The sequence below is a fragment of the Cryptomeria japonica genome, chromosome 7 (genome assembly GCF_030272615.1).
Source record: "Cryptomeria japonica chromosome 7, Sugi_1.0, whole genome shotgun sequence".
In the NCBI taxonomy this organism is placed as follows: Eukaryota; Viridiplantae; Streptophyta; class Pinopsida; order Cupressales; family Cupressaceae; genus Cryptomeria; species Cryptomeria japonica.
Genome location: NC_081411.1, coordinates 208526339 through 208814696, shown reverse-complemented (window position 1 = coordinate 208814696; position 288358 = coordinate 208526339). Strand labels below are relative to the sequence as shown.

The window sequence follows — 288358 nt, the reverse complement described above, 5'->3', positions numbered from 1 at the left end:
ATATTAAGGGTCTAAAAAAGGACACTAACCTCTTCTGGTATGTTCTTACTTCTGAGATTTTATGGTACATTTGGAAATTAAGAAATGAAGATAAGTTTCAGGGCTTAGGTAAGGCCCTTACTGAGTCTTTTCGTGGACTCACCCTTCATCTAAATCTCTTGCAGGTATTAGTGAAGATGAATGTAGAAAAGAACAAATTCTTCAGGTTCATAAAAGATGGAAACGCAAGGATGTTCCTTCACGAGTTGGAAAATGGATACAAATGGAGGAAGGCAATTAGAGGAAAGAAAGATGTACCCTGGCTCTAGAGACCCTGGGAGTAGAGGTTGCAAGAGCGCAAGACCCTATTAAAGATCAGATATAGATGCTCACAGAACTTATTGATAGAAAACAAGTCGTCTGGATGGAGGGCCCTAGGGGATGGACTACATGGATAGATGCACCGCAGGAACAAATTCTCCAAGGATAATTGACTGGCAGCCTTGATGATATTGGTTTTAGTTTTGCATTGTAATTAATAGTATAGTCTATAGATCTAGGAGAAGATACTCCCCCATGTATAATCATAGTAACTAATATGTATGTTGTTTTTGTAAATTTGGACCGGGGGTCCAGTTAGACACTCTGATTAATCTTTTTTTAACCATTTTGTAACAGCATTATTCTCATATATGCAATATAAAAAAAAACTTATATATCTCATCATGATACCATCATGTTAATCAGTTGCCAATGTGAAGGGTATAAATATTAGGACTATAAATGTTGAGAAAATATTGTGTGAAGCAATAGTAGAAGATGAGAAAATTTAACTAATAGAATTTGATTACCAAATTTATAATTTTCTTTTTTAATTATTGAAAAAATGTATAAAATAAATATTTCTAAGTTATTTTTTTAATGGTGTTATTTGTAGATGTTAATATCTAATTAAAATTAATAAAAAAATAGAAGCTTCTTGAAAGATATATCTCTGTTTATTATATATATTATTAAATATACATAAGCTAGTAATACTTTGATTTTATAATAGATATTTAGATTCTCAGAATTTTACAATTTGTTGAAACATACATGAAAGATTTTGAATCTTTCATTTACAATTTGTTGAAACATATATTAAAATTAATATTCCTTAGAAATTTTCCTCTACATTTGTAGTGTCTTGTTTAATTATCCATAGCATATATTTGCATGATAGGACAATAGAACTATGATTAAACTACAATAGACTATCATAACTTCAATACTAAAGCTAGAGACCAATATTAAACCTAAACACCAATGCTAAATTGGGATGGTACCATAGCTTTCTAGTGTCCATGGATAAATTTGGAAGGCCTAGACAATCTTGACCTCACTTAGGTGAGGAACCCATGCCATTCCTTAGTTTTATTTTGTTGCTAGCCACTATAGAATATTTTTAGGAACAATTTATGTACCTGGTGGCCCCCTGGATATTTAATTTTTATGCTTATGTTTTAAGCAATTATCTTTAAAAAAAAATAGTTGAAATCATTAATAATAATTTCTACAATAAATTCAGGAGAAAAGATTGGAGACGTATAAAAAGGAGGGAAATAAATTTGTGGAGCCACATATCAATTTTTTTAATAAGCAACTACTAGTTATTTCTAGCCCCCCTCCCCCCCCCCCCTTTTCAAAGCTTATTTTTTATTTCTAAGCAGCTTCTTCTCCACTACAATAGGGATAGATTTCAATTTATCCCCTTGCTATCAATACAAATTTGCATGGGGACACACAAACTCCTTAAATTTAAGCAGATAATGCACTTACGTAGTGACATGGGGACATGGGGTTACATTGGCTTTGGCTAAAAATTCTAGAACTATGGTACCTACCACCCTAGTCATCTTGGAGTATGACACTTAGCACCCTAGTCTAGCCTTTTCAAGATTATATTTGAACCTCTAATAGTCAAGAAAATGTAAACCAAGAGAGTGATACCAGATGCCATCCTTCTTCAAAATTTAAACATAAAATATTTAAATTGTGTATAAATACAACTCCCTCTGCCTCATTTCAACATATCCTAATTCCAAATCATCACTCTAATTGAGAAATTCAATCAGTAATATTCAAGGCACTTGAGGAGAGATATAAAGTCAAATATTCAATAATTCAAGTTCAACAATCATGATCAAGTTAGGTGTTTATTTATTAAAGAAGTTAGCCATCAATTCCTATCAAGCAACACCGAGCACTATGAATGCCTAAGGAAGAGAATTTCATAGGAAAGGTATCATTTGTCAATTCAATATTTTCTTCAGGATTTTTAGCCTCTACTCTACCTGGGATAAGGTTGCTCACATAATTTCATACCTATAGTAGAGGTTATAAAATACTATAGCACAATCTTGAGCTCACTAATGTTAGTTTTGGATAAAAAAATCTAGTACTATGGTACCCACTACAGTAGTCTTATTGGACTATCACACTTAGCACCCTAGTCTAGCCTTTTGGCCTAAATTTGAACCTCTAATAGTCAAGAAAATGTCGAGAAAGAAGGTGCTCCTCGATGTCAACCTTCTTCAAAATTTTAACACAAATGGTGTAATTTATGCATAAATATAACTCCCTCCCTCTCATTTCAATATCTCTTAATTTCAACAATTTAATTAGGAATATTCAAGGCACTTGAGGAGAGATCTAAAGTCAAGCATTCAATAATTCAAGTTTCGCAATCATGATCAATTTTATTTTTTTCTCTATTAATAATGGTATGAATTAACTCCTATCAAGAAATATCAAGTATTGTGAATACTCTAGGGATATAAGTTCATACAAAAAGTATCAATTATCAGTTCAACATTTCCTTTAAGATTTTAAACCCTTCTCTACTAGGGGTAAGCTATCTCACATCATATCATAGTTATAGTGAAGGTAATTACTACTCGAGATTTTAGTTAATCAAGCCTCTATACAACATAACTTTTTTCCCCTTTTTCTATGCAAGTTACAGATCTGACTTACTAAATTTATAGAATTTTAAAGAAATGGCTCAGAGTTAAAGTTATAGATTTTGAACAAGAAAAAACTTGTGGTTTTTGGAAATTATCACACATGTCTCACACTTTTGGCCTAATTTCAAAGAGTGTCATCTATAAAATATCTTGATCTAGAATTTGAAGTGTTAGCTACAGGAAGCATCTACACAAGTAGGCTGCTTAAAACACTTGTTTGCCATTTTTAGGTGTAGATTTCAGATACATGCCCCTTTTGTGTCCCATTTCTAGATTTGTAATTATATGTTTACTCTATGATATGTTTTTATTTGTTTATTCTAAATCGTGTCATTCTCTTATCATTATCCTTGGTTCTTGGATTTTCTCATATACAATCATATCATATAAAAAAGTGAACAATTAACGATAGTTATTAGCTCTCCTAAGGGACTGAATTTTCTCCTAATTGATTATTTCCCAATGAAATAGTGGTTGTAAATGATTCCTAGTTATATTTTTAATCTATTCAAACCTCATTTCTTGTCATTTCAACCATTAAACCCCAAACTCTTTCTATTAAGACTCCTTATCCATAGGGTTATCAAAATGTAAAGAATATCAAAATTCTATCAACAAAATTGTTGGTGTAAATAATTATTTATCTTGGATATTATTACACCTTACTTAAGCTTACTTAGGAAATGCATTTCATAGTAGTTTGGGTATGAGACACTTGGGTGTTTGTGCCACATTGGGATAGTTTGTGTAGGATAATTTCCACCTTTTATGGTGTTGATCTTGTTGTTACACTCCATATTCAGTGGGTGATCCACCTCATGTGGACTACTATATTGTTTCTCCTACCCACCCACACCTATTTCCTACCTACCCTTTTTTTCTTATTGAGCCACATGTCATGTTTGTGTGCTCACATATCCATATAGCCTTGCCTATATAAGCAAGCTCATATTCATTGTATGTAACGATTAATGATCCAATTGATCAGTATTTTCTTGGTCGAATACAGTTTATTTCTATCATCTATTTGTTCTCTCTTCTTTTTTCTTTACATTGCCTCTTGATCTTGGCAAAATCTCGCATGGTATCAGAGCCATTAGAGTGCTATTGGTTTGCCAATTGAGAGAAATTTGGGGTTTGCATTTTTTATCTTTGTATTGCCAGTTTTTATTGGAGCTTGATGGGTCAAATATGAGGTTACCATTCGATTGAGGAGGTCCAAGAAAGTCAGTTTTGCCTTTTGTTTCATCCAAATCAGACTTCAGAAGCCAAATCTAGAGGCATTTGAAGTTTCAAGCTGCAACGGAAATTTTTGAGAAATTATAATTTTCCAAGCAGTTTTCAAATAGCGATATCTCACTCATCCGGAATCTTATTTTTGAGAAAAAAAATTTGTTTTGGGGTAAAATTTTGTGATCTATACAGTGGTGTGAGATTTTTCTATTTTTCCGATATAGGTTTTTTGGAAATCATGAAATCCCAATTTTTACAACTTTGGAGGCTTCATTTGGTCTCATATGGACTCCTTTTTAGGTTTGCAGTGATTTGGAGTTTTCTATTTTTTGGATATAGGTTTGCAGTGATTTTGAGTAGAACTTGTACTTTTAGTATTTGGCCATTCTTGGCATATTTGGTTCTTGTATTTTGCTTGGATCTCAATTTAGATCACTAGCAGTATTTGTTGAAGTCTCTTATATCTCATTTTGAGAAGTTTTAAATTGAAATCAGAAGTCCACTTTGCCTTGTTTTGCAAGTGGCCCATTGTATACGCACTAAGTATAAAAAGTCAAATCACACTTTTGGGGGGTTTCTTGATTGAGTATTTTGGGGGGGTGTCTTGTGTGATTGTGCCTCCCTCTATCTTGTGTTTTTTTCATTTTGGTGCTATGGGCTCTCCTAAATTTCCACTTTTAACTCCTCATAATTATTCATCATGGAAGATTAAGGCATGGAGTAAACTAATGGAAAAAGGACTCATTTATTATGTAAATAAAACTATTACAACACCACATGATCCTAATGCTGATTCTAATGCTCAAATTCAATGGCTTACTAAGAATTCTATGGCACTTGGAACTCTTAGAAAGTATGTATTAGATGACCTCATTTTTCATATTGATAAGTGTACAACAATTAAAGAGACTTGGGATATTTTTCAGAAATTGTATGGTCAAGTTGATGAGATTAAGGGCTCCAAGCTTGATGGTGAACTCACAACTTTGGATCCCAAGGATTTTGGTACAATCCAATATTATGCCACAAAAGCAACTAAATTAAGAGCAAAGCTAAAGGATTGTGGAATTGACAAAAAGGATGCTCAATTGGTTTATAACTTGTTGGACAAGCTTCCTTCAGAGTATGCAGCCTTTGTATCTAGCTTTCACATGCATAGGTTAGATCAAGGTTCCTCATATACTTCTCCCTCATTTGATTCATTCATGGAGATGTTGATACTTGAGCAATCTAAGTTCACCACAATGGGGAATCTCAAATCTTCAAAGTCACAAGCTTTGGTGGCTAATAAAGGGAATCAAAGTAATCAAGGAAAAGGTAAGAATCACAAGTAACCTAAGTCAAAACCACAACAAGATGGAGCAAAATCTTCCTCTCCACAACAAGGTGATTCACCATTCTCACCTAAGAGGAAATCATATAAGGACAATTTTTTTTTGTGGATATTGCAAGAAGTCAAGACATGATGAACATCATTGTTATAAGTAGGATATTGATGAGTTGAAGAATCTTCTTGAGAAGAATAGAATCAACCTACCTTCTAGAATGTATACATTGGATTCTTCTTCCAAAGATAAAGGAATGGATCACTCTTTTGGGACAGATAACAAAAAGGGACAAGCTCTTTATGCTACTACAAGACATGATTCATGGACATGGCTTCTAGATTCAGGGGCTTCTCATCATATGGCATCTTCGTAGTCTATGTTTTCTACATTTGAACCTTGCCACATGCTGCAGATTTTGATGGGCAATCATACATACATGGATGTGATTGGGAAAGGATCTATTTCCATTGGGGATAACTCCTTCAATGATGTGTTTTGTGTACCCCACTTGATAAATAATCTTCTTTCCATCTATCAAATCCCACATGGGGCAGCTAGGAAAACTGTGGAGTTTACACCTGATTCAGTTATCATTAGAGACTAGGAGAGTGGAGCTATCATTGCGACTGGGGTAGTTGATCATGCATCTCAGTTGTACTCTTTTTCAGATTTTAATCCTATTGATGAGGTTGATTCTTCCTATATTGATGATTTAGATTTTGAGGAGAACTTTGGGCATTTGAACTTGGGGATTCTCACATGTGAAACCGTTATTGAGCCTAGAATATCATCTCCTCCTATTGATATCACACCACCTATTTCACCTGATGATGCAACTAGTGCGACGGTTTTGCCTTCTTATGATTCAGTGCAGTAGGATATTTCATGTCTTCTAGCTTTTGTTTATTGGGATGCCTACTTGACAGACATTGTAGGTTTGTTTGTGGACTCCTACATTTTAGATTTGGGAGATACCATTGATGAAATTCATCTTCTCTTTGATGAAGATGATCCTTCTTTGATTGTTGTGAGGGATCACTCTGACCCTCTTTTGCATTCTCTACATGATCAATCTTTAGAGGTTGGCATGATTGTGGATACTTTTGCACAACACTTGGAGGAGGTCTCTTTATTTTTTGAGGAGACATATGAGTCTTTGGACATTGTTCTACATTCTTCTCCACTACATCTTGGAGTGCCTTTTTTAGCAGTGTGGCACAGTTTACCACCTTTGGAGGGGTTACCTTTCAGCATTGACATGGGGACACTTGAGCAATTTTTTCAAAGATTCCTTTCATCATAAGTATTTTTGCTTCATCTTCCCTTAATGGTTGGGGAGATTTTTTGGATCCACCTTTGGTTTTGTTTCTTCCTAAGGGGAGGAATGTTGTTTGATATTCATGGAGCAGTTTCTTCATTCATCTTCAAGCTTCTATCATTGGTGCAGATTCCACATTGAGGGGGGGCTTTCTAGTCTCTCTTCTTCTTCTCTCATATGGGGGGGAATTTTTCCTCACATGGGGTTTTGACCTTCACATACTTCTATGAGAGTTCTTTGTATCTATTTTTCATCTCTCTTTTGGGGGAGAGTTTTTTCCCATTGGGTTTTCTCTCTTTCCCTGCTTTGTGAGAGATTTTATTGCATTGGTTTGCATGCATTGTCATTTGTACACCTGGGTACCTAACATGATCTAGTAGTCGGGACCCATCTTGCATTTCTTAGTTGCATTGTAGACTTAAGTGCATTCCCATAAGTTGCACTTATGGGGGGGGCCTATTTGAGTATATAGAGGTGACAAATTGTCTCAAAAATTGATAGTGTCATCATCTAGTCAATCAAATTTTTCTCTTAAACCTCCTTCATTTCTATTGATATTTTGATTGTGTTCTAAGTGTTCTAGCTATAAATTGGTTAATTTGGTTTAATGTATATTGAAGGTTAATAATTCCCTCATGTCCCACCACTTACATGGTTTGATTAGTTAATGTGTATGTGGATTATGTGGATCCTCATTGAAGGGTCATCCTTTCTCTCTTTTTAATTTATTGTGTTAATGTGTTCCGCAGTTGTTAGTCTTTTTGTAAGGAAAGCACAGTGCAAAAAAACGCTTCCCTAATGTCAATTTGTAGGGGAAACAAGACTAGTGTGTTTTATAACTTTACAGAATACTAAGATTAGCATATACGAAACAAAGACAATGTTAGAATTCAAAAATACATAGAGATAAACACCATGAATTTACGTGGGAAACCCTTTTGGGAAAAATCCCACCACCGACAACAAGATCACTTTATTCTCAGCAAAGAAACTTTACAATAAAGTTTGTTATCAAAGCACAAATGTTAACTTTGATCACTTTGGTTACACACCATAGTATACGTTTTATCATCTAATTGTCTGTGTTGCTCTGCATTCATGAGAAAATAATTATCCCACATGCATCCAGAAATCGAACCGGTTCGTATTCAAAAAACCCCAGTTCAAACAAGTAGACTCCATTGGGTATCGGGAAGACAAACAATCAGCTATCCTGAACATCTTCTCTTTCTCTCTTTGCTTCACCACATGGAACCCTCTGATTGGTTTTAGGTCTCTACTCTGACATCTTATCAAGGCCTCACTATCTGCCCAAAATTCTTCTATGTCGTTGGGTCGCGATGGAAAGTCTCACGAGCAATTTCCCATCATGACCTAGCGACCACCATTGAATCTTCTGTGGTCACCATCTGATCATTTCAATCTGCTCAGCCTTTAATTCACATTATCCACTCTCCTATCGAGTCCCACCACTTGGTCGCCAAGTCGTAGGAAATAACATATGTGCATCTTTCCATGACGATAAAGCGATGACCATTGGATCAGCATCTAAACTACAAGTATTTTATCCTTTCGTCCATCTAATAATCGATGCTACCCCGATGATCGAAGACGACTTTGTCAGGTCATCAGGATGACTTCAAACTTGCTACTCCAAGCTCTGACATGTCGAGTTCATTGGGAAAGGATACACCCATCGAGTTTACATATTTTCTTCACATTGTTTCATTGGCTAGAGTTAACCCAATCAGTATGAACAAAGGTCAAGTAAATTAGAGGTATAATTCCAACAAACTCCCACTTGATGAGGAATTTACTAGACTACTTGGTCACTTTCCAAATATTATAGAGAGCAATGGGTACTGAGACCCATCGAATTAGAACACCACCTAAACTTGTGAGTGCTCACCAGTTTTGTTAATGTGTCTGCAATATTTTCTTGAGTGTCTACCTTGTTCAGATTAACCTTTCCATCTTCTAACATGTCACGCACAAAATTTAATTTCACTTCTATATGTTTAGACTTGGCATGGTATGTAGGATTCTTTGCTAAACATATAGCACTCTGACTGTCACTTCTCACTTCAACCTGCCATGCATCAAACCAATGTCTGTACTCAAACGCTTGAGAAAGCAACTAGTGAATCTTCTATACTCAAAAACCTGATAAAGCAACTACAAACTGTTGCTTGCTCATCTAGCTTATTGCTCCACTATTCAGAACAAAAATGTATCCACTAGTGGATCTTCTGCTGTCAATGTCCCCTGCCCAATCAGAATCTGCATAACCACAAATTCTGAGAGTTCTCTTTGAATCATTCAGATTACCATGATAACATAATTTAAAGTCTGAAGTACCCTTCAGATATCTGAAAAGCTCTCTTTACAGGATCCCAATGCGGTCTTGCTGGGTTTAACATAAATCTACTTAATACTCCCACTAGTTGGGCAATGTCTAGCCTTGTACAAACCATTGCATACATCAAGCTTACAATAACACTTGTGTAAGGTATACTCGTCATGTCATCTATCTCCTCTAGAGATTTCAGACTATCATGCACAGATAGTTTGGTTCCCTGCAAAATAGGAACAACTTGTTGTTTACAGTCAGACATATTAAACTTATCAAGAACACTAGTGATGTACATTCTCTAGCTGAGCCAGAGTTTTCTCTTAGGCCTGTCCCTCTTGATTTCCATTCCCAAAATTTAGTTTGTTGAAACCAAATCTTTCATTTTGAACTTCAAGGATAATTGGGACTTCAAGTTTGAGATCATACCTCTATTATTTCCAAGGAACAACATGTCATCAACATACAAAGCAATAATAAGGATCTTATCATCTTCAACCTTGTAGTACACACAATGATCAGCTTTTGATCTCACAAATCCCAAGGACAACACAAATATATCATATTTTTTATACCACATTCTGGGAGACTGTTTCAAACCATAAAGAGACTTCTTTAGTTTACATACCAAATGTTCTTTACCCTTTTTGATAAAGTGCTGAGGCTGGGACATATAGACTTCTTCTTCAAGGTCCCCATAAAGAATTTTTGTTTTCACATCCATTTGCTTGACTTCCCAATCATATGCAACTGCAAGTGACAAAAGAAATCTAATAGATATCATCTTAGCTACTGGAGAGAAAATTTCTCCATAGTCAATATCTTTCTTTTGAGAATTTACCCCTTTGTGACCAATCTGGCCTTATACTTGTTAATGCTGCCATCTGGACCATACTTCCTTTTAAAAACCCGTTTACAGCCCACTAGTTTTCTGCCTTTAGGTGGGGATACCAAATTCCATGTTCCATTTTTGTCCAAAGATTTCATTTCATCATTCATGGTTTCCAACCAAAAATCTGAATCTGACAAATCCATGGCTTCTTTTACAGTCCTAGGCTCATCAGTTCAATGAGTAAAGCATAGGCACAATTTACATTCAACATTGAAAAATTATACCTATCTAGGGTAAACCTATCAAGTTGTTGCCTCTCTCGTGTGGATCTTCTTAACACTTGCGGTGAGGCTTCATTTTGTTCTTCTTCTGAACTTTTAGAGCTACTTGAACTCTCTTCATTTTCATCTTCAGGTACATCTAGAGTTGTCACTTCTTCTCCTAGTGTAAATTCAACCACATCCTTCTCTTTTTTCTTCTCTATTGGTTTATCTATAGACATAGGTTTCAGCTCTCAGAATATGACACTTATGTTATACACAACCTTTCCAGTCTTAGGATTCCAAAGCTTGTATCCTTTAACTCCAACTCCATATCCAATGAAAATACATTTTACTACTTTCTTATCTAATTTAGATCTTTTAACATCAGGCACATGTGCATATGCCTTTGAACCAAACACACGAATGTGTCTTAGAGAAGGTTTCTTATGAGACCATGCTTCCATAGGTGTCTTGTCTACTAATGCTACTATAGGTGACCGGCTCAATAGGTAACATGTTGTAGCAACTGCTTCTCCCCAAAACTTTTGTTCCAATCCAGCACTACTCAAAATGCTTCTTTCTTTCTTTCTGTGTATTTTAATTCCATGGTCTACCTAGTACTTGTCAAAATCTATATTGCAATACTCACCACCATTATCAATTCTTAAACATTTTATTCTCCTTCTAGTCTGATTTTCAACCAAGTTTTTAAATTCCTTAAACCGACTGAAGACTTTTGTCTTACTATTCATAAAATAAACAAATGTCCTTCTTGAATAATCATCAACAAAGGATACATAGTACTTTGATTTAGACAAAGAAGGTACATCCACTGGACCAAACACATCAGAATGCACATAGTCTAGAATGTCAGAAGACTTATGAGGACTTGAATAAAATTAAACATGGTTTTGTTTTTTACTCTTTAAAGTTTTCAAACCTTTTTCACCAATGTGACCAAGCCTATAATGCCACAACATTGTCTTTTCTGCAGGAAGTTTAGCTTCCATATAATTTACATCATATGTCAACTCGATAGTTCTATCAAATTTCTTAGTGACTATATTACAGCACATAGGTTCAACATTTAACTTATACAATGTACCAACGCATTCACCCTTAGCCAAACTAATAGACCCTCTAGTCATCTTATAACCACCAGACACAAATGTTACCTGGACTCCAGCATCATTGAGCTTGCTTATAGAAAGTATGTTTCTTGCCAAACTGGGTATGTGCAGAACTCCATTGATTCCCTTTATTCTCCCTTTGGGAAATTGGATTTTAATTCTTCCTCTCCCAACAATCTCCAGTGTTGAGTCACTTGCTAAGTACACCTTCCAACCAGTAGATGGTTCATACTTTGAGAACCACTCCTTGTGAGATGTCATATGGAAAGATGCCCCTGAGTCAATCAACCACACATTGTCAAAAGCAGGCACTGCCAGAGATACTACAAAGGTGTCTGCATCACTATGAGAAGATTCATTATCAAAAGAGTTCTTTCTCTTCTTCTCCTCTTTGCAATCTTTTTGAATATGACCCTTTTGTCCACAGTTCCAGCATTTCACCTTAGACTTCTTTCCAGGAGACTTGTACCTCTCTTGAGACTTGGACTTGGACTTCTTCCCTTTCTTCTTGTCTTTTTCCTTTGGTCTACCTCAAACAGAGAGTGCATCTTTTGTCATCTCAGAAGACTTCTTTCTCATTTCTTCTGACAAAAGAGTATTGACCACAGTATCCATCTTGAAATGGGTCGTAGTACTACCAATGGCCATCACCAAATGTTCCCTAGAATCTGGTAATGAGCATAGCAGCAACATGCAATGTTGTTCTTCTTGAATAGACACACCGACTGATGTCAATTGAGTGAGAACCATGTTACATGCATTCAAATGATCTGCCAAGGGTGTTCCTACATCCATTTTTAGACAATATAATTTCTTCCTAAGGAAGAGTTTATTCACCAAGGTTTTGCCCTGGTATATGTCTCCTAACTTCTTCCACAAATCACTTGTAGTCTTCTCCTCATGTACGTTCAATAGAAATGAGTCTGCAAAGCTTAGTCTTATGAGTCCTTTGGCTTTCTAGTCTGCTAAATCCCAATCTTCTTGCCTCATGCCTGAAGGTTTCTATCCTCTCACTGCAATCCAAAAATCTTGGTCAACCTGCAAGTCCTCAATTTTAAGTTTTCATAACTCAAAATTGGAGCCATTGAACTTCTCAATATCCATTCTTCCAGAAGTGCTTGCCATCTTAATCTGTAAACAATTAGACACACTAATAGACTCCCACTAAAAAACATTAACACCAAAAACCAACCCTACCCACAAGGATAACACAACTGGCCAGGCTCTGATACCACTTGTAAGGAAAGTACAGTGCGGAAAAATGCTTCCCTAATGTCAATTTGTAGGGGAACAAGACTAATGTGTTTTTAAATTTACAGAATACTAAGATTAGCATATACAAAACATAGACAACGTTAGAATTCAAACATACACAGAGATAAACACCATGAATTTATGTGGGAAACCCTTTCGAGAAAAAACCTACCACCGACAACAAGATCACTTTATTCTCAGCAAAGAAACTTTACAATAAAGTTTGTTATCACAGCACAGATGTTCACTCTGATCACTTTGGTTACATAAAAAAACTGTATTCTCAACAAAGAAACTTTACATGGTTATGGTTGAGGGATCCTTCTTCCCTATGTTCATGATTGTCTAATTTTTTTTAGGATGGCTTAGGCGGTGCCACCAGTTTTGTATTGCTTATTCTGTTGTTTTTTATCATGGTTGGGCTACTATTTGTTTATGTTCTATCTTTCAGTATCATTTCTTTGTGGGTTGTGGATCCATGAAAAATTGGAGGGTTTCAGGTCCCTTCAAAACTTGTTGTATGGGGTTTCAAGTCCCCTCAAAACCTGTTTTACTCTTAATCAAAATATTAAACTAAATGGAGCTTTAAATAGAATTTAACCTTAACCTAGGTAAAGCAAATTGATTCATAACCCTAACCCTGATTGAATAATCTCTTCAATTGGCTAATAGATCTAATGTTGAATGCAAATAAAATCCTAGCCCTTATCTAACCCCACCCCTAACCATACTAATAATTATTGCTATTATGGAATCCTAACCCAAACCTTAATTTTAAATGCTAACCAGAATTAAACCCTATTCCTAACCCTAAATAAATTATAACACTAACATTAATCCTAGCCCTATATGAACTCCAAACATGACCTTATCCACAAACCTTATTGTTAGCATTGTAATTTAATTTCTATTAGGATTTAATTAGGGTTAAAAGTTGTGGTTGAAGTTCACTAAACCAAATTGAATACTAACTTTTGGCCTAATTGAATAATAAACCAAATTGAACCATAAACCTAAACCTAATTAAACACTAAATAAAATTGATCCCTAAATCTAATCCTAAACTAAATCAAACTCTAACCCTACACTTCATTGAACCATGATCCTAAACCTAATTGAATTGTAACCCTAATGTTAAACCAAAGTGAACACTAACCCTAGACCTAATTGAACATTAAAACAAATTGAATCCAACTCTTAGCTAATTGAACACTATACTTAATTGAACCCAAACCTTAAACCAAATTATATCATAGCCTTAAAATAAAATAGAAGCCCACACTGAAACCTAATTAAACAATAAACCAAATCAAACCCTAAACCTAATACTAAATGAAAGAGTAACATTAACAACATATTGGACCTTAACTTGAAACAAAATTAAACACTAAACTAGATGATGGAAGATTGCATGGTAATAAAGTAAACTAGTTAGTCTAATAGCCTTAGTGTCTATGGTTCATTAGCTAATCCACTCAAGATGTGTGATCTTGGGTGTAGTGTAGCGGTTACTCCCTATGATGTGGCTGAAAATGGTCACTTTGTTTTGCGTTCTTTTTTTATTATTGCGACAGTGTTTTGACTATCTTTTGACTTGTGTTTTGTGGCTAAGGGACTAGCATTTTCTTTTGAAATTTCTTATGACGAAATGCCCACTAAATTCTTGTTCCTTTTCATTTAAAATTGGCACTTGTCATGTTTTCAATTTTATTGATTTTCAAAATTGCTGGCATTTTTCTTATTTATCATCATATAGGGCGATGCCATTTAGATGACGTTCTTTTGATATTTTTGGTGTTCATTTTGAATGTTTGTATTGGTTGACCCTGACTATGTATTAAGTGTTATATATATCATGTTCACTTGAACCTCTGATAGAGTGTTAAGGGAGAACACTGCAGAGAGTCATTCTAGGCATAATGAGGTAACCAATTAAATAATGATATTGGTTAAGGAGATAAGTGTAATTTATTTGATGAAATTGGTTTGTTATAATCAGAATTATAAGATGTTGTAGAAAGAAGTGTAAATTGGATCAAGTTAATTGTGTGATAAGCTTTAGATAAATATTAATGATCTATGGACTTATTGTTCATTGAGTGTTTGAATAGCCTACATGAGTTCAATTGAATTAAGTAGACCTTAGATGGTTGCATGTAGGTAATTAAATATGTTTCTTCTTTCATGTGAGGTTGTATGTTGCTTCAAGAGTGATGTTTTGGTGTTGTTATTGATATGATTCTGCAGCATGAACCTTTATTCGTAAAATGTGTATGTAGTATGTACCTTAGAGGTAGTATGAAATTCTAGTTATGACTGAATTTTAAAGAGATTAATCTAGGAGTATGTTGTGCTTAACAGGGTAATGCAGGAAGTGTGTATATTTAGGATGTTGTAGTAGAGATGTAAATATTATTTCTTACTATTCTTATTGATGTAAAATAAATATTTTCATATTTGGATGGACTAAATGATGATGCTTTGTATAATATAAAATATATTATTTTGAATAAGGATTTTTGTAGAAGATCTTTTCTTGTATAAATGTGTGTTGCAATAGTAGTTCATAGAAGCTGAATAAGGTGTTAGTATGTTTAACCTAGGTAATTAAAGATAATGAGCCTTGTTGTAACTCTTTTAATGCATTGATTTCTATAATTAAGGAACACAAAAGGAAGATTATTCAATGTTAACTATTTGATTTAAAAAAACAAAAAGAAATGTTCATGTTAAGTTAGAAGACTTGGACGTTGATTTCTATACATTAGTATATTGATTTTGTGGATTTCAATTCTCCTTAAGATAAATTATGATTTTTTATTATGATATGTGAGTGTGACAACTTGGTGTCCTTGTTGTTCCATCATAGCCTTATGACTTCCAGGAGTAAGTTGGACCCTATTGGGGGAGAATGTAGTACCCCTACCTTGTTCAGACCCTTTTTGACCTCGTTGACCAAGGTTGACTTTTCAATGGCTTACACGGATGGTTGATTTATTGTGATTGTGATGTTTTATTCTGGTATTATTCTTTGGAGTGTAATTGGTTAATATGATTTGCATTATTTCAAATTGAGTAATAGATATTAATTATGGGTTATTGTTTATTGATGAGTAGTTGTAAACTCGTCTTGTGCATTGTACTTTATAAATGGTGAAATGTCAATTTTATATGTGTTTTACTAATGTTGGACTAACATGTTTGATTCATGTGCGAGTTTCTTTATGTGTATGTTGTCATATTATGTGGAAGTGTATGGGGTGTGAGGAGATTATTTTCCATCACTCATTTCGGTGAGACACGAAGCATCACGATTCTTTTTCACCAGTGTGTTTACCATGTTTGTGTATATATATATATGCGTGATTCGATAATGCAAAAATTTGTAGGTACAAGGTACTGACTCCACCTAGCTCCATAGGTTTGAGCATACCTAATTAACCTAATGGAAGTGGAGGAGGTAGTTCTAAGGCCCTAATGTTGTCCATAACCTTTCTCGTTTATGAGTGTCGTCAGTCTTTTGTCTACCCTATCAATTCGCCAATTAGGCCACTTTTTTGACGTTGGTATATGGTCATGTCCTTATTTTGTTTAAGTTGAGTTTTGTGTGTTATGCGTTCTGTGTGATTGATTAATCTCTTATTGAGTAGTAATGAGAAATTAATGGATGTTGTGTTGATTAAATAGAATTAAGAATAAATTGCATTAGAATCATTTTTGTGGCTATTTAGTTAATCAATTATTTGTAATTGTCTAATTAGAGTGAATGCTGGATTATTAGTGAAAATTATATTTTGTCTTGAGTAATTGTTGTTATAAAATAAAAGAGAAAGAAAGTTGATTTTTATTTATTAGTTATTAAATTATTTATTGACTTTGGTGTTAAAAAGAAAATAAAAGAATAAAAGAATAATAGAAATTTGTTTATTTATGCCATGTTGTTGTTTAGATTTAAAGGGGATTTTCAAATTTAATAAGAAAAAAGGAATTTTGCCCTAAATGATATTTTTAGGAAAAATTGCTTTATATTGGGAAAAATTTTGGAAAACAGGATTATGATTTCTTGTCATGCTGGAGAAAATTTCTCGTCTCTGCTAGTTATGGGGGTTTGGTGGAAGCTCTGATATCAGGAGCTCTTCTCAGATTTATTGCTAGGAAAGCTATGGAAGGTTGGGTTTTTTAAAACCTTTGTTCATTTATTGTGTCTGTGGTTTGTTTTATGGTTCTCTCTCTCTCTCTTTGGGAAGAAAGAAGAGATGGGGAATCTGATTTTAATTGCTATTCTTTCATGTCTTTTTATATTTTTTTATGTGAATTTGGTAAGAGGGGTTTTTAATTTGCCCAATTTTGGGAGCAAAAATTTGGGGTTTGTTGTTTTATCCAGCTTGGGTGCGAATTTATTTTTAAAAAAAAACTTGGTATGAAACACCAGATAGAAAACAAGATTTTAAATCTTAATATTTCCCAAGAAGATGTTCCTATTGGATGAATTTACTATTTTAATTCAGCTCTCTATTTCTCTTTTTGCAAAAAATACACTGTTGTATTTCTCTGAGAAGAAATTTAAAGAAAAAGTATTTAAAAAATATATTTATTACCCCTGGTCCCTCTCGCCCCACCATGGTGGGGAGAGACACCACAATCCCCACACCACAATGTGCAGTCAACAAAATAAAAATGCAGTAACTTGTTTTCGGTGATTTCAATTTGTTATGTTTTATGTGATATTTTACACACACACACATATATAATTTGTAATTTTTCTTTTGTAAATTTTCTTATCTGGAATGTGGTGTTAGAGGAAATTCAGTTCTTTTTTTTTTTTAAAGGGATTATCAGTTTAGAATATGTGTGTGTGTGTGTGTGTGTGTGTGTGTGTGTGTGTGTGTGTGTGTGTGTGTGTGTGTGTGTGTGTGTGTGTGTGTGTGTGTGTGTGTGTGTGTGTGTGTGTGTGTGTGTGTGTGTGTGTGTGTGTGTGTGTTTATACTATGTATTTTGAATTTACAATATGAAGAAAATGTTAAATCTGATTGGATATAATTGTAAATGATTTTTGTGAAAACAAGGCTATATGAATAACCCTCAATAATGTTTAGGCGATATTATTTTTAATTGGAAAGATTTATTTTTTATTTAAATATTGAATTTGTCCTCCAATGTATTTAATTGTTATTTTAATTATTAGAAATTTTGAATGAAAATTGGATTTTGTTTATAGCCAAATTAGCTTTAATCGGAACAGTATTTATCATTGTTTTAAATGATGGCTTATTTAGCTTATGAGTTGTTGTTATTGTTTTTAAGGGTGTGTGTGTGTTTTTTTTTTCAAGCATTGCTCAAGACTATTTGGGGTGTATGTTTACTTGGACCCTTTTTATGCGTTATTCCCTAAGGTGAATTTTCTTAAGTGAAAGAGTTAGTTATTGAAAGAGTTGCAATTAGAGAATGTTATCTTTTAATAATACTTTGAGTAATCGTTACGATTTGTTAACATGGATGAGTTTAGAGGGAAAGTAGATTCGTTTGAGTTTTTACTCTGCTTGGTAGATTTTTGGTGTTGATTTGTGAGAGTAACTTTCGTGTCATGATGGCATGTTGTTGTATGTAACTATATCGTGCAAGTGGATTTGGTAAATTTTTGGTTGTGGTTGTAATTACTTTAGTTTGGTTGTGGTCTTGTTTTATGAATAGACCAGTTCTTCATTTCACGCCTCTAGTGGTTTAACCTTGGTAGAAGGTTTGTTAAATCAAATTGTTCTTCAGTGTTGTTTTTGAACTCAGTGTGTTAGTTGTCTTATGTTTTTTTCCTTGGGGTTCTTTGAAGCTTGTGTAGTGTCATTAAAAAAAGTGGATTTTGAGTGGGGGTCATGCCCAAAGAGCTTAGCAAGATAACCCATCAAAAGTTGAGTATTATGTGATAATTTAATTAAAAAACGGGGTTGGGTTTTATAAACATTAATCAAGATTATTTGTGCCCCGCTCATGGTTGAGTGCTAGTATAGACTCAGGATGCAACTGGAAGGCCTAGAATGGAAAACCAACTACCTTGTCCTCAGAAAAGGTTTGTTGGGTCTGCATGAGACATGGATGGGGGTCGGGGCCTATGTAGGCCTATCAGGGTAACCCGTACTAGCTATGTGATGACACTCTTCCCTTATGTTCACGAATGTGTAGTCATGTGTTGGCTTTACTTAGAGCACTCTTGTGAGAGTCATATTTGTATGCTTATGTCTTGTATGAGTACCAGATGTATATGTGAGACCATGTGATATTGTGTCATAGATTGCTTAAGGGCCTTAGTACTATCTCCTAGCATGGAGGGGTGCTTCCTTTTTGGGCCACATGGTTGGGTGGTAGTGTCACTTTTCATTGGGTATTGTTTTCATGTATTCTTGCGGTGGAATAGTTTTGCAGGTGCTCCAGATGTTTCTCTTAAAATTCATTTCATTCCATTGTACTAGTTGGAACCTCTTTGATGCCTTGGATCATTTTTGTATCTCTTGAACCCTTATGTGGTCAATTGTATCATATGTTATATGTATTCCTTCATGAAAGTTGTAATTGATGTAATCTTTATGTAATTTATATGTGACTTGATGTATATGTGCAATTACAATACTAAGTTATCCTTGAAAATGCAAAGGAAATGTGTTCTAATGTAAGTTAGATGATAGGCATTTTATCTGTAATTAAATCATTATTGTAATGTAATTGAATGTCTGAAATTGAATGAAATATAGTAATGTAATTTTTATCTCGTGTAATGTATAAACAATCCATGATTAGTGTGATTAAGAATTATAATGGTTAAGTGTATTTCTTAAATGGATTAATTGACCTTAAGTAAAGTATAGTTTAATTAAGTAATTCACGTTGGGAAACCCTTTAGGAGTTTGTGTTAAGTCTTCCACATGTGAAACTTCTATTGTAATGGTTGTCTTTTACTTGTGTTCTAATTTTATTTTTAAATGCACTCTTTTAGAGTGTTTGTAGTTGTTTCCTTTAGGGTTTCTTGGTGGGGCATTACAGTCTCTAACTAGATTCACAACTTTTTGCATGCAACAGTTTAATGGATTTGTAGTCTTAGTGTTTAGTAAGAGCATTTATTTTACAATGATTCTCTTCTATTATAAGATATCTCTCGACATATTTTACAAAAAATATATATATATATATATATATATATATATATAAGTATACTAGTAGTTAATCTTTTGATTGTTGTATTTTCTTGAATATCTCTCCCTTGCCAAGTAGAAGGTATGGTGATTTATTTATATTTTTGAATTGTGGGATATTCTGTGAGGTGTCAATTTGGAAATTCTATAGACTAGTATACTTATATTTTAAAAAATTTATGTCAAATTTGCCGAGAGATATCAAAATTGAAAATACTTGCAACAATCATAAATATGCTATTAAGACATTATGCAAGAAGATGAAAATTACTCAACTCATGCTTAAATAATAGAAGATAATATATTTACATATAGCATTTTTGAATGGAAACGTAAGAATCCAATCTAATTTTTATTATATTTATCAACAATTATATTTTAATACGTTTTTGATAAGCATAATTTTATTAGGACATATACTTCACATGATAAGTCGAAGAACTACTTTAATTCAATATTTATATGTAACGTGCATTTTACATTAATAGAATTATGTTCTTATACATATAGAGTTCATTTTGAAGGAATGCCTAAATATGATTATACAATAATATTTAAGCATGATCAGGAAAACACAAAATATAAAAATCTTATAGTAAGAGAGTCCAAACATTTTCCAATTCTGGAAAAGTGGATGTAAACCCAAATACCCACCGTAATACTTGGAACTTGTCTTTGGGTTTGTTCCTATTTCGCAAACTATTGAATTGTCCAACAATTTGTTCATCCAAAAATAAATTAGTGGCCAAATAGAGGGGGGATATTTTTCAGAACTAAAATGGATCTTATCTCACAAAATGTATCTCATATACACTTGACATTGTTGACAATATGCTCTTCAATCAATGACACTATCCATAGGCAAAAAGGAAAAATAAAAGGAGAGAACAAATACTATTGAGGGTGCCAAATATATAAGCCCAAAATACAATTAGGTAACGTCAATCAATCACTCGAATCATGTCTTCTTCCACTTTTTAACAATTACTAAAAATGGTTGAAGGTGAGCTATAACACCAAAATATTAATGCAGACTAAAAGTGATGTCCTTGATGAGACCACAAGACACAATCTTTATGCCTATTTCAAGAAATAAGATTTCATTTAAATAAAAGATAACTTAGACCATTCAAATCTTTGAATATACTACACCCATATTTTGTACGCGATGACATAGAGAATAGCTGTGAATGTCCATGTAAGCATGAAGAAAGCAATGGGAGCCATTGTCTTTCTACAGTGGTCGTAGAGGGATCTGAAGGAGGAGCACCACTTCAAACTATTGAATTGTATAACTGCAGGGAGTAATAGTAAGAATGTCAAAAAAACAATGATGAAAGAAGCATTATAATGAACAAACCTTGTAAAGTCTAATGTAACCCAAGAAAAAGAATTGTATAAATCACAAAAGGCTTGGGTTGTTTGTATAGAAATTTTATTACAAGCATGATTGAGTAGTAGAGCAGCAAAGGAGCAATTGAGAAGCAGTAGTAGGTGGAGTGGCTAAGATTCAGAGATGATGAGTAAACTGAATCTTCCACTATCTTTTTGTTTTCATTTATAGACCAAACCTGCTATTCCACCACTCTGTCGATCTACAGTCAACGAAATAAAAAATGGTGGGGAGAGACACCACAATCTACAATCAACAAAATAAAAAATGCAGTAACACATTTTCAGTGATTTCGATTTGTTATGTTCTATAGAATATTTTACACACACACGCACACACATATATATGATTTTTAATTTTTCTTTCATAAATTTTCTTATCTGGAATGTGGTATTAAAGGAAATTCGGTATTTTAATTTGTTTAAAGCGATTATCACTTTAGAATTTAATATATATATTCATATATGTGTATATATTTATACTATATATTTTGAATTTACAATATGAAGAAAATGTTAAATCTGATTGGATATAATTGTAAATGATTTTTGTGAAAACAAGGCTATATAATAAACCTCAATAATGTTTAGGCGATATGATTTTTCATTGAAAAGATTTATTTTTTATTTAAATATTTATTTTGTACTCCAATGTATTTAATTTTTATTTTCATTATTAGAAATTTTGAATGAAAATTGGATTTTGTTTATAGTCAAATTAGCTTTAATCGGAAAAGGATTTATCATTGTTTTAAATGATGGCTTTTTTATCTTATGAGTTGTTTTTATTATTTTTAAGGGTGTATGTTTTGTTTTTAATCAAGCATTGCTCAAGAATATTTTGGGTGTATGTTTACTTGGATCCTTTTTATGCGTTATTCCTTAAGGTGAATTTTCTTAAGCGAAAGAGTGAGTTATTAAAAGAGCTACAATTAGACAATGTTAGCTTTTCATTATAATTTGAGTAATCGTTATGATTCCTTAACATGGATGAGTTTAGAGTGCAAGTAGATTCGTTTGAGTTTTTACTCTACTTGGTAGATTTTTGGTGCTGATTTGTAAGAGTCACTCTCGTGTCATGATGCAATATTGTTGTATGTAAGTATATCGTGCAAGTGGATTTGGTAAATTTTTGGTTGTGGTTGTAATTACTTTAGTTTGGTTGTGGTCTTGTTCTATGAATAGACCATTTTCTCGGCCATTTTCTCATTTCACACCTCCAATTGTTCGTTTCACACTTCCAATTGTTCGTTTCATGCTGGAGAAAATTTCTCCTCTCTGTTGGTTATGGGGGTTTGGTGGAAGCTCTGATATCAGGATCTCTTCTCAAATGTATTTCTAGGAAAGCTATGGAAGGTTGGATTTTGTACAACCTTTGTTTGTTTATTGTGTCTGTGGTTTGTTTTATGGTTTTCTCTCTCTCTTTGGGAAGAAAGAAGAGACGGGGAATCTGGTTTTAATTGCTATTCTTTCATGTCTATTTTTATTGTTTTATGTGAATTTGGTAAGAGGGGTTTTTAATTTGCCCCATTTTAGGAGCAAAAAATGGGGGTTTGTTATTTTATCCAGCTTGGGTGCCAATTTTTTTGAAAAAAAAAAACCAATTGGTATGAAGCACCAGATAGAAAACAAGATTTTCAATCTTAATATTTCCCAAGAAGATATTCCTATTGGATGAATTTATTGTTTTAATGCAGCTCTTTATTTATATGTTTGTTACTACAAAAAATACCTTGCTTTATTTCTCAGAGAAGAATTTTAAAGAAAAAGTTTAATTTTGATTTTTACTGAGAGGAAATTTTAAATACATATATATATTATAAAGAAATTAGGAGGGGGGCGTTGTACATCCCCAACCCTATGTTATGGGGAGAGGGCACCACAACGTGGTGCCTTGGTGGGGAGAGACACCACGATCCCCACACCATAATCTGTAGTCAACAGAATAAAAATGTTGTAACACTTTTTCGGTGATTTAGATTTGTTATGTTTTATGCAATATTTTACACTATATATAAATGTGTGTGTGTGTGTGTCTGTGTGTGTGTGTGTGTGTGTGTGTGTGTGTGTGTGTGTGTGTGTGTGTGTGTGTGTGTGTGTGTTGTGTGTGCGTCTGTGTTTATACTATGTATTTTGAATTTGCAATATGAAGAAAATGTTAAATCTGATTGTATATAATTGTTATTTTCATTATTAGAATTTTGAATGAAAATTAGATTTTGTTTATAGCCGAATTAACTTTAATTAGAAAAGTATTTATCATTGTTTTAAATGATGGGTTATTTAGCTTATGAGTTGTTATTCTTTTTAAGGGTGTATGTTTTTTTTTTAATCAAGCATTTCTCAAGGCTATTTGTGGTGTATGTTATTCCCTAAGGTGAATTTTCTTAAGTGAAAGAGCGAGTTATTGAAAGAGTTGCAATTAGAGAATGTTAGATTTTAATTATAGTTTGAGTAATCATTATGATTCCTTAGCACGGATGAGTTTAGAGTGCTAGCATATTTGTTTGAGTTTTTACTCTGCTTGGTAGATTTTTGGTGGTGATTTGTAAGAGTCACTTTCATGTCACGATGGTATGTTGTTATATGTAAGTATATCGTGCAAGTGGATTTGGTAAAGTTTTGGTTGTGGTTGTAATTACTTTAGTTTGGTTGTGGTCTTGTTTTATGAATACACCAGTTATTCGTTTCACACCTGCAGTGGTTTAACCTTCGTAGAAGGTTTGTTAAATCAAATTCTTCTTTAGTGTTGTTTTTGAACTCCATGTGTTAGTTGTCTTTTTTGTTTTGCCTTGGGATTATTTTAAGGTTCTGTAGTGTCATAATGAAGAGTGGATTTTGAGTGGGGACCGCGCCCAAAGAGATTAGTAGGATAACCCATCAAAAGTTGATTAATATGTGATAACTTAATTAAAATATGGGGGGTTGGGTTTTAAAAACATTAATCAAGATTAATTGTTCCTCGCTCATGGTTGAGTGCTAGTATAGACTCAAGATGCAGTGGGAAGGCTTGGAATGGACAACCAACTACCTTATCTTCATGAAAGGTTTGTTGGGTCCGCATGAGACATGGATGGGGGTCGCGGGTTTGGGAGAGGCTAAAAGGGCAACCCAAGATGGAGGTCAGGGCCTATGGAGGCCTGCTAGGGTAACCCATACAAGCTATGCGATGATACTCTTTCCTTATGTTCACTAATGTGTAGTCATATGTTGGCTTTACTTGGATCACTCTTGTGAGAGTCATATTTGTAGTACCTAATGTATATTTGTGACCATGTGATGTTTTTTGGTGGCTTTCTTAAGGGCCTTAGTACTATCTCCTAGCATGGAGGGGTGGTTCCCTTTTGGGCCACATGGTCGAGTGGTAGTGCCACTTTCCATTGGGTATTGTGTTCATGTCTCCTTGTGATGGAATAGCTTCATAGGTACTCCAAATGTTTCTCATGGAATTCATTTCATTCCATTGTACCAATTGGAACCTCTTTGATGCCTCAAATCATTTTTGTATCTCTTGGACCCTTATGCGGTCAGTTGTATCATATATTATATGTATTCCTTCATGGCAGTTGTAATTGATGTAATATTTATGTAATTTATATGTGACGATGTATAACTGCAATTGTAATATTAAGTTATCCTTGAAAATGTAAAGGAAATGTGTTATAATGTAAGTTAGATGATAGGAATTTTATCTTTAATTAAATCATTGTTGTAATGTAATTGAATGTGTGAATTTGAATGAAGTATAGTAATATAATTGTTATATCGTGCACTATATAAATAATCATTGATTTGTGTGATTAAGAATTCTAATGGTTAAATGTGCTTCTTAAAAGGATTAATTGACACCCCCCCCTGTTTTCAAAGATTATTTTTTATTTCTAAGCACCATCTTCTCCACTACAATAGGGATAGATTCCAATTTATACCTTTCCTATAAATAGAAATTTGCATGGGAACACACCAACTCCTTAAATTTAAGAAGATAATGCACTAAAGTAGCGACATGGGGACATGGGGTTACATTGGTTTTGCCTAAAAAATCCAGGGCTATGGTACCTACCACCCTAGTCATCTTGGAGTATGACACTTAGCACCCTAGTGTAGCCTTTTCAAGATTACATTTGAACCTCTAATAGTCAAGAAAATGTAAAGCAAGAAAGTGATACTTGATTTCATCCTTCTTCAAAATTTAAACACAAATTATATAAAATGTATATAATTAGAACTCCCTCTACCTCATTTCAACATATCCTAATTTCAAATCATCACTCTAATTGAGAAATTCAATTAGTCATATTCAAGGAACTTGAAGAGAGATCTAAAATCAAATATTCAATAATCATGATCAAGTTATGTGTTTCTTTATTAAAGAAGTTAGCCATCAATTCCTATCAAGAAACATCAAGCACTGTGAATGCCTAAGGAAAAGAAGTTCATATGAAAGGTATCATTTGTCAATCAAATATTTTCTTTAGGATTTTAAGCCTCTACACTACCTCGGATAAGGTTTCTCACATCATTTCATACCTATAATAGAGGTTATAAACTACTATAGCATAATCTTGAGCTCACTAACATTGGTTTTGGATCAAAAAGCTAGGACTATGGTACCTACTACCCTAGTCTTATTGGACTATGACACTTACTACCCTAGTCTAGCCTTTTGGCCCACATTTGAACCTCTAATAGTCATGAAAATGTAGAGAAAGAAGGTGCTCCTCGATGTCAACCTTCTTCAAATTTTTAACACAAAATGTGTAAGTTATGTATAAATATAACTCCCTCCCCCTCATTTCAATATCTCTTAATTCCAACAAATTAAGACATTTAATTAGGAATATTCAAGGCACTTGAGGAGAGATCTAAAGTCAAGTATTCAATAGTTCAAGTTTAGCAATCATGATCAAGTTTTTTTTTTTCTATTAATAAAGGTATGCATTAACTCCTATCAAGCAATATCAAGTATTGTGAAAACTTAAGGGAAATGAGTTCATACAAAAAGTATCACTTATCAGTTCAACATTTATTTTAATATTTTAAACCTATACTCTACTAGGGATAAGCTATCTCACATCATATCATAGCTATAGTGAAGGTGAAATACTACTCGAGGTTTGACTTAATCAGACCCCTATATAACATAATTTTTTTCCCCTCATTATATGCAAGTTACAAATCTGACATACTAAATTTGAAGAATTGCAAAGAAAAGGCTCAGAGTTATAATTCTAGATTTTGAACAAGAAAAAAGTCATGGTTTTTGTAAATTATCACACATGTCTCACACTTTTGGCTTAATTTCAAAGAGTCTCATCTATTAAATATCCCGATCTAGAATCTGAAGTGTTAGCTAGAGGAAGCATCTCCACAAGTAGGGTGCTTATGACACTTTTTTGCCATTTTTAGGTGCATATTTTAGATGCATGTCCCTTTTGTGTCCCATTTCTAGATTTGTACTTATGTGTTTACTTTATGATATGTTTTTATTTGTTTATGCTAAATCATTTCATTATTTTAGTATTTTCCTTTCTTCTTGGATTATTTCATATCCAATCATATCATATAAAAAAGTGAACAATTAACCATAGTTATTAGCTCTCCTAAGGGATTGGATTTTGGCCTAATTGATTGTTTCCCAATGAAATAGTGGTTGTAAATGATTCCTAGTTATATTTTTAAGCTATTCAAACCTTATTTCTCGCCATTTCTACCAGAAAACATCAAACTCTTCCTATTAAGACTCCTTATCCATAGGGTTATCAAACTATAAAGAATATCAAAATTCAATCAACAAATTAAAAAAGTGAATGCAAAAAATGAAACAAAAGTCAACTTAAATCAAAACCACATTCTAATGCAACTCTTGAGAATCCAAAATCCCATGCCAAGAGAGGGATAATCTCGTATTCTAAGATTGGTAATTGTCTTTCCAATTTTCCACCACTATCCTCCATTGCCCAATTAAAAAGTCCATAGACTTACTTGTGATTGAACCACAAAAAAAATTATGAAACTGCTAAGATGAGATCCTCCAAAGCCCATTTTGTGATTTCTCCTTTAATGTATTTAAAAAATATCCTTCATTACTTTCATATTAATTCTTGTTTAAAAAAATCATCACAATTGACATTATTCTCGATCTACCCATAAGTATTCATTTACTATCTTTTGATAACTAGACATATTATAATTAGTGATTGTTATTTTTACAAAGAGAACGGGACAATTTTTTTGTCTTGTCATTCTTTCCTAGCATGAATGGAGTGGATCCTTTGATTCCATGTGCTAGGTAGCATAGATACCATCATTCGGGTTTGGAGGATAGGGGGTTGGGATGTTAAGAAGATTCTTTCTTGTGCATTATTTATTCTCCTCAATTGATTTATGAAATGTATCTTTATATTAAAATCACCTTTAAGTCCTCTTTTAATGTAAATTATGATTTTGTTTATTATACATTTCTCATAGAGGGTTTTTTAATTGAATGTAATATGTAGTTTCTCATGTATTGGTTTTTGTGTCTTGGTATTTTAGCCAAGAATATTTTTTCTGAAATTGATCACGTTTCTTTTGTATAATAAATTAATTTAAGAACTTATTTTTGGGATGAAAATAATTATAATATGTTTTTTTCTCATCTTGGATGGTCTTGTAGACCCACTATACATTCATCATGTGTACTAATGGCATTTTAAATAGCAATGTAAAATTTTTGGGTCAATTCAAACCCTCTTGTAGAGTGTTGTAGAGTGTCACAAATGATAAAGGTATTGTATTTGTGTATCCTTACATCCTTTCATTTATGTGAAGAGTTGGGAGTATTCTTGTGGTTTCTAAAAACCTTATAATATTCACCTTTCATATTTTATAGGTATCTAGCACTTAGGAGATTCAGTGTCAGTTTCTTCTCCTAAGTCAATTTTTGTTAATTTTCAAACTCTTGTACCATCATATACCTTTGCAGGTATTTCCGTTATATTTGGAGTATCTTGGTTATTGGTCCCTGGCTCAAAAATGCTTATTTCTCATGAAAAAAATGCTTGAATAGAATGTTCAACAATACCCTATGAGGAATCTAGTACCAACCCTAGACTCTTATACTGAATTGTGACACTAACCTAGTGTTCTAGTGTGGATCCCCACTAGTGTCCCATGTGTGCACTAGTGTCCCTAGATTGTCCAAAATTACAAAATCATCCCCTAAAAGTTGTTGTTAACCCTTTCTTATGGTGACCTATTGTATAAAATTTTATCCACATAATCTCAAGAATATTGTTGGGCTATCATGATGCTAATATTTTTCCTACATTAGGATTTACAACATCAACTTACCTCTAGAAATGAGACTGTTCATGCTTCTATTCAGTGGAGTGTTGTGTCCTACTTCTTTAGTGACCTCTTCAGTAGGTTGGACCTTATGTTGGAGACTTGAATTAGCCCTATTTGAGTGTATAGAGGTGACTAATTGTCTCAAAAATTGATAGTGTCATCATCTAGTCAATCAAAATTCTCTCCTAAACCTCCTTCATTAGTATTGATAATTTGAGTGTGTCCTAAATGTTCTAGCTATAAATTGGTTAATTTGGTTTAATGTATATTAGAGGTTAATAATTCCCCCATGTCCTACCACTCACATGGTTTGATGAGTTAATGTGTATGTGGATTATGTGGATCATCATTGAAGGGTCATCATTTCTCGCTTTTCAATTCATTATGGTAATGTGTTCCACAGTTGTTAGTCTTTTATCGGTACCACCTTTCTTACACAATGGTGAAGTGTTATGTATGCCTTCTTCAATGTTTTAATTATTTTTTACAAATGTGTGCAAATTATAGTTTGAATGTGACACATAATTATCACATGTTTGGTGATTTCAATTGTAGATTTTAATAAAATATTCTATTAGGTTTTACCTTGGATCTTTAGAGGGAGAATTACAAAAAGAGAATAAAAAACAAGAGTGATGGCCCTTAATACAAGAAGTTGTAGCCTTCAACATAGACAAACATAGGGGTGCAAACCTTGAATAAACAAGGTCAAGCAGGCCAAGAGAAAAACTAGCCAAACCATCAACCCAAAACCCAAATCAAGGATGGAGGGAAACACTCAAGCCTTAGCAAAGATAGATTTGGGGGAGGGGAGAAAACTTCCTCTTCTACTTGCGATAAACCATATTCTAGGAAATATTATCATTCAAACCATCAAAGGAAAGATCAAGTGGAGATCATCCCATAGGTTTTCACTCAACAACATCAAGCAAGATGTTGCTACAATAGAATAACTTAAGGACAAGATTTAGCAGGAGTAGACTAGACTTTTAGAATAGGACCAATAGGAGTTGGATCTATAGGGATGAAAGAAGCCAAAATAGGAGCAACCAGTGGGTTGAAAACAACTTAAATAATAGTAGGAGGCACAGCATCATCTCGGGAGGAGATCTCATCCTCTTGAAATGAGCCAACAAAATCAGAATCAGAAGCATAGATACCCAAATGATCACCTGTAGTATCCTTCAACCAAGTAGAAATACCCTTGTGACATGGAAGAGAGCAATCTGAAGCTAAATGACATATTGAGAAACATTTCCAATAGCAGAAGGGGGGGCTCTCAAAATCCAATGATTGAGTCCAACACTTATCCCCAACCATTAGAACCACATCTATAGGAAGAGATGAAGATATGTCAATATCGATTATAATGTAGACAAAGGTGGAGTTTCCCATGGAAGATGTGGTTCCATCATCAACCTTCAATAAAAAACCAATAGAGTTACTAATGGCCTCATAGAAAGAATGCTCCCACAAATGAAGAGAAAGATTAGCGAGGTGAAACCACACTAGATGCACATTAAGTGGTTTAGTAAGAGGGTTAAAACAAGTTGTCCAGGGCTAATAGAGAGAGAGTAAACTCCCCAAGCCCAAAACTTTCCCAATAACAACCACTATAGGGGAAGACTTGGCATAGGAGAGACGTTGAACCCCTTTAGAGGGATGAGCAATAGATCTAGCCACATGAGAAAACCTATATTTACCAATAAAAGGAGGTTTGGGTGAAGCCTTAGCACCCACAATAGGGTCACCATTAGTAGAAATAGAGACAAAAGAAACATCACCAATCAGAGGAGCGAAACCACTGGCCAGTGCATCCAAACCAACACTTGAAATAGTGGCACTCACAACATCTACAGCCACACCCTCACAAGGGGGGAACCCGAACTACCCATAGAGGCCAAGGCCCTAGGAGGACTATCAATAAGACCTGAACCACTTCTAGAGGGCATGGCCCCAGGAGGAGTGACATCATTCATGTAGGGAGAAGCGCTCAAAATGGAGTAGCTGAGAGAACCATTTGACATCGTTAATCATTCCCCTCCTTAAACTAGGTTGTTAATATTATAAACATTTATTCTAAATATGCTTGGTTGTTTTGTGTTATATGGCATAACTCATATTTATTAATGTGTTAGATGAAAAATAAAATAATAGATTATTATATGATCTAATAAGTGTCATGTTTAGATATATATATGTGTGTGTGTGTGTGTGTGTGTGTGTGTGTGTGTGTGTGTGTGTGTGTGTGTGTGTGTGTGTGTGTGTGTGTGTGTGTGTGTTACATAAATCTATACAAATTCATCTATCTATACATATAGTAAATGGGGAAACTATTATTAAATTCCATAATGAAGAGTGGTTATTATTCTACCCATCAATGATTTTAATATTCTTTTGTGATAATTAAATAGCTGGAAGGGCTAACACCCATTTATATTAACTAGTAAATTGAAAAATAGAGAAAACATTATTTCCATAATTTCATACAACCCAGCTGAATTTACAAAAAACATACCTCCCATCTATCTAATAATTTGATAAGTTGTATCTCCCATCTATACATCTACTATTTTATGGCCCAATACAAAAAAAACCTCAAAAAATATTTGTTAATCGTATTGTAGACCCTAAAAATAGATAGAAATAAACTAAGCCTCTACCTACATATCAATCATCCTAACCTCAACAAAACCCTTGCATGCCTTCCTTCTCTAACTCCTCCACCATGTCTGGGGCATCCACCTAAATTTTTCCTTAATTCCCTTCAAAATGAATTTAGGTTTCGATCCAATATCGATCTTCATTTTCTTCATTTATTATCCAAATTGGTAGGAATTCCAGCCCTTTGGTTGTTAAAGGCTTTTTGTCCCAATACTCCTTATCATCCATCAAAATTATCGGAATATTTGGCATGCTTGTACCTATACCATAGTAATCCTTGGGAAGGAGAATCTAAAATTGTTTAATTTTATCAACACGTCTTCTATACCTCCTAGAAGCTACTTTTTGAATACTTTTTCATGTAACAAATTCACTTTTTCCTTGCTCAGCCCATAGTCTAGCATAATATCCAAGAACATAGAGTAGATATCAATATTGGCATGATATCTATGGATAGTATTTAGGACTTCATCCCCCAATATAGGCATAACCACATGTAGGACTATCAGATGGTTATACCTCATTGTGGATCTTAGCCTCTTCTCCTCGATTTTGCCTAAGAAATCCATTTATCTTTTCTAAGTTGTTAGGTAGATCAAAGTCTCCATCCATTTTCTCACAATCAACTCACCCAAAATTTTGTCACTATTAGAAATAAATGTACCCTCAAATCTTATTATCAAATAAATATGGATTCTTCCTTAGATAATGGGTAATTTAAAAGTTACTTCAAATCTATTCTTTGATTCTGCCTCCATTCAGGAAATAATGACATTGCATCATAAATGTGATGCAAAGGACACCTCTAATTCACTTCTCCTTCCAGTGTACGCCTTTTTTATCATAACTCAAAGGGTTTGACAACTATCTCTTTATGATAAAATTCATCACATTGAGCAATCCCTCTTATCTTATTCCTTAGATGCTTTATCATAAGAACTTATCTTGGCCACCTATACCACCTATATGTGCTTTTCTTTGCTATTTGTTAGGCTAGGTCATCTCTAGCGATATTTCCACCAATCACTATCCTTTTTACTTAAACCACGTTCATAGGCCATGAGAAAAAGCCATCAATGAGCTTGGAAAACTACAAATTTTGAAATCTTAAAATCTCCTTGGCTATCTTGATATTTTATCTTGTCATAAATAACCCTGTTGTCAAATCCTTTTTAATGCTACTCATGATGATTTTTTCAAACTTAAAATTAGAAGTCTTATCACCCCAAATTGTGAGCTTCACAAACTAATAAAATCTCCCTTTCTAGGCCCCCAAACTTTCTTTCACACACTTATCATTGTTATTCTATTTATTTCTACTTGAAAACCTATCACCCCTTTGAAGGTCGTGTGTTATCTTCTACCTGATAGCATTTTTGGCTAAACTATCTACCAGGTCATTCCCCTCTCTATAAATAGGCTTATTCTAAAGTCTTACAATTTATTAATGAATTCCTGTATTGGGTAAAGCTATTGTGCAAGCATCTAGTTCGGTGACTTATTCTTTCTAATGTCATTGATGATTATCATAGAATCACCTTCAAGGTGAACTTTCCTAGCTCCAATTTCAATCCCATTTTGTAATCGAAGCAAAGATACTTTGGTTTTTGCCACGTTATTAGTGGTTTCACCTAATGCTATTGACTCCTCCACAATTATTTTTTCCATCTTCATCATGAGAAACACATCCCATGCCAGCTTGGCTTGGGTTCCCTTTAGCAGCTCCATTAATGTTTATTTTAATCCATCCTTTCTGAGGAGTCCTCCATTTGACCTTATCCCTTGAAAGCGATGAATTTATAATCTTAGCTCCTCCAGTATATGTCAAAATTATTAGACCATTAAACTTCTTATACATTATTGTTAGTGTAGGTTTTAATTTTTCTAGTTGGGTTTATATTTTTTCCTTTTCCTCAGGTTTATATTTCTTTATGTTCCATTGTGTTGAGGAGGCTCGAGAAAGTCAAGGTCATCTCTCATTTCATCTTTTTTGGAGATCATTTGGAATAGTTAAAAAATAGGGGTTTGTGGCTCAGATCTAGAAAAAAGCTTTCAAACAAAGATTTTTAATACCAAAAGGACCTCACCATTCAATCTAGAAGATTCAAAACCCCTCATTTTTCATATAAAGATTGCCCATATTTGGACACAAGAGGCACAGGCAAAAATTTATTTTCTAGAGGGGCGTTTTTATCTTCACAACATATTTTTTTATCAACTTTTTTGTGTATTCCTACTATTTGCATCCTCAAATGGTTGTCCCATAGCCCTACTATGACCCAGGTGTATTTTTCCCAAGATTATTGACCTTTTTTGTTGATATAAGGCACTAAAATCAAGTGTTTTTTTGTCTAGGCATGAATATTGAAGGTTTTCTTTCTCCTTTTTCACCTATCAAAGATGAAGAGTGAGGCTCAAGTTGGCAGAAGGCCAATTCCCATCACCAATCACACCATTGGATTCTATATTCCACCCTGATTCCAATGAGTGGCACGATAGCCATTTTTGTTATTGGCAAAGTGCAATTTTATTGTTTAAAATATTATGTGTTAAAATATATGCTATTTTATGAGAATTTGTTTTAGTTGTAACTTTTGATCGAAAGCTTGGAATTGAGTGTCATTTTTTGCAAAGTGCATATTTTTGAATTTCCCATATAATGGTCCTATGTTTAATTGTAAATACACTAACTTATAAAGTGCTAATAACTTATAAAGTTCTAATTTTGTGGGGGGTGGGTCATTTTGATTGAGTGAAAATGGGGGGTGTCTAGTGTGTTGTGTTGATCTTTGTTTTCTCTTTTTTCTCACAATAAACAATCTTACTTTCTACATTAAAATGGATCAAACCATAGTACCAATACTCACACCATATAACTACTATGAGTAGATGTAAAAAATGACAATCTATCTTAAGAAGTTGAGGTTGTTTAGATTAACTATGGGCCTTCAAACTGAACCATCTCTAATTGCAAAAAAGCCAAAAAGGTTTAATAAATGTGATAAAGCGTATGGTAATCTGTATGTCTATATCTCTTGATCTTCTTTTTCATATTAAATTTGGTACAACTCCAAATGATGTATGGATAACTTTAGAAGGGTTGTTTGGTAAACAAGATGAATTAAGGGGACACCAATTGGAGAATGAGCTAATAAGGTTAAATCCATGTAATTTTGATACAATCCAGGACTTCTTCATAAAACTAAAGGTTTTAAGATTGTAATTGAAGGTGTGTGGGATAGACAAGAAAGATTCATAATTGATTTTAAGCATTCTTTCCAAACTTTGTCCAAACTATTCAATTTTTATTTCTACATTCTATGCCACGAAAAGTGCCTTAGGAACTAGCTATAAAATGCCTTCTCTTGATGATTTTGTAAATGAACTCAGAAAAGAGAAAGATAAGTTGATTCAAATGGCCACAATTAAGCCCTCTAAATATCATACATTGGCTACAATTAGTGTATAAAAGATAAAAGGGCCTTCTAAGAAAGAAAAGAAACAAAATAACCAAGGAGAAAAGAAACAAGAACAAAAACTAGCTTCCCAAAAAGAAACTAATGATGCATCTTCTTCATAACATGATAAGACCAAGAAGGAGAAAACTAAGTGTTCCTATTGTAATAACACTAAATCCAAGAACCCTAAGAGGGGGGGTGATGTTGGAATACAATGTATCCAAGAAAACTAAGAGGGGGGGTGAATCAGTGTTCTGCTGGTAACACAAGATTTTAACATTTTATAACATTCACATATAAACCAGTAAATGAAGAAACATATGACATGAAGTAAATAAATCAGCCACATGAATGAACACCATAACACACTAAATTTATACATGGAAAACCTCAAAGAGGAAAAACCACGGTGGGATTTGTGACCCACAATATCAATTCACTAGCCATATGAACGATATTACATAGCATGGGGGCCTGCACATGCAGGAAGGCACACTTCCTAGAGCACAATTCTCAACACAAAAGACTCTCACTGACTACAAGCTTCTGCTAAGATAAAATAGTAATGGTGAACTCACCATCTGCAATGCCAAAAAGGGTTCTGGTTATAGCTCTGCTCTATACTAGTTCATAAACCCTGAGTCCTTCTATCAATATCTCATTTCCTCTAATATTTCTTTACAAATCATCTACTAATCATTACATGATATAAAATTTGCATACAAATGACCTACATACATATCCTTTGCATTACACAATTCTACTTCCTTGTCCTCACACAAAATAACCTAGCAGACTGACTTATATACCCTTTACAAACAATATGCCTTATGTTGGCTTACAATACAAAAGATATTCAATGTCGGTTCTATACAATAATTGCAAAATTATTTTACAAATAAAACCTTTCAGATCCCAGACTGATATCGGCTTCACTAAAATGTTGGATGTCGATGCTGGTGATGACCCTGAATACTCTAATGTCGGTATCCACTGGTGTATGCCTCCAAATGTCGGTATATGCCTTCAATAGAATCTTGTTGCCATCAATGACAACATATGAATTCAATGAGTGTCAATTGCCAACAATCTCCCCCTTTGGCATTGATGGCAACACTCATGTGAAAAATGGATTCCCTGCCGGTTTAACTAAAACATCAAACATGCTCCCCCTAAGCTAATTGACTCTATCTGCAATATACTCTGATGATATCCTCCCCCTTGGATTACATACATATACATAACATAATATACACTCTCCCTTTGGCATCAATGCCAAAGATCGGTGAAAAAAAATTTTAAAGAATAATTACAGATTACTTTATCGTAGCTTGACCAATCTCAAGATTTTTGGGTAAACTTTCTCTAGCAACTGTACATAGGTATCCCAGCTGGTTTTGAATGTTTCAGATATGGATACAAGTCCACTCATTAAATGTGCTAGTGTTTCTTTCTCAGTGACTTCTTTCGGTGTGGGCTTTGCAAGCATATCCATACATTCCCTCTTATGTACACCAAGTGAATCCAATCTTGGACTCACCAAACCTCTGAGACTCCTTTCTCTTTGAATAATCTTGTCTCTTTCCTTTTCAGAAGCAAAAAATTGTTCCTCCAAAGTCAAAATTTGTCCATCAATAGAAGTTATAAGTGAAGTTAGTCCATCAAAAGAATTAGCTATATTAGCAATATGTTCATGTAACTCCTTTAACCTCTTATACACATTTGTTGTAAGAATTTCTATATTACAACAGACCTTGTAGATGTTAGTACATTGTTTCAAATAATTTTCAATGAGTAAAAGTTTCTCTTCAACCTTCCTCTTCTCTGTCTCAATAATCTGGTCAAAAGCGGCTTTCTTGGCCAGAGTAAATCTTTCAAGTGCTTTCTTGTCGAAAATATGTTGCAATGATTGACAGTTTTTCGATATGTGCTTTGTTAATGCCTTAAGCTTGCCGAAAGGGCTTTCTTTATTTTCAATCATACAATCAGGAATCAATCTATGCAAAAAATTTATTGATTGATCTATTATTCCTTTGTCTGCAGATCCTTCCTTCATCAGCTTTTGAGTAGCCATCATCATTAGCTCTGTGGGACTCATCTCTGTGATTGATTTCTTCTCAACTTGAGAAGTTTCAATTGCCAAAATTTTTGTTGGGGAATCAACTATTGGTTCAGTCTCCTTTTCCTTATCTTCCTTATCCTCTCCTAGTGTATCCCTTTTCTCATCATCTTTTGCACCGGTGGCTTCGCCACTTGGTGCAGTATCTGTTACTTCCGGTGGAGTATTATCCATAATATTTTCTATATCCTGTATATTATCTATATTACCTTGCCTAGATTGTACAAATATAGTCTCAGTCAATTTAGTCTGTACACTCTCATCAGTTTTAGGTTTATCTGCCAGTTCACTCAAAATTTGATCTGAACTTCCCAAAATTCCTTTCCCTTTAGATTTGTCCAGAATGGTGGGAGTTGTTTCCTTAGCAAATTCTTCTTGAGAAGTGAGAAAATTAGGATTCTTTTGGAATAATTTATCCCAACCATCTCTAGTCTCATTTATTATCTCATTAACTCTACCCATCATTAAGCTTATTTGTCGGGGTTTGCTGCTAAAGATTGTTCTATTTGCAACATCTATACACCTTTTCATTTCCTCATTATTTATAGAGCCACACATACTCAAAATTTCAACTTCTTTAATTTCTTTGTCCCTCATTATTGCATCTAATCTCCTTGCACCTAACTTATTATATAATGATAAAGTAATTTCCTTCAAAATCTCTACCAAAGCCTTCTTAAATATGTCTAAATATAACAAAATTGCTTCTTCCATTTCACTTTTCTCATTATCATCTAAATCTTCATAGAAATTTGACACATTCTTCAAGATTCCATCTTTAGCTACCTCATCAATCAATTATGCACAAGTCATTGGGAGAATGATGGTAACATTACCATATTCATTTGCTTCATCTATCGCACTTTTTTTCTTCTTCTTGGGGGTTGTAGGAGTGGATGGATCGGGCTACCTCTTCTTTGCTAGAGGTGTGGATGCAGTTGTTACCTTTCTAATTAGCTTCCTCCTTGGTTCTACCTTCTCTTCTACCAGAGACTTGTCAGCTTTCTTCCTTTGTACCCTTCTGAATGCAAGAGGTTGATTATCATTTGGATCTGAGTCAGGAGTGATATAAGAAATGAAATTCTCAGGCCTCTTCACCTTAGGAGCACTTGCTACTTTCGATTGATCTACCAGTTTAGATCAAGAACCTAGTTCTGTATCTATCATGTGAATTACATTCTGAACAAATGCAGACATTTGTCTATCTTCTTTTCTCTTCTTTTCTTGTTGAAACTAATTTTAACCTCGAGAGCCTTCTCCTTTGCAGTGCCAAAGTGTTCAGCCTTATCATCCAAAGGAGTATCAATCAACATTTTAGCATATAGCTCCAAAATGTTGTCATATACTTCATACCCCAATTCAGTGACCCATATAGTTCTAGGTTCCACTACTTCCATGAGTGTCTCATATGTTTTTACCATGAAGCAAACATCAGTGGAGTATTTTTCCATAATGTGTTTGGAGATTCTTTCCCTCGGTCTTATGTTCTCCTGAACAGTTTTGAAGTATGACCAAAGCTTCTCATCCCTGTTACTACCAAAACCGGTGATTGCATCTTTGATCTGCATACCTATCAGTATGTCATGATCCCAACATTTATTTTCCAAACTCAATAGCTCATTCATGAATTATAGCATCAAACAGACAATAAGATTGCCAAACCGGAAGGTTCCTTTCTTAACACCTTTGATCTTGCCAAGATTTGACATCAATTCACTCCTTAACCATTAACATAAGTCATACTTTTCATTGTTCTTTATCATTTGATATGCAGCATGGATACAAGAATTGGCAATAGAGTTCAATCCACTTGATTGAGTTACCTTGTAGCCGATGATCATGCTAGCAAATTTCACATCTCTATCTTTGATGGTGTTGACCCTCATTGATCTTCCATCATGGGTTGCATCGGTGAGCTTCTCAACTGCAATGTTGGAGATCTTCTTTCCTGGTTCTTGTCCAACTTTAGGTAAGTCGATGACTTCCTGCATAGCTTCTTTGGTGATCATGTGAGGTCGGTCCAGCTAGATAAACTCATTATGGACCCTGCTCAGAACATATCTGATCACTTCATCCTTGAATTCCAGTATATATAGGATTCCGGTTAACCCTTGGTCTTCAATGATTTGATATTTCGGCTTGATTGTTCTAGAGCTTCCTAGTATCACAGATTGATACATTCCCTTGATTTTGTTAGTTCCTAAATCCTCCAAGGTGCAATGAATATAGGCCCTAACATCTTCCACATAAACCACACCATTGGGAACCCTCGAAAATATGCCAGTAGAGTCTTCCTCCATAGAAATTTGGGGAAATTCATTGAAAATGGGCCTAAGCCTATTCTTAACCTCAACAATAGTGGTATTTGCAATGAAAGTAGGAGAAGATGATGATCCAGATACCATTTCAAAGAAATACCTAGAAAACAGTCATCGGTTGAAGGGTTTTGATTACTTCTTAGATAACTTCTGAAATTCTTTGGAATACCTTTGCTCGCTCTTGATCGCCTATGATTCACCTTTTCTTCGCTCTGGTTTTCTGGAGTGTTTGGTGAGTGAAAATGAGTTTATTTTTTTCTTTTTCATCAGCAAGTAAACCCTAATTCATCATTGTCATAAGTACTTAGTGATGTGCCCTACCGGATGTCAGTTTCATAGTTTTATGCCCGATAAACCTCCATCAATAATCAATACCACTCTCCAGATCTCTTCCGAGGAATATGCAATATTTGCAATGAATTTTCCAACCCCTAAGGTGTATGCCTCAGTTACCAATTGAATTTCCTACAGGTGCAGGAATGCTATGTTCTACCGGTGGAGTTACAGGTGCAGTTACCGATGTAGTTACATCTCCACTTGGTTCTTCAGATTTTGTAACCCATCTCTTGGTGTGATCTTGTTGTATTTCATCTACCTTCTTCTTTCCTTTCTCATTTTCTTTATCATTACTAACCGGTGTAATCTTGCTTTTGCAGTACTTAGCAATATGACCTATTTTTTTGCATTCATAACATGTAACATTGTTCTTTTGAATTTCTTTGACATATCTGGTGTCATTCCTTGACCTACATTGATTAGCCAAATGTCCAAACTTTCCACATGCATGACATTTCACATTCATTCTGCAATCTTCTGACTTATGACCATATTTCTTGCAATTTGTACATTGACCAAGAACTGAATTGTAGTTTTGATTTGCTATATTTCTACATTGTCTAGCCATGTGCCCAAATTTATTACAAACAAAACATCTAACATTGAATTTGTAAGCATTAGATTTCCTTACAGGGTTTCCTCTGTTCTGATGAGTTCTGCATACCGGTTGTCTGATCTTCATTTGCAGTACTGGAGCTTTCGCCTTGTACAAATCCAAGTCCTCTAGAACCTTCATTCTGCCTTTGTCTTTTCAATAAATCATCCAACTGTGCAGCAATAATCCTAAATTTTTCTTTATACTCACTTGTAGTAGTCAGATCATCTCTCAGAGTTATTATTTGTCTTTCAAGATCTTGTTCATTATTCCAAGATTGTACCAAAACAGTTTCAACACATTATTCTCATGAGTCAATCTGTCACATTCTTCAAAATTGTTCTTCAGAGATATAGAAATATTTTCTTCCTTCTTCTTTTTGTCCTCAATATCTTTTGACATCCTCATAGTTAAGTCTTGCATTTCATTCTTCAAGAGCATGTTAGCTTGACTCAATTTCTGACATTGTTCCTTAAGTGCATTTTTCTCTTCATCATCCTGGTTTTGCAAAATTTCCTTTCTCTTAGCTTGAGCAAATGATAACTTTTCTTGCAGAACAAGAATAAACTCATTAGTAGAATTCAATCCATCTTGTTGTTTTAAGTTCATCATCCTTTCAGCATTATAATCCTCAAGTGCAATCTCAAGTTGCTTCTCCATAGCCATATTCAATGATTCTGGTTTCAAGATCTTCCTCAAACTGTTAAACTTCCTCTGAGGTACCAAGCTCTAATACCAATTGTTGGAATACAATGAATCCAAGAACACTGAGAGAGGGGGTGAATCAGTGTTTTGTCGGTAACACAAGATTTTAACCTTTTATAACATACACATATAAACCAGTAAATGAAGAAACATATAACATGAATTAAATAAACCAGCCACATGAATGAACAACATAACACACTGAATTTATATGTGGAAAACCTCAAAGAGGAAAAACCATGGTGGGATTTGTGACCCACAATATCAATTCACTAGCCATATGAAAGATATTACATAGCATGGGGGCCTACACATGGAGGAAGGTACACTACCTAGAGCACATTGCTCAAGACAAAAGAGTCTCACTTACTACAAGCTTCTTCTGAGATAAAATAGTAATGGTGAACTCATAAAATGCATCTGCAATGCCAAAAAGAGTATTGGTTATAGCTCTTCTCTGTACCGGTTCATAAACCTTGAATCCTTCTACTAGTATCTCCTTTCCTCCAAGAATGATTTACAAATAATCTACTAATTATTGCATGATATAACATTCGCACACAAAATGACCTACATATATATCCTTCGCATTACACAATTCTACTTCCTTGTCCTCGTACAAAATAACCTAACAAACTGACTTGTATACCCTTTACAAACAATATGCCTTGTGTTGGCTTACAATACAAAATATATTCAATATCGGCCCTATACAATAATTACAAAATGATTTTGCAAATAAAACCTTTCGGATCCCAAACTGATGTCAACTTCACTGAAGTGTTGGATGTCGATGTCGGTGATGACCCTGAATACTCCAATGCCGATATCCATTGGTGTATGCCTATAAATATCGATATATGCCTTAAATAAAATCTTGTTGCCATCAATGACAACATATGAATCTAATGAGTGTCAATTGCCAACACAGGCTTGTTGCATTTAAAAGGCGGTGGTTTATATTCAACAAGTTCTATACGAATTGAGCTATGAGTGGTTTCCTCAAAGTTGCTAGGGTTTTTAGAAAAGGTTAATAAGTGACTTTTGTGAGTGCAACAATCAAAGGAAAATTGGTAAAGGACATAAATGAACTATTGATGTAAATGGGTAGAGGCCCTTTTAGAGATACTAGTAGACAAAGAAGCGAACAAATAGAATGGTAGGTCAATTTTATCCCCATGATGAACATGATTTAAAATCAAAAAATGATAGCCATGAACAGTAGAATAATCCCCTTCTGAGGTAAAATAATTCATCACATGGAAACTCACCATTACATATGGGGTTGGAAAGATGGAATTATTAGAGTCAATCTACAAAACCTTCAGTCTTTCACCTTTTTCAAATAATTTCTTGAGAAATCCTTTGTAGGCCCCTGAACTTTTCTTATCCACTTTTTGTCCTTCACGTTTCAAACCAATGGCTTCCACAATAATCTCTAGGGTAACTATGAAATTGATGTTGCCAATGGTAACCACCCCCTTCTACCAAGAGTTGTAGAATTTAGTTGACAAAGCCCTGTTATAGCCTTTCATGCCAAAACAATAAGGGGTCATCCCCACCCTATCAAAGAGATCCGATACTTCATCATTTATTTTAACTCATTTCCATCTTTGGATTTCAAGTGCTTCAGAGCACTCCCCATTATAATCTTTAACTCAATAATTGACAAAAGAGACAAACAAGCAAAGAGCAATTTAGGCCCACAAAGATTTCCATAGTCAAAAAAGGAAAAAAAATGAGAGTAATTAAGGTTAGGAGTGTCAAAAAAATAGGTCCATCTCACACATGTGAAGTGACCACTCCATAAATAGCTATCCTTAAAAGGATACAAATTCAAGGCATCGTCATCTCCACAAATCCTTTCACCACTTATGGCAATGAAATCCGACAAAAGTAAGGTATATTCATAACATTTAAGTCTTTAAAATCATTAAACTCCACCATGCCAAGAAGAGTCATAAATATCATCTAGCCTAGACCATGATCAAGAATCGGTGTCAACATCACATACTTCAACCAAATTTGAATTTCAAAAATATTAGAGCCTTTTCACCCCCTTTATCTAATTATTTTTTCATCACCATGGTAAGTTTTATTGGCAAAGGAATTATAATCCTTTAGGTAATTTCTACCCTTTTATAAAAAGAGAATCTCTTTAAGACTGGGAGGACATTAAGGGAATGATAAGAAGGTCCAATCATCATACTTGAGGCCATGATTAGCAAAATCATCAATAGCCCTATTACCTTCCCTAAAAATATGTTGAACTTTAGATTGAGGGAAGCTCATAATGAAATCATTTTTTGTCTTCCATAACACTTATAATTTCCCATGGGCATATTGCTTTACCATTTAAGCGGTCCACAATCAATTTGGAATCCCCTTCAAGGATAATTTCCTAATAATTCTTCTCCCTAAGTCTTCTACGACCCTACCAAGTAGCAAAAGCTTCCACCTGATTATTGCAACCTCTGTCTAGATTCACAATATACCACTCAATGATGAGTCCCTTGTTATCTTTGACAACACCCCCAATACCAAAGCTCCCTTTCTTTAGAATAGCCATCAAAGTTACATTTCACCCACCCTTCCTTCAGAGGAGATCACTTGCATTCCTTTCTTAGGGTCAAGTTATTTCAGTTAATCTTCATCAAATTATGATTGATCCCTCAAATCTATTTAACTCTAAGTTCTTGAAGGCTAGGAAAAGTCTTCGACAACCCAAAGGAAGTATCATTCACATTTTCCTTAATTTGTTGTTTGATAACCTAGAATAGAGTATAGTTGTTTCTTGAAGTTTCCCTAAATATTTTGTTGTTTGACTCCTTCCAGATATTCCATACCACACAAAGGGTAATTTAAGACTATAGACTTTGGATAATAGGATGTTTGAAAGGGAAATGACCCCAATGCTCCATTAAACTTCTCATATGCTCAGGGAGAGGCCAAGAAATCCTTAGGTTAGCAAAAACCTCAAACCAATCCTCTCTATCATAGTGACAATGCAAAAAAATATGATCAATGTCCTCTCAGTCCATAAGATAGAGGTAACATCTACTAACAAACAAAAATCCCCTTTTGTTCAGATTATCTATGGTTAAAATGTTATTGTGGGCAATGACCCACCAAAAGAAATTGATTTTGGGAATACGATTGGTCACCCACATATTGTTCCAATTAAAATTCTCCATGTCAATTCCTTTGTAGCCCTATAAGTAGATTTGACTAAGAACACCCCCGAGAACTAATATCTCCAAATCTAGATATCCTTCCTACTTGTTTAGATAAAGTAGCTATCACCAAGATAATACTACAGTAGGGTGACTTCATCTTCCATTTTATTAGGATTAAAGTCAAGAATACCCTTGACATCTTTTAGTTGATTCCTAAAAAATTCCCAACCTTGATAATGTCCTACCAGCTAAACTAATTGTGTAACAAAGTCCTATTTTTATATATTATGAAGTTTTTTACCATATTAAAATAAGTTAGAAGCAGATCACAACCTTAAACCATAAATCATCCCATATTCTTTTGATTCTTCCATCTCCTACAATCATGTTACCACCTTTTTTCAACACATTTTTATTTTCAAAATATTATTCCAAATATAAGATTATGAGGGCATGCCAATATCATAAATAAGATAATCACATGGGTATTACTTAGGTATTTAGCTCTCATAATTTTTACCCAATCCTTATCCCTTTCAATAATCTGCCACCCAATTTTCGACAGAAGAGATCAATTAAAAGGTCTGATTTTTCTTATCCCAAGTCCTCCAAACATTTTAGGCTTGCACACCCTATTCTAGGCCCAACCAAGGCAATGTGTGACTTTTCTTCAATCCCTATCAAAAGAAACCTCCTTTGAATATTTTCTATTTTATCAGCTACAACACAAGGAATTTTGAAGAGAGAGAGAGAGAGAGAGAGAGAGAGAGAGAGATAATATTGTAGACACTAAAAATTTGTCATCATCTGTGGAAACCCCTTTTTAGTAACATTTCCTCTATGTCGTGCATTTTATCTTTATCATTTGGCGATACTATGTTATTCTTTCATGTCAATCTATCTTTAGTCATCTCTTTTTATCAGATTGATTAAGTAATTTTGTCAATTTATCCTCTCAAAGTTAGGTCCTTCCCAGGGTCAAATAATTAAATTATTTGAGTCCCTTATACTAACACTTCTTCTAAGATAAATAAATAATATCCATTGATTTATCCCTTTATCTATCATTTAAATAAATCTATTTTATTTAATTGCATAATCGACAAATATGAGGAACAAATTAATAAATTATATTTATTGATTTATCATAAATATCTTCTACTTACTAATTTTAGCTAGTAGGTGGAGATAATTTATAAATTTTATTTGTAAATTTTACCATTTATCCTCTTCTCATTTATTAGTTTCACCATCTATCCTCTTCTCATGTGGAGATAATTAATGAGTTTTATTTATTAATTCCTCCATTTATCCTCTTCTTGGAGATAATTAATTAAATTCATTTATTAAATCCTCCATTTTATCCTCTTTTCTTGATATGCTTGATCTCTTCATCTTTTTTTCATTTTAGCTCATCTTATCCTCTACTTCTAAATGGCAACATTGAGTTGCATTCAATCATGTCCGTTCAACTTGCTAAAAATCAAATCGATCTTGGTCATTCAATAAAATTTAATTTATTATAAATTAAGGCCTCATTATTCATTCAAAACAACCACACTTTTTGAATATCTTCACGACCATGCTACATAAATCACCTTGGTTTTGTCATATACATGCACTCACTTATTGAGAGCTACACACCATTAGAGGAAAAAGAAAGAAAAATAAAGAAACATCAAAGGAATGCATTTTGTTAAAATCATTTGAGTTTATGTTTATTTTTCATTCTGTCTCGATGACTTTATTGATTTGATTAGGGGTATGTGCAAGATCATGAGGGGCAAAAAAGTGGCGATATTCTAACTAAAGTTATGATTGATAGGTTGATTGAAAAATATCTATCTTTCAAATGGTATCATATATTTTGAATCTGAAACATGTGTCACATTCTATGCTTCATATACTATATGATTAAAAAAAATTGAATTTCATAAAGTTTTGACCAAGTTATGGTGGTCAAACATACAATTTTTTTACATTTTTAAAAAGTTGTAGTCAAAAAATCATAATTAATTATTTATTTAAAAAAAATATATACAAAAAATGTGTGTCACATCCGGACATGAGTCTTCTACTTATGTCTAAAATATTTTTTTAAAAATATTATGATTTGATTGTGATTAGGGTGGTCAAACAGACACCTTCTTCTTATCTTTTTCCTAAAATTTCAGTACTATTGCATTGAAATTTCATTTTTTTGTCAAATAGATTTTTTTTTTTTTCAAAACAACTAGTAGCTTAGAAACTTCATTCAATTTGCTACAAATTCCATTCTTACATATTTCTGAAATAATGTTAGTAACTTATTCGAATTTTTACGTCAAGTTGCCTAACTCTGTTTTTTAATTTTCATTGCCACTTAAGGGCCTATTTGGCCCACCATGATCTTGCACATACCCTTACGACTATTATGCATGTTTCTTAGCTTCATGGTGGCTTTTGAATTTCATGCTTTGTTCTAACCATTTTCATAGTCGACAAGTACATTGAAATATTCTGCAAACAAGATTTAACTTGTTGAACTTTTCTTCCAAGGCTTAATAATGTGAGAATTGGACCAGCTCTGATACCATGTGAGATTTTGCCAAGATCTAGAGGCAATGGAAAACACAAATAAGAGAGAACAAAATAGATGATATAAATAAAATGTATTCTATCAAGAAATAAAATATATGATCAACTGGATCATTACAAGATATTGATTGATTGCCCGTACAAACAATGTAGATGAGCCTGCTTATATAGGAAATGTAATATGGATATATGAGCACACAAACATGACATGTGGGTCAATAAGAAACAAGGGTAGGTAGGAAATAGGTGTGGTAGGTAGGAGAAACAATTAAATATTTCACATGAGGTGGAATGTAACAACAAGATAAGATCAACACCATAAAAGGTGGAAATTCTCCTACACACACTATCCCAATGTGACACAAACACCCAAGTGTCTCATACCCAAACTACTAATAAATGCATGTACCTGAGTAAACTTAAGTAAAGTGTAATAATATCCAAGATGAATAATTATTTACACCAACACCCCCCCTTAAGTGCAACTAAGGGGAATGCACTTAAGTCTACAATGCAACTAAGCAACGCAAGATGGGTCCCGACTACTAGGCCATGTTAGGTACCCATGTACAAATACAAATGCAATCACCCATAAATAGAGAAAGAGAGAAAAATCCAATGGGAAAAAACTCCCCCCCCCCCAAAAGAGAGATGAAGAAAGCACACAATGCTCTCAATGATGAAGAAGAGACCATGAAGCCCCCCCTCAACGTCAAATCTCCTGCAAGGATGGTCCAATGATATTGACCAAAATACCTCCCCATAAGGAATAAAGAGAGCCAATGTTGCACCAATAATTTCAAAGTGTGAAAAAACTAGGTACCAATGTCGATGACGATGAATCACTCGCTGCAACAAAATGAAGATCAGACATGGAGACAACCTACTTTGAGCATCAACTGGATACTCATAAATGGCAGAAATACTGGTACAATCAAAGTCTCATGGGAGCCATGCACAAATGTGTACAATCTAAGTTTCAACTGGATCCATGCACCAAGTCTCACAAGATATTCCTAATCTGCGTGTACAAGAGGATTACATCAAATAGTCAACAATGACAAGATACAAAGAGGTGTGGCACTTTATGATAGTGCGAGTACAACATTGCTCAACCAAGAGCATACATCATGATAAAATATTCAAATGTGGAAACATGAAAATGATGCCACCAACAAAGAAGCCCTATAGAATACTGCAGATGAAGATGCCTTCGAATGGAATTTGACCAAGAGATATAAATGAACAACTGACCCCCCATAAAAAGATCATGTTGGCACTTGCAAATAATGGAAAAGTGGACTTCTAATTTCAATTATTACAATTTCTCAAATTGAGATATAAGAGACTTCAACAAATACCGCTAGTAATCTAAACTAAGATCCAAGCAAAATACAAGTACCAAATAGACCAAAAATGACCAAATATTGAAAGTACAATATCCACTCAAAATCACTACAAACTAGTGGCAAATTATGAAAGTAGACAAAAAATTATGCACTCTAAAAAAACGGCACTTGAAAAGGAGTCCATATGAGCCCAAATGAAGCCTCCAAAGTTGTAAAAATAGGGATTTCATGATTTTCGAAAAACCTGTATCTGAAAAATAGAAAAATCCTACACCACTGTACAGATCACGAAACTCTACCCCAAAACAAAACAAAAAAAATAGCTTGAAAAAAGGAGTCTGGATGCGTGAGATATCACTATTTGAAAATTGTCTGCAAAATAATAATTCTAGAAAATTTCCGCCACAGCTTCAAACTTCAAATGCCTCTAGATTTGGCCTCCGAAGTCCGATTTGGATGAAACAAAAGGTAAAACTGACTTTCTTAGACCTCCTCAATCCAATGGTAACCTTAGATTTGACCCAACAAGCCTCAATAATAACCTGCAATAGAAAGCTCCAAAATACACAACCCCAAATAGCACCAAATTTCTCTCAATTGGCTAACCAATGACACTCTAATGGCTCTGATACCATGTGAGAATTGGACTAGCTCTGATACCATGTGATATTTTGCCAAGATCTAGAGACAATGGAAAGCACAAATAAGAGAGAACAAAATAGATGATAGAAATAAATTGTATTCTTCAAGAAACAAAATATGATCAACTGGATCATTACAAGATATTGATTGATTGCCTGTACAAACAATGTAGATGAGCCTGCTTATATAGGCAAGGCAATATGGATATATGAGCACACAAACATGACATGTGGCTCAATAAGAAATGAGGGTAGGTAAGAAATAGGCATGGTCGATAGGAGAAACAATAAAATATTCCACATAAGGTGGAATGTAACAACAAGACAAGATCAACACCATAAAAGGTGGAAATTCTCCTACACACACTATCACAATGTGGCACAAACAACCAAGTGCCTCATACCCAAATTAATAATAAATGCATGTACCTAATTAAACTTAAGTAAAGTGTAATAATATCCAAGATGAATAATTATTTACACCAACAAATAATTTTTCTTTCCAACCCATAAGTTTTTTCTCTAAAACCTTTCCATAAGAGTATTCCAAAAGTTGTTACGAGGACATTTTGTGGAAAGTGAGACCTGAGTAAAAATATGAAATAGAAGTAGCACTCCAACAAAGAATCTTGGTGATCTTGTCTTATAAAGAAGGAAGGACATTGAAGAAATATATTTTATTTTTATGGTAATTAATATGATGTCTAGATAATTTAGCATAATTACCCAGGATCTCACATCAACCCTTAGCTTCAAAAACATAATCCTCTCCAAATTTAATGGTTCCATCCACAAACTATTTATGGGAAAGAGGTGGAAGATGAGAGGTAGCTCTAACACCCTTGAGCAAATTTTGATCTCTATACCTCTAAATATTTCTTCCTGGTACTTCAGAAACAATAATAAATAGATAAGGTGAAAGGGGTTCACCTTGTCTAAGCCCTCTACCATAGGATAAATAGCCTTTGGGAGAGCCATTGACTAGCACTAAGCACATAGGAGAGGTAAGACATTCATTAATCATCTTCAAAAACTCTATCATAAGCTTTGGATATATCAAGTTTAAGAGTCATGCCAACCTTCTTGTTGTATTCCATGGAATCGACTAGTTCATGGGTAGTTATGAAAGCATCCAAGATATGTATTCCTTTTAAAAAACCTCTATAGTTATCCTAAATTATCCCATCCAAGATAGTTTTGAGTCTGTTTACCAAGATATTAGACGTGATCTTATAAAGGGTGTTACAAAGGCTAATAGGCCTAAAGTCTTTCAAAGAAATGACATTCTCATATTTGGGAATTAAAATAATAAAAGTATAATTAACTTGTTTTAGGAGTTTACTGGCTCTGAATAAATCCCTTACTGCATTTTACACATCCATCTCAACCAGGTCCTAAAATTATTGAAAAATGGCAGGTAGAAATCCATTTAGATTCGAGGGCTTAAAAGCACCAAATGAGAATACCACCTTGATAACTTCCTAAAGGGAAACCTTTGAAGTCAGTCGATCTAGGTCTGGGTCATAAATCACCTCAAGAATAATCTCCAACATACTCTAAGAATCTTGGAGGTAATTATTAGCATTACTATGAGAATCACCAAAGAAGGAAGCAACCAGCCTAGCTAACTCAGCATCATACTCTACGTGAGTGTCATCTTCCCTTTGAAGACTTCTTATCTTATTTCTAATCTTAAGCTTCATAGATGATTGGTGAAAACTTTGGTATTTCTATCACCCTTAGTTAGCCATTGCGCACACAACTTTTATTTCTAAGAAAATTCTTCCTATTTTTTACAGTCTGATCCATTGGTCTCTAAGGGATTTCTCCTTCATATTATCTCCCAAATCAATTTGTCTTGACTCTAATCTATCCTGAATAGTTTTCAACTTTTTTTCAATAGATTTCTTGTGACCAAAGATGTTACCAAAAGAGATTTTACTCCACCCTTTGATATTATCCTTAATAATCTTTAGCTTCTACACCATTAGAAACATAAGTGTCCCATCCACGTCAGTTTTCAACCATTGTTCCACAAGTATTCTAAAATTTGAGTGGTAAGTCCACATAATCTCATATCTAAAAGGAAAGAGACTTCTCTTTATTCCATCTTCCCATGAGAGAATAATAGCATTATGGTCAGACCCGATTTTGGGTAGGGCATGCAAAGAAAGAGTATCCATGTTATCCCAATTGTATGAAACAAGAAACCTGTCTAGTCTAACTTGGATTAAATGATGACCCTACCTTCTATTAGACCATGTAAATTGGAAGCCTTGTAAACCAATATCCATAAGACCTACAACAACAATAAAGTCAGCCAAATCACTCATTCTTTCAGAGAAGTCATCAGATTCTCCAAGTTTTTATGAAGGGCACAATGGAGAATTGAAATCCTAGCCTAACATCCAAAGATCAGCTAGACAACTCGGAATAAAGGAGGCAAGGGAGATCTAAAGAGAATTCCTAAGAGATATAACATTTGGATCATAGATATTAATTTAAGATTCTACCTTTGACTAGTCTTCAAATTTTGCATCTTAACAATTACCCTGTTCTTGGACAAATGGTACAAGGTTCCTGAAAAGGAGGTCGAATTCCACAAAGTATCAATACCATATGAAGAACCCTTAGCATCACTAACAAAGAAATTAGGATTAGGAAAAGGCCAGAAATGCTTGACAATATTTTGGAACATTTCTTTTTTCATTTGGTTTCCTGTCAGAGAAGAATATCAACCCTTTGCTCAAGTAGCATACATTTGAGCATATGTTTCTTAATAAGGCTATTTAAGCCTCTCATATTCGAAGACAAAATATTCATCTAAACAACTAAGGAGAAATATTTCTCATCCTTGAGATACCATAAGGACTCCTCACCTAAGTAGTACCCACCTGATCATTTCTTTTTCTTTTTTCACTTTGAGAGACCATCAAGGGTCCTCTACTTCCCACTAGCCACCTCTCTAGTAGAATCCTTACTTCTCATATCCCTCTGAGAAGGTCCACCAAGATTGGCATCCCCTCCCATATCCACCTTCTTTTTCTTCCTTTATTTTTCACAAACCTATGTCCATTCCATTTTAAAATATTCCTCATCCAAAATCTTCTTAGATTTGCTCGGAGGACGTTTAGAAGAGAAACCCAAGAGGGTCATCTTATCTTTTGGATTCTTAGAACCTAGCTCATTTTTTTCATTTCTATAATTTAATATTGTAATAGGGTTCACATTCTCCTTATTACTCACTCTAGAAAACATCACTTAACTCACAACATCTTTCATTGTCTTCAAACGGCCAGAGACATTCAGGCCATTAACACTTTGAACATGAAGTTTAGGGTCTAGAGGAAACCATCAGTCTCCAAACAATTATTATTAGAATGTACTGACCTATTCTTGGAGAAACTCAAATCCACCACAACTTGATCATATATATTACAAGAAGTTTCATAATCTTGTTTGTTCATCCTATTCTATTTTTCATGTGTGTCTATCTTTATACCTATGATAGTTGCCTTAATCTTTTTTATTTAAGGTATAACATAGCTACCCCTAATACTTAACAAAACCTTGGGGTGTTGTTGTGCAAGCTAGTCCAGTTTGGATGTTAACACAATCAAATCATCTATCTACTTATTTTTATCTTCTTTATGATTATTCTCCACTTTAGTCACCAAAGGAATGCCATGGTGATTCTCACTGACAAAAGGTAGCATAGGACCCTTGGAAGAAACATTGTTCAAAGCAGTAGAAACTACAACAGCATTGTTAGAGGACAACTGCTTCCTAGCTATTTGTTTCTTACATTCATTACTAAATTGTCCATGTTTTTTATAAACTTGATAGTAAGCTCTAGGATTTTCATATTTAATAGGTTAAACCCAAGAACCAAATCTAGAATGGAAGGTGACTTGGGTGGGAAGGACAGACTTTGCAGCCACATTAGTGCAAATCCTTGCAAAGATGAGCATTGATTTGTTTTGAGGTATTTTGTCCACTGCCAAAAACTTACCAAACAATTCAGAAATCCCTCTAAAGACACCAGGGGTCCAATACTCTAGGGGGAGCCTAGGGAGATGAATCCATGTTGGAGTCACTGCCCCAAGATCCTTTCTAGGGTCCAACCCCGGTCTCCATTTACACAAAGAAAGGAAGTTTTGGAAGTTTTGTGCTTTTACAAAGGTTTTGGCTACAATTCTTATTACATTTTTAATTGAAATCAGTTTTTACATTCTATAATTCAACTTCATAACCTGGTAACTAGTAAATATATGTATTTTCATTCCTAAATTTTCAAATTTATCATAGTCCATGGAGACAAACAGTAATAACATTATCCTAGTTACATTTTTACTTTCAGCAACTAGTCTCTTCACTTTAGTTAGAGATAGTTTATTAGAGTTAAACTAAGTTATAAAGTCTTATTTTGCACTAGTCTACATATATTCTTAAGAAAGCAATTACTCTTTTAATCAATTTTTTCCTTTCTTTAAAGTACAAGATAGATGCCAACTCTTACATTAAATTTGGACCCTCTAAACTACCTTCAAAATTCAAATTACTTTTATTTTATACCCATTCACTCAAAAAACAAAATGATCACATAATATTTGAAAAAAAATTAAAATCACAATAGTATTACATTATTTCCTTCGACCCAAACAATATAATAATAAACATAAAACTTAAAGACTTTTTATTTCCAACCTATTATATATTATATTTAAAGATTAATAATGTGAAGTGCTATTTGTGGTAATCACAAGTAAAACATATACAGTAAAACATCATTAATCATATGTATATTTGTACTCAAGGGAGCATGCACAAATGAGAAGAATCATGGAAATACACCCATAAGTCGGTAACATGCTACAAAAGGTTGAGGAAGAAAGGAATCAAGATTGATGGTAAAGAAACCTAAGACAAACAAATATGTCTCTTCTACATATGGTCGAGTGGGAATTAGTGGTGTTAGTGATATATTTGCATATTATTTAAAAATATCACTACTTTCAACTTATCATAAATAAAAACTAGATTGAAAATATAGTTCAAGATGGTGTTTTTCATTTGAAAAATATCATTTGAAGTTTATTACAATCTATGGTAACATGAAAACCTTACAAACTTTATCCTGGTGGAATTCAACAAGAGAAATATTGTTGATTCTTGTAGGTTTTTTTTTTAAAATACCAAGTCTCATACTTATTCAATACGTGTAAATTGTATTTTTGTGAACTCAAGAGCTTAAATGAGTTATTTCTATTAGAAGAGTGTTTAGAAAATTTATATTTGTCTATTTACACTTTCCTTATCAATCTTAGGGTCTAATCACTACATTTGATCTCTATTGTCCTTAAATAGTTCTAAAATGAAGCCTAATTTGTTTGCAAACAATAATTTTTCATCGATTTTGTACAAAACAACTCTATTTGATTTTCACATATGTTTAATTAGGGGAACCACATGACCCCATAGGTTAGTATCATGCTCGTCTGTACGTGCCACATGCTCGGAAATACACAACATCATTTTTTTGGCAATTTTCACGTTTTGAATGCTCAAGGGAAAGTGTCGCTAGGGTGTGGCTTCGAATGTTCGGGTGAATTAGCGACCAAAATAATGCCATAAATAGTATAAACTCAGCCTCTTGGACACACTCGCATTGATGGTTTGTGCCCATGATGAGCAAAATGAAATTTGCACTATGTTGCCACCTTTCACTGAATGCATCCGACGGTTTTTTATGCGACAGAAAAGTTCTAGGCATAGGAAAATGGAATTTATTTTTCCAAAAGTGATAGAGGTTTTTTTATGTGCCCATCACATGACCTCATTTTTTTTAAAATGGATTGTCTATACATGCCACAAGCTCTAAGATACGCAATGTCAAAGTTTGACAATTTTTACACTTTTAACACTCAAGAGAAAGCATCACTAAGGGGTGGCTTGAAATGATTGGGTGACTTGCCGAGTGAAAGAAGGCTATACCTAGAATAAAAATAGACTCCTAGATGTTCTAGCACTAACGGTTTGTTCCCACGATGAGCAGAATAAATTTGCGCTATGTTGCCAACTTTCATTGAATGCATCTAACGATTTTTTATATGACTAAAAACGTCTAAGCATGACTAAATATAATTGAGTTGGCCAAAAGCAAGAGAGGTTTTTTTAGGTTCCCATCACATCACCCTATAGGATTATATGGATCATCCATACATGAAATAGGTGTTAGGCCCAATATGGAAAGCTAATGTACTGAGAGGGGAGGGGTGAATCAGTACTTCAAATCCTTTTATCAACAATATCTTTACTGTTATGCATAAACCAAAAACTGCTATAACATAACATAAAGCTAAAACAAATAAGTAACAATCATACATGATTCACTCCATAACACATATATTTTGGTTACGCAGAAACTCTTGGTTAGAGAGAAAAACTGCGGTGGGGATGGCACCCACAACTTCACTACTGCAATAATAAAGAGTGCTCAGTTAGAGCTACATATTTAGCTATTTCTGATAGCTTACCCTGTTAGGAGTAACAAGATCTGTTAGATCTACCTTGCTAAAGGATTTTACAACACTTTATATAAATGTTGCACCTAGTTAGAGGCTTTACAATTTATAGACTTGATTAGAGTCTTTTACCCTGTTAAAGGTTTCTCTTACAACTTCAAAATATTACAATAAGACTTTACAAATGTCTACAACTTTACATCTGAAATGTTGTAGCAGATTCTATGTGCTCAAAATAAGATTACCTTGCCTATAGCATACCTCGGTAACTCATAAAGTAACTCAGTAAACCCTTCTGTTTACTCTGTTCTTTGACTGTTCTCTAAAAACCTTCACGGTGACCTCTGTGTCTCTATAACAGTCATAATACTCTGTGATTTCTCATGTATCACATAAGTCTTTCTTCATACACATATGCGCACACATTTCTCTCATTCACATATGTCTCTAACCCTAAATTCATGCTATATAAATAGATTTCTTATGTTTGTGATCTGATTCATTGCTTCGATCTTACAAACATGATTTCTCCAATGAATAACCATGCAACATATTTCAATGGTTAGATGACCTCAAAATTATACAAAATCTATATGTGCAATTTCCAATGCGATAACGGTTCTATGTGCCTCGATCTTGTAACACATTTTCATATGTGTGTCCAGGTTCAATGAATCTGGTAACACGTTTCACTTGGTGTGTATCAACTCGGTGTATTATCTTTACTACTCGGTAGACATGAAATAACACTCGGTAGACAACTTGGTGTATTATCTTTACTATTCGGTAGACATGAAATAACACTCGGTAGACAACTCGGTGTATACTGGGCTTTGTGACTGTTTTCCTTCTGTAACCAACTAGACTGTTCATACCGACTAAATATTTTGGTAGTAGTAACTGACTAGAGTATATAGAATGACTTTGGATATAAAACTAATGAAAATTTGATAAGTAGCAACAATAGGCTTTGAGATACGCAACATCAAAATTTGAAGGTTTTCATATTTTGAGCGCTCAAAGGAAAACGATGCTAGGGGGTGGCTCAGAATGATCAGGTGACTTGGGGAGTGAAACAAGGCCACACCTAGTGTAAACCTGGCCTCCTAGACACACTCACACTGACAGTTTGTGCCCATGACAAGAAAAAAAAAGTTGCGCTATGTTGCCACCTTTCATTGAATCCATCTAATGGTTTTTTATGCGAAAAAAAAGTTTAGGCGCAAGCAAATGGAATTGAGTTGTCCAATAGAGAGAGAGGTTTTTGTAGGAACCCATCACATGACCCTGTAAGTTCATACATCTCATCCATATGTGCCATAGGCTCCAAGATACGAGACATCAAAATTCAACAATTTTCACACTTTGAGTACTTAAGAGAAAGTGTTGCTAGGGGGTGGCTCAGAATGATCGAGAAACTTGGAGAGGAAAAGAAAGCAATACCTAGTGTAAACCTAGCCTCCTAGGCATTCTCACACTGACATTTTGTGGCCACAACAAGCAGCACAAAATTTGTGCTATGTTGCCACATTTCATTGAATGCATATGATGGTTTTTTATGCAATAGAAAAATTATAGGCACAGGCAAATGGAATTGAGTTGTCTAAAAATGAGATAATTTTTTGTAGGTGCCCATCTAATGACCCCATAGGTTCACATGGATCATCTGTACTTTCCACAAGATTTGAGATATGCGACATCAAAATTTGACGGTTTTCACACTTTGAGCACTCAAGGGAAAGTGTCGCTAGGGTGTGGCTTGGAAAGATCGGGCGACTTGGGAAGTGAAACAAAGGCATACCTATTGTAAGCCTAGCCACTTGGATGTGATCTTTCTAATGATTCGCACCCACGATGATTAGAATGAAAGTTGCGCTATGTTGCCACCTTTCATTGAATGTATTTTACGATTTTTGTTGCAACAAAAAAAGTCTAGGCACGGGAAAATGGAGTTGAGTTTTCTAAAAGAGAGAGAGGGTTTTGTAGGCACCCACCACACGACATTGAAGATTTGAATGGCTCATCTGTATATGTCATAGGCTCCAAGATACATGACATCAAAGTTTGACAATTTTCATACTTTGAGCACTCAAGAGAAAGCAATGCTAGGGTGTGCCTCGGAATGATCAATTGACTTGGGGAGTGAAACAAGGGGATACCTAGTGTAAACATGACCACCCAGATGCATTCGCACAAATATTTCACGCTGACAATGAGAAAAATGAAAGTTAAACTATGTGGCCCCCTTTCATTGAATGCATTTTATAGTTTTTGTCGCAAGAAAAAAAGTTTTGGAACAAACAAATGGAATTGAGTTGTCCAAAAGAGAGAGAGGTTTTTGTAGGATCCAACCACATGACCCCATAGGTTTAGACGTCTTTTCTGTATATGCCATAGGCTCCGAGGTACATGACTTCAAGGTTTGACAGTTTTCACACTTTGAGCACTCAAGGGAAAGCATCGCTAGGGTGTGGCTTGGAATGATTGGGAAACTTGGGGAGTGAAATAAGGGCATACTTAGCATAAACCTGACCGTTCAGATGCGCTCGCACCAACGGTTTGTGCCCATATTGAGCAAAACAAAAACACAATATTAACACCTTTTATTGAATGCACTTTATGATTTTTATTACAACAAAAAATGTCTCATCATGGGAAAGTGGAATTGACTTGTCTAAAAGAAAGGGAGGAATTTTTAGGTGCCTACCACACAACCCCATAGGTTTAGATGGCTCATCCGTACATTCCACAAGCTTTGAGATACGCGACGTCAAAGTTTGACAGTTTTCAAACTTTGAGCACTCAAGAGAAATCGTCGAGCAAGTGTGGCTCGGAATGATCAGGCAACTTGGGAAGTGAAACAAGGGCATACATAGCATAAACTTGGCCACCCAAATACACTTGCACTGACGGTTCACACCCACAACAAGAAGAACAAAAGTTGCATTATGTTACCACCTTTCATTGAATGCATTTTACAATTTTTGATGTGACAGAAAAAGTCTTGGCATGGGCAAATGGAATTGAGTTGTCTGCAAGTGAGAGAGACTTTTCTAGGAACCCACCACACAACCCCATAAGTTTAGACAGCTTGTCTATATGTGCCACAGGCTCCGAGATACGTGATGTCAAATTTTGATAATTTTCACACTTTGAGCGCTTAAGGTAAAGTGTTGCTAGGGTATAGCTCGAAATGATCTGGCAGCTTGGGGAACACAAAAAGGGCATTTGTAGCATAAATCAAGCCACCTAGATTCTCTCATACTGACGGTTTGCACCCACGACAAGAACAAAAGTTGTGTTATGATGCCACCTTTCGTTGAATACATTTTATGGTTTTTGTTGTGATAGAAAAATTCTCAGCACGGGAAAATGGAATTGAGTTGTTTGAAAGTGAGAGGTTTTTGTAGGCTCCCACCACATGACCCTATAGGTTTAGACGTTTCAACCATACAAGCCACAGGCTCCGAGATACGCGATGTCAAAGTTTGTCAATTTTTAATACCTTGAGCACTCAACGCAAAGCATTGCTAGGGTGTGGCTTGAAATGATCAGGTGACTTGGTTAGAAAAATAAGGGCACATATAGTGTAAACCCAGCCACTCATACATGGTCTCATTGATGGTTCTCACCCACGATGAGTAGAACAAAATTTGCGCTACGTTGCCACCTTTTATTTACTTTTTTTTATAATTTTTGTTGCGATTGAAAAAGTCTCGGCACAGAAAAATGGAATTGAGTTTTCTGAAAGTGAGTGAGGTTTTTGTAGGGTCCCACCATAAAACCCCATAGGTTCAAATTTATCATCCATACGTGTCATAATCTTTGAGATATGCGACCTCAAAGTTTGATAGTTTTCACACTTTGAGTGTTCAAGGCAAAGTGTTGCTAGGGTGTGGCTTGGAATAATTGGGTGACTTGGGGAGTGAAACAAAGACATACCTAGCATAAACCCAGCCACCCTAACATGCTCATGCTGACAGTTCGCACCTACAATGAGCAGAACAAAAGTTGCACTATGTTGCCACCTTTCATTGAGTGCATTTTACAATTTTTGTTGTGACAGAAAAAGTCTCGGCACGCAAAAATGGAATTGAGTTGTCCAAAAGTGAGAGAGGTTTTTATAAGAACCCACTACACAACCATTTAGGTTCAGACAAATCATTTGTATGTACCACAGGCTTCGAGATATGTGACATCAAATTTTTAGTTTTCACACTTTGAGCGCTCAAGGGAAAGCATTACAAGGGTGTGGCTCCGAATGATCGAGTGACTTGGAGAGTGAAACAAAGACATACCTAGCATAAACCTAGCCACCTAGATGTGCTTAGGCTGATAATTCATGCACATGATGAGCAGAACAAAAGTTGTGCTATGTTGTAATCCTTATTTTCTAGTTCCCTCTAAATATCAATTTTCTAAAAAGGTGAATTGGAGTAGTTTTTTGTGCTAGTAATACGAGTCTAATTGTTGACTTTGTGATTAAGTCTCTTATTATTTTATCAATTACTCTTTCCATTTAAAAATCACATAAGTTTAACATATAATATAATTCTTGATTACTGTGACTTTTCGATTTAAAAATTATATAACTATAATTGTCTAACACTAAGTATCTCAATCATTGGAAAAAAAAATTATATTGCACATACGTATCTCGTAAAGACATTTAATATTACAATGCATCAAATATTTCATTTGTACAAATATACAGGTCATATATCCAAATAAGCTTGATATTACAATTTATTTTTTTGTATTTGCATTCAATTCAATGAACCATTTGGATCTTCTCTACTCTTTATCATGTCAATAATTTCCTCATGGTTAAACTCATGAACCTTCCATAGGTTCTTGATTAGTGGTCTACCCCCATATTTAGTCAAGTGAACATTTGATACCAGCACAAGGTTTGAATAATCTATGTGTCTCAAAGTCCTCAAATAACCACAAGATAGATTTCTTTGATTTGTACCTCCTAATCCATGTACCAGTAAAAATGATTGATCCTGTAGGGTATTCAATGTTTTACCATCTACCACAAGGTCATCCAATTTTGTTTTTGCCTCCACACAATGATACAGGTAATAATATGTTCCTTTTTCATTGTTTTCATCTGCAATAACTACATAAACATGCCCAACAATCATATGTGCATTTATGTACATGAATACCATGAACAAATAAGATATAAAATTAATTTGATTAAATACGTATGTAGATAATTTACCAAGCTACACTAGATCTAAGACACGGTCAAATTCAGCTGATACTTCCATCTATATGAGTTGCAATGGTGTTGGGAGTCGATATGTCTCAAGGGGGCTCAGATTTCTCATACATCATTTGTCGACCCACTCCTTTAACTCACACTCATTCCATGATTCATTTGCACATGATAAACAAAAGCACACCATATGTCACATATGTATAGTCTATGAACTTGCATTAAAGTTTCTACTAGAGTTTAGCTCACTCGGTCCTGTCAATGTACAACAATCCTCATATTTTGGAATGTTAGTATTATCTATAAACCAAAAAAATCTACAAATTGAAGACTCACCTTGATTACCTGTACCCATTGTAGCATTACACCACTTGACAATAACTCTCACATCTGTCAACTTTTCTTTATCTATGTACTTTAACTCTTCTCGTTCCAAGGCTCTTTTGATACATGCTCCTGCACCATCATGCTCCCCCTTTCCATGCTTGGCTTCACAAAATTTCCACATATGTTTAACACTAGTGCTCTTATGCATTCTTCTCAACCAATAAAACATCCCAGAGTTCTTGAATTGTGATGCACAATTATCTGACCATATGATACGCTAACAAAATGAAATACCCCTACTAGCCAAATTATGGTAAAACTTCTCAAGGAAACCTTGCACAAAATTTGTAGAATGTGAGTGATCATCCCTAATATAGAAGTGATACTCCCTCAAAATATCTCTATTTTCATTTTTACTATGAGCAGCATGCATGAATTCTATATGCACAAATATAGCAACGAGCGTGGAGTTGTATTACTAGGATTGAACCTCATCCTATGGCTTGAGTGTGTATTTATTTATGAATTAAACAACTAAAATGATGGTATCAAGCGGAAATATTTCCTTGTATATCTTGAATTCTAAGTCCAATCATCGAGCTCTATGGGTATGCCTTGCATACTCATACAATATTTTCTCATGAAAAATGCCCATAAATTGATACACTAGAATCTTTTCAGTGACAAAATCTTATATTTTATGAATTCCACTAGTTCATTCCCAATAACATGTGTACTATCCATGTGTTCACACATTGGCAAATTTTGTAAGGCACTACAATGAACACATGTGCCATCCAAACATACTTTATTGTAAAAAAAATTATGATCAACTCTTTCACATAAAATGGTAGATATGAAACCCCTTGAAGATCTCTTTGTTTTGCCAATACCATATCTCTCTTACATTCTTCTTCAATTGGAATGTTTGAACTTCTACGGTGTTCAATTTCCTTTATTGATGAATTTGCCTCATATTTTCTCTTGTCTTCACCTTCTTAGCTTCACTCTCTTCTCATGTTAGCTTTTGTCATATTTTCCTCGACATGATGATGATTTCTATATGTACATACACAAAGAAGACAATGATATTAGTTCATAAATAGAAAGAGAGAGAGGAGTATGAAGGGCAGTCTTAGTGAATTTATGGTTGTCCTACATTGATTATGACTTCCATAGTGAATTTATGACAGATCGAATTGATCTATGATTGTCCTGCATTCATTAGGACTTCCATAATAAATTTATGACAATCCTAATGAAGTTAGAACAGTCCTATTAAAGTTTGGGCATTGTGTGATTAATGTAAGACACTTGTGATGGATTCAAGACACTCATAACTTATTGGGAAATTCCTAAGAATAAAGATAGTAAACATTAATCATTTATCGTACATTTATCATTTAACATTAATTCTAGTTGTGAGTACTTATTACCATGCATTAATCATCATTCCAATTTTGAGTTGATGATTGGTGCATACATTTCTTTATGCTAAGATTTTTTCCCTGTTTTGAATTTCACATTATATTGTACACCAAGTTTTCATTGTGGAAGTCAAGAGTTACAGATATCATTATTTCAATGGAAAAAAATGCATAAATTATTAGCAACATATGAAATTAAGTTTTGAATGCTAAGATTGTTGAAGTTATGACCTAACTAGAAAGATGTGAAAAGGTGATCTTATTCACATATGCACTACTTAGATTTTTCTCTTATTGATGTAGTTAAATTGTATATAGTGAAATAGAAACAAAAAATGCATAATAAACATTTCAGTTATAGAAATGTATGAGAAAATTACCTCATATAACAAAAATCACTACAAAAACTTCAAATGTTTGTCTTCTACATTGTCCAACCAGCAAAAAGGTGGTGAAATTGTGATGGAATATGCTAAATATGTTTCTATGATAAGTCAACAGTATGAAAAAGAATTTCCTAGTAGTGATCAGAGAAAAAGCGCAAATAGAACTAGGGAATGTGGGCCAGAATCATGGGTCCAATATCTAAGTTTAACATTTTTCACGTCCATTCAATTTGGTGCACACCAAATTTGGAGAGTGCCAAATTTGGCGCATGCCAAGTTGGCTCTATCAACTTTTTTAACATCAACAAAAATATTAAGATGCATGTGTGTGTATTTGTGTGTGAGTGAGAGAGAAGGTGTGTGTGTGTCGGAGACAGACAGATAGACAAACAGACAGAGACAGAGACAGAGAGACAGAGATAGATAGAGACAGACAGAGATAGAGACAGAGACAGAGACAGACAGAGACAGACAGAGAAGAAAGGGAAGGGGGAGAGAGAAACGGAGAATAGAGAGGGAGAGGGAGATATAGGAGAGGGAGGAAGAATAGAGGTAGGGAGATATAGGAGGGGAGTGAGGAAAAATTTGTGTGTCTGTGTGTTGGAGAGAGAGAGAGAGAGAGAGAGAGAGAGAGAGAGAGAGAGAGAGAGAGAGAGAGAGAGAGAGAGAGAGAGAGAGAGAGAGAGAGAGAGAGAGAGAGAGAGAGAGAGAGAGAGAGAGAATAGAGAGGGAGAGGGAGATATAGGAGGAGAGGGAGGAAGAATAGAGATAGGGAGAGAGAGAGAGAGAGAGAGAGATAAGAATATTATAGATAAGAATATAACTAAAGTATATTTAGATTCTCACTCCTCTCATGCCTACCATCTAATACCTAAGATGAATTTTTTATGTCAAATTTTATATATATAAATTTATATTTTGATGTAAACAAATGCATTTTGTCAAGTGGAAGAATAAATTACTGTTATAACATAAATATAGGACCTCCTATTGACAAGACATATATATTAAAATTCCTTCTATTAAAATAGTAAATATTTGTCCTATTTTAAAATGAAAAAAATTGTAAAGTTTCTATCGAATATGTATAACCTTTTTATACACTTCGGCTATCTCTAATGTAATTTGTTGTATTAATTATTATTTTTCCTAACCAAATAGAGTTCCTTCACATGGTAATAAAATTTAAATAATTTTTTTATTAAAATAAGTCTAGAGGAAGGGGCTTTGACCCATTACAGATTAGACACAAAAACCATCAAGACAAAAGGTTTATTACAAAGACCAAAAAAAGAGTTACCCAAGAGTTAACCAAAGGTAGGAGACAAAAAACCTAACAACTAAAACAAAACTATAAACCAACAATAATAAAGTTGAAATAAACTAAAACAGTTTGTATAATATGACAAAACAACAAAATTTACCTTACTAAAAATCTAAGTTGGGATCCATAGTGGGCCCAATGAGAAAATTTGCATATTCGGAACAATAAGAGACTCTATTTTTCTTGTGGTGAATAGAAATTGGAGAAGAAATATAATTTCTAGGAGAGCACTAGAGAGCAGGGTCAAATGAATCATTAAAGGCAGTAGATGAATTACCTAGACAAGCCACCAAATTTTGGGAGGGAACTAGTCTAGGGATAGAGAGTGGGGAACCATGAACAAGATGAAGGTAGAACTTGAGAGACTTTCAGAAGGAGCCACATGAGTAGGATCAGTGGCCCAAGCCACTATAGCAGACAATCCAATAGGATAACAAGGTGTCAAATCTACTAAATACTCTAACCCAGCATTTGAACTAGCAAGAAAAATAGTGAGATCAAATCAGTTAGCATCCTTTTACGAGGTGGAATAAAAGTGTTAACGATAACCATGTGAGCAAGAATAAGTCAAGTGACCTATAGAAAAATAGCATCTACACCAAATTGGATCATTTCATAATCCATAATTTATTTTTGATTAAGAATCAAACAGGTTTTGAGGGGACCCGAAACCCCTTACAACAAGTTTTGAAAAGACCTGAAACTCTCAAATTTTGCATGGATCTGGAACCCAAAGAAGAACGTTTCTAAAAGATACAACATAGACTGCCAATAGCCTAACCTTCACCAAACATCAAAGAGTAATACTAGAAGAACCAATTGAAAAAAGGAGGTTGAAGCCATCCACCAAAGAACTTAGAAAACACCAAAATATGTCAAAACAATAAAATCTAAGGGTTTTAACAAGTCTCCCTTAACCTTCATATTGGGTTTTGACTTAGCTCCCAAAACTATCAAGTTGAAACTAGCAAAGACAATCCAACTAAAAGTCAACTTCCATCCAGCACAACTCCTCTCCACCTCAATAGGAACTAAAGAGAAAAAGACCACCAGCTGAACAAGACAAACACTAATCAACACCACCAAATCCAAAGATAAAAGATCATAACAACTAGATAAATTGTTGGAATATTGGGTTTTAAGAAGTCTCCCAGAGCCTCAATAGAAGATCCATTCACCTTAATAGAACTGGTGGAGAAGGAGAAAAGAGGGAAGGAGAACCAAGCCCATCAACAATCTCTCAAGAGTAGTCGCAACCATATTATCAAAATAGAAACAAAGAAGCACAAGGTCCCCAATACAAGCAAAGGACAAACCCTTCACACCATAGCCCACTCCACTAAAGGAGACCCACCACAAACATCATACATTATAGAAAGAACAGAAACCACGAACGTGGGGAGAAGCTAAACAAAAAAGAATCTTCTATACCCAGTAAGATTTATGTCCTGCAAGTGAAAGGAAGAGGCAAACAACACCACAAAATAGCCTGCACGGGGAAGATCCACAGCATCAATTGGATAACCAACATTCCTATCACCATCCAACTCACCCAAATCCCTATCCCCTCCACCACAATTCCAATCGATCAAGGAAAAGAAGCAAGACCAATAGCCACCACAAGGCCTCTCATTGGCATGACAAAAGAGGGTCATACAATAACCTAGCACAAAGAGAATCATCCACCAAATTGATAAAGATAGGTCAAGAACCCTTGTCTGCACCATGACGCATTTCATGAAAATATAGTCACCACCAATAACAAATGCCTTATAACCAGCAATTGATATCTAGATCGAGCCCCAAGGAACTGAATTTGCAGAAGGAAGAGATCTTGGAGCAGCATCATTACCATCATCTGCATCCTCGTCCCCATCCCCATACGCCTCTTTGTTTGAAACACTCACCCCCATGTGCTTCTTGCTCACCCCTCCACTCTTCCTACTCATCGTCTAGCCTTTTGAATATATTTTTTAGAATAATTATGAATTTGTTGTCATGGCAACCCACCCACCATTTAGGAGATATCACAGGAAGTGTCTTCAAAAAATCCATATCCAAAAAAATTATAGCACAAGAAGTATGTGACAAGTAGCTAGTATTGGGTTCCACCTTGAGAAATATACCTAGCATATTACCAATAGCTTTGTCATTAAAGTTGTACCATAAATGGAGAGGGAAGTAAGGCAACCTTAGCCAAGTAAGGGAAACTATGTTGGCATTTTTGTCATTGATGTCAAGGAATATCAAGCAGATGCAGAGAAGTAGGTAGCAATCGCGCATAACATGCAAGTTATGATGTGAAATTGTACATAGAATGTCGTGTTATGTTGTAGGGGTTTCAACCAAATTCATCATCTCCACATGTTGGTAGCAGTCACTGAGTCCCATGTTATGGTTTGTACGTCATGATTTCCACATGGCAGTAAGATTTTGGTTCGTGTATATCTATGGGTCTCGTGGTGTGTTCGAATGTAGAGAAGAGACCATGTGGGATAACACTTGAATGAAGAAAAGGTCATCTGCAGCTCCCCGTAATGTTGAAAATAATGATGCACGAGACATGTGGGATAAATATTTCATATAGGTCGAAGACCCCCCTCTATCCCACGACATATTTGTTGATCCTTGGTTGACCATGCGGGACAATTTAAGTCAAGGTGAAATGTGTCCCACCAACCCACATGGGTAAAATGAGCTTGTGAATGATGATGCAGGAAAAGATAAAAGGAAAATGGCGTGCATCCCGCCATCCCACAGCGATAGATTTTAAGGTCATCGTGATAATTAGAGGTGTTTTTGTCAACACGATGGCAACCCGATAACCATGATTTTTCACATGGAGATTGATCATGGTTGACCAAGTGATTTGGATGTCAATTATGAAGACTGTTGATGATACTCATGTATGTTGATAGGCACAAGAGATTTTTGTGGAAGCTGACCGACCTTAAACGAGTGATCTGGATGAAAAATATGGACATGTGGTTTCTTGGTAAACAAAGAACAAATAAAATGAGCAGAAGTCAGTGACAATGGAGGTAGTTGTCAATCTTTTCAGGGTAGGTCGACAGAGGATGGAAAATGCATTAATAGTGACTGAGCCATAGATGGTTGAAGGGATCGATGTAATAGACAGAAGCAGAATAAAATTGTTGGACAAATTGAGTTTACTAAATATAGCAACTCAGTACAAATAACTTATAGAAAATCAAAGAAGAGCCATTTAATGCAAATGGTCGATCCAAGAAAGAAAATCCAATCTACTACAAATTGAATCCCAGAGAGAAATGAATTAATTTTTAAATTGTAGATTTGGAGGGAATAACATTCTTTTATGCAGAGTTGATTGTGCAAGGCTATGAATGAGATTTGACATTGGTAGGTGTGGTTGTTGAGATTGAGTTGGAGGTGGAAATAAAGATATCTCAGGTAGTCAAACTATACGAGTAGTATTGCATAGGGGGGTGTTGTTGCTGGGAGAAATCAGAGACACCCACAAAAATAGAGAGAGTAAGAAAAGAGAAAAGAGAAGAAGAAATCTAGACAAAGGAAGAAGGAGAAACAGAGGATGAACTTCAACAGGCAGAGAAATTCATTCTCAAGATATGAGAAATTTGTAATTGTTACAAAACTCATTAGAAACAAAGTTTTTGTTATTGTTTTGTAAACTTGATCAATCACTATAAATCTTTGAGTGGCTTCTCAGAACAAGGTTACGTGCTCCTTTGAATAGGTGCTCATAAAATCAGAGGTTGGTGCTCCTTGGTTAGGTGTTCATAAAATCAGGGGTTGGTGCTCCTTGGGTTGTTTCCCTAAAAAATTTAATCAGTCATTTACTGTGAGGTTGGATTGGAGCAGTAGACTCCAACAGCTATTCTCACCGGGGTTTTTCCCACATTGGGTTTTCCTTGTAAATCTGGTATTGTGGTTTATTTTATGTGTGTGTATGTCTTTAATTAGTTTGCAGTTTCAATATTTCCACACATAGTTAAAATTTTAAAATACATTAATTCATCCCCCACCTCTTAGTATCCATTCATATTCTTCAATTGGTATCAAATCCCTAGGTTCCCTTACTATAAATCTTCCTCTAGCTTGGGTAGATCATGTCTTGTGAACACAATGGCTACAAATGAATCCTCCTCTAAAGCCCCTATGTTTGATGGCATTAACTATGCCTTCTGGAGTAGAAGAATGGAAACTTACTTGTCTTCTTTAGGCTTTGATGTCAGTGAAGAATGGTTACATTGTTCCTCAAGTTCCTCCTATTGACCCTGATACTAAAAAGGAATATGAGAACAATGTGAAAGCTAATAAGGCAAGCTTGAGTGGCTTGCATAATACAGAGTTCGTAAAAGTAAGTCATGCACTACGCATGATCAGCAAAAGAAACATGGGATAAACTACAAACTATATATTAAGGAGATAATAAAGTGAAAGAAGCCAAATTAAAACCTAAAACTGAAGGAAGAGGAGAAAATAGATGAAAATAGATGACTATCTGCAAAGAGTGGATGAAAATGTGAGTGCTACAAGAGGACTCGGAGAAGAAGTCAAATATGGTGTTATAGTAAAAAAGGTAGTTAGATCTCTCAATCCAAAGTATGACACCAAAGTCTCTGCAATTGAAGAAGCTAAGGATTTGATCACCTTCTCTATGGATGAAATGTTTGGCTCTCTATCAGCCTATGAGATAACAATAAGCATTGAATCCTCAAAGAGAGAGGTTTCCTTCAATACCGCACAGAAAGTAAAAGAACAGGCTCCAAATGAGGATGAAAATAACTTTTATGTTTCTATAACAAACTTTGTAAGGAATCTCAAAAGAGGTTCAAGAAAGTACAAAGGTAAGCTTCCTTTCAAATGTTTCAACTATAGCAAGATTGGACACTTTGCATCTAAATGTCCTTATGAAGAGAAAGATGAAGATGAAAAGAAAAAAATGAAGGCCTCTAGCAAGGAAAAGATGACAAATAATTATAAGGCAAGAAGAAGAAATTTCAGGAGAAAGAGTAGTCTTTACACATTTGAAGATGATGTCTCTGATTAAGAAAGTGTCTTTGAAGATTGCTGCAATGAAGGTGAAAAATAAGTCATTCTCTTAATGGTGCAAGGAGACCTAAATGATGAGAAAGCGGCTAGTGATGAAGAAGAATAATTTGAAACTAAGGTGGATCTTGAAAGTGAGTTTGTGAGTGCTCTAGAAGAACTTAGAAGTAAAAAAATCAAATTTAGAAAGAAAATCCAATCTGTAAGTGTGCAACTAACATCAATGCCAAAGGGGGAGATTGTTGGAATTTTTTCATTGATGTAAAGGTATATCAAGCAGTTACAGAGAAGTAAGTAGCAGCCCCGCAAAACACGCGGGTTATGCTGGGAAATTGTGCATAACAAGTCGTTATGTTGCATGGGTTTCAACCAGATTCATCATCTCCACATGTCAGTAGCACTCACCCAGTCTTGTGTTGTGGTTTGTAGGTCATCATTTCTATGTGGAAGCAAGAGTTTGGTTTGTGTGTATCAATGGGTCCTATGGTGTGTTCAAATGCAAGGAAGAGACCATGCGGAATAACACTTGAATGAAGAAAAGGCCATTTGCAGCTCCCTGCAACGTTGAAAGAATGATGCACGAGTCGTAAGGGATAAATGTTTCATAGAGGTTAAAGATCCCCCGCTATCCTATGACATATTTGTTGAGCCTTGGTTGACCATGTGGGATAAATTAAGTCAAGGGGAAATGTGTCCCCCTCTATTCCGCACCACACAAGTGTGTGCATGGTGTCCATGCGGGATAATTTCAAGAAGGGCATAGAAACCCCCCGCCATCTCATGGCTTGTTTACGATAAGACTGAAGGTCTTGCGGGGTAACACAAGAAGAAGAAAGAGATGCTTCTCAATATCCCACATCATCAAAAAGTGAGGGTGATGTTCATGTGGGGCAACACAAGGTGGAACAAAATATGTATCTCACTTTACCACAGTGCTAAGTAATACGAGACGATGGTCGCCGGGGAAACATGATGATAGTGATAGAAGGTTCTCGCTATCCCACACCATTCAAGATGGATGGGCGATAGTCGTGCAGGATGACCTTGAAGTGAAAGAAGGATCCTGCTATCCTGCAGCCTCCTGAATGATGGAAAGAGGATCTCGTGGGGTGAGTAGAGGCAGAAAGATGGTGCATCCCGCCAGCCCACATGGGTAAAATAAGTGTGTGAACGATGATGCAAGGCAAGTTAAAAGGAAAATGGCATGCATCTTGCCATCCCACAATGACGGAATTTAAGGTCATCATGATCATTAGAGGTGTTTTTTTATCGACATGGTGGCAACCCGATAAGCACGATTGTCCACATGACAATTGACCATGGTTAACCAGGTGATTTGGGTGTCGATTTTGAAGACTGTTGATGATACTTGTGTATGTCGATAGGCACAAGGGTTTTTCATGAAATTTGACCGACCTTTACCGAGTGATCTAGATGAAAAATATGAAGACATGTGGTTTTCTGATAGACAAAGAATGAATCAAATGAGCAGAAGTCAATGGTGATGGAGGTAGGTGTCAATCTTTTCATGGTAGGTCGACAGAGGATGGAAAATTCATTAATGGTGATCGAGCTATAGATGGTTGAAGGGATTGAGGTAATCGACAAAGGTAGAATCAAATTGTTCGACAGATTGAGTTTGCTAAATATAACGACTCGGGATAGAGAAATTTTAGAAAATCAGAGAAGAGCCATTTAATGCAAATGGTCAATCCAAGAAAGAAAATCCAATCTGCTATAGAACAAATCCCAAAGAGACAAATGAATTAATTTGAAATTGTAGATTTGGAGGGAAAAAATTCTTTGATGTAGAGCTGATTGTGCAAAGGTTGTGAATGGGATTTGACATTGGTAGCTATGGTTGTTGAGACTGAGTTGGAGGTGGAAATAAAGATATCTCAGGTAGTCGAGTGTATGAATAGTTATGTACATGGGAGTATTACTACTGGGAGAAATCAGAGACATCCATAGAAACAGAGAGAGTAAACAAAGAGAAAAAAGAAGAAGAAATCCAAACAGACGAAGAAGGAGAAACAAAGGAGGAACTTCAACAGGTAGAGAAAGTCATTCTCAAGATATTAGAAATTTTTTAAGTGTTACAAAACTCATTTATAACAAGGTTTTTGTCATTGTTTTGTAAACTTGATCAATCACTGTAAATCTCCAAGTGGGTTCTCAAAGCAAGGGTAGGTTCTCCTTTGAGTAGGTGCTCATAAAATCAGGGTTTGGTGCTCCTTGGGTTGGTTCCCTAAAGTTTAGGGGTTGGTTCTCCTTAGGTTAGTTCCCTAAACTTTGTAATCAGTCACTTATTGTGAGGTTGGATTGGAGAAGTAGACTCTAGCAGCTATTCTCGCTAATGTTTTTCCCACATTGGGTTTTCCTCATAAATATGGTGTTGTGATTTAGTTTGTGTGTGTGTGTGTGTCTTTAATTAGTTTTTTGTTTTAGTATTTACACACATAGTTAAAATTTTAAAATACACTGATTCAGCCCCCCCCCCTCCTCTTAGTGTCCATTCGTGTTCCTCAATTGGTATCAAAGCCCTAGGTTCCCTTACTGTAAAGATTCCTCTAGCTTGGGTAGATCTTGTCTTGTGAACACAATGGCTAGAAATGAATCCTCCTTGAAAGCCCCTATGTTTGATGGCACTAAATATTCCTTCTCGAGTAGAATAATGAAAACTTACTTGTCTTCTTTAGGCTTTGATGTTTAGATGTCATTTATGAATGGTTACATGGTTCCTCAAGGTCCTCCTACTGACCCTGATTCTAATATGAGAACAATGTGAAAGCTAAGAGTACTATCCTGAGTGGCTTGTCTAATACAGAGTTCATAAAAGTCATGCACTGCACACGATCAAAAAAAGCAAAATGGGACAAACTGGAAATTATATATGAAGGACATACCAAAGTGAAATAAGTCAAATTACAAAATCTAAGAACTCGATTTCAAAACCTAAAAATGAAGGATGAGGAGAAAATAGCTGACTATTTGCAAAGAGTGGATGAAAATATGAGTGTCATAAGAGCACTCAGAGAAGAAGAAAAAGATGATGTTATAGTAAAAAAAGGTACTCAGATCTCTCAATCCAAAGTATGAAACCAAAGTCTTTGTCATTGAAGAAGCTAAGGATCTGACCACATTCTCTATGGATGAATTGTTTGGCTCTCTATCAGCCTATGAGATGAGAACAGTAAGTGTTGAATCCTCAAAGATAGAGGCTACCTTCAATAACACACAGAAAGGAAAAGAACAAGCTACAAATGAGGATGAAAATAACTCTAATGCTATTTTAGAAAACTTTGTAAGGAAGCTCAAAAGAGGTTCAATAAAGTACAAAGGTAAGTTGCCTTTCGAATGTTTCAACTGTAGAAAGATTGGGCACTTTGCGTCTAAGTGTCCTTATGGAGAGAAAGATGAAGATGAAAAGAAAAACATGACGACCTCTAGCAAGGAAAAGATGACGAATAATTATAAGGAAAGAAGAAGAAATTTTAGGAGAAAGAGTAGTCTTTACACACTTGAAGATGATGTCTCTGATGAAGAATCAGACAATGAAGATGAAGAATAATCTAAAAGTGAACATGAAGAATAAGAACCAAGCAAGGCCCCAAATAGATATGTGCAAAGGAATCACCCGAAAGATCAAATTATGGGGAATAAGAATGATGGTGTACAAACGAGAAGGAGAGCAAGGAACGATGAGAAAGTAATTTTCTACCTTATTACTAAGATTAAACCTAGATCAAATGATAAGGCCAAGAAGAGTGAGAAGTAGATGAATTCTATGGAAGAAGAGTTACAGCAGATTGAAAAGAATAAAATTTGAGAATTGGTTCCTAGACCTGCTGTCAAGAATGTTATTGGTACTAAATGGTTCTACGGGAACAAGACGAATGAAGAAGGAAAGGTAGTAAGGAACAAGGCAAGACTTGTATGCAAGGGAAATGCTCAAGTAAAGGGTATAGATTTTGAAGAAACTTTGCACCTATTGCAAGACTTGAGGCAATAAAAATGTTCTTGGCATTCTCAGCCTATAAACGATACAAGTTATATCAAATGGATGTTAAATCTACATTTCTCAATGGAAATCTAGAAGAAGAGGTCTATATCTATAAACCTGAACGTTTTTAGCTTCATGAGGAAGAGAACTTTGTATGCAAATTGAAAAAGGCACTATACCGTTTGAAACAAACACCTAGAGCATGGTATTCTAGGTTGGATAAGTATCTCCATCAGAAAGGTTTGAAAAAAGGAAATGTTGATAGTAACTTATACATTAATGTGGATGGAGACCACATGATCGTAGTTGTGGTATATGTAGATGACATTATCTTTGGAGGAAATAAAGATATTCTACATATGCAAAAAATTTGTTGATCAGATATAGTTAGAGTTTGAGATGTTCATGCTTTGAGAGTTATCATATTTTCTTGGTTTATAGATTTGTCACTTAGATAAGGGCATATTAATTTATCAAACCAAGTATGCTAAAGACATGTTGAAGAAGTTTGAAATGGAAGATAGCAAATCAGTTAGTACCCCCATGGTAACAAGATGCAAGTTAAGCAAAGATGATGAGCCACCTAGTGTTGATCAGACCTTGTATAGATCCATGATTAGAAGCCTATTGTATCTTATAGATTTAAGGCCTGATGTAGTTCACATGGTTGCAAGATTTCAAGAATCTCCTAAGCAATCACATGTCATTGTTGTTAGGAGGATATTAAAGTCTCTACAGGGGACACTTACTTATGTCTTATGGTATCCAAAGAAAGGAGATTTCACTTTGCAAGCCTATACTGATGTAGACTGGGTAGGATGTGTAGATGATAGAAAGAGAACCAGTGATGGAGCTTACTTCCCTAGAGACATATTGGTGTCATGGAATAGCAAGAAGCAAGAGTCCATTTCACTATCAATTGTTAAAGTAGAGTATGTTGCAGCTGCTACAAGTTGTTCTCAAGTTTTGTGGATGAAGAAAACCCTCAAGGACATTAAGGTAAAGTTTTCAGATCTTATTCCCATCATGTGTGACAACTCAAGTGCAATCAATATATCAAAGATCCCTTTCATGCACTCTAGGACAAAGCACGTTGCAATCAAATATCTTTTTCTCGGGGAAAAGGTTGTACTGAAAGAGGTGAAAATTGAATATGTGTCCACTGGTGAGTAAATAGCTTATATCTTTACTAAGCCACTTCCTAAGTACATCTTTGAATATCTAAGACAGAAACTGGGTGTTCTTCCACCCACCTATAGCACTTAAGTGTTTTCGATGTAGTCTGTGGTTTATTGTTTCTACACTTTCCACCTTCAACCTCATGTACTATCTCAAGGGAAGATCTGATTTTTTAATGAGCAATATTGGCACTTCTCTTTATATTGTAATAATGGTTCATCTAAAGTAAATTTATAATGTGTTGCATCTATGTCATGATCAAAATTGGAAGTTCCATTCATTGTTATAGAAAATCAAAGGGGGAGTTCATGCACAGTTGACAGTTGGTTGTTTCACCCTTTTCCATTGTTGTCAAAGGGAGAGATATTGGTCAAAGTGTGGTCTGCACGTGTGTTGACATCAATTCCAAAGGGGGAGATTGTTGTCATTTTTATCATTGATGTCAAGGGATATCAAGCGGTTGCAGAGAAGTGGGTAGAACTTGCGCATAACACGCAAGTTATGTTGTGCAATTGTGCATAACACGTCATCTTATGTTGCAGGGGTTTCGATCAAATTCAACATCTCCATAGGTCAGTACACTCACTGAGTCCCATGTTGTGGTTTGTATGTTGTAATTTCTACATGGCAGCAAGAGTTTGGTTCAAGTGTATTTGTACATCTCGTGGTGTCTTCAAATGCAGGGAAGAGACTATGTGGGATAATAATTGAATGAAGAAAAGGCCATCCGCAGGTCCCCGCAACATTGAAAATAATTATGCACGAGCCATGCAGGATAAATGTTTCATAGAGGTTGAAGATCCCCCACTATCCTGCGACATATTTATCAAGCCTTGGTTGACCATGTAGGGCAATTTAAGTCAAGGGGAAATGTATCCCCCTCTATGTTGCACCATGCAAGTGTGTGCATGGTGTGATTTGGATGTCGATTATGAAGACTGTTGACGACACTTGTGTATGTCGATAGGCACAAGGTTTTTTCGTGGAAGATTACCAACCTTGACCGAGTGATCTAGATGATAAATATGAATATATGTGGTTTCCTAGTAGACAAAGAATGAATTAGATGAGCATAAGTTGGTGGCGATGGAGGTAGTTATCGATCTTTTCAGGGTAGGTCGACAGAGTTGCAGATGGTTGAAGTGCTCGAGATAATCGACAAAGGCAGAATCAAATTGTTGGACAAATTGAGTTTGTTAAATATAGTAACTCAGTATAGAGAACTTTTAGAAAATCAGAGAAGAGCCATTTAATGCATATAGTTGATCCAAGAAATAAAATCCAATCTTCTACAAACTGAATCCCAGAGAGACAAATGAATTATTTTTTTAATTTTAGATTTGGAGGGAAAAACATTCTTCGAGGTAGAGATGATTGTGCAGGGTTGTGAATGAGATTTGATATTTGTAGGTGTGGTTGTTGAGGTTGAGGTTGAGTTGGAAATAAAGATATCTTAGGTAGTCGATTGTACGAGTAGTGCTACAAATGGGGGTGTTACTGCTAGGAGAAATGAGAGACATCCATAGAAATAGAGAGAGTAAGTAAAGAGAAAAGAGAAGAAGAAATCTAGACAAAGGAAGAAGGAGAAATAGAGGAAGAACTTCAGCAGGCAGAGAAAGTCATTCTAAAGATATGAGAAATTTGTAAGTGTTACAAAACTCATTTGTAACAAGGTTTTTTTCATTGTTTTGTAAACTTGATCAATCACTCTAAATCTCTGAGTGGGTGCTTAGAGCAAGGTTAGGTGCTCCTCTGAGTAGGTTCTCACAAAATCAGGGGTTGGTGCCCTAAAGTTCAAGGGTTCGTGCTCCTTGAGTTGGTGTCTTAAACTTTTTAATCAGCCATTTACTTTGAAGATAGATTGTAGCAGTAGACTCCAGTAGCTATTCTCATCGAGGTTTTTCCCATATTGGGTTTTCCTCATAAATCTGGTAATGTGGTTTAGTTTGTGTGTGTATGTCTAATTAGTTTACAATTTCAATATTTACACACAAAGTTAAAATTTTAAAATACACTGATTCACCCCCCCCCCCCCCAAGTGTCTATTTGTGTTCTTCAAACTATAGTAGTGTCAACCAAGGGATTGGAAGAGGGCGACCAATGGTGAAGGGACAGAGCATGAGACCTCCATTTCCAGTTAACCAGGGTTAAAACAACATCATGATCCTTTATAGAATCAAAACAAATAATAAAGAAACCCCAAGCCTCTCTGCACTAAAGGTGTTAGGATATTGAGAAGAACATAAGTAAGAGATGGCACTCATAAAGCTATATAATTAACAAATAGGGTCCATTAATACTAAGGAATCAATATTTCAACACCTAAGATATAAATGATCCTTCACTAAAATATTTCTTCATTATAATACATTGTAGAATTGTGTGTGTATATATATATATAATCAATATTGTCATAATCCTTTTATCTTTACATTGTAAAACTAATTATAAACATTTTATTTAAACATAAAACTAACAACTTAAAAACATTTTTTAATCTTATTTTATTTTAAAAATAATAATTGGTTCTAAGTTATTCAAACCTTATCAAAGCAACTCACTCAAAAATATCAAATAAGCAATGTGTAACAATCAAATATAATAACAAATTTAGACAAATGTATTTTTTTAAATTTATTAATTAACTTTTTCATTAAATTATTTTTTTTAAATAAATTATTTAAATTATTTGAACATTTAATTTTTCATCTTTCCATAGTACATTTTGGCGATTTTAATTGATTTCTAGATTCAACTATGTAATAAATTGCCTTGATTTGAAGCACATTTCCCTCCCACGAAGGGCATCTATTACAGCTCTCCAAAATTCATGTCAGTAATTGTAATTGATTTCTCAATTGAATTATATAAGAAACTGCTTTAATTTTAAGCACAATTTCATCTCATGAAGGGCGTGATTTGAACATGTTTACAAAAAATCTTACAATCATTTTCACATCAAAATATTAATATTTATTATTTCAGCAATAATTAGCATAATATTTATGTTCATATATACTAAAAAAAAAAAGTCAAATCAAAATAAAAATATCTTTTAAATAAATGAAATAGTTCCAATTATGAGGTGGCTCCAAGTATGAGGTTAATTCTTACCTAGAGTTTGACATAGGTAAAATCCTACACACCACAATATTTTCCCTTTTATTTGCAGGTTACATATCTAACAGTTGAAAGTTGCAATATTGTAGAGAGCAAATTGAGGCGCATATTTCCAGATTTTGAATAGATGAAAATCCCTGGACTATGTCAATTAGTAACATAGTCCCTCTAGTTTAACTTGAATTTTGGAGGGGTTGTAGTTTGGATGTCCTTGATAGTAGATTTGACATCTATTTGCACTTGGACTCCCATCAAGACTATGGAATCTAGCTCCATAGTCTTACTATTTCAAGCCCATATTTAAGACACATGTTCCTTTATACATCTCACTTATATTTTCAAGCTTACATTTTGATTTACAATTTTGTATCTTCTTTTTTTTTCTTAATATTTTTAATTTTGAACCATCTTATGTAGTTCTTGTATCTCTCCTATAGGATTAAAGTTGAGCCTAATTGATTTTTCCCCAATGAAAGAGTTTGCAATTCATTCCTAGCTTGCAATCTTAGGCTAGACTCCATTTCCTTCCATTTCATTTTGCTAAATTTCATTTCATTTTGCACAATTTTTTATTTTCAATTTCATATCTAATTGTTGCATATAATTTATGGATTTAGAAGCATTCATTTTTTAAATTTATTACATACGTTGGTTAAACACTTATTTTGGTTACATCATTATTGATTAATATGGCATATATTATTCAGTATCTTATTTTTTAAATAATAGTGCATTTTATGAATGGATTTGTTATCATATTTTGCTAGTTTCATGTCAAGGTTTATCCAAGGCATTCATGGTTTTCCATTTTTTGCATGTGATTATAACTTAACCCTTCCCTATCTTAATGATCCTCCTATTCATAAGGACATTTTGAGACAAGAGCGCGGTGATGCTAGTGATGAGCCATAAATTGATCATATTATTTAATGTTTTATCTCATGTTTATAATGTCCTTCCAAGTAATTTTCAAACATTACCTTGGTTTTGTGAAGCATTAACTAGGATTAATGGTGTTTTATATGCATATGTGTGTCTAGCTAGTTGATGCTAAATGATGATAACATATTATAATAAATGGTTATTGTTGAATGTAAATTAATTTGGAATGATTAGCATGTTGTTTTAAGTGATTTGAGTCGTTCATACAGTTAGAAGGAAGGAGGAACAAGTTGGCAATTGATAGATGTAACGGTTGACTAAAAGTGCAAAAAAAGTCAAAAGACCAGTTTCAGTAAAACAAGAATATCTCACTCGTTTCTTAACAGAATTAAGATTTTCAAAATGATATAAAAAGATTAAAAGGAGATCTCAAATGAGTTTAAACCGTTCGGTCTGATTTTCAATAGTTAATGAGAAGAATTCACCATAATTTAACTAAGAAAAACTAGCAGATTTTCAGGCAGCAGTTAAGGATTGAATTCTAATTCAACTTGGACTCTTCTACCTCTTCATGGATTCCTATATTTGGATTTATTAAAGTGAAGGAATATTGGAGAATCTTGTGGAAACAATATTTGATGATTCATAAATAATGTTAGCATGTTTTGTACACATGTTCAGCCATGACTTTATTTTATAGTTGTAGAGTTTGAAGAGGATTAGAACTCTCTCAACTCTTGATAGTTTAATCTGTATTATCAGTCATGAATAGAATAAGTCATCTCCTTTATTTCATAGGAGAAATAAAATTTGTAATAAGTTGTTGATTTTGTAATTACTCCAACTCTCAAGCCTCGAGCATAAATCTGAGATCTTATTGAGTTGTGAGTAAGTAGTGTTGAAAGTAGTGTTGAGAATAGTGTAGAGAGTATCCAGTTAGTGTTGAGTCTTCTTAATGGTGTCCAATGTCAATCAGAAAGTTTGATACATGTCCATGTAATATTTGATTTGCAATAAGAATATTATTTGAGCATTGAAGCATGTCTATTGAAGATGGAATGCTAATGACAGATTGAAGCAACTCAAGCAAGGGCCACTTGAGGAACTGTGATTTCATCATAGTTTAGATTTTTATTCATTATTCTTTACTTTAATTAGTGAATTGATTATGATAGGGTTTTTTTCGGCATATTTGATTTCACTAGTTTTAGAACAGTCATCCTACAGCCACTGTTGTTGCAAATAATCAGTCTTCCTGCAGCCACTGTTGTGTAGTTAGTTTTATTTATAGCATTGTCATGTTTTCAATTCAGTTTATTATTCTAAGTTTATTTTCTATGCACAACTGATACAATAGCTTAGAAGGCTTCCATAGTGCATATACGGTGTTGTCTCATTTCAAGTTCACGTCCTTGGGTTGATAATTAAATGCAGCTTCTAGTTCATGAAGGGTTGCTTAGTGTGGATAAAATCCCTAAGTTGTGAATTATTATTCCAACCTCAATTGTAATTAAAAAGCTCAAAATTTTTGGTGCCATTGCCGGGGATTAAACCCAGGTCACCTGTGTGACAGTCGGGAATACAACAACTCTTAATGTCAAATATTCAGCACTATTCAAGAGACCTGTAAAATCAACTCTTTAGGGATCTGTACTTTCATCTCTACACCAAATTTCTAGATTTTCAAATCACTAAAGGTACTTACATTTATGATTTCCATTTATTTATAATATTTATCATTTTTTATTAATTAACTATCTATTTATCATTTTTTATTAATTAACTATCTATGCATTACAATGTGTTTGTCAATTATCATTTTTTTGGTTACATACTTCATAACTTATTTATTGTTCCACCCTCATCCATTAATTGTCATTTGAGGAAAAATGATCTTTCAGCTAGGGGAAATATCCATGCCTTGTATTGTTGTCCTACACCATAAAAAGATGATCTTTCCATAGTTTCATATATTCGTACTTACCTTCTAGATTCATGAATATATTTTCTTCATTTGACATTATTTTCAAATTCTTTCCCTTTTCCATTATTGCTTCAAAGTGACAAAAGAGAAAACCTCAATTGTAATTAAAAAGCTCAATAGCTAGCACCTTTCTCAATGCTATCTCTTCTAAGGATAAAATGTTCATGAATCATACTTGTCCCACTCCCAAAATTGGTCCCACCCATGAAGATATTTTATTGCAAGAGGGTGATATTATAAGCACCTTCTTTACTATCACTTTACCTTCCATGCACCTAAATAGCATCTCGGCTAGAGATAAAGTAATGATCGATCTTATAAATCTCTTTCCCAAATTTTGTCCTACTTATGAGAATACCTTGGAGCCAGAGGGTGATATCATTAGCACTTTTATTGATGCTCTCCCTTCTAGAGATAATCCTCAAAGAACAAAGAGTCTGATCAGTTTCAAGTCAATACAGTTCATTTTTTCAGCTATACAAATGAACATCTGAAGCCTAAAATTATTTTTCACCTTCATCAAAATACCCCTCAACCTCAAACCAAACCTATGATTGTTGCTAAGAATAGAGCTAGACCTCTTCGTTAAAACTTAAACTATGCAAAAACAATCATTCAAAGAGATAGAATGCATCAACAAATGTCACAACAACATATTATCATGCAGTGGCTCACAAGTACAACTATCCAAACAATTTCCTTCCTCAACACATTTCTAGGGAGCCTAATCTTATTAAGAAGCTTCATGTAACTTTAGATATGAACCAAACCTACATACCATGAATTGATCCAAGAAGCCTTATAGAAGGTATTCACCTCTCATTTTTTTATACTTGAATGATGTAGCAACCTCATTTGATTATATGCATGAAATGTGCATATTATGTTCTCGCAAGATAATTTGCCTTCTATAGAATTTCACAATCAACATGACCCCCTCATGATCTTACCTATGATTAATGAACATGGAATAAAGTGTACCTTAGTTAATAATGCATCAACTCTTAACATTTGTAGCATAAATCTATTGCATAAAATAAATATGGATACCTCCCTTATTCAACCCAATTCTCTCTCTATTTGTGGCTTTAATAATATTGATAGAGAGTTGCTAGGAATAATTGCATTACCTATTATAGTTGGACATGTGACTTTACCCATACCTATCCATGTCATATCTAATACCCTCACATACAATCTTCTCCTTAGTAGACCTTGGATTCATGTTGTGCAACAAATCCTAGTCCCTTCTACCCTTCACCACACAATCAAATTCATACATGGAAATGAACTTTAAATAACCAAGGTCGATCCTAATTCTTAAAATGGTGTTAAAGAATAATTAGGATGCATATCTTTCTTTATCATTATGACTCCTTCTAAAACACAATTTCCTATTGAAAATTCTTTCTTAGAGAAAACTAGTTGGGTCCATTATAATTTATACTTTCCTTTAAAGGAAAAGACAAAGTCCCCAAATCCATGTATGAAGCCTTAAAGGAGCCTTTATCCATTCCAAAATATTCTTTTTTCAACACATGTCTTGATAATGATTGGGATTCTCTATACTTCAACCCAGTTGTGACTAAGAGTCAACCCTCTCCTGGCATTTCAACATCCATGAAAGATCCTACATTTTGTTCTAAACATGGATGCAATGGACATGGTTTAGCATGTATCCAACAAATTATTCAGGAACATGAGAAATCTACATTATACTTTTCTAAACAAGGTTTAGGCTTTCAACCTCCTTTATTACCAACCTCTTCCCCTATCTCCAATACATCTATGTATTCATCTCCTAACTTTTCATATAAATAAGAGAGTATTTTGTTCAACCTACTTCAAGCCAAATGATTACTCTCTCTTAGCAATAAAAGAGAAAACTTAAACAAAATCATGAAAACTATTTTGTTTGTGTGTATCATAAAATTTATGACCATTCCACTAATGAATTTCAAGCTTCGGAGTATAAAACTCAACAATTTGTAGATTCTGATATATTCAAATGACAAGTAACGATAATTGGCATCCTTGTCCTATCCCTTCTAGCTAACATATATTTCCTATTTGCCCTTATTTTTTCTATAGTTCCACTTTTTCTCTTGCAATAACATATCAAGAATGATATTAGCAGGTGAGACATTTTTTACAATGAAGTCTCTTCAACTAGTTAACTTGGAACCCTTTTATTTTCTTTAGTGCTATCATTGTTTTCTTTGTATATATTTGAAGGTTTTTACATGGATTGATAGGATCCTATGCTCAAGGACTTGAAATCATCCCTCAAACTTAGTTTCATTCTATCCCTAACTTATCTTTCTCTTAATTGCTCTATCTTTTCATCTAGGCAAGTGCACCAAGATGGGGGACCCAAAAGTTGCCAATTTTATTTTTGCCCAAAAGTAGCCATTTAGCATGTGCCAAATAGGGTGCTCACCATATTTGGTGTGCGCCAAATAAGGCACTAGAAAAATGGAAATGCATTTTAAAAAGTGCATTTATATTTGGCTAGTGCCAATTTCAGTGCTCACCAAATTTGGCACTAGCTAAATGTATAGCATTGGCAAATTGTCTTTCTCTTTCATGCTCTCTCCTATCAAGTATAAGTCAAATTTCAATATGTATTTTTATTTTCTTATTCTTTAAGTTATATTTCGTGTATATATTGGCAAGATGTTTGAGAGTGGTTTCAGATCCCTAGGAGTTATAATGTACATTCTAGGTTTTAGATGATCATATAAATTTTTACACAGTCAAATTTCAATAACCAACATGCTTCTATCGGTATTCTCTCACTCCTATGCCATTTTCATTATTTCCCCCAAACTCTAAACCTATAGATCTCTCTGTATCACTCTTCTTGTATCGTATTTCTAATAATCTCTATCTCACTTTCTCCTCTCAACCCTAAGATCTAACACTACCTTTTTACCTCTCTTTCCTACCTTTCACTCTCTAGTATATGTTTTCTCTCTCTTTACACACCTCCCCCTCACTACCTTTATTTCTCTAGGTGTCTCTCACCTTCTCTCCCTTTATACCTCACCTTCATTTCTTACCCCCATCTCTATCCCTTCCTTCCTCATTCTCTCTTCTTATCTCTCCCTCTCTTATTATTTCTCTCCCTCCTCTCTCTCTTTTCTCTCAATCATTACTTATTCCTCCCACCCTCTATCTCTCCTCATCCCTAGGTCTCTCCTTCCCTCTATCTTTACCTCTCCATCCATGTCGCATTACCCACTTCTCTACCCATATATCTCTCTCACCTCTATATTTCCCCCTAGGTCTCTCACCCTTCTCTCCCTAGGCTCTAGGTCTCTTCAATCTCTAGATCTTTACCTCCCTCTCCATCTCTCTCCCTATCTCCTTACCCCTCTTTCTCTCCTTATGAACATATCTCTCTCCCTCACCTCTCTGCATATCCCCTCTCTAGGTCTATCCCACAATCTCTCCTTCTCTACCTTATCTTCCCTCCTTACCCCCATCTCTATCCATGTCTCTCTTCCTCTCTCTTCCCTCCCTATCTCTCTCATCATCCCTATTTCTCTCTCTCCCTCCATATATACACCTCTATACCTATCCCTCCCTACCTCATTACACACCTATATCTCTCTCCCTAGGTCTCTCACCCCTCCCTCCATAGACTCTAGGTCTCTCACCTCTAGACAAAGAGAACCCAAGTGAGAAAGAGAGAGAGAGGGGTTTTATGGAAAGAGAGGGAGAGACCAAAGATAACAGGTGAGAAAGATAGAGGGTGTAAGGGATGGTTCGATTGAAAGATTACATAATACCCTATATATACCCTTCAGAACATATCTGGGTCGGCCATAAAAGATTGCATTTACCATTGTAGGAAAATGAAACATGTAACTAGGTCGGCCCTAAGAATGAAAGAAATTCCTTCAGAAAATAACAACCAAGAAGTGTGGATCAGCAGGATGGTCGGCCACATGCCAAAGAACATTGGACAAGACCCCAAATAGATCCACAAACCAAGAAATCTCTTTAAAATGAAGGAAAACCAACCAGTAAGCATAAGAATTGTCCCAGAACCCAGAAATAGTCAAACTGAGAGCGATAACTAGCTGGAAAAGAATCCAAATGGACTGAAAATATGGAATCAAGCACATGAAGCATCCTGGAGACTGAAAATAGGATCTGCAATGAAACGCAAGCAACGACTGGCACCTACCGGTAGGAACACAGAAAACTGCACACTGAACTGAACAAGAACTAAACTGAAAGGACATATTTTTTGGTTGATGCAAGATTTCTCATAGACCAGGGAGGCTCCTGCATCAATTCATCCCTCCCTCTTTCTCTCTCTTAGGTCTCTATATTTCCCTCCCTCCCTCTCTCTATCTTGGGCACTCTCTCTCTCTATGAAGGGGTTGAGAGAGAGGGAGAGAGAGAGAGAGAGACCTAAGAGAGGGATATCTTGAGCGAGGGGGAGGAAGGGATGGAAAGAGATAGAGAGACTAAAGAGAGATCTTGATAAATAAGAAGGGATGGAAATAGATAGAGAGACTAGAGAGAGAAGATCTTGATAGATAAGAATTGATGGAAAGAGAGGGAGGGGGAAGGGATGGGTTGAGGCAGAGAGAGAGAGGGGGGAAAGAGATAGAGATAGAGACAAAGACAGAGAGACGGAGAGACAAAGACAGAGAGGCACACACACAAACACACACACACACAAAGAGAGAGAGAGAGAGAGAGAGAGAGAGAGAGAGAGAGAGACATACAAAGAGACAGAGAGACAGATAGAGAGAGAGAGAGAGATACAGAGAGACAGAGAGGCAGAGACAGAGACAAACAGACAAAAAAACAGACAGACAGATAGATAGACAGATAGACAGGCAGACAGACAGATAGATAGACAGAGATAGAGGCAGAGACAGAGACAGAGACAGAGACAAACAGACAGAAAAACAGACAGACAGACAGATAGACAGACAGACAGACAGCGAAAGAGACAGAGATAGAGGCAGAGACAGAGACAGAGACAAAGACAAAGACAGAGAGACAGAGAGACAGAGAGAGAGATAGAGTGATAGACAGAGACAGAGACAGAGACAGAGAGACAAAGAGACAGACAAAGAGAGACAGATAGAGACAAAGACAGAGACAAAGATAGAGACAGAGATAGAGACAGAGACAGAGAGACAAACAGAGAAAGAGACAAAGATAGAGACAAAGAAAAAGTCAGAGACAGACAAAGACAAAGATAGAGAGAGAGAGGGGGGGGGAAGAGATAGAGACAGAGACAGAGATAGCTAGACAAACAAACAAACAAATAGACTGAGACTGAGACTAATAGACAGACTTCAACAGAGAGAGAGAGAGAGAGACAGAGACAAATATAGACATAGACATAGACAGAGAGATAGACACAGACACAGAGACAAAGAGATAGACACACAGAGAGACCGAGTGAAAGGGAGGAAGGGATGAAAAGAGATTAAGAGACGAAAGAGAGAGAGGGGTTGAGGTAGAGAGAGAGAGAGAGAGAGAGAGAGAGAGAGAGAGAGAGAGAGAGAGAGAGAGAGAGAGAGAGAGAGAGAGAGAGAGAGAGAGAGAGACTTAGGGTTTGAGGAGGAGAGGAGGGAATGCAAGGAAAGACAAGGAGAGGCTAGAGAGAGAGAATGTTGATATGAGCATTCTAATTACTAAAATTTGACCATATTATAACTCCTAGAGATATGAAACCACTCTCAAACATCTTGCCAATTATATATACATAAAATGTGACATTTAAGTATATGTCACATGTCTTTTGACTTATTCTTAAATGTTATATTTTATGTATATATTACAATGTCCAATAGACAGAGAGAGGGATTGAAAATTGTTAATTCAATACATTTGGTGCTCACCAACGCGCCTAATAGGGTGCACACCAAATGAAAATTTCATATTTTTTGAATTTGGGACACGCCATATTTGACATGAGCCAAAGTAACTTCCTTGGGAGACACCAAGCCTTAGGCTTGGATTTTCCATGGTCATCCAACCCAAAGGCTTGGACGTCTTTCTCAAGCCTGAGACATGTTTTTTAGCGAACATGCAAAATTTTCTCACTTTTTTATTTGTTCTCTTTGTCAAGTTTGCACGTGTTTCAATAAAAACAAAAATAAACACCATAAAAGCATTAAGATCTCTCTTAGCTATCCAACCATATAATTCTTTTCAAATCTTGATTATTTTAACGTTTACATCTCTAATTTCTTTTGTTAGTGTGTCTATTTTTTTTTTAAAACCAACATGTCATATTTTGGGCATATATTTTTACTCGTTCATGAAATTTTGAAACAAATTATGTTTTTAAAAACTAGACTCCATTCTACACAATTTAAAAAAAGAAAAAAGAGAAAATGATTTTTGATTAGTATTCACAAATTTTAGGAGGGACCGCACTCAAATTTATGTTTTTCAAGATGTGTCCACTTTCAAAATTTGTAAAAAAACATATAATCATCAAAAAAGTTCCCGAAAAAATTTTCATAAACTTCAATGTGTTAGTTGGTTTCTCACCAAAGTGATTTGCAAAATTCTAAAAAATAGTTAACATTTTAGGGGCACCACATTTGGTGTTATGTTATGTTTTTCTAATAAAAACAGGACCAATAAATGTGGTGCCCTTTTTGAAACCCTTAATATCCATAATTTTCAAAATAAATTAGTATTTTAGAAAGTAGATTCAAATCACTTCAACTCTTATGCTTGTTGCATCTTCAAATTTTGAGTGTACCTATCTTAAATTTCTCATCGAAGTTCAAACTTTGCTGATTTTAGAAAATAAGTGACATCTTAAGAGCCCTTTTTGGTCCCCCATCTTTGTGTACTTACCCATATCTACTTTACCATGAGTATGAGTGTAAGTTCATACTCCCTCTAGAGTGGACACTAAATGTAGTGTTGTAAATTATAATCCCTTATAATTTTACACTTCTTTTTGTGCCCTTGTTTTACTATGCCTCCTTTTGGGTATATTGCGACCTATTTTGGCCTTATCTCATCCATATTGTTGGCATATGCTCATGACGTGACCTGATCTAATGTATTAGTCTTGTGCACTCTATGACCACATTGTTTTAGTCCCTTTCTTGCAAGAATATGGCACCTAGTGCCCTAATCCCTCCAAAAAGAGTCCAAATTTGAAACTGTCAATGTGTTAGTTGTTGCCATTTGTGATCTAAGCCCGATAAGTTGATGAGCATTGGAAGTTAGCTTAAAAGTGAAAATACCTTGAGAACCCTATAAAAGGTATCATCTCTAATTTGTTCTAACATCTAACAATTATATCATCCTAATTCAAGAACACGTATTCCTTTCTTAAAGAGTAGATTGAGGACAAGGAGCATCAAACTACAAAAGAATATCTTCAAATATTTTTTCATCATGGATTTTGTTATGGTTTATAATGTTATTATATCAACATTTTGAAGACTTATCTAAAGAGCATTCCATTGCCACCATTATCAATCTTGAGTTATAATCATGTCAATTCAGCATTTCACTTTAGATTTAGCCTCTACCCTACTAGGGGCAAGCTCTCTTTTCTAATCAATCATAGTTGTAATGGAGGTTAATTCCTACTTAGAGTTTGACCTAGGTAAACTCCTATATGGGTAATTGCACAAAGTTGAGTCCCACTTAGGGGGAAGATTGTGCATTGGGAACAGGGCCCCATTATTTTATAAATAGGATCTTGTTATGCTTCGAGGGCCCAAGCAATAAAAAAACGATGAGCCCCCATTATTAAAGGGTCCCAAAATATCACGGGGCCCCGTTTAGAAACATAACAGGGACTCGTTATCTAGCAAATTAATGGTCAAAAACATAACAAGGACCCATTTCTTAAATTTTGAAAATAGAGCCTGCCATGTGCATTGAGTTTTGGTTCAATAAAGACATGCAATGCCCAACCCTTAGCCTTCAACCAACAAGTAAAAGGTTGTATCAATGACATGGTGAAATGCTAACTTTTGGCATATGTTTGATGCCCATTATCATATAATTTTTCAACAAAAATAAAATCCATTTGAGATTGCACTATGTAGATTCCTAATATGTAATTTTTTTAAAGATTTTATTATTATTTATAATTTTCAATTAATTTGTACAAACTTTGGTCCATAAACTTGAAATATCAATTTATTTTGTTTATTTAATAACTTTTTTATATTATATTTTTTGAAAGATCATCAATCTACAAAGAATTCTTTTCAATTAAAAAAAAACAAAAAATGATACGTTTAGGTCAAATTATTTTGGTCATACACAATGAGTTTTTAAAATGACAATTAGGGCCAATAAAAAATTAACAAAAAAATATCGACATCAATCTTTAGTGCGTTACTAATCATTTCACGGGAGGGTTTGAAAAAAAAAAATTATTTGTGTCAATAAGTGTTGGCCATACAACATGCAATTTTAAAAATTGGTTTTTAGAAATCCCTTTTGAAAGTCAATTTCTATTATCTATGTATTAAAATAAATTACATATTTTGAAGCTAGACTTTGAGTGATACATTTCACATTCTTAACAATTTTCAAGATTCAATCTCTAAGTGCTTCAAATTTTTAGGTCAAATGTGGCAAAACATGAAAATCAGGGAAAACACTTCCACTTTTTGGCCAAAAAGTGGACTCAACTTCTTGCATTGATCCATATAGCATAATATTTAACATCTTTTTTTGTGTACAAGTTGCACATCTGATAGCTACAAGTTATAGGATTGCAAAGAGGAGACTAGGGTGCACAATTCTAGATTTTGGACAAGAAAAAATCCTTAAATTATGTCAATTAGTTCCATAGTCTTGTTGTTTTGACCTAAATTTTGGAGAGTTTATAGTTTGGATGTTCCTGATACTAGATCTAACACTTGTTTGTACTCAAACACCCATTGAGACTATAGCACCTAGCTTCATAGTCTATCTATTTCAAGCCCAAATTTCAAATAGGGGTTCCATTTGTATCCCACTTCCAGAATTGAGCTTATATTTTCATTGACTGTACCTTTTGATTTATGCTAAATATTTTTAATTTTGCACCATTCTACCTAGTTATTGCATATGAAATTCAATCATATCGAATCAACATTCAAAAAGGAATAATTAGTCATAGTGCAGCTACTATAAACCTGAAGTTGAGCCTAATTGTTTGTTCCCCAATGAAAGAGTTTGGAAATGGTTCCTAGTTTGCATTCTTAGGCTAGAATCCATTTCCTAACATTTCATTTATATATTGAGGAAATTTGATATATAAAAATCTCTACTTAGTGAGGTTATGTTACACGTGAGTGATCACTCTTGGTCTCAACTAATAGATAATGAGGGCATCCCTTTTCTTATCTAGGTGTTGTTTTGCTATAGGGAACTTGACCTCAAATTGTTATCATGGATCTCATAAGTTTGCATCATCAACTTGATGGATAATTTCTCTTTTAAACCATCTTATATTTATTTTGAAGATTCAATTGGCAATTATTTAGACTTGGAGCCAATATCATCTATTGAAAGAAATCCTTCCTATAAACTCAACAAGTCTCCTCATCACTAGTTGGATAATAAGCATATATACATATATTATTCCAGTTTTGCCTTCAAATTTTGAAGACTAATTGATTGTGCCCAAAATTTTAGTTTGCCAATAAAAAACTCCTCAATTCCTCATATTGTGTACTTCCATTAGATGTGCCCTTTAAGGGGGCTTCTCATCACTCTTCTCTTAAGTCTACATATTTGGTTGTGAACAATTTATGGAATGTTTATAAAGGAAGAAGAAAGGTTTTCCTAAGTTGGTCTATCATTCACATGCCTAGCCTTTGGATGTGAAGATGCATGGGTTTGGACCAAGTACTTGTTAGGTTTGATATTTTTGTTTAATTATTGAGAAACATGTTTGTTATGCCTTCTATTTCAAGTTTTCTTCTTTTGTAACATGATTTGGGCCCTATCAAAAACCTAAATCAAAATAATTATTATTTACATTCTTTTAGCATAGAAACCTTGTTGATTTTATTTACAAGTCTCACTTTCTATGGAACATTTGTGGATCTTGAGCTATGTGATGATACATCAAATGATACAAATTTCCTTTGAACTTCTCTTTACATCATATTGACTTAAGAAATCTAGTCATGCATATACACATGTTTCATGTTTATTTATGTAAATTCATTTTTTCTCATATTTCATGTAGACTTGTTATTTTTAAAATCCCTATTTATGATAATTATCTAGTGAAGATTTTACAATGATTATCATTTTTATCAATAGTGATATGCATTCTACATTTTGTTGTAAGACATGCTAACATAATCAAGATAATAGTAAGGTAAAGTCACAAGATCACTTCACCTCTCATAAAAAACAATTATCTTTTAGAATAAATTAACCCATCCTAAGGTCTATATTACCAGATAATGGTATTGCAAGATAACTTGGTATTCTATATAGTTATTATGTATTTTAATTGGCTTTTACTAGAGAAATATCAATATTCAACTAATTCATGATAAATTATTAATAAATAGCTAATTGTTAAAATGATAAATATTTGAGATCATTAGAAAATAGAAGAAGTTTATAATGTTTATGTCTAATTATATGACTATGAACTTAAAAATTAAAAATCTCCTAAATGATTCATATTCTAGATTAGGAAAATTTTAAGTAGACAAATCAAGATTATCATTATATCTTAAATATTATAATCTTAATCCTTTTAATAGCATTAATATTGTAAATCCTTTTTATTAGTGATAAATTAATTTAAAAAATATTACTTATTTATTTATTTTGAAAGATGAGAAAAATGATTTAGGGTTTGATAGAAATGTGTGAGAGAGAGAGAGAGAATGAAACCAAATTTCAATTCTATTGAGGAAATGGCATCAATGAAAACTAACTTTTCTTAAATAAATTATGTCTAATATAAGATTTATCATTGAACATGCATATATGTTATCCTATAGTCCATTAATATAACATTTATCATTCAACATGCTTATATGTTATCCTTTTCAATTGAAATAGAAATTAGAATGTTACATGATTGTTTTACTTGGAAAACTTGCCATTACAATATTCATTAAATTTTTGCATTCTACTTTTCTATCTAGCTTCCTAAGAAATGTTTATAACCATTTCCAATGTAATGAAATTTAAGTTCAAAGTTTTTTATCCTCAAAATAAAATTGATTAATTATCATAGGGCATGGAACCAGATATACTTAAATCTTCTGGTGTTCTCTATTTGAGTCTTCCTAGGTTTCAAGAGGAAAGGAGCTAGACTAGGAAGCCAATAGAAAATTAGTTGTTTCCCCCCTCTTTGCTTGTTTTGTCTTCAATTGAACTATGTTGTTAAGGACTATTATAGAAATTAGGGTAACTCTTCATCACTTTAATAATACTTGGGTTGGGGCCATACATGTCACTTAACCACATCATAGAGTTTGGTTGCTATGTGAGGTGAAGGAAGGGAAATAATAGTACTAAACTTACTACTTTACTGATTTTATATCTTATAGTTTACATAATGTAAAAGTAGATTAAATGATTTATATAGTGTTAATCTAAAAGTAGTTTAAGAGATGTGTATAGAGTTAGTAAGTCATCATTCATGGGTGCAAGTTGGAGTGTCACATATGCACTACTAATTGTATTTGTGGGCATAATGAATTAACTATAGTTGCATGCCCACAATTTTTTGCTATGAAAACATGACTATTTTTTTTTGTCAAAATATTTAAATAATCATGCAAACTCAATTGAAAACTAACAATGATTTGCATTGACAATCATGATGGGGATTTTTCACCCAATGTATTATTTTTTGAAAGGTCAATTAGTTCCATGAAATGTCAACTAGTTCCATGAGGATAGGGATGGGATGCATTACTAGAACTTCTCCCTTTTCTCATAGTCCTCATTACCTTCCTGCACATAGCCAACATATTCACAAGCATAATTAGGCCTCAATAATAAGTCATATTATTTTTCATCAAATTTTCAACAAGTTTACTAGGTGATACCAAGCATATTATCATAAAATCATCTTATTTATAATCCCCCAATATATATAACCATCTATTGAAGAAAATAATTTAAAATTTTAGAATCATATTAGCTACATGTGAGGTAGGGTGTTACATATAGCTTTATGAATCCTTCCCTTATAGCCATGACAATCCCCTGAATATTGGCTTAATAATCCATGTTAGCTTTACTAATATTAATAATAGTAGTCACTAATATTAATATGAATATTAGACATAATATTAACTAACTCAAATATTATTTATAGCAGCATTAACATTAATTTTAATAACAATATTAACATAGCTTTGTTAATATAATAATAATATTAATATTTAAGGTATCTTTATTATTAAAGAAAGATATTATTTTCTAAGGTAACAATAGCATACTAAGGTTGGTAAGGTTGTGCTACATTCCTTGGGAATAGTTTCCCCAAATTCGAGTCATGAGGACACCCCAAATTTAAAAAACAATAGAATACTAACTAAATATGGTATCAATAACAATATAATTTAATAAGAATAATCATAATATTACTATTAAGGGTTAAATTTATTTTAATATAACTATTATTATTAATAAAAAGAAACTTTATATCATTTAAAGTAATTAAAATTGATTCTAGCCACATATGTGTGTGTGTAAGAACAATGATCCCCATCTAAGGGAATGTAGTTCCATTCTTAATCTCCTAAAGTACCCACCCCCTTTGGGAGTGTTGGAAGCAATACCCATCAATATTATCGTTATCTTGGATATTCTTCTAATAGAAATGTGAGCACTAAAGTTAATCATACTATTGTTGAAGATATTACTAATGATTTTTGTTTAGAATAATTATATTAAGTAGAATACTACTCAAATCAACACTATGTTGATGTTAACTCTAGAAATAAAATAACGCAAACATGTTGAGGATATCATCATTAACCGATCACAAAGTTGGACATACTCTATTTTCCCTCTTCTCCAATGCTCATAGCATGCTAACCCAAAATAGCATGCTCTACAATACTTTAATCAATTCTTTTCCTTTCTCGCTCTCCCTCCCAATATATTTTTGTTTTCACAGTTTATAAATTAATCAAAAGGTGGCTCCAATTGTCACTCGTCATTTACAAAATAATATCAAATTACATTTATCATTCATATTCATCCTTTTAAGATTACTTTACTTTTTACATCATTTTACAGGGAAAAAGCATCGTAACAATATGATGCAAGAACGATATGCAATAAACATTAACCCCTGAACCATAGTAATCACGATTCTCACTTCGAATTTGTTTAATATCATAAACAAAATTAGGATATAGTGTCAGTAGTGGTAAATGCTTAAATCTTATGCAAGGAACGGTCATCCTTAAACCACACACGCTAAGAAAAATATTAAGTCTAGAGAATGTCAGACAACTCTTGAGTGTTTAACACTTTTAAGCCTAGAAGTCAAACCTTAGTGTGTGTGATTTAAGTCATCTGGCAAGGAACCAAGGTACTCCATTTAACCTTAATTAAATCCTAACCAATCATCTTATGGTGTGTGCGACGACTTTCATGTGCTCACTCAAGCTTCCTCCCCACACCCCCCTCTCAAGGAACATGTTGCACAAGCAATGGCACTCAATGTGTGTATAATACAACCATGATGAACATGGTTGGTGAAACTAACGTAGACTTGCAATATTGGTTAAAAAAAAAAAATTAGTTGTGTTTTTGCCTTGAGTAATTCCAGGCATGACATTCTATGCCAATATTCACTAGGAAACTGTGGAACATGGACCCATACTAGAATTGTACTACGTAAATCCTCCCTAAGAAAGAAAGAAAGATATTATTGCTTCATAAACAATTCACATGTATTCATTGACCAAAGCAATATTTAAAATGTATTTATTTGGTTTCATTTTTCTTGTAAGAGAAGACATCCATGAAGAATCCTTTTGGTATCATAAAACTTTCTACAAAACTTATGAATTCCAATTTTCTTAAACTTATATTCGTCATCATTTTTGGTCCTAGATAGGTGGCTATAAATTTAAATATCAAAATCTCTATCTTAAAAAGTTTCATCTCGTGAATGATAAAAGTCACTGACCATTTACTAGTAAGAGCTTCAAAAAAAAATGTGGTCAATCAAACATTTTTCATCATTAATATTATTCATTTTTGTATAGTGGTGTTTTTTTCTTTATATTAAGGTTATGTGTTCACATGTATCCATGTGTGTTATAATGCTTCTTTAATTAGTGGGAAAAAATGTTTTGAAGGGGCCTCAAAACACTTTACAATAAGAGACATCAACACACAACTAAAGAACAACCAAAAAAGAAATACTAATGTATAACAAGAGCTAAGACATCACACAACAAATGCAACCAACAACACATATACATTTGAACCTGAGGTGCTACAAAAGAAAACAAGGATAGCCAACTTTGCAACGCCTAAAGCCTTCTTAATGTTCTAAGAAACCAAAACCTAGGTTTGAGAGGTGTGATTTCATTTAGGATTATCATGTTTCCTTATATGGACTATCTTCCATAAACTTTCATCCTCCAGAGACTCATATCAAGGGGAGAGAGGAGGGATTTCCTTTGTTATTCCCAAAGACAATGAGACAAGAGCTATCAACTTTAGTGAATCATTCAACAACATATGGTTCCTAGATTTAACCCTTGGCATCATAGAATCTAAAGGTGGAATGGCTAAAGGGCCCATACAAGATGAATCCTCAAATAGTCTCGAAAGTTATGGTGGCCCCTAAGGCCAAATCCTCCTCCAATAACTCAAAACCAATACAATTCCTAGCAATTAAAAGCTCACAATGGGCCTTTTTCAATCATATTGCCTCACCTTTCTTGGAGTGAAAGCTAGGGCAGGTTGAAGCCAAGTGTCTTACAACAAATTATCTCCTCTGGTGAATGGGAATATCCTCATAGTCGAGTGTTTGATTATATAATCTATTCCCAACAAGTAAGACAATATCCCTCAGTAGATCCTTAGAGGTGTCAACATCCATGAGAATGTGAGTATAAGTAATATGACAATATTACTGTTGTACCATCTTCCTATAGAAAATGACCAAGATCATTGTCATAGATTAAAATAAGACACTTCCAAAAATTAGAGAAGAACATTGGTAATTATGATACAAATAAGAAAAATAGTTAAGGATTTTGTACATGGGTTGATGGAAAGAGATTGGGATTGAAGAGAGAGGGAATGCTTTCCCCACCAACATACAACACATTCATACTCTCATCAACACCACAAAACACCTAACAAGGGCATAGATCTCAATCCTACCCTCACTTAGGGGTCTCCAAAGCCCATTTGTTCAAATCAAGAAAGAAAGACAAAAAACCATTAAATCTACAAACGAGAGCATGGCGCTTAAATAATGCAAAAAAAATTTATTATTCTTTACAATGCAATGTTGTTTTGTTAAAAATTGTCTTAATAGTTTTAAATTGATTTGGTTAGGGGAGACAAATCTCTTACATAAGCCATAGGCCCCTCTAGATAGAATTGTATATTACATCAAAACAACTTTTGGCCTTTTATTATTGTGGTCTGATCTTTTTTGTGTGTGTGTTTATTGCACTAGGTGGGTGAGCATGAGGTGATGGCAGGTAGGAGATCTTGATATCTCAAGCCACAAATATTATATTATTCACTTATTACTATTTTTTTTTTGGTCAGTAAATGGCATAGCCTTAGGTTTGATATTATAGAGAAAGTGAACAAAATTACAAAAGTAATGGAAAAATTTCAATCTACCATTAACAGTCTTTCTTTAAAATCGCTAATTCAATAGTAAATATTCAACCTAGAGTCAATCCTTATGGTCACCGAATCAAAACTTTCTAGTAGGTCTCTTGTCCCAACAAATTCACATTAATTCATACATACATTTTAAAACTAAAACAAGTATCAAAACAAAAGAGAAAATTTAAAAGTTTTAAGTTTCATTTCTCCAGCTCCAACCCTAGGCAGGAGAGCCCAGATTGGAGTGGAGTTTACCTCTTCTCAGACCACGTCCACAACCTCACAGTCAATCACTTCCTCTTCCTTGAGCACCAGATCGATCTCAACCATGGCTCCCTTGTGGTGCATCTTGTTCATCTCCACTTGCAGGCAGACAATCGTGCTCTTCTTTTGTTTTGAGGATGCCATTTATGATGGCGAACTCTCTAAATTCATCCTCTTTGTCTTGATTTTCAAGTTCATCCCAACAAAAACTTCCATTTGAGGTACCTAGATGCCATTGCTATATAGGCCCTATGTCGCATGAGAGTGGGGTATTTAAGATCAAGGAGGAAAGAATAGAAATTAATAGTTTCTCCTAATTCTGAGAGAAGGTCCATATCCCCAGGTCGTGGAAGACCAATTCAATGAAGAACATATTTGAGGATTGTTTCCAAACCAACCAATACTTCTTCAAACAAATGAGAGGCCAATTCCTTCACCTCTGCCTTCGGGACATGATTGTCAAGCAATGATGCCACAAATCTTGAAGAGATATGAGAGTTATCCCTTGGATATTCATTTCTGTCCAAATGACCCTGGCCCAGAATTAATTTGACCACCAAGATTACCATCAGTTCAGAATTATGGAGAAGTCTTTTAAGCCTTTGGTCGAAAATTTCTTTGAAGAAAAATTGGCAGGTCAAGAAAGCTAGAGAGACTAGAGTATCAACTCCAAAACAACAAACAGGGTCTAGAAATGCCCTCACTATAAAGCCAAAAGGATCTGCCATTATTGCAGTGAAGGAAAAAAGGAAAATTCGCTCTCCCACAAACTAAAAGCAGTAACCAAGATTGGGAAAACACAGCTTAAATGAGAGCAAGTAACATTATAAAAGTCGAGATCAAAAAATAGTGTCATTTACAAGGATGCCTCTCATTAATGACTGCATCTGGAAACCTCTCTCCAACCAACCATCTTTATGAAACATGCCTTTGAATAACTAAGCAATGGGGGAAAGGGCAGTGCTGATATATTCTCCCAAAACTTTGTTTATAAAAATTCTTGGTTCCATACCATGACATCAGCCAAAGCTCTCCAAACAATAAAATTGGTGATCTTTCCGGATTTCAAAAAGATTTGTTAGACTGCAAAGATATCATCAAGTCACCTTTAATAGCACCATTTCTAGACCATTTAATGTTATCTTGCAATAAGTACCGTCAAATTTGAAACGGCTTTGACCATTTTTGGCAAATTTCCTCTAAAAAATGTTAGCAGATTTATCATCAAAATTAGCAAGAATTGTCAATCAAAGAAGCTATGAATAGGCGAGGAAGTGACATCAGTATGCAACTCATCCTCTAAGGCTAATCCCATGCAAAGGCAGGTTGGTGGCATTTTAATGATGTTTGCTATCATTGAAAGGCCTTAACGAAACAATTCATTTAAATTTTAAAATTTGAATATCCTTTCAAAAGGAAGGCACATGGAACCAATAAAATGAGTTGAACTTATGGTTATCATTAATACATACCCAAGAATTTCTAGACATGAACTTTGAGTTTAGAGGAAATTTTCATACCAAGTATTTTGATCTACAAAAATACGTTGATGAGAAAGAGAAAGCAAGACTTTAAAATGTAACAACCCATCATTAGAAATATTTTCTTGAATAATATTCAATTCAGATTTGGCAATCGGACTCCCTCTCAGAAAGATAGAACACACATGATTCCACTACAAATTGAGCAATAGTGCCTTGGTGGAAAGAAACCCAAATACTAGTATGGCTCTTTGTTTGAATTATTAAAGCCATAATCATATACATCTAGAGCCCACATAATTGAAAGAGCATGCATAATTCCACTAACTATTGAGCAATGGTGCCTTGATGGTTAGAAACCAGAAAACTGGTATGGCTCTCTATTTGAATCATTGGATAAATTAAACATTTAAATCTTCAACCCACTAACTGAGTTCAATCCCTTCTGACATTGCCTTAGAGAGTGAATCTACATCTGTATTAGCTTCCCTATAGATATGTTTGCAGGAAAAATTCTCAAACATAGAAAAAGTTATTAAGATTTTTTTGAGCAGTTCTTGCAGTCTCCAATCAGGGGAATTTGATGATCTTATTGCATTGATGGAAATTGCAGAATCCCCTTCAACTTCTAAGTTATTAAATCCTCTTCTGGAGCATTCCATGAGACCCGGAAAGAGAGATTTAAAATCTGCAATGTTGTTAGTATCTGGAGGGATAGGAATGGCCAATTTACCTTTGATTACTCCTGTATGATCTCTGATGAGACATCCAATTCCAAAAGCACCTGGGTTACCTTTGGAAGCCCCATCAAAATTTTGTTTTAGCCAACCAACCTTGGGAGGGATCCAAACTGCACTTTCTCTATCAAGGTTTTTTTTGCCTATAAATGGAGGGATTTGTATGTCATTCCATCTAAGCCTCACTTTGTCATCCCAGTCAGTGAATTCTTTCTTTAAATTAGGATTGAGAACTAGTTTGCACTTAATATTCTCAACAATTGAAGCTTCAAACGAGAAAATGATTGATTCTAATTTCCTCGCTTTGTTGTCAAAGAGTCTCCTATTCCGCTCTTTCCAAATTTCCCATATAAGACAAGAGGTAGTGATTACCCATAGAGAACTTAGAATACAATCTTTAGGTCTTATTGGCCACCCTTGAAAAAGTGATACTATATCATTGGGTAGAGTCGTAATCCATCCAAGTTTAGCACACAACCATCTCCAACACTTGACTGAAAAGGGGCAATTTAAAAGAAGACAATCCACTGATTCTTCATGGGCTTTGCAAAGTATGCATCTAGAAGGACCCTCAAATCCCATCTTCCTAAATTTCTCCACTGTGAGGATTTTCTTTTTGGCTGCTAACCATACAAAAATGTCATCTTTAGGAATGATGTTACTGCTCCAAAAGAATTTTTGGGAAATCCCTAGATCATTGGGGGCAAGAAGGTTGGAAAGTAGGTTAGATCCTTCCTAAGCATTGTATTGACTAGATTTTGAAGGGGTCAATATAAGAGAGTCTTCTCCATCTCTGATAACTAGTTGTTTGTCTTTTATTTTCTCAAAGCTAATCTAATTCATTGGAGGGGAGGGGGAGAACTTCCAATTTCTTCAAGCACCATCCAAATAATGAGTTCTCCCTTGAAATATCGACATAGTCCCTTACATAAATTCCCCAATTTTGTCTTAGCCAATACCTTGTGGTCTAGACAGAAATTGAGCTATCTAGGCTTGGATATCCCCCCCAGGAGTCTTCCCAGAATAAGCATGATGACCCATCACGGACATCCCAAGAGACATAATCTGCTACTAAGTTCTTGCACCTTAGAATAAAATTCCATGTTCTAGATCCTTTTGGAGGATAGCTAACTCTCAATAAGTTTAGAGGCTCTCCATTCGCAATATATTTAGTTTGCATCAATCTTACCCATCTTGCTTTGGGATCCTTTAACATTCCAAACTAGTTTGCCCCCCAAAACCTGATTTTGGATCTCCTGGTTGCAGATTCCCAATCCTCCTTAAAACTTAGGCTTACAGATTTTGTCCCAGGCAATTAATGCAATTCCATGTTTTTCCTCTGTGTTCTACCACAAGAAATTTCTCATTTACTGTATGATAAAAGAGTTCATCCCTACAGTGAGAGCTAAGAATGACATGAGATAAATAGGAAGGGCTGAAATTACCGCTTGAAGCATTATCAATTCGCCAGCCCATGAAAGCTAGTCACCTTTCCATGAATTAACATTTTGTTCCATTTTAATCTTCAAAGGATCCCATAGCTTTGAGTTCCTCAAACCTCTATCAATAGGAATTCCCAGGTAAGTGCAAGGCAAAGTACCCTTCTTGCTTTTTAAGATTTTGACTCCTTTTTTATGAGGGCAGTGAGGTAGAGAAGAAATAGATCTCTGATTTCTCCCTATTGATAATTTGACCTGAGGCTTTACCATAAGGATTCAGGAGACCTTGAAGTTGAACTACATCTCTAGATTTATCTACTCCTAGAAAACGATTATCATCAGAAAATTGTTGATGTGTAGCAACAAAGTTTGTAGTAATCTTGATGCCTTCTAACTCCTTTCGAGAATACATATCTTTGATGGCTCTTCCTAAGGCTTCTGTCATTATAATAAAAAAGAAAGGAGATATTGGATCCCCCTAGAGGATGAAAAAAAACCTTATGGTCTTCCATTAATGAGAATTGAAAACCTTGGAGTAGAAATGCATTGAAAGACCTAGTTAATTCATTGCTTACTGAAGCCAAAGGCTTGCAAAATCTTGCATAAAAATCGTCAGTCCACATTGTCATAAGCTTTAGATATATCCAATTTCAATATCATCACTGGCCTGTTTATGCTTTGAAGGGTTTTAATTGCCTCTTGAGCAACAATCACCTCGTCTAAAATTGAATGCCCTGAAACAAACCCAGTTTGCTCTTCAAATATAATGTTATACATAAGGGGTTTCAGTTTGTTGGTCATAACCTTGGAGAGAATTTTATAGATTGTGTTGAAAAGAGAGATTGGTCTAAAGTCTCCCAATCTAACTGCTTTCTCTTTCTTAGGAATTAGGGCTATAAAAGTAATTAATTTCTTTGAGGATATTACCTGACTTTCCTGAGGATTCTAGAGCCACCACTAGATTTACCCCTATAATATGCCAGCACTTTTTGAAGAAGCTGGTAGGGAAATTATCTGGCCCAAGGTCCTTGTCAGAGGGAAGTTGATTTACAGTTGTGGACACTTCTTCTATTAAAATTATTTCATTAAGGTTCCTTTTCTATTTATCTGAGATCATTTTTGGGATCACTGAAAAAAACCTCCTTTGCTCCCTTAAATTAGAGTCTTCTTCATTGCTGAGAAAGTTAGAAAAGAATTGAATGATTTCTTTCCGTATAGCCTGTGGATCCTTAATGGTTTGGTTCCCCTAGTCCTCTAGTTTGGTAATTCTATTTATATTTCTCCTTAGCCTAATGACATTGTGGAAACATTTTGTATTCTTGTCACCGGCTTCGAGCTAGCCCTCTCTAGACTTTTGTTTCCAGAAGATTTTCTCTATAGAGAGGATGTCCTCATATTCTGCTAGCAATTCCTTGTCCTTGACAAATTCTACTTGTGACATACTATCCTTAATTACTTTTTCATTCAAACCTTCTAGCTAAGATTCTAGTTCATTTTTTGCTTCAAAATTTTTTTTGAAGTGGATGGTGTTCCATTCCAGCAACTTCCTTTTAACATATTTCAATTTGGACACAAAACGAAAAAAGTTTGGATCCTTCAAAGATAACTTCTTTCTACCATTGATCAACAAGATTTAGGAAATTCGGGTCCTTCATCCACATATTCTCAAATCTGAAAGGTGGTTTTAATGAATTGGAATCACCCAGGAAGCTTAGTAAGAGCGGATAGTGATCAGATCCCAAGCAAGGTAAAGATTTTGCAATCTAGGGAAAAAAGAAAGGACAAAAAGTCCCCCAACCAATAGAATATATCTAGTTTTTCTATTATATTGTTGAATCATGGCCTCTGATTATTCCAGGTAAAGGTCACAGGGGCTTCGCTTAGTCAACCTGAGTTATAGCATGTGCATTCATGGAATACTAAATAATCCCCCTATTTTCAAAAAATATTGCCCTAAACTCCCTTTTTGTAACCCCCCAATACATAACCCGAATTAAAAGCCACCCTATTTTCACCAAATATTGTATTTTTTTATAGTTGGAATTTAAAACCCCATTATTTTCATCGATAGGCAATATATTGCACCCTCATTTTTTGGATATTAAACCCCCCAATATGAATGCACGTGATATAATATTGCCTAGCCAGTGAAGCCCCCGTGGTAAAGGTATAGTCACCTAATTCAACCTCAAGGAGACCATTTCTTTCAATCTAGTCATTAAAGTCTTGTTGAGATCTTCCAAGCCTGGTAATGCCTCCTCTTTTATCCTTTGTGCATCTTATAGCATTAAATTACCCTCCAATGAAAAGATGTTGATTCTGGTTTTGGGATATCACCCCATCCAAGTCTGACCAAAGAGCACACTTAGAGGGGGACGATACTGAACCATAGAGATTAATCAACAAGAAGGATACATTTGTGGACAGATGCTTGACATTAACCAATACCATTTTTTGTAGCTACCCCTTCAATTTGAACCATGGAAGGTTTCCAAATGATTAATAAACCCCCCCCCCCAAGCACTCTCTACTGAAACAGCCACCTGCTTACTACCAGAATATTGATTCCCAAGCCCTTCTCCAAAGAATTATGCTTGTTGAAGGTCAAGTTTTGTTTCTTACAGCATTATAATCTTTGCATTGATCAAAATAATTCTTCTTTTGATCAAGCGTTTCTTGCTAGGGGCATTTAGGCCCCTAACATTCTATGTTAGGATTTTCCTTTTTGTTCAAGAATGGAGAACCCCTTCCTTACTTTCAGAATATCAATTATTTTGATTTTCCATCATTTTCACCATCCAGGAGTAGGTGCTCACTTAAAGATTTTTTGCCTCTCTTAGGAGAGACAATGTCAAAATCAAGCTTTGCTTTGCAAGCAATCGTTTGCTTAATACCCAATTTCTTCCTTTCTTTCACTTTGGGATAAAGAGTTGCAAGAGGGGTCTCCATAACTTGATCAAGGTCTTCCTCTTCTTCCATATAATCATTTAGAAGATTATGAGTATTGGGATCTAGATTCATATCTAGGACAAAAGTTGGAAGATTGGGGGAATCAACAAAGGGATTTGGAGATTCCGAAGAGAGATCAATATGTTTTGCCTTCATACGGACCTTCGTAAGAGGAGAGGCAATCTTAAAGTGGGAGTTTTCATAGGGAGCCCTCTCAGGATTTTCTTTGACTCCCAGAGCAATTTGAGACTTATCTAGAGCCAAAAGGGAGTCGTGTGGATTATCAGCTTTCGAAACCTCCAAAACATGAGGGAGAGCACCAACATATTTGGAAGCATTCAACTCTTGCTTTATATCTACTTTGAGGGTTTATGTCTCAGAATGTCGAGAGAGATAATTCATTCGCCTTGTTTGAATCCACTTGATAATTTTTGTATCCCACCTTTGTCCTTCTAACACGTTTTCTTTTCCTGGTAGTTATTCTAGATTTAGCACGGAAAGCATTAAACGCACCCCGACTAAAGAGGAATTTTCTTTTAAGACCTCGAATCCTCTTGGAACCAACAAAAGTGGTTGGCATGACAATAGGAGAGAGATTAATTGTCAGAATGTCAGTTGAATGCCCTTGCATAGGTGAATTTTGAAGCTCCTGAGGGGGAGAGACCAAGAGATCTTGCCCATTTTGGCTCAGATTTTCCTTGATAGCTTCCTCAGAGAGACTACCATCCCTAGCCATATGTGGAAGACGGTCCTTAACTTGGAATGATGAGTCGATAGAGCCTCCCATTGAGCTTCCAGATATGATCTAATTTCTTAGAAGGCATTTCCCCGATGTTCTTTCAGTCAATCTCTTAACTTTTTGTTTCCACCTACCAAATTTTGAGACAATTTCCAATTGTCCATAAAAACTTAAATCTCGGTCTATTTCTACATAAATGTTAGTCACATCCCCTTGCTTTCCATTTAGGAAATCCTCTTCTATACCTAGCAGAGAACCTAGGGCATCTCCAATCTTCAAAAGGGCTTCAACACACCAAAATTCCGAAGGGAGCCCAACGAGGCTAAGCCAAATTGGGGATTTACTAATTCTATGGTTTACCAGATCGAAGCTAGGATTCCAATCAATCAAATGAAATGTAGACCCAAGATAAATAAAATAAAATACAGCTCCAATGAATAATGCTATTTTTCAAGCTTGAATATATGCACTCTATGAAGAAAAAGTCATTTTGCAGGAAGCGGACAAAGACCATACCAGGAAAGGATTGGAGCCACCATTCAATAATATCTTGTTTGTTACCTCCAATGCCACACCATTTAGCAAAGAGAGCTCCATCCTTAAGGCGCCCAATAGCAAGGTTAATAGCATCTGAAGGCAAAACGAAAAGATTTCTATCAGGTCCTTTTTTCTTCCATAATGCAACCAGTGACTTTGCCCAAATTTCATTTTAAAGAGAAGAAGGATCGCAGCTTTTGACTCCCTAAGGAGGTTTGAAGGCGATATGTCCAGCATTTGAAACATTTTCCTTTTGCCTAGACTGGGGAATACCAAGAATTGTACTATGTCTCTTCCATCCCAAGCTCAGCCCCTGCTTTCTAAATCCTTTCGTGCTTATACAAGATGGATTTTTCTTAGCCAAAGTGTCACTGCCAACAAGGGAATCCTACCCTTTACTACTGAGCCTAGAGTTTCTCTGACCTTGTGAACCATTAAAACTACTATTTAACTTATAAAGGGTGTCGATTCCATGTTGAATGATAAGAGGATGCTTCTCAATCGGTGCAAAAACCCTTGACTCCCAAAGTTATCTTACTAGGCCATAAACTTCTTTCTTTTTGTAAGGGAATCCTATTAGCACCTATTTCCACCTTGTTAGGCCTAGAACTCTGTCTGCCCGCACTCCGGGGAGCCCTTAATGGGGAGAACTCCAGCCCTCTACCAGCTCTAGAAGGGAGGACACTAGGGAATCTCTTTCTGTTTTGATAGATTTCTCCTAAAGTCTGCCAAAACTTTCCCCACCAATGTTGTTGAGCGGGATTAAAATCTATCTTGAGGGGGGAAGAGAGCCAGCAAAGGAAAAAGGACACTGCAAGGAGCAAAAACGGGAATTCCTATGCGCTACAGACGCCATTATTCTACAATCTAATTATAAGTCAAGTTGTAAATAGGTTTCTCTTTCCAAAATTTAGAGAATCATCTTTTAAAAGAGGACAGATATATAAACTCTAAGTAGTTAACCAGTATAATTATTAAACAATACTCCTAGTAATGTGTTATCAAAAGCAAACCCGGTGTAAAAGAGCAATCTACATATCGAGGGATGCCCATGCCAAGAGCTCATGCTCCCACTTCATTGCATTGACTCCATCCTTCTAGTGCTACTTCCAGTCATTGGGTCTTCGTACAGGGCCACCCAAACTAAGACATAATCTTCGTCATGTCCACAATTAAATTCTCTTGTTCCAAACTAAAACAAAATTCTGATCGCTTCCCTAGCTAACAACCTCAATCTATTACATAATCAATATGACAGAATATCACAGTATTTCATAAACATTCAACTGCATTGCTCTCAGCCAAATTTTGCAAGCACAAGCCACACCACTCATTACCTAATTCCTAATTATATACACCTAAAAATGGTCTCAAGATAATTAATTAAATAAGAAATTATTTAATTAATCCCCCTTCCTAATTTAATTGAATTCATTAAGCAATTTGATTAAATTCTCCCTTTCATCTACTTATTAAATAAATCCTCTACTTATTAATAAATCCAAGGATTTATTTAATAGGTTCATTTCAATAGTCCCCTTTTGATTAATTAATCTCCTTCCCCCACTTCAATTAATTCTTCTAATCCTCTAATTAATTAAAACAAATCAATTTATGAGTTGTTGAGAATTTATTAGTCTTTTCCTATTATTTGAATTTTTAAATTCAAATTACCCACATGCCTCCTAACTTCTAACCACCTCACCTAACCATCCCTCTAACCTAACCCATTCCACTTAACCTTGGGTTTGCCTAACCCTATCCTATCTTGCACATTCTAACCTCCTTATCCTAACCTCCTATGGTGTCGATATTTTCTTTTTGAGACACATGGCACTTTGGCCACATGTCTCCTCTCTTGGACACTTGCCATTTTATGAGCAAAGCTCCTTGACACTTGTCACCACAGAGATGACAAGTGTCTCTTCCTCCAACCTCTTCTTCAACCTCCTCCAATTTCATCCTTGATATCTTCAAACTCAATCTTGACTGTTGATTGCTGCCACCTCACCCCTGCCTTTGGAAATCCTATAAATATCCCCCATTTTGGAGCAATAAGGATCCCATCTCATTACATCTTATGCATTGTTACTATAAGCATATCATTTGAGAATTGTTGTTTTAAGTAATTTGCATCTTAGATCCAGTTTAATTTGATCATTTTCTAGCATAATTGTCGAATCATGTAGCTTAATCAATCTCTTTTCTAGCTTAATTGCATCATCATCATAGCTTAATCATGCATATCATTAGCTTAATTAGTCCCTTGGATCAATCTAGCATAATCAATCTCATCTTTGCACATCATTATCATTTCAAGTCCTCCGTCTAGGTGTAGTCAAGTCACTGGGATTGCTTATCCAGATCTGAGAGAAAATCCATGCACGCATCTCTTAGGAGGCGATAGGTCGCTTTGTCGTGGTTTATCTCTGTTTACCTATTATTTGCTAACCATGCTTGTAATTTTCTATTGAGTGTTTGTGTTGTAGTTGCAGGTATCACACATCACAAGCATGACATTTTGGCGCCCATCGTGGGACCGGAAATTTCATTTTTTTGGCCTCTCAAGCATCATCAATCTTCATTTTTTGTTGGGTCTAAATCAGAATCTCATACAAGCCCCTTTTTAGTCTTGTACGAGCTCCTTTGTGCACTAATACGATAATTATTTCTTACTCGTACGAGCTTCTAAGGAGACTAAATTGTCGTATGAGCTCCATTTCACACTCGTACGGTCCCGGAAGGATACTCGTCCCGGAAGGATACTCGTACGGTCAAGTAAATTATGTCGTATGAAATTATGCTTTTGTGTTTTCAAAGCAGATTGCATTTTAGGGTTTTCATGTTTCAATTTGATCATTACTAATGCTAACCCTGGCCTGTTTGTGAGTTTTTCGGCAACCTAACTGGTTTTTGCAGGACGATTGTCGAAGATTACGCTTGTCAAAGCTTTGTTTCAACAAAACACATCATGACTACTAATGCATTTATTTTGCAGGTTGCCTAGGAGAACTCAACCAAATTTTATGTCTTCTTTAATTTCTCTAGGCACACTTGTTTTTGCTGATGGAAATGAACAATCATGTATTATGTGTTTTGATGATAAGCGGGTATGCTCTCACCTTTCTTAGGTGATCAGAAAGCTAGACTCTTCCTTTGCTTTCATTAGTGCATATCTTTAGCAGCCCTGCCCTCCCAAGGAGCTAATAACTCTTAGCCATTAACGTCGGTGAGAGGGGAACGACCTAAGTGGGAACGGCTAACACCAAGTAATCCAACCCACTATAAAATAAATGTAATTTGATGAAAATCAAGTCAACGGCAATGCTCGGGAAAAGCTCTCCTCCGTACCTTTGGGTATATCAAACCTTGGTTTTCAAGGCTGGGAGACCTCTTAATTGAGTATTATCCCCCGACGCGTCAAACGGATCCCTTACTAGTTCTGGTTGAATTAGAAGCTACCCAATTCACCTCTGAAAGGGTGATAATATTTGTGCAAGAGAGATAGTAACTCTCCCAAGACACTTGTCATATCGTGCCCCCATTAGCATTTGGAGTCGGATAATACGGCGTTGAGAATCCATTGTGTGAGACTCAACGGCTATATTCTAATTAGCTATTGGATGTGTACCTAAGCTTGCAAGCAAAGATTTTCTCTCTCAACCAACTTCCTTAGGTAGCGCATTGTGCTTGAGATCACTTATAATATCGCGTGTTTGTTGTGTATTCATCCCTGAAACAAGAAAATCAAACATTTAAAACTGGAAAACAGAAGCAAAACATCAAACTTCAATAATCAAAATCTATCCAAACAACATTTTTTTACCTCTATTCTGTCTTGAGTTGTATGAGCTTGTGTTTTGTCGTACGAGCCTTCTTGTTTGTTGTATGGTTTAGAAAGTTTTATCGTACGAGTCTTTTGGTTTATTGTTTTGCTCAGTAAGTTTTGTCGTACGAGTCCTCTAGTTTATCGTTTTTCTCAGTAAGTGTTGGCATACAAGGCCTCTGGTTTAGCATTTTGCTCAGTGGGAATTGTCGTACGAGCTTGTGCTTTGTCATATGAGATTCTTGATTTGTTTTATGGGTCTATATGTATGGTTGTCTGAAGCTGCTTAAACTGTCGTACGAATTTTTGTCTCTGTTGGTCCAGAGTTGTCTTCTTGCACATCTTTTTCAAGTCTGTCACATTTGCTTGGTCAACTTACAATAATCATAAACACTTGTTCTCTGTCATTCTGTGCTTGGATTGCCTCCTTTGTTCGCTTGGTCAAGTTATCATTTGTCCAATCCGACTCCAGACATAGACACCTCAAGATTTTCAAGTACTCACATTCAACAAGTTCAAGATCTAAACATCTCAAAGTGCATTATCACCATCTTTGATAAACTGATCACTCAAAACATAGTTTCTCATCAGGATCTATCATCCTTTATCACGAAACTACAACGTTTGATCAAGACAACCTTGTCCCACATCATAGGATATATCGTTCCTATTGGACTTGTTTTTTATCAAATCATCATCATTGCACTCCAAAACCAAAGATCGAAAAACTTGCAAACTTTTAAACACTTGAACCATCTTTTCATATCATATCGCTCTATCACATTTACATCGATAGTTGATCACTTATCAAAACAACTTTTAGACAATAAAATTTAGCACAATATCTAACACGTGTATGCCCATTCTAACAAAGGCTCAGAGACGAAAGATCGCATAAACGGAAATCGAAACATTGGAAATAACTGAAGAGCATAGAACCATGGAACATGAAGATGAAATACAAGTTGAAGAAGAAATAACAGAACAACATGTCAGAGACATCAAAAAATATCCTCAATTCGATAAATTTATGCAGAAATTATTGGAGGGAGAAAAAAAAAATATTTCCCAATGTTAACAAAATCTGATGCTACACTCCCCCAAGGTTTTGATGTGAACAAATTGACACAAAAGAAAAGTGACCCTCCCCCAATAGTGAACAATATAAGGATATTTTTTGTCTCAAAATAAATGACACAACAATTCTTAATAACACCAGAACCAATGAAGAAACTTACATTACCAAAAGAGATGACATAGAAATTCTAAATAACTTTCAATCCAATGAAGATACAAGAAGGACTAGAGATGATACAAGAAGAGATCCAGATCCTCTCAGAATACAAAATCATGGTTATGCAAGAACAAATCATGTTGATAATCCTATCACAACTCTCACGCAAAAACAAACACTGCAAACACAAATTCAAGATATGCAAAGAGGAAATGTTAGAAGATACTCACTTCAAGAAATTTGTCTTTATCCATTCGACGAAAATCTAAACATAATACCATTTCCTATAGGTTGTGAAACTCCTAGATACGAAAAATATGATAGAAGCACTGACCCTCAAGATCATATACGAGAATTTTGCACAATGAGTATGAAGTTTGCACATGAGGATACCTACTTGATGAGATTATTTCCGAAAAGCTTAACTGGACTAGCTATGGAATGGTTCTCCAAACTTCCACCTAGAATCAAATCATTCTCAGAATTGGTGGATAAGTTTGTTTCACAATACTCTTACAACATACAACATGAAGTAGCAATGCTAGACCTATGTAATGCCAAACAAAAGAGTGGGGAACCTTTCATGACATTTTTACAACGATGGAGATGGTTAGCTTCACGATATCCTCGTACAGTGCTAGAGTATGAAAAAATGGACATATTCATCGACAACCTAAATTATCAAATGAGTTATTATCTAAAAATGCAAGGAAATCAAAGTTTCGGAAAGATGATTGATAATGGAATCAGAGAATGAAATCAAATGAGTATGATAATGCTTTGATGCCACTTGTAATGTCCCTTATTGACCAATATATGAATTATAGGGCAATTAATGTCTTATTCTTACAATATACTTATGTATTGGAAAATAAGAATGCAATTATATAATAAATGACAATGATCAAGCCACTGGTTGTCTCTGATTTATACAATTAAGATTATGCTTGAGTGAATTGATATCAATTTGCACTAAGTGCTCAATTACTTGATGTTTCAAATAAGACTATATAAATATGTAATGTACTAGAAGTCGATATTGCCAATGCCAATATTAATGGCTGTTTCTGATTTGGAATATATAACATGCACAATTGGTTACTGCTTAAGATCTAGAAATGATATTATGCAAGGCATATAGTGCTGTGTCTGATATGAATAACCCTTGGCTTCATGCATACGATGTTGCCCCTCCGGCCTGCTCACTTCGAGCTCTTCCAACTGGAATAAGAAACGATATAAAAACACAATCGATAATTTATTGAGAAAGTTTGATTGCCTACTTATATCTTACAAATGGATGTGATGCCTCCAATAGAGATGTCCTTTGTCTCTTCATAATAATCAGTTTGTTATTTAAGAAATATCGATTAGTGTTTGTATCATAATCGCTTATCTTAATATTAGTCATATCAATCACTATCTTAACCGCTGCTATTACCAATCTAATTCGTGCCTCTTCATAGCATAACCCAATGGGTATTAACATAGTTGTTGTCTTCCATCGATACTTTGATGGTTAACATTTATTAATTATAATTGGTATTTCTGACTTATCGTTTGATTAGCCATCTTCCCCTCAGATCGATATATTTTAACATTAATCTTCTCGATTTGGGATGTTTAATTAGTTAGTTAACTGCTGCTACCTTACTCGATTATGAATGATCTCTTATCCTTCTTTTATCATCAGTGATCATGACTAATCATTGATATACTTAATTGATGTCTGTCTAATTTTGTCATGATGCTTATAATCTCAATGAACGCCATTACTCTTTTATAGTCGATTTGTTTACTAATCACTTATTCTACATAACATATCGTACTTGATCTCTCTAACCATCATCGGTGATATAACTGGCTTCTTTGTGCATGACTGGTTTGATCCAGTAATTGGATACTTGCTATTCTTATGTTGATTCTCATGATTCCTTAATTGTTTGATTCTTCCCTTTGCTGATTGCCCAATATATCTCTAAGAATACATCGTTCATTAGAAGAATCATTATGATGACATGAAACTAATCCATTCTTCCGCTTACTTCCAATAACGATCTTCCCATACACTCTTGAAATTTTCTCTCTTCTAGAGACTCCACAGAAATGAAATGCTTTGCTGACACAATGAGAAATATCAGTGGCGTCATGGATGGGAGATCACAATTACACTGAAGAAATTTTTGCATTTATTGAGTTTTTTTTTCTTTTTGAAGAGATAACAGCCTTAAGTTAAGGCTTTCTTTTTGAAGAGAAAGCAACTTTATGGCATCGTCAGGATTTCCACTGAACCTGATGAATTCCAGTTTTCTTAAACCTGTGCCCTTGTCTTGGGTCTTAAATATATGCCTATGAACCTGTATATCAAAGCTTCAATATTCAAAATCCCTATTTGGTGTCACATCTCATCGGTGGAGAAAAATACTTTTGAGTAATTTATTTTATATTACACTAATCTTCTTCCTTTGTAGTAAAGCTGGGATTTAAAATGGATCTGGGCACCTTATACTGCACAAACTTTTTTATGTCTTCCTCGTAGCATGGTACTATTTTATTGAAACTGAATTTTATAGTTGTCACTTGTGACTGGTTTTGCAATAGGGGAGGAGAGGCTATATAAGAGGTCATAGCTCCATCTAGAGAGATCTGATATTACATAAATCTAGCCATTGGCTGTTGTTGATCTTTCATTTTAGGACGGATGAGAGTTTATTGCAAGTTGGGAGAGCCAGCGATGCTGGTAAGCAGAGAATCTTACATTGCTTGAGCTATAAATGGAATTTTATTTATTTAAGGAACGTCGCCTCATGTTTGAACTCTTTAAATACAACCGAAATGAATACCGTAATGGAGCATTAATGAGTCCCAAACTCCAATGGTACTTTTCTAGTTTCTCATTAATATTTTTAACAGGATTCTCTTTAGAATAAGAGACATCAGATGTCCACGGCCCATAATGGTATTAGTAAGTGCATTAAGATATAGCTGTGCTGACTTTTTTTATAATCAGCATTTCGGATCACACAGTGATTGACTGCAAACATTTTCTTGTATGTTTACATAAAGTTCCTGTAATATAAAATTATAATCTATTGAAAGAGAGAAATCATGCAAATCATTTAAAAAATAGAGTGTTGCCAACACCTCAGCAGAGACTGAACTAGTAATACTTTATAGATATAGATAACCTGCAGGCAAGATACAACCTGAAATATATCTTGTATTCTTGGCCATTTTAATTTATTAGCATGAAGGAAACTCTGTAGAATAAATATTCAAAGAATGACAATAAGAATGTTTTACACAGCCCAAAAGATCACTTAAGGTAAATTTCAAATGAACAACATTGTGAAAAATATTACAACACTAGAATGGGACAGTTACACCACCAATTACTTTACTCATCTTCCTAGGTTTCTCCTTTAGAACTTGGAACAGGACAAGTAGGTCACTGTAAACCATAGCCACCTTTGACGGTTTCTCTATTAGAACAGGGCAATTAGACCACTGTCCCTTCTAGCAACCTTCATGGGCTTCTTCCTCAAAACTGAATATTTACATTGCCGCGCTACTTAATCACTTTCATGAGCTTCTCCATTAGAACTGAACAACTAGAACAACCTGCAACTTACTCACCTTCATGGGCTTTTAGTAAATGCACCAGCAGCAAATAGGAGGTTTCTCCGAGAAAACTAATCAAAACAACCATATCATGCAGAAAACATCAGACCACTTTCCAACATGCTAATCTCTTAATTGAAATAAAATGGTTAAGATCTTACTCGTAATGCATGAACTGGTGTTGACTTTGTTGGAAGAGCTTTCAATAATCGCAATCTCTGTGCACTTGCAGCTCTGCAATAAAAGGCTTTTTTTCAGTTCAATCTAATTTCAGGGCTCATCTCAGTATTAAATAGCTGCAGCATGGCCCTAATATATGTAATGAGATGAAAAAAACATATCCATACTCTCATAACTCTGTATGCAACACATATAAGAAATGGTACAAAATAATATAAGTATACTTTTCTTCCATCCGAGGTGTTCTTGAACTTGCATTGACATCCCATAATTTTACCGTACAGTCAGCCGAGCCAGATGCTAGTAGTGAACCTTCACAACTGTCAGAACCACCAGAAAGTATGTTAAGTATATTTAGCGGTTGTCAAAAAAAACATACAGCACTAAAGTATAATGCTTTTTGAATCAAGGAATATATGGAAGGCAACTCCACAAAAACTTCAATAGTTGTTCGGACATCTGGTAAACAGATGTGCCCTTCTTGGATTTAGATTACCTCTGTTCCTCAGTTATGAAGTTCACTTTATTAGATCATAAGTATAGAAGTCAAAGACTATTTAAATTTTATATATATATATATGTGTATGGCATTACTCAATTGAGGATTAACCTCAAACAATCACTCAGAATTCCAACCCTACAAAAAATTGGCATCCAATTTAACACTTCTTTGTTTGAAAATCTTAAAAAACCAGACTGTAAAAAACCTACTGCTGAGTTTCAGAATAGGAGATCAATCCAACATAAGGGCATACAAAGTATTAGCACTCATAGAGTTTACACTAATAGATTCAACTCAATATTGGATGTTACCAGTTTGACAGCATAGCAAACTATAATTGGCTGTTTCTTCTTTCGAGTGCCCATCTTGTTATCATGAAGTTACTTTGTGATTTGTATAGTTTGCTGTGCCCTTCCGTTTTTTAGTTACTTTTTTTTTTTGACAGATGTTGCTCTAAACGCTTCAATTTCTTTTTATTTCACTAATTACCACTACTGTCACATAAAAAACCTCAACATACATTGTATGCCTCTTATTAAGAGGATGAAATTTTTGTAACAGGGCAAAGACAAAATCCATGTTAAAATTAAACCACTTAGAGAAACTGTAACATGAACCCAACACATCTCAAAAAGTAGACCAGAAGGTCCATGAGTTCAAATTCAAACACAACAAAAATACAGACACAAGCTATGCTAGCTAAATGAGAGACGATTCTCTAAAAGCGGTGATATAGTAAATAAGATCACTAGAAAACTCATCTTAGACAATCAAAATCAAATTTGTAAAATTCTCATATAAAAGCAATGCAGCTCAAGATCTTAATGCTAAATCAGCCAATTTAGCTGTTCCTTTTCCATTAAAATTATCTCTGTATTGAAAAGAAAATGAACAATGTGTACCTGAAAGCAAGTGTCCATATGCAGGATGTGTGCCCTGTTAAAGGAGTTATACATCGACCGCTTGATAGATCCCACATTCTAATAGTACCATTTTCATCTCCAGATGCCATGTAACGCCCATCAGGAGACATTGCTATGGACAAGACCATGCCATGATGACCAACAAACATGCGTACACACTCACCAGTTTGAACATCCCATAATCTGACAGTCTTGTCACTGGATCCAGTAGCAATATAGTTGCAGTTGGCATGCCACTGCACACACTGTTACAAAATTTTGAACATAGAAAAGGAGTAAGCATTTCAAGAGTTATAACTAGCAGAAAACACATAACAAAATAATAAGAGAAACCTAGAGATATAACTCTTTAAAACAAGCTACAATGGTGGAAAAGGTTCAATAATTTACAGATACATTCATGTATAATTATTTCCCAAACCCATCATAAACTTTGTGGCCCCAATTTTTGGAATCCTCTGTACCAATTCAAACCTTGCTGAAGAGCAATACTGAAAAATAAAAGTGCTCTGGCCTGCTAAACTATTCATGTTTTGCACCTCGCATTTGACAATCAACAAGATATGCATGTTGCAATAAAAAAAGGGAATAACCAACTACAATAAAATGATCAAGAATACAAGCTTCATAGTTAAGTGTAATGATGAATGAGTTTGTAGTTGGCAATTTTGCTGTAGTAAATAAATAATGTTTTGTTTAATAATAATTGGCAATGTAATGGCATTTGTTTCCGAGTACTTGTTGGTAGTTGCCGACGATTGGTAATCTTAACCAACTGCAAAGTACTACATGTACTTCATGGTTGTCTTGGAAACAATTATGGATTGTACACATTACATTCTGGGATAAAAAAATACATCTTTCTGGCCATGTTCTCATGGTTATTACTGTTATGTTATCTTGCTGTATGATAAATTTCTGTTTAATTCGGGAATAAACAATGTAGTGTCGTTGCCGATATGAACCTGGAGATCTAAGCCATAGAGAGGCAGCATGGCGATGGACAGTTTGGCAATATAATGGACCGCCCGTTGGCCAACCGTTGGACCAGGAAGTACTGGAAACTACCGACGAAGAGGAAGAGACAATTGAGGACAAAGTGACACAAGATTAGGCATACCTGTGGAAAGTATATGTCAATCAGTACATTTGAAGGGAAGCTCTCCAACAAGAGGTCCCTGAGAGCATCATCCACAACAACATGATAGTGAACGACGCAGTTGACCACCTTCTTTGAAGACTCCCTGGGCTGTTGGCATGAAATTTCATTGACCTTCAAGAGCTTTGAGGGGAGAGGGACCAAGAGCAGTGTCTGCAGCAAATACTACGACAGTACGAGGAAAGGAACCAAAGGAAAGAAGAAGAATGTGACACAAGCAGATGTCATACCTCCGGCAATTAATGCCCCTTCAGCCGAATAAGGAAAGAAGACATACTGCAAATAGTCAAGAGGAAGGAGAGGGATCGGTGAGGAGATCTCTCCGGCTTAAAGAGAAAAGTAAACGACGATGGCGACTATAGAGAATCGTCAAGGAATCACAGAGTCTAGAAAGGAGTAGACATAGAAGTGTCAACCAAAGCCATAGTTGGGAGAGACAAACGTGTGGAGAAGGGGGTACAACACCTCGTACATGCAATGAGTGGGAGGAAATTGCCAAGAACCTACTACTCCCGGACGAAGTAGACAAAGACCTTGTGGACCAAGTATCCAACTAACCCATACAATCAGTGTCAGACGAAGACTCTGAGAGCAAGTCCACTTTGATTGTTCCAATTTTCAGTTATGATGGTTTGGCAGTTTGTCAAACACTTCACACGCAAACCTCTGAATTCTGATTTTCTTTGGGTTTGATATGAATTTTTGAGTTTTGTTGTTGGAATTTTGGATCGATTGAATTGCATTTACAAGCACCATAAAAAAAAAGAACATAACAAACTACTAACAATACCAAAGGAACCCTTTATTGATGAAATATAAGGTCTGATTAGCAATAAATCAGGTCTGATAGGGTGTTTATCAGACTGTCAGAAAATACAAACCCAAAGTATTGGAATGTTCAACAATTACAACATACCTAGATGATGCATGAATCCAAGGGCAATGAGATGAGCAATTTAGAAAACCATATGATGATGAAACAAACCCAAATCAAGCTTCCACAAGTCTGAAATTCTGCTGCAAACACTGTTCACGCACTATAGCAGCACTGTTCACATTACTGTTCATGGCACTGTAGCAATCTTTAAATCTTTCTTTCTCCTTTATTTGGTACAGTCTAATCATACAGAGTGTGCAACAACAATACGATTCGAAGGAAAACAAGCCACACCACTAATTGAACTCTCCAGGCAAGGCCACAATGAAAGACGGAATAACTACAATGCAAACTTCAGATTTTTACCTTATTACTTCCATCAAATCTCCATATAGTGTCTTCCAACAACATAGCAATTGTTAGCAAAGAGGGATTTCGTCCTCCAAGCCCTAGAGAAGAATTCTCCAAACAAATTCACAATTTCATCAATTCACCAAGCATACTAAATGGAAGCTCTTCCATCTCTTTTATAATGTTCTCACAAGAGCCCATTCCTTTGTTTTGTCAATGTGGGATAAAACATAACTCCCTTTATGTAACTTATGTCTCTGACGTATCATAAAATAAAGGGGACTCTTATTTAAATATTTCCCACAAACTATAGTAAATGCATTAATAAAGTTAAATATTTAAATTTAACTTTATAAAATAAGTTTATTGACACACAATAAATCATATCAATGATAAATAAATCTTCTTGTCAATTTTAAATGATTACCATCAACATATCACTATCGCTGGATGCCCAGTCATGTCCAAAATAACTTACTATAAATAGTAAGTATGCCCAAAAGTACCTCAAAACCCCTCAGAATGGCCTGCAGCTGAAATTGCTTAAGGCCAAACGGCTTCCAAGTCCCTTTAATGTCCTGGTAAGCCTACGAGACCATGAGAAAATAGGCTAACGACAATTCAAGAGCTAACTAGCTAGAAAGAGGACATTACAGATATTGGTCGGTGGCAACTAGGACCAAGGTGATATCCATGGAGTACAAGGACACCTTTGCATGGACATATAAGGATCAAACAGGGATACTGGTAGAGATGTGCGTACATATAATCTCGTACAGAAGAGACCCTACCAAATGAATAAAAACTATACCACCAAGGTACATGAAGAGATTGAAAAGATGTTGGAGGCTTTGGTTGGCCACCAATTCCCACTCACGAGACGCCTTTACCATATAGACTACTTCCATCAATTTCTTCTTCATCTTCTCCAACTCATTGTCTTTCTCCCTTAACTGTGGCGTGAACTAGGTGATCTTCCCATCCCCATCTACAAACTTTGTGTTCTTTTTTGTCATCTGCTGATCCTTCTCAACCAACTCTTGCAAACAGTCTGCTACAGTCTTCTCCAATGAAGTAACTCGAGAGTGGTCCTGGGCCAATTGGTCTTTGGCTTTTTGTGCTTGTTCAATGAGGGCAATCCAAGCGTGTTCCTCCTGGAGAAAGGTGAAAAATAAATTGAATGAAGGATTCAATAATCGGATAATCTATTCAACAATATACAAGCGTATATAAAGAGATTACCAGGACGACGTTCTAAATTAAAAGCAAGTCGTTTAAAGTGAACTACTAAAAAGCTAAACGCTAAATAAAGCTTAAAAGCTAATTAACTAAAAAGAAAAAGCTAAATACTAAATAAAGCTTAAAAGCTAATTAACTAAAAAGCTAAATGACCATTAAACAAGGAACTAAATATAGGTGACTAAAATATAATTAAATATTCTAATAAAAGGCTTGTTCCCGTTGTCCAGTGAACTCAGCTTGTGCAACTACTAGCCGACGGTGGTTGAGGATCAATTCCCTAAAGGCAAGTTCCATGCCATAGAGTGCTCCGAGTACACGGCCATGGTGGCCTCCTACTATTGGTCGTTGGGGCTCCTCGCATAGCCTGCGTTTCCATCTTGGGCCACCCTCTGACAATAAAACATTCGAAGAAATCCCCATCACACTCACCCTACATGAAAGCCAACAAGCGCTACGCAACTTGTGCCACCAGAGGGTCATGGCCAACCTCAAGGTGGAAACTAGTGAGTGGGTATCACCAATTGTCATATACCTTCAGAAGGAAGCATATCAAATAGGAATATATGTGGACTTCAAGTGTCTTAACGCGATAATGATTAAAGACCCCTTCATGATCCCATTCATCGAAACCATACTCGAGGAGATTGCAAGCCACAAGATATACTCCTTCACAGACGGATTCTCTAGGTAAAACTAGATAGGCATTGTTGAGGAGGGCAAATTGAAGACTACCCTTGTGGTAAAAGAGGTGTAACATACAACACAATGTCATTGGGCTTGTGCAACGCCCCGACTAGCTTCCAATGGATAATGTTACGCATTTTTTAAAAGGAAATTTCAATGCATTCCTCAACAATTGGTCAATATATAAAGGGCAGAAGACTCATCTCACTGCACTTTGTCAAATGCATGGAAACGTGCTGAAGGGCACGACTAGCTGTAAATCCTAAAAAGTGCAGATTTATGGTGCCGCGAGGAAAATTCCTTGGCCACATAGTGTGCAAGAAAGGATTGAAGACAAAACCTGACAAGGTAGGGGTCATCGTGCAGATGGACGCACCGAAAAATGTAACTAGAGTAAAATCATTTCTCAGGCATGTTGTTTATTATCGGAGGTTCATAAATAACTTCACTCAAATCTCATACCCATTGGATATGTTGATACAGAAGGGACAACTGTTCACGTGGGGAGATGAATAGAAAGAAGCATTTAGTGAACTGAAATCAAAATTGGTCAATGCACCTATTTTGGCGTACCCGAACTGGAACAAGAACTTCCATGTGCATGTGGATGCCTTCCAACTATGCAATCAAGGCCACATTGGCGCAAGTGGGTATACAAGGATTGGACTGCCCGGTTTACTTTGTTGCTCGCCTACTCTCCAAGGCCGAAATGAACAATAGTACAACTAAGAGAGAGGCAGTGGGTATGGTGTACTCTGTCCAAAAATTTGGCCACTACCTACTAGCAACACCCTTTACATTCTATGTGGACCACCAAGCATTAATGTATCCCATGAACAAGCTAATCATCCAAGGGAGGGTGAGTAGATGGCTACTCCTACTACAAGAATTCATGTTCATGTTATTGTCCACCCAAGGAAAAGTCATGTCATCACTGACTAGCTGTCGTGGATAAAGTCAGGAAAGCCGCCTAATGGGTTGAACGAGGACTTCCTAGATGCGCACCTCTTCCAAATTGCAGCCTTGTGTTGATGTGTTTTTTGTACACATGCGAACACAGAATAAAATACCTAAAGGTACCTTATCCTCTCTTGAACAAAGTTCCCGACTGCTGAAGATCTCGTCGAAGGATGATCGAGGCAACTCCAAGGTTCTTGTATGTAGGTTCTCTATGTGTGGATAAGCTCTTTTCGATACGATGTGATTTTGCTAGAATCACAAGGGGACTTACATTCGACGACCTGAACGTCTGATTTGCTTTGGATATTGCTGGAACGTGACATTTTACTAGTCCTAGATTTTGAAAAAAAAAAAGGAAAAAGAAGAAGCGTTGAAACAGGATCTATTAATAATACTAAGAATGTAAGAGCAATGAATGACCTTTGATGAAATTCTAACTAAGTCTTGCTTTGACATCCTAGGACCATCTCCACAAGGTTAGTGCGATCTTCTAAGGAAAGCTTTATGATGTTCAGATCACCGCTACAAGCATGGACACCATCAGGCTGATGCATATCAATGAAGAAGCGACAATTGAAGTTAAGCTTAAGCTGAATGATTCTAGTTGACTACACAAGGCAAGTCTACAATCAACAAACTGCTAGTAGTATGGATATACAAATTTCACCATCGATCATACACATTTCTTCCACTCATCTAATAACATGAAATCAAATTTGAGAAGTATAGAGACCATGCAAATTGTTGAATCGACCCATAGAATTCACCATTTCTTCAATGAGGTTTACAAGTCCTTTACAACATCTTGGCAACAATCTTTGCCTTCTCTTTCTATTCTACTCTAACTATTTCTTACTCTCTGACTATTCACAACTATCTATTCTCTATTAACCAACTATTGTCTATTAACTAGCTATTAACCTTTACAAATGACGAGCCAAGGCTTTATATAGAGAACCCTTTACAAACAAACGGCTCTAATTGATTTAGAATCAATGGCTAGGATTGCAAGATAGAAACCCTAATTAGGGTTTTTTACAACAAACTTTCTTAGCCAATTAGAAAATTACATTCCAGAAGTGAGGACCAATAGGAAGTAGGGGTAGGTGCCTCTAAGTTTGTGCCGCCTCCGGTAAATTAGGTACATTGAATCTGGACATGTTGAGGTGGCCAATCCGATTGGAGGAGTGATGATTGGGATGCCACCTTGTCTGACACTTGTAACTTGGTTGATGTTCAATTTGATGATGCTGAGAAGCTAACTTTAATTAACTCTTCTGAAACTATCTGCTTCTTCAACGGACCCTTGCTTTGACCTTATTTGATTCTCCTCTGTCTTTGACGTGATGGATGGATGGTGTACCCTTCCTTGAAGTGCTGGCAACGCCTTTCGTTGTCATCTTGTGGTAGAATGAGGTCTTGAGGCTAATTTGAACTCCGTGAACACTCCTAGTCCTCTAATGCTTCAAAGCACCTCGAGTCTTCCCTTTTTGCCTTTGGAACGTCCTTGATGATGATGGACTGGAAGAGGTCGTCCTTGATGATGCTGGACTGGAAGAGATCCATCTGCAAAATAAACCAAAAGGTAAATTAAGCACATATGACATATTCATTTCAACAAAGCATTTTCCACCTTAAATCATTAGTGAGAAGACATCAAAATGGAATTTCACTAAGTATCCTCTCCAGGGACAAGCCCTTTAAGAATTTCGCCCTAGACCCTTTGGAAGGGTCAGGAGCAAATTTTGACAAAGTTGCTCAATCAGACCTCATTCTCAACATTACTCCACCAAGATCAAGTCATTCACCTTCAAAATTTCCCAGGACAAGGTTTTGTTCAAGGACCTAGGCAAAATACTAGACCACTTAGGAATTTCGCTCTGGACCCTTTGGAAGGGTCAGGAACGAAATTTGCATTCTTGGCTCAAATTCTTCTCGCTTTGTGACCATACTTGCTTAGATGCATTCCTAAGGATGCCCTCAATCTCAACCAACACCAAGCTTGATGCAAAATTGGAGCAAAATGGAGTTTTTAAGGATTTCGCTCTGGACCCTTTGGAAGGGTCAAGAACGAAATTTGCATTTTAGGACAAAATCCATCATGTCTCTACTCCAAAATGCCTTCCAAGGCAAGCATACGCTATCCTTTGATAACTCAATGATGAGCTGATAGTACTAACCTGGTACTGAGAGGGGGGGGTGAATCAATACAGACAAAAATACAGTCCTAAACCGGTTTGACAGCAGACACTTCAAATGACTGGCAAATAGTGACACTGGTTTGAAACAGAGTGCAACCGGTAAAACTAAGAGTGACTGAGACAAGCATTAACCAGTTACTCACTTAGCTTTTCACTCAACTCAAGACTACCCTACCATTTATCCCTTATGCATAAACAGGTAATCTATCATCAGATTATAATAACAGCTAGTTCAACATGTTTTATTGACAGGCATAAAACACAGAACCATCATATGCTTGACAGACAATAGCAAAGCATCACACATGACACGTATTTTTCACGTGGAAACCCAACTGGGAAAAACCACGGTGGGGATGAATACCCACAAGTTGTTTTTGAACTCTTTAGAAGTCCGCTATGTTAGGAGCCTTGTCCGGTTAGAGACATTACAATAGGTTTTGCTAGGAACCAATCCTGTTAGAGATCACCCGATTAAGGGATGGCTACAATACCCGGTTAAGGGTTAAACCCTGTTAAAGGTTACCTTGTTAGAGGATTTCAAGAACTCAATAGCTAAAGGATTTCGAACTCAATAGCTTTGAATTACCCTTTTAAAGGATTTACAGCAAGTCGATTAAGGCTACCCTGTTAAGGGATTTTCCAACTGTTGAGGTGGTTAGAGATCAATAGGTATTACAATGATCTGGTAATAGCACTCAATGCCAATGCAGATCCGCTTAAGCTCCTCTTCACCTTCTGCACTTACACTCTGCAGGTATCACTTCTCTCCTTTTGGTCTGGCAAGAATCACGTATCCCTTCTCTTGGATACACACACACACAACTTTTGCCAACAACCTCAAAAAGAGACACAACATCGACCTTATAGGAAAACAGAAAGGTCGATAACATAAACCCTAAACCCTGAACCTGTTAGGTTAAGGAATTCAAACAGTTCAATCCTGACCGTTGAGAACACTGCATTAATTGCAACAGTCTTGATCCAATCTCAAGACATTCTCCATCGTCCATTTTCACCGATTTCATGGCGGTTGATAACCCATCACACGTTATCACCGTTTTACAGACTTCGCACATTCCCGAGGTAGATAGGAACAATCTCCTTCATGCAAGATCCTTCACGCGCACAATGCTGACGTGGCAACATGATATGTTCTTCGTTACAATGCTAACTCATCACACAATGTCACCGGTTGAGCCACACAGGCTTGAAGCACTTCAACCGGAAACCCTGAAGTTGAGACTACCAACCGGTAGTCATACAACGCTTCCATGTGCCGGTTCCCATTACCATATGCCAGTTCACCTTGAACAAGCACACCGCTTCACTTTGGCACAAATGTCGATTCACAGTGTTATGTTGGTTCTCTCATTTGTCGGTTCTCACCTCTTCAACATATTGACATCAATGACAACATACAATGTCATTATGTCCTCATACCGGTTCACATAATGCCAACACTCTCCCCCTTTGGCATTGATGGCAATACACAAAGATATCTCTCCGCTTCACATCTTCTCCCCCAATTTCTGCAGATATCTTCTCCGCTTCACATCTTCTCCCCCTTTGACAACAATGCCAAAGTGGAGGCACAAGCTGCCTTGTTCCATTATGTTGCTCCCCCTGTGGAGTAGCATCCTTCAACACATCAATCCTGAAGAAAAATTTGACTATGTTATACCAGACTTATGTGGAGCATATACCTTTAGTTCACCTCCTGAAGGGGCAATACCCCTAATTCACCTCTTAAGTACATAAATGTAGTCTTTGGGAGAAGCTTGGTGAATATGTCTGCTAACTGCTCCCTACTGGAAACATGCTCCAGTGCAATCTCTTTGTTCTGAACCTTTTCCCTTAAGAAATGATACTTAAGCTCAAAGTGCTTGGTTCTAGAATGTAAAACCGGATTCTTGGAGATATTAATTGCACTAGTATTGTCACAAAATATACTTACCGGTTTAGATACGGGAACTTTGAAGTCATTCAATACATGCTTCATCCAAATTGTCTGAGTGCAGTTCATGAAAGCTGCAACATACTCTGCTTCCACTGTAGACTGAGAGATACAACTCTGCTTCTTACTCATCCATGAGACCAGTCTACCACCGAGGAAGAATGCACCACCGGTTGTGCTCTTCCGATCATCTACATTACCAGCCCAATCAGCATCTATGAATACTTTCAAGTTGAAATCCTTGCTATATGGATACCACAATCCATAGTCAACAGTTCCCTTCAGATACCTAAGAATCCGCTTGACTGCAACCAAGTGGGATTCTCTTGGACTTTTCTGGAACCTTGTAGTAATGTCAACTGCATGTGCAATATCTGGTCTGCTATGCACTACATAATGCAATTTACCAATCATTGATCGGTATTCCTTCTCATCAACCAATGCTGAGTCATCCTCTTTGGATAGTTTACAACCGGTCACCATCGGTGTACCAACCGGTTTGCTATCTTCCATGCCAAAGGTCTTCAACACCTCTTTGACATACTTGGACTGAGTGATAAAGATTCCATCCTTCATCTACTGGATCTACAGTCCAATGAAGAATTTAATCTCCCCTATGAGTGACATTTCAAATTCTTTCTTCATCTCATCGGCAAACTCATGACTCATCTTGTCATCTCCACCAAAGATAATGTCATCAACAAATACCTCACAGATCAGAATCTGATCTCCTTCAGACTTAGAGTAGATATTACTATCTTCACTTGTTCTCTCAAATCCAATCTTCACAAGATGGGAATGCAGACGTTTATACCATGCCCTAGGTGCCTACTTTAGTCCATATAAGGCTTTATGTAGCCTACATACCATGTCACTGTCTTCAGATAGGGCAAACCCATCTGGTTGCTCAATATACACCTCCTCTTCAAGTACACCATTTAGGAATGCAGATTTTACATCCATTCGATATACTTTGAAACCTTTAAAAGCTGCATATGCAAGAAGCATATGGACCCCTTCCAATCTGACTACAAGAGCAAAGGTTTCTCCATAGTCTTCTCCTTCTTCTTGAGCATATCCTTTGCATACCAATCTGGCTTTGTTTCTAATCACTATGCCATCCTCATTCAAATTATTTCTGAAGACCCATTTGGTACCAATGACATTTTTATGCTCCGGTCTGGGTACCAAAGACCATGTACCATTTTTCTCTATCTGGTCAAGTTCCTCTTCCATTGCCTTGATCCAGTCTTCATCTTTATGTGCCTCTTTGAATGTTTTAGGCTCAAATTCAAAGATCATACATGAGTTTTCTCTAACCTTTCTTCTTGTAAGGATTCCTGCATCCTTATCTCCTATGATCTGCTTAGGATCATGATTCAACCTGACATACCGAGGAATGTTCTTGATAGATTCCTCTTGCTTTTCTTCTTCATCCTCATCTCCATCAGTATCAGCATCTACATTTGCCGGTGTAGGAACATTGTTACTGGCACTTGGGTGGCTGTCAACCGGTTCCCAGAAGGTTGCAACCGGTTCATTTACCGCTTGCTCACTGTCGGTTTCCTCAGTTTTCTCAGAGGATTCATCAACTCTTACATTGATGCTTTCCATAATTCTCTGAGTCCTGTTGTTGAAACACTTGAGAGCTTTGCTCTTGGTGGAATATCCTAGGAATATTCCCTCATCACATTTCGCATCAAATTTGCTCTAGTGTTCACTCCTCTTGATGTAACATTTGCTACCAAACACTCTAAAGTAGCTAACCACAGGTGTCTTACCGGTCCAATACTCATAAGGAGTTTTATCCTTACCTTTCTTGATGAGTACCCAGTTCATTGTGTAGACTGCAGTGCTCACCGCTTCTCTCCAAAAGGTGTGAGCTACCTTTCCTTGAATCAACATGGTTCTAGCTGCTTCAACCACAGTCTGGTTATTCCTCTAGACTAGGCAATTCTGTTGTGGAGTCCAGGGGGCAGACAATTGCCTCTTGATGCCATGTTCTTCACAGTACTTGTTGAATTCACCAGAAGTGAATTCCCCTCCTTGATCAGTTCTCAGGCACTTGATCCTTTTACCGCTTTCCTTCTCCACTAATGCTCTGAAAGCTTTGAACCTTATAAAGGCTTCAGACTTGTCTTTCAAGAATGTGACCCACATCATTCTTGAGCAGTCATCAATGAGAATCATGAAGTACCTATCACCCTACACACTTCTAGTTTTCATAGGACCACACAAATCAGTATGCACAAGATCAAGCAAGTTCAGCGGTGAAAGATTTACCTTTAAAGGTTGAGGAAGACATTTTCCCTTATTGACACTCTCTGCACAAGGTATTATCCGTTTTCCTTAGCAACGGCAACCCTCTAACTGCCTTGATCTTACTAGCCTTCACAATGTTATCAAAGTTTACATGACCGAGTCTGCTATGCCATATCCAGCTATCATCAAATTTAGCCATAAAACATGTACTTATATTTGCATTCAGATGAAATAGGTTACCTTTAGTCTACATACCAGTGGCCACCAATTCACCATTCTTTCCTTTGAATCTGCAAACTCCATTCTTGAATTGCTAAGTGAGGCCACTATCATTCTGGGCAACACTCAAAAGGTTGTGTCTAAGACCATCAACCCAATACACATTGTCAGCACTACTCTTTCCATTCAGAGAGATGGACCCTCTGCCTTTGACCATGCATGGTGCATCATTGCCAAAGCGAACCACACCACCATCATACTCCTCCAAGGATAGAAACTTGCCCCGGTCACCAGTCATATGGTGAGAACAGCCACTGTCAATGATCCACTCATTGGAATTATCAAACCGAGAGACAAGAGCCTTCTTGTCTAACACATCTTCCTTGACAGCAACAAACACAATATCTTCATTTTCTTCATCCTCCGATTCTTCATCTGTGACACCTTCATCAACTGCCACAAAACAGTTTCTCCGGTTTCCTCCTTTGAATTTCTTGAACCTTTCCGGTTTGTCCTTGTTGTCACCATTAGGACAGTTTACAGCAATATGTCCTATCCGGTTACAAGAAAAGCATTTCAAAGGCAGCTTACCTCTGTATTTGCCGGTTCCTTTAGGAAGTTTCTCGGAAAGGAGAGCTTCAAATGCCATCAAAATCTCCTCATCATCCATTTCTCTGCCCTGTCTTGGTTCACCACAAGTGCTAGCTTCTTTTCCTTTTCTGGATGGTACTGCAGAAGCTTTAAAAGTTGATTCAGTCTTTTGGAACACTGCCATCGAAACTATTTAGCTCAGAGGCTGTCAACTTTGCTATGATGGAGTCCAGGGATACCTTAGTCTCGTCTATTGATCTCAGCTCCTGAATAGCAGCAACCCTTATTGCATAGACCAGCAATAGGGATCTCAGGACTTTGCTTACCACAGTGGCATCTTCTATTTTACCACCTGCATTCTTGATATCTCCAACAACGGTTTTGATTCTTATTCCATACTGTTGAATGGTCTCACCTTCAACCATCCGCATATCTTCAAACTTCCCTCTAAGGCTTTCTTCATTAGTCTGTTTTACATGCTCATCATCGCTATAGATATTTTCAAGAGTATCCGATACCTGTTTGGGATTTACCTTATCCTGAACATCAATAAACTCAATGTCAGATAAACTACTAATTAGGGCTTCCATGACTTGCCCATTCTCCTGCATCTCTCTCGTTTGGTCATCAGTAAAGGTACCGGTAGGAGCAACATAAGCAGTCTCAACATAGCTCCAGTGTTGAGCACCCATGCTTTTGATGTATATCTTCATTCTGTCTTTCCATAAACTGAAATTTTCTCTGTTAAACTTTGGACCTTCCCTCTTCATCATTAGACTAGGATCTTTACCTCAAGCAGTTAAGCTTATAGCACAGAGGACCTGGAGGCAGCTCTGATACCAATTGATAACTCAATGATGAGCTGATAGTACTAACCCGGTACTGAGAGGGGGGAGTGAATCAGTACAGACAAAAATACAATCCTAAACCGGTCTGACAGCAGACACTTCAAATGACTGGCAAACAGTGACACCGGTTTGAAACAATGTGCAACCAGTAAAACTAAGAGTGACTGAGACAAGCATTAACCGGTTACTCACTTAGCTTTTCACTCAACTCAAGACTACCCTACCATTTCTCCCTTATGCATAAACAGGTAATCTATCATCAGATTATAATAACAGCTAGTTCAACATGTTTTATTGACAGGCATAAAACACAAAACCATCATATGCTTGACAGACAATAGCAAAGCATCACAAGATAAAAGCATCACACATGACACACATATTTTTCATGTGGAAACCCAACTGGGAAAAACCACGATGGGGATGAATACCCACAAGCTGTTTTTGAACTCTTTAGAAGTCCGCTCTGTTAGGAGCCTTGTCCGGTTAGAGACATTACAATAGGTTCTGCTAGGAACCGATCCTGTTAGAGATTACCCGGTTAAGGGATGGCTACAATACCCGGTTAAGGGTTAAACCCTGTTAAAGGTTACCTTGTTAGAGGATTTCAAGAACTCAATAGCTAAAGGATTTCGAACTCAATAGCTTTGAATTACCCTGTTAAAGGATTTACAGCAAGCCGATTAAGGCTACCCTGTTAAGGGATTTTCCAGCTGTTGAGGTGGTTAGAGATCAACAGGTATTACAATGATCTGGTAATAGCACTCAATGCCAATGCAGATCCGCTTAAGCTCCTCTTCACCTTCTGCACTTACACTCTGCAAGTATCACTTCTCTCCTTTTGGTCTGGCAAGAATCACATATCCCTTCTCTTGGATACACACACACAACTTTTGCCAACAACCTCAGAAAGAGACACAACATCGACCTTATAGGAAAACAAATAGGTCAGTAGCATAAACCCTAAACCCTGAACCTGTTAGGTTAAGGAATTCAAACGGTTCAATCCTGACCATTGAGAACACTGCATTAATTGCAACAGTCTTGATCCAATCTCAAGACATTCTCCATCGTCCATTTTCACCGATTTCGTGGTGGCTGATAACCCATCACACGTTATCACCGTTTTACAGACTTCGCACATTCCCGAGGTAGATAGGAACAATCTCCTTTATGCAAGATCCTTCACGCGCACAATGCTGACGTGGCAACATGATCTATTCTTCGTTACAATGCTAACTCATCACACAATGTCACCGGTTGAGCCACACAGGCTTGAAGCACTTCAACCGGAAACCCTGAAGTTGAGACTACCAATCGGTAGTCATACAACGCTTCCATGTGTCGGTTCCCATAACCATATGCCGGTTCACCTTGAACAAGCACACCGCTTCACTTTGGCACAAATGTCGGTTCACAGTGTTATGTCAGTTCTCTCATTTGTCGGTTCTCACCTCTTCAGCATATTGACATCAATGACAACATACAATGTCATTATGTCCTCATACCGGTTCACATAATGCCAACATCCTTCTCCTCACCAAAGGCTAGGAATCCACAACTTGACCTTCATCATGAGCAAACTAGGTGAAATTGAGAATTTTGCTCTGGACCCTTTGGAAGGGTCAGGAGCGAAATTCTTGATTTTGACTTGATCGTTCATTTTCTTCTTTCTAATTCACCTTACAAGGCAAGAATATCTCACTGCACCTTCGACCATGCCATAGGAATCAAAGTTTTGGCATCACACAAGGAGAAAATAGGTGTTTTGAGAAATTTCGCTCTGGACCCTTTGGAAGGGTCAGGAGCGAAATTCAAGTTTTAGGTCTCAATTCTTCATCTCCTTCACTTCAATTCATCTTGCAGGGCAAAGTAACATCATTTCAACCTCAACCACGCCTTAGGACTCAAAGTCCTGACTTGACACAAGGAGGAAATAGGTAGTTTGAAGAATTTCGCTCTCAACCCTTTGGAAGGGTCAAGAGCGAAATTCATGTTTTGCTTGTCTTCTCCTACCTAGCTCCATTCTTTTCACTTTGTTTCCTCTAGACTCCTTCATTTGAATCCATTTCTCAACCTGGCAACATTTGCTTGATCCTAAAAAGGCTTGGAAAGGAAAATTCGCTCAAAATCCTAGCCAGGGATAGGACCTATCCAGAATTTCGCTCTGGACCCTTTGGAAGGGTCAGGAGCGAAATTCATGTTTTAGCTCAAAACTTGCATTTTTGGTGATCAAAAATCATTCAAAGGCAATCCAAAGGGCTTTTCTTACCTTGGTCTCGTCCTGACTTAGCACAAAATTTGAAGGATAAGATGGATTCTAGGGTTTTCGCTCTGGACCCTTTGGAAGGGTCAGGAGTGAAAATCTTGTTTTGAGCTTATTTCTCCATCCTCTCAACCTCAATCAGCTTCAAAAGGCAAGGACACACCTTCTCACTCCCATCCACGCCATAAAAACCAAAAGTTTGATTTGATCCAAGGAGAAAATGGTGGATTTGAAGAATTTCACTCTGGACCCTTTGGAAGGGTCAAGAGCGAAAATCTTGTTTTTGCTCAATTCCTTCAAATTCATGGATTACTGGCAACCCAAAGTCATTCCTAGGGACATCTCTAATCTCAATTCATCTTGATGCATACTTGCCTTGGCATAAAATTGGGAAAAAAGGTGGTTTAGTGAAATTTCGCTTTGGACCCTTTGGAAGGGTCAGGAGCGAAATTCCCATTCTAGGCTTGATATTTCATCTTTTATTGCTTTCCATCATTCCCCAAGGCAAGAACATGTCTATCGTTCTTCCAACATGCCTTGGACACTAAGAACTTGGCCAAACAAGGAAGAAAATGAGGTCCATGAAGATTTTCGCTCTAGACCCTTTGGAACAGTCAGGAGCGAAATTCACAATTTTGGACAAGATCCTCACTTTTCAACACTTTCAATCACTCCCTAAAGCAAGAACATATCAACCTACCCCCACCATGCCCAAAGAACAAGACTTTCAGTGCAAACAAGGAAGAAAAAAGGGGTCTTCTAAGAATTTCGCTCTGGACCCTTTGGAAGGGTCAGGAGCGAAATTCTTCCTTGGGCTCAAATCCTGACTTCATTTTCACATTTCTTCACTCCAAATAAGTGTTTTGCCTTCACAAATGCCTAGGAATAAGCTAGTTCATGGCTTTGGGCAATGTAGAGTGTCTTATAGAGGATTTCACTCTGGACCCTTTGGAAGGGTCAGGAGCGAAATTTTCATTTTAGGCTCAATTCACCTTCAAATTGACTTGACTTTGCCTTAGACTTGATCCTAGATCCATTTCCTTCCAAATTTGCTCAACCATTCAATGACTTAGGTCCTTTGTGAAATTTCGCTCTGGACCCTTTGGAAGGGTCAGGAGCGAAATTTGACATTTTAACCTCTCCGTCAGGATTCTTTTATGGAATATAACATTTAAGTATATCTTTCTTCTTTCTTATACTTTAAGTTATATTCCATATATACTGTGAGGATGTTTGAGAATGGTTTCGGACCTCCAGGAGTTATAATGCAAAATTTAGTTTTTGGAGGATTCTTCAATTTTCCAGACAGTCAAATTTCAGGATCGGGATGACATTCTAGACTTAGCCAAATTTCAGGACATTTGAAGATCAGGATGACATTCTAGGCTTCATCACTCACCAATTTGACTTAACTCAGACCTTCAAGGATGATATTCACTCACCAAGCAAGACACAATTAGCAACAAGAGCAAAACCAGGCCCTACGAAAGACTTTCAAAGAAACCCTAACCCGGAGCATCCACTAACTCACTATGTCCTGGCCGGCAGTTTAGAAGGGTATTTGGAATACCATCACATGGAGTCAAAATCACCAAGCCACCAGACAAGATGACAACTAAGAAGGATAACCTCCTAAAACGAGTATAACACAATGATTTGATGTCGAAGACGTTGGATAGCGTGTGGAACAATAGCAGTAGTGGAGAGGCAACGAAAACTTTTTGGCGAAAGTCGAATGGAAATGCATTTTGGACCTGACAAAGAGTCGCCTCACTAGAGCAAGTTGGGTATCAAGCATTGCCGTCTGGACAATCTACTTGGTGATTGGGTTGAGCAATGGAAAGGTTTTCAATTGGGCAGTGGTGTTGTGACCATTTCACACATCGCCCCATTGCAAATGGGGACCCCCTATTTTTGTTTTTTGGGGTTTTGCCTTGGCGACGCAACTGCTAATCACCAGTCTTTGTACAAGAGTTTTTAGGTGATCATTGAGCTCAGTCAACGAAATCATGCTCAGAATAGTGGCTGAGCACCATCAAAGTGCTTAGAAGGCTCAAAGGATGAAAAACGCAACTGCTTAGGGTCGGATTTGGACAACTTCCTATTATTGTGGGATTCTGCTTTTTTATTTTTGGCACTTTGGGACCAATCTGGGAAATAGCTTTTTCGTCTGCTTTTTTGCTTTTTTTAGCTTTTTTGAAAGTTGACCTAGGATTGGGTCACTCAAGTCATGGCAACAAGGTTCCTATAATCGAAATAAAAAAAAACTCTCCAAACATGAAAAGCAATGGAAAATCATTGAAAAATTCATCCAAGTTCTCATGGCAAAAAAGTTTCTAAATGGAGATGGACATGTCTCAAGCCGGTTCAAAGTTTCTAAATGGAGATGGACTCCTTCTGGCTGGCAACACTTCTGGATGGCATGATCAACACTCAATGTTTTAAATGCTCCGACGACTTTTGTGACTTGTGTACCTTCTTTTGTGGAGCCACAAGGGTGCATTTAATGATTTTGGCAGGATTTCCATCAAGAGAGGTATAGGGCCATGCTTGTTGTGGTAACTTATGTCATGTCTGCATGCTCTGACTTTGGAAGGTCAGTCAATCCACCCTTCTCAGGGTTACTTTTCCAGGGTATGGCTAGGTTGCTTGCACGTACAGAGGTCAAGTGCATGTACTTCCCTACACTCCCAGACTGACATACAGGGGTCATGATCACTCTTGTAACCTTTTTTCTATATAAAGGTTGTTAAGCCTCATTGTAAAGGGTTCTCTCCCTATTGGCTTGAGCTATTCTATGCTCTTTCACTTCTCTTGTATTTATTTTTGCATTTATGCAACTGTAAGTTTGACCATTGGCCTTATAATGAATTGAAATCACCATTCTTGTCTTTCTTCAAACTTATGTATGTTGTGTATGTTTCCTTACCTTCATCATAGGTGTATGTTTTGTGGCTCTTCTCTCATTTATGCTGTGTTAACTTATTTCTGAGTGTGACTTGTGGGAAACCTTCTCCCCTCTTGACATTCAGTGAATTCTAACCTCCATACATGCATTGGGGTCACTCATTCAACTGAAGTTTGTGCATCTCCAAGGTGTTTCAGTTGATTCTTTGTGTCATTTCGTGTAGGGAGAGAAACAATCTCTTCTTGGTGCATCACCTCTTTTTATTTCAAGCAATTCTCTCTTCCCTTTACCTCTGTAAGTTTTTAGGGTAGACTTAGGAGTAAGTTTTGAAGTGTTGAGTTGGTTCGACACCTGCACCTAGATTGAGAAGGAAGTCGGCCTTCTCCAAGATTCAACCCACTTGCGCAAGGTCCCACACTTCGGGGTTGTTTCCATGTTTCACAAGGTCGCTGAGTTGATAGCTCAGCAAGGGTGAAAGCTTTTGTGATAACAATAACCTATGAGTTTAGTATAGGATAGTAATATGCTAACACACTAGGCCCTTGAAATACAATAATGTTTTAAGTATCCAGCAATTACAATGTACTTTTACAGCATCTTGAACTAGACATTGTCGAGAGTTTTAGAAAGCAAAACCCAATAGCTGTCATTTTTTAAAAGAACTCTAGTCAATTATGTGATCCTAAATGTTTTCTAAAATCCTATAACTAAGCACTCAATTATGTCACATATCCACATATGAAATCAATGCATTATATCTCTTCTCAAAATTAAGGATGGTCAACAAGTCAAACAAACTAGAAATTTAGCGCAAGTATATCTTTGAAATCTCATAATTACAAAAACCACAAAGCTAATCCAACAAAACACAACTGGATAAGGAGAAATTTCAACATATTGGAAAACATGTTCCACAATTCCATCTATATGATGCAAAGAAACGGGACTCAGACTCGGCTCGGACTCGACAAGGCCGAATCGGACTCAGACTCGGGACTTGGAGTCAGACTCGGCTTCAGACTCGGCTGGACTCCGGAAAGTGAAAAACTCAAGAAATTTTCTAAGATTTAAAACTTGTTTCAGGCAGCCTTTATTGAAGACACCTTAAACACACAATAACATCATCAAACTCGGCTCATTTGATTACATACACAAGTACACATCAATCACATAAGCATAAATGCAAATTGTAGCTGAAGGAAATAACAAACATAGATATATAAATATTGTCCTGGATGATTCAACAACCATAGCCGCTCCCCGTGACACCATGCCATGCTCACCAACATCAAGAACATCCATGTCACTATGTACCTCTGAATCTCCTATCTGTGCTCATGCTCTTCGCTCCTCCTCTGCCATGGCTACAGTCTTAGGCTCTATATCTACCAACTCGACGAGTCTGGCGAGTTTGCTCGCCAGACTCGGACGAGTCCGAGTCTGAGTCCCAAAGACTCAACGAGCATGGCTCAGACTCGAACTCGCCGAGTTTAGGCGATTCATGGCAGTTTTCGTTTCTCAAATATGATGTAATGTCACCTTCCATGGAGTAGTCAGAAGCATAGATTGCAGACTTTGCGAGTACTCGCCAAAACTTGTGGGACTTGCCAATCCTAAAGGTGGCCAAATCAACTCACCGCAAACTTGTGCGGTGAGTCCACCCTTGTTTCAGCGAGAACTCACAAGAGTTTTGGGCAAGGACTCAAAAAGTTTGGCATGGGACTCACCAATTTTGGAGAACTCTTGAGTTTGCCTAAGCGTGGCTGAGAGCTTAAAAACACAAAAAAAAAAACTCATTCGCTTTGGCTCAATCTCATCCAGTTTCAATCATCCAAAAAAATTATTGGCTCTCTACTTGGGTTTTTCTCACATCTAACATCTTGTGCAACTTATCACCACTGCCCCTCAACCCCATTAGGGTCTCCACTCCCAAACACCCATTAGTTATTGAGTATGAATTATAAAATTTCTAATATGGAATGTTTTAAGATCATATGGTGTGTAATGTTTGAATTATGATACATTAATAGTCAAATTAGGTTTTAATGTTCTCTAAATGCATTATTTTTTTGTAAAAATAAGTCTTTTTAGCTGTCCTGAATCTGAGTCCTATTTTGGGCTGCAGAGTCCGCATTGAGTCCTGAATCTGAGTCTCTTTTAACCTATTTAACCCCTGTAGCCTAATGTTGGGTTTTGTTAGAAAATAATTTAATCAACTAAATAAAGTTGTCAAATAGAGTAATTTTCCAAATGACTTTATTTTGCTTAATTTAGAAAGCTGACTTGAGTGTTTTAAAGGAGCAAATATTATAAAGTTACTTTACAAAGGTGCTTTATTTATTTATTTTAAGGGAGTAATTAAAAGTACCTTCAGGAATGTTCTACAGAAAAATTACACCAGGTGATTCGGAAGCTCATTTGCATATGTTGGATTTAATTTTCTTTGTGAAAATTGAAAGCTTTTTGTGAGAGTAAACCCTAGGACAAAAAACCCTAAGGGAATTGGTTTTGGTGGTGAGACATCTACCCTAGCCAATTAGCAAGTGGAATCACACAGGTTTCACGCAGGTACTAAATGACTGAAGATAGGATAAGTTTTTGAAGGTTTGCAGGCAAATAAAAAATTATGGTTTCTCCAATTTTTGGATAAAAGAGTATTATTTTGATTATAGATCATAAGTCAACCAAGGTGAATGCTAGGAAATGAATTGGGACAGCATGGTTTGAAGATTTGTTGCTGGCCATCAGTTTTCCTCCATTGCTAGGTGCAAATATTGGCCATTGCTGGGCATGAAAATTAACCATTGCTAGGTGCAAATACTGATTATTGCTGGGCTTAAGTTGAATATGGTTGGGCATTCAAATACATAGTGCTGGGCATGCTATTTTGAGAAATTTTAAGGCGATTGGAGGCATTATCTGCTGGTCGCTGCCATACCCGGAAGAGGCATCTGGGTTGCAAGTGATTAATAGGAGTATTAGAAGGGCCGTATGAGTCTTTACAGACATTTTACATTGCTGAGCTGAAAGGAGCATTTAGCATTTGAGGATCATAATACTTGCGTGTTGGGAGACTGGGCAACAGCTGAACATGAGTGTGATCCTCCGTATTCCTCAAGAGATCAGGAAACAAAATAATATATACATCTGCTCAGTTATTCATAACAGCAAATTGTATTGTTCGCATTTCTTTCTTTTCCACACATATTGAATGTATGGCAACTATTTGACGTAAAGTTCCTTTACCAATGAATGTTGAATAAGTTTGGGTGATGAAACTATGTTCCAAATTTTTCAATAAAACTTTCCCAGCAGTTGCAAACAGAAATTCTACATATTTCAGTGCATCCAAAAAGTTTGACAAAATATCTATGTATCAAGCTCTTGAAAATTGGGAAGTTATTGGCAAATAAAATTGGGTCGGATCATCACATATGATCTACCGTATCATCCATTGTAGTAATGATATGGCATATTAACATTCTTATCCAGTACTAATATTCCAGAAAGCATGACGAAATATAAATCTCTATCAATAAAGAATGCAATTTGAAATGAAAATTAGGATAATGACAACTGAGATTTTAAATAACACACCAACTAGAAAGGATAAAAACGCAAAAAGGCCACAAGTTTAAACTTACATCAACATCGGAAAGATGTCCTGCCATGATCCGTAAAGGATGGATTCTGTCCATTGACCAAACTCTGGCAGTTCGATCATGTGAAGCACTTACAAAATAGTGTCCCACGGGACTAAACTGCATCCACCAATGTCAAAGTCAAAGGAAAAATGTTTAAAATGTTGTCAAATAAAGTAATTTTCAAAATGACTTTATTTTGCTTAATTTAAAAAGGTGACTTAAGTGTTTTAAAAGGACAAATATTATAAATTACTTTATTTATTTATTTTGAGGGAGTGATTAAAAAGTACCTTCAAAAATGTTCTACAGAGAAAAATTCTGAGAATGTTCTAGATTATGCTTCTGAAAATTTCACATATAAAACCATATAGCATCTTCACAATAGCTCAACCTAGCAACCTAGCCCCACCAACGCAACTAAGGATGTAAATTTCCTATGACTGTCACGGAAACTAAAGATTCTACTTCACCACCAGTAGTATAAAATCCTTACTATCCTAATTATGAGCCATCTACACTCCTCAAATGGATAGCGCACAATGAAGGATAAGTATATTTGTTTGAAGACTACAACTATATCAAAATAGTGATCTGTAAACTAGGATGGTTATTCCATACACCGTTCATCAATTTATAGAATTGCATTGAGGACAAATTTGACTAGAATGTTGCTTCATTTTATTTTTTAAGGTGAGGGCTACAGTGAAGTATGACCTACACCAACAGATTAGAACACGTTGCACAAAGAATATTTAGCCATCAAAGGTGAGTAGACCTTTCATTTTTTCAAGTTTTAAATAATTTTGTGTCAAAAAGCATATAAACATCTTGCCTTGAGCAGAAGTGTGTGTCAATCTTTTTCCCTAGCCTAAGAACCAAAAAGATAAGTTTTTATTCCAAGTATATTTGTATTCATACTTAAAGACACACCTTTAGTTTCATTTGGTATGTGTTAATCACCACAGAAAACACACCTATACAAATTGTAAATAGCAAGTATATATTGTTCAGAATCTTCAGATTAGGTTCATTCTTGTCACAAACAGCTTCCCCTGTTGATTTGAAGAATGGTTATATAACGTACACACCGATCCATTTTGTGTCACATTGAAAGGTGCAAATTTCAATGCTAACAAAGAGAGAACCATAGACTGCGAAAGTATGTATAATGTAGTTGTATAAGAGAGGATATCTATTTGCAACACCACATTTTTCCTGATTGAAATTTACAATGTCTACAAGTTACTTTGTCATGCCAGAAATTCTATAAGTACAGCACAGCAGCTGAAACATCCAGTAAGACAAGAAGATGAACATTGGACAATTATCTTAACTCTTAATTGCAATCAACATCCATCTCATTTTTGCCATAACTGCAAGAGAAAATGAAAAGCATAATTTTTTTTTAAGTTTGATACCTGAACATCCCATACAGCATAATTGTGTCCTTTGTAGCAGACAAGATTTGCATTCAGCTTGGAACTCCATAATCGAACTGTAATAGCAATTAAATCAGCAAAAAAAAGCACCAGTTTTTTGAAGTCCAGAAAAGCACAAAACACTCTGATTGTTATAGAAATGGTGTAACAAAATAAATCAATGTTAAGATGCAAAAACCTGTATTATCTGCCGATGCAGATAAAATGTATTCCCCTTCAGGACTGAAATTTGCTGCATAAACAGGTCCAGCATGACCTTGCAATAATGTGTAAGATCTTTTTCCAACATCTAAACCTGCCGAGTGTTCATTTTGACCATCAGCAACTTCTCCTGTATTAAGCGTGTAGAAAATTAGACTCATACATGGTATAATATGGCAGATTAGAGAGCCTATTAAATCCCAGAGTTATAACTCATTATTCAATGCATGCAAACTACAATTATTAATAAAACCTAACAGCATAAGGTAAACTCGGGAGATTTAACATGATACCTGCATGATGACAGACAACCAGAAGAAATATCATATAAGATTATAGTTCCATTACATTGATGTTAGCATAATTAAAGAATGATGAATACATTAAAAACCCATTTAATTCTTCTTTCTTAGCCTAGTACTTATCTATTGTAACTTTCTTTGAGACCCATTGACATGGTTTTTCTTACCTTGACATAATTTCCATTCTTTCTTTCATGTTTCTTTCTGATAAATAAATATATATAATTGGTATAAAATACCACATGGAAGTGGGTAAAGAAAGTGCAGCTGAAGTGGCGAGGGAGAGTCTATATTGGGAAGAGAGGTGTCAAACATGACAATTACAGCAGGGGTGGGGGTTTGCAGATCATAAGAGGTAGAGAGTTCACTCAAAGCAACGGATTTGAAGGCTGAACTACCTAGCTAGAGCATGGGTACAGAATTTAGATAACTACCTAGCTCCAGGACCTATGGCTGAAGATGAGGCAATTAAGTTTGCCACTTTACATTTGGATGGAGTTGCACATGATTGATGGTACCATGGCCTTATCACTTTGGGTCATAGATCAATCAATGCTTATGAGGAGTTTACTAATAAACTCATTGAAAGATTTGCTAAGAAGGATCTTGATTTGCATTGTAGGGAGCTAGCACAGCTGAAGCAATACAGTACAGTGGATGCATATATAGCAGATTTTCAAAGGCTCTCATTTATGGTTTCAGGGATTACATAGAAGATTTGTGGTATTGTTTAGTGAGGCACTCATGGAGCCATTTAAGGGGTGGGATTAAAGTATTTGATCCTCCATTCTTGCATGAAGCTATGAAGAAAGCAAGAGTATGGAGTAGGCTAGACCTAAATCAAATTTTCAATCTAAATCATTTCCAAACAATAATTTCATCCTCAAGCATCGTCTCGGGAGGACGGAGTTGATGATGAATCATGCCTCTTGCAGCAACTTGTTTGTCTTGAAAAACATTTGACGGTTATTCTATTCGTACTTCCTCCATGATATCTTTCAGCACCCCTTCGAATAGCATGATGATGATAATGTCTTTCAATGCCCCCTCGAATTGTTCTTCATACCTGGGCTCACTTGTGATAACTTGCAATTCTTTGTTCAATATCTCCATATGATTGTCTTCCTTTCCAAGACTGTCTGAAATCTCTTGCACTTCATTCTCAAGGATCTCCTTTTGTAGGAATGAAAATTCCTCAAGGAATGAATCCCCTCCTTCCTCGATTGCTTGCTCAATACTTTGATCACCTCTTGTCACTAATTGAACATTCTCAATTGTTTCTCCAACTTTCATTCCATTGTACTCTTCTTCAAGTGCTAGGTATGGAGAGCTATCCATTGCAATACATTGATCATCAAGTTGATTTGTGTTATCGGCTTGCAATTGGCTCTCTTCACTATCGGGTGATGTAGCAATGCCTTGTTCATATGTTCTTCTAAATTCGTCTGCAAGGTGTGCACTCCAAGATCTATTCGCAATACACTCTTCCTTAGATAAGGCTTGCATTCCAAACTGATCTATGACTTGGTCGATGACCATTTTACACAATGAGCAAGTAAATTCGAAGTGGGGTGCATTGTGAATCTTACACCACAATGGTAGCAATATGCTTTCTAAATGCATTTCACCATTTAGGACAAGTTGATTTTCAATCATCCCAAAGAATCCTGAAAGAGGATCATTGATTTCTGGAATACATTAATTGCCTTCTTTTGCTTCTGGTTTGGGGACATCCCAAAAGAAGATCTTTCCTTGTACTACTGATTCCATCCTTGATAGGTATATCAAGCAATGCATTTCATCATGATTATTTGTCTCATGGATTCTACATAACTCTGGTCTTGAAAATTTTGACAATCTCTGTGGGTAAAGTTGTGCATTCAGTCTCCACCAAAGTTGAGGAATATCAACTTGTTTCTTTATCTTGGCAATGTTGTTTCTGCTCCATCCAAAAACCTTTATCTTTTTCTTTTCTTTTTTTGAATTTTCTGATTTTTTTTTTCTTTTTTTCTTTTTTTTTGGATTTTCTCCTTTTTCACTTTTTGGGGGATTTTTTGGAATAAAGTGATCCTGCAAATCTCAAATCTGACTTGATTGCTCAACTAGTTCCAGCTGCAAGAAATGCTTCCTTTCCTTGCAAATCCAATTGACGATCCAACAATCACCTTCTTTGATTGTTCAAGCATATATTCACAGTCATGCCCTCCTAATTTTGTTGAGCATGGAGGGTGAAAAAAAAGGCTATAAGATTACTCCTCACAAATATGAATTGACTAAGTCACACGGTTCGAATCCGAATTCGAATTCGACAGACATGAAATTCGGATGAAATTCGACAAGGGAAAAATTCGAAAAAAAATTCGGATAAAATTCGCCTTCTATAATTTTGTTTATTTTTAAATATATGTATACTTCTAATAAATTATCAGAATAGAGACCCTTGTTGGAGAAAATCCGAGGGCAACCCAGCAGTTGCAAACACCCATGACCCAATAGATACAAAGCATATACAAAGAATACCCACGACCAGCTGAGTTGTGTTTAGAGGCAGATAGCAGTGCTTTATAGAGGAAATTCCCGTTGACCACGCAAGGCAAACTTACAATCACCAAATCACTAGTGGTATGGATACATGAATTTCATCATTAATCATTCGCAGATCCTTTCATTCATCTAATTATTCATCATCTAACATGAAGATCCAACAAAAAACCATGCCCTTGTAAAGAAACAACACATTCCACCATAACTCCAATGAAAAGTAAGTTTATGTACAACTTTGGCAACAATTTCTGCCTTTTCCTCCTACTCTACTCTAGCTGCTATCTACTATTCACTATTAACCTCCTATTAACCTTTACAAATGAGAGAGAGAAGCCTTTTATAGTGCTCCTTTCACAAATGAATGACTTGGATTGAATCCATATCAATGGCCGAGATTCTAAGATGAAAACCTTAGTTAGGGTTTGTTACAACAAACTCCTTCTGGCCAATCAGAAAATAACATTTGGGTTCAATATAGAATGTGAGCCAATGAAATGTGAGGGTAGGTAGCTCAAAGTTCATGCCTCCATATGATGAGTCGGGTGCATTCCATCTAGACATGCTAATGTGGAACCTCTTGATTGGCAAAATGATGACTAGAATGACACCTCAGTTTGCTTGTAGACTTAATAGATTGTCATGAAGGAATGTTGAGCAATATCTCTTGATACTCAACATCTCAACTTCACTCAATGTGATGATGATGGTTGATCCTTCCTTATTCATGATCTTCAACCTCATGTTGTGGAATCCCTGGTTTATTGTGACCTCCTTGATCATGTTTGATCTTGAAATTTCTTGTCTTTGACTTCAATTCCTTGGTATAGTTGCGAAATCCTTTCTTTTGAGCTTAGATTCCTCTTGTTATCCTTTGAAACTTCTTGCATCTTCCTTGAATGTCTTGAATTTGTCTTCCTTGAAGTTGTGATGGTGCTGACTCGCCTTGGAATGTAGAAAATTCCTTGCCTTGAGTGTGTAGAACATGTCTTTGTTGTTTCTCCTGCATCCTTATGCTTCCTTTGTATTCACAATCATACCTGCGAAAGAAGAAAACAGAAATTAATCTCTAATTACATCATTTAAAGCATTAGGTTAACTTCTCAAGATCCTCCTAAAATCTGGAAATGATCACTTAAGGGCTAAAAATGCATGATGTTGGTCATGTTTACTGTGATTCACATCCTCAGGCCTGAGTTTACTGTCTCTTTTAGGTCTGATCACTTACACTTCACCTCTGATTTGGACAATTCTGACCTTGATTTGATGCTCCTAATCCAAAAATATGTCTGATAATGCTTGTGAACTTCGCTGATGTTGGAGGTAGATGAATGAATTTGCCTTGCACCTGATCAAATTCGTTGGTTTTGTTATGTTCTTCACTGGCTTTGCTAATGGGATTCGCTGCTCTGCTCTTTTGAGGAAGAAATTTGTTTTGTTTAATTGATCAAATGATTGATTTCGACTTAACATTTATAGGCTTTTAAAGAAAGGGGTGTGTCTTTTGGTTATAGGCCGACTTCTAAAGGCTTAAATAAAATTAATATCATTTCACTAAGTGGCCAACTTGATTTACAATTAACATATTTTCTTTTAAATTCAAACTTTGGCGTCAAAATGTGTTTGTTCATGCTGCTGGGCGTGGTTATTGGAAGTTCGCTCCTAAGAAGGAGCAAAGGAAGTAAATTCGGTCCAAAGAGGGAGCAAAGAAAGTGCAATTCATTCTCCATCCAACTTGCTCTTAGCCACTTTTTCATCAATGTCTCTTTTCATCAACTCATGTCTTAAAGTTTTTGTTCTCCATGCGTGGAAATGCATCAAATTATCTTCAAAGAATGTCTTGGAAGCCATGTCACTCTCATGAGGGAGTAATGGAAGTCAAATTTGCTCCAATTGAGGAGCAAACGAAGTGACTTCTAATCACCATCTCCAGCAGCTCTTTATCGAAATCTCCATCAATTTGATCCTTTCAATGATCAAAAGTGAGGTTGCATTCAAGGTGAAGGCTTTATATTCGTTCTTCAATTAGTTGAAATTCACCAAATCACCCAGTATGCAAAGAAAGTGACTTCGCTCCAATGAGAGAGCAAAGGAAGTCACTTCGCTCCTTCAAGGGAGAAAAGGAAGTCACCTCACTCAAATGAGAGAGCAAAGGAAATTTGCTCATACCTAGTCAAACTTTCAGGTTGCTGACTGAAAATTGAATTCATTGCTTGACAAAGGCAGCATATGATGATCAAAGGGTGTCTTAGACTTCTTAGAAGGCAAGGGGGGGGGAAGTTCGCTCCTAAGAAGGAGCAATGGAAGTAGGTCCACTTCCTTCCATTGGCAAAGGAAGTAGCATCACTCCTGTCAAGGGACAATGGAAATTTTCATATACTTAACCAAATTTTGCCCTGCGACCTGCCCCTCAACAAAGTGCAATCAGACCTCTTGGATGGTAAGGAAATTTTGTATAATTAGTGAGATTTCATCCAAGGGATTCATCTATCGAACCTCCTCACTAATCTTGTTTAATTGATACCTCGTCTCACATCACCTCAGTTCCCATCTCACAATTTGCTTCTATGAGATCAAGGAAGTGCTACCAATGCCTTGGAAGAGCAAAGGAAGCCACTATCAGTGCCTTAGTCATTCATTTCATTCCTAGCCCTGCAAGCAAAAGATGAGTCATCCATTCCAAAAGCCTTCATAACTGGCTGTCTTTACTCCATCCTAAGGAGACAATCCTGACTTGATTAACTTTTGACTCACTGGCTTCTTCAACACAAAGGCTAATAGCGAAAGACTCTACCACTATCCCAGAAAGCAGGAAAAAAGTGAGGGACCCCATTCGTAATGGGGCGATGTGTGAAAACATCACAACAGGTAGGAATGTGGTCTTGAGAGGTATGGCTGATGGAGGGCCACATATAGTATCTTTACGACATATGGAGAGGCTTTTCAAGCATGATCAAGTTGAGTGAGTAGCAAAGTGTAATATTAAGACCACAATACCAAAGGAGGAGAGATCATATCCCCCTAGCATTTTGGCTTTTCATTCTAAGCGAACCAAGGTATTGAGTAGCATTCCTCCAAGTAGGTCTCCTGATAGGGGCATTGGGCATGGGATTGAGTCATAGGAGGGGGCTAAACCAATCATCACAACACCTTATAGGCATCCTAAGAGAAACAAGGATGAGATAGAAAAAGAAATTAAGGAGCCCTTGGATATGGAGCATACTAGATAAAACAAGAGTCCATTCGCTTCTTCTGTTGTACTGGTTAAGAAAAAGGATGGGACTATGTGCATGTGCACAAACTACAACGCATTGAATAAGAACAAGTACCCCATTTCGTGGATAAATGAGCTCATTGATGAGCTACATGGAGCAAACTATTTTTCTAAGATAGACTTGAGATCTGGATACCATTAGATTAGAATTAGAGAAGAGGACGTAGAGAAAATAGTATTCAGATGTCACTTTGGTCATTTTGAGTTCCATGTCATGCCCTTTCACTTAACTAATGCACCCACTACATTTCAGTCATGGATGAATAGGATATTTCATTAGCAGTTACACAAAGTTTGTTTCATCTTCTTTGATTATATTCTCATTTTCAGCAGGCCATGGGAAAAGCACTTGATGCATTTGGATGAGGTTTTGGGTATCCTTGAGAGTGAGTCTCTATTTGCTAAGGAGTTCAAAGTGTGAGGTTGGTATGACAAACTTATTATATATTGGACACATAATCAGCTCCAAGGGAGTTAGAATTGATCCTAAGAAAATCAAAGGCTTTCTCGATTGCTATGTTATGTTTCTACACGAAGTTTGTCGAAGGATTTTCTCAGTTCACTGCCCCACTTACACATTTAATAAAAAAGGGAGGCTTTACTTGGTCTGAAGCAGCGCAGCAATCTTTTGATCACATCAAATATTTGATGAGCACATGTCCTGTTTCAGCTACACCAGATTTTACTAAGCCATTTGAGCTCAAGTGTGATGCACAGGGGAAGGTATTGGGTCTATCCTAATGCAAAACGAACACCCAATTGCATTTGAGAGTAGGAAGTTGAGAGGAAGTGAGAAGAGTTATTCAATCTATGATAAGGAGATGTTAGCCATAATACAAGCCTTCGCTAGATTCAAAAAATTCCTTGTTGAAGGAGATTCATTGTTAAAACAAATCATACTAGTCTCAAATGCTTACTAAAGCATAAAGATCTTAATGATAGGCAACAAAAATGGGTTAGCAAATTGAATATATCAAGGCGAAGAAGAATATAGTAGTTGATGCATTATCTATTACAATATTCAATTATATTTTAGTCAATTATCTATTTAGTTCTTTATTAATGGTCATTTAGTTTTTAGTTTAACTATTGCTTCTTTTATTAGAAGGCGTAGTTAGAGTTTTAGTTTTTAGCTTTGTTAAGCGTATTTAGCTTTTTAGCTTTGTTAAGCGTATTTAGCTTTTTAGCTTTAGTTGAATAGTTTCTTTTTAGAACACCGTCTTGTAATACTCTATATATACGTTGTACATTCATGAATAAAGCATTCGAGTATTTTTTCATGGTATCAGAGCGCAAGGAATTTCGTTGGTTTTTGCGAAGTGCTGAAGGTTATTTTGAGTCTGAGATATTCGAGGGTTTTCCCCCCTGAAAAATAGCAAGTCTTTGTTTCTAAAAATTCGTGGAAGGATTGTCATTGAGATTTCTTCTTCGCGGCTCGGGTTTTTGTATCCTACCCACGTGAAGGGCACCTGCGTTTTTTTTTCGACAGCTATTTTTCTGTTTTTTTCACGGCCCTTTTCAACACGTTTTTTTCTTTCTGGCGTCATTTTTCCGACCTTTCTAAGCGAAAATTTTCTTTCAAGCGGCATGATTTTCTTTTTCTTTCGACACATTCTTTTTAACGCAATTTGTTTTCTTGAGCGGCGGTTTTCTTTGTTCATCGCAAATTTTCTAGTAAGGTATTTTTGAAAAGCGTTTTTTGTTCAGTTGCGTCACGATTTTTTCACGCTCACATTGTTTCTTTTGGGTTGCCTCACGATTTTTCTAGCCGTGTCACTCTCACACACCGATTCCTACAGCCACAATTTTTTTTACAACTGTCTAAGGTTTTTTCAGCCCTGCCCTAACCTATACGTGAGAGAAAGCCACAAAACATACACTTACAATGAAGGTAAGAAAACACACACAACATACATAAGTTGAAGGAAGGCAAGAATGACAATTCAATTCATTCTCAAGCCAATGGCCAAACTTACAGTTGCAAAAAATGCAAGAAAATATACAAATCTTCAAAAGAAGTGAAAGAGAAAAGATTAGCTCAAGCCAACAGGGAGAGAACCCTTTACAATGAGGCTTAATAGCCTATATATAGCCAATTGGTCACTACGGAAGGGAAACTATTATCACAAAAGTTTGCACCCTTGCTGAGCTATCAACTCAGCAACCTTGTGAAACATGCAAACAACCTTGAAGTGTGGGACCTTGCGCAAGTGGTTGAATCTCCAGAGAAGGCCGGCTTCCTTCTCTATCTAGGTGTAGGTGTTGAACCAACTCAACACTTCAAAGCTAATTCCTAAGCCTACCCTAACAACTTGCAGAGGAAAAGAGAAGAGAGAAATTGCTTGAAACAAGGGAGGTGATGCACCAAGAAGAGATAGTTCCTCTCCATACCCAAATGACACAACACGCACCTATGATGAAGGTAAGAAAGCATACACAACACACATAGGTTGAAAGAAGGCAAGAATAGTGTTCTTCAATTAATCATAAGGCCAAACGCCAATCTTACAGTTGCAAAAATGCAAAGATTACAAGTCTTCAAGAGAAGAGGAGAGCATGAGAAAACTCCAGGCAGCAAGGAGAGAACCCTTTATAATGAGGCTTAATAGCCTTATATAGAAAAATGGGTTGCAATGGTGATCATGACCCCTGCATGTCATGCTGGAAGTGCAGGGAAGTGCATGCACTTGACTTGTATATGCAAGCAACCTAGCCATACCTCCAAAGGCAATTCTGAGGAAGATAGATTGACTGACCTTCCAAAGTCAGACATGACATAAGTCACTCAGCATGGCCCCGTACCTCCCTTGATGGTAATCATGCCAAAAACATTAAATGCACCCTTGTGCCTCCACAAAAAAAGTGCACAAGTCACCAAAACTGTCGGAACATTTAAAGCCTTCGGTGTCAATCACACAATCCCTAAGTGTTGCAAGCCAGAAGCAAGTTTAGAAGACTTCAGAGACCGGGGTCACCATAGTTGGGGAACTTTGGGGAACGAGGTCACCGTAGTTGGAGAACTTCGCGAACCGGGGTCACCGTAGTTGGGGAACTTCGCGGACCAGGGTCACCGTAGTTGAACAAGGAACTTGGGAACCTGGGGGTTCCGGAGTTGAAGAACAAGAAACTTGGGAACCTGGGGATTCCGGAGTTCCGTGGTTGAAGAACAAGGAACTTGGGAACTTGGGGGTTCCAGAGTTCCGAGGTAGAAGGACAAGGAACTTGAAAACCTGGTGGTTTCGGAGTTCCTGGGTTGAAGAACAAGGAACTTGGGAACCTAGGGGTTCCCGAGTTCCGGGGTTGAAGGACAAGGAACTTGGGAACCTGGGGGTTCCGGAGTTCCAGGGTTGAAGAACAAGGAACTTGGGAACCTGGGGCTTCCGGAGTTCCGGGGTTGAAGAACAAGGAACTTGGGAACATGGGGCTTCCGGAGTTCCAAGGTTGAAGAACAAGGAACTTGGGAACCTGGGGTTCCGGAGTTCCGGGGTTGAAGAACAATGAACTTGGGAACCTGGGGGTTTTGGAGTTCCGAGGTTGAAGGACAAGGAACTTGGGAACTTGGGGGTTCCGGAGTTACGGGGTTGAAAGACAAGGAACTTGGTAACCTGGGGGTTCCGGAGTTCCGGGGTAGAAGAACAAGGAACTTGGGAACCTGGGGGTTCCGGAGTTCCAGGGTAGAAGAACAAGGAACTTGGGAACCTGGGGGTTCCGAAGTTCCGGGGTTGAAGCACAAGGAACTTGGGAACCTGGGGGTTCCGGAGTTCCGGGATTGAAGGACAAGGAACTTGGGAACCTGGGGGTTCCAGGGTTTCGGGGTTGAAGGACAAGGAACTTGGGAACCTGGGGGTTCCAGAGTTCTGGGGTAGAAGGACAAGGAACTTGGGAACCTCCGGGTTCCAGAGTTCTAGGGTTGAAGAACAAGGACCTTGGGAACCTGGGGGTTCCGGAGTTTCGGGGTAGAAGGACAAGGAACTTCCTTCTGACAAGACAACACTACACACTTCATAATTCCATTGCTTTTCTCCTTGATCAACTGGGCAGCGCTGGTCCATGGAACATATCTCTGATCGATTCTCATTGATGGGCCAAGGGTGTCATAAAATGACAACATTTTTGGCAATTTCTGCGGGATGCTTGCTTGCTAAGCATGAAGTCCAAAAGCCTTAGGCATCCATTGGGCACTGAGTCATGGAAGACCCAAACATGTGTGTGCCATGACTTGGAGGAAAACTGAAAACTAGAGCAGACACCCTCTAAAGAAGAATGCGGCATGTGCATAAGCACTTATGAAAGCAAAACAACCTCTAGTCTAATATTTACATAGTCATCAACACCCTCTTTAGAAGCAAGGCTTGAGATGAATCCCATTCACTGGGATTGGAAGAACTTTGCCATCAAGGCTGGAGAGATGAAATGCATTGGCCTCCTTGCAACTAGTGATGACATATGGACCACTCCAGATAGCATCAAACTTGGAGTGTCGCCCAGCTTTGGCTCTGTCTGTATCCCACTTGAGAACTAGATCTCCTTCCTTGAAGACCCTATTAGTCACCATTTTGTCAAAAACTTTCTTGACCTGTCCTTGATGAGTCTCAAGTGTATGCATAGCTTGACTTCTAACCTCCTCTAGCTCCATCAGCTCTGCTAGCCTTACTGTCATGGCATCATTTTCTATCAATTCCAGCTGATGTGCTAGTTCAAGAGAGGGTAACTCTAGGGAAGTTGGGAGTCTTGCTTCCTTCCCATATACTAGCATGAAAGGGGAGTTACCAATCGCCCGCTTGGGTGTGATCCTGTCAGCCCATAAGGTTGTCTTCAACTTAGTGTTCCATGCCCTCTGATTGTCTTCAATTGTCCTTTTAATTATCCTGATAAGGTTCTTGTTGGAAGATTCAGCTAAGCCGTTACCCTGAGGGTAATAGTTGGATGATGTCTTCAAGTATACACCATGCTTAACTGCCCAAGAACTGATTTGGGTTTCAGCAAATGCCCTGGCATTGTCTGATATGATGGTGGAGGGGACACCGAATCTTGTCACAATTCCCTCAAGGAATTCCAACACTGAGGCCTTAGTGGCACCCCTCAATGCGACTGCCTCCGTCCACCTAGTGAAGTAATCTGTTGCGTCCAAGATCCATTTATGGCCAGCACTGGAAGGTGGATTGATCACGCCAATGAAATCTAAACCCCATTGGGCAAACGGTTGATCTGCTTGGATGGGATGAAGAGGTAGGGCAGCTAATCTTTGCTTTCCAGAGAAGAGAGCACATTTCTTGATATTCTTCACCCATCTATGTGAGTTATTAAATAAGGATGGCCAGTAATAACCAGCCCTCATTATTTTGATAGCCGTAGTCCTTGTAGAGAAGTGGCCCCCTCAAGAGCCATCATGAAATTCCTCTAACAATCTGCTGACTTGGTTTTGCTCGATACATCTTAGTAAGACTCCATTGGAGTCTTTTCGAAAAAGAGTGCCATTCACTAAGGCATAGGGAATGGACTGCAACCTGAAATGCCTTCTTTTGGTTTTGTCCAAACCTTGGGGGTATTGTTGTGACCTTTTCACACATCGCCCCATTGCTAACGGGGAGCCCCTCTTTGCCAGCTTCCTGCGTTGTTAGGTTAGGGTTTTGGCTGCTTAGTGGGCAATTTTGCGTTTCCCGTGCCTGAGTCTCAATGTTTTGATCATGCCTAGTGTCGTCTAGGGTTTTTGAAGTTATAAGATCAAATTGCTAAAGTTGATATTTTAATGATCCTAAGTTTTGTCTAAGTGTAGACCTATTCGAGCATTAACGTGTTTTTAAACACACACATCAGTGATTTTAAAGTGTCAAGATATTCACAGATCTTTTGGAGTTGTTTTCTCGCTCCTAAGGTATTATTTAAGTTGGTTTTGCAATTTATTCCAAGATTTTCCTAGCGTTTCACTCATATTTTGGGGGAATAAGCCTAAGACGGTGTAAATTTAATGTTTCTAAGTAGTTTTGAGTGGTTAAAATGATAAAATCCTAAGGGAAATTCATATTCCAAGGGTTAAAGGGTCAAAATCCATGCTAGAGGTGCTTTTCCCCTCACATTCCAGATTACCCAACCCATTCCCCCACTCAAAATCCATACTACACATGGGTTTCCCCTGAAATCCATACTGGCTACTATTTTCCCCCACTGTTTATCCATACCCAAGTTGAACTTCCCCTGCAAGTGTTAAAATTTGGCTAAGTGTCAGGATTTTTCCAGACTACCATCGATTTTCACAAAGAGTGCGAAATGGAGTGTGGACTGGAATGTGAAGATAATTCCATGCCTGGGTCGATTTTCCACTAGGATTTTTGTGACAACCAAGTGAGGATTTTTGTTCGGATTTTCATCCAAATAGGGATCGATTTTCCCCTGAGAGCATAAGTAAGGATTTTTGTCCAGATTTTCATCTAGACAGGGATTGATTTTCCACTGGGAATATTTTTGAGGAATTTTTTGTCCAGATTTTCATCCAGACTAAGGTCGAAATTCCACCAGGGAGGTTTTTTCCGAGTTAGGTGAGTTTTGAGTGTGGATTTTTGTCCAACTCATATCGAATTTCCCCTGGGGGGTGATTTTTTGCAAATTGAGTGCATTTTTGTCTGAAATTTTGTCCAAACTCACATCGATTTTCCCCTGGAGGCTTAATTTTGATTTAAATTGCAATATTTTAATAAATAAGCCCCATTTAATTGCTTTTAAATAATGATTAATGATTATTTAAAATTTAAAAGCAAATTTAATAACTTGCAAATAATCATTTAATGTTTGAACCTTCTAGAAGCAAGTTAGGGTTTTCACCAAGCAAGTATTTATATAAGGGTTTTATCCCACATTGCTTGTGTGGTGAAAGAGACAGGTGAAAGCAAGTATATGAGAGGAGACCTAGCATTATTTTATTATTATTTCTACCAGGTGTCTCCATGAAAGCGATTTTTCTCCAAGTTGGGCAAATTTTTTAGCAAGGCGTTTTGTGAAGTGTGGGATTGAGGATTAATTTTCCTCCATTTTTTCCAGCTTGCTGATCTATTCCTCTTGGCTGCCATTAAAGACCAGTTTCAGAATTTCGATTTTGCTAAGTTTGGCGATTTTTTTCAAACTTTAGCATTTTTTGGTGAAAATTGGCAATTTCATGATTGGAGACTTGGGCGATTTTTCCTCCACCATTTTTGCTTGTTGTTCAGACCTTCATTGCTGCAGATTGCTGCCATTAACAACATTTTTCAGAATTCTGAAAATTTCGATTTTTGCTAAGGAAGACAATTTTTTGTGTTTGGGGTATTGTGGTGACCATTTCACACATCGCCCCATTAAAATGGGGACCCCCTCTTTTTCGCTTTTGTTTTGCCTGTTCTTCTCTCTGCTTTTAGGGTTTTGGGTGAGTGAGTGGTCTGTCTGGGCTAGGGCTAAACCTTAGGGGTTCCTTTTGGACATTATTCAAGCTAAGCCCAATCAAATTTTGAAAGTTATTAAGCGTCCTCCCGAGGATTGAGATTGAGACGATAAAGTAAGTCTGTCAAGAAGTCAGATAGGTCCCAAGTTAGGTCTAGTCAGGGTTTTTTGAGGGAAAATCCAAATTTTGTCTAAGCGTTAGCATTTTGAAGGTAAAATTGTGTATTCTTGCCTAGGTAAATTTTGATCTTTTTTTGGTAAGACGATGCCTGAAACAGAGAAATCGCCCCTGTCCTTCACTGGAGGCCCAAGGCAAATTTCATTCTAAGTGCAATTTCTTATTTTGCGAGGGCTTGCTAACTGATTCCTGACCTTGAAGACGACCTAACTCTACCTTGTGAAATGTTTGGAGACTTAAATTTTGAATGGATTAGCCAGAAAGGACAAAATCGCTCCTATCCCTCACTCAGGGACCAGGGCGAAAATGTTATTTTATGCATATTTGTCACTGACTTTTCTATTTTGTTTTGTGCAGGGTCTCCAGGAAAGAGAATTTGACGTGACTTGATGTTTCTAAAGATTTTGAAGGCATGAAAATAATGAATTTTGAAGGATTAAGAGAAATTCGCTCCTGTCCCTCTCCAAGGGACCAGGGCGAAAGGACTTAGCAGAGTCATTCCTGACCTTGTTTGGTCAAATTGAAACATCAAAGGCATGGTGGACGGCGAAATGAACGTAATAGAGCATCCAAACTTGATTAAAAACAATGAAATGATAGAGTTTTTGCCTAGAAGGTCAAAGGCGCTCCTGTCCCTCACTGAAGGACCAGAGCGATTTTCTCTATATGCACAATTTTAGACCTTTCTTGGACATTAACTCTTATTCATAGCGTCAAGTAAGATGAAATCTTCCCTAGCAAAGGAATTTCGAGATAAAAAATGAGACAATTTGATCATGGTGACAAAGTTCGCTCCTGTCCCTCACTGAAGGACCGGAGCTTGATTTTCAAATTTGCACTGTTCTTGCAGGATCACGACAATTTTATGATTGGAAGAAATCAAGGAGGGCTTGTTTTGTCCATTGAATATAATTTGAGTGGTCCACAAAGGAGGAAATCAACCCAAGTGACAATAGGCGCTCCTGTCCCTCACTGAAGGACCATGGCGTTGTTTTTAAGATTGTCCTCTTCGTTTGAGATTTTGAGGCAAAACCTGACTTGGATGGGAGGGAAAAACAATGTTTTATGCCTTAGATGCGATTGAAGGTTTAAAGAGCAAGAAAATATACCTAGAAGGCAAAAGGCGCTCCTGTCCCTCTCCAAGGGTCCAGAGCGATTTTCTAAAAGTGCAAATTTCTTGCAAAGACAAGGCAAATTTTGTGATTGAAATGAACGGAAGAAGACATGTTTAGCCCGTTGAAGATAATTTGGAAGGCTAGCAAAGGACAGACAAGTTTGAATTTACAAAATCGCTCCTGTCCCTCTCCAAGGGACCAGGGCGAAAAACATAGTATCTAGCCTTTCTCTCCGAGTTTGGACAAATCTAGGCCAAGGCGCAACTTTGAAAAGATGTTTGAAAGGCTTCGAGGTGGAATTGAGATGCAAGATTTGCAAATTTTGATGACAATTGGCAAAAGCGCTCCTATCCCTCTCCAAGGGACCAGGGCGAAATCTCCAAATATGCCCATTCACCTTGCATTTTGAAATGATATTTTTGTTACCAAGACTCAAGAAGTAGTGAAATGTGATATTCTACGCCTAGAGAGTAATTTGAAGATTAATGTGATCATGAATTTGTGCAATGGACAAAGTTCGCTCCTGTCCCTCACTGAAGGACCAGGGCGATTTTTATAAAATCAACAAGTTCTCTCCAAGATTACGCTAGGGAAAGATTGAGCAAGATTGGAAGGGTCTTCTAAAGCATGGTGAACAAAGATTTACCTCCAAAAACTTGATGATCCTAGGCCAAATGCAAAAGTTGCTCCTGTCCTTCACTGGAGGACCAGGGCGAAAATCTTTGAGAACCTATTTTACCTTTCAAGAACAATTTAAGCATGCATGGAACAAGTGAAGGAGATCATCACTTACCTCGCCTTGAGAGTTGGCAATAAAAGATTAAGGATCAAGGACAAAGTGAAAAATCGCTCCTGTCCCTCTCCAAGGGTCCAGGGCGAAAATGTCTTAAAGGCTCTTTCCTCCTAGAGATCAAGTGAATTAAACTCAAGACTCCAATCAAAAATGCCACTTTAGATGCCTAGATGAAGTTTTGGCGGTTAAAAATGAAGAATGCAAGGTTTAAATTGCAAATTCGCTCCTGTCCCTCTCCAAGGGACCAAGGTGAGGTTAATGGTATTCTTTATTTTTACATTATTTCAATATTGATATCCTCTAAAATTGCATTATATGCCAAAATTACCAACTTCGAAAAAAAAAAAAACAACAAAAAAAAAAAGAATTAATTAAGTTGGCATTTAATAAAAGACACATGGGCATTTAATAAATTGATTTTGAGCCTTAGAAAATCGAATTCCTATTAGAAAGGCATTTAGAATTAATTATTATTAAATTAAAATTGAAAATGGAGCGCTTGAGGTATCATTTTTATTATTTTTATCAAGTCGGCCTCTTCTTTTTTTCAATTTTATTTTATTTTTTTAGGCCTATTTCATCAAGTCGGCCTATGGGGAGGTGAAGTGGTGAGCGCCCTATATAATAGGGGTGTTTTGAGCAATTTTAAACAATGATTCACTCATTACTTCAAGTGCGATTTGGAGAGCAAGAGGAAGTGCGAAAGCTGGTCTATTTGGAGCGAATTTGTTTTAAGTGTTGAAGACTAGAGGTGGTGGAGTTGATGCCTGTAAAGACTAAAGGAGGCGCATTTTGCTAAAGGGAGGACTTCGATCCACATTTTGCCTAGCAAATTCTCCTATTTTTGCATCATTCCTTAGAGTTAATTCTCAAGAGGAGGTATGGCGAAATTACCTTGACACCATTATTGAAGATTTGAATTTTGAACTCTTAAGTTTTGAAAATTGCATAGTTAATTAGGAAATGATAACTCAAGATTTATCATGAAGTTTCCTAATTAATATCTTTTATCTTCCTTTTGAATCATCTACTAATTATGAAATGTTGTGTAGGTGTCAAGATGGCGACTCCAAAGGCAGAAGCATCTACTAGTCGTCCAGCCCTCATGAAGGAAGATCAGAGGAATGAAGAATTGGAGACCAAGATCGTGTCCAAGTGGAGAAATATTGGAGATACCAACTTGGGAAACTTCAGTGTCAAGAAGTTTCGAGAGGTCCCTTACATTGGCAAGCCATCACCTGTCACAAGGAGAATAATTGAAAGTGGCATCATCAAGGCGGCCGGTTTCCCTCCAACAATCCAGTGCCATGAGTTGATGATCGAGTGTGCCCGCCATTATGACTCACAATCAAGATCGATCGTATCCAAGGAAGGGAACACTTTGGCTTACCTTTCAGAGGAGGCTATAAGTGAAGCTCTCCATCTCCCAGAACATAAAGATATGATTTACAAAAGCTTAGAAGGAGCCAGGTCAATGTATGAAGATGATCCAGACACTTGCTTGAGCATCATCAAAGAGAATTGGTTACTCAAAAGTCGTCCTCGCCTAAGCAAGATTCCCAACACACCACATAGGAAAGACTTCCAGGAGGAGTACAGAGATTTGATAACTTTGCTCAATCGAGTTACAGGGGCTCTTCAAGCCTTCTATTTTGAGAAGTGGATGTTCTACTTCATCCAGGTGATAGTTCAAGGGAAAGGAACAATTCATTGTGCTAGAATTATTAGCCATTGCCTGGATGTGCAGTTAAGAAGACTAAAGCCTACCAAGTCATTCCACATGAGCTCATACATCATATATGCCTTGATCAAGAGTTTCAAATATGCAGGACTACCTCACAAAGGAGTGATCGGAAGAGGACCCGGAGAGGTGAGAGTTTGTGATTCTTATGTTCATTTGCATCATCCACCTGGAAGTGACTACAAGTTAGTCAATGATACCTTCACGATGAACATCACTAGGATATTGCAAGGCGGGATTCACAATCGATTATCTCCGGATGCACAAGAGCTTGTAAAGAGGTATGGTGCTTGGTTCATCCAGTTCAAAAGTTTACTTATATCAGAGTTCATGGGTGTCCTTCACCTCCCTACATGTTACCGAGGTATCCGACAAACAGGATAGTGCTACTTGAGGTGACTAGGCAGTTGGCAGCATATGCGAGGGCATTCAGACACAGGCATGGAAATGGAATTCTCGTGCCCATCATATTGGGGAATTCAGTTGAGGTATGCCCTAATGCTCAAGCCTTGGATGATGCAGAGAAGGAATTGGCTTTATATTCATTCACGTTCTTTGCCTTGAGGGAGAATTTTGATCCTTATGGGTATATGGAAGAGACAGCTGGTAGGAAGTACAAGCACGAATTTCAGGTAGAGGACTTTTGGATGAATCTCTCAAATGATTTAGAAGTGAAAAGAAAGATGCATTCCAGATTACCTTTAGATTTCATCAGGAAATGCAAAGTTTACAGAGTGGCCGATCAAGCTCAGGACAGTGGCAGACATCTCCAGTCATCCTATGACAGAGAGGACAAGGCAATGAAGATAGATTGGAACGAGCCTGAGATTTCAGACTTGAGAGCTTTGATGGCTCCAGTTTTGTCATGTACTCGCAGATGGGTGGATGTACAACATCAAAAGTTAAGAGAACAGAACGTACCAATGACTTTTACTTTGGAGGAAAGACCGGAGGAAGGAGGAGCAAGCGCAAGTGAAGACAATTCTCATCCTAGAGGCGCAAAGAGGAAAGAAAGACCTGAGAAAAGGGAACCCTCCAAGAAGAAGCAAGAGGCCAATCGAGATCGCTCATCAAGCACATCTTCTCGACATGAGAAAAGAACAAGTCAAGTTGAAGAACAAGAGAAAACGGTGCCTGAGGTTGATGAGTCTATGGAGTCAATGGTACAGAATGATAAACCTGAAAAAGGGAAGGCACCTCAGCATTCATCAAGTCAATCTCTCCAAGTCAACGAGCTACATGAAGAGAAGAATGATGATGAAGTGACATCTCCTCTCCGAGAAGACGAACCATTGCCTAAAGAAATACAAGTTAGAGAGACGAGATCTGCCATTCCAGATTGGTTGAAGGAGAGACTGACAAGGGTGATTGTGATTGAAGATGAAGATGATGTAATTGACTTAGAGAGCCTTATGGGAAATTCTCAAGAGGCAACGGAGAAGAGGAAGGCCACGAAGATGTCCAAAATGATCACAGATGAGACAAGGTCCAGGAAGTTGCAGATAGCTACACCAGTAGTGGACAAGTATGAAGGTGAAATTCTTGCAGAGGAGTATGATGTGGAAACGTTTGAGCTTGGTCCACTCACTGCTGAGCAGGCACTGGATGAGGCAACCGATTCATTTGAGGCACTTAAAGACAAGCTTAAGGAAGAAATGGAAAAGAATAGAAAGCTTGAGAGAGAGAGAGGTGCTTGGAGAGGCTACTTTAGCCATCTCAATCAGCCCTTGGGACGTCAGAATCCCACAGTGTCTCCTATGCAAGCACTTCCCCTTGAATCAGTTGGCGAGGCAGAAAGAGTCAAGAGCTTGGTTCAGTTTATGAGCTCTTGGATTGACAAATCCCACACAGTAGCCATTGAATTTACAACAAGAATGATGCAAACAATCCACCGAGCTATCCAGGTCCTTGAGATCGTCCACAACCTGATGATAACAGTAGCTGCTTTCGCTCACACTAGAGATGTTATCATTCCTGTTCTGCAAGTAATCAGGCAAACACCAAGGAAGATCCTGGCACAAGAAAAGATAATGGAAGGAGGAGCTCATAATTTACTCCAGTGGTCAACCCTACTTCAGATGAAAGAGGTTCTTTTCGAGGACAATCAAGTTGAGGGCGTCATCCATCCAATTCAGGACAAGGTGTTTGAGGTGTTATGTACCATTCTTAGCAGGAGGATCGAAGTTGAGACAGATGTGGACCTTCAAGAGTTGGAAGAAAGAGTCAAGGTCATCTTTTGCAAGGATGAGAATGTCATCACAGATGAACAACGAGATCAAATGTTCACTACTATGCTCCTGATTGAGAAGATTAAAGAACTCGAACCTGGATGGGATACAGCTCTTCTCAAGGCCTTTGATTAGGTTATCCACTTGGAGGAACAAATGAGGAATCTTCCCGAGATTCCTATTGCTGAGATTGAAGGAATTGTGTCCAGATTCATTGCATATGCTAAGAAAGAGCATTGGAAAGGGAATAAGGTTCTAGAAGAGAGGTTGTTATAAAATGATGTGGCATCTTAATTATCATTGATCTATGTTCCCTCGATTTTTGTGCCAATTAAATATTTGGCTATGCATTTAATATTGTTCAATAAAAGGGGAACTTTTTGTAACAAACCCTAATTAGGGTTTAGGTGTCAGAATCTCAGCCGTTGATCTTCTTTTGATCTAGGTCATTCATTGTAATTGAGGATGCTATATATACCCTCACTCATTTTCATTTTGTCATTAGATATTAGAGATAAGCAATTAGAAATTAAAATATTAGAGCTTTTGGAGAGAAGAAAGTTATTTTGTAGCAAGATTGAGCATTGAAGAAAGGATTTCAAACAATTGTTGTCTATTTTGGCTTTGAGATCAATAAAATATTGAAGTTATGGTGTTTTATTGCAATTCTTATGGCTATCTTCATGGTTGTTTACTTTCTTGAATCATTCTCAGTCGAAGTAGTATTTAAGTTTGAAGGACTAAGTGTTGGGCCTGATCTTTGGTGAGATTCACGTTCCAAACCACTAGCTTCTTACTGATTGTAAGGACGCCTTGTGTGGTCAACTGGAGATATTTGGATTGCTTGAACCTTCAATCATTATTGAACTATTGATATGTATCTTTATGGTAGTATCTATAATTCTTGATGATTTGAAAAATCATTAGTCACCTTAGAAGATCGCATCAATTCCAGTAGAGTTGTAATTCCTTGGCAATACTGAAATTGGTAGAATCTTACCAAGTCTAGCCTACATTGAGTCATTCTTAGGATTAGATTAGAATTCACCTCTTGCAAACCCTATCTTTTGATCTTTTTTGAGAACTTGTTAGTTTTAGGAAAATTCTGTTCTTGCGGTTCGAAAACGTAAGGCCCCTTGAAGAAACAGCATTTACAACGACCACTGGTGCTTATCCACACGTAGAGATCCTACAACGAAGAACCTTGAAGTCAGCCTGATTGATCCTTTCTCGCGATATCTTCAGCATTTAGAGGCTTTACTCAAGAGAGGATAAGGTACCCTTGGGTATTTTATTCTGTGTTTGATAGTGTACAAAATACACGTCAACAGGTATCCAATCCCAACTTGGGCGATTTTTTAGATTGTTGCCATCCTTGCTACTACAGATCAAGGCTGCCATTGACATCATTTTCAGATTTCAGTTTGGCGCCATAGTTGGGAAAATTCAATTTTGCTAAGGAGGTTATTTGGTGCCATATTTTGATGATTTTCGTGCATTCTTGTTAGCTGCCATCATTTCCAGCCTGCTGATTTGCTTCAGATCTGAGGTTTGCTTCAGATTTTGACCTCCATTGGTGGCTGCCATTTTCAGACTTAAGTTTTTATTGCCCAGCCAATTCCAGCTTAAACATTTAGCATTCAGAGGTATTTTATGGAGTTTTTTGTGCATTTTTTTGACCATATTATCGCTGTTGCAGGTCTGAAACTCCATTGTTAGGCAGTTGTCCTCAGAAATTTTCATTTCCAGCCACCTAACCAATTTTGGCGAATTTGATTGGGGTTGTTTCCTTAGCAATTTTTCATCATTTTCAGGGATTTAAACCACTTTGCAAGGTGCTGGTAAGTCTGAAGTATTCGATTTTCAGACTTGTCCTCATAAATAAATTTTTTACCAGCCATACTTACATTTCAAAAAATGATTGTTTTGATCATTAGAACTGATTTTTATCAAGAATATGCACATTTCTGAAGATTACAAAACGTTTTAAAAGTCTGATTTTCAGGTTGTCTTCAGAATTTTGACCTCCATTGTTGACTGCGGAAGGTGTCTTCAGACATTCATTGTGTGAAAACACAATCTTTCACACCTTTCCTTAGTCATCATTTATCCAATATACTCCTTTGCATTTTAGCTTGCATATTTTCTAACCACAAGGAGGTATTCAATGAATTTTATGGAAGGTTTCCATGCCTTAGTGTTGTCACACTTTGAACTTAATTGCTAAAAATTACCAAGTGTATGGATTATTTTCCTGACTCCATGCTCTAAATTAACTAAATCTTTAGAAAGTCAAGAATTTTATTACGAATATTTTCCTAAGTCTAACTTCGAGCTTCGTACAGGCGCGATGTCAAAGTCAGGATACAAGGAAAGAAAAGAACTATTGAAGACGCTAGAGACTGGATTTTATCCAGAGTTTAAGATTTCATCTAGATGGAAGAAGATCGCTAATACAAACATGCATTTCCTGGACTTCGACCAGATGCAACTTCGGATGTTCGAAGTCAGAGATCAAGTTCCTTCCCCAGCATATGCGAATATTATGAAGAGTGGCATTTTCCACGCCGCTAGATTTTCACAGTCCATACAATGCAGTGAGCTTATTCTGGAATGTGCACAATGTTACGATCCCCTCACGAGAATGATCAAGAGTCCTAAAGGCGTTGTCATCGCCTACCTTGCTGAGGATGCCATTGCTAAGGTGTTCGGAATTCCACGTGGAACAGACATGAAGAATCTGACCAAGGAGGATTATGCAGCCAGATACACGAAGAAGATGGGTGTATGTAAGAATTTAATTAACAAGGAGTGGATGATTGAGCCTAGGTCTCATCATTCCAAGGCTCCCAAGACACTTATGTGCATAGATTTTGAGGAGGAATATAGTGATTTGATATTCCTACTCAACAGAGTGATGGGGATGCCGCAGGGAGCAATATTTGATGGATGGATGTTCTACCTCATCCAAGATTGTCTTAGAGGAACACTAGTGAATTGGTCCAAGATTATAAGTGATAATCTAGATTTTCAGCTGAGGAATGTAGAGCGGTCCAAGTCATTCGCCATGACTTCCTACCTGGTGTACCTGCTTGCACGATTTGTTTCATACAGAGGATTAATATGCAAAGGTGAAGTCGGGAATGGGCAAGGACAATTTAAGAGTTATGAATGCTACCCCCAGCTAAGCATGCATAGAATTGAAGACTATAAGAGAGTGAATGATGCATTCACTATGTACATCACACGGATGCTGCAAGGCGGAATCCACTGAAGATTGTCCAAGGAGGCAACAAAGTTAATAGAAAAATATGGATCATTGTATATACAGTTTCCTACTTTCACATACCTCAGGATTCATGGGTTTCAATCTGAACCATACAGACTTCCTAGGTATCCAACCGACAGAATGATATTGTTGGAAGTGGTAAGACAGCTTCTAGAGTTTGATGTTATCCAGAGAGAGAAGCACAAGTTCAGTTGGGAAGACCTCAGAAGTTTGCCATTCCGCCATAGCCGCCAGCATTGCGAGTGAGGAGCTCGCATTCTATCAATTTGCTACCTATAAGAAGAGAGAAAGATTCGATCTAGACAAGAAGGTCAAAAGGATCAGAGGAGAGAAGTTCACTCATAAGATTGACATAGAAGATTATTGGGCTAACCTGATGGACGAGCAAGCAGTGAAGAGAAGAATGTGGTCCAGAATGTCAATGGGTTTCATGAGGAAGTGTGGACTTTTCCTCATTCCTGATCAGGTATTAGATGATAGAGATCATACACATCCACAGTATGAGAGTGAAATGAAGAAGACAATCCTATTGCCTAATTGGTCAGAGTCGGAAGAAATTGACCTGAATATATTGGTGAGAGAGGTCTTGAATTTCTCCCGCATATGGGTGGATATACAGATGAATAAATTAGTTGACATGGGTGTTCCCTTCACTTATGAAAGGATGAAGTCGGAAGAGTCTACTTCCAAGGATGATCAGAGGACTGTCAATGATGTCAAGATTCATGCAGACGAAGAGAGTCAAGCTCCCAAGAGAATGAAGAACATGCCAGGTAAAGTCAAGGCCAGAGGGAAGAAGATTGAGGATGTGAAGAAGAAACAAAAGACTATCATTCCTTCACTCATCATTCCTTCACCCCCTCCCAGTGTCTCATCAATCGAAGTGATTGAAGTAACAAAACAGTATAAGGAGACTCAGAAGTGTTCCAACACAGTAATACTACAAAAGAATATTCAAGAGTTCCATGCCACAACGACATCTGCACCTCCTGACGAGAATAATGATCAGTCGGACTCCCCTACTGTCCTTTTGGAAGTTAGTTTGGGAAATGAGGTATATGATTGGACCAGGAGTAATCCTGATGATAATGATGATGTTATCTCGGCACTGAAAGGACTTGATCGAGAAGTATGTCTTGATGATAGTATGGAGATGGCCGCTATTCCTAAATGGCTAAGGAGAAGTATGGAGAAAAGTAAACAAATGATTGAGGTACAGCCTATTGATGATATTGATGACTACCTAGCTAGGAGTGCTAAGAAGAAGGAGCCCAAGAGAGCGGAGATTTTGTCGCACATAGCTAGAGATTAGACAAGAATGCGGATTGCGCAGATTGTTGTTCCTATTGCAAGCATGACAGCGGACATTGCTACTCCTATGGATTTCCAGATCACTTCAGTCGGCCTTGGTCGTACATCCACAGAGCAAGAATTCTAGGAGATTGGTGACAACCTCCAGGCAATCAATGCAAGGTTAGACAGAGCGGTTGTGGAGAATGAAAGGTACATAGAAGAAAATATTAGACTTAGAGAGTATATTGCAGGGACAAGGCGTGGAGATCCCACCCTTATTTCGCCTATTGCAGTTGACCATGGAATACATTCACACTGCGAGGTAGCGAGAGGTACACACTCGGAGGTGAAAAAGTGGATTGAGAGCACAAGAAAGCAGGCAGATGATTTCCTTACTCAGTTTGTCCATGCATATGATAAGACAACAACGCTCGCATTCAAAATCCAGTATTTGGAGGGAGTTTGGGAAGAATTCCGGCCTATTCAGGACAAGCCTATTCCACGCCTCCTGGCATTGAAGAAGGTTCCTAATTCTACCTTGGTCAGCGAGAACATTGTGCACAGTGGAGACATATATGATTTCCATGGCTGGTATTCTGCATTAGCCTTGAAGAAATCAGCTTATCAGAACGCCCAATCGAGTTGTATGGAGATGGAAGGATTAATTCAAGACATTCAGATGAAGATCCTTGCCTCGATTGAGGAAGTATTGGGTGTTGATGTTAGTGATGCTAGTGGTTTACACTTGGCCAAATTAAGAGACAAGATGAAATTTATGTATTTTTGTCAGTTGGACTCTTTGAAGAAGAGTCAGATTGATAACTTGGTCTCTTTGTTGATTCATTTTCATAGTTCGCATAAGCTCATGCCAGAATGGGAGAACATTTTGAATGCTTGCTCAGATTCACTGGACAGGATTGATTTACAGCAGGATACCTTGCCTAGCATCTCCATGGAGGAGTTAGATTCAGTATTGGCTAGATTCTTGGAGTATGCTAGGAGAGAGAGAGATGCAGGGAGGAATCTTCTAGAAGATTCTCTATATGATGACTAGGTATCTTTTCATTGGGCCATATGTTGGTGGCGCCATTTTTGATGTAACCCTAATTAGGGCAATTTTAGGGTTTTGTTGGCATGATCTCGGTCGTTGATCTTAGATCAATCTAGGCCATCCATTTTGTAAGAGACTCTATATATGCCCCCTTGTCTTTCATTTGTAAGAGAGTTTTTGTAGAATTGTTGGTATATGCTGCAGCTATTTGAATCCTAATCATTGTTCAATTGTTGGTGATTTTGCTCTTCAAGTGTTGTATTTGCATTCATGGTTCTCAATTCCTCCAAGTTAGATTAGAATTTAGATTAGAATTTATTTTCATGTATGTTAGATTGAGTGGAAGATTTGTTGAATTTATTCGTGTGGAATCCTTAATCCATACCACTAGCCTCTTGCCGCTCGTAAGTGCGCCTTGTGTGGTCAACTGGAATTTAAGTAAGCATAACTTCAACTATTACGCGTCCATTGACAAGCATCAACTTGGATGGTGTCTACGTTTGATGGTGATAGCCTGAAAATCTTTAAGTACACCTTAGACGATTGCACTAAGCTTGTGTCAATACCTGATTGTGAGACCTTGCCTGGTTTGATTCCATTAAATCCATTCATCATTTCCTACATTCCTAGGATTAGAATAGATTTCCTGAACCCTATTCCTTTTTTCCCCTTTTTTAGGAAGTAAAATCCAGAGCCTTATTGATAAATCTTAAGTTGTCAGCACACCTATTCTGCATCATTGATGATAATCCAAACATTTGCGTAAGCCCCCAAGTGAAACACAGCAATTCACATCAACCACTGAACTTACCCACTCGTCAAGACCTAACATGTAGAAACCTTGGAATCATTTTAGTTGATCTCATTCTTAGCATCTGAGGTGATTTTGTTCAAGAGAGGGTAAATTACCTTGGTACTTTATTCTGAAATGTTTTGTGCATAAAAAACACATCAACAGGTATCTACCTTCCATTAAGAAGGTGGTCATGCCACTTACCCAACTGAATTGAGTGTTGTTGTCAGTTGATTGATCTTCTTGTAACACAAGGGCGACCTCCGAAGTAGTCTCAAAAGATGAGACAAGTTGTTCACATAGGCCCCTGCCTCTTACAAGCTTGGTGATCTTGATGTTGATGTCATACTCCATGACCTTGCTTATCCACCCAACCCTCTTCTCACTGATACCCTTGTTTAGAAGGAAATCCTTGACGCTTGCATGCAGAACTAAGAGCTAGATCCTGTTGTTGGACAACATGTGCCTGAACTTTTTTAATGCCCTTACAACAGTGAGGACTTGCTTCTCTACATAGCTATATCTAAGTTCATAGTCCTTTAGCCCCACTAAAGAAAGCAATAGGTTGCTCCAACTTGTCATCGTTCAGCTATGTTAGGAGAGCTGAAATGCTAGATTCTCCTCCGAAGGTATAGAGGATAAAATCCCTTTCATAATTAGGATTGACGAGGGTAGGGGCCTGAGCAATTGCTTGCTTGATCTCTTCGAAACCGGCCCGCCCTTCCTTGGTCCAACTGAAAGCCATGTTTTTCTTCAACATGGAAGTGAGGGGTTTTACCATGGTGGCAAGGTTGGGAATGAACCTCCTCACAAAGTTGATCCTACCAAGGAAACCTTGCAATCCTTTCTTGTGACTAGCGAGTGGAAGAGAAAGAATAGCCTCCACTCGCTCTGGATCAATGGTCAAACCCTCCTTGGATACGATGTGTCCTAGCAATCTTCCTTGATCAGTAGCAAATACACACTTGTTCGGGTTCAAGGACACACCATACTCCTTGCATTTCATGAACACCTACTCAAGATGACCAAGATGATCAGTTGCATGCTTCGAATAAACAGTTATGTCATCAAGGTATACAAGTACAAACTTTGCTAATACACCCTTGAAGGCCATGTCCATTGCTCTTTGGAACGTGGCACCTGCATTGGTTAGCCCAAAGGGCATTTTACAATAAGCATAGGTGCGCCACTTAGTAGTAAATGCAGTCTTGTATTGGTCTGATTCCTGGACCAAGATCTGATTGTAGCCTGAATACACATCCAAGAATGAAAATCTTTCTGAGCCATTGACCTTTTGGAGAATCTACTCCATAGAGGGAAGGGGATAGTGATCCTTAAGGGAGGCTCTATTGAGATCCCTAAAGTCTACACATAGTCTGATTTCCCCATTCTTCTTCCTTCCAGGGACAAGGTTAGCCACCCAGGAGGAGTGCTTGATAGGGAAGATGATATTGGCTTCTCTTAGCTTGGTCAACTCCTTCCTCATTAGTGGCTCAATCTTGGGGTTTATTGGCTTTTGTTTCTGTCTTACTGGCCTTGCATCTGGGTTTAGCTCTATAGTATGCTGGGCTAGGCTAGGATCAAAACCTTTCAAGTCTTCATAGGTCCAAACAACTATGTCATCATATTGTTGGCTAAGCTCAACGAAGGCCTCTTGCTCTGTTCAGGAACAAACGTTGCCCAAGTTCAAGGACCTACCCTCAGCAACAACAACTGGCTTGTAATCACCCCTCTTCGCAGCCAAGTTCAAAATGCCCTCCAAGGTAACTAGACCTTTAGGCAACTTGTTAGAGTTGAAAATGCCCTCCAAGGTAACTAGACCTTTCGGCAACTTGTTAGAGTTGAGCTGCATGATTTGATCTCCATACTGGTCTTGCAGCCTAGACTGATTTTTAGCAAAAAACTCTGCTTCATTTTGCAAGAAGTTGACAATCTGCTGATCGCTTTCAAACACTTGCCAATTTACTTGATTGTTTGGGACAGCAAGCCTCACAACAAGCCTAATGTGTTGCTCCCTCTTACTTGCAACATGCGTCGGTACGTCGAACTGAGCACCAACCACTGCAAGCCTATCAGCATGCTTGTTCTGACCTCTAGGAATGCTCTAGATATTGAAGGCCTCAAATCCTTCAATCAAATCCCAAACCCTATGTTTGTATGATTTGAGTAGGTTGTTCTTTGCTACGCTTTGGGCTTAGATGTGATTAACAACCAACTCACTATCTCCAAATACTTGCAGAGATCTGATCTTTCTGCTTTGTGCATGTTAAGGACCTTGGATCAAGGCTTCATACTCAGCGACATTGTTAGTGCAACCAAATTGAAGCCTAAAGGAGAAGAAATATTTCTCCTGCTCAAGAGAAACAAGCATCACACTGGCACCTGCACCATTCTTGTTTTTTGAACCATAAAAAACATGCTCCATAACCCCTTTGAAACTCCTTGTGTCTTGATAAGGTTAGGGATAGGAGTATCCTCTTCATGGATACAATAGGTACCAAGCTCAGTCTCTTCAGTCTCAGCTAATGGATCAAACTGAAAAGCATTGGCCCATTCGTCCAGCAACCAATCCGGAACCTCTTGCAAGAGAGTGGCAGGCTCAGGGACAGCACACTCCTCCCCCTCTTCATGCAAAGTGCAATTCATGTTTATAGGGCTAGGGGTGTAGGGCTCAATGTGGTTTTGGGCAATGGGGCTCTACCCTTATGGTGACCTTGGTACCATACCTTGTTCGAAATAGCATATGGGACCAGTCGGAAGACAGGTACCCACCTATCTTGGTTGTGAAGTCTCTAGACAGGCAGATGGCAAAGAAGGCAGGGAGGTCGATGATGGATACGTCTTGCAAGACAGTGCAACCAAGGCATGCATGCAAGGTTAACTTCAGATTTTTTACCACCCCTTTGGTCACGGGTTCATATTCTATGCCAAGAAGATCAGCTACCTTCTTAGGCATGACTGAGCTACTAGCTCCTGAATCTATCATGCAGTTGTGAACCAAGTTGTCTCCTATGATTAAGGAGAGATAGAAAGGGGGAGGCTTACTGATCTTGCTTGAATCTTCTTCCTCCTTGGGCTGCACCAAGCTGGTGGAGGCTGCCTTTTCGTCGACTGCTGCCTCACCACCTGACTGATTGACATCCTTTAATGCCTCTTTAAGCAAATCCCTTTGGGATGGGATTGAAAGGGCCTCCCACATAGTGACGTTGAGGTTGGCCTTCTTCATCTGATCAACTATGTTGAAAGGAACACCAACTGACTTTAGAGGCCCCTTTGATGCTACAAGGTCTACTTTTGCTCTTTGGACGACTTGGACCTCTTCCTGCCTCTTGCTCCCTTGCATGGTACTTTGGCTTGTATCTTGGACAGCTACATTGGGTGTTGGAGTTTGGACTGATGTTGAAGGTGAGGTAGCCTCCATGGCTCTCTTCTTTGACCTCGCATACTGCAACATGGACTCACCATTTGTTTGGTTCAAACCACAAAATTCTGCCTCCTGCCAATTGACAAAGGTAGAATCCCGTTGTAAGTGAGCCTGGGGACCAACACTAGGCTGATTAGGGTCATATTGCTGGCCAGAAGTGGTCGGATCATCTTGCACCACTAAGGTTTGGGCAAACCCTCCATTTTGGCATACACCTTGGTTGTGTGGTTGATTACATGGTTGACACCAATCTTGCTCTTGGGCAAGGTTATTTTGCATTGGAACTATCGCCTTTAAGTTGCTTGCGTTAGTGGGGTTCACACTATTCAAAGGCCTGGCATTGCTCCATTGGTTTTGCCCTTGAAAGGGTGGCATGTTTTGCTGACAATTCTAACCTTGTGCTTGGTAAGGCCTGTTATACTGAGTTTGTTGTCTTTTTAGTGCCACCGATTCATTGCCAAAGTTTTGTAATAGAGCCTTGACTTCATGGAGCTCATTAGACAACGTAGATGGCATGGATGGTTGACTTGCAGGTGCCATGGGAATAGGAGACAAGGTTGGTTGTTGAGTAGGAGAATCTGGGAAGAGAGGCATTGGAGGCCTTGGAGCTATCTTCCCAGTCTGAATCAAACAATTTGCTGCTCTTATGGCTATATCATATGCACCCGGTAGAGAGGCTCCACCCATCGATTGTACCATGACAGCTATATTGTTGTTGAGAGCTCTAAGATAATACAAGAAGGCATGACTTGGGGATGGCTTCACTAGAGCAGGAATCCTATTCCATGTCTTATGGAATCTGAAGTTGAAGTCTCCCATGAACTCGTGGGGTGCCCTCTTAATCGTAGTTAACTGCTCCACAAGTGATAGGTGATCACTTTTGTCTTCAAAATGGTTGCACAATTTCTCCCCCAATTCGTCCCAATTGTGGATGGAGCTAGACGGCAACCCTCTATAGCACTGCAAAGCTTTGCCTTTCAAAGATGTGGCCAAGAGTCTAACAGCAACATCATCTTGAGTGACGTTATGGATGGAGCAAATGTTTGCAATGTCTTGAATGTGCTCAATGGGTGTAGTAGTTGTTTCACCAGTGAAGTATGGTATACTCTTCAACGCAGCTACTAGTATGTCATTCTATTGAATCAAAACAAGGGGACTCCCCCCATTGAAGGTAACAAAGACTTGATTTCTTGCCATGTGAAACAATGGTCTATTGATATGAGTGGTGGGAGCCCTTGATAGAAAAGGTCTTGTAAATGGAGGAGTAGAACAAGACCTGGGAGATGGAGTGTTTACAACCTCGTCACCCCTGACTAGTGATAATGAAGGTCTACCTCTACTCCTTCTAGAGACTGCAGATGGAAGCTCTATGAATTGGAAACTGCCCCTAGAAGATGCCCTTCTATGAATTCTGGGCATGAAATCTTCAACTGCCCTCGAGAGCTCGGAGTTGCGGAGTGTGACCACTTCAGCACCTCGGGAGCTCGAATGTTCGGAGTGAGGAAGCTAGGGAGTTCGGAACCTGGGGGTTCCGAGTTTCCGAACCTAAGCACCTCAGAACATAGGGGTTCTGGGATTCCAGAGTAAGATGGCTTCACTTACTTTGAAACCTATGGGTTCCAGAGTAAGCAGAGCTACAACGACTTCGGAACCTGGAGATTCCGAGGTCCCAAAGCTATGAACCTTGTGTGAGCACCAACTGGTCCTTGAGCGGAGTCGCCAAGTTCTTGAGAGATGACAGCCTATAAAGGTCAAAACACTAAGAATAGCACTAAATCCTTAGCATGTGAATTGAATAAGTCCCAACGAGCATGCCAAAAACTGTTATAACAAAAGTTTGCACCCTTGTTGCGCTATCAACTCAGCAACCTTGTGAAACATGGAAACAACCCCGAAGTGTGGGACCTTGCACAAGGGGTTGAATCTCCAGAGAAGGCCGGCTTCCTTCTCTATCTAGGTGCAGGTGTTCAACCAACTCAACACTTCAAAGCTAATTCCTAAGCCTACCCTAACAACTTGCAGAGGAAAAGAGAAGAGAGAAATTGCTTGAAACAAGGGAGGTGATGCACCAAGAAAAGATAGTTCCTCTCCCTACTTAAATGACACAAGTAATCAACTGAAACACCCTGAAGATGCACAACTTTCAGTTATATGAGTAACCCCAATGCATAGATGAAGGTTAGAATCCACTGAATGCCAAGAGGTGCGAAGGATTCCCACAAGTCACACTTAGAAAACCAGTTAACACAGCATATATGAAGAGAAAGAGCCACAACACGCACCTATGATGAAGGTAAGAAAGCATACACAACACACATAGGTTGAAATAAGGCAAGAATAGTGTTCTTCAATTAATCATAAGGCCAAACGCCAATCTTATAGTTACAGAAATGCAAAGATTACAAGTCTTCAAGAGAAAAGGAGAGCATGAGAAAACTCCAGGCAGCAGGGGGAGAACCCTTTATAATGAGGCTTAACAGCCTTATATAGAAAAATGGGTTACAATGGTGATCATGACCCCTGCATGTCAGTAGATTTCAGGAGATTGGAGAGATCAGATTATAGCAGAGTATGTCGGAGATGCTTGGGCTTCTGGATTGATTTCAGGTACTATACAGGATGATCGCTATGAGGTGATAGATGGATTGATCAGAGTTCAGGACAGGGTTTATTTGATTCTGTCATCACATTTGAGAGAGGTGATACTAAAGGCATTTCATGATGCACCCACAGCTGGGCATCCGAGGATCTTCAAGACCTACAGGCAAATCCGAGAGCGGTTCTCATGGAGAGGGCTCAAGGATGATGTTCAGAGGTATGTCAGGGAGTGTGCGGTTTGTCAACAGAATAAGGGAGAGCACACATTTCCTGCAGGTTTATTACAGCCCTTGCCCATTCCTGATAGGAAATGGGAAAGTATTTCGATGGACTTCATCACTGGGTTACCACGAGTGCAGGGAAGGGATTGCATCTATGTGGTGGTGGACCGCTTGACGAAGTTCGCTCATTTCTTTGCTATTCCGTCCATTTACACAGCAGCACAGGTGGCAGATCTTTTCTTTAGAGAGATATTCAGGTTACATGGGTTGCCCAGATTCATTGTCAGTGATCGGGATAGTAAGTTTATGAGTGTTTTTTGGCAGGAGTTGTTTAGGTTGTGTGGTACAGATCTTACACCTAGCACTAGTTATCATCCGCAGACAGATGGGCAAACAGAGATTGTGAATAAATGGGTGGAGGGATATTTGAGGAACTATGTAACTGCACAACAAAAAGCTTGGGTCAGATGGTTGCATATGGGAGAGTATTGTTATAACACCACTTATCATATGTCCATCAGGATGACTCCTTTCATGGCACTCTATGGTTATGATGCACCTAGCTTCATGGATTTAGTTTTGGGGGACAGCAGAGTGCCCAAAGCCAAAAACTTATTGCAGGATAGTCAGGACATCCTGAAAGTGCTCAAGGAGAATATACAGCAGGCCCAGAATCAACAGAAATTGTACGCTGATCAGCACCGAATAGAGCGCAGTTTCGAGGTAGGGGATATGGTTTACTTGAGGCTACAACCATATAGACAGTCATCACTCAAGAAGAGCGGAGCTGAAAAGTTGAAGCCTAGATTTTATGGTCCCTACAGGGTGATTCGCAGAGTGGGCGAAGTCGCCTATGAGCTTGAGCTTCCAGAGGGCAGTCGGGTGCACAATGTGTTTCTTGTGTCTAGGCTTAAGAAAGCCATTGGTCAGAGTGTAGTGCCTTCTGCAAATTTACCCCCTTTGGATGAGGAGGGGAAGCTTGTGTTAGTACCCGAAGCTATTCTGGATATCAGGGAAAAGACACTCAGGAACAGAATCGTTAAGGAATACTTGGTGAAATGGAGAGACCTGCCAAATGAGGATGCTACATGGGAGAATGAGCAGGTATTGCAACATTCAGGACCGAATTTGCTTGAGGACAAGCAATTTCAAGGGGGGCGGACTGTAATGTCCCCTTTTTAGCGCAACATGATATGGGGTGTCGTTAGCCTATTTTGACACGGTCCCGAAGGCTAACAAGGACATTGATGGGATCCTGAGGTGTTTTGGCCTAGGTGTTTTCGATTTCAGGACAATCGGTGCTGCTCTGACAGGATTTCTAGACACTTACTATTTATAGTAAGTTAGTCTCCAAGCAGTGACTTGAAATTTTTAGTGTTTCCCTGGTTGGCATAATTATTAGTAAAAAATATTTGAAGGCGACAATGATTTAAAGGGATTATCAACAATGTTTTAATATTTAACGATAAAGTGTAAAGTTAAATTAAATATTTAACTTTATCGTTATATTATAAGGTTGGGAATATAAAGTAATGTTTAAAATATTAAAAGTTCCCTTTAATGTGTACATTGTGGGAAATAATATTTTATTCTAAAATGTATTATGCCACATTTAGGAAATGAAGTGTTTGCATCCAGGAAGAAGATATAAATGGAGGTTGAGAGCTCTCTTTTGGGGACAGGCTGGGATGAAATTAATGTTATGCTGTTGGATTTCGTAGAGATCTGATTATTGGGCTTGGAGGACGAAATCCCTCTTTGCTAGCATTCTCTTCGTTGTTGAAAGACACAGTCAGGAGGATTAATGGTGTTTTCATTCAGGAAACACATTGGGCTTCATTTGGTGCTCTCGCATGATGTTTTAACAAGGGTTTGAAAGTGGAGATTTGAAGATATTGATTTTGCTACAGTACCGCGTGAATAGTGTTTGCTACAGTGCACGTGAATAGTGATTTGCTACAATGCCGCATGAATAGTGTTTTGCTACAGTGCCGTGTGAATAGTAAAAATGCTACAGTGCCGTGAATAGTGCAGCTACAGTGTGTGAACAGTGTTTTCAGCAGGTTTTGTACTTGTGGAGTTCAGGTTTGAATTTGTTTATTATCATATGGTCTGTAATATTCTTCAGATCTGATTTGTATGCTTGGAGTTGGAATTAAATAAATACCATCAGCATTAATCTTCTTGTTTTTGGTATTTGATATGTCTGGTTGTTTTTATATTGAATAAACTTTGAAAGCTTTACAATAAATATCAATTTATCCAATTTATCCTATTGCAAATCAAGAACCAAAAAAAAATCCAGTAGTCAACTTGCAAGCCAACTGTTTGACAAAATTACACTAAGTAAAAAGGACATAAATTTAGTACCGAACAGGGGGTGCCCATTACAAGAATTTTGGGATTTCGGGGTCAAGGAAGAGAACCGAGAACTGGGAATTTCGGGATTTCAAGATTTTGGGGTTCAAGAAAGTAAAGGACTTGAGAACTAGAAATTTCAAGATTTCGGGATTCCGAGTTCAAGGAAGTGAAAGACTTGGGAACTGGGGGTTCTCGACAATACAACACTTAACACTTCATCCCCATTGGCTTTGTCCTTGATCAACTAGGGCAGCACTGGTCCATGTAACATATCTCTGATCAATTCTCACTGATTGACCAAAGGTGTCATAATCTGACACCAATAGTAACAAATTAAAATAGTAACACAACATAACTATTCTCTAGACTTTTCTTTCAAAATGGCTGACTCCCTCTAATTATGTAATTATTCATTTGGTAGCTCCAGTATTATATAATAATGTTGTTGAACACTTCCTATCATATAGATTTTACATTGGCTTTCATTTAAAGGAAAAAAGCTTATAATCTCTTCAATAAAGAGCTAAATTAGCATGTTAAGAGTGTTGCGGCTCACATCCTTTCTTCATTGCATTCATTTGTGTGTCATTACCAATATCATATTCAAAATGTAGTCCATATTTTCCATGGAAATTCCATCAAAATGCAATGGGAGAGAAAGTCATACAATTCAATAAAACAAATGACAGAGAATTATAGCACATTGAAATGCAAATGTCCCAACTGTCTCGAGGATGGTGTGAAGCACACGGGAAATACTAAGGGGGGGGGGAATCAGTATTTCAAATTTTTTAAACAATTTTTCAGAATGACACCAAAAGATACACGGAAAGATCAATAACACAAGATTTCTCGTGGAAAACCCTTTCGAGTTAAAAAACACAACATGCAAAGCTTTCATTAAAAAGAGATTGGGCACCAACCCAAATTACATATGTGAGCACCAACTCATAGCAAGCACCAACACAGACCAGCTAAAGCACCAACTCTTGAATAACAGAATCAATAAAAATTTCACAAAATTGACACTACAATGCATACATTCTAATTTTCTTGCATAAAATGTTCAACTGCAATAATATACTTGGTTCAAAGAGTTGCTTCATATACTCACTACTCAATACAACCAATAAGAAACTTCTTCCATCTGTTCATGCCTTCTATATCATTCTTAGCACTTCTCGATCGTTCAATAGATTACTCTCTTCACCCAGTAATGTGGAATCGATACCAAAACAAAACAAACCTTCAAATCTTTTCATCAATCAAGCACTCAAAAATTTTGATTAAAAAAAAAACTTCCACTGAGCTATACTGCAGACCACACTTTTCTCAAAAACGAAGGAGTGAATGCTACCCAGATTGATTTAAAACAAATGACACAACATTTTCAGCCAAAAGCCACAAACCATTTTTTTCAATATATATGCACACGATTATCAAAATTTATATGACCAAATCTTTTGTGCCACAACTAGGATTCATCAAGTAAACTCAAACAACAAGTTTCACTCTTAACATCATCAAGAATATATAAATTGTTCGTTGCCCTACTTGCATCAGCAATAAGAACAACATCTTTACTAATTTTGCAACAATCAGAACTGACAGTTAAACTGCCCCTGATCACACAACTGACTAACATTGAGCAAATTGTGTTTTAAACGTTTTACAAATAGCACATTCTCAACTTAAGTCTTTCCATCATTCAACATAAGAGTACCTTTTCCAGCCACCCTTGCAGATGAATTTCCACCAAACCTTTCCTTGCCACCATTGGATTTCTTGAAAGTCAAGAACTTGCTCTCATCTCCAATCATGTGTCTAGAACAGCCACTATCCACATACCAAATATCTATCTCATTTTGTGCAAGGAGAGAAGTTTGCACAATCAAAGATTTTGTTTCAGCCTCTCCCTCTATCTTCCTCCATACTTTGGTTTCCTTGGCATTGTTCTTAACATCTTTCTTTGGGAAATCTGCCCTACCATTCTTACAAAACCTTGCACTATGTCCAATGTTATTGCATTTGTAACAAACATAATTATAACTCCTCAAAGGGGCAAAGGAGTTTTGATTTGCAAATTTAAAATCATTTCTAAAAGATATTTTACAATTTATTGCCTCGTGCCCAAAGTAATTACAAGCATAACAATAACCATGAAAGAAGGAATGATTAAACCTAGTTAAGAGTGCTTGTCTAGCACTGAAAGGCTGCCTAAAACCATTATTTCTGATTTTTGTTGAAGAAAACATTGAGCTATCACAATTAAGAGTTTGTTGTTCTTCTTTTGAAGACTTAGTGCTTTGACCTTCTTCAAGACCAACTCCACATTTATCTGAAGACTGTTTTTGAGAGGCTATAAGATCATCCAAAGATAGTTAACTTTTTTTATTTATCTCTTTGTGGTTCAACAGTGTTGATGATTTGTCTAACTTCCTGAGAGAGACAATTTCAGCCTCTAATCTATCACAGCTTTCTTCCTTCAACGTAATCTGATTTTTCAAATCTTCTTGAACTTTCGTAATTTCTTCAATCTGGGTTTTTGGGTCATCCATGAGCTTGTTAGCATCATCAAGAGCTTGTGATTTTCTGATTTTTTCTTCACTTTCTTCTTTGAGCAGCAGCTTCAAATTCAAATTTTTCTTCTTAAGACTTCTAATCTCACTGAGAGCACTAAATTCTTGTTCAAAATCTACTTTTCCATCTTCTTCATCAAAGACATCTTCATCTTTTTTATTTTCAGCATGAGTTTCTTCTAGATCCATAAACAAAATCTCATCACTTTGAGATTCTTCATCACTTCCTTTAGATGAATCACTTTCCTAGACTCTTTTTGGATTTCCATGTCTTCTTATCCTTTGCTCTGAACTTCTTTTTGTTAAACTTAGGCTTCTTTTCATAACTGTTGTCTTCATTATTCTCATATGGACATTTGGCTGCAAAATGTCCAGCCAATCCACAGTTAAAACATTTAAGAGACATCTTCTTCTTTTGTTTGCTAAAATCCTTCTTCAACTTTTTCATAAACAAAGCTTCTTCTGAGTCTAAATCATTATCCAAACTATCACTTGAAGCTTGTTCCTTTTCTTTGCCTTTCTTTGAATCTTTGAATGCAATCTCCCCTTTTGAAGACTGTGTTTGTCCCCATCTCATATGCAGTCAATATACAATGGATCTTGTCAATGGACAATTTATCAAGGTCATCCATCTCCTCTATGGCTAAGATCTTTGCATCAAATCTTAAAGCTAAAGACCTTAAGTTTTTTTGAATAACCAAACTATCATCAACCTTCTCACCAAGCACACAGGAAATACTGAGAGGTGGGGCGGGAGGGGTGACTCAGTATTTCAAAAATTTTAAACAATTTTTCCAAATGACACAAAAAGATCAATAACACAAGAACATATGGAAAACTCTTTCGGGTAAAAAAATCATAGCATGCAAATCTTTCATTAAAAAGAGATTGAGCACCAACCCAGATTACATATGTGAGCACCAACTCATAGCAAGCACCAACACAAACCAGCTAAAACAACAACTCTTGAATAACAGAATCAATAAAAATTTCACAGAACTGACACTACAATGCAGACATTGTAATTTTCTTCGATAAAATGTTCAACTACGATAATATACTTTGTTCAAAGAGCTGCTTCATATACTCACTGCTTAATACAACCAATAAGATACTTCTTCCATTTGTTCATGCCTTCTATATCATTCTTAGCACTTCTCAGTCGTTCAATAGATTACCCTCTTCACCTAGTAATGTGGAATCGATACCAAAACAAAACCTTCAAATCTTTTCATCAGCCAAGCACTTAGAAATTTTAATTAAAAAAAACACTTCCACACAGCTATACTACAGACCACACTTTGCTCCAAAACCAATGAGTGAATGCTACCCAGATTGATTTAAAACAAATGACACGACACTTTCAGCAAAACGCCATGAACCATGTTTTTCGATAAATATGCACGCGATAATGTTTCAACAACACCGTTGAGAACAAAAACAAAATACGACTTTCGACCTCCACTCCTTAAGAAAAACACAATGATATCTTCCCATAACCGCTCCACACAAGCTACAAGTTATGCGCTCTGTTCAAAAACTCATAACTTCACACAGCCGCCCAGCTCCTACACGACCCCACGTCTTCATTAATTGACTGCGATAAACTCCAGCCATCACTCTTCATACGTTTTCCTCAATTCGTATTTTTTTTAAAACTGCCAAGAGAAGTGCATATCAATACCGCCCAATATCAATAAAAACGATTCTTATTCCTCCAAAAACTGCAAACACAGAGTCTTAACTCCAAAAATAATACCGACACAATTCCAGTATGTTGGCACACACAAAAAAAAAAGAATCTTCAACCTGGAAGAGGGGCTCCACAAAAATAAAAACATCGTGGCATTTTTCTGACAAAAACAAATGCAGTTCCAAAGCCGTTAAAACACATCCAGGTCCCTATTGTGATGTATTAACCTTAATTCATATCATTTTTTCTAAAAAATACCCAGTCATACATCAATCTCCATAAAGTCAATGCCACCAAATTGGCACGACAATCATTTTGTTTAAACGCATAGGCCTTTTCCAAAAATAAATCTGAACACCACAACTTAAGACCACCACATAAAACTCCAAAGGCAAACGCACAGCCTGAATAAAAAACGACATCCTTAAAATAAATAAGCTTGCCCCACAATATGCCAAAAAGAAATCCATCAATTCCACTTTACTTAGAAAATACGATGCATATTAAAAACTTGATTCTTTTGACTATTCAAGGCTGACATGGCACATAAGTCTGACATAGCAGCTGACTTGTTGACAAGTAAGCACACAAGTTGCTGATGCAGACACTCAAGCACCTAAAGAAGCCAACCACGCACACAAGCAACTCAACCAACCAAGCACACAGGCAACACAAACAAAATTCACTAACAGCAACTTAGCACACTCAACAAGCCTTTGACATCAATGACGAATATTCCAACAGATGGCTAGCCATCCTCTAGAATTTCTTGGGCGTAAATTTTTCTTAAAATGAAATTTGTAGAAGACAGCCCCAGGGATTTTTCCTATCCATCCCCATGTCCCCTACAGGTGCACAAGTGAAATAGAATAAAAATGGGAGTATTTTTGGGGAAAATATCAACAGCAATGCCTAGCAGAGATTAATTCGAATAAATTGCAATTTTTAAAAGATTTCTGAAACCATGGAATGGGGGAGAGTGAAAAGCTAAGGACTACAAAGGAGGGAGGATATAGGGACACAGGCATTTATTAACCGTCTCTAGTTGCAAGTGCTAATCCTAAAATAGTAGACTATGACTTCAAGAATAACACTCCAGGAAATGATCTGTCCTATTTGGGATGACCAAAATTGTTTAGATGTTTTCAGGGATTTGATGGTGTTGAAGTACTGCAAATTTTAAGAGCTGCTGAAGGACGGCCATTCTAGTCCCCTCTACAATAGGAAATCTCTTGGAATTCATGGAAATAAATACTGAAAGCCATTTGCCAATGGTGAGGATTCTAGAAGTGGTCTAAAGGCCTAGCTGCTTCACATTGCATCACTGTTCTTGTGGTGAAACTAAAGGTCATTTATTTGCTACCACAAATGCCAACAAATCAGACTTTTTGCAATGACAAAGTCCATGTTGTTTCTTTGAGGACAATGTCCATCTTTGACACACTCACTTTGGCTTTGAGAAATTGGCATTTGTTGAGCAACACAATTCACAGATATTCCATGATAATACGCACATTAACATTGGTCATACAAATCAAAGGTTTCCAACTCTAGAAAAGAGATTTGCTTCTTGTTATCTTATCCCTTAAATTATAGATTTGGCATTAGCTTGGCTCCATTACGTCTGATAGTGGCTTTCATTTCTATTTGATAATGGAGGAGTACTTTGGTTCCCAGATTTTCAAATTTATTGAGATGAGACCCTCCTAGGACACCTCCTTAGGTTTGCATTTGTTGCCCCTACTTGCAGATTTATGCATGTTAGCAATGGAGGTAAATTTCACAATTTCCTAAGATTAACCTTTGTGAGGTTTCGTATATTATGCAGCCTTCAGAGCAACCTTTTGTGTTGCATAGCTAGTATAAAATTGTATCTTTCTTTTCCGTGAAATTTAAAAAAAAAAAAAATTCTTGGTGAAGATTCACCCATCCTTGAGTAGGCATTTTCATACCTATTCTCTCCTAGCTCATGACTTTTATTTTATAAGCCTGGGACAGCATTAGACTTCCCTTGATGCTCAGACTGGATGCCTAAATCTATTTCTTCATTACATTGTGGTTTGGTGAGTGCTCCATTTGGTCCAATGATTTTTATGAGGCAGAAACTGGCAAGATAATCAATCTCGTAGAAAATCCAGCACTGAAAAGGGTGTATGATATATCGTTATAGGAAACTGGTTGCTTCCACAAAGTGGCTCCCATTTCTAGACCATATTCTCAAATAAAAAAGGATTATCATATCTATGCACATAGATCAGCAGATAGTTCACTGTTCCTAGCTTTTTGCCAAACTTCAAAGCTGTAATGAATTTTTCCAATGGCTTAACCAACCTTTCTCACTGAGGATTCTTTCCAGCATTTTCTCATGAGGAATGTGAGCATAAACAAAGCATGCATTCCCTTGGAAGATCCTCAGAGGGATTGGCAGTAAGAGAGAGAGACTTTCATGACGCAACAAGTTGTTTTCATAAATTGGGTGTACCCTGAAAATCTTTGTCAAATTCATGTTTGGAGCAGAAAACAACAATGAAATATCCTGTTGGCATAGCTAGTATCTCCACCAATTTTGAGGGCCAGCTTGCACCCATAACCTACATGTTTTGGTCACAACTATGCTCCTGAGAATTTGCAAATCAAGGCAATATCCTGGACTCCATTTTGTCCAGCAAATTTTTTTCTTTGTTGGAAAATGAGGCCACATAATCGTTCTTTGATTGGACTTTGTAAAGAAAGTAAAATTGTAAAGACCATGGCCTCCTCTCCAGTTAGTCCAATAGGCAACACATAGAGGGTAAAAGAGAGGTTGGGATAGTTTGTTCCTCTGTGGGTAGGGAGCAACAAGAGCATGGAAAAAGTTCTGGTGGCTTATGGGTTCCTTTAGCTTGTTACAGGATTACTTAACAATAGGATTCAATAGAAGGTGCATATCAATCATTGATAACTATAAAGAGGCAATCACACATCAGAAGCAGCTTAGAGTAGCTTCATAAGAACGTAATACGGATTTGTTTTTCTTTAATATTGTAATTAATCAAAACCAATTCCTAAAAATTACTAGATGAGGCATAAGAAGAACTACCGTTCTCAGAATTACCATGTTGTTCGCCCATTTTGGACATGTTCCATACCTGTTACCACAATACTTTTAGTGAAACAAAATAACACTAACCTGAAACTGTCACAGAAACTAAAAACATTATCTGATAAAGGTTAACCTTCAAAGATGAATCCGAGAAGCCACCAACAACCAATCCTCCATCATGAGATATAGATGCACAGTTCAGACTACAAAAAATCCACAGTTAGTACCTTTGATAATAAGCTCAAGAATATACTCAATTGCTTCACTAGTTAATTAAGATCATGCTAGGAAGAATCCATTATCCTAGGTTTTTATGGAGACTAATTTACCTGTAGTGGGTGTTGACAAAGGTATAAAAGCTAACAGATGGCAAAGCTGAGCTGCTCAGACGAGCGCGATTTCGGAGATCTTCTAGAGCAGAGCGCTCAACTTCCATGGAACTATATATACATAGACATCAGGATAATTATTATTTCCATTCAATTAATATATGATGCAATTTATGTTAACTTTGTATGAACACATAACATGTAGAATGAAAAGAAAAGTGCTACATGTTTGCAGCGTAACCCTACAAGCAGATGATATAAGAATTATTATAATCAGCATTCCACTAGCAAAGGTAGTAATAATAATATCAAGAATCAGACTTGGCAAGTACATTTTAGACTAAGATACAGACTCAGGAGGCTCTGGGATAGAAACTTGGTATAAACTCTCCATCACTTACAAAAATTAAAATCCATAAATTTCAGACTTAATTTAAAATACAATCGATCAATTCCTTTTCTTAGACCTACTTTATCTTTTCAAAACTATTAAATTATTGATGAAAACAACTACGTAGTCAATAAAATTAGAATGTTAGTAATACTATCATATATTCCAGCTACATGATGGGGTAGGCATGGTATCATTCAAGATCTAAATTGTTATTATAACTGAAATAAAATTTGCATCTGAGATCCACTACCCATCTTACTAATGTTTGGTTTATTGACATTAGAGATCCCTATGCCATTCCATAGTGTTAGAAGTTTGAACATAATGCCATAAGGGCTCCTACCCTTATAAAATTTATAAAATGTTTTAAATTAAGGTTATAAAATGCTTATTATAGGCTTTATAGAGCGAAATTCACTATAAACTTTATTTGCTCCCTTGTTTGGGCTTGAAACCTTGTTCCTTGGGTGAAGAGGGATGAAATTTTACCTTGCAATGAAGATTGGGATTGAAAGGATGAAGAATCAAGTCTAGAAAGGGAAATTCGCTCCTGACCCTTCCAAAGGGTCCAGAGCGAAATTCCTAAAATCCCTTATTTTCCTAGCAAAATCAAGTCAAACTTGGGTTTTTATAAATTGGATGAGTGAGGAAAAGTGTTTTCTTGCCTTTTGAGGTTGATTCAAGATGAAATGATGGAGGAAGAAGCCTAAAGAAAGGTTTTCACTCTTGACCCTTCCAAAGGATCCAGAGCGAAAACTCTAAAAACCATCTTTTCCTCCAAAATGTGAGTTAAGTCAGGCCTGGACCTAGGTGAGATAAACTCTTTTGATTGCCTATGAAGGATTTTTGATCATCAAAAGTGTAGATTTTGAGCTAAAACTTGAAAATCGCTCCTGACCCTTCCAAAGGGTCCAGAGCGAAATTCTGGATAGGTCCTGTCCCTGGCTAGGTTTTTGAGCGAATTTTCCTTTTTAGGCCTTGTGAAGATCAAACCAATGGTGCCAAGTTGAGAAGTAGATTCAAAATGAGGGAGTCTAGATAAGTTGAAGTGAAGAAAGTGAAATTGAGTGTGAATAGGCAAGCAAAAAGTGAATTTCGCTCCTGACCCTTCCAAAGGGTCCAAAGCGAAATTCTTCAAAATCACTATTACCCCTTTGTGTCAAGACAAGATTTTGATCCCTAAGGCATGAAAAGATTGGAGGGAGGTTATTTAAGCCTTGCAAGATAAATTGAAAATGGAGGAGATGGAAAATTAAACCTAAAAGGTGAATTTCGCTCCTGACCCTTCCAAAGGGTCCAGAGCGAAATTCACAAAATGTCATGTTTTCCTCCAAGAAAATGTTAAGCCAAGTCAGTGATCAAGGTGGCTTTGCCTTAAAGATTGCCTTAGAAGAGATTGTGAGTAAAACAAAGGTGAATCTTGACCAAAAAGGTGAATTTCGCTCCTGACCCTTCCAAAGGGTCTAGAGCGAAATTCTCATTATCACCTAATTTGACCATGTGAGAAGCTAAAAGGATGGATCCCTAGGCTTTGTTGGACTAAAACAAGCGTATGCTCACCTTCCGAAGGATTTTGGAGTGAAAAAAAGGGGTAATTGAGGCAAAATCAAGAAAATCGCTCCTGACCCTTCCAAAGGGTCCAGGGCAAGATCCTTGAGAAAGCCTATTCTTCACCTTGTTTGGACCTTGACCAAGACAAGTTGCAAAATTATGATGATAAGAGCATGAAGTGATGATAGATCGAGGTTGTGAAGATGATGATTAATGGAGTAAATATAACTAAGTGAGAATAATCAAACAAGCCTCCTTGGGATGACCTAAACCATGGACATTCTAGTGACTAAGAGAAGCATCTTCTAGATTTACCTTGTCTTTTCAAATAATTCACATACGAATTTCTTCAAGGGCATCTTTCCTATTTCAAACCACTCACTAAGTCTTATCCTTGATTAATAATGCAAATATGCCTTGATTAAACAATTGCTAAAATTGACAAAACCGACCTTTAAGCTTTGAAATTAATTTAAAAATCAAAATTTTCCACACTTTGGCGCTTAAAGCATTTTATTTTGCTCTATAACCAGGTCGGCCATGCTTTAAAGTGATTTTATTTCATATTTATCAAGTCAGCCTAGAGGTAAAGTGAGGTGAGCGCCCTATAAAGGAAAGGTTTGTTTTGAAATCATTTGTCATTCATTCATTTTCTCTCATGCGAATTAGAACAGCAGATTTGGAGGTGCGAAATTGAGCAGATTGAAGGTTAATTTCCAGATTTTGGGGAATACTTGAAAGCTGGTTGAAGGCGAACTTCTTGCTGGAAGCTGATTGAAGGTTAATTCATCCAAGGGAAGAGTCTGAAATTCAGATCAAAGACCTCTTATCCAGCAAATTCTCATTTTCCTTTATCCTTTTTCAAGGTTGATAGCTAGAAATCAAGGAAAAGGTATGTATCATCGGATTTTTGAAAGCTTATTCAAGATTTGATTTAATTTTCCATATCAATCCTTTGTAAGGTTAAGTCTTTCAGAATCTGATTTAATTCATAATTAATATCAATTTGAAAGTTCATAATTCTAAAGGTTTATCATATTATTTTCAAATTGTAATCTATTTATTTCCTTGAAAGGTCTTAAATCTCTTACCTTAAGATATTATGCTCAAACCTAAATTAAGCCTTTAGTGTAGGTATCAAATGACGACCCCCAAGGCCAATGGATCCACTACCCGGCAGGCTCTCATCAAGGAGGATCAGAAGAATGATGATTTGGAGACCAGGATCATGTCCAGGTGGAGCAATATCGGAGACACCAATCTAGGAAACTTCAATGTGAAGAAGTTTCGGGAAGCAACTTACATCGGCAAGCAGTCACCTGTTGCGAAGAGGATAATTGAGAGTGGCATCATCAAGGCCACCGGTTTCCCTCCTACAGTAAAGTGTCACGAGTTGATGACCGAATGTGCCCGGCACTATGATTCACATTCAAGGACGATCGTAGCTGAGGATGGAACTGTCTTAGCCTACCTTTCAGAGGGAGCTATAAGTGAAGCTTTTCATCTCCCGGAGCAGAGAGACATGATCTACAAAAGTCTGGAAGGAGCTAGGTCTATCTACGAGGATGATCCTAATTCCTGTCTGAACTTCATCAACAAGAATTGGTTGCTCAAAAGTCGACCTAGCCTAAACAAGATTCCCAATACACCGCACAGAATTGATTTCCAGGAAGAATTCAAGGACTTAATAACCATGCTCAATCGGGTTACTAGTGCCTCTCAAGCCACCTTCTTCGACAAATGGATGTTCTTCTTCATACAAGTGATTGTGCAAGGAAGAGGAAAGCTCAATTGGGCTAGAATCATTAGCAATAACCTGGACGTGCAGTTGAGGAGGCTAGCCCCTACCAAGTCGTTTCACATGAGTTCGTATGTCATATATTCCTTAGTCAGAAGTTTTGAGTACGCAGGGCTACCACACAAAGGAGTTGTTGGGAGAGGACCCGAAGAGATAAGAGTTTGTGATTCTTATGTTCAACTACATCATCCGCCAAGGAATGACTACAAGCTAATCAATGATACCTTCACGATGTATATCACCAGGGCATTGCAAGGAGGGATTCATCACCAATTGTCTCCAAAGGCACAAGAACTCATGAAGAAGCATGGTGCATGGTTCATTCAGTTTCCAAAATTCACCTATATCAGGGTCCATGGATGCCCTTCACCTCCCTATATGTTGCCAAGGTATCCTACAGATAGGCTAATATTACTTGAGGTGCCCAGACAGTTGGCAGCCTATGCTAGAACATCAAGACATAAGCATGGAAACGAAATCCTCTCAAGCCGCAAAGGATATAGAAAAGGAGTTATCTCTATATTCGTTCACATCCTTTGCCTCAAGGGAGAATTTTGACCCTCATGGTCACATGGAAGAGACAGTCGAGAAGAAGTACAAGCATGAGTTTCAAGAAAAGAAACGAGACTTGGACTCGGCTCGGCCTCGGCAAGGCCGACTCGGACTCGGACTCCGGACTCGGCGTCAAACTCGCCTCTAGACTCGGCCGGACTCGGGAAAGTGAAAAACTCAAGAAATTTAGAGATTTTTAAAGATTTAAAAGTTGTTTTAGGCATCCTTTATTGAATACACCTTAAAGACACAATAACATCATCAAACTCGGCTCATTTGATTACATACACAAGTATACATCAATCACATAAGCATAAATGCAAATTGTAGCTGAAGCAAATAACAAACATAGCTATATAAATATTGTCAAATGTATACAATATTACAAAACTCATGGAATAAAAAATCCATGTCATCATATGATCATCATCAAATGTTTCATACAAATACCAAAGGTAAATACATCTACAAGCCTATGGCTCAGAGGAGCCTGCACCCTCCGGCCACGACCCACTGCGAAGGCATCTAAGGTAGGTCCTACATGATTCGACAGCCATAGCCGCTCCCCATGACACCATGCCATGCTCACCAACATCGGGAACATCTGTGTCACTATCTGCCTCTGAATCTCCTGTCTGTGCTCGTGCTCTCCGCTCCTCCTCTGCCATGGCTACAATCTCAGCCTCTATATCTACCTGGTCGATCCAATCAGTGTTAGACTCGGAGCTTAAATTTTCCCTACTTCTATCGACATAGTTTCCCCTCATATTTTTCTATTGGCTGACATGTTGTAACCCTAATTTTTCCCATTCTCAGGCGAAGGTTGTAGTGAACAAAGACGATACCATTCATTTAAAAAAAACTTTTTAAAATGTATTTTTTTTGTCATTTTAGTAACCCAGCCAGTAGTCGAGTTTGGGGCTCGGGACTCACCAAGTTTGGCAAGTTTGAGCCAAACTCACCAACTCAGCGAGTCTGGCAAGTTTGCTCGCCAGACTCAGACGAGTCCAAGTCTGAGTCCCAGAGACTCGGCGAGCATGACTTGGACTCGGACTCGCCGAGTTTAGGCAAGTCCCGGCGAGTCCTGTTTCTATGGTTTCAAGTAGAGGACTTCTGGATGAATGTCCAGGATGATGTAGAGATCAAAAGAAAAATGCATTCCAGATTACCCTTGGATCTCATCAGGAAATGTAAAACTTACAGAGTAGCCGATCAAGCCCAAGATAGTGGTAGATATCTCCAATCTTCCTATGAGAAGGAAGATAAAGAAGTGAAGGTAGATTGGAACGAGCCCGAAGTTGCAGACTTAAGAGCATTGATGGATCCCGTTTTAACTTGCACTCGCAGATGGGTGGACATACAGCATCAAAATTTGAAAGAGCGGAATGTATCTATGACACTCACCCTGGAAACAAGAACAGAGGAAGGAGAAGAAAGTGTGAGTGAGAATGCTTCTCATTCCAAGGGATCAAAGAGAAAGGAAGGACCTGAGAAGAGAGAACCTTCCAAGAAGAAGCAAAAAGTGAATCCTGACCGTCCACCGAGTACATCTTCTAGGCATGAGAAGGAAGCAAGTCAAGGAGAAGATCAGAGGCAGATAGTGTATGAAATTGATGAGTCTATGGAATCAATGGTGTAGAATGATAAACAAGGTAAAGGACAGACACCTCAGCATTCATCGAGTCAATCTCTCCAGGTTGGTGTTAATGAACAACAAGAAGAAAAGAATGATGATGAAGCGACATCTCTTTTCAGAGAAGATAGACCTCTGCCTAAGGAAATACAAGTGAGGGAAAGGAAGTCTTCCATTCCAAATTGGCTAAAAGAAAGGCTGACAAGGGTAGTTGTGGTTGAAGAAGAAGAGCAAGTATTCGACTTGGAAAGTCTCATAGGAAATTCCCATGAAGAGATAGAAAAGAAGAAGGCTACGAAGATGTCAAAGGTAGTTAGAGATGAAGCCGGATCCAGAAAAGTACAGATAGCTACACCAGTAGTGGACAAGTATGAGGATGAGATTCTAGCAGAAGAATATGATCTAGAGACATTTGATCTTGGTCCACTTAACTCCGAGTAGGCTATGGAAGAAGCAACTGATTCAGTGAGAGCACTTAATGACAAACTCAAAGAAGAAATGGAAAAGAATAAGAAGCTAGAAAGAGAGGTCAGTGCTTGGAGGAATTATTTTAGCCATCTTAATCAGCCTTTGAGACGACAGGATCCAGCAATATCTCCTTTGCATGCACTTCCTCTTGAATCAATAAATGAGGCAGAAAGGGTAAAGAGCTTGGTCCAACTCATGAGTTCTTGGATTGATGAATCTTACAAGGTAGCCATTGAATTTGCAACAAGAATGATGAAGACAGTCCATCGAGCTATCCAGGTCCTTGAGATCATCCATAATCTATTGATAATTGTAGATACATTCACTCACACTAGAGACGTTATCATCCCGGTCTTGCAAGTAATAAGGACACCGAGACAGATTCTAGCACGAGAAGATAATGGATGGAGAAACCCATAGCATTCTGCAGTGGTCAACTTTGCTCCAGATGAAGGAAGTTCTTTTCGAAGATATCAATACCAGATGCAGCCAAGTTGAAGACACCATCCACCCTATTCAAGACAAGGTGTTTGATGTATTGTGTACGATCCTTGACAGAAGGATTGAGATCGAGACAGATGTGGATGTCCAAGCGTTGGAAGGCAGGATCAAGAGCATTTTTTGCAAGGAAGAGAACATTGTCACAGAAAGGCAGCGAGATCAAATGTATGCTACTATGTTCCTGATTGAGAAGACAAAAGAATTTGAACCTCGGTGGGATACGACCCTTCTCACAGCTTTTGATCAAGTTCTTCATTTGGAAGAGCGAATGAAGAACTTGCCTGAGATTCCCATTGCTGAAATTGAGGGGATTGCCAGATTCATTGAATATGCCAGAAAAGAGCATAAGAAAGGGAGCAAAGTTCTAGATGAAAAGTTGTTATCAAATGATGTGGCAACTTAATTACTATTGGGCTATGTCTCCTCGTTATTTGTGCCAATTCTTATTGGCTATGGATTGATAATGTTTATCTAAATGGGGACTTTTTTGTAACAAACCCTAATTAGGGTTTAGGTGTCAGAATCTCAACCGTTGATCTTCTTTTGATCCAGGCCATTCATTGTATTTGAGAGTGTTGTATAAACCCTCACTCATTTCATTTTAAAGAGTTAGAGAGTTAGAATCAGAAAAGAGAAATAAGTTTGATATTGTTAGCAGCAGGGAAATAAGTAGTGAAGAGAGAAAGTTGAACAATTGTTGTTTTTTTTGGCTATGAGATCAATAAAATATTGAAGTTATGGTGTTTTGTTGCAATCCTTGTGGCTATTTTCATGGTTGTTTATCTTCTTAAATCATTCTTAATAGAGATAGCATTTAAGTTTTAAGATTGAAGGACGAATGTTGTACTTGATCTTCGGTAAAACTCATAATCCAAACCACTAGCTCCTTACTGATTGTAAGTAAGCCCTATGTGGTCAATTGGAGGCATTAAGATTGTTTGAAAGTTCAATCATTGTTGTGGCATTGATATGTATCTTACTGATAGTATCTATCCCATTGATGATTTGAAAACCATTGAATCCCCTTAGAAGATCGCACCAATTCCAGTGGAGTTGTAATCTTTGGCAATACTGAAATTGGTAGAGTTTTATCAAGACCAGTCCTCATTGAGTCGTTCTTTAGGATTAGTTTAAGTATCACCTCCTCTAAACCTTTATCTTTTGATTTTTTTGAAAAATCAATCAGTATTAGAAGAATCTTGTTTCCTCATTTGAAAAGTAGTAGCACGAACAAGCTTTCCTTGAAAGTACGTAAGGCCCCTTGTAAAATAGCAAACACAACGACCGCTGGCGCTTATCCACGAGTAGAGATCCTACATAACAAAACCTTGAAGTTCCTCCGATTGATCCTTTTTGCGATATCTTCAGCATTCGAAGGCTTTACGCAAGAGAGGATAAGATACCTCTGGGTATTTTATTTTGTGTTTGGTCGTGTACAAAACACACATCAACAAGCCTGAAGCAAGCTGCTCGAGCTTGGTACTTCAAGATTGATTAGTATTTGGTTGAACATGGTTTTCAGCAGAGTCCCTTTGACACTAATCTGTACGTCAAACTTTTCGGTGATGAGATCCTTTTTCTTGTTGTCTACGTGAATGACTTGATCATTAATGGAAATTCAGCACATTTGATTGCCGCAATCAAACAGGACTTGTGCCAAGCTTTTGACATGACAGATTTGGGGCTTCTCCATTATTGCTTAGGTGTCGAAGTGTGGTAGACTAACGACAGTATCTTTATTTCACAATCCAAGTATGCCCGCAGTTTGCTGGATAAGTTTTGAATGCAAGATTGTAAACCTGCTTCCACACCTATGCAGAAAGGGTTGAAGTTATCAGCCAAGTTTGATTCACCTGCAGTAGATGAAACAAAATTCAGACGGCTAGTAGGCAACCTCATCTATCTCACTGCCACTAGACCTAACATCAGTTTCGTTGTCAGCTAAATCTCACTTCATGACAGCTCCAAAAGTTGATCATTGGATTGCAGCGAAGCGAGTGCTGCGATATGTGAAAGGCACTTCTGACTATGGCATTCTGTATAGCAGGTGCAACAATCTAAAGCTGATTGGGTATATTGACTCAGATTGGACAAGATCAGTGGATGACAAAAAATCCACTTCTGGGTACGTATTCAGTTTGGGTACTGGTGTCGTCGCTTGGAGCAGCAAGAAGCAACAGGTTGTGCCTATTTCCTTGACCGAAGCCGAATAATGGGGAACGATCAAGGCCACATATGAGGCAGTTTGGCTCCGAAGGATGCTTTCTGACATGCAGATGCCGCAAGCAGGTTCTTCTCCCTTATATACTAATAATCAAGGGGTGCTCAAACTGGCCAAAAATTCAGTCTTCCATGAGCGTACCAAGCATGTCGAGCTTCATTGTCACTACATTCGCCAGCTGGTAGAAGACGGATCAGTTCAGTTGCAGTATGTTCCGACAGCGGATCAAACTGCAGATATTCTCACCAAGTCTTTGAGCTCGGCTAAGTTTTTAAAATTCAAGGGGCAATTTGATGTTCTTGATAGATTGACCATTAAGGGAGGGTGTTAGAATAATATTTTATATTATTAGTGTTAATGGTCAATAATGTAACTGACTGTTAGACATCTTAAATATCTACAATAACGGGTAGTTAGAAGTAGGTAACTTCTTTAATAGCTAAGATATTTTGTAATTCCTATAAATGTATCTCTTCCCTCAGTTTATAAACTAAGTTTTTACCAATGAACCATCTCTGATTTTCACATCATGCTTTGAAAGGTTGTCAACAAGGTTTGTTAGTAAATATGTTGATAAAAGAAAAGTGTTTCCTTTTCTGTGATTAGCAGTTGATTTCGGGCATTAATAAAACCATAGTTGAAAAACTCGGACGCGACAATGACACGGCAAGCACAAAATATTTTAAAAACTCGGGACTCGTAAAAACTCAGGGAAAAACTCGGCAATAACTCGGCAACTTTATTGAACATTTGAAATTATATTTTTTTAAATATTCTTCAAAAAACACACATTTATATAAATTTAATGTCATTAAATTTATTCTTTAATAATATTAGAATAAACATATATTAATAGAAAACTATTTAAGATAATAGTATTAATTTAACATCATAGTATGTAAAATTCATGTCTCATAGTATTAATTTTAAATTAAATACGTTGGGTTTTTATGTCTGCGAGTCTTTCCGCGAGTGACTTGGCTGAGCAAATGACCCGCGAGTCCTACAAGTACTCGCAGAGTTTTTCAACTATTAATAGAACATCCTTAATGGGGTTTGGTGACAGTTACATAAGCTTTTTTTTTTTGGTTGGTTCTTTATTATGACAACATACCTTTTCAGTTTCAGTTTTTCGAACTTGGTTGGAAACACAGTTTTTTGAAAAAGACTTAAAAAGGGTTTCATATGTAGTTGACAGTTTCTTTTTTTTAAGATTGTGTGTGAAGCGAGGGCTTGATTTTTTGAAGACTATTTTTTCAGAAAAGGGGATTTGTATTGTGTAATCCAGTTTGAGAAATATTGTGTTCTGGTTCTATCTTGCAAAATCAGTCTCTTGCTATTGAGGGCAAAGGTTGTTTACATCATTTTGTCAAACATTTTATATTGTTGTAAGCACCAGTAAACTTTTGCAAGCATGAAGTGAAAACACTGGTAAACTCTTGTAAGCATGAAGTGTATACATCATTATATAATGAACTATAGTGATATACACATTTGATGATTGCTTGAGTTTCTGGGTCTCAAGGATAATGAGATTTTCAGAAAATGTTATGTAAAGAAACAGAGGTCATACTCTGTATTTATTGTTTTCAGAACTATGATGAGGTTTTGTAATAGCCAGTGAGGCATACTTTTATTTGTCAGTGAGACATTTCTTAATCAGCCAGTGAGGCACAATATATTGTCAGTGAGACATACTCTATGAAAACCAATGAGGCTCTGTAAGCATTTGAATCTCTGATTAAGCTAGTGAGGCATTTACGAGTGGTTTTTCATCCCTATGAGGGTTTTCCACTCCTGAAATTATTGTGTTATGTTTCTCTTATGAGCCTTGTGATGTTTCATGTTGTCATACATTTCATGTGTTTGATCCATGTTTAAAAGTTGCTACACCTGAATCAAACTGAATTTACAATTATCTAATTAAACTTGGTTTTGAAAGTATTTTGTCTTGAACACATCCACAATTGAAATAATTGAAATAATGGCAATAATAGGCTCGGACTAACCATGCACAAGTTCTCACAATCAGCAAATCCCGATTGGTATGAACCAAAAATTGATCAAATATCCTCACACTTCACCATTAAAATCATTGAAATTTAACTAATTTGATGAAAGAAACCATGCAAACAGGAGAAGGCAACTGGTAAAACACCATACTACAATGCTTTATTCATCGGCTTCATCTGCTAGTAAAACAATTCTTGTTCAACAATTCCTACTCTATTCTAACTCTACTTGCTGACTACTGCTACCTCTAATTCTAACAATTAATAATAAGAGAGGCACTGGCCTTTTATATATATTACATTTTACATCAATAGCCAGGATTAAATCCAGTCAATGGCCTAGATCTGCCTTCTAGAAACCCTAGACAACTTATTTAATAATTTTAACAACTTCCAAACTGATTTCACTACAGGATGAAAGTTATATGCTTCCAGAGGCAACATAACAACCTTTTGTCACAAAAGAACAAAACTGCCAACTAGATAAATAACTAACCTTCTTGGGAGAATAATAATACATGGCTTTATAATATTGCTTTAATTAGCCAAAATATTATTATTTAACAATAAATCAACTCCCCTTTTACAATAAATCAGATTTTATTTCACGTCCAACCGTCCTCTCCCTGTTTCTGTATATTTCTTACAACATTTTCTGGAATCAGATGCTATTTTCCAAAAATCTAGAAATTAGTAAGTGTTTGGCCAATATCTCCAAATTCTTCCTCGGTAGAGTCATTTTTGTGAGTATGTTATTCTCAATCTTCTTTAAAAAGACATCATCTTCAGGATTTTGATCTTGTGTTTCTCATTCTGCCTTGGTAATCATGTAGCACACCTAGAAACAATATCATGAAGTCTTCAAATTAATGGCTTCTCTAAGTGATCCATCTCCCTTAGCTCTCCTCTAATGTCATTCGTCCTAGCTCATCTTCTAGAAATTGCTTCTAATTGTGATCATACCTTCAACTTGTGTTTCAGATATCCCTTCTCGTTTCTCCATTGGTGGTACAAATCTGCAAGGACAAGTAGCTTTATAATATCAAGGGTTTCTAGGGCTAGCATTTCAAATGCCCTTCTTATTTGACCTACAATTGAATTCACTTCACATTTTCCTTTTAAGAACACTTAGTCAGACTTCATCACTTTGCTGCCTCATTTTCAAAAGGATCACATTTTGATGGCAATGTAAGTCAAGGACCCCCTTTAGTTTGCATTCATAGCCCTTTAGCATTTTCAGTCTTGCATTCATTGTCTCAGCATGCTGTTAAGAAATTAGTTGCTGTGTGCAACTTGGACCTAAGACAAGCTGTAGGATCTTCATGTTGATTTAGACCATAACTCAAACTGTGGAAGACAAACAAGAAATCTAGATCAAACTTGGACTTATGAGGAGTTTCAAGATTAAGGACCAAACTCGGTACTAGGGCAAGTTTTGGGATTAGTGCTTTATTTCTTTTTTAATTGCAAAATCCAAATTTGGGAGTAAACTCAGTGTTAGGAGAACTTTTGGGAATAGTGCTTATTCCTACTTTGACTATGATCACCGAATTTGGAGGATTTCGGCACAAACTCGGTGATAGGAGGACCTTCAAGATTAAGTTCTATTTCTGATTTGCATGCCACTATCGAATTTGAGGGAGATAAACCTTCATTTAAGGTGTAGAATTCAGTGTTTGGAAGACCGCGTTTTGGATTGCATTTCTTGTTTGTGGTCACGAATTTCTTCCCAAAAAACTTGACATTTCTTGCAAACTCAGTTTGGGATTGCTTTGACTTAGATTTAACATGCTCAAATTTGCTTAGAGACCACATGGAGTGTCATGGAGAATTTTCGTTTTGAAACTTTCGGTTTGTGGCAGAGGCTGCAAATTTAATGTAGGATTACTAACATAATCTTGGTTTTGATGCAAACACCGAATTTTGACGGTGACCTGGCCAAAAGTTATAAGATATATGGACAAAAATAATGAGAGGATGCAATAATTAAACACAAAATGATGTGCTTCATATTTCATTCAGTAACCTATTACATATATACAGGAGTGTTATCTCCTAAATTATAGGAGAACTAGTATAACCTCCACTAACCATTTCATTTTATAGACAAGTTGTTCTAACAACTTGAATATTACAGTCCCGTACAATATTTCTTCACACATAATATTCTAATATTTATACTAACACACCATAACAAGTAATAGAATATACAACTGTTACTACTTATCAAGTTGCCATTAGTTTTATGTTCAAAGTTATTCTATATACTCTAGTCGGTTATCTCTACCGAAATATTCAGTCGGTATGCACAATTCAGTCGGTTATAGAAGAAAGTAGTTACAGAGCCCAGTATGCACCGAGCTGTCTACTGAGTATCATTCCATGTCTACCGAGCAGCAAAGATGACACACCGAGTTGATATACACCGAGTGAAACGTGTTACCAGATTCATTGAACCTAGACATACATATGGAAACGTGTTACAAGATCAAGGAACATCTAACCGTTATCACATTGGAAATTGCACTTAAAGATTGTGTATGATTTTGAGGTCATCTAACCAATGAAATATTTTGCATGGTTATTCATTCAATAAAACATGTTTGTAAGATCGAAGAAATGAATGGATCACCGTCATAAGAGATCTATTTATACAACATGGATTAAGAACTGATGTATACATGTAGCATGACAGAAAGGAAGATAGAGAAATATATGAAGCAAGACATATGAAAGCACTAAGTGTTATGACTGTTACAGAGACACACAGGTCGCCGAGAAGGATTCCAGAGAACAGTCAAAGAACAGAGTAAACAGAAGGGTTTACCGAGTTACTATATGGGTTACCGAGGTATACTATAAGCAAGGTAATCTTATTCTGAGCACATAGAATCTGCTATAACATTCCAGATGTAAAGTTGCAGATATTTGTAATGATTTATTGTAATATTTTGAAGTTGTAAGAGAAACCTTTAACAGGGTAAAAGACTCTAATCAAGTCTATAAATTGTAAAGCCTTTAACCAGGTGCAGCATTTAGATTAAGTGTTGTAAAATCCTTTAGCAAGGTAGATCTAACAAATCTTGATACTCCTAACAGGGTAAGCTATCAGAAATAGCTAAACATGTAGCTCTAACCGAGCAACCTTTATTATTGCAGTAGTGAAGTTGTGGGTGCCATCCCCACCGCAGTTTTTCTCTCTAACCAAGAGTTTCTGCGTAACCAAAATATATGTGTTATGGAGTGAATCATGTATGATTGTTGTCTATTTGTTTTAGCTTTATATTATGTTACTGCACTATTCGGTTTATGCATAACAGTAAAGTTATTGTTGAAGAAAAGTTTTGAAGTACTAATTCACCCCTCCCCTCTCAGTACATTAGCTTTCCATATTGGGCCTAACAACAACAACCCATAATTAAGTGAGTTGTTATTACAACTCACGTTACCCCACACCACATTGTTATTTTAATGCATGTGAACAAAAGGAACCTCCTATGAACCTTTCATGGTTTTCACATAAGCTTACCACAAACCCGGACATGAACCTACCAACTGTCCACCTCATGTGGTTTTCTGGAGCCTCCCACAAACCCTTTCAAGATCCATGAACTAGCTTACTTTGGTGCTCTTGTTTGCCACCATGCTTGTACATCAACTTACATATCTCAAATGGGAATGGAACATTGGTTATGTCCCCCCCCCCCCCACAATATGAAATTCCACTTATTCACACAACTAGGAACACTGAAAAACAAATCATATCATGATGCATACTAGAAAATAAAATGCCACCAAAGCTGATAAGTGACCCCATCATTGGTGATTAACGAGAGACACTAAGAGTCCTCCTTCCTCCAGTTGATTTGCTACTTACTTAGCATATTTGTCTTTTCAGACTCATTTCATCAATTCTGAGGAAAGAATATATTCTTCCCCTTGATGTGCACTTCTTACGAGTGTCGGGTACCATCGATCATGCACTCCAACAATTTATATATTATTTTTGACATTTTACATCTCTAACACAACAATTAACAAATTCTAAAACAAGTCCCTATTTTAAAGAAAATAATGAAACTTCACTCAAAGACACTTAGAGACACTCAAATGATGATAACTAAACTTTGATGTACTTTGGCTCACTTTTAGATGACATAACATATCTCTATATAAACCAAACTAAATAAAATGATATTACCAATGTGATAACTCCACTAAATACTAATCGACTTAAAATATAATGTGTGGCCTATAGTTAACTTCTTCAATCTCCTTCAAAGCTTTGACCTATTGTATCCTCTCTCCTAAATGCAAGCCTAAAAATGAATGCAGATCTACCTCGATGACGGTGCCACCGAAATGCCTATCCACAAACAAAACGTATTTCCTTGATTCCTCCATCAAACGATGCCAATTGCACAACTCTGCCTATGATTAAACTTGCACATCAACCAATTGACTAACACGAAACAAAGGCACTAGTCAAAGCTATCAAATAGCCGATCAATAGATAAAAGAACTGCAACTATCGATCAGGTAATATATGGATGCCAATGTGCCAAAGCCCTTGACCAAATTAGTGGATGGCTGCCGAGAATGTAAATATGATCCCTGCCAATACTTAAGTTTGAATGCGTTGACAAACTAGGAATCGTGCAGAGAGATGAGGAACCCAATCAAAAAATTAGAATGGTGCCATAAATCGTTGCCAACGAAATCGCCACATAATGTCCTCCATCACCTACAAATCACACCACTGCGGACCAAAAAATATATATGGGTTTGTCATAGATCAAGAAGAGTACCTAAAAGTCATTGAAGATAGTGATGAGAAAATCATTCATGAATTACACATGAATCGGAGCCTTTCACCATAAAATAGAGGATCAACGCCCACAAAAAATACACCTGATCTAGCAATAGATAAGTCTTAGATGCCCGCTCCACTATGCAAGGAATTTTGGCAATCAAAACACTCATAACCAAGCACAAAAAGCTGTTGGTTCCAGCTTGTGATTGCGCACTCACCTCCAATGCGCACAAATCAAGCTAACAGGTTTCTTGTCACTAGAGATCATTCCTCCCATACAAAAAAATTTCTGCTCACATCGTTTTGTAATGGCACTCCTATTGTGTGCTTTGGTGCCCAATCTAGAGATAACTTCAATTGTGTATCATGGAAACGGCTTCAAACTACAATAGTTGACCAATCTGCAAGTTATTCCTTGTCAATCAACCTCAGAAGTAAGCAGCAACAAACTGCTTAGAGACTCCTACTCCTACAATAGTTGACCAATCTGCAAGTTATTCCTTGTCAATCAACCTCAGAAATGAGCAGCAACAAACTGCTTAGAGACTACTACTCCTACAACCCCTCTTTGTATTTCTTGACTCCTTTATGGCCTCACTCTGATACCATATAAGAAATATGGACAGAGATAATGAGAAGATGCAATAATTAAACACAAAATGGTACGTGCTTCATATTTCATTCAATAACCTATTACATATATATAGGAGTGTTATCTCCTAAATTATAGGAGAACTAGTATAACCTCCTCTAACCACTTGTTTTTATAGACAAGTTGTTCTAACAGCTTGAATATTACAATCCCGTACAATATTTCTTCACACATAATATTCTAATATTTATACTAACACACCATAACAAGTAATAGAATATTCAACCACCCCTAACTACGTGAATTGTTATTACAACTCACTTTACCCCCCACCACATTATTTTAATGCATGTGAACACTAATTCCTAACAAAAATGTGGTGATAAGAAAGATTTTAGGAATAAAACCTTATTCCCGACTTGACTACATATACCGATTTTGAGAATGAAGGAGCATGTCTAGACTTCAAACTCGGTACTAGGAATGATTTTGGGATTTAGGACTTAACCCTAATTTAGGTGTAAAAACCAGATTTGAAAGGAAAACTTCAGAACTTATTTCCAAGTCGAAGTCTAAATTGGAATTTGAGGGGGCATACCATTGGTCCTCTGTTCATTCCACAATAAGTTGAGGTTTACCTGGTTTTGTACTTGAATCCCTAATTCTTTCCTTATGCATTTCTACACTTCTTGTCTATGGTCCATTTTGAGGATTGATTCCCACCCCTACTCCTTGTGCCTTTATCCCTAAGCTTTGAGCTCTCACCTCCTGAGACTGCATGATGCAGTTTGATCTATCCTCTCTCTCGCTCTAGCAACCCTTACAAGATAGAAATGCTGCAAAACACTAGAAAATCAAGAGAAACAAAGGGGATCACTATCGGAGACAAGGTGTGTGTGTGCAACAGAACATAAACTAGACCACAATGCTGTGGAATAAAGTGAATATAGATGCAGCTATCTTTCCCTAATCAGTAGCTATAGAAATTTGAAAGTGCATCAATGCCTTATCACTTGCAACACAACCCTCTACAAACTCCTCACTATTCTAATAATGCATGTAGATGGACATCAAATCAACACACTGAGGAATACACTTCCAAACTGCCTGAAATGCTTTAGGAAGTTCTCACATCAGTTAACAATGGCAGGTCGAGAAGTAGCAGCACCTCAATAATGTGTCAATAATGTTTGAGAGCATTTTTAACAATCACCTGTGCTTCCCTTATTTGGTTTACAACCTCCTATTATGCCATCATGACCCTTAGAGCACTCACACAACCTCCAACAGACTTCAACAAACTTTTAGACAACCCCTTATCATCCACACCTTCCTTTAATCTGTTGAAATATGTAGCAACGGTCGGATAATTCTAACCGTTCAAATATCTAAGTGGCCTAACGGCCTTAGACATTTAAAAGTTAATTCCTTATTTCTATCCTTGATTATACATCACTACAGATTAACATTCTGATCACAGGGTATATTACTGTATGATCGATTTGCTTCAATCATCATCTATATGAGTATCGTATTATGCATACCATTGATTCTATGTACAATTGATAATTGCTTATATTATCGATCATACATAACATCAATGATATTAACATAATCGATGTATATATATGTGATGATTAATGTTAGTTATCATAGTATTGTATCCATTATATTAATCATGCCGATTACTAATTGTTAAGCGATGCTTATTGTTATCAAGGGTCGTATCTCCACATAGGAGTCACGACTCTATGTGGAACCATGTCGGTTCCACATAGAACGGTGACTCTATGTGTGACCGACTGAGCACATATAATACCAATGCTATTGCCTTCAGTTTGGGACAACTACGATAGCATCAAGAGAATACAATAATCAGCAATCATCTGAAGATAATCATTAATCTGCAGTGCGATACAAAGTCTGATCTGAAATTTACATTGTCACACTTGATCATAAACTGTTAAGCAAGTCCGAATCAACCTGTGCTGTTCATATCATAATGTTCCTGACTGCATACACAGTTAGATCTATTTGTCAGCAATAGCATTGACAGTAATAAATTGAATCAGCTGTGACAATAAAAGCGGTGATGGACATATCGTGTCAACCTTCAAACATGAGCAGTACATCAGATCGAAAACATAATACCAAGGAACTAAGATAGTATACACTGCAGGAACAAACCTGTGCGAGATCAAATCAGACCAATTCAGATTGCCGTGGATATTCAATTGGTGATAGGTAGCAGACTGGTTATTATTCCAGAAAAGCACATCGAGTTATATATACATCTTCGATTATAGTTGATCAACAAGAAACAGCGATAAACAATATTTGAAGTCGATATACTTCAGGAGATAGATATTGTATGACAGATGATATACAATCGACGTGAAGACAGTGAGCAGTCAATATAAAGAAATCGACTTAGATATATATTGTGTGATTAATATTATCAGATCTGTGATTGTTCAATTATTATATTATGTGATCAGTATTAAACGGAAATAATGATATACATATAAATATCATTATAAATGATTCAACATCAGTAATCTGGAAATAATCAAGACATCAGTATAATCTAAAGTGAATTAAAATTTAAAACATACCATATATAAATCTGATCCAACTTTAACATGGTATCAGAGTCAGCATAAGAAAAGATCAAGATCAGATTTATATAGGCGAGACTACTCTCTACATATCCTCGAATTCCTCAACTCCCCTCTATACATCAAAATGGTGAATGGTGTTAGATTTGAGGATCGTCTTGAAGGAGCTTCCAACTTTGTATCTTGGAAGTTTAGGATCATGCTTGCTTTAAGAGACAACGAATTAGATGAATTCGTAAAGAAAGCTATACCTGTACCTGACGAAGAAAGTGAAAAGCTCCAATGGATGAAAAAGAACAATAAAGCTATGAAAATGTTGGTGGATGCAGTGAAAGATCATATTGTACCAATTATCTCAAAATTTGAAACGGCCTATGACATGTTTAAATCATTAGAAAGTATGTATGAGATAAATAACACTAGTAGAGCTCTCGTATTAAAGCAGCAGCTCCACCATGTTAAAATGATCAAGGGCGAAACTATCACCGCATATTTCATGAGGATAACAGAGCTAAGAGACCAGCTCTCCACCATTGGTCTCACAATTGAAAGTAAAGAGTTAACCATGTTGGCTCTCAATGGTCTCCCTTCTTCTTGGGAATAATTTATTCAAGGAATAAGTGCACGATCTAAACTTCCTAAGTTTGATCATCTAAAAACTGATTGCATTCAAGAAGAGTCAAGATTGGCTATAAGAGGCATTGGCCAAAGCTCCATAAATGAAGGTATTCATGTTCTTGCCTCGCACTCCTCAAATATGAAAGGTAAGAAAGGATATTTCAAAAGGAAAAAAGATAAGGAATCCAATGGTACTCCTACATTCAAAAGAAGGAAGGATATTTCAGAAATCCAATGCTTTAGATGTGACAAATATGGTCACTATGCAATGCAATGTCCAACAAGGACTATGCCTCAAGCTTCCATTGCGGATGTTGGTGAAACTCTTCCACAAAAGGATTCAGATGGATTCATATTCTGACTTGAAAGAGATGTCTGTTTACGACAAGTTGCGGCTGGATATCTTATTTACAATGAGAAACTTGTCCCTTACATACAGGATATCTTTAGAACCACGGGCTGTTGGTTTTCAGGCTATAGTGTTTTTCAGTAGAGATTCTGAGATTTTACATTTCGATTTATATATATATATACCTGCTAAAGTGCAATAGTCCATTGGAGGTAATTATTGAGGCATTTGTACAAGGGATGATGACATCTAGGGTTACAAAGCAAAGTTGAGACAAGAGGGCTCTCCAAATGAGAGGGAGCATACTACTAGGGAATTTTGTTCTAAATCTCAGGACGGTCATATTCCTATCTAGGGCTCGATCTTATGACAATAGTTCCATTGTGATTTTGGATCTTGCACTTTCAGACATACGAGGATCATACTACAGAATGAGAGTCTCTTGAAGCAAGATACCTTCCATGATTGGGTCCATGTGAACAAGGGATGCTTCTATGACATAGGGAGCAACTAAGAAGATATGCTTCAATTGATATTCGAGGATCTTGATCATATTGATTCAGAGGAAGTGGACCATGTCAAGATGATTTCTCTAGTGATTAATCAGAAAATTATGCTTCGTGAGATGGAAGGGCTTTATGCTAATTCATGAAAGGTCAAGGCATGTGGAGATCAAGTGGAAAGGTATGTTATCTAGTTAAGATACATTAGTACTTATGAACTGACGACAGACATTCTCACCAAGCTTCTCTCCAGAATAAAGTTTGCATACTTTCGAGGTAAGCTTGGTATGGTAGAAAATGTAGCTCTACCTGAGATTGAGTCTCAGCAACATTGATTTGTTTTAATAGTACTAATGTATTATCTAAAATGTTTAATGTGTGAACTCTTACAATCTTATTAATCTGATATGGTTCATGATTATTGTCATGTGTGTGACTCCATGACATCATTGGTTCTATTCTTATGTGTTTGTTTGAACCTCTATGGACATCATTGTGAGATGACGATCTCGCAATGATGCATTCTTACATCTGATCATTATTGTAAGGTGACGATCTTGAATTAATGATTGACCATACCATTACGATGGATATCATGAGACGTGATATCTATGGATATGTCATGATGGTTAATCTTTGAAAGTAACAATTTTTGAAATACCATAAATGGTGGATATCATGAGACGTGATATCCGTGGATAAACCATATTGGTTGATGTTACATGAAGAGATTTTCATGGTGGATATCATGAGACTTAATATCCGTGGACATGCCATGAAGTAATATCCTTAAATATGCCTTAATGGTGGATATCACGAGACGTGATATCCGCAAACAAGCCATAGTGGTGGATATTACATTATGAGATTATGGTGGATATCATGTGACGTGATATCCGTGGATATGCCATAACTCCAGATATCACAGTGAGGTGATATCTTTCTCTCACAATAGATGAAGTTGTTCTGTTCACAATAAGGTGTTGTAACTTATTTAAGGATAGAAATATTCCTCCCTAGCTAAGCAAGAGTGTTGAAATATGTAGCAACGCTTGGATAATTCTAACCATTCAAATATCTAAGTGGCCTAATGGCCTTAGACATTTGAAAGTTAATTCCTTATTTCTATCCTTGATTATACATCACTACAGATTAACATTCTGATCACAGGGTATATTACTGTATGATCGATTTGCTTCGATCATCATCTATATGAGTATCGGATTATGCATACCATTGATTCTATGTACAATTGATAATTGCTTATATTATCGATCATACATAACATCAATGACATTAACATAATCGATGTATGCATATGTGATGATTAATGTTAGTTATCATAACATTGTATCGATTATATTAATCATGCCGATTTCTAATTGTTAAGCGATGCTTATTGTTATCAACTGTCGTATCTCCACATAGGGGTCACGACTCAGTTCCACATAGAGCGGTGACTCTATGTGTGACCGACTGAGCACATATAATACCAATGCTATTGCCTTCAGTTTGGGACAAGTAGGATAGCATCAAGAGATTACAATAATCAGAGATCATCTGAAGATCATCATTAATCTGCAGTGTGATACAAAGTCTGACCTGAAATTTACATTGTCACTCTTGATCATAAACTGTTAAGCAAGTCCGAATCAACCTGTGCTGTTCATATCATAATGTTCCTGACTGCATACACAGTTAGATCTATTTGTCAGCATTGACAGTAATAAATTGAATCAGCTGTGACAATAAAAGCGGTGATGGACATATCGTGTCAACCTTCAAACGTGAGCAGTACATCAGATCGAAAACATACTACCAAGGAACTAAGATAGTATACACCGCAGGAACAAAACCTGTGCGAGATCAAATCAGACCAATTCAGATTGCCATGGATATTCAATTGGTGATAGATAACAGACTGGTTATTATTCCAGAAAAGCACATCGAGTTATATATACATCTTCGATTATAGTTGATCAACAAGAAACAGCAATAAACAATATTTGCAGTCGATATACTTCAGGAGATAGATATTGTATGACAGTTGATATACAATCGACGTGAAGATAGTGAGCAGTCAATATAAAGAAATCGACTTCGATATATATTGTGTGATTAATATTATCAGATCTGTGATTGTTCAATTATTATATTCTGTGATCAGTATTAAACAGAAATACTGATATACATATAAATATCATTATAAATGATTCAACATCAGTAATCTGGAAATAATCAAGACATCAGTATAATCTAAAGTGACAATTAAAATTTAAAATATACCATATATAAATCTGATCCAACTTTAACAGAATCAAATCCACAACCAGCAAATTGAAATCAACAAATACCCACAATATGGATCAAGGCGATCAACTTTGATTTCTTTTAAACTTCACTACCCAATCACCCAAAACACATGCAATTTCATTAGTCACAACAAATTAATTTTTGTCTACAAAACTTCTATTAACTGTATCAGTAAATCTTCATTTCTAAGAAACATAAATTCTTCAATAGAAACCAAGTCGTCAGTTAGAGACTTTCAACACAATGACAACTTCAATGGACAACATTGCCACCCAACCGTGCACCACTCCAACCAAGACTCTAAATACCTTTATCTCGAACTATCCAAAGGAGTATTGTTCAAAATGGTTGAACTAGTTGGAGAAACAACATCCACACACTTTTTTCTCCACCCAAGAGAAATGGTCTCAGTGCTTCCTTACATGAAGATTTGGGACCTTAAGCTACTTTTCCTTGTCCTTGCAAGCGTTTAACATGAAGCTCTAGCCACACTTGACCAAAGAGTAACTGTTTACCCCTTCAGTAATAAACAACTTTGCTGTCATGTATGCAAGTGCTACCAAAAACAACTCTACACACATCCATAAGCACAATATCTAAAACCACTTCATTAACAAGCTTTCAGATAATAGAAAAATTCAATTCACATTGCCTACTAACAAACAAATCAGCACGCTCTTTGATCCAACCCAAAAGCATCAAAGTCCACTAGCAATCATGCATCACCCAAAAACATGGTTGTTTTTCTCTATTTTTGTGTGTTTTCAGGTTATTGGTTGTTTTTCTTTATCATTTGTGTCCCCTATACGTTGCCTGCCATCCCCAATTTTGGGGGCACAAACTGGGACGTTTACGCATTTTCCAATATTGGGGGGGGGAGGCGAGGGGCTAGAGGTCGTCCCCTAGTGTCCCCCCATCCCCAAAATGCCTCAAGGGACGAGGATGGGTGTTAGAGGGGTGGGGACACATACCCATGTAGCACAAGTTCAGGGTTATCAATTATACCTCGAATCATTTGAGTTGTGGGTATGTTGAGTTGGAAATTAATGACAAAGATTCCATAGATTTCTTGTGCCAAAGGGCACATGAGGAAGATGCTCAATGATTTGACCCTCAAAGAGGTGATTCTACCAAGCAAAGGTTCCGATAGAGATTTTTTTTACTAAAAGATTTCATGGGGACTGGTTCATGGAAAATAATCGAAAGGAAATGGCTGATTTATGACAATGCTCATGTTTCACAGTCATTTCCATTTCCTACTGCGGGTATCATAATGTTGTCTGCAAAATGGAGTAAGCAGAAACAGTCATGCATTCTCCAGAGTTATTGCTTCCCAAACATGAGCATCTTTTTCAGCTGATAACAGGATCGCATATCCTCTAATCAGCTCACATGCATAACGGGCAGCATAATAAGAGTTCAAGGTTCTTCCATATATTTGTTAAAATATAGCTATATTTATTATTAAGAAAATAATTAGAATACAAACCTGATACACTTACAAAAAGTTTTTGAAATATGACTCTTATGCTCTAACTTATTCATTACATTAATGATCTTGGTATATTTGATATAGCTTTGAATATTATTTACACTTTCAATATGAGACAGAATATAGTCTACCAACTCTCCCGAAAGCAAAAATGGCATTTGTTAAACATAAAACCTATAGAAATAACATAACTGTATTAGAAAGCTGTATAAATTGATATAGTTAAAAATCCAGCCATACATGGTAGGCATTGTAAGCTCAGCTTTAACACGGGGAGCTGAAGAAACAACATTTGCCTCTGTACGAACTCCCTTGCCTGTTGTACCAGTAAGTTTATCCTTCTTCATTTTTTTGTTAGGACCTCCAGACTTTCCACCTTCTCCAGCTTTTTTCTGTAGGAGCAAAAGTAAAATATTATGGCATTATAATGTGTAGCAAATATCACATTAAAATGAATCATGTTGATATTTAAAAGTATTGGAAACAAAAACTATTCATAATATCTAAATTACAGATTTCTAGAATTAAAATCTTTTATTGAAGTTTCTACCATAAAAACAATAAAACTGTGCTTTGCTACCACTGGCATGCAGAACAGTCAAACTTCAGTCTATTAAGTGCCAGTCAAGCGAGAACATGCAATTTTGCATACAATCAAAACACGTTAGTCTTACCATACTTATAGAATAGAAGCTCTCTGATATCTTAGTACTCTCCTAAAGGGAGACTTCCTTCAAAAGCAATCTTTATCATTTATATGGATTTGTTTATATCACTTATCCTGGAAGAAGAGACTCATGCTTTATACTCTTCAACATTGATAAGTTCAGGTGCATCATTCTCACATCAGAAATCTTTCTAGTTTAATGTTATGGACTAGCTACAATTCTACAACACATAAATTGGTTGGCTCAGCAAAAATCAATGTAAACAGTGATTCATGCTGGAGTATGTCACGTCCCTCTAAAAACAATTTCTCTAGCGCAAGAGAATTACACTGGACCAGGTATTCTATAAGAATTCTCTCTTTTAGCATCCTGCCTCTATATCATGGCCTTGCATATTCAAGAAAAAGCCTGCTTGGCCAGCAGATGAAATGACATAGCCTTTATCTAGTTATTGAATTTTGTGGGCAAGGAAGGAATGTCTTGGCGTATTGATTCCCATAGTCAAAAATCAGTGCTTTAGTAGTTTCAACCAAAGGTGTTACATGCATCACCGTTGTTCCTTTCAATCACAATAACTCCTAACGCACTTAATCTCCTAAATACATTTACAAGTTCTTTGCTCCCTTCATATAAACTCTAACAAGCCCATGTAGGCTAATTGTTTTTGTATTTTCAATTGAAAATTCATACTGCTGGATCGTCATCAATAGAAACAAGAAGATTAGAAAAACGACCTGCAAGCATGAACCAAATTCTAACAGAACCACAACCTAACATGAGAACAGATTTAATTGAACAATACATGGGTTTCTTGAGGCTAAAAATTAGAACATAAGAGAAAATCCTTAAAGCAGAAAGCCTCTGGTCTTGCATGTGTTTTGATGCTCGTTAAGAGATTTTTATATTGAAGAGTTGATCTCCAAAAGATATTCAAATATCAATAACCTTGTTAGCACCAAAAACATCTTTGCAAACACTCATGGCAGTAATTTTAGATAGATCAATCTGTGTTCAATCGTCAGTATCCTCTAAACCAAGCACCACAAGGTGAAACAGTAGTCCAAGAAAATTCAACAAAGACAGCGCCAAGCAAGCCAAGGCACTCTATTGTCAAGCATGTGGTCTTCCCAAACTTCTTGATCCTTTGCAACCCAATGTAATAATCACCCTCAAACAAATTTGAAAACATGTGTTAGCTTCCAACTGAAATAAAACAATAACAACTTTCTTTCCACTGCTGAAATGAAAGCATCAAGCGGCAAGTCAACCAAATGTATTTAAATGTCCCCATTGTTCCCTGAAACTTTGGCCAGTTTCTGAGTTTTACCAAAAGCTTCCAAGTGGGCTGGGGAGAACTCTAAACTTCTTGGAGTGCAGTTGTTTAATGTTTCTTGGATTTTGTTGTTAGATTTGAACTCAATTAACTAAGTCACAGGGTTTGCCGAATTCCAGTCCTGAAGTTCCAAAATTGGCAAACTTCAAAAAATTAAAGAAAAATCATTGAAATTCACTTCATATTTGTTGGATTAAAAAGGTACAATTTTATTAATAAAATATTTTTCAGAAAAACGTTTTTCTTAGGGTTTTTAGCGGCGTTTTTAAGGTTCGGGATGGTTTCTTCAATCATGTTTGGGGGCCTGAGATAGACGACACATTCAAATCACTGCGCACTTGTAAAGAATCTGAAAAATGTCGCGAGCCCTTTTTGAGAACTCTGCAAATCGCATTTAAAAACGGATAGCTACTCCAATGAAGTCCCTGAATCTAGAATTAGAAACTCATTTTGCTATCATGGAGCCCTTGGCATCTCACATGTCCAGTCCAGAGTTAAACACCAATGTGTATCTTCTCTTGTACTCATTATGTGCAAATTACCCATTTTGGATGCGTTGGGATTAGGAACTTGTCAAGCAAATATGCATGACTAATACAGTGGAGAATGCATTGAATATCATACTTAATGTAAACACAGATCGATTAACCAAAGTAAGAACGCATCTAGCAAAACAGCAAGAAGGAACACTTCATGTTGCCTCGAGATCCAGGTTAAAAGTTTATGTGCTATTTTATTATGTTGATCAGTTAGAATTAAAATTTAATATTTTAATATTTAATACAATTACATTTAAAGTTTGATATTTTTAATTTATTATATAATATTGTATAAGTTTAAATTTAATATTATTTAATATTATTTAAATTATATATTATGAGTTTAATTTTTATGACAATTTTGCTTATTATATACATGCCGCATACTATGTATGTGATATTCTAAATCGATTTTTAATTTTATATATTATTTTGAACAAATGCATATCTATTTACTAATATTAAACTATTTTGATCAAACTTTGTTTTATCAGGTTCATAAACAATTATTTTAGTTTGTGCTAAAACATAAAATAACAAAATGTTAAACATAAACTGGAGAAATCAATTGACTAGATGGTTACAATAACCAACCTTAAGAAGCCTTCACAATTGACTCTAGATGTATGCAATAATACTTGACCAAAACCAATTTTTTCAATTTTTGTTTTAAAAACGAACAGATTCAGAGCATCTTCCTGTAATATTGTAGTTCAGGAAAGATCATGAAATAGGACGTAATAATTAATAAACATCGAAGGAAATTACAATTTTTCTTTGATGATTCAAAAAAAGGTTGGATATAATAGCTGTCATAAGACAATTTCCCAACAAGATGTTTGCAGCTCAAATGTTCAATCACAAAAGACAACTCCTAAGAAACACTCAGCCAAATTCCATGTTGAACCAAGGAACCTGCTTAAAACAAAGTAAAGTTATAATATCTAAGTTCGGTTCCTGGGATAAAAGTATTCCTTTATGTGCCTCAAACATACACGTTGCTTTTGCACTAGAAGAATCCACTAGTAAGTCGGTGCTTTTGGCTATGTCAAGAAGCAATTTTTACATTCATATTTCTGGAATTAAAACAGTTACAAATTAGGTTTTGGTTGATCCAAGGAATGAAAAAACACTATATCACCTTTGGATTATATAGTTTCACAATTGTTTGGTACACAACCTTTTCCATTGTTTTGAAAAAATAAAAAAATGACCTAAATGGCTTCATGGTGGACAAAACTAATAAGAATACTGTGTAGCAATAAATGATATCCATGATAGCATCCCTCCTATTAAAATACCACGGCAAAATAACCATAAACACTCTCCACACAACCAGGCCGTCTCTTACCAACCTTACTCTCTTCTCCATGTCCTTCTTTATCTTCTGCTTCAGCTTTCTCAGCCTCAGCAGCCAAGATTTCTTTCTCCAATCTCTCCTCCAAGGAGTCTTCAAGTACCTGTAATACAAAGGATTAAGTCATTGAAATAAGATTTGTCTTCAATTAAAAACTAAAGAGGAATAACCAAAAAGCATGTAGAGAGCATCAAACTATCAAATATTGTTGGATACGTATAATCCCTCCAGCTATGAGAAAATACTGTCAATGCATTACGCGTTTGATATCATCCACATGCAAAGTACTTGAAATAAATGGTGCTACTAAGACCAATAAGAATGTGTTTTAGCTTGCATTGTCCAAAATTGCAATGATTCAAACTAAAACACTAAACAATACTTGATTAATCGGATGCAAACCATTAATATTTCTTAGATGTTAGAACATAGAATAGCTCCCATTCATTGTTGAGAAAACAAAATTGAAAAGAAAACACACAATAATTGATCGATTTCATTATTACTATAAATAGGGTCCTTCTCATGAACATATATCATGCAATTGTTCAAGTCCCCTACACCAGTACCATTAAATGACAGTAAGAACATCATCAACACTATTTGGCTCACTTAATAAGTAACACACTTTGTAGGATGGACAACATCATGATTCATAACCCATGTCCCTATCTTATATATTGTTCATCTCCCCAAGTGATACTCCCCATTGATAATTTGTGTTATGTAGTAGAACAAGCATCAGATAATAACTACTTCCATATATCAAAGGTCACAGGAATCATGGTCATAAAATAAAACGAAATTATACTCTCCGAATAACCAGTCTTTAAAAATTTACATATATAATTGCAACATCAGTTTCACAATTCAAGCATGGTTGGTGAATATATAACATTAATATCTTAGTCATTAACATACAACATAGTTACCCAAAGACTCATACTCCGACACCTAGTACTCGTCTCCCATATTGGAAACCTGTACTCACCTTGGATACACATCTGGGGAAGTCTCCAAATGTCAAGAGACTTCAGATGAGTTCCATGATGCCTCTTTACAAACATACAAGGAACCAAACATCCATGTAGGCAAATCATATAAAATCTAGATGCTTCAACATTAAGAAATCTGAAAAAGCATTTATTTTACTATAAGGTTGCAAATCCAGGTACAAAATTGTACAGCTATGCTTAGGGTGGTTTTACTTTAATTGAAAAAATCTCAAATAACTCTTTTCACTTATTTAAAATGTCTAAGCTTACCCCCCAATGGATTTCCTTTTGATTTATTTGTTCAACTGCCTCTTGACTACTGCCAGTTAATGCTACAACTTCTACCTCCTCCGAATTTGAACATGGTTGTCCAGGAGGTACTGTTAAGCAAAAGATCAATATAATTTGATAAGAATATTTTGAATTAGGAAATCATATATAATCCCTTAAAGGCACAACACTAAAATACAGAGGATTTTGAGCAAGATGAGCATGAAAAAAAAGTAAAAAATAAGAAAGGGTGTCAGTGATTTGCTTGCCTTGCAAATTTATCCGTTCATTAATGACTCCAAGCATAACCATAGACTCGGTCTTGTGCAAATGTTGTAGCAGCAGTTCATAAGAGTACTGAAGAATGACAAGAAAAAGAAAATGAATCAGCATTGTGTCACAAAACATGTTTACTTGCCTAAGACATCTCTATTTTGTCATTAGAACATTTGCCACTCATAAATCATTGTTTCAAAGAGGTCTATGCTTAAATAAAAGTGTTCTATGCATTAAATGCAAAATCGAGGCATTCATATCATATAATAAAGAAAAATAGACATATTTAGGCCATTCACGAGATTGGAGCTGTTGAAGGTAAGTTAATTTAGTTAAATAATAATATGTTTAGTAAACTTTTTAATTTTATTTTTATTTTCTTTTTTTCTTATTTTGATTTTAAAATTGCTTGTTGAGACCCGTTTTGCTTCAACCACACTTGTGTTGAGACGTCTTGTGAAGGTTCATGAGGCACTATCTGGCATGGTAATCAGCCCTAATTGGAGCATATAGAAGCAATCTAGCTCTACAAGGGCAACAAACATTAAGAGAATGATACTAGATGAAACTTGGTGAGATCGTGTTGAGTACCTCTTGAGTTTCACTGAGCCTATATTAAGCATGATCGATTATACTAACATGGATAGGCCTTGTTTGGGTGAGGTATATGATGGCATTGACTCAATGATTGAAAAGATGAAAGTCATCATAAATGAAAAGGAGTAGGATCCCAAAGAAACATTCTTCAAAGAACTACAGCAAATCATTGTGGAGAGATGGAGCAAAATGACCACTCCATTGCATCTCCTTGCCTTTGCAACGAGAGCAAAATGACCACTCCATTGCTCCTTACTAGCAAAAGAGTTGCCCCATATAGAGATCCTGAAGTTGCTCAAGGGTACAAGGCAGCCCTTCACAAACTCTTTCACTAAGACATACGGGCTGCAGTGAGGGCTGAATTCTGGGTTTTGCAAGCACAAATGATTGAGGTATTGAAGCTCTTTGGGACAAGCATAGCTTTTATGCTCATAGTTGGTGGTACTTCCATCGAGAATCATACCAGCACCTACAACCTCTTGCCATCAAAACTTTATCGCAAGTAAATTCCTAGTTATTAAAAAAAAAATCTTCAATCTTGCTTTTAAGTTTACTGTTTTATTTATATTTTTATTTTATTTATAACTCAACTCTGCAATTTCAAACTCTTGATAGGTTGCTAGTTCATCTTCATCTAAGACGAATTGGAGCAAATACTCCTTCATCCACTCAATAAAGTACAATAGATTACACTCCAAAAAAGTGGAGAACTCAGTCTTTGTGCATTATTCAAACTTGTGTCTCCTCAAACACAAAGAAAATTCCTATAAACAAGGGGAGACAAAGTAGTGGGATAATGACCCAAAGCATGCCGAGTGGGATGATTAAGTTTCCCACCTTACTGCACTTGGAATTGATGATGACCATAAGCTACCTAGTGATCATGAGACTGAGAATGCTAGTGCCAGTGTTATTGCCACTACTAGTGGCACTATTTGTGGTTCTTCTAATTTACCACAACATATGGAGGATGATGATATTTTTGATGGCCCATATGATATTTGATCAATGATTGTTGATTGTTGAGACTTCGCACTATTATTTTAAAACTAAAATATTAACATGGCAGTGCATTTTGCTATGCTATTTGGACTTAAACTTTACATATTATGACAATTGGGTTTTGACTATTAATATGGTGGTGTATTTTGCTATGTTATTTGACTATTAGCATAGTGGTGTATTTTGAACTTAACTACTGCTGCATATATGTATATATTTTTTATTTTTATATGTGTTTGTATAGACTACCCAAGACAAATGCAACACCCAAAAAAAAATTGACCAAACCCGCAAACCCAAACCTCAAACCTGACCCCAAACTAAAACTAACAACATAGTTCTATGACAACTTGACATGCTGACCTTCATATTCTTGGTCGTTAATCTTTTCTCTACTAGCAAAACAATAGAATATTCCTTGCTAGAATGGCACTTTCTTAGATTGACTCACTCTTCTTGCACAAGAAAATACACTCTCGCCTACATGGTTCCCTTGTGGTGCCACTTTTCATGGCTTTTCATTCATTCTTGGAAGAGGGCATTTTGTTTCTCGCAAGTGGTGGTTCTTTGTTTGTAATAGGTGACAGAAGCTTAATAGTTCTCTTGATTGGACTACGGCAATAACATATATTGCACTATTTTTTTCTTGGAGGATGACTCTCTCAGTGGTGGAATTTGTGTTCAGATAGAATAGAGGTGATTTGGTGAACTTTGAAGATGGGAAATAGGAGTGTGAAACTCTACAAAACAAAATTTATCAGATAGTGGCAAGTAACTGTAGCGATTCTTGCCTTGTTGCACGTCTCCATTATTTATGTTCCTTTCATTTATAGTTGAAAAGTTGTATAAGGATTGTACTCCTTGGAAGATTTGAGTATGAGTATGTTTCCTATTAACCCCATGTGAAAAGGGGAGATTGTAACAGAAGGGTGATGGCTATATCAAAGCCTTACATTGAGAATGAAAGAGAGAGACCAGATACAAGAGTCTCCTGTAGCAAATTATAATTTTGTATGCTAGTTGTAATTAGCTACAGGAAGTCAATAAATTTGTTGTTTGACATTTAATTTCTTCCATTCTGAAAAGATGTGCATATGGTGATATGTGGGCTACTAGTTTTAACTAAATCCCCTAATCTTGACTACATCACTTCTTCCTTGCACAATTACAACATTGAATTATGACTTGAATGAAAATTTAGAAGCATAAGCACAACTCCAACTATCTCATTACATATTATGTGTAAATGACACATATTTATAGCTAATCAGAGGTAGCTTCTAAAGCTTCAAATAATAATAAAATATTAACTTTAAAGCGCTTTAAAACAATTCTACCTTCATCAATTTGGAAGAGGTATAAAATAATATAAAATTGAATTTGCATCTTGAGTGTCCATGTGAATGGCAGGAGGTCATGGAGTCAATGACTTTTTGCTTTAAATTGCTTATTTGATCTTTCTCCTTGACTTGCACTTTATTTCTATATAAAGGATATTTTTTACCACTTGCCACTTTTCTCTCCACACAACGGAAACTCTGAAGTGTTTTGCAATTTGATGACGAGCACCTAGTTTGAAAATTGGAACTTCTTGGAACAAATGCCTCTTTAAAGGAGAGAAATGATGTTTTTGCCATAAAAAAGGTCACCTCTTTGGACTTGGGTGCTCAACTTTATGTCTGGTAAGTTTTAGGATATGATATACCAAAGGGAAAGCTCAATTACATAGTAACTTCACCATTTTTTATGTTAAATGAGTTGTTATCATTGTTGCACCATGGGAAAATCACTTGGCCAATTCACCATCCTTCTAGTTTTTAATATTCGCAAGCCAAAGGGAAATCTCCAATGGTACAAAATTGGTGTGGCAAACCCCATTAAGAATCCACACACTAAGAAACTTAGTCAAATTTTGATGCTTACTGGATCTTTCCAGGCTAGTTGCCACTTTGGAGGCACTGTTAAAATGGATTCTCTAGGATAAAATTCCTCCTCTTATAAACTTATCAATATTTCTCTTAAATTTCTTCCATTGTGTAAGATTTTTTGCTTGGATGAACTCCAAAAAAACTCCTTTGTTCATTTTTAAATACTTCTTCACAGAAAGACTAACTTTGATGAATGTAACCCCTTCTTATTAACTCTCTTCCTTTTGGATATCATTTTCTCATGATAGAGCCTAAACTTACTTTGGCCACCTTCTAACCCTATTAGTTTGTAATATCCCCAAATAAGGATAAAGGAAAAACAAAAATATTTCCACAAATAAGAAACAGAAAACTCTGAAATTTAAATTGGAAATAAGATATCCTTCAACAAACTAAGATTTAGACTCAGATTACTGATCTGATTTTTCTGAAAATTTAAATAAATTTCTAAGAATTTATGAGTATAGAAAAGTTTTAGAAAAACATTCTAAATCTGCCCAAAAATTTCAAAAATGACTTACATTGATTTTTCCTTATTTTTCTAAGTTGAGTATGATTAACAGTATACAGATTTAGGCACAAATACCTTCGAAATATCTTCAAACCCTACCTGTCCTTGTCAAAACCCCAAAAAACCAGCACTAGTTTTGCCTCACTTTTCCTTTCTTTTATTAACTTCAGTGATGCTTAGAAACATGAAGATGCCTTTCTGTAGATAATCCAAATCTGATCCTGATATTCTGAATCTCACCTCCACAATGGCCTCCAACCCTGATAAAGAATTGCGGCTCTGAAAATGATGTGCTAGGGCATCACAAACCCAAGCCCTTCCAGCAAAGCAAACCTTTCTGACTAGGGGTAAGCCATATATCTCTTCAAAACCAGGGACACTCAAGGGTTTTAAACCTTCCAAAAATTGCAGCAGCAATAGAGAAAAGGCTGATAATATAATGAGCTACAAGAGAACCCTAAAATGTTATATAATGACTCCCAAAAGAATGATTTAATCTTAGCCATAGATTCATTGCAATCCCAATCCATTGCTCCAAATAAAACCCTCAAAAATGAGCCACTGCCCCCTTCACCTTTTTGGCACATGTTTAATAAAAATCACTTAAAGTACATGTCTCTTAAGTAATTAAACTCAGAAGTGGGAAATTTTAAGCACTTAGGCTAAGAGTAACTTAAGTTGCATAAAAGGACATGTCTGCAACTTAAAATCACTTAAGTTGCATAAAAAGATGTGCCCACAACTTAAGAATAGAATAAAAAACAAGCCAAGGAGTCCAACACTTACCCAACGATGCTCTAAGTCCTCTTCCTCTTGGGTAATCCAAGTAAAGGGCAACAAATGCATCATTAACCCTCATGTTTTGAGGCTGGGACATTAGACAGACACTGCTGGTCTCTAAAAAAACTACTCGAAAAAGAAAATTTCTAAAAATAGAGAGTCAGATCTTTGAGCTCCTATCTCACTCAAAAAGAAGATTACCTACTCAAAATAGCAATTTCTTAAAACAGAAAGTTGGATTTTTTACTGTTGCTGTAACTCTGACCATGAGATTATGACCAAGACTAAAAATTGGACTTTCTATGCTGGCATTTACATGTCCAAAGATGACCTCTTTTTGTTATACTATCTCAATGTGACGGGAGATTTGCCTACCATCTGCCATTAAAATTGTGCAACATAGTCTTTCTCTTAATCTCATTCCTTCCTTCTTCTGCATGCCCTGGAGCCTCCTTAGAATTCAGAGTGTCGTAATCCTTGTGATGGGCAACCTACGACATTGTTGGTGGACCAAGACATACCAACACCTAAGGTCTTGGCTTATTTGACAAGAAAGATAACATAGTTGACATAGTTGTGACACGAATGACCTCATTTTTTACCACAAATATGATTGAAGATGAATTTTTCTAGGGCTAGTTGGAATCGCTTGTCGTTGCGCCAAAAGCTCGAACTATCAATGCCCAATACAAACACCAGATTTAATCCGACCCACGAGAGGAGGTTAAGCCATGTCACGAGTCCCCAAGGAGGTGCTAACCACCAAGTCAACAATATTCCCCTCAGCATCGACTGAGCCTTCAGCACCCACTGAAGGGAGACTCAAACCTATGACCCAAGGCTCTGATACCAACTGTTGGAATCATTTGTCGTTGTGCCAAAAGCTCAAACTATCAACACTTGATACAAACGCCAAATTTAACTCAACCCATGGGAAGTGCTTAAGCCATGTCACGAGTCCCCAAGGAGGTACTGACCACCAAGTCAACAAGGCTAGTAATTTTGTGTGCGAACACAGTTCATCTAAAAAAACTACACAATGAACCCAGAACTAGGCTCTCACCACCTAATTATATGATTTTACAAAGAATGGTACGTTCATGAAATGAATTCTAAGATCAAAAATCATAGTGACCCATTGCAGTATAATTACCCTATCAAACTATGGGATTTTCTGTCCATGCACAATTTGCTGTTGGGGCAAAGTGGGAAATTTACTACGAATCAAAATCAAAGCATTAAAATAGATTCCCACCTAGTATTTACAAATTGTTACTAAATCCAAAATCAAATCAGTCAAAAAAAATCAAAAAGAAGGAAGAGAGGTCCAAATGCTAATAACAAATTGATGTGATGCAAATAACAGAAGAAAGGGAATGATAACTTGCATAATAAACATGTAAAAGCAATCACCAATCAATAAGTATCCATACCTTGCACAATTTCATGGTCACTTTATTCTGTCTCAAACAATGCGCAAATTCCATCTCCTGCAGATCAGCAATCCAAAGAAATGTAACAGTTAAAAATTACACTTCATGATGTCAAGGGTTAATTATACAAGGCCAGTTGGGACATCGCAGATATAAGCTACCTCCAAATGGTGGGGAGATAAAACACCTTCCAACTTTTGCAGGTCACGAAGATGTGAGGGTTCATGATCTTCCCGAAAGCTTTGAAAAAATGAACGAGCTGTCACAAAAGTGTTGAAATGTTGGAACACAAAAAAGAGATTTGTGTATAGCAAACATTTTTGCTTTACTAGAATAAACATGTAAAGTCAAATAAAATGATTTAGCTTGTATTTATAAAACGGGCATATAGCAGGAAAAAAGATCATCATACCCTCCTGAGAATGACCCTTAGCCACTAGGTCCATGAAACAATGGATAAAAACTGGATAAAGTACACGAAGAAGTTCATGCTGCAAAATCAAATATTATCAGCATAATCTATGCATACCACATTTGAAAAAGACAATGGCATTTCTTTTAAGCAGAAATTGAACTAATTCTTAGTTACTAAGTAGAATAAATTTATCAGCAAAGTAGTCACAAAGAGAAGAAAAGCAATGCTTGTAAAAGAAAATGAAGCTTCTCATCATCAAAAAGCTGTTTCCAGGTCACCCATTTCTGGAGACATACCTAACAAATCAGTCTGGGTACAGATCCCAGGTTGGGTTCACCCTGGGTATAGGTTCAAATCTTGTACCTTTAAAAAAACTCATATTTTTAACCGCACTTAAACTCAGTCAATTTTCTTGTGATAAATGTTAATTTTAATCGCAGTTAAGCTCCATAAATTCTCTTCTCATAAATGTCCATGAGAGGGTTTTTGTCTAGGAAAAAAATTGTTTTGAACATATGAATTCTGACTCTCCGGGCTATATTTATGATACATTTTTCCACCATACACTCTGAATTTGTATCATATACATGCTGCTTGAATCAATCTTCAATGTTTACACATTATGCTCCAAATTCTTTTATTCATTCAACGACAATGTCACTTAATAAGAACCGTCACAGGACATTAAGATTTGACAATATACTTGAATGACAGCTATGATTAGTCCGCTATGAAGGAGATACAGCAGCAAACACAACAGATACTTCTCTACATATGGTTCTTCTTTTGTTCTTTAGCTTTGCCTTGATACAATTTATTATGGCCCATACGCAGTTCACATATCTATTTGTAGTTTTGAATCCTTTGTAATCTCTGCATACCTAGCAGTCTTTGTTCATGAAATGGTCATATGTAGCCACCAACGGCTTCTTGTAACATCTTGAGACTGCATTTTTGTAAGAGTGTTTCCTTCCGATATATATATCAAAAAAAATCTATGTCGGATCATACAGCTACTTATCACCATGCATCACACGTGAATATATGTGAAAATCATGAAATGGATGTGTTGTGCCTTGCACACACTCCCCATCATCAACAAGGTCCCCCCTTTCATTGTCTTGCCTCATTGAAGTCCCAAGTATGAAGTTTTGTGAGTTCACAGAGAAGAGTTGCAACAGTGAGGAATTTGAGCTTCGAGAAGATGATCCGACCTGAAAATTGAGCTAACCTGAGTCCTAGATCCTAGAGGGTTCGCACCATGAAAATGAGAAGCAAAATTTCGCATCTAAGTCAAATGACCAAGTTAACAAGAGTTTTTGAAAACTGTGTGAAAACTGAAGAGAAATTTGCCTATCTGAGAGAAAGTGCCTAAGGCAAACCAAAGTTGCACTTTCTCACTGAATTGGGCGAGATTTAAAATTTGCAAAATAAAATGTAAAATCATACGTTTTAGTCAAAATGGCCGAAATTAGAAATTTGATAGAGAGAGCGTTGAAAGGTAAATTCGCCCAAAACGTCCAAAAGGCCCAAAATTTGGCAACTTGAAAGAGAACTTTATAACTCAAAAGCCAAATTCGCACCTTTTGGCCAAATCGGCCGAAATTCAGGTTTGCAAGGTGGATGCTAAACTAAGTTAGAAGAAATTCACACAAAAGACCAAAAACCCCAAATTTCACAAGAAAGGGGCATATAAAGATGAAAGATGAAAATGGCGCCTTTTGCCTAAAAACACAAGTTTCCTTAAGAGCAAGACATCACAAACCTAGAAGTCGCGCATTTCAGTTAAATAGCCCGAAGTTTGTAAAAAGGGGGCATATAATACTAAGAACACAAAGGGCACAAATGAGTTAAATAGCTCGAAATTTGTGAAAGGGGAGCATGTAAAACTTAAAGAAAATCACGCAAAATACCTAAATAACCCGAAATTTACAACAAGGCGTTGTAACTAAAGATCCAAATCGTCCAAAATCAAAAATCGCCCAAATAAGTTAAAATGCATGAAGTTTCCATAAAGGGTGTTTTAACTTAAATGCCAAAATCGTGCAGAACCCCTCTATATTCCGAATCTCTTAAGTTGGGTGAGAATGCAAATGAGACTCATGCATTTTGTTCTAAAGGCCCGAGTTTCTTTTGCCAAGGCAGGAGTTTCTTTTGTTTTTAACCAAGATTCAGCCTTTGTTTACGTTTTGTGAGAAAGGAAAAAGAAACAAATCGCGCGTTCAAGGAGGATGGGGCGAATTTCATTGCAAAGAGTGAAAGGTGTGTAAATCACGTTTTGTTCCAAGGTTACGAATTTCTTAAGCACCCGAGTTGTTGTTCAAAAGAAACATTTTAGGTTGAAATCGCCCATTTGCATTCAGGCATTCAAACAAGAAGCGCAAAGCAAACCTAGGGCGATTTATATTTTGTAAGAGAAGGGCATTGATTAAGTTCGACATATTTGCTGGATTTGTGAATCAAGGCAAACAAGGATCGCAAATCTCCATCCAAAGAGCCCGAGTTTCATTGCTAAAAGCATAAACGTATAGGATTAAGGAGCAAAGTCGGGCAGTTTGTATTTTGGCACAAGAGGGCGTTCTCTCATTTCTTTGCATCTAGCCGAAATTGCAAGATCTCTCCAAACCGCTAGGGTTCAGCAGTCTTCACAGTCAACAAACTTTCCCGGTCACTGCCAGGTAAGTTCGAAATTTGCCCTTGAATGGTTAGATTGTTGCATTTAGTGAATAATCATGTTTATTTTACCTAGGGTTAAAATGCAAAACAAATGCAAGAGGATTTCGAAAGCTACAACCCAGGAAACAACAATCACAATCAAACCACCAAATTCGGCCTCCAACCAAGATTTGAAACTTAGGCAAAATTAGGGATAGTGGTCTAAAAAGCTGAAAAACAGAAAATCATCTTTTTCAAACGTAAACTCAAAACGTTCAAAGCAAACAAGCTAAAACTAAACACACTTGAAGCAGAAAGCATTTGCGATTTTCAATCATCAGCAACATAGGGAGCAATAAATTTTTTTAACTTGCTCAAAATCAACAAACCAACTAACCAAATTTTCAAATCCAAAACGCATTCAATCTCCATCCATAGAATACAAGTCGTTCAAATAGCACGTTTTACCGTATTTTCCAATTCTGATTATCTCGTTGTTTAACGATTTTAGTACTAACGTCGTCTTCTGGCACTGCTAACCCGCTTGTTTCACCTTAAACTTGTCTCGTAATTCGTGTTCGGGTGTGCAAAATAGATGCCTAATCAGGTGGCAGAATCTTCCAAAGCACCTGATGCACCAGGGACATCACAAACGTCCAAAGCCGACATTCCCCGCAAGCTTGAAAAGATGAAGTATTAGTATCAAGGAGTGATAAAAGAGTCTAAGGTCCAAAGCAATTGGAGAATGTTGGAGATACAGACCTCGGGCATGTTGACATTCAAAACTTCAGAGAGCGGATATATGCACCAAATGCATACGGAAAGCCCTAACGGATGCTAGAAAGTGGCATTGCACAGGCTGCAACTTTCCCACCAGCAATTCAAAATTATGAGCTTGTGGTCGAGGCCGCAAATCACTATCAACCGAAGAGCAACGTGGTAGTTGCAAATGGAATGGTGATGGCTGATTTCAGTCCAGAGGCCATCGGAGAAGCATTTGACATCCCGCTCCCTGAGGACGCCAGCACTGTGACCATAGATGAGGCCCAGCTCACTTTTGATATGAATCCCAATAAGTGCAAAGTGCTAGTAAACAAAGAATGGTTCAAAGTAAGGAGAGCCTCGAGCTCTAGGATCGTCAAGAAGACCTATAGAAGCGAGTTCATTAAGGAATATGGGGACAAGGTCACACTACTTAGCCGAGTCATGTGGCTCCCCCACTCTAACCTATTTGAGGAGTGGATGTTTTATTTCACAGAGCAAGTATTAAATGGAAAGGCTAAGTTCAATTGGGCTCAAATCATAAGCGACAACATCCATACACAGCTGGTCGAGCTCGCAGAGAAGAAATACTTTACCATGACTTCCTACTTGGTTTACATGTTTGCTAGACATCAACAGCTGACAAGGTTGATCCGAACAGGACATATTGGGAATGGACCAAATCAGGTGAAGGTATACGATTGTTACCCTCAACTGCATTATTACAACATAGCTCAGAGGGACAAAAACAACATCGCTTATGCAATTGGCCAGTATGAGCACGTGAATGATGCATTCACGATGCGCATGGCCTGAATGATGCAAGGGGGGTTACATATAAGGTTGTCAAAGCACGCTAATGCGCAAGTATGGAGCATGGTTCATTCAATTCCCTCGTTTCTCCTATATCCGAATTTCAGGCTTCAAGGGACCTCCATTCCGACTTGCCCGTTATCCGTCAGATAGAATGGTCACCCAACTGGACACATACTCAGAGAGAAGAAGCAATCAAGATTCACATTCCCAATGGTCATAGGAAAAATGATGTGTACTTCAAAAACTTTGTGCATGTCGAGGAATCCTTCGACAAGATAGTATCATACTGCCTACAAGAACACCTCCCCAGGAAGTACTTTGACCCTGCTGGATTAGGGAAGAAGGCTTATGGCAGACAATACAGAGGTAAAGCATCTATAGAGGACTACTGGACTAACTACTTGAACGACTTTGAAGTCCGCCGGCGAGAATACTCAAGGTTAAGTATTCAGCAAATGAGAATTTTCGAGTACCGTCGGGTCCCAAATCATATAGTTGATTATGGGGATTGCTTGCAGACCCAAGCTTATGAGGCAATCAAAGACCTCCCACCATCCATTAACTAGGCCTAGGACCCGATCACATATTTGGAGGCCATAATGGAAGGTCCCAAGAGATATACAGACAACTGGCTATACCAGCAAGTAGAGAAGCTAACCCATGAGGGGACTCAGTTCACATATAATCTGATGAGCAGCATTGAGTCCCAGTCTTCAGAAGACAAGGAAGCGTCAAGTACGCCAAGGGAGGAAGAAGTTGAAAAGCCTACGAAAAAAAGAAAGAAAGCAAAGGCCAGCAGGCGAACCCGAACATCAAAGAGGACAAAGAGGAACCCCAATCAATCACCCGAAGCCCATGTGCGGGAAAAGATCCCAATAAGAAGGCTAGAGGTCCCCACTTCATCTAAGGACCCCAACTCAATCAATGAAGTAGTTGAGCTTGATCATTTACCTACCCCACCTCCGCAGAATTATCCAGTTGTCGTAGAGGCAAATGATCCACAAGAGATAGATGATCCGCAATAGCCCAATGAGCAAGAAATAGAGACACAAATCATCAATATGGATGGGCATGAAAATCAGGTCGAGGGGGAAATTAGGCCAAGTGAGGAGATTAGCAGGCAAGAGCACACGCAGGAAGGCGAGTGTGAGAAGTAGAAACAGCAAGAAGACAAACATGAGGTGCAGCAAGAAGAAGGTGATACAAGAGATAACACCACAGTTGAAGGAGAGAAAGGGGAAGATAAAACCGAAGAACCCCATGGGACTGAAGAGCAACCGACACTAGAAGCTACTCAGCAACTGCTCAGTGAGGTAGAAGAAAACTCAACTATGAGTGAAGGACAAGATACAGTGCCCAATCCACCTTCTACGTCCGATCAGCCACTGATAGGAAGTGAGTCCACTGAGGCATCCAAAGAACAAGGTGGGGAGTTGGTAGTCACATCAGGACAAACCATCCCTACCATCCCTCACGAATGGTTAATAGCCCGAGCACAGCGGAAGGCAACTGTCAAGCCGCCAATCAACCTACAAGATATATTTTCTCGGATGGGAGAATCTCAAGCCAAAGTAAAGAAAAAGCCAAAAACCTATTCCAGGATCACCAAAGATGAGCAGAGAAATCGAACGATCCATATGCTGCCCCACCTAAGGATAAACCGGCAAAATCAGTCGCCTCAGTTGATTATAGCATCACGTCGATCCCGTTGGGGAAGGTCACCACGGAACAGGAAAGGAAAGAGTTCAAAGACTCTATACAAAACATTCTTCGGCAATTAGATGAGATGACCACTGAACGCAATATGTATCGGGCTTGTGCCAAGCAGGCTGAGGGATAGATAGACCACTTGCTAAGGCTGCTGCAACATACTGTTGGATCTCACATTCCTCCATTGGCATTGGCGCAAAAAACTACAACTGAATTTGAGGGAGTGCGCCACACAGCTAAGGCAGTTAGAGAATGGATCAAGAATATCAAGGCAAGAGGAAGGCAAGTTATCTGGGATGCAGTCAACATAGCAATCGATCTACAGTCAACTCGCGTAAAGATGTTGGAGGTCAAGAAAGAGTACACCAAATTTCAGGAATCGATTGGTATAGCTCTACCCATCATGAAAGCCTTATTCTAGACTCACGCCTGGATTCCCACGTTGCAAGCAATCCTGGATCCCCATAATATCAGCACTTTTAAAGAATGGTACTGGATTATTAGCACAAAGACAAACATGGCAAGCAACATCAACAAAATGCAGGAGGAAAGTGAGGAGACTTTGTCTAATGTTAGGACTTTCGATGAGAGTGTCCTCAAGGCATCGATCACCGATTGGAATGATAACATGGAGTTGAGCGTTATGATATCGCACTAGAATGGCAGGTTAAAAATTGATAAAATCACATACTCCAAGGCTGACAGAAAATTTGTCAGCGGGCTGCAAGCGGAGGTGTTGTGTTTTGAAACTTATCAAGTAGAATGGTGCAGGCAGCTGAGAGTTGTGGACAGCCATCGAGAGGGCATCCAATTCAAAATGAATACTCCTCCCATTCCTCCTAGTAAGGAATTGTTTCCTGTGTGCATAAAGTTTCAAGAATATGTTCGGGCGGAGCGCACAGCAAACCAGGATATCTGGAAAGATCACTTGGATGGAGAAAGTGACTTTTTGGAGAAAGAATCAACTTTGGGATCATAAAAGGTACTTTTCCAGAATTAGTTATGTCTTCCGACCACTAAAGTGCTTTTGCAAATTTTCAGCTTCGTGCAGGTGCACTTTTTGGGGCACGGCTTTATGATGGGTAGTTATTAGTTAGTTGGTAGTTGGTAAGGAGATATTTTTCCTATTAAATAGTTATGAGCAGCCACTTCTTGGAGGATGAATTTGGGCCACTTGTATGATTAAATCTGGGCCATTCATCCAATTTTGGAAACCTATATAAAGAGATTGGAGTTCCCTTGTTTTTGTAATAAGTTCTAGAATTGTTGCTGAAACTCTGCTGAAATTTATACAGAATTAATGGAAGTTGAATTTGTTATGATTTCATGTGAGTGCATGGTCTCCTTCTTCACCATTTGAATTTATGCTATGTATTTTGTTTTCAGATAGTGTATTCAGGTTAATATTTGATAGAAGTCTTTAAGTTCATACCATTAAGGACTGGCTGATTGCAATTCCCCCTGTATGTTTAGTCTGAACTGTTAATTCTTGTATTGTTGGTCGTACAATTTCATAATTCCGATGCATGGATTAATTACATGTTAACATATATGTTAAAAGATAAACTATTAGTATATACGCTAACAATAAATAATAAATAAAATCTAAATCGAATTATGGTGTTTGCCACCGGTCACACCCTTTAATGTTAACAGGCTATGATTAAGCGGTTCATAATCGCGTTCCTCACGATCAGCGATGATCTTAATGGTGTTAACGTGTTGGGTTATCATGAGTGGTACGTAGGGGAGAGATGTGTCTTCCCACGTGGGAAGACACATCTCTTCACTATGTACCCCCTCATTCACATATATATAACACGCATACAATGAGGAACACAATACCGAAATCGATAAGTGTTGTGCATCCTTCCAGTTACACTACAGCAGTTCAAGTTTGATTTCAGAGTATATATTCATCCCTTCTATCCTCTTGATCACAGAATTTGAATAAACTTAACATGGTATCAAAGCTAAGTTAACGAAGATCAAATTAAATTTTGTAACAATCATATAGACTTTCACCCGGCTCTTATTAGATCACATTCCTATAATCCTAATGGCAACCGGAGTTAGGTTTGAAGATCGACTAGATGGAGCATCAAATTTTGTATCTTGGAAATTCAGGATCATGCTTGTTTTGAAGGAAAATAAAATTGGCTCCCATGTCAAAAGTGAAATTCCTAAACCCTCGGATGATACGGAGAAAATTCAGTGGAGCAAGGACAGTGAGAAGGCTCTTAAGATAATTGTGGATTCAATGAGAGACCCCATTGTGCCAGTTATTTCTAAATATGAGACAGCTTTTCAGATGTTCAAAGCCCTAGCTGACATTTATGAAATCAACAACACTAGCAGGGCTCTCACCTTGAAGAATCAACTACACCATATAAAGATGAATAAAGGAGAGACAGTTACATCCTACTTCTTGAGGATCACTGAGCTTAGGGATCAACTATCCACTATTGGACATCTAGTAGACAACAAAGAACTTGCTATGATGGCCCTAAATGGACTTCCTACTTCAAGGGAATCGTTCATTCAAGGAATCAGTGCTCGTTTTAAATTTCCTAAGTTTGATAGATTGAAAACCAATTGCATTCAAGAGGAACCTCGGCTTGTCACAAGAGGAATAAAACAAAACAATGGTGATGAGGACATTCAAGTTCTAAACTCTAATTCTCACAAGAAAGGAAAGAAGAAGAACTTTAAGAGAAAGACGGACAACGGCTCAAATGGAAAGGGGTCTTCAAAGAAAAAGAGAGACATTTCTGAAGTACAATGTTTCAGATGTGACCAATATGGGGCACCATGCAATGAAGTGTCCAGACAGGATCAAGCAACAGGCTTCAATGGTAGAAGTTAAGAAAAGTAGTGATTCCGAGAAACTAGTCTTCTACTCAACCCTCTCTAGTCAAGTCACCTCCAATTCCAACACATGAGTGATTGACAGCGGAGCATCTCGACACATCATTGGATTTCGTGAGCACCTAGATACACTTGTGGAAAATTCAAATGAAGAAGTGACAATTGGTGATGACTCAAATTATCCAGTTATGGGAATAGGAACCTGCAATATCAACCTAAAGTCAGGCATATCCCTACAGCTGACTGGAGTTCTATTTGTACCTGGTATAAAGAGAAACCTTGTCTCAGTTTCTGCACTTGAAGATAAGGGTTACAGATTAACCTTTATGGAAGGAAAGGTACTTGCTTGGCCAAAGAACTCCACCATGAAGAAAGCCCACACCATTGGAGTAAGACAAGGAAGCCTCTACAGACTTTGCACCACTCCAGCTCAAGCCTTGATTCATGAGACTTCGGATTCGAATGAACTTTGGCACAGAAGATTAGGGCACCTTTATTTCCTTGCCCTACCTAAGATAGAGAAGATGGTGATTGGCTTACCTAAGCTAAGTCATAGTTCTGAAGGAGCCTGCAAGGGGTGTGCTTGGGAAATAATACTAAAGGGTCTTTCAATTCTAGCAACAGTAAATCCAAAAATGTATTAGAATTAGTTCATTCTGATTTATGTGGACCCATGTTTGTACCCTCCTTAGAGGGATTTTTATATTTTGTAATATTTGTAGATGATTATTCTAGGAAGACCTGGATATATTTTCTGTGGTACAAAGAGTCTGAAGAAATCCTTTCTAAATTTAAGGAATTCAAAGCTCTTGCAGAAAACATGATAGGTAAGAAAATCATAACCTTAAGAACAGACAATGGGGGGGAATACACTCTTAATATGTTTAAAGATTATTGTATAAACGTTGGGATTAAGAGGGAGTTAACTGTACCTTATAACCCACAACAAAATGGGGTAGCTGAAAGAAAGAATAGGACTACAGTAGAAGCTGCTAGGGCTATGTCGTTTGACCAAAATATAGAAACCTCATTTTGGGTTGAAGCATCTAGGACAGCTGTGTACATTCAAAATAGATGTCCTCATTCTCTTCTTGATAATAAAACCCCTGAAGAAGCCTTTACTGGTAACAAACCTGACATAAGTCATTTTCGGACCTTTGGGTGTCCAATCTATGTTCATGTTCTCAAAGAAAAGAGATCAAAGTTAGAACCTTCTGGAAAGAAAGGGGTATTTGTTGGGTACAATGAAACCTCTAAGGCTTACAGAGTATACATACCTGGACAAAGGCAAATTGAACTAAGCAGAGATGTCATCTTTGAAGAAGACATAGCATTCAGGAGTCCAAAAGCTCTAATGAATTAGAACACCAAGATCCCCCTACAAGCATGGATGAGGATCCCACCCCTGATATTCAGAGGGAGACCCCTGAAAATGTTGAGCAAGAAGTTCAAGACTTATTTTTAGAAGAACATTATCCCGAAACTAGGAAGAGACCACTTTGGGCTAAAAAGATGCTTCAAGAAGCTGAAAATTATGCTGCTCCAAAGGGGACCTTCAGAGAAAGTAAGAGACCTAACCTATTTTCCAGTTATACTGCCTCAAGCATCAAGTTTGGAAAGATGCTATGTCAAAAGAGTATCAGTCAATTCTGAAAAATGATGTATGGGATATTGTGCCTAGGCCTAAAGGCAAATCTGTGGTATCTTCTAAATGGCTCTTCAAAATCAAACATACAGTAGATGGCAGCATTGAGAAGCACAAAGCAAGGTTTGTTGCCAGAGGTTTCTAACAAACAAAAGGTATTGACTATGAAGAGACATTTGCTCTTGTTGCCAGATACACTTCTGTCCGAGCAGTTTTCACTATTGCAGCATCTAAAGGATGGAAAGTCCATCAAATGGATGTTAAGACTGCTTTTCTGAATGGTAAGATTGAAGAAGAAGTTTATTTGGAGCAACCTGAAGATTTTGTGATTCATAAAGCTGAATCACATGTCTACAGATTAAAGAAAGCCCTATATGGACTGAAACAGGCCCCCAGAGCATGGTATGAAAGAATTGATCACTATCTCTTGGAATTAGGATTTTCCAAAAATGAAGCAAATCTAAATCTCTACTACAAGGTAATCAACGGTGAATTATTAATTCTTATTCTTTATGTTGATGATCTACTAATCACAAGAGAGGATAATCGTATTTCTCGGTGTAAGAAAGAATTAGCCTCTGAGTTTGATATGAAGGATTTAGGAATTCTTCACTAATTCCTTGGATTGGAAGTTTGGTAGCAGGCAGATGGTATAATCCTCAATCAAGGAAAATACACCATTGATATACTCGAGATTTGGAATGATGGATTGTAGATCCATGACCACACCTATGGAGACAAATCTGCACAAGCTAAAGGAAGTAGTTGTAGAATCAGAGTTTGCAGATCCTACCCTCTACAAACAGATTATTGGATCTTTGATGTATTTGGTAAACACAAGACCTGATATATGTTATGTTGTTAATACACTAAGTTAGTTCATGTGTGAACCTAGGGAAATACATCTTGTTGTTGCAAAGCATATTCTGAGATATCTTCGAGGAACTATTGGTTTTGGTCTGAAATAAAAACATGTAGACCTTGACCTACTTGGATTCACTGATTTTGATTGGGCTGGAAGCATAGTTGATAGGAAAAGCACATCAGGATGTTGCTTCAGTTTAGGATCAAGAATGATCTCATGGATATGTAGAAAACAGTCTTCAGTTGCTCAGAGTTCTACAAAAGCTGAATACATTGCAGCCTCCATGGGAGCAAGAGAAGCAATATGGCTCCGGAAATTGCTTGTAGGACTATTTGGTGAGCCCTTAAATCCTATTGTCATCTATTGTGACAATCAGAGTTGCATCAAGCTCTCAATGAATCCAGTATTTCATGACAGATCTAAACACATTGAGATTCCTTATCACTATGTTCGAGATATGGTGGAAAGGAATGTGATCCAACTAAATTATATTAGTGCAGGTGATCAGATTGCAAACATTCTTACCAAGCCTCTCTCCAGGATCAAGATTGAACACTTTAGAGATAAACTTGGTATGGTTGAAAATGTTATTTAATTTTAAGATAGAGTCTCATTTATTCTGATATACTAATATATTTAAGATGTTTAATGTGTAAACTCTTTTGTCATGTGTGCGACTCCATGACTTCATGGGCCCCCTGTGAACATTATTGAAGGGTGACGACTTTTCAATAATGAACACTTGTTTCAAATTGATATTTAAAGGTGACGATTTTACAATTATCAATTTATCCATCTTGATGGATATCGTGTGACTTGATATCTGTGGACATGTCATGATAGTATATATCTCTGAGACATTATGGTAGATATTAGTTGGTTGGTATCATTAAATAAACCATAATTATGATAGAGATCTTCATGGTGAATATTATGGACATAATATTCGTGGACATGCCATGAATCATTATCAGTATGGTAGGCATCATGTGACTTGATGCCAGTGCACATACCTTACTTGATAACTATGAGTTATGGTGAGTATCATGAGACTTGATATTCATCGTTGAACCATATCTCTGAATATCACTATGGTGTGATATCTTTTCTCTTCACAATCAATGGATGAATTGTGATGTTTTCTCTAACATGAAATGTGTCCTCCCTAGCTAAGAGGGAGTGTTAATTCTTGTAACGTTGGTCGTACAATTTCATAATTCCGATGCATGGATTAATTACATGATAACATATATGTTAATAGATGAACTATTAGCATATATGCTAACAATAAATAATAAATAAAATCTAAATCGAATTATGGTGTTTGCCACAAGTCACACCCTTTCATGTTAACAGGCTATGATTAAGCGATTCATAATCGCGTTCCTCATAATCAGCGATGATCTTAATGGTGCTAACGTGCTGGGTTATCATGAGTGGTACGTAGGGGAGAAAAATGTCTTCCCGCGTGGGAAGACATATCTCTTCACTACGTACCCCCTCATTCACATATATATAACACGCATACATTGAGGAGGAACACAACACCGAAATCGATGTGTTGTGCATCCTTCCAGTTACACTACAGCAGTTCAAGTTTGATTTCAGATTATATATTCATCCCTTCTATCCTCTTGATCACAGAATTTGAATAAACTTAACATGAACTAATATATATGCTTAGTTTGGTTATTAAATTTTGAATGAATAGACGTAAAAGCTCTGTATTCATGTTTAATAGCTTGAAAATCTAGTTTCCCTTGAAGATTGCATCAGATTTTACATAGTTGTGCTATATTAGTTGTCAAAGTCAAATCTGGTTTTTCAAAGGTTTCTGTCTATTCACCTGAATCTGTTGTTTTAGATAGATTAGTTATTTTCTTTCCTCCTCTATCTCCCTTTTTTCCCTTTTTTCTATATGAAAGTTGAAACCATGTACAGCATCATGTTAAAGAACAATTTGATGAAGTCAAGATTTTAGAGTCTTAGGGAGCCAATGTAGCCATAAACTGATTTTATCTAACCACATAAGTCCCCTTGTGTTTCCAGCAAAACGCATTAAATCACCGAGTTATCCCGCAGTCATGACCTGACAATTGCAACCTTGAGGTTGTCCCCATTGATTAATTAGAACAGCATTAGGGATTCCTTATTCAAGAGAGGATAGAACACTCAGCAAGAACATTCTATTTAGCGTTGACCGGAGCGATTTGATTATCCGACTTTAGCCACGTCAACAAGATGTTGCTAGGGGGTTGCTCAGTGTGTACCGGATACTTCATTTTGTTGATATTGCAGGAATTTTAATATTTGAATTAATGACCTAAAGTGAATTGAATTGTCAACATTGAAGTGAAAATAATGAAGATTTCTTTTCAATTTACCAATTGGAATTTTCCTTTGAATTTGCACCACTAGCAGTATACATGTGAAAAGCATATTCAATTTCAAGAACCCAACAAGTTGTGCGAACAACAGAGATCTCAATTCACAATTGCGATCACACTAAGTTTGCAAGTAGATTATGGACTTCAAAAATGTATTGTCATTTCTAAAATTCAACAATGGCGTAATGCTGGAATTATTACTTGTTTGTGCAATTGAAAAGTTTAGCATAGGAAATGGTATAAGGAGGAGAGCTGCAGTGCCATGTGGCAATTGCACAAAGAGGACGACGGCCTGTAATGTCCCCAACTCAAATCAAGACACTTAGCAGCAGTTTGGTTGTCCTTTCCTTGGATTACCCAAGAGGAAGAGGGTGTACAGCATCGTTTAATAAGATATGGAACCTTTGGCTTGTTCTAATTTTTAATTTTAAGTTGAGTGCACATCCTTTGATGCAACTTAAGTGAACTTAAGTCACTTTAAGTTGGGCACGTCTTTTTAGGCAATAGTGAAGTCTGGCTAAGGGACTTAAGTTGTCCCCTCTTTTATGTACTGAAGTGACTTAATTAAAACATGTGACAAAAGCCAAGGTGGGCACCCAGCTTCAAGAGTTCTTATTGGTGCACATTTTAGGCTTTTATTTTTGAGCCTTGGATTAAGAGGTGGACTATCAAGGGTGCAGATTGATTGATCTTTGTAGAAGTTGTTATAAAACACACTAAGGGCTCATTTTGAGATCATGATGGGATGAAGTTTTCTGCTTATTGCTGCTGCAGCTTGGCTTGAGCATCCAAACCCATGAGTATCCCTGGTTTTGGTGAGACACATGGGCTCTCCCTAATCAGAAGAGTGTCTTTTGGTATAATAACTCCGGTTTGTGAAACCCTAGCACATTGTAAATTCTGGGCTGCAAGTATTTATCAGGTTGGAGGTCAATTAGAGAAAGATACCAGCATTGAAGATTCAGATTGGTGAACATCTACAGCTGTACATTGTCAATTTTTTAGCACCTTTTTGGGACAGCTGCAAAGGAACAGCTAAATCAGTCTGTTTGCTGGTCTTTTGGGAGCCTAGCGCCAGTTTGAGGGTTGGCTAGGGTTTGATAAAATTCATAAATAAATCTAAGGTATTCTTGTTCCTAAATCTGTGTATTTTCCTGTCTATAACTCAGAAAAACAATAGGGAAAATTAGACACACGCTTTTCTGGAAATTCTGGACTATTACAAGGGTTGTTTTGTAATAATTTCATAGCATAATAAGAATCAGAAACTTCTGCTTTTGGTCCTAAATCTGATCTGAAAACTGACAAAAATCTGAGATGTAATCCTATGCAAGTTCATTTCCAGATTTATGCCCTAGTTTGCAGAGGTGTTTTCTTTTATCAGTTGTGCCCTAGTTTGCAGAAATGTCTTGTTTTTAGTATCCTATTTGGGAATATTACAGTCATATCAAAGCTTCAAGACTTGGCAGCCTGTTTGGGTTGATTGCATGCGTGGAATAGGTGGTCGTAGCTTGGAAAAAGAAAAAGGAGTAATGGCAGGTTCAAATCAGCCACCATCATCAAGTGAAGAAGAAGCAAAACAAATGTTTTCAGACATGATAAGACTGTTGAACAATAACAACCTTTATTTGAGTCATTTGGCTCATAACACAGCATATGGAAGAACTTTGGTGCATACAAAAGGGGAAGAAAGAAGCACAGCTGCAGAAAACAAAGAACATTCTACCAACAAATCCACGGGTTCATCACAATCCAGACCTTTTATGGCCACTTTTATACAAGAAGATGAGCCTACACAAGAGGAACTTGTAGAGGATAATGAGGACGCTGAAATACTAGCAAAGTATCAGGCCTTGGGACCAGATTTTCAATCAGCCATCTCTTTTAGGGATTACTTGGAGGTCACCAAGCGCACAAGACCCCGGCAAAAACAAAATTATCAAGAGAAGCAGAATTATGGATTGCAAAAGAGGTTGGGATATGTACGGCTAGAGCTTGGATTCAGAAATTGGACACCTACCTTGCTTTGAACCAGATGAAGGAGATAGAGGCCATCAAATATGCTACCCTTCACCTTGAAGGAGTTGCACCTGAGTGGTGGCATCACAGATTGGTGGCAAAAGGAATTTTTTCTTTTGACCCACAGCTAGGGTTTTCTGCTAATCTCATGCAGCTTTGGAGTTCTAAACCTGCACCTAGGGTTTCGTGTTTCTACAAAAAGTTTTCTTTCAGTCATTTTTTTAATTAGCTTTTTGGAATAACGATCAAGGTTTGATTTTCTAAATTGCTCCTTGGAATCTATGCACCTTGGGATTTGTGCATATGCTATCATGTTGACTGTTTTTGACCAATTCATCAATCTTTTGCATCAGGAAGCATGGGATGGAATCTCTAACAAACATTAATCTGGAGAGCAGTCATAAATTCAATGGTCAAAATTATAACACATGGAAACAGTGCATGTTAACCATTTTTGAATATCGGTTTCTTGATGAGGTCATCCTAGGTACTACAACTTGACCTTCAGCAGCAGGAAAACATCAAGACAAATATGATGAGCACAATCAAGAAGCAGTCATGCTCCTCAAATTATCCTTCACGGATGATCAGCTTCCTCAAGTCCCATCTGGTAAGACTGCTCCGGAAATATAGCAACATTTGAAGGACCTTCATGAAATGTTCGACAAAACCTGAGTGTTCTTTCTGAAGAACATGTTGTTTTCCATAATGATGGACAATAAGATGCCTCTACAGGAGCATCTTACAAAGATCAAGGATATACGTGATCAGCTAGAGGCTATTGGTCGCAAAATGGAGGAAGACGACATGGTGGTGCTTACAATAAAATGCTTGCCTTGATCCTACGAGCATTTTATTGAGACGCTCAATATTACTTCCACTGGTGTTGATCTCAAGTTTCCTACCCTCTACAACAAGATAGATGGAAACAACAGTTTGGCAATAGCAACACAACCTCCACTAAACAAGCATTCACTGCCAAAGCCTCATATAAGGGCAAAGGCAAAAGCAAGTCCCTCCAACAGAAAGGACAAAGCAAACCTCAAAAGCCCTCCAAGAAGAATATTCAATGAAACTATTGTCACAAGTATGGTCATATGAAGAAAGATTGCACGAAATGACTGACGTCTGAGCAATCTCAACAGAGAGGGTCTCAACACAAGGCCCATATTGCAAACCACACTAAGCAAGAGTCTACATTTTACGCTTTCAAGGCCAAAAGACCAGCAGAACATTTGAATTCATATGCTTGGTACATTGACTTTGGCGCTTCTCATCATTTCACGAATCAACAGGATTGGTTCTCCAAGTACATGGCTTTCAATGATTCTATGATTTTTGGAGGAGTATACTGTTATCAGCAAGGGCAACGCTCAGATTCAATCTGGAGGGAGAAAATTATTATTCCTCAATGTATACCATGTTTCAGGCATGGAACTGAATCTTCTCTCAGTCAGTTAGATTATGCGCCATTGTCCAAAGCTAGATATCATCTTCAGTGCACACAAGTGCAACATTGTTGACAAGGAGCTCGAATTATAGTTGTTGTTGACCTCGAGGATCATGGTCTTTACAAACTTGTTGACACTAGTGATTCTAAGGAGCATGATATGGAAGCAAAGTGTTCTTCCACCAGTACACTTTGGCATTAGCAGTATGGGCACCTGAATGTCCCCTATCTCTCTCAGTTGGCTCAGGCAGGTCTGGTTGTTTGTTTACCTATGATTCAATCACAAAGTCATGGTGTTTGTCAAGCTTGCCAAGCAAGAAAGCAGCATCAAACTCCTTTCTCAAATGGCGACGCTTGTAGAGCCTCCAAGGTATTGCAATTGGTTCATGCAGATGTCTATGGCCCAATGAACATTACATCAATCACTACCACTAGATATATTTTGTTATTTGTCGATGACTTCAGTAGTGTAGTGTCATAAATTGTACACCCTAATGATGCAAGTATTGTCATTGATGTCAAATTAATTCAAAGCAGGAAGCATCTAAAATGACATCACAGAAAGAATGAAAGTATCTAAAATATATCCTAGGGTCGGGTGTTGGTTTGGAAGTTTCCTGGCAAATCAGCACGATGAAGCAGAAGATTACAATGAGCATGGTTCGTATCTATATCATTATCTGAAGGCAAAAATAGAAATCAAATGAAAACTATTAATGGAAAGACTTTATAAATAATCCGATATATTTATTACCCGATATATAATATGGAAAGACTTTATAATTATCGACAAATATATTAATATAGCGGCAAGTTTATTAAAGCGAAAAAATGTTTTGATGGCGGATGTATTAACCAAGTATTTTTTACGGCACCTCATGAGTGTTAATATATTGAACAATATTATCAGCGGCACACTTTAAATTAATTAAAGCGGAGATAGATATGGAGCGGCAAAATTAAAAGTGAAAAATAAATCTCGACAACAAAAATTATTAAACTTTGTGTTTTGCGGAACTTACTTAATACCGGCTGGGAGAAAATAATATCGTAAATAAATTACATACCTTATTTTTACAATACATATTATCGGGCTTCATTAAGTTCGGTGGTTTGTTTATTATGAAAAGTATTGTCTAAGGTATAGTGGCATAAGAGTTTATTAATATAAACAAAAATGCTTGGCAAACAAATACTCCCGTACAAAGTTTATTAATAGAATTTAACAAAAAGAAGTTATTGAAATATTGAAGGATATGACTTTTCAAACTAAAAGTCATGTTGGTTTGCAACCGGTGGAACTAGCACATATATATGAATTTTTAAAAATGCTTTGAGAAGGATGTTGAAATGCTGGATATATATACTTCGTATAAAACTGTGGATTTTTGAAAGTATACCTCACGTAAGTGAAGTAAGAGGTGTGCAAAGAGAAACATGAACAATCAGTCCTAAAAAAGCATAAGTTTAGAATATAATAGCAGATATATAAACTTAGCACATGCAGATTTGAAATGAAGAGTAAGACAGATTTATGATCAGCTTCCAACAGATTTAAGAAAGAAATTGTGACATATTTGTATGAAGATGTGTATGCAGATTTAAAGAGTGTTACCATTGTCCATCATCCATTGTTACAGCAACATGTTCAAGATGGAAAATTAGATTTGTGAAGAGTGAGTTGGTGCTCACAATTTCAGCAGAGAGAGTTGGAGCTTCCAGTGGGTTGGTGCTCACAAAACAGAGTTCGAGGGTTGGTGCTTCCAGTGGGTTGGTGCTCACAAAACAAAGTTCGGGGGTTGGTGCTTCCAGTGGGTTGGTGCTCACAAAACAGAGTTAGGGAGTTGGTGCTTCTAGTGGGTTGGTGCTCACAAAATTGTAAAAGAACATAAATATATAGCATTCATTTTCAGTGGTTTTCTCCCACATTGAGTTTCCACTTAAATCTTTGTGTTATTGTGTTCATATGCAAAATTATTTTTAGTGATTGATTCTATCATATAAAATATTGAATTGAAAAGTTTCATTATACTGATTCACCCCCCTCTCTCAGTATAACTGTGTGCTCTTCACCTAATTAAGGTTGTCCAATTCCACGCTTAGGTTAGCACCCGCCTTAGTGTGTCCTATTGCATTTGTAAGGTTCCTTTAGGCATTTAATAATTAATTTAATTAAATCTAAAGTCCTCTCTCAACAATTCACATATCATAAAATTGGGCCCTTAAGCCTAAGTGTGCCCCTTTTTATTTTGTTTTAATTAATCCTAATAATGTCCTAATTTCAATCTTCAAAGCATATTTTTGCATATCTAGACACTTTGGATTGACCCACCGAGTTGGATTTAACTTTGTAATCAGAATATCTTGCATCCCTAGAAAATTGGAAAAAAAAGTCAGCTGGACCAAAGCGACCACCATTTTGATCCCAACCTTTTATCCCCGACTTTTGGGAGCTTAATTTGGCGGTATTATAATGTTCAAATCCCACTTTGTGAGAAAATATATCAATTCTAAGTCAGCCTAAAGGTGATTTTAATTATGAAATCCCTATATAAGGCATTTCTCTCAAATTCATTCTAAACAATTACAATTTATGCAAACATTATCATCAATTTTGGAGCAGATCTGATTCAAAGAGCAGCAAGCTACATCAAGGCATCTTCAACTTATGTTTCAATTATGATTTCATGATGGATTTTATGTGATTTATCATGTTATTGTATCAACACATGGAGGACTTATCCTAAGAGCATTGCATCACCTATTGAAGGTATAATTATCTATATTCAAGCATTTCAGCCTTGCCCTCAAAAGGCAAGTTTTTTCAATTCAGTTCAAGTTCAATTTCTATTTCAACTAGGGTTAATTTCAAATCCAATGTTTGACCTAAGGCAAACCCCTATCCACAATCCCCCTTTCTTTCCTTTGTGTGTGCAATTACAGGTATCCAACGGAGCCAAGAAGACCAAAATAGCTTCAAGACCCAAAGACAGAGCATCTAGCCAAAATTCAGCAGAAAGTGCCTAGACCAAAGTGCCCAGCACCCTGTAAATGTATGTCAATTTACAATTCAAGGTGCAAGTTATATTCAAGGTTATTTTTCCTTTCAAGTATATGTTATTTCTCAATATAATGAATCTGATTTTGTTTATGGCAGGTGGAGAGAGAGCATTTATGTTTTCTATGTGTTCTCCACAGCATATCATTGGGCATATATATCATGGAGGGAACCGATCAAGTGGTACCTTGATCGATCGTGTCCCTTGGACATGACCGACCAAGATACCCCTTGGTCGTGTCCCTCAACCGATTGCTTAATCGGTGTCATCACATATACAAAAGAACCGAAGTCACTTCAGTTATTAATAATCCAATGATAATCAGTGGCAATATCAATCGGTGTTAATATTAATCGGTGGTTACTAATAATCGGTTTAAACCCGATAACAAAAGTTAGTCGGTTTATCAATTTATCCCGATAACATTAGTTAGTCGGTGAAATGCATTAAGCCCGATGGTTATAAACTTGGTGGCTATTAAAGTGATAACCTGATAATGAATCGGGAGGGTTAGAATAAGGCCCGATCATTATCGGTTTTTCAGTCTATTAGTTTGCACTCGATCAGTTTGCATGAGAAAAGTAATTGACTGTAACAGAATAAGGAGAGCAATTATAGATAAAGGAATAATCATTTGAGATCTGGATTTATCTATCAATGAGATAGATGATTGAATGGGAGACTTCATTTATCTCCCATTCAATCATTTATCTTACCAAAGCTATCAAGTATCAACACTCCCTCTTAGCTTGGGAAGATGAATAACAGACAAAGTGTCTAGATCACATTTCTCTTGATGACCAGTATTCCTTATATAGTTTATAATCTCATTCGCCAAGGATTCATATCATTTAAATACATGACATGAAGTATCATCAGAACATATGATACAAGTAACCATATCACCTAAACACGTGACATGGAGTATCACCTAAACACGTGATACAAGCAATTCATCACCTTGTGATGATATGACATCACGTGCTTATTCAATCATTTATCTTACCAAAGCTATTAAGTATCAACACTCCCTCTTAGCTTGGGAAGATGAATAACAGACAAAGTGTCTAGCATCACATTTCTCTTGATGACCAGTATTCCTTATATAGTTTATAATCTCATTCGCCAAGGATTCATATCATTTAAATACATGACATGAAGTATCATCAGAACATATGATACAAGTAACCATATCACCTAAACACGTGACATGGAGTATCACCTAAACACGTGATACAAGCAATTCATCACCTTGTGATGATATGACATCACCTAAGCACGTGATATCAGTATTGCAAAACAAGCAATACTAAGGATTAACATATGAGAATAATTTAAATTCTCAACTGATCCACATTGTGGTATGTGCACTAACATCTTTCCAAATGTTTTACCACAATCATAATCATGGCACATCCATGACATGTCAGAAATCACACATGATAACTAGTTTGATCATTATAAGATCGTCACCTTATAATGTCTATATACAAGTGTTCGTTATCTGAGAGATCGTCACCTCTTAGAAATGAACACAGGGGGTTGAACCCATAAAAGTCCAAACACGACAAAGAAGTTTACACATTAAACATCTTATTGATATGTAAGTACAGATTACAAAGCAAATTACCTTTCTATCATACCCAAGCCTTTTCTGAAGTGTTCAACTTTTACTCTGGAAAGTGGTTTGGTAAGAATATCTGATGTCTGATCTCCTGTACAAATATATTCCAACTGAATCACATTCCTGTCTACCATATCTCGCATATAATGGTATGAAATCTCAATATGCTTGGATCTTTCATTGGTTTATGCAGCTCTGGTTGTCACAATGGATAACAGTAGGTTTCATTGGTTCACTGAATAATCCTACAAGCAACTTCCTGAGCCATACTGCTTCTCGAGCAGCCATGGAAGTTGCAATGTATTCGGCCTCAGTGGAACTCTGTGCTACTAAAGACTGCTTTCTGCTGATCCAAGATATCATGGCTGAACCTAAACTAAAACAGCATCCTAAGGTGCTTTTCCTATCAGTCACACTTCCAGCCAAATCTGAATCTGTGAATCCATGTAGATCTAGATCAACTCTCTCATATTTGAGACCAAGATTTAGAGTACCTTGTAGATATCTCATAATGTGTTTTACTACTATCAGGTGTATCTCCTTTGGCTCACACATAAACTGACTCAAAGCATTAACTGCATAGTAGATATCTGGTCTTGTATTTACCAGATACATCAGAGACCCAATTATTTGCCTGTAGTGAGTAGGATCGGTGGGTTGTGACTCTGTTGCTGCTTCCTTAAGTTTATGAAGATTTGTTTCCATTGGAGAGGTCATGGGTCTGCAGTTTATCATTCCAAATCTCTTCAAAATGTCCAAGGTATACTTTCCTTTGTTTAGTATAATGCTATCAGAATTTTGCCATACTTTCAAGCCTAGGAAGTCATGAAGGAGTCCCAAGTGCTTCATGTCAAATTCTTTAGAAAGATTTTTCTTGAATTGATCTAGAAGGTGATCTTCTCTTGTGATTAATAAATCATCAACATATAAAATCAATATTAGCATATCACCTTTGTTTTGTTTATAGTAGAGATTAGGGTCTGCATCATTCTTAGAGAAGCCTAGTTTTGAGAGATAAGTATCAATTCTTTCATACCAGGCCCTGGGAACCTGTTTAAGCCCGCCCATAGAGGGGCTTTCTTGAGTCTACACAAATGAGACTCTGCATCATGAATCTCAAACCCTTCAGGTTACTCTAGGTATACTTCTTCTGAGATCTCACCATTAAGAAATGTTGTCTTAACATCCATCTGATGAACTCTCCACCCCTTTGTTGCTGCAATGGCTAAGACGGCTCTTACTAAGGTGTATTTGGCTATAGGTGCAAATGTTTCTTCATAATCAATTCCTTCCTTTTGAGAGAACCCTCTGGCTACAAATCTGGCCTTGTGTTTTTCAATACTGCCATCTGCAGCATGTTTGATCTTAAAAAGCCATTTGGAAGAAACAACAGATTTTCTAGTTGGCCTAGAAACAATTTCCCAAACATCATTCTTCATTATGGATTGATATTCCTCAGACATGGCATCCTTCCATATTTTAAGTGCATCTGATACACTGTTATGTTCAGCTTTTGAAAGATCATTCAAAAGGGCAACATAGCTAATGAATTTGTTAGGCCTTTTGCTTTCTCTGAAGGTTCCTGAAGGAGCAGCATATTTTTGAGCTTCTTCTACAGTTTTGGTGGCCCATAGTGGTCTTTTCTTGAAATTTTCTCTAGGTGGGTTTTGAGTTTCACCTTCATTTTCCTCAAGACTCTCCCTCTGAAGCTCAGGAGCAGAGTCTTCATCTATGCTAGGGGTAGGGATATAGGCTTCAAGTTCTATTGAGCTTTGGGCTCTTTTGAAGGCTAAGTCTTCTTCAAAGATTACATCCCTACTTAGTTCAATATTCCTCTGACCAGATATATAGATTTTGTAGGCCTTGGAGGTTTCACTATATCCTACAAGTATTCCCCTTTTTCCAGAAGGCTCTAATTGTAATATTTTCTCCTTAGGTACATGAATATAGACAGGGCACCCAAATATCCTAAGGTGGCTGATATCTGGCTTTGTTTTAGTAAAGACTTCCTCAGGGGTTTTACCTTCAAGATGGGAGTGAGGACATCTGTTTTGTATATATACAGCAGTGCTAATTGCTTCTGCCCAAAGATTGGTAATTAGATTCTGATCAAGAATCGTGGCTTTGGCAGCTTCTACAATTGTCCTATTTTTGCTCTCAGCTACCCCATTTTATTGAGGATTATAAGGTATAGTGAGCTCCCTTTTAATCCCAGCATTTTTACAAAAATCTTTAAACAAATCTGAGGTGTATTCCACCCATTGTCAGTTCTTAAGGTTTTAATTTTATTTCCTGAGTAGCTTTTTAGTAGTGATTTAAATTCCTTAAACCTATTAAGGATCTCTTCTAATTCTTTACATTTCAGAAAGTAGATCCAAGTTTTTCTAGAGTAGTCATCAACAAATATTACATAATACAAAAATCCCCCTAAAGAAGGTACGGACATAGGTCCACATACATCAGAATGAACTAACTCTAAAACTTTGCTTGTTTTCCTAGTACTATTTTGAAAAACACCCTTAGTATTTTTACCTAGGGCACATCCCTTGCATGCCCCTGAATGATATTGCTTTAACTTAGGTAGACCTGTGACAAGGTTTCCCATTGATGATAAAGTTCTAAAATTCAGGTGACCTAGTCTTCTATGCCAAGCTTCATTAGCATCTGTAGCTTCATGGATTAGGGCTAGGTTGGGCTCTGTGCATAGCTCATATAAGTAGCCTTGTCTTTGACCAATGGTTTTAGCTTTCTTGATAGATGAATTCCTTGGCCAAGCCAACACTCTGTTGTCCATGAAGGTCACTCTGTAGCCATTATCCTCTAGTGCTGATATAGAGACTAGATTTTTCTTGATGCCTGGGACATATAGTACTCCTTTAAGTTGCAATGATATGCCTGACTTCAGTTTGATGGTGCAGGTTCCAACTCCTCTGACTGGATGTGTGGAGTCATCTCCGTTAGTCACTTCCTCATCATTCTCCTCTATCATGGAGTCTAGCACTTCTCTAAACCCTGTAATGTGTCTGGATGAGCCACTGTTGATCACCCAGGAGTTAACCTTGTTTGATGCTTGGTTTGTAAGTGTTGAGTAGAGTACACACTTCTCGAAGTCGTCTTCCTTTTTAGATTTTACTGCTTTGGCAAATGTGGCTTGTTGTTTGGTTCTTTCCGGACATTTTCCAACATAGTGTCCGAATTTGTCACACCTATAACATTGAATATGTGAAAGATCCTTCTTGAAGGTGTTCTTGCCATGACGTCCTTTCCTGTTCCTAAATTGTTTCTACTTGCTTTTCTTATTGGAGTTTGTATTTAGAACTTGAAGATCTTCATCTATGTTCTTTTGTTTGATTCCTTTCTTATTTAACCTTGATTCTTCTTGGAGACAATCTGCCTTTAGCCTTTCAAACTTTGGAAATTTAGCCCTTGCACTGATGCCTTGGACGAATGTTTCCTATATACTAGGCAACCCATCTAGAGCAATGAGTGTTAATTCTTTGCTTTGGATCTCATATCCAAGGGTTGCTAGCTCATCCCTTAGGGCTGATATCCGCATGAAGTAGGCATTGACTGACTCCCCTTTGATCATAGCTATATGATTTATTTCTCTCTTTAAAGCCAAGGTTCTACTTGCATTGGATATCTCAAATGCATCTTCAAGTGCTTTGAACATGTTGTAGGCCGTTTCATGTTTCCTTATGATGGGCATAATATTATTCCTCACCCCATCAACTATGATTTTGATGGCCTTTTCATTTCCTTCTATCCAAGTTGTTTTGTCAGGTTCAGTCTCAGGTTCTGTAGTTTCAGTTTTTACAAATGATTCAACTTTATTTTCTCTTAGAATCATCTTAATTCTGAACTTCCATGCTGAGAAGTCATTGCCTCCTCCGAGTCTATCTTTGAATCTGATAGTGCTAGCCATTTGGAGAAATGTGATGTTGAATATATCTTTGTCTTGAATTTTACACAAAATTGAATAGCCTCAGGTTCGATTTTAACTTGGCTCTGATACCATGTAAATGTATGTCAATTTACAATTCAAGGTGCAAGTTATATTCAAGGTTATTTTTCCTTTCAAGTATATGTTATTTCTCCATATAATGAATTTGATTTTGTTTATTGCAGGTGGAGAGAGAGCATTTATGTTTTCTATGTGTTCTCCACAACATATCATTGGGTATATATATCATGGAGGGAACCAATCAAGTGGTACCTTGATCGATCATGTCCCTTGGACATGACCGACCAAGATACCCCTTGGTCGTGTCCCTCCTTAACCGATTGCTTAATCGGTGTCATCACATATACAAAGGAACCGAAGCCACTTCGGTTATTAATAATCCGATGATAATCGGTGGCTATATCAATCGGTGGCAATATCAATCGGTGTTAATATTAATCAGTGGTTACTATTAATCGGTTTAAACCCAATAACATAAGTTAGTCGGTTTATCAATTTATCCCAATAACATTAGTTAGACGGTGATATGCATTAAGCCCGATGGTTATAAACTCGGTGGCTATTAAAGTGATGACTCGATAATGAATCGAGAGGGTTAGAATAAGGCCCGATCATTATCGGTTTATCAATCTAATAGTATGCACTCGATCAGTTTGCATGAGTAACGTAATTGACTGTAACAGAATAAGGAGAGCAATTATAGATAAAGGAATAATCATTTGAGATCTGGATTTATCTATCGATGAGATAGATGATTGAATGGGAGACTTCATTTATCTCCCACTCAATCATTTATCTTACCGAAGCTATTAAGTATCAACACACCCTATTCCACCAAGACCAGGGCGCCCCGTGCCCCAGTCCACCCCAATCAACTCCAGATTTGGCAGACAATTCTTAGACAGGCTTAGGTAGCAGATTCCCAGTTTGCAGATCAGTCCAGTCACAGGGACCAGAGCGCCCAACGCCCCAGTCTATAGTCAAATCATGCTCAATTTTCAATATCAAGTGCACAACAAAATTCCATTCTCAGATCTATACTTGTCTCAATTTTGTTAAGATTCAGTCTGTAGTCTTACTATTTGTCACTTGTATTCATCTTCTTTGCATAGTTTCACATCCTCCCACATTTTGCACATTCCCTTTCATAGCAGCAAAGGAATAGAAACCTTAAAAGTATTTCTTGACTCTCTTTCACAAGAGTTAGTCAAAGAGAATCACTCCTTTAGGTGCTTTCATATTCCAATGTATGAATGAAAGAGGAATTATGTCCTGATACTACCCAATTCCATTTTCATTGAACACAAGTAGAAAAATGTAGGTGTTTTTTTCTTAAAACCAAGTTAGAAGTGCTTCCTAAATTTCAGAAGTTTAAAGCCTTAGTTGAAAAAGAGTCAGGGTGTCCCACCAAAACTCTTAGGTCAGATAATGGGGGGCAATTTTGTTCTACTGATTTCTCCAACTTTTGTGCACACCACGGCATTAAGTGCCAACTTACCACACTCTACACTCCTCAGCAAAACAGTGTTGTTGAGCGAAGAAACTACACAATCGCCAAAATGGCGCAGTCTATGTTGGAGCACTAGAATGTTCTTAAGAAATTTTGGGGAAAAGCAGTCTATATACTACAGTGTATCTTTTGAGCAAATCTCCGACACAAGCCGTTAAGAAGATGACTCCAAAGGAAGCTTGATCTGGGAGGAAACCCAAAATTGGCCACTTGAGTTTTTGGCTCTACTTATGTTTGGATTCCAGATCCAAAGAGATCAAAACTAGATTCCAAGAGCCAAAAATTGATGTTCACTTACTACAATGACAACCATAAGGCTTATCGGCTAATTGATGTAGACATTGGTCGTCTCATTATCAGTCAAGATGTTGTGTTTGATGAAGGAGGAGGATCTTTTCAGCCCTCTTCTCCTGTTTTCAGTTTTGAAGATCAGCCTCTAAAAGCTAAGGACTTGGATCTCTAACTTCCCTTAGCTCCACCTGAAGGGAGGGATTCTACTAATTCTGACACAGAGAATGTTGTTTCTCCTCAGAAGGATCTTGTTCCACCAAATTTTCCTTAAGAAAACCTAGTTCAACATCCCAATGAGTTTATTCTAGACACTCCTACCCATGATAAGCATCTTGAGTTAGATACAAGTGCTTCTACTCACCGGCCTCAACGGTGGGAAAAGACCATTGATGTTGTTCATGATGATGAACTTGTTGAGAAGAGATCTTCTAGAGGCAAGAGCAAATAGAACATTGTAAATTTTGCTCTCATGGCAAATCTTTAGAGTATTTATGAGCCTCAAACATATCCTGAAGCAAAAGGAATACCTAAATGGGAAAAGGCTATGGAAGCTGAGTATCATAGTCTTCAAAAGAACAACACTTAGGTTCTATCAAATCTTCCACCCCAGAAGAAACCCATTGGCTGCAAATGGGTCTACAAAGTGAAGTACAAAGCTGATGGAACTCTTGATCAGTACAAAGCTCGTGTAATGTCCTCACTTTGAAAATAGAATTTAATAATAAATAATAAATGAAAAAATTAAAATACAAAAGAATAAAAAAAAAAAATTTAATTAAAATATAAAAGAATATAACTAGATATAATTAAGTTAATGAATGGTCAAAAGGCATAAAATGATAAGTTGTGACTCCCCCAAATATGAGGTATAAAGAGGAGAAGAGAACTCATTCGAAGGGGGGATAATTTGGGAATCAGAAGTACAGATCTGATTTAAATAAGAAGTGTAGATCTGGTTGTGAAAGTTTGTGTCCCTTTCAAAGGGCAGAAATAATGAAAAGTTGCACTCTTTCAAAGGGTGCTAATGGTGAAAGGGTGAAAGGGAAGACATGAAGAATAGGTGTGACTTTTCCCTCACATTGAGAGATATAAAGGAAGGGAATCGACAACATCCAGTGACACCACCATGGATCAGATCAGATCAGAACTGTTATTAAGTTACAGGCAGTAACATCCTTGTTCTTGGTGGTATGCATGGTGTAAGATTTTGCCAAGATCAAGGGCACAATGAAAAGTATAAAAGAGAGACAAAAGAATGACAAGAACAAACTATATTCTCATCAATATGCAAATGATCAACTGGATTAACCAATACAATGAATATGGGTCTGCTTATATAGGCAAGGCCATATGGATATGTAAGCACACAATCATGACATGTGGCTCAATGAGAAACAAGGGTAGGTAAGAAAAAGTAGAAGTAGGTAGGAGAAATAATATAATATTCCACAAGAGGTGGATGACACACCGAATGTGGAGTGTACCAGCAAGATAAGACCACAAAAGGTGGAATTTCTCCTACAAGCTATTTCCCTATGTGCACACTTCCCTAAGTGTCTCATATCCAAACTACGATGAGATGCATTATCCTAAGTTAACTTAAGTAAAGTGTAATATATCCATGATGAATAATTATTTACACCAACACCCCCCCTTAAGTGCAACTTAGGGGAATGAAGACTCAAGTCAACAATGCAAGATGGGTCTCGGCTACTAGGCCATGATAGGTACCCATGTACAACAGGCAAATGCAAGCAAACCTATGCAATGCAATCTCTCACAAACGGAGAAAGGGAGAAAACCGAGTGGGAAAAACTCCCCCCCAAAAGAGAGATGTATGTACAAAAGACTCTCAAAGAAGAAGGACAAAACCTCAAAGAGGAAAAAGTCCCCCCCATAAGAGAGGAAGGAGAAGTCAGCTGGCCCCCCCTAATGAGACATCCCGCACCCACAAGAGAGCTCGCAACTATTGGAACTTACTCTCGGTGAAAGGTTTGGTGAATATGTCTGCAACCTGCTCCATTGTAGGACAATATAGCAAATCAATGACCTGCTCCTAAATCAACTCTCGGATGTAGTGCATATGGATCTCGATGTGTTTTGTCTGTTGATGCTGGACCGGGTTTTTCGAGATGGCAATAGCACTCTGATTGTCACAATGTAGAACTGTCGGTCGTGGAGTGGTGAACCCAAACTATATGAGAATCTGCTGAAGCCAAATGGTCTGAATCACTGCATTAACAGCTCCTCGATGCTCAGCCTCAGTCGAAGAGAGAGCAATACAATGTTGCTTCTTGCTCTGCCAACAAATGGGGCCCAAACCAAGGTGGAAGCTGTAACTTGAAGTAGACTTACGATCATCAAGATCGCCAACCCAATCAGAGCCTGTGTAATCAACCAAGTGAAGTCTTGTGCCTGCTACATAGTGAATCCCATAATGATGTGTACCCTGGATGTAACGAAGGATGCGTTTGGCAGCTTTCCAATGAAGCTCATGTGGTTCCTGCATGAAGCGGGAAACCATGCCAACCGCAAATGAAATAGCAGGGCGTGTGTGAGTCAAGTAGATGAGACTACCCACAAGTTGACGATACAATGTGGCATCAACTGGTGGAGAAGAGCATTGAGCCTCAAGCTTGACTCCTGAAAGAAAGGGAGTCGATGCAGGCTTACAATCAGCCATATGAAAGCGTGCAAGTAGATCAAGAGCATACTTGGGCTGCGATAGTGTAATCCTAGAAGGTGACTGTCAAATCTCTATCCCGAGAAAGTAGTGCAAAAGACCCAAGTTAGTCATAGCAAATCTGTCATGCAAAGCAGATTTGACCCTACTAATGATGGATGCGGTGCTCCTTGTAATAATCAAATCATCAACATAGAGCACAAGTATCAAGTGAGAGTCATCCTGTCGCAAAATGTAGACATTTGGATCGGAATGACACCTGGTAAACCCTACTGAGAGAAGAAAGGAATCCATCATGGCATACCAAGCCCTGGGGGCCTTCTTAAGGCCATAGAGAGATTCCCTTAGTCTGCAAACCAAGGATGAATCCTGGATGAAACCCTATGGCTGCTCCATATAAATCTCCTCATCAAGATCCCCATGAAGAAAAGCACTCTTCAAATCCATCTGATGTACAACCCAACCATGAGCTGCGGCAATAGCAAGTCTGAAGCGAATGGAGTTCACCTTGGCTTCGGATGCAAAGGTCTCAGTATAGTCAACACCTGGAACCTGAGAGAAACCTTTTGCAACAAGCCGAGCCTTATACTTATCCACACTACCATCCGCGGCAAACTTGGTCCAATAGATCCACTTACATCGAACCATCTTGCTCCCCTTAGGGAGAGGGACTAACTCCCATGTGTTGTTCCTCATCAAGGAACTATACTCTTCCTCCATAGCGTGGTCCCACTCAGGAACCCTTGATGCTTCCCTAAATGTCTGTGGATCGAAAGTGGTAGCAATGAATGCATGTGGAAGGTCTTAATGTTGTGATCGAGTCCCCTGTGTATTTGAAGGATCCCCAACAAGAGAACCGGCTGACTCAAGTGTCTGTCGAGCCCAACGAGGTCTAGGTGGAGGTGGAAAAAGAGGCTCCTCAACTGCAAGTGGACCCTACAAAGGTGTAACCCTGCGAGTCGGACTTGAAGGTGTCACATCATCTGAATCACTGGCATCACTATCCAAAAAGGAGGAAGGTGGAGGAGGTAGAGGCTAAGCTAGGAGAGCCTTCCTCAAAATGAACACTCCTCTCAATGAAAACCTCATGTGTCTCAGGATCCATCAATCAATATGCCTTAACACCCTCACGATATCCAACAAAAGGACAAGGCCTACTCTAAGGTTCCAATGCCTTGCATTTCTGCAGAGGAATGTGAGCCCATGCTGGACACCCAAAGACTCTGAAATGTCTCACAATCAGTTTCCTACCAGCCCAAGCCTCAAAAGCAGTAATGTCTGTCAAAGCTTTGTGAGGAACCCGATTTTGGATGAGTGTGGCACAACTGATAGCCTCTGCCCAAAAGGCGAGATCAAGAGAACGTGCATGTATCATACAGCTAGCCATTTCTTTGAGAGTTCTATTCTTGTGCTCTGCAACTCCGTTTTGTTGTGGAGTGTAAGCAACAGAATGTTGAAGATCAATCCACTCAAATGTACAAAAATCCTCAAGTCTTTTGTTCACATATTCCCTTCCATTATCTATGCGAAAAATCTTGACCACTTTCCCAGACTGCTTCTCCACAAGAGCCTTAAAGTCTTGAAATCTGTCAAACACTTCGCTCTTATGAATAAGAAAGTAGACCCAAGTGAAGCGGGAGTAGTCATCAATGAAGGTGAGGACATAGCAGGCCTTACTAAATGAAAAGGTGATGGAAATGGACTTGCTACATCGCTGTGAACAAGTTGAAGAACTTCCAAAGCTCTCCAAGCTTTCCCTTTATCAAACTTCTCCTCAGGATGCTTGCCCATGGAACATCCTGAACATACACTCTCTGAAAAACTGATTCGAGGTAGACCTGTGACCATGTCTTTAGTGCCGAGCTGTTGAAGATAGCGGTAGTTGAGGTGACCAAACCACTCATGCCATAGCCTACTTTCTGAATTTGAATAAGCAAGGAAGGCCCTAGAAGGAGAACTTGGCACAAAGTGGGAGAATGAATAAAGTCTTGAGTTGTCATTGACTTGTCCCACTGCTACCAAGGCATCATTATCAAGTTCCTTTACCACAACTGAATCAGGTGTAAACTCAACCTTTTTGCCATTCCCATAGTGAGTGATTTGGTAGATAGAGAGAAGGTTGGTAGACAAGTTAGGAACATAGAGAACATTCCCAAATGTTCCATCATCCATGTCAACTGAACCTTTCCCTTCAACCACAACTTGTGTATCATCACCTGTGTAAATGTGAGGTACCTTTGATGGCTCCAATGAAGAAAACTGCTCCTTTGTAGAACCAATGTGATAAGAGGCACCTGAGTCAAGTATCCACTGCTGTGAAGAACCTATTGTAGCCACAAATGCTTGCCCTTTTCCCTTAGACTGTGAGGAAGAGGAAGGAGTTGAATCCTTCTTGTTGTAGGCGGATGGAAAGTTGATATTATTTCTCTTAAGAAGATTTGTCAACTCATCAACTTGCTTGGCGTGGCATCAAAGCTCATCGTGACCATACTTCTTGCAATAAGCACAAGTTGGTTTATCCTTCTTAGGTGGAGTCCCCTTCTTAGAAGAGGATGAAAAATCGCCTTGTGATGGAGAGGATGATTGTCCTTTTCCCTGTTGTGGCTTTGACTTCGTTTGCTTCTTCTTCTTGTTGGAATCTTTACCTTCACTTCCTTGACTCCCTTGATTAGCCACCAAAGCCTTGGACTTTGAAGACTTGAGAAGCCCCATGTTCAACAACTTAGATTGTTCCAACATCAACATTTTTGTGAAAGCATGAAATGAAGGCATAGTGTAGGAACTCCCCACTGTCAAACGATGAGTTTGGAAGCTAGAAAGAAATGTTGCATATTCAGGTGCAAGCTTGTCCAACAAGTTGAATATCAACTGAGCATCCTTTTTGTCAATTCCACAATCCTTAAGCTATGCTCTTAGCTCATTTGTTTTGCTGACATAATCTTGGATTGTATCAAAACTCTTGGGATCCAAGTTGGTGAGCTCGTTGTCAATCTTGTAACCTCTGATTTCATAAACTTGACCATACAATTTTTGAAACATTTCCCAAGCCTCTTTGATTGTAGTACACTTCTCAATGTGAAAAATGAGGTCATTTGATACATACTTACGCAAAGTTCCAAGAGCCATGCAATTCTTAGTGAGCCATCTAACTGAGCATTAGGATCAACCTTAGGATCAGGTGGTGCTTCTATTGTTCCATCTATGTAATGCGTGAGACCTTTTCCCATTAATTTGCTCCATGCTTTAATTTTCCAAGATGCATAATTAAGTGGAGTTAAAGGTGGAAATTTATGAGGACTCGTTGCAACAAAAAATGAAAGAGCACAAGGAAAGAGAGGCACAATCACACAAGACACCCCCCCAAATTCACTCAATCAAAGAACTCCCCCAAAATGATGATTTGGCACTTTATACTTAGTGCGTGTACAATGGACCACTTGCAAAAAATGGCAAAGTGGACTTCTGATTTCAACTTTACAACTGCCTCAATAAGGCCAAAGGAAACTCAAACTGATAATGCAAGAGATCTAAACTAAGATCCAAGAAAATTATAAGTACCAAGCAAGCCAAAAAAGACCAATATCTGAAAGTACAATATCCACTCAAAATCTCTTAAAACTAATCATAGATTATGGAAGTAGACGAAAAAATATGCACCTTCAAAAAAAACGGCACCTGAAAAGGAGGTCGTATGAGCTCAAACGAAGCCTTTGAAGTTGCAAAATCGAGGATTGGACAAACTGAGAAAATCTGAAAATTCTGAAAAACCTGTGCACCAAAATCAGAAAATAACCACACCACTGCGAAGAACGCAAAAAATTAGCCCAAATCAAAAAAATTGCACCCAAAAAGGAGCAAAATTGAGCAAGTTATGAGCCTCCAAAGTTGACCCAAAAAACTAAACTGCTCAACGGAGAGGGGTCTAAAATTTTCAAAAAGATGCTGACGCAGGGTAACGTCAGCAAAACACTATGTTAAATTTGACAGTTGTCTGACCATCAAAATGGTCGTCGCACCCCTGGACTAGGTTGGCTGGGCGCTGACGTGGCGGCTGACTGCGCGTTGCTGATGTGGCAGAAAGCACGGATGAATGGGCGCAGGGTCTGCATGGCAGCTAACATGGCACCTAACGCAAAAACTTACGCGAGCGAGTGACATGGCCAACGGGAGTGCCCAGCTGCTGGCAGGAGGTTGCCGGCAGCGAAAGTCAGTGGGCGACAGAAGGCGACCGACGCAAAGTTGGGCCGGAGGCGATGCTGCTAGTGGCAGAGACCGGTGGCGATTGTGCGGAGCGAAGACCGGTTGCAGCTGTGCGGTGGTGGCTGCGCGAAGCGATGGGGCTGCTAATAGAGGAGCTACCGCGGGGGGATACAACCTGCACGATGGCTGTTGCACGAGGACCGTTGTCAGAGGACGGCGGCACAACTTGCAAACACTGTGTACGAAGTATGGTGGGGGAGTCAGTCACAGACCCCCCAAAAAAAAAAATTATATTTTTTTTCACACTGCAAAAAAAATTTCAGGATTTTTTTTTTTTTAGATCCGAAACCGTACGCCCAACCCCACACACACTAGAATAACATTAATCAGTGCCCCACTGTTCTAAGGATAAACCTGCTATTGGGCAAAAAATTCCTCCACACCCAAAATTCGACTTTCGTCAAAATAGGTCAAGTTTATACTCGATTTTTATGGAAACGGCCTCCCAAACGCAATGGTGAGGTCGAAAACACTCTATGATGCCTCCAAAACGCATAGTACCTTAGATTCGAAAATAGAAGCCTTCTAAGATGTCTCGCAAAACCAATCAATGAAGCCCCAATAGCTCTGATACCATGTGAGATTTTGCCAAGATCAAGGGCACAATGAAAAGTATAAAAGAGAGACAAGAATGACAAGAACAAACTGTATTCTCATCAATATGCAAATGATCAATTGGATTAACCAATACAATGAATATGGGCGTACTTATATAGGCAAGGCCATATGGATATGTGAGCACAGAAAATAACATGTGGCTTAATGAGAAACAAGGGTAGGTAAGAAAAAGTAGGGGTAGGTAGGAGAAATGATATAATATTCCACAAGAGGTGGATGACCCACCGAATGTGGAGTGTACCAACAAGATAAAACCACAAAAGGTGGAATTTCTCCTACAAGTATATCCCTATGTGTACACTTCCCGAAGTGTCTCATATCCAAACTACGATGAGATGCATTATCCTAAGTTAACTTAAGTAAAGTGTAATAATATCCATGATGAATAATTATTTACACCAACACATGGGTATGTGCTTAATATATGAAGCCTAATAATGTTCTTATGCAGAATTTAATAGTAATATTAATATAGACTGTAATATGCATGACAGTCATACTTATTTCATATGTATTCATAGTACAACATGATATTGGCATATTTATAGGCCCAAGCTCTTAACTCGTTCTAATTCCTTTTTCTTGAGACGTGGTGTGATGCTGATAGGGAGAGGCAAAGTAAAACCAACTCATGATAGATGAGCCCCAAGGGTGAAAGAACTCAGGATCCTGAAATCTGGGTTGTAGGCCCCAAGGGTGAATGGACTGAGGTCCCGATAATCTGGGCTGCATTAGAGATGGTATCATTGCACCCTAGACAAGCAAGTCTCCCATCTAGGACTAAGAAATTGGAAGGAGATTAAAGTTGGGCCTAAATAAGGACAAAACCTATTGTACCATGAGCAACCTAGTTATTTAATATGACAATTAATGTAGCATGATAAGTAGTATGTTTCCATTTGGGAATTGGCAACCTACAAATAGGGGGCATTACAACTCGATTGTTGGCTAAGGGCTTCTCGTAGAAAGAAAGCATTGACAATGAGGAAACATTTGCTCCTATAGCAAAGTTGAGCACCATCCAATTGGTTCTAGCCATTGCAACACAGTTTGGCTGGAAGGTCCAACAAATGGACATCAAGAGTGTCTTCCTCAATGATGAATCGAAGGAAGAGGTCTATATTCAAGGTTGTCAATAAAGAACACTAGGTATGTGTAAGGAACCCTGCTGGTTCTAACTGCTGATGCTGGTCTTACTTTTGTTTGGGTTTTGAGGTTTTGTAATTTTTTTGTGTTTTTGATATAAAAGCAATGCATAAAATAACAATGTAAACTTCTGAAAACTGAAACTAAATTGATCACATAAGAATAAGGGCAGAAATTATTATTAATCTCTTATTCATAAATTTTCTGAATATCAACATTAACATGCATACCCGATTTTATGATCAGATTTCTTCTCTTCAAACTCCTGGCAAAAAGCAGCCACTAAATGATTAATATCTCCAGGAATCGATTGAATCTATCTGTGCCCTTGTTATTAGTGCCATCCCCAATGCTGGCCGTACTCTTCCTTGATCTCTCACAATTTTTTAAAGCCTCCACAATGAAGATCGTACCTTTATGCTAACCACCCCTTTGCTGCAGCTATGGGGTTTGAAAAGCAGGCCGTACAATCCTAAGATGAAGCCAAGAGCCCTCCTCAATCACAGCATTCAAACCCTCTAATATTCTGATCCAAGAAGAGATGAAAAAACTCTATGAATGTCTCCAATCTGCACAATGATTACTTCTGGATGAAGCCAATCCTATAAGCTATCCTCAGCTGGTATTTCACAACCTTAGGCAGCTCTGACAATGAAGAAAGCACGTTCTCCAATGTCTGAATCTCTGAAAAATCTGCAGGAAACCCTTGTCTCTCCACTAACTCTAAAGCTCACAATATTCAAGAGAAAAAATCATCAAACATAATGAATCGAACTTCTCATTCCAAGGTTTATATATTCTCCAAGAGAAGTTCGAACTTCTCCAAAAAGGCATTTAAATGAAATAACATTACATTAACTCCAATACTTTAATAAATACCTTAGCTTAGGATTCCATAAATTAATTGAATAATTGGCCCCTTCCAATGATGACTCGACCCTCAACTTTAAGTGAGATTATAAAGTTATAATTTATAATAAGCCATTTAATGATTTAATATTAATTTGGCCACTAAAATATTAATCTTCCAAAAATAATTAACATTTTGATATGTCGTCTAAAACGGGAGTCCATCCTGCTTTAGAAAGGTCCTTCTCAATCAACTTCTGACTTACTATAAATAGCAAGTATAGCAAATGAAGTCCAAACCAAAGCATACTGAAAAACTGGAGTAGATACCAACTGAAAGAGACCCTCTGTCCACACTCATTAGCCTACGAGGGTCAAAATTATAGGCTGATCTACCTAATACTGATGACTAATTAGAAGGGGACATCACAGTATGCAGATTGGTGAAAGCACTTTATGGCCTCAAATAGGCTCCTCGAGTATGGTACATAAAAATTGATCAATATTTGGTTGCACAAGGCTTTTAGAGGAGTCCTTCAGATCCCAACTTGTATGTCAAGAATACTAGTAGTGAGATCATTCTTCTTGTCATCTATGTCAATGGCCTGATCAAAACTGATAGTGCAGCACATTTGATTGAGTAGATCAAACAGAATTTGGTCTGTTTGATCAAATAGAATTTGTTCTTTTGATATGACAAATTTGGGACTTATGCATTATTGTCTCCGTGTAAAGGTTTGGCAAACAAGTGGCAGTATCTTTATTTCTCAGTCAAAGTATGCCAGAAGTTTGTTGGATAAGTTCAGGATGAATGCTTGCAAACCTTCATCTACACCTATAGAGAAAGGGCTGAAACTATCAGCCAAATCAGATTCACCTGTGGTGAATGAATCAGCATTCAGGCAACTAGTTCGCAGCCTTATCTACCTTACGGCTACTAGACCTAATCTTAGTTACGCTATAGCTACATATCTCACTTCATGACAGCCCCTAAGGCAGAACATTGGGTTGCAACGAAGCGTGTATTGAGATATGAGAGGGTACACCTGATTTTTGCATTTTGTATAGCATAAGTAAAGATCCTCGGCCGATTGGTTTTATAGACTCAAATTGGGCAGGTTTTGTTGTTGATAGGAAGCCTACTTCTGGTATGTCTTTAGTCTGGGCATGGATGCAATCAAATGGACCAATAAGAAACAGCAAGCGGTAGCTCTTTCCTCGACCGCAGCGGAATATCAAGGAACTATCAAAGCAGAATGTGAGGCAGCTTGGCTTCGAAGGATGCTTTCTAACATGCAAATGTCTCAAGCAAGTCCTTCTCCCTTGTTCTGAGACAATCGAGGGTGCTGAAACTTGTCAAGAATCCAATCCTCCACAAGCACACCAAACATTTTGAGCTTCATTGTCACTTCATTAGACAACTTGTAGAAGATGGATTTGTTCAATTGCAATATATTCCAACTGAGAATCAAACTGCAGAGATCCTCAACAAGTCCCTGAGCCCGGACAAGTTTGTAAAATTTAGGGGCCAACTTGGTGTAGTTGATAGGATGACCATTAAGAGAGGGTATTAGAGTATGTAATTATCATTTAATGATCATCTAGTTGTATTTAGTTTAGTTTACTTGTATTAGATAGTTTCTATTTTCAGTTTCAATTTACGGTTGTTTCATTTAGAAACATCGTCTTTGTAATTGCTTTAAATGGAGCTTTGCATCTCCATTGTTAATTCAAGCAATTACCATTTAGGCACCCAGCTTCAAGAGTTCTTATTGGTGCACATTTTAGGTTTTTATTTTGGAGCCTTGGATTAAGAGGTGGACTATCAAGGGTGGAGATTGATTCATATGTTTAGAAGTTGTTATAAAACACCCTAAGGGCTCATTTTGAGATCATGATGGGATGAAGTTTTCTACTTATTGCTGCTGTAACTTGGCTTGAGCATTCAAACCCTTGGGTATCCCTGGTTTCAGTGAGACACATGGGCTCTCCCTAATCAGAAGAGTGTGTTTTGGTAGAATAACTCCGGTTTGTGAAACCCTAGCACATTGTGAATTCTGGGCTGCAAGTATTTATCAGGCTGGAGGCCAATTAGAGAAAGATACCAGCATTGAAGATTCAGATTGGTGAACATCTACAGCTGTACATTGTCAATTTTTTAGCACCTTTTTGGGACAGCTGCAAAGGAGCAGCTAAATCAGTCTGTTTGCCGGTCTTTTGGGGGGAGCCTAGCGCCTGTTTGAGGGTCGGTTAGGGTTTGATAAAATTCATAAATAAATCTGAGGTATTCTTGTGCCTAAATCTGTCTATTTTTCTGTCTATAACTCAGAAAAGCAATAAGGAAATCAGACATATGCTTTTCTGGAAATTCTGGACTATTACAAGGGTTGTTTCGTAATTATTTCTGAGCACAGTAAGAATCAGAAAATTCTGCCTTTGGTCCTAAATCTGATCTGAACACTGACAAAAATCTGAGATGTAATCTTGTGCAAGTTCATTTCTAGATTTATGCCCTAGTTTGCAGAGGTGTTTTCTTTTATCAGTTGTGCCCTAGTTTGCAGAAATTATTGTCTTGTTTTTAGTATCCTATTTAGGAATATTACATGGCCAAACTCCAAGGTGGACTGAGGGATGGAATGGACCAGAAATTCTTCCATGCTCTCACAATACAAGGATGACCATCCTTAAGATTGCTGTTTGCAAGCATTTCCAATGAATTCCTAATATGGTTGACTATAAGGAATATGCCTTGGGTCAAATACGAATGACATTAGGGTGTACCGATTTAGATATGAATGATGTTAATATGGATTTCGATGCTACCATGGATTCTTGATACTTACGGTTTTTAATGTCAGTTTCTAGTGATTAATATTGTTTGCAGGCCCTACACCAGGAATATCCCATAAAGGCCATTATAATTGGTAATTTTATTATAAAGTTACATCGGTAAAGATAATATGATTCTCACCTTAAGTTGGAATTACTATTTCGGGACTAAATACAGGTAAAACCCAAAAAGGGACATTACATCATTTGATACTGGTGAAAAGGATGGTACATCTGCCCACTATCCTGCTGTCACTAATCGTGCTTACCCACATTGCTGGCTTAAGGAGCATATTGATTTCAGAGTCAGAGCTTTGGAGAATCAAATTAAAAATCCCAATAAAAAAATGGCTAAGAGGGCTCATAAGAAGTCCAAGAAATAATGCGTGTTTGTTGGTTATTATTGTCTCATGGCCAATCTGGACTGTCATCCTATTTTATTGTCAGTTTGTGATACGTGTTAAATGTTTCTGCTATTTACTCTGCTTGGTTGATTATATACTATTTTGGACGGATTAGATCACACTTAATTCTTATATCGTGCTCATTTGGAGCTTTTTTTTGTCACATTTTCATGCAGTTGCTCATATGAGCTATAATTGTAAACTTTACCTAATATAAACCAAGAATAAAAATTATGCAAATGTTTACCAAGAAGCGTGCTACTGAGAGATCTATCTTCTATCACAAAAACAATCAGGATAAAATATGCTGTGTAAATCCCAAGCCTATAGATCAAGAGTAGACAACTGGTTTTTGAACACCAGTAACCATATAAACTAATAAAAGCTGTTCCACAAGATATTGATGGCAAATCTAGTTCAGAAGTCCTACAGAAGACTATCATAATTTTTACTTCATTCATTCATTTCTCTACAGGCAACTGGTAAAATGTTAAGCATACCTTGTGCACATCTAGCGAATTATAGGTCCATGTTCGTAGCCTGCTGTACTCCTCTCTGTATCGTACTGGCCCATTATCTAATCTGCAATAATGTATATCACACTTTCTCTCCCAATACTTATGGAGTTCCCTTAAAAATTAAACCTAGTTTACCAAACAATGTATAAACATTTTTTTTATAAAAGGAGAGAAAGTGAGAAGAGGATAGGGGGTTTCGAACTTCAAAGATAATTGGGTAAAGAAAAGAAAAATCTCAGAAAACTGACAACATTCCGCTACTGAATGATTTCAAAAAGCTTGAAATACCGCTTAAAGAGACTTAAGAAAAAGGATAATAACAAAGAATGATAAAAACAATTTAATTTACTTACTCCGCATATGCAATGATCTGTTTGGCAATCTCGGGGTCTGTCTTGGCGGCCGATGAAGATGTCTTCCGTTGCTCTTCCTGAAGCGCAAGCTCTGTTTGGCGGAAACCCTTCCTCTTCAAATATGCCATTACTGCATTTTCTATTTCTGACTCCTCCATCTCGTTTTACTGCAGACTAATCAGGCAGTTATCAATTTGAATAACTTCTCACTGGACCAAAGATGATATCTTATAAATTTGCTGGGTTTTATGTTCGAATACGCCCTATTTGCACGGATGGAAATTCTCCACCCAGAAGCACACAATTTAAAACCTCGCCCTTTGAATGTTACATGTCTTCGCAACGCTATTTCCAGGCATCCGTTGAAAGTGGAAATTGCTCATTTATGACTGTTACATTAAATATAATTTTTTTCTCATAGAGTGAATTTTTTTTATTATATTTTAATTTTAGGATTTTTTATTTTGCAAGTGGGATTTCATTATGGAAATAGACTTCTTTCATAGTTCAAGATATGGAGCAATCTAAATGTGCCTACCCCTTCCAAAATTTGAATTGACATCTTTTTAGTATAAAAATTGCGAATTTATGAAATTGTAATTATAAAAGTTTCATATTTGTACTCTTTTTTTTTTTCACTTTTATCAACGTTCCTTTGATGTAACAAGTGAATGTTAGCCTTTCAAGTTTTGAGTACATTCAATATGTATTATAAGTGTCATATTAGAGTGTAAATATGATTCATTCCATGACTAATCATTCGAGTTTCATCCATGATAGTGTTCTTCAATCTAGGTTAAGTTTGTAGGTGTGAACTTGACTTTATTTTGATTAGGGGATCCTAAATGTAATAATTAGTTTTCAAGTATTGTATTTGTGTATAAATTTAACTCATACTTGAATAGCAATCATCACTAATCACAAGACTTTCATTCATAATGCCTAGATTATTATTCTTCATCTTGAATTAGATCTACAAATGTGAAACTAACACAAGTTAGTTTCTGAGACAAAAATTTGATCCCTTCATCTTTTAAATTTCAATTTCATTTTTTTCATTTGCTCAACTATTTCACTAGTCATTGTGAGTCAATCTGATGTGCATTATGTTAATTTGTGCACTTGGTAGTTTTATAAAAAGGCATTACCTTGTCCATTTGAAATCATCTAAGGATATCTAGGACAAGAAGGAATCAATTGAGCACATCAAGAGACTTCAGTTTAAATAAAAAGAATTTAGCACATGATTAGAGTTTTGAGAGAACATCACCTTAGATCCATTAGACACTTTCTTTTTGTATTTAAATCTTCACTTAGAGCCATAAATTCAATCTATCCAAGGGTTTAACTAGTCATAGATGTTGATCATTACGATCTATCAATTACTCAAAGGTGCTTGTAAACATCAATCCTTACAAGCATTTAGATTTTAGAGAAGTGAGGTGAAACAAGTATTCAACAATGAATGAGACACGTGGTCATTCCACATAGAAGATCACTTTTGTACTTGTGGATCGATTTTGCATATGTATATTTAGACTAGGGCAAAAGAAGCCAAATTTTGTAAACCAAAAAATTATAACTATGTCATCCAATAGTTCAAAGTATTAGGAAATCACTTCCAAGTATTTAGTGCCTTATTATCTTCATCATCAAAATTTAACTAAGTATTATTTTTAATTTAATTTAATTTCTATATTTATTTGTATTTGTGGCAATGGTCAATCGCACACTAATTAACATTGGTTAATTACTTGTATATTGTTTGTAATTATTCGATTAGGGTGGGTTTATGTAAAGTAAATTTTATTCTCTTATATGAACTGGTCATTTTTAAAAAATGTATTGGCATAAAAAGTGGAAGAAGAAAATACGTCAATGAATTGTGAAAAATATTGATGGATTTAATTGGAAAAAGAAAACAAGTGTTTAAGAGGTTGTACAATCATTTAATATTCATGTGTAAAAAATGATAGCAATCGAGAAAAGATTTTTTTTTTTAGTAGGGATAGAGTGCACCAAGATGAGTGTAGAAGTACAGCATGTCAAGAGGGTTGTTGTTAAGGAAGAACCGTAGAAAGAAAGTTAATCGTGAAGGATACAAGTGAATTCATAAAGTTGTTTCGAGAATAAGACAATGTTTTAGGTATAGGGAGAATGTTGGCAAGGTATAGAGGGTTGTGAGGCACAACAAATGTCATTTGAATCATTTCAAGATCCATATATCCATTACATACCACTTAAATAGTCTTAAAACACCTCTAGTGTGCTTGAATAATTTATAAAAGTGTAAAATATTACAAACGAAAAGTGCTATCATGAAAGGATGTGATGGAAACACTTGAAATGGCACTAAGAGGCTATGTAAATAGGGAAAAGTGGAAGATAACAGTGTGGAATGGTGTGGAATCATGTGTGGTATCATATGAACTACAAATGCATGAGAATAAAGAATATGCCAAGTGGGAATAAATTATGAAGAATGAATTATAATGCATGTATAAGCCATGAAAGTGTATTAGAATATGATGTTATGAGTGTATATATGAATGCATGAAATTTATTATATTTTGGTCTATACTTATTGCATATCTAAGTTTTTCCATTTTATTGTATCGCATCGATGTTGACTATATAACAAAATATTAATTATTAGACATTAATCAAGGTTATTCTGTCAACATTCCCTTTCTATAGCATTTCCAAAATATTTGAAAGCTTTAACTTTGTTGGAGAGTGACAACCTTTTCAAAATGGATTTTATATAGTTGCAATATGTTTAGGAGATCAAGTTGAATCCATTTGTTCTTTTTGGGAGTAGTTTTGATAATCTACGTGGTTTCAACACTTTTTGGAGTATGTTATTTAAGGAAAGTGATAATTTCATTAAGTCGGTTATCTAGTGAAGTCTAGAGTATGTTGGTGCATTCAGAATTTAATTTTTGGTTCTTATATTTCCCACGAATTAGGGTGCATGTGCCTAAAATAATTAAATATTAAATAATTAATATGCAAGTTATTAAAAAGAGAATAAATGACAACTTATATTAATTATTTATAAAGGTAAATTTTAAGTGACTTAAGTGTCAAAAAAGTAAATAATAAAATAAAATCACTTATTCAGAGCTCAAGCTTATTTTTTAAAAACTAATTTAAAATTATAATTTTTGAAAAGTTTCAAAAGCTCTTATAAGAGGGAAATTGGAGGAGAAACTCATTTTGAATATTTTAGCAAGCCTTGTTTTCTTTGAGGTTAAAGGTAAGACTTGTTTCAATGGTGGTAGATTTCTCCTCGGCTAATATTGTGTGATTCATTCAAAGTCACAATTTGTGTAGAAAGGATTCAAATGTACATTTATCTAGAGTTCATAGTTGAACTAAATGTTTATATAGTAAGATTTTCAGAGCCAATCAATTTTATAGGTCCTAGATACAAGTTTTTTTTTATATTTGAAAACAAATAATTAATTTATGCGTGTTGTGTATGCAAGTGAAAAAAGAGTAGAGTTTATAGTGGAAAAGGAGATATGTCTTCATCGATGTTCTATCACACTATGATTTTAAGCTTTTGTAGAAGAAGGTTTGCGATCACTCAACATCGATTCATTTTCTTCCTTTGCATTAGGAATGAAAGGAAGAATGGAAGGAGTCACTAAAGGTCGAGAGATAGCAAGTGTCAGGTGTTTCCCTCTTTTCTTTATAGGATTGTGGAGGTATAGCCACAATATATAGGAGGAATATTAGGAGTAGGAAGAATTCCTAGTCTAGGATGTGGCTCACTTGTTACATGTGGGATGGGAAGAGCTACTTTTATATCCATAGACAACGAAGGATCTTTAAGGTAGCATTCGAAGTGGACCCTAAAGGATTACTCGAGCATAAGTCAATTATCCCATTTCTTTTAAACTTTTGGTAGGAAAGGAATATGATATCTTGGTGAGGTTTAAGTGGTTGAGGTTTTTGAATCCAAAAGTAGTCAAGGGTAAAGTTTCCTCAATTAGATAAGGGATGGAAAAGACGATGATGTATATTTATAACTTGTCCTTTGTGGGAAAATTTCAAATGGTTATGGATGTTATAAGGGGCTTCCTTCGTGGATGCGAGCCAAGGATAACCCAACTTCACATGAAATTGGTGTGAGGTAGGGATAATGGTAAAAGGAACATCAAAGCACTTAGAGCCAACTTCAATAGGAAAGGTGATGGAACCTATGGTAGGACAAGTGAAAACATCATGCACCTTAATCAAGACTTTAGATTTATCATATGTGTCTTGATTCAATTCACGTGTGTAAACATATTCTTATGTGATTGCATTCACTATACATACTAGATCAATAAGCACTACACTTGAGAGTTTGTCTTTGATTTGTGTAGTAATTTATAATGGACCATCAGGTCCATTTATGATATCATGTGAGATAAACACAATATTTGGCCCACACTTCTTCTTAGGATTCTATTGGTCTATCAAATTCATAATATTATTTTGGTTAAGTAATTCAATAGTAGTTATATGACTATCATCTTTGAGTTCAACAACAGTTATGGAATGGAAAGGTAAAGGATTGGTAAAGCTTTGCAAGTTTTAATCAAGTACTGTTAGATTTATTCCCTTTATCATTCACACCCCCCAACAAAATAACATTAGAGTCGTGAGGTCTTTAATTTCATTTTTCATATGCATACATTTATCTATGTCATACCCAAGTTGACCATGATAGTGACAAAAGGCCTTTGAGTTAAAGGAAGGAGATAAAGTTTTTGAGGTATCTATGGGATGGACAAGGAGAAGCTTCATCAAATTGTTGTTAATCAAGTGAAGCATAATGGTATGCAAGGACTCAAAAAGTGGTGTTAAGTTGTCATGTTTGAATGGTCTAGAAAAAAAGTGAGCTACAATAGGGGGTGATATGGCTACAACTTGAGCATCAATGTTATTGGAAGAATTGTTGTTGTTGATCTTAATGAAGATTTTATTTTGTTTTCTAAAGCCTTGGTAAGTTTGATGAGAACCTTTAGACATCAACTAGAGTTAAAGATGAAGAACCATTATATTGACTAACCTAAAGTCAATATTCACAAAGTGTTGTGCACAAGCATGTGAAAGATTAGTATTTCAAAAGCAAGATCATTTCTCTAATATGTGGTTAGAAATTTTGAACAAAAAATTCTTTGAATATCAACATTAGGAAAAGCATGAGAAATTTGTGTATACAAATATTGATATGTACTAATGAAATAAGTCAATTTTTCCTTAATACCTCATTTGCAATGCAAAAAAATAGTGAAAGTAACTTGTGGCTCAATTTTATTTTAAAAATGTTGCAAGAAAGCATGCACCAAATGCTAAAAATTAACAATTAGATTATTATGCAAGGAGGAAAACCATTCCAAAGAAATTTCTTTTAATTGAGGGAAGAGTTTTGCAATAAATTTTTGGTTAAAGAAGAAGTCACTCCATAAATAAAAAAGTATTTTCACATGAATTTGGGGGTCACCTTTTCCATTGTATTTATCAAAATGAGGGGCCTCAATATTTTGTGGTAGTTTGATTCAAATGATCTCAATGAAAAGTGGACTACTTGCAATGTATGCAGGGATAGAGGATTGGGATTGGGTTATGTTGGCCAATTAATGTTGTAAAGATGGAACATTTTACAACAAATGGTTTATGGAAGCATCGGTGGGTGAAATATTTTGGGAAAAGTTGGATTGTGATGTAGTATTTGAAGGTATCTAGTATGGTATGTAGGTGGAACATCATGGTAAGTGGGTGGACGAGATGGTTGGTGCATGTTTTAAAAAACAAAAAGGAGATTGGTTGAAGATGGAACATAAACATTTTAATTTATAGTATTAATTCTATTACTAACATCAATAGAATTACCATTTTGTGTCGTAGTAGTCATAATAGTAGATGTGTAGATAGGAACATTGGGTATTGTTGTGGGAATAATTATTGGTATCTCAACTTGTGTTAGAGAAATGAAATATCCAATCACTTCCATGCAACTAGCTATCTTCATAAGTTTTTCATCCATTATGTGCGCTATGCTATGTATAAATTCCACACCATGTTCATTACCTTGGATCAACTTCCTAAGACTCTCAACCAAGGCGACTACCTCTCCATCCAAGTTTTCTTGACTAACAAATTGTTGAAGATTTTCTAATTTACTATCTATCTTTGCCAATTGTTCATTAGACAATTCTATTGAAGGGTCATCATCTGAGAACCATGAGGAGAGGGATTCTCAACAATGTTAGGTAAGGTAGGTGCTAGATTATGAGAAGATTATTCACCCAAGCTCTTAGGTGGGAATAAGTTAACACTCAACTCAGGCTCAACACCATTAGCATTTAAACCATGAGACGTAATAAGTCAAAACTTCTTCTTATAGGAATTTTGTATTAAAAATATCAAGTTATGAAATTTATAAATAAGTACAAGCTCCAACAACACACAATCACTCTAGGAAATAAGAGAAGAAAAGCTAGAGGTAAGCATACAGGAATGGATTTATGCTTGCGATGCCTTTGATTAAGTGAAAATTTATTCTAAGTATGGATAATGATAATGTAAGCAACTAACAAATTATGTGAAATGATAGCAATGATGCAATTAATTGAGCAAGTGATTAAAACATGTGATATAGCAATGAAATGACCAATTAACCACCTATTTAAGCAATATGAGATAGCAAAATGACGGTTAAATGAATGCAAGCACATAAAATATGAATCTCAAAAATTAATGTCTCTAAATATAAATTTCCTATTAAATTAAACTCATATTTGAACATCGAAATTATCAGAAATTATGCAAGTCATGTCAAGTTCACCAAAATAAAATCATGGAAATGAGATCTTAACTTAGAAATGCAAACTGGGAACCATTTCCAATTGGCTATAATATTTCATTAGAGAACAATTAATTAGGTTCGGCTTGAGTCCTCTAGGAGAGCTGAGCACTTTGATCATTTGTTCCACTTTTTTATTTGATATGATAGGATATGATCATGGTGAGAAATGATGCAAAATAAATAATAAAAATAAATAAAAAGTAGATATAGAATAGTAAATCAAAATGTAATTTATAATCTAGAAATGAGATATATAGAGGAACCTGTTACTGAAATTTGAGCCTAAAAATGTTAGAATACGAATCTAAGCACCTTATTCCTATAGGTGTCCTTGTTAACTTAGGGTCTAATTTTGGATCATAATGCCTTATAGATCACTTCCCCCAAAATTCAACCAAAAAACATTAGACTATGAAACTAACTTGAACTATGTGACTCAATCTGCTTTGCACAATTTTGTCAACTTTAACAGATGGATATATAACTTGCACACAAAGAGATTAAATTTTGTGATGTATGGGGGCTTGCCTAAGTCAAACCTTGGGTAAGTGTTTCAACCTCCACAACAACTGTGATGGATGAAATAGAGCTTTCCTTTGGTAGGGTAGAGGTTGAAAACCTTACGAAAATGCTTGAATTGACAAAATATACCTTTGATATGAACTTTCCTTGAAGCCTCACATAAAGATTGGTTTTTATTGATAGGTTTTAATGCACGTCTTCATTCATGAAGAAACTTGATCATGATTATTGAACTTTAATGCTTGACTTTAGATTTCTCCTCAATTGCCTTGAAGATAGTTGATTTAAATGCTCAATTGGAACCAGGGAGGGAATTCTAATTATATACAACTTACACATTTTTGGGTTTAAATTTTGAAGAAGGATGACATCAAAGACTACTTTCTCTCTCTTTAAATTATTGACTATTATGGTTTCAAAATTGAACCCAAAATAGCTAGACTATGGTGTTAGGCACCAAAATCCTAGATTTTTGGGCTAAAATCAAGTTCAATGAGCTTAGGTCTGTGTTGGACTTCCAAAAATGACCATGGACTGAGCACAATCATACATGAATTAGGGCATGAGTGAAAACCACCAAAGTGAGCCCAAAATGACTGTGAAATTATAAAGGGACACAATTTATGACGATACACAAAGATTCCTATATTTCTCGTTTCACAAGAAATTTAGATAGACATTAAATAGTATAGAAGTTTAGGACAAAAATGATTATCTCACAAAAAGAGATCTTTTTCATTCCATTCAAATAGTACCAGGGTACTATCCTCAAGCCATCACCTCTTCTTTGAAGGTAAAACAAAAAGTTCATTTTGAAATAAAATTTGTACGAAAATAAACCCTTTTCACATGATTTTCATGAAAGAAAAATATGCAAAACAATTATTCAAAATCCACAATGCAAAATAATAACAAATCACGCCATCAAGAACAATAGATGTACCCTAGAAAAAATATAGCTTCAAAAAATATCTATTAATCAACATATTACCCCAAGAAATAAGACCACAATATACTTACAAATTATTCATGCAATGTTTCTAAAACATCAAACATTCTAGTTACAATCCTCCATGTACACAAATAAATAAGAAACATGTAGGCACACATCCAATCCTTGCTTCCACATATGCAACCTATAAGAGATTATCAATATAACCTTAGCCAAAAAGTCAAAGGTTATACAAGTCAACCTCGACAAATATTCATGCGCTTGATTTAATAGAATAAGATTGCACAAAAATACTAAGTGGTATCACCTAAATAATAATAAATACATAATTTGGAATTGCTTAAGGTTGAGAGACCTTAATTCCCAATATTCTCCCACTTGTCAAATACCTTGTGAGAGCCAAGGGAATCACACCATCATGGAATCAACTAGGAACAAGAAACAAGGCCTATGGCCTTTCTACACCAAATAAATTTTTTTGTGCTCACAGGTTTGGTGAGATAATTTGTAAGGTTCACCTAAGTGTCAATTTTCTTCAACTCAATATGTCCATTTGCAATCAACTCGAAAATAAAATGGTGTTGTACATCCACGTGCTTAATTCATGCATGGTACATAGGATTCTTAGCTAAATAAATTGCACTCTAGCTATCAGGACCAATCCGACTTATTATGCAATCAAAATTAATACCTACACATAACTTCTACAACCATAAGGCCTCCTTAGAAACATGTCCATATCAACCACGTGCTCTACTTTAGTAGTGGATAAAGCAATTGTAGGTTGACTCTTACTCCTCCAACTTATAGCTCCTCCAAACAAAGTAAACACATACACACTTGTTGACCTTTGACTATCCAAGTCACCTGCCCAATCTACATTTAAACAAATCCCTACATGTCCAATGTCTTATCAACACTATTAGTCCCTGAACATTCTAAACAATAATTGGGAATTCCTTGCAAATATTTAAACACCCTTTTAACATGATTCCAATGTCCTCTACCAGGGTTGGACATAAACCTACTTATAACTCCTACTGCTTGTGCAATATTTGGTCTAGTGCAAACCATTGCATACATTAAAATTAATACATCATAAGCATACTTAGTGCATTAGATATATCATCTAAATCATCATCATTTTTATGACACATATCTAAAAAAATCTTAGTGCCAACCTATGAATGAATTCTTACTATTTTACAATCTTGCATACTAAATATGTTCAAAATAGTGGCAACATACCTACTCTACAATAACCAAAGCTTTTTATTCACCTAATCTCTTTTAATTTTCATACCAAGTATATGCATTGGAGGTCCCAAATCTTTCATATCAAATGCTCCTAAAATTTGAGCTTTCAGCTCACTAATGATTGCCTTAAAATCATTAATAAGTAGCATACCATCCACATACATGACAATTATTAGAATATGATCATCAATACATTTAATGTATACATAGTGATCTTCTTCACTTCTAACAAAACCGAATTTCATGACAAATGAATCAAATGTCTTGATACCACATTTAGGGAGACTATTTTAAACCATAAAGAGACCATTTTAACCTACAAACCAAGTGTTCCTTTCCTTTTACCTCAAATCCTTTAGGTTTTTGCATATAAATATCCTCTTCCAAGTCTCCATGCAAAAAAATAGTTTTAATATCAATTTGCTGAATCTCATAATCATTCGCTACAATAATAGATAAAAGAAATCAAATAGAGGATAATTTAGCAACATGAGAGAAAATCTCACCAAAATCAACTCCCTCTCTCAAGAAGTAGCCTTTCACTACAAGTCTAGCTTTATACTTTTCCAATGAACCATCTGCTCCAAATTTCTTTTTCTAGACCCATTTATAACTAATGGCTTTTCTTCCTTTGGACAAACAAACAAGATCATGTGTATAACATGATTCTAATTTCGTCATCTCCTCTAGCATGGCTTGTTGCCAATAATCATAATCATTTGCTAAAATATCTTCCCTGTAGGATCTAGGTTCACCATCAATACTTAATAAAGAAAATATACAACATAAATCTAGTGGGCTATACTTGTCAACAATATTTTGTTGTCTTGTGGACCTTCTAAGAATCAAAGTATGGGGCTATTGTTGTTCTTGATCTTTATTAACCTCTCTTGTTCTTCAATTTGATCACTAATTGTATCTAAACCCTCATATTCTTCTTCCTTATCCTCATCCTCAACCTGATGTCCATCTCTCTATTCTTCTTGAGGTGCACTTTCATGCACTCTCTTTTTCTTATCTTTTTATTTGGGTTGTTCAAGAATAGAAACAACACTAAGTTCCCTAAAAATCACATCTCTAGAAAAGATAATTTCCTTAGTTAGTGGATTCCATAACTTATATCCTTTTATGTTATCACCATATCTAATGAAAATGCATGTTTCGTCTTTTTGTATCCAACTTAGTTTGTTTTTCTTTAGGCACATGAACATAAACCTCTTAATAGAATAAATTTTCTATGCAAGAAAAAGTGGTCAGATTTATATGTCTACACGTTTAAATGCAAAACAAAAGGTTTTCTTACCTATCCACACTTTATAAGGTATTGTATTGAGAGCCTTACAAGGACATCTATTTAACAAGTAACAAGCAGTACTTACAACTTCCACCCAAAAGCATCTACCAAGTTGTGAACCACTTAACATACTTCTAGTTCTCTCCATTATTGTCTGATTTAACCTTTTTGACACTCCATTTTGTTGTGGAGTATACGAGGTAGTTTTTGGTCTTACAATTGTTACATGCTTACAAAATTCATCAAATTCATTATAATAGTTTTCCCCTCCATTATCAGTTCTTAAAACCTTTATATTACAATATGTTTTATTTTCAACTAATACATTAAAACCTTTAAACTTAGTAAAAACTTTAGATTTATGTCTTATAAAATATAACCATGTAATCTATAAATATCATCAATAAAGAAGACAAAATATCTAGATCTTTCAATTTATTCAATATCCACCAAACCAAATACATCTGAAAGAATAATTTCCAATTTACTCTTAGATTTATTACTACTTGAAGGAAATGACTTTCTATTTTGTTTTCCAAACGCACGATGTTCACAATTCAAAATTCTCATCAAAATAGGAAAAATCGTCTGACAACTTTTTATTCAAAATGATTTCTAAACCATTCTCACTAATGTGGCCCAATCTACGATGTCACAACATACAAGTATCTTTAGATTTGTTTACATTATAAGATATAACAATTGTAGTGGATTCAATATTAAAAAGAGTTTCCTTCCTTGTATCTCTTGCTACCACCAAGTTTCCTCTTACTAATTTGCAACCATGCTTGTCAAATGTTACATGCAATCCCATATCATTCAACATAGAAACTAAAATTAAATTTATTGATAAGATTGGAATACGCAAAACACCTGAAAAAGATTTTGTTCTCCCATCACTGAAACATAATTGAATCTTACCCCTACTGACAATAGGATATGAGGAATTATTACCAAGGTAGATTTCACCTCCATCATACTTCTCATATGTGAAAAACCATTGCTTATGAGGATTCATGTGGTACGAGCATACTAAATCAATTAACCAATGTTCTTTAGTCATAACACGAAGAGAAGAAATCAAAGAATCAAGGTTAGTAGTGATAGCAAGAATGAAAATTTTCCATGAATTAGGTAAAGAACAAAGAAGCATAATGCATTTATCCTATTCTTCAATTGAAATATCAATAGAGGCTAGTTGACTCAAATTTAAATTGAACAAATTTTAATGCTCGACTATTGTATCACCTTCCTTAATCTTCAGAGAAAATAATTTTTGTTTCAAGTAAAGTTTATTTACTAGAATTTTTGCTTGTTAGATCTCACCAAATTGATTCCACAATGCATATGCAGTGTTTTATTTTGACACGTTTAAAAGATGAGAATTTGAAAGACACAATCTAATAGTACCACAATCCTTTTTATCCACCTTCTCCTAGTCTTCGTTAGAAAGCTTATTAGGTTTCTCTTTATCTATTACAACCACCCATTAATCTTGTTCTCTAAGGAGATCTTCCATTTTTTGCTTCCACAACTCATAACTCATTCCATTGAACTTCTTTATGTCCAAACAAGATGAAGTTGCAGCCAAGATATCAACACAAATCTACAAAAAACAAATCAACTAAAACTCCCACAAAAGTTCAAAAAACCTCCCTTCTACCACCCAAGATACAAAACTGGTTAGGCTCTAATACCAAACGTTAAAAAATAAAGGGTGGAAAATAATAATAGGAGCCTCAAATAAAATTGTAAATCATATTTAATAGTGTGCATTTAATGGAAATAAAATTAGCTATAACAACAACAAGATAAAACCATAGAAAACTGAACACACAACACCTTGATTATGTGGAGAAACCCTTTCAAGAAAAAAATCCACCAATAAAAGAGGGAAAATATATATTACTCTTCAAAGAGATTACATTACAAAAGAATTTCCTCAATATTGCTTCAATTCAACAACATTTGTATACTTGTAAAACAACTTATTTTGTCTCCAACTCAACCCTTCAATATATAGACCCTTGGGGGCTCAATTTACCACCATAAACATTACCATGGGCCAAAAGAAGGTTCCAAAAAACCATGGAAAAATTATATACGAACCCTACATGCCAAACACAACCTCTTACATGAAAAAACACCTTCTTACAAGTTGTCATAAGAATCTCCCAAATATAGGAGATATTCTTACATGCATCATATATTATTAATAGCAAATGTAAGGATCCTCTTACACATGCCATAATAATTAATTCTCACATCCAAAATGATTCACCCCACTTTTAGCCCTTACAACTGTCATAGAATCCATCATAACATCCCTAAAAATAAGCCTTACATGTTATACCACTTGATGGGTATCTTTTGACAACTAAAAGCATGATTTTTTAATGTAGCAAGATGTTGCAAAAGTGTCAAATAATAAAAACCACACCCCTTATGTTGGAGCACAATTATTTAATTACATGTCAAATAACCATGAGAAAATGTAAAATAATAATAAATACACAATCTAGAAATGCAAAGGTTGAGACACCTTCATTCCCAATAGCAAGGAGGCCAAAAAAATCACCAAATTCAACTTTCTCCAAAATATGTTGATTTTACTATCGATCTATATAGATTTGATACTTCTGGATTCAATTGTGAGGTCAATTTCACCCGAAATCACACATAGAAAAAGTTATTGCTCTAATGACCCTCAGATCCAGGAAGGATCTTGACGCTAGCACTTTGATACCATGTACAAGTTAATGGTGAACTCCCAAGACCCTAGGAACACTTGCAAGACCAAAATAACTTCCACAAGAGAAAATGGTAAGGATAGATTGCTAATTATGGGTGCATGGATGAATCAAAATATGCATGAGAGGCTTTTCTTATAAAGGTGAGATAAGAGAATAGGATTAGACATGATGTTGACATGTGTCATAATTCTATACAATGAAACAACTACCTCGATCAAATATTAAATGACCTAGGTGTAATGTGGAAAATTGAACCCTAGTGATTCCCCACCTAGGAAAGAGAAAAGAAATCACTAGGATGATTTTTACTTGGGAGATACTTTACATTCAAAAGAAGGGTTAAATTCACTAGATCCAACCCTAGAGTGAATAAGGATCTGAATACTAAGTGAATTGAAAGGGCGCAATGCAATTTACCCTCTTTTGTAATTAGAAGAGTTGACTTGTTGACTATGTAGAAAATGAAGATAAAATGGGTGAAATAAGGAGCTACCGATACGGGATCAAGTTGTAACTTCGGATCTGAGGTATTTAGACTGATACGGACCTGTCTTACAAATTTGGAGAAAAGTCATCGAGATCGTGTGTAAGTTATGCACGGTCCTCCAAAAAATCCACGAGTGGAAAAGGGTTTTTCCGTCTCTGCAAATGAATACTAAATCTGCAATTACACTCGCACACCTACAACCTGCACACAGAAAAGAAGGGAAGAAGGGTTGTGGATAGGGGTTTGCCTTAGTCAAACCCCGGTTGGGGAATCAACCTTGAAAGAAAGTAATTGCAAATGCTTAAATGTAAATAATGGAAATGTATACCTTGTAGATCTGCAATTTGTTGATGATGGTTGCTTTGCTTCTTGAATGTAATCACAAGTGCTGCATGAAATGGCATGTAACATGACAAAACCCCAACACACACACATGCTTGCAAATGAGTGTTGTAATGTTGCTCCAATGGATGAATGAAGAAGATACATGAAGAAGAAGACTTGATCGATGCTTGAACACTTGAAGACTTGAACACTTGATGACGATAATGGAGACCTTCCGATTGTTTTCCTAATTTTTGCTTATCTTCACCTATTTTCGCTTATGCAAATGAGAGGACTAGATCCCCTTTTATACTTGCCTTGGAGGGTTTAATTTTCCTCTCACCAAAGGCTGACATATGGGAAATTAAGTCCCAAATAGAAAATTAGGTCCAAGGGTCAAATGGACCCATTTTAGGGCCACCCAAAGAGGGAGGACAAGGGCGCCATGCCCCTGTCCTACCCTATTTTGGGGACTGGACAGGGTCACAAGGTGATACAAGGGATGAAACAGGAGGAGATCTTGGAAGAATTATGCAGAGAGGGGTCCCAATTGAGTAGGGAGATGCAGTCGCTAAGGTGAGGACCTAAAACACAGTCAAAATTGAAATGGTCACAATTTTATGATGTTACATTTAGCCCCCACTTTAGCGGGAGTATGGCTTACGCCAATACTACCGGTAAAGTAGAAGAAAGAGAGATGAAGATGAGAGGTGGAGAAAGATCCCAAGAAGTATAAGACGTCACTAATCTCGAGGAACCAAGCCCCCAATCTTAGGATCTTAACTCACTCAAACATATGCAAGTGCACATAAAAAGGCACGCAACAAAAGCTAATATCTTAAGACCTCAAGTCAACTAGTCCAAGAGACCTCGTTATGAAATATTTCTCAATCAACTAATATCATTCTTGAAACATAAAATGCCATCTCATGAACACATATAATCACATAAAAGAGAAAAGCTGACATCATATATGAACCATCAATAGTAAAACTATGAGTTCATGAGAGGAAGAAGAGAGAGAACATTATTTGATTTCCCATTTTATTAAGTCACTTAAGTAATTATATAATATTATCCTTATGATGTACTTTTAAAAAGGAATAATATTAATTGATTACATTAATGCCTTATTAAATAACTAAACATGTTTTTAATTATTTCATTATTTCTTAAGCCAAAAGGGGACATTACAATTCCTCCCACCCAAAATTTGCTTGTCCTCAAGCAATTAGCACCAGGATCCCATACCGATCATTGAGGTTGCCATGATCTTATGTTGAACTCATTGCCTAGTACTATCACCTCTTGATTCCTCTGGAAGATCATTTGAATGATCATATGAAAGAATTCACCAATAACTATTGAATTCCCTATGATTTCAGAATTCCAAGTCAATCTCAAGAAAAAACCACTATGTTGACGTTGCGCCACTTTGTTTATAACAAACTAACTTCTATCATCAATCTGTATCCTCAACTCCTAGGACTCCAAGAAGTATCCATCATCATAACCCAAACTGGAATATCTAAATTCAACACTAGGAAACAAATATTGTGCCAACATCTCAATGGAGTCTATATCATCATCAAAATTGAAATCAACCAATGTGGGAATGGTATTTGGTATAGTTATCACCACCATCTGCATTAAAACCTATGAGAACTCATGTTAATCTACCCACAATCAACCCAAACAAAACTTGATTTTTGATCAAAGGGAAATCCACTTATTTGCATATCATGGATTGCAATTCTGTGAACTGTTGTGGGAATAGCAGTACTACTAGAATGACACTCACAACTCCCATATTGTCTCAATACTAACCTATTGAGCTCAACTTCATCTTCATCACTAGAATTGGATGGAACTCCATCATCCAACTCAAAAAGTGGATTGTCATGAATCACATCATCATCAAATTCAAACAAAGTATTATCAATACTTTCAAACCATTGTTCTTGTTGATCCAAATCTCTATTTTCTGACTTTGAGAAAATTCGTTTGGAACATAAAGTTCCGCGTATGCTATCAAGCTTTTCAATCATCTCCTGGATCTCCTCATCCACTCCCTTATTTTTTTGCTCCCAAAATTGTTTAGTAGCAATAAACTGATTTTTTATTTCTTGTAGGGTTCTTTGAGTAATCTTCAACTTCTTCTAAGTTTCCTTGTATAAATATGTGGCCTCTTCTACAACCTTCGTAGCCATATCTCTATCATGAACAACATGCAAGAAAGTTGCCTTGATTTCTTCCATATTATTCTTAATTGATAATAAATCAGCAAGGGAGATGTTAACCTTATTTTGGTCTCTTTATACATTATGAATTAAATTTTCCACATACTTGTGTGTGCCATCCACTATAGATAAAATCCAAACTTCTTTTTCAGTTGATACCAAGAGATGTCTTTCCCAATCTTGATCATCCATGGATGATGAACTACTGTAATGTTGCATGAAGAATTCAAAGTTCTTCTCAACCATAGAGCTGACTACAATATGGTGTGCCTCTTCCTTTCTCTTTGCAACAAGAAGCTGAGAATCTAAAGCATTAGAGTCACTAGGACTTTGCTCTAAATCAGATGCAAGCAAGGGAAAATCATATTTGCACTCAATAGAATCAACACTTCCATTGCCAGTGCTATTTTATTACTCATGAGGGAAAGTATAAACAACATTAAAATAAATTTCATTTTGCATAGCTAAAGATTTGTTTTGAAAATCAAACTAGAAACCTACTATGTCTTTGAATGAAAAAATGAATCACCAATGTTTCCATTTCCATTCTCGAAAAGTGCATTTACTATTTCTGAATTTGTATCAACTTCTTGTGCAATCAAAGTTATCGGGTTGACGATTTCATTGCTTTCATTTCCATCTAGTATTGAAGCATGAACATCAGAAGAAACATCTTGGAAAATTGATACATTTTCATCATTAGGAAAGGTATTCTCTTTGTCCTCTAAATTGAATCTCTTGTCTTCTATTTTCTACTCTTCTTTTTTCAAAATAAGCTTCAGTTTTCCCTCACAAAAACTGAACACGCCTTGGACTAATTCACTCACAGTGGAAGAGACAACCCACTTTTTTTTTTGAATAGCCATTAGTTTGGATAATAGGGGCTGAGATATAACATCATGCTCATTTATACACAAAACCATAATGGTCTTCATAGCTGCAATAATTTCTTTGTCATATCTTTCATTGGTAATGATGAAACATATCTTAAATCAAATTATGCAATTCCAAATCTATTAAAAGATTGCTAATTTGGATTCTTGCAAATATTTTTAGTATAGCAATTATTTTTGAATATTGAACATTTGTTAAATCATCAAGATCTTGAAAACTATCTACGATCAAGTGAAATACCTTCTTTATTGTCTCATCATCATACAAAACTTGATGTACCAAAATCCTCATGATTTCACTCAAACAAGTTGTAACCATAATTCTTATGTCATCATTTGAATGGATTAACTATTTAGGCTGACTTAGGAAAGTCATTGTTGGAGCAAAGTCTTTTTCCTACAAATTTGAAGGTGATTGTCCCACTAAGCTTAAATATCCTCCCAATTGATTCAGAGTAATGAAAACATCTCCTGATTTAGTTTGTGTATTGAGTTTGATACCAAATCTCTTAAAGCCTTTGCTAACATTGAAGTCATACTTTAATGACCACCCCTGTTTGCTGTTAAATTTTAGCTCTCTCTTTTGAATCTCCATTTCATAGTTCGATCATTATGTCAAACTATTGCCACACAGTCAAGTGACAGTTCACTTGCAACAAGAGTTGTGTACTATTTCCTTTTCTAGTTTTTCTTTGTTTCAAAATAACATTCATATTGCATGGCCATCATATTTAAGTGATTTTTTTTTTGTTGCATTGCACAACCAAAAGATAAAAAACATATGCTTCAATTTAGATCTGCTACAAGGTTTGGATTACAGTGATTTTGGAATGCAAACATATATAGGTATAAACGACAAAATAATTTTCCTAACTTTTAAGGTAACAACAATGATTGAATGTCCACCAACATACCAAGGAAAGATCAGTTAACCTGTTGATATGTTTGTTGTAATGTCTCATTTCTAGTGTGCATAGTGTGATATGTTGTTAGCCCATTTCCCCATGGTCCTGTAGGCTAATTAGAACATTGAAGGGACTTAGTCGTCATCTGGCAATTTCAATTGCAGATCTTTTTGAGTTATTTAAAGGCAACTTTGGGCATACTTACTATTCATAGTAAGTCATTCTGGGCTTGTTGACACCTCTAGTGGCAATAACACATCGATGGTAAATGTTTAATATCAATAAAAGATTTATTTATCATTGATATAATTTATTGTGCATTAATAAATTTAATTAATAAAGTTAATTATAAATATTTAACTTTATTAATGTTTTTTTTTATTGGTAATTGGTCGAACCCTGAATAGATTTTGATTGGAGCTATGAACCAGTGGGGGCACAGTAGGGGGGGGCCATCCCCATTACATATCTTTCAATTATTATTATTATTATTATTATTATTATTATTATTATGTTTGATTAGATTGACCCAAGACCTTCCCCATCCTACGAAAGGCCAAGAGTCACAACTTAGAATTCCACTTCAGATGTCCCTATTGGGAATTGAACTTGGGTCTCCACAGTGAGAACCTAGTGTTTTAACCAGTTATGCTCAACCCCTTGGACAATTTAACTTTATTAATGTTAAGCCTATAGTTCTGAAAAATAAATTTAAAAGAGTTCTTTATTTTATAACACATTGGAGATATAAGTTATTAAAATAGAGTAATAGTATTTATCCCACATTTTCAAGATGAGTGAATGGACTCTCTTGAGAGAGTTATAAAAGAGATTCAATAGCTCTCTTTTAAGAATGTTTGGTTGATTGAATAAATTACTTGTTTAGTTTGGAGGAAACAGTCTTCGTGGGTTGTGAGGACAAAATCCATCTCAGCTTTCAAACTCCGCGTTGTTTCAATATACAATCCGAAGGTTTGTTTGGTGCTTGCAAATCAAAGAAGACTATTACGCACAATGAATGGTGAATAGTGAACTGCTACAGTGGTGTGAATAGTATTTCTCTATAGTAATGTGAATAGTGATTTGCTACAGTACTGTGAGTCATGAACCGCTATAGTGACATGATCATCTCCAACAGTAGTGAACAAAGGATTGTTGAGTGTTGAGTTTCAAGGTAAAGCATATTGCTTGAGATATCAATTTTCTTTCATTTGCCAATATAAGAGCTGCCAAGAAAGGGTTCAATTTGAAGGCTTGGGTTTGAAATGAGGAGTGCCAAGAGTTAAGTTTGATCTGCTACCAAAGATTGAGTATGTCTATTGGTTTTATTGCAACCTAAGATTGTCATACATGTCAAGGACTCCTTGCAACAATGTCATACTATTTGGGAATCATGGCTAGGGTGTCGTGCATGACTGGAGATTTCCATATAGGTCTATGAACTCAGTGTAGGTGTTGTAACAATCATAGAACACATCAAAACTAAATCATATAAGAGTGGAAGTGACTGTGGTATATTGTGCCAACATAGAGTGAGCCATAGCAATAGTTGGCGACAACCATACAGGTCTGCAATATAGTGACTGGGTACCATATAGTGATGGAGTTCCAAAGTTAGGGGTTTGGATATGGTGAATTATATTCTTAATAATCTTAATCATCTTGGAGCAGTAGATTGGTATGCAAAACATTGTGATATTATTGCTTGTTAATGGAATCGAAGTAGACATTTTCTTTTAATGATTTCTTAGAACTATTGTGTTTGAATAATAGATACATATGTAGTTTTAGCTTCAGTTTTATTAGTAATAAAATAAGTTTATGTATGCATTGGATTCTATATTGTTATATACACTTGTGTCCTATCTAAGTGAGTGGCAATAAACAAACATATATATTTGCAAATTGAGAACAAATCTAAAAATCAGTAATCAACTTGCGAGCAAACTATTTGATAAAATTATATCAAGTGGAAAGACACAAAATTGATCTAGAATAGGGGTGTCCTTATAGTGGTATTAGAATAGTGAATCTTGTCATCCTGGAGGGTACAATATGAGAAAATAGTAATATGTCTGGATATGACCAACAAACTTTCACCCACAATTAAAAGAAGCAATGGGGCAACATTAAATACAACATTAGAAGAACAAGGAGTTGCAGGAGAAGAAAACATTGACAATATGGGTGAGAGAAGATGAGATCCAAGTGAGGGGAGATTCTTCAATATGATGGAATGATTCATGCAGGGGCAGTGACAAGAAAAATAGAGGGCACAGGAACATAACCAGTGGATGGACCTGATGATTCAAATGATGGATAGACAAATGGGTATTAATGTTAATGCTAATGCTAGAGGTCGAAACAATGGTGGGAACAATGGGGGTAATAATGGTGGAAAAAATATAAATGGGGGTAACGAAGGAGGAAACGTGGATGACAACTTTGGTCATGTAGCTCAACCCACTAGAATGGTGAACTCCAAACCTCTTCTACCTACCTTCCCACCTAGGGCACCGACACAGCCTATGAATGAGACTCAGATCATCAATTTACAAATCAGTTTAGAAGAGATTGGGAGAGTGGAGGAGAAAATTTTCAAGAAGCTATATCCTTGCATAATTATATCGATGTGAGGATGAGACACATGCCACCTAGTAGAGATAGGAACCAAAACTTTGAATTACAAAAGAAATTAGGGAAGTTGACTCTACCATATTTTGATCCTTCAGGAGAGACCACAAAACAAGATTGGATTCAAAAGGTGGACACATATCTGTAGCTTAGCCCTATGCCAAAGGAAGAGGCCATCAAATACACAACTATATACCTTGATGACATTGTACATGAGTGGTGGCACCATGGCATGATTACTATGGGGCATGGCTACATTACCTCTTATGTAGAATTTACAAAGAGATTGATAAAGAGATTCAACAAAAAAGGGCCTAGAATTTCACTTCAAGGAACTAGCTTAGCTCAAACAATGGGGACCATTAGAGACTTATATTTCAGAATTTTAGAGACTCTTAGTGTTGGTTACTGACATATCATAGAGGAGGCTCATGGTTTTGTTTATGGATGGTCTAGCTCATCCATTGAGGGGGTGGATTAAGGTTTTCAATCCACCTATATGGCAAGAAGCCATTAATAAGGCTCGGGACATGGGAGATTCTAGTTCGAGGAACAAGTTTCATTCAAAGGGTTATCCACGAAGAAAGATAAAGATGAGATGCTTAACCGTAGTGATTCTCACCCACCCTAAAATGATTTGGGTACACTTGATAGTGACCAGTTGAATGAGCTCAGGAGGAAGAAACTTTGTTTTCACTACAAAGAACCATGGGATCCTTCCCATAAGTGTACTGTTAAAGCAAAGGAAAATCAAATTGAGTATTTTTTTGCTAAAGAATCAACCTCAAAGAAGTTAGAACAACAATCTAATTCAGAAAGCAATGATGAAGAAAATTCATCAAAAGGGGAGTTTGGAGATGAAAAGACCATTGCCCCGGTTGATAGGTTCTCAGAAGGCGATCACCTTCAACATGCAAGGTATGATACAGGGCCAATGAGTAATTTCACTAATATATAGAGGGGCGATGCATAATTTAATTGATGCACAATTGGTGGCCAAGAAAGGTCTGCAAACAAAGGAGCATGATTGATTCAGAGTGATGGTAGTTAGTGGGCATGAGCTTCTTTGCACATAAAATATCACTAATTTTCACGTGATTGGGAAATTATAAGCCGGTAGATGATTTCTATGTGGTAGACATGGGTGATCATGATGTGATACTAGGTATGACTTGGATAACATCTTTAGTTGAGTTTACTTTTAACCTAGAGAAATTGGAGATGAGATTTGAGCACCAGGGAAGGAAAGTGGTACTTCGGGGACTTTTCTGATGGTGGACTTAAAGTAGTCTCACTTAAGCAGATGGAACAATTGTTCAAGCATGATCAAGTTGAGTGGGCAGCGAAGTGCCTTGTTATACCTACAACTATTGAGCAACAAGTGAAGACTTACCCTGCAGATATTCAGAAGGTAATATCCAAGCACACTAAGGTTTTTGAAAACATACCTCATGGAGTTCCTCCCGAGAGAGGAATGGAGCATGTGATAGAATTAGAGGAGGGAGCTAAACCTATGATTACTACTTTATATCGTCATCCTAAGAAGCATAACGATGAGATCAAAAAGGCGATTAAGGAGTTGTTGGAGATGGGTCACATCAAGCCAAGTAAAAGTCCCTTTGCATCAGTGGTTATATGAGTGAAGAAGAAAGACAAAACAATGATGATGTGCATTGATTATAGGCATTGAACAAAAATACTATAAAAAATAGGTACCCTATACCCCGGATAGATGAGTTGATTGATGAGTTACATGGAGCTTGTTATTTCTCAAAGATATATTTGAGGTCAGGGTACCATCAGATCAGGATGAGAGTAGAGGACATTGAGAAAAAACCTTTCAGGTGCCATTACGACCACTTTGAGTTTCTAGTTATGCCATTTGGGCTAACCAACGCTCTTGACACATTCTAGAGTTGCATGAACCAAGTTTTTAGGAGACAATTGAGGAAATTTGTGCTAGTATTCTTTGATGATATTATGATATTTAGTAAAATTTGGGAGGAGCATTTACAACACTTGGAGGAGGTCCTAAGTATCTTGGAGAGTGAGTCTCTTTATGCCAAGGAGTCAAAATGTGAGTTTGGCATGACAAAGCTATTATACCTTGGTCACATCATGAGTACAAATGGGATAAGATTGGACCTAGAGAATATCAAAGCTATCATTGAATGGCCTACCTCAACGAATCTTACTTAACTTAAGTGATTCTTTGGGTTGTGTGATTTCTATAGGAGGTTTGTGAAGGGGTTTTCACAAACAACAAATCCATTGACAAATCTCGCAAAAAAGGATGCTTTTTGAAGGGAAAACGAGCATCCTAGAAAACAACCATCTGATATCACTATGCGCATCCAACATCAAATACAAATGCACACTACTATGCCATAAAGCGAAATCAAGCACAATTTTGATAAACATATAAGGCACTGAGAGGGGGAGTGAATCGGTGCAAGCAAAAACAATATGAGTCTGATCACCAACTTAAACACTTTAAAACTTATCAAGCATAAGAGGAATATCACCACATAAGCTAATTCCCAATAAAAAAAATTCCACATAACACAAGAGATTATACGTGGAAACCCAGAAAGGAAAAACCATGGCAGGAGTTAATACCCAAAAGATTCACTATCTGCAAAATACAAATCTTGACCAGTTAAGGTCTTACAACTATGCCCTGTTAGAAGAAGACTGGGTTAGGAGTCACCTGGTTAAGGGATTTAAATGATAAGCTCTGTTAGGAATAGTGACCTATTAGGATCAACCTTGCAAGAGGATTTGAGACTCTGATATAGAGCTACCCTATTAGGGGATTTACATATTAAGGCCTATTAGGACTTACCCGGTTAAGGGATTTTACTGCTGCAAACTATTAGGGAAACAACAATTCAAATGATATTAATATAACACCTCTGTGTCTGATAAGATCCTCTTTAGATCCCCAAAACATCAATAACAAATCAGTATAGAGCTTCACAAAACACCACATAATCAACTTCGCCTTATTCGCCTTCGATCTCACACACATACTCATTTGTATCCATACTGACTTGATACCTCATCACACTTTTTATAAACATTTACATTTAGCCGACTACAACCTTGGAACAATTTCCTAGGTTCAATGAATCTAGACATTCATGCAATATATGCTTTACTTATGTCGGCCACCGACATAACAAATTAAAACCTATGTCATTTCACTGATTAAAGTGACTATATCACTACTGGTTAAGTGTTCATTAGAATGTCTTCTCTATACATTAAATCTCGCTTGTCCAGTTTAATCTGCCAATGCGGTTATGAACATAGCTCTGAATGCTTGTCTCCATCACTACTATAAAACTGCATCATCCAACTTTTCATGAATCGCCTGTATCGATTATCGGAATGCAACTCTGTCTCAATTTACTGGTTGAGATCCTAATTACTGGCTCATTGGTAAAGTGTCATCCGCACTGGTTATACCTTACCGGTTGGCTTCCAGACTTAGATGACGATAAAAACATTGCTTCCATCAATGGGAACACAAAACTTATTCATCAAACATGAAGCTCAATCTCTTCATCATATTCACCAATTAATCATTTATCAGTTGCAAATCACCAACAGTCTTTATCGGTTCAGTCAAATGGCAACATTCTCTCCCTTTGGCATTGATGGCAACACTTAGGAATTTTTTTGTCAACTAAGTATGCAAAACAAAAATTGACTTTATGACATATACTCCCCCTTAGCAATTGCATGCAATAACAAACAAGTACAATACTCATATTATTACATACAAGATTTTGACTGACTGACTCTCCAACTCTTTTGACTAACTCTCCAACTCTTACTCCCCCTTTGAAAACAATGCCAAATAAAGAAGTATATACAAGAAAAATAAATACATGTGATATCAAAATTTGCATCAGAGCATATCTATAGATATAAGAGTCATAAAGTCTTTACACATGAATTCTTGAAAAAACATCACAAAAATGTGACTTCAAATATTTAAAGTCATTGTGCCATGTCTCTAAAATTATGCATGTGATCTCCACATGAGTCTTGATTTGTCCAGTTAGCTCCTCCATTGCATCAACAATACTCATTTCAGGTGTAGCAAGAATGGCTTCGGCTTCCTTGTATGCTCTCTGCAAGACTTCGATCTTCGGTATAAGTTGTGTTTGAAGTTCCTGCAGAGATTTGACTCTCTTCACCTGTTACTACTCATATACTTTCATCTTGTGCCGAAGTTATACAATCGATCTACCAAAATCAATAGCAGAGCCATTGAGGGGCTTAAATGACTCACTTAGAACCTCAAGTTCATGCTCAGATTCTTCCATTTTCTTCTTCAAATCAGCACAAAATAAAGAAAATGTTGAAATAGTAGAGAGGATTTTACCTCTGGTTTCCAGTGCTTCCATCAAATAATCCTTATTAACTGTAAGAGCCACTTTACCTTTATCAATTTCAGACATTAAGTGCTTTGTTCTCTTCTTCTTGTATTTTCTCTCCACATTGACATAAGTTGCATCCTCTAATGACTTCATCTACTCACCGACATTAGTAACAAGTTGTCCAAGTTTATCAATAGGAGTGGCACAATTTCCTGTATCAGTCTTTTGTAGGAGACTAGACAAAAAATTTATTGCATTCCTTATGGTCTCTGCCTCCTTCTATTGTCCTTTCATCCAATTATTTTTAGCTCAGGATTGCATGGCAGTTGCAATCTCCATCAACTCAGTAGAACTCAGTTTATCCATGTCCAGGGTCCTTGGATGCTTAATGCATCATCATCTTCTTCATCAACAACCTTTTTTTTAGAATCAAGTGACAAAGGTGTCACTATAGGTTCAATCTTTTCTGTCTTATTCTCCTTTGTTCCCTCTTTGTTTTCATTTTTCTCTTCTTCCTTTTCCTTTTCAGTTTCTTCAGTCTTCTCTTCTTTCTTTTCTTCATTATTATCTATTATCGGTGGTGGTTGAGTATCTACAGTCTGATTATCTACCGGTGGCTCCTCATCTTTCTTTTCTTCTTCATCTTTCTTTCCTTCTTGTTCCTAATTCTGCTCATGTTGTTTAGAAATCTGAACATCTACATCAACACATCTAGATTATCAACAATATTATCAACATCATCACCGTTATCATCATCAGGTATAGTCACCAGTTCAGTTGGTGTGTTCACCTGTTGATCATCTAACGGTTGATCTCCCATCACAATGTCATTGGGCTCAAAATTAGCAGGTTTAACACCTTCTGGAAAATCTTCACCCTTAAGCTTTTCAGTTTCGTCATCCTCATCATATTCCTCTTCAGTAGGAATTAGACCCAAAGATTTCTTTAACAAAATTTCAGTCTCTTTCTGGACTGATTGGGTCTCATCGATTAACATCCTTGTCAGTGTCTTTTCTTATATCTAAAGGAAGATCTTGCTTTCAACAAAATATCATCTAATTCTTCCTTTGTGGCTTCTGATTGAAGATTTTGAGTGTGTACTCAACAAATTCTCTGTCTAGCTTCATTGCAGCTTGCCACCTTGCATCAATTTTATTGTATAAAGAATTTGGAATTTGCCCTTGCAATTAAATAAGGGCTTTACTATATTTATTCATCATGTAAACAACCACATATTCTATTTTCCTTTGTTCATTCTCACCAAGATTATCAAACAATTTATTCAATCCCTTAAGAACACCATAATCCTTAATACTTCTTAACAGTTTATCAAGAAAAGTAGGTTTATTTACCGGTTTCTTCACAGATTTGACATTGGAGGCTCCAACAACCTTATATTTCTTACCGTTGGCCCTTAGGGCTTTCTTCTCTTTCTCAGATTTAGTGTTCATCATCTGTATCTACCGGTGTTGGTTTATGTGCTTGTTGCTTCTTTCTTTTACCAGTTTTAACCGGTGAATTTTGGAGGATCACCAATCTTTCCTCTTCTCTAGAATTGAATCTTTGATGGTTTTTTTGTTGGTTTCCCTTTCTTAACAACAACTATTTTTTCTTTTTCTGCAACTTTCTATTTTCTAGCTCTTATTTGCATACTAGTGGAGGTGCCAGTGGGAGCACTTGATGTTCCATCCTATTGAGCAACATGCTTTCCTCTAGCTTTAGCAATATTTTCCTTTGTGAATCTTGCTTGCTCAACAAAGGCTTCAACTTCCTTCCTAACTTTCTTAGCTATTACCGGTTTTTGGAGTTCAGAATTTACTTGAAGGGATTTATCCTTGTAAGTACCAAACCTCTCTGTTGTGGTATCAACCGGTTGTCTAAGTAAATGGTCAACATATGCAATTAGTTGTTCTTTATCAACTTCATACCCCATGGGCATAACCCAAGTAGTCCGAGGGTCTACAGCTTCCATCATGCAAGTGTCTGTGTCCACCATAAAGCAAATCATATTTTCATACCGGTTAACTACCTCTGTCAGTATCCTTTTTCTTGCATGCATTTTCTTTTGAAAATCCTTAAGGTATCCCCATGCAATCTTATCAAAATTGTTACCAACCATCCTAATTCTATTCTTCATTTGCATCAAAGAAGGTGTGCCTCCAATCCACTGAATATCACCAATACCAGGAAATGAATTTTGAAAATAAAAGAATAGCCCAAGAATGAGTTGACCAAATTTGAACCTCAACCTTTTGTCCTTCTTAATGGCCTCCAAGTTCAACATCAATTGACTCCTCAATGCTTTAGATAGATCATAATCAACATCTTCTTTGATCATCTGGTAAGCACTATGAATAGCAATTGTCGATACACTGTTCATCCTGCTTAAATAGTATATCTGGTAACCAATCACCATTGAAGCATATTTCATTGTCGGATCATTGATATTGTTCACTATCATTTCTCTAACATCCCATTTGGATCATGTTAATTTTTCTACATCATTCTTTGGAATAGATCTGAGTAAGGGGACCTCACCGGTGGCACAAAGTCTGGTGACTATGTGAATAGCTTCCTTAGAAATTTTATGTGGTCGGTCGAGCCACATAAATAGATCATGTATCCTGCTAAGCACTATCTAACATGTTCATCTACAAAATCATCAATGAAATTAAGTGCATGATGGAACCCTTTATCGGTAAATATCTTGTATTGTTCCTTCAAAATACCATTCTCATCACATAATGCTCTATATTGATAAAAAATAGCAATCATACCCAAATCTTCCAATTTGCAATGGTAAAATGATCTAACATCTTCGACGTGTAATACATTGTACGAAACTCTAGATAGGGCTCCGACGGGATCAATTTCTTCAGATTTAAATGTGTGCCTCTTAAATTCAGGTCGTGGCCTATCGGTAACATCAACTAGATGTGGTGTATCCATTTTCAACAAATCAAACTTCAGAAAAAAATAACAAGATTCCCTGATAAATACCTTTTCCCACTTCTGCGCTAGGGTTTCAGACACCAACAAATCTTCTTCACCAATTCCTGATCGCAGATCACACCAGCATACTTCAATCTCTGTTAAACAAGTTAAATGTTGCAAACACAAGCTCTTCTTTGCTCGCTCTTTGTGTGCTCTCAAGTATGGAATGTGACAAATACATTCAAAAAGTTCCTTTTATTTGCCCATTATCTACTGCATTAAATTGCATTACGGATAAAACCCTAAAATGTCTTATTAACACATTATCGGTTCACATAACACATCAAACCTACCAGTTTGATCACAAATCACTTCTTAACATCATAATACTTCAAAGTCTACATATTTAACATACCTCATGGTCCTTTAGGGGGTTTTGAAATGAATCTAACATTAAGTTCCCCCTAATCTTTTAAACAACTTAGTTTGTCAATGAAGAGTTCTCCACACTAGGTGAAGAAATAGGATCTTCAGATGGTTTGACTTCAGTTATCTCGTCATCCTTCTTTTTCTAGATTTTGTTCATTTTAGCTTTGGTCTCCTCCACATCAACTTTCATCTTCCCTTTCCGATCAACAGATTGATTCACCTTTGATCTACAAAACTTTGCAATATGTCCCGGTTTATGAGAATGATAAAAAACCATACTAGATGCTTTCCAAGGTCCAGCATTGCCTCTACTAGTCCTTCTTTTGTAGTTCATAGCTACATGACCATAGTTATGACAGATTGTGCAAATCGCATTCATCCTCTTTTCCATCTCATAGGTACTAGACTGGTTGGCATAGGGTCTCAGCCAGTTAGGACTTGTCTAGTCATCAAAGGTTCTTTGCCAACCATCACTAGACCTCTGACTTATGTGAGGAGTAGGATTATTTTCCCCATACCTTCACTCAACAACTCTATGTCCATGCATGTTGCAAGTGAAACAATAACCATTAAAGGTTCTAGGCTTATATCCTTGATTAGTAATGGGTCTATAACCGTTAGTAACATCAGATCTGTTTCTACAAACATTAGCAGTAGGTCCTGGCTTATGACAATTGAAACAAACAGGCTTATAGGATTTCTTACCAGCGAGTTTCTGAATCTTAGACACAGATTTACCTTCATACATGTTGTTCTTTGTACCGAAAGGCTCACCTTTCTCAAAACCCAATCCAGTTGTATCATCGTTCATCCTTTGAGATTGGATCTGTTCATCAAGCATGGTAGAACTTTTGTTAAACTTTGCAAGCTTCTCATTAGCATCAATAAGTTCTTTTGTAAGATCTTCATTCCTTTTCATGAGAGTCTCTCTGAGAGACATTTCCATATCCAGTTCTGCCTTTATCTCTTCTTTTTCTTCTTTTTCCTCATGCGAGTGTGCATATAGAGTGTCATTTTCCTGATTTATCTTGAAGATCTCATGTTCTTTCTCTTTGATTTTGTCTTCTGCTGCCCTCCTTGCTTCAAGTTATTGACTCATCCGGATAGATAGGGCTTCAAGCTCTCTCCTCAAGTTAGTTTTCTCACCATTAAGTTTCTCCACTTCTTCAACCAATGCATCTATGTTTGCTTCATCAAAAGAGCTGCTTTCAGAGACTTCCAATAGTTGTTCAGTAAGCTCTTTCCTTTTAGCAAGTGAAGCTTTATACTTGCCTCTCAAAGTTTCTAGGGCTTCCTTAGTTTCAACAAGTTTATGAGACATCTCTTTATAACTCATATCTCC

At 36.7% G+C, this 288358-nt stretch overlaps 1 protein-coding gene across 2 annotated transcripts; it reads right to left on the bottom strand.

Annotated features, from left to right (window-relative positions):
• Positions 1 to 112140: 112140 nt before the first annotated feature.
• Positions 112141 to 258517, bottom strand: LOC131036459 (transcription initiation factor TFIID subunit 5). Of its 2 annotated transcripts, none has more exons than XM_057968350.2 (19): positions 258137 to 258517; positions 257766 to 257847; positions 216849 to 216927; positions 216598 to 216695; positions 216437 to 216493; positions 210179 to 210266; positions 209910 to 210019; positions 208643 to 208747; positions 204988 to 205139; positions 180320 to 180430; positions 180124 to 180193; positions 180003 to 180036; positions 138002 to 138154; positions 137803 to 137879; positions 136385 to 136501; positions 114195 to 114460; positions 113015 to 113110; positions 112772 to 112844; positions 112141 to 112681 (listed from the first exon to the last, which is right to left on the bottom strand). In XM_057968350.2, exons 1-19 carry the CDS (start codon positions 258292 to 258294, stop codon positions 112628 to 112630), a joined length of 1980 nt encoding a protein of 659 aa, XP_057824333.1. In that variant the 5' UTR covers positions 258295 to 258517; the 3' UTR covers positions 112141 to 112627. The 2 variants fall into 2 exon arrangements, with proteins under 2 accessions (XP_057824333.1, XP_057824332.1); XM_057968349.2 differs by having other exon boundaries at positions 179988 to 180036; positions 258137 to 258516.
• Positions 258518 to 288358: the final 29841 nt, after the last annotated feature.

What these genes read in the sequence shown, in the direction of transcription:
- LOC131036459 (XM_057968349.2), bottom strand. Translation starts at nt 258,294, where the DNA reads ATGGAGGAGTCAGAAATAGAAAATGCAGTAATGGCATATTTGAAGAGG. An exon ending in TAAGGGTCATTCTCAGGAGG is followed by an intron (nt 216,696 to 216,848) that starts GTATGATGATCT and finishes CTTTTGTGACAG; the next exon opens with CTCGTTCATTTTTTCAAAGC. An exon ending in ATATGGACACTTGCTTTCAG is followed by an intron (nt 113,111 to 114,194) that starts GTACACATTGTT and finishes TGGTTCTGACAG; the next exon opens with TTGTGAAGGTTCACTACTAG.